A 281,253-nucleotide genomic window follows, 5' to 3' on the forward strand; every position below is an offset into this window, starting at 1 on the left:
AAAGTGATGCATAAGCCATGGCTTGCTGTCAGGAGAGTCATTTGCCCGTAGGAATGTCACACTGAAACTTGAAGTGGGCTGAGTAGGCTGTTTGAGTAACTTTGGAAGCAGACGTCGGTGTCTTGTTTTCATTTTTAAAAGATAATTAAATCAGAAATATAACACGTTAATTGAAATAAAGGGATATTATAGTCTAAATGTCAGCTAACCATTCCTGCAACACTCATTATTAGATAGGTTTCTGAAAGGAAAAATTGCAGCTCTTTGAATGATCTAATCAGACCTGAGTAAATTAGCGATCTTTTAAAGTAAGTAGCGGGCTGGAGAGATGGCTCAGTGGTTAAGAGCACTGACTGTTCTTCCAGAGGTCCTGAGTTAAATCCCAGCAACCACATGGTGGCTCACAACCATCTGTAATCGGATCTGATGCCTCTTCTGTTGTGTCTGAAGATAGCGACAGTGTACTCACACACATAAAATAAATAAATAATTTTTTAAAAAGTAAGTAGCACTACACTTTTTTTAAATGAAATTTTTGAAATGTATGCAGGGGGCTGGAGAGATGGCTTGTTGTCCAGCACTGCATGGCGGTTCACAACCATCTGCATCTAGAGGATCTGATGCCCACTTTCTTTGTGTCTCTGTGGACACTGCACAGACTTGGAGCACAGATATACATGCAGGCAACACACCCATACACATAAAATTGAGAAGGAAAAAATGGACCTCTTCATAGGGTTTTAATATCCATGTGTTGTAACCACAGTTGTGACATATAACCTCCACAGCTTCAAAAAGTTTGAGTGTCCCTTCCTGGTGACCCATGGCCCTCACCCTTCACCCAGTGCAGGCAGCCACTGACCTGATTCTGACTGTGGGATTATCTCTTCTTCATACAAATGGAGCTGCAGAATCACAGTTTGTAGGCTGCCGTCCTGTTAGTCAGTGGGCTCTTGCCACCGTTGTGGTTAAGCCTATTGGTTTAAACAGGTTTACGTAGGCATAAACCTACATGAACGTCCACGTGGGGACCTGAAGTAAACTAGCGGGGGATGGCGTGCTTTGCTTGTGGCTTCATTTTAAAGTTTCCCGGACTGCTTACCGTGCGTTCTAAGTGAGGACTGGGCTGCACACTTCCTGAAAGTGTCCTGCTTTTCTTGTCCTGAAGTGGCAGGACTTGCTGCCCCCACGTCCGACTTCTCCTCTTGCCCTTAGATTCTGGATTTTGGGCTGGCTCGGCACACTGATGACGAAATGACCGGCTACGTGGCTACCCGGTGGTACAGAGCCCCCGAGATTATGCTGAATTGGATGCACTACAACCAGACAGGTACTGCTCCAGTCGCCTGCCCAGGCCTGGCCTGGATGGCTTAGCCTTACTTCTTAGGTCTTCACGTCACGCTCTGTGACACTGCCTTAGGGGAGTGGACGCTTAATCCTAACACTACATCTCCTGTTAGAGTGCACAATTTTAACCAGTAACAAAGTTTTGCCCCTTTATGAGTTGCTTGTTTCTCTTAATTATATAAATTCTGAGTTGCACGGCCTGTGGGTCCCTTCTTGGGTGACAGGGTTTTTTTTGTTTGTTTGGTTGGTTGGCTGGTTTTTTTTTTTTTTTTTTTTTTTTTAAGCTTTGTTTTATGTACATGAGCGTTCTATCTGCATGTACACCAACAGGCCAAAAGAAGGCACCAGATCCCATTACAGATGGTTGTGAGCCACCATGTGGTTGCTGGGAATTGAACTCAGGACCTCTGGAAGAGCAGTCAGTGCTCTAACTGCTGAGCCATCTCTCCAGCTGTGGGTGACAGTTTTAATAAGTTTATTTCTATAAAAAAAAAACGGTTGTCAACCTTTAAGTGTCTTAAATGCTGATTTGAATCTTTCACGCCTGGTTAGAGTCCAGTTTGTCCATGACTATGAATAGAAACTGTGTCTCTGCTTGTCCCCTCCCTACTATTCCAGTGGATATTTGGTCCGTGGGCTGCATCATGGCTGAGCTGTTGACCGGAAGAACGTTGTTTCCTGGTACAGACCGTATCCTTTAACACGTTTTGGCCCTGTTTCTCATCTGTGTGCTGTCTTAGATGTGTGCTTCCCTTACTCGTTTGTGGGGAAGACTCAGTTCTTTGCAGTTCAGGCATTGCTTTTGAGGTCTGTCCTCTTGTTGAGTGGCTCACCTTGTCAAGAAAAGGCTTTGGGGGTTGAAAAAACACCTGTCATTTTTTTGCAGCAAGTCTCTCTATTAATGAGTTTAGTCTGTCCCTGCAAATCCTTGGCGAGTGTGCATAGCCACCTGTACCTCAGAGGTATCTGGTTCCCACATTTGCTTATGCACTAAACAGACTGCTGGCCCCTGTGCTGACAGACACGCCTGCTGAGTCCTGTCCTATTTGCTGCTTAACGACCAACAAAAGAAGCAAGTGGAGAGAGGCCCTGTCTTGTGCTTTTGTTCTCCACTCAGCATTGTCCCTGCTTAGAGCCAGCCCTGCTTTAGTCCCATACTTATTAGCACCCTCTGAGTTTTGGGCACCAAGCACCCTTTCCCTATCTGCTGGGCACTTATTCCCTGTCTTAGGAATATACAGAATGTGTTTGCGGGAACTCCCATCAGCTCTGCTTAAGGAGGATGTTTAGGTGAGAATGTTAAACGAATGTTTAAAATCAGTCTTCAGGAGGAGTTTGCAAAACTCTATGCAAACTGATAGACTTGGTCGGGCTCTCAAAAATCCCACACGTGCTTCATCTGCTAACTGGGGTGAGCTCGTGCCTAACACACCTTGGCCTGTAAGCTCATGTGCTAACACCTTGGGTTGCCCTTCTCCAGGGACCTCAATGCCAATGCCACTGTGTCTGCTGTGACAGTATTCTGCTAGACGGTGTCTTATGGCGTGGGGTCCTCTGCTCCTCTGCGTGCTGCTCAGTGCAGCTCACTCTGCTACTCCCCACTCCAAGGTGTCGGCACCTGACCATCTCTCTGCCCTTGAGATTTTGGCTTGCCTGCAGTCCAAGCTCAGAGGATTAGGCAGGGTTTGTGATGCACCTTGTGCTGTCCTCTGGGACCATGCTGAACCAAGCTGCTTTCCCCTCCTCTCTCCCTTCCCTCCCCTCCCCTCCCCTTCCTTCCTCACCCCTCCCCTTCCCCTTCCCCTTCCCCCTGGTGTCTCCAGCTGTCCTTTGGCTAGTCCCAGACATACATGTCTTCATAGACAGACAGACAGACAGACAGAACCATCCTTAGGTTCATCCTCTTGGTACATGGCTTTTGTAATCCATATATTCACAGTCAGAAGCCAAGGCCCTGGAATTTAGATTTTAGATTTTTTACTTTAGCACTATGTGACTTTGATCAAATTTTGCAGCTACCACGTTTCTCTCTTTCCTTAACTGTATACAGCTCTGGGGTTGTGAGTTTACTGAGGCCAGAGCCACCAGGAAGTGCTAGCTTCACCAGTGGCTGTGTCAGCAGCTTGTCATGGTCACAGACAGATCCCTGAGACAAAGATTTGTTTTTGACTCATGGGTCCATGGTGAGGTAGAGCATCATGGTAGCAGGAGCGTGTGGCAGAGGAGGCCACTCACTTCATAGTGGCCAGGAAGCAGGAGGGAGGGAGCAAGAGAGGAGGTTGAAGAGAGGAAAGCATCCAAGAACAAGGTAACCTCTAGGACACATTCCCAGGGACCTACTTCCTCGCCCAGACCACACCTCCTAATGTTCTCAGCAAGAGACCTGCAGCAGAGACATTCGAGGTCCATACTGTTAATACTCCATTCCTAGCCTCTGAAGGCCATACAAATAGCTTACAATATAAAACACATCCAGTCCATATCCAAGAGTCCAGATCCTCTTGAATCTCTGAGACTCAAGGCAAACTCTCAGCTACGAGCCCCCGTTAAATCAACAAACAGATGACATACTTCTGGTTCTCAGTGGCATAAACATTCTCCAAAGGTAAGGCAGGACCAGACCAAAGCAACATGAGATGGAGCACTAAGATTCCATAGTTCAGTGTCACCCGAGGCTCTGGGGCAAGTTTATACTTTGCATCTGGGCCTACAGATCGGGTTTCTCCGATTTCCAGCATATCTAGTGTCATTCCCGTCTTTTCTGTACAGATCTTCCTGTTTGGTGTTATTGGCGGTAGATGTTTTTTATTTTGTTTTATTTGAGACTGTCTTACTTTATAACCCACACTCACCTGGAACTACTGTGTGTTTCGGGACGACCTCCACCTCACTTTGCACCTCTTGCCTTGGCCTCCTGAATACCAAGTCACTGAGCCATCATTGCCTGTGTTTGTGCTGTGCTGGGCCTAGAACCCAGGGTCCTATGTGTGCTAGAAAAGCACTTTACCAGCTGAGTCCCATCTCCAGCCCAGTGAACTCTCAGCAATTCTGACAGATGGGTGCCTTGAGTAATAGTAGGAGCTAACCTATGTGAATTTATTTTTAGCTGGATGAGCCTGAAAGCGTTAGTGTAGTGGCCCTCTCCATTTTTCTTAAGGTCCTGAGGAGTCCCCAGGTTCTCTTCACTGCCCTGTGCTGTGGTTTCTGGAAGGGTTTTTAAAGCCTCTGGAGAACATGCTGACCCCAGTGCAGCCAGCATAGAAGGCCGGAGGCTGTAGCTTGTGTGGTTTGTACATGAACACTGATGAGACCGTTTGCAGGCCACTCTTTCCTGGAGTTCAGTTTTCTCTCTGGGTTTCTGTTTACCTCACTTTTAGTCATTGTGCCTTTGAACTAATGGTCTTAGCTTCTGTCTGAGAACTGCCCGACGGGGCTTTTTGAAGCATTGTAGATCTTTTAGGTGTGTGCCGTCCTATGTATGGCTCATAGTTGAAGAGCCCATGTAGTTAATGTAACTTAATGACTGATTTGACTTAAATTAATTGTCTCTACAATTTTAAAGTCTGTAGCCTATCGATATTAGTTACGTTCATGATGTTGGACAGTCTGTGCCACTGACTACTGTGCTGTGGCTTAGAAAACCCTTCCATCCAGCTTAATAAGAGTGTCGGTAGCAGTCGTGTGAAGCGTAAAGCCCTTCTCTAGAAGCCTGGTTGGCTGTGTGTATCAAGTGAATTCAGCTAATAGAGCTTAATATCAAAAGAGGGAGACTCAGGCTGTCTCCAGGCGGAGCCCTACCTTATTCGGGTTTTGAAATGTGTGGGTTTAGTTAGGTATCGGAGTCACTGACACCAGCACTTCAGCTTAAAGATCGTAAGCTGTGTAGCCTTTTCCTTGCTTGCATCCAGTATGAACAGTACATTTTCCTACCAGAGATCACAGCCTTGACTTGTTATTTTCCTGTGTAATCAAGTATAAATTTCCTTCATGTATAAAAGACCCTTCTCCCATTGTAGTGGATGTGGCCCTCTTAAGATGTGGCCTCTGGGGGCTGGGGATTTAGCTCAGTGGTAGAGCGCTTACCTAGGAAGCGCAAGGCCCTGGGTTCGGTCCCCAGCTCCGAAAAAAAGAACCAAAAAAAAAAAAAAAAAAAAAAAAGATGTGGCCTCTGGTGTGGGGAGATCGCTCAGCAGTTAAAGAGCGTAGCTGCTCTTCTGGCGCCTGCGCGATAGTCCACAGCCATCAGTTGCTCCAGTCTCAGGGACCCGCTGTCTTCTTTTGGTCTCTGTGGGCACCAGGCACTTACATGGTACAGATACTCATACTGGTAAAATGTGTATACATGTAAACATACACTTTTTTAAAGGTGTGAACAGAGGGTGGTGTGACTGCTGGGTTACACTCAGTGCTTCTGTTGCTGCTCTGACCCGTGCACTGTCCTTGTGTGTTAGAACAGTGTCAGCGCGACAACTGCCCTTCTTCAGGCTGTGGAACACTGCAAATGCACAGCACAGTGGTCCGCTGGACCCTGGGTCTGCTCTCCCCAGACGCTGAAGTAAAACGGGGGTGGTTGAGCAAACCCACTAGAATGCACATCGCAGCTACCCATTGCTCTCCATTGTCAGTGTCCATCGTTCCCTCGGTTTTAGTTGTTTCTCTTTTTCTTTCTTAAACTCAGGGGAGGCTTGTGTATGCTAGGCTGATACTGTGCCACTGAGCTGCATCTCCAGAAATCTTCCTCATTTTTGAAAAGAAGTTGCACTGCTGGCATTGGAAAGATGGCTCAGTGACAAAGAGCTCCAGACCATGTAGTCTTGGAGAAAGCCTGGGTTGGGTTTCCAGCACCCATGTTAGACATCTCACAGCTGCCAAACCTTCAGCTCCTTATGCCGCACCCACGCACGCACGCACCCACGCACGCACGCACGCACGCTTAAAAAGTATCACATGCCTTTAAGCCTAGCATTTGGGGGGTAAAGGCAGGCAGATCTGAGTTTGAAGCCAGCCTGGTGAGTCCCAAGCCAAGTGAAATCTTGGCTTTTTAAAAAAAAAAAAAAAAAAGTGTTTTGGGGTTGGGGATTTAGCTCAGTGGTAGAGCGCTTGCCTAGCAAGCGCAAAGCCCTGGGTTCGGTCCCCAGCTCCGAGAAAAAAAGAAAAAAGAAGGAAAAAAAAGGTGTTTTAAATGTTGAAGAAAAATATTTAATGATGAGATTTTTTTTTTTGCCTTTTGTTCTTGAAAATATGTACCTATACTTTCTGTTTTTTAGAAGACAGACTTTCCATATTTGTTCATAAACCTTGAGAACTATTTCCATGTGTGCCAGTGAAAATGACTTTGTCTACAATCCAGGAAAGAAGGGGGCAGGCCAACTTTCAGTGAAGCTTGTCCTGGCCTGGCACTAGAATGACTCCCCCCACCCCAAAACTTAATTCAGCCAGAATGAGAGTCCACACCTGTGGTCCCAGCACTTGGGAGGCAAAGGCAGGGGGAGTTTTACTACTGTGGTCGTGAACCTGAGTTACATTAATTATCTAATTATCCTTTTCCCCTGACTTGTTTGTTTATCTTGCCTTTGGTGTCTTTGGCCTTAGATAATTTATGAGTTAAAATTTGGTACTGTCATCCTAGTTGAAACACATTCTAAACTAATGATTAAACTTACTCTCCGTGTGGGAAAGAAGGGCTGTATATACCAGTTGTGAGCCTACTGTGGAGATAGATGGCAGGCTATGGTGAGTTTTGCCGGGCACTGTCACATAGCTGGGTGGCAGCTTTGCCCTAGCTCCTAAGGAGGACACTTTCTCATAGTGTTTACTGTCTTCCAGCTCCCAGGCTGTGTCCGGCAGCTCCATCCACAGCCCTCCGAGTGGGCACTGCTCACTGATCCTCCTTACGTGTGTGTGTGTGTGTGTGTGTGTGTGTGTGTGTGTGTGTGTGTGTGTGTGTGTAGGCTTTGCACAGAATGTTTTTCTGGGTTTTGAGGATGGTTTGGTTTATTTATTTTATTTATATGAATACACTGAGTACATTGTAGCTGTCCTCAGACGCACCAGAAGAGGCATCAGATCTCATTACAGATGGTCATGAGCCACCATGTGGGTGCTGGGAATTGAACTCAGGACCTCTGGAAGAACAGTCTGTGCTCTTAACCGCTGAGCCATCTCTCCAGCCCTTGAGGATGGTTTGGAACAGTGAGTCAAGTGTTTGGTCACTCAGTGTTTGCCAGGCTGGCTACACTGGGCAAGACTGGAGAGAGGCTGCCTGCCCTCAAACAGAGCAGTCAGACTGAACCAACAGGAGTGATAGGGGCAACTGGGATGGAAGTCTTCCTCTGGGGCAGGAGCAAGGTGGAGTGAGGCGAAAGAGTTATAAATAAGTTAGTGCCTAGAAAAGTCAAACGTGGATTGAAACTCCAGGTAATTACATTGCAATAAACATGTCTGGAAGCCCGGGACCTGGGAGGAGACGGGCGCGATTCAGGAGTTCCAGGGCACCTCAGCTACATAGTGAGTTTGAGGCCAATTCAAAAAGCATGTCCAGAAAGACTTCTTGTGAGACCCACCCTTGGAAGGGCAATGGGAAAAGGAAAGGCTCCATACAGGAAGAAAGAGACTAAGAAGAGCCTGGGATGTTTGCTTCAAGTTGAAGCCTTGAGCCTACCCGAGAATGGTAGTTTGAGGCAGGCAGACAGAAGTTGAGTGACAGGTGGCAGAAGGGGATGGATGTGAGGCTGAGGAGCTGGCTGTGATTTAATAGATGGCTCACATCTGCAGGCAGGGAGAGCGGATTGGATGAGCCCTGCCTGTTGATGGAGTCAGGAGCTCCGTGATCAGATAGGAAGGATTCGTGCGGTTCAGGCAGCTTGGAGGTGAAGCTCAGTCCGTTAGGAAACAACCCAGACTGCACCTTCCCCAAAGGGAATGTCAGACTTGCCTCTAAAAGTCAGTAAATCCAGCTGGTTAATAAGCCTTTTGAGTCATACGTGGTAAAATCACCTCTTGGGGGGTTGGAAGAGTCACTTTTTCTGTTGTTAGCATACATCCTCTTGAAGTAGCTAATAAAATCAGATATTCCTGGGGAGTAGAAATGTGAGTGGAGCTAGACTTGTGTAACGGAGTAACTTCTTCCTGTCTGCAAGGAAGATGCTTGGCTGTCACCGTCAGCATGTTGCCGGTGTGGTGGCCTGAGTGAGAACGTGCCCATCTCAGTCCACCCACTGCGCACCTGCAGAAACCGTCTCATGTTTAGCAGCTTTTTTTTTTTTTTTTTTTTTTTTTTTTAACTATCTCACTTCAGGAATATCTTATGCGAGTGCATTCGCTCGCTTCTCCGTAGGATGCAGTTACCGGGCACTAGCTCATCTTTTCTTAAGGGGCCAGATTAGCAGGCCTTGTGAGCCTAGGACTGAAAGCTGCTGTAACCAGTTTGTAAATTCACGAACACACAACAGCCCTGATGTATTCCAGGAAAACTCTATATATAAAACAGACAGCAGGCTGTACCTTGCTGTCACCTTTCTAGAATTTCTGTTTGAGCAGAAAGAAAGAAAAAAAAAAAAAAAACCTGTTTAGAGGCAGGATGCCATCTTACCTTGTAAGCAGTCCCCGTGACCGGGCAGCTGTGGCTTGCAGGAGCCGTTTGCATTACTGGCTATACTGGTTTTGCCTCTGTGTGCGGGCTAAATCAAGGCTGTCTTCATCTCTCTCCGTTCTTTAGATGTTGTGGGCCTTTTATGTACTAGATAATCTAAAAGGAGGAGTGGGGTTCAGCATGATGGCGTACCTCTGTCTTCCCAGCACCTGGGAAGATGAAGCACAACCATTCTGAGTTCAAAGCCAGCCTGGGCTGCACAGCCTGCAGAATTAACAGCAAGTTAATTACCAAGGAGGTGACTGGGGGTCAATACCAAGTGCGTGCTGGCCTTGTCTGCTATGAATTGTGCAAGGGGCAAGGCAAGCACAGACCGGTTCCAGAATGCAAGCTATGGCATCATCAAACAGTGCTCAGAGAGCATAACGATGTCCTTATGTGTGGTGTTGGGGAGGCTGGTGGGGCTCTAGGTTGACACATGAAAGGAGGGTGTGATCCTGCAGAGCCAGGCAGGTTCACATGGTCACAGAAGATACCAGAAGCCTCTTTAATTTTCTACTCTCTGACTGAAGGCAGAGAGAGAAAATGGACTCTGTGATCTTCCAGGAGACACGTGCTCATTGCTTCTGAGTAGAATGAAGATTCCAGGCCCTTTGCCTTTATGCCTAAAAGCCTTTATAGCATGTGAAGTCTGTTAGATTTTGGTTACTTTCATGGTTAGGCTTGAGGCCTGGTGTCCTCCATGGTAGGGTAGCACCCTCTGCTGGCTGTCTCTGCTTCCTAGAGGGGGAAGGGGAAGGTCTCTAGAGGGCACACTCAGTGAACAGGCTCTGGGATGAGAGCCGGCCTCCCAGCTGTCAGATTACAGCTCATTAGGTCAAGCCTTAGGGGAATCGTCACAAATAGACCGCACAGCTGTGTGCTCGACTCTGCCTGCCAGCCTTCTCTGCCTGCTGGCTCCTAGGGCCTTGGAAGGTGAGGGAGGTGGAGGCTGGGCCATGCGCTGAGTGGCATGGTCTCTTGTCTAAGACCCAACCACAGTGGCTTTACTTCTGCTGCATGATGTTGACAGATGTGCGTGTGTGGTGGTTTTAAACCTTTCCACAGGAGGAGCAAGTCGTGCTGAAAGTGGCCACCCCGCAGAAGGAAGCCGTCCTCCACCCAGATTCTTTCACCATGTCGGCCTTGTTCGGGGTTTTCGTTTTCATTATTGGGCGGTTTGTTTGTTTGTTTGTTTGTGTTTTATTTTTGCTCATTATTGCTTTGTTTTCACTTTTATTTCGTCCCGACATTTTCCTTTATAGTCCACCATTAGATATTGATCAGTTGAAGCTCATTTTAAGACTCGTTGGAACCCCAGGGGCTGAGCTTCTGAAGAAAATCTCCTCAGAGTCTGTGAGTTGATGCTTTGATTGTAATTACTACCCTATGGGGCCTCTGCCTCTTGCCTTCCGTCACTCTGCACTCTGACTTTGGAATGTTTGTGTGCCCGTGTGCTCTGTGTGTGACCTCTGAGGTATGCGTGTGTACATGCATGTGCCTGCTTGCATGCATGCGTGTGTTTTATTCTAAACTATTTTTATCTGGGTGTGGACTTCAGATCATGGGAGCTCCTGTGGGCAGTTGTAGGCTAATAAAACTGAGAGTTGAGATTCCAGTCAATTCCAAGAGATTAATGGGAAGTTTGTGTATCTGCTCCTGTGCCCTGACTTCTCCCTAAGGTTGCCCACATGCTGAGGAACCCTTCTCACATTATGAGCATCTGATATCTGACACTTACCGTGCGCTAGTCTGACCTTACCTCAGAAGGGTGATATGTGCCTTGTCTGAAAGTTACCTGCTCTTTACTTCCCCAGAGGGGCACCTCCTGCATGGGGTCTTTCCATGAGGCTCCTCTCCCTACCCTCAGACCACACAGAGTAGCTTCCTCCCCTCATGACAATCTGCAGATGGCTCAGAGCTCCTCCAGGAACCTTGGTCAATCCAGTGGAGAGCACGGGGGCCACTTGGGGCCTGTGCCTTCTCCACAGAGGCTGTAAGAAGGGAAGGGACACTGGTTGACTTTAGCCATTTTTTTTTTTTTAAAGCTGTTGGTCACTTTCTGGGGCCAACAACTTTGAGGAAGCTAGGAAAGCCCCTCCTTCCACTCATTCCCCCTTGAGAAATAAGTGGAGGAGCCAAGCCCCCACTGTGCATGCCTAGGTCCCCTCCCACCACTTCCCAGTAGAAGGGCCTTCTGCCCAGCTAGACAGGCACTGGGAGCTGCAGGCACAAAGCAACACATGAGTCGCCTCCCCTGACAGAATCAGAATCAGGACCCTGCATCGCTGCGTAGATGGACGAAGGACCCTGGAGCTAGAACTGCCTTTGTGTTTCTATTCTGAGGAGCGTAAAAGGGTGCACTGGGCCTGCTTTGTTTTGTTTCATTCACTCCTGTAAGATAAGGAAGCAAAAACGAAAAGCTGTGACTTGGCTGAGTCGTGTTTGAGTCACTGGGCAGAGCCAGTGGCTCCCACTTGTTCTGGTGATGTGAGCCTCATGCAGTTACACAGCATTCGGAGTCAGCCTCAGACACTGACCACACTGAAGAGCTGCCTTTGAGTGCAGAAGCTGGGAATGGAGAGCCACAGCTAGGAGAGTGTTTAGGGAGGACTGGCCGGTGAGAGCATACGGGGCAGGCTGGGGCTTGGGAAGGAGTTCAGCCAGCCAGTAAGGAGTACTAGTGACACTGAGGTGACCCGTACCTCCCCTGTCTGGGTTTTACTGTCAGTAGCTCTGCGTCCCCCTCCCACTCCTGTCTCTGCTTTGTAAACACCTGCTGCCTGTGGCAGGTTCTGAGGCACCTGTGTGAGAGGCCATATCTGCCCTGCACCAGCCCAGCATGTCTGTCTAAGAGCCAGTGCTGGACACATGAGCTAATAATGAGACGACCTCTGTCTTCACGTGCCGTGGGCAGCACTGGACAAAATCCTCTCCTCAGTAATACTCGGTTGAGTACAGTTGTGAGAGAGGAGCTTCCCTACATAATTGTCAGGGAAGGAAATGTAAATGTTGAAAAAGTCCGGGCAAGGGTCATGTGATGTTGATGACCCCGCCCACCTGTGCAGTCTCCAGAGCACCATGTGGTGGTGCAGTCCTGTACCCCAGCACTTAAAAGGCAGGGGCAGGAGGGTTGAGGTTCGAAACTGACCTAGGATACATAGCAACTTTGAGGCCAGCCTGGGCTTAATTTGTACGACACTGTTTTTAAAGAACAAAAAGTCAGCTGTTGTAGACGTAGCTCAGTTAAATCAACATGGCTGTGGGTCCCCAGAACTCATGGAGGCGGGGAGCACACAGTACCTACATACAGGTGAATACAGATCAGTAAAATCATCCAGAAAAAAATCTAAAGGAAAGACTCGTAAAGAATTGTAGTCAACAGAACACTGAATAATTATTCCTTCTGGAAAGAACAGAACAGGGAAGCCAGTGTGGACAAGGACAAGGGGTCTGAATAGCAGAGAATGCTGGATGGGGGAGAATGGGGCAGAGAGCTGACTGCTGTTCGTGGCCAGACCCAGGACGGAACTCCTCACTGGTTAGTGTTCTGACACCCGATTAACCAGGGTCAGAACAGGTCACAGAGCCAAGGAAGCAAAGGCATGACCCCTACCCCATTCCTTTCTTCAGAAATACATCTTCCCACTCTTCAGATGACAAATGGCTGGTCATCCTGTACATGCCACGGGCAAGGAGAGCCTTGACAGACTTCCTGAATCTTCCCTGAGTACTGCTGTTTGGCTAGTTCACCCTGGGACCCTGTTTGTCCTCTCTGTGCAGAGCACTGTTCAGAATGGAATTTGCAAATGGAAGTCCAAAGTCTAGAGTGAGCCAGCCCATCTCTGTGCTCAGGTAGAGGGAGGGCAAATGCATCAGCAGTAGTGAGACCTTGAAACAGGGTTCATGCTAATGTAGAAGGAAGGAAGGGAGCCTTCTATTCGGGAAGCCATGAAAGGGAAATTACTTGGCTTGTCTATTAAAGCTGAGAATCCAGCTGAAGGATGACTTGATACTTAGGTGAGGAGAAAGGAAGCTCACTAAATCATGTTACGGTTTAGAAGACTATCATCACTTTGAGAGAGGGAGCATGTCATAAACTGGCAGAGGATTTCCATTTCAGAAGCTGTGGCCTGCCTGTACCGGGTGAATTGGTGGCATGGCTGAGGCAAGTTTAGAGCAGACCTGTCATTTGAGAAAGGACACTGAGATGGCTCAGTAGCAGAGGGACCTGAGTTCATGCCTAGGACCCACACACAGTAGGTAGAGAATTGACTCCTACACCTCGGAGATCCACGGATCTCCATCCGTTAGTGGTACGCAAGCCCTGCCCCTCCCCACCACACAGATGTGAAAGGAAGGCTGCATGTGCCTCTGCTGGTCAGATGCACTCCCTGTTCATTGATGCTACTGTGACCCCTCGATACAGGCTTGAGGATAATTGTCACGAGCTCTGAAGCTGCCAACCAGACTGCAGCTTCTGTTTTGCCCTTGCCATCCATCACCCATGAAGTTCCCTTCTTCACCTACCTGTGTATTTGTGGCAAGCACTTTAAATGTACCACTGCCAATGCCACTGTAGGGTGTGTCTCCTGTGCCACCAACACTGAGCCTCCTCCTCAGGCAGATCTGTTGGATATGTTAGGTTCCCAGAGTTTCCTCCCCATTATCTCCATCCTCTATGTTTGCCACTGTGGCAAACAGGTTTTAGCCACTGGGGCTTGAAAACGGCTCTCTGGCTGGCATCCTGGATCAAGGAGCAATCTGTTTCCAGAGAACCTAAAGGATTTTAACATTAAAGTTGACGCTTAAGGAAAAGTTTGTTTCCATGCATGGCCACTACATCCTAATAGCTCCTGCCGTCCTCCATGCAGCCTTGGGCTCTGGCCTGGTGTGGTTGGGAGATAGAGTTGCTTTACTGGGGATGGCTTTTGACTTAAAAAACAACTGGAGTTGATTTTTACACTGTGTGTTTAACAATGCCCTTGACCAGGCATCTTAAGATATTAACCAGCTTCAGCAGATAATGCGTCTGACGGGGACACCCCCTGCTTATCTCATTAACAGGATGCCAAGCCATGAGGTGAGAACAAACAGCATGTTCAGGGAGGTCTAACTTGGAGGCCACTTTCTCATCGTAGTGTCTGTGTATAGCCAGCAGTGTCTAATGTCCCCAAGTGCTTGCATGTGCCCCAAGAACTGCTAAAGCAGTGACTGGCTGTGTGCTAGCTGGGTGTTGACATGTGGTATGAAATGTCCTAAGACAGAGGCAGCAGTGCAGCGTAGGAAGCAGTGTTCCTTCCCCGGTGTTGGGATTTCTTTCTGAATCCTGTGCCTGAGGTAGCATGTGCGTCACTGCAGGCAGGTGTGTGCAGTTAGGGCGCTGCAGCCGTGTCACAGGTGCACGGAGCAGAGTTCATTAGTGTGCTCTGCTCTCCATCCATTTACAGCCAAGAGAAGGCTGCACGCAAGCACACGCTAACTCCCCTTACGCTAATAGGTGTGCTGGGTTTCTTTTTTTTTTTTTTTTTTTTTTTTTTTTGGTTCTTTTTTTTTCGGAGCTGGGGACCGAACCCAGGGCCTTGCGCTTCCTAGGTAAGCGCTCTACCACTGAGCTAAATCCCCAGCCCTATGTGCTGGGTTTCTTAAAAAGTCAAGCAGTCCTTGGTAAGTGTGTGCACTTGGAGAATTGGGTTCTCCATGACCAGCTCATGTCTAACCTAATGTTCAGAGGTGACTGGGTACTTCATAAACGGGCCCTCAGTATTTTGGGGACAGGCCAGCAGACAGACAGACTTCTCATGAAGCATCGTTTGCACTTCAGCTCTTGTCTGTATCAGTGGCTTCTGGGTGAGATGGGTCTTCCTCCCATCCCTTCTTAAGTGGGAAGGATTGCAGCCATGTCTGTCTGCTTCCTACAACTTCAGACTAGAGTGAGTCTGCTTCAGTGCCAGCTCCGCTCAGGAATGACCTGATCAGGAATGTGGTCTTGGAAAAGACTTCTTGTCTCAGTTCTGGTTTTAAACCTCCGTCCCTCTGACCAGGAAGTTAGTAAAAGAGTAGTTTGTTAGCACGATTCCACGTGAGACAGACCTGTGGGGAGAAAGCAAGAAGGACGTCGGTGGCCACAAATAGGAGCTGAGTGGTAGAGCCTGAAATGGGCACCAGGCAGAGATCCACACTGGAACACGGCTGGCCTCAGCCTAGCCACTGCCGCTCACTCCCCGAGATCAGTAACACTGCTGAACAGTCATTCTGTGTTTTTACAGGCAAGAAACTACATTCAGTCTCTGGCCCAGATGCCGAAGATGAACTTCGCAAATGTATTTATTGGTGCCAATCCCCTGGGTGAGTTGTCCATGCTCTTACTTTGTGACATAAATTAGGGACTTGAAGCTTTGTTTTTGTGACTAAAAAGAGTACCTCTAAGTAACTTTTGGGTCTTATTAAATATGGCTGTTACTGTCTGTCACATTTAAAGAAAGATGGTTGGATGATACGCCTGTATGTTCGTGTGCTCACAGACTGCGATGGGAAAGACAAAGGCAATGAAGAATGGAGAACAGGGCATTATGGGGACTTAGGGGAGAGGAGAGGAGGCACGACCCTTGTAGCTACTGGTGGTAGGGGAGCCCAGCTGAGGAGAGAAAACAGGCACAGATGCATGCTTAATGCCCAACACTGGGTGCTGACGTCCTCCACTCTGACAGACTCGTCCCCCTTCCCTCTCCTCTGCCCTTCAGGGTGTAACCAGCTGCCTGTGCAGCGTTCATTTGCCATCTTGGACTCTGGGGCAGTGGCTCATTGCCTTCCTGCCCCCATCACCTCCAGGATCACCTGGCAAACAGAAGTGACAGTGGTCACTAAGGAATGTGTCTTGCTTTTCCTTAAAGGTGGGGCTAGCACATGCTTGGGATGGTTACAGGACAACTTGCTGGGCTCTAGTTCCTCGCTCTGGTATAGTGGGCAGCCGTAGACGCAGAAGGATCAGACCACCCTCTCCCTGCCATGGGAAGGGAGTGAGCAGGTGTGGCGGCTGCCGTCCCCTACCTCTCCCATTCCTGCAGATGTTGCTGTAAAGTCCCTGCACTTAAGTCTTCATGGGCCATGTCCCTTTCTGAGGGTTCCAGAAGCTGTGTGCCACAGTTACCTTGTCCTTTGAAGGACTAATGAGTGTTGCAGCGATTTCAAAAGCTGGAGAGGCAGGGCCTCTTTCCCTTGAACTGTGAGCTCCATCCATAGCCACGGTGCAAAGCAGAGGCTGTGGCAATAACTCATGTAGCAGGAGAGGTGCCCGCATTCTTAGAGGAGGGAGTCCAGCCTGAGCTACACCAGGCAGGCCTCGAGTGTGCACAGTACTGACAGGTTGGGTTAGGTTCGTAGCCTCCCTGTCAGGCTCGCTGGCTTTCTGTAATTTATTTGGGCTGTAGCATCCATTCCATGGTGATTCCCCCTGCACATCCCCACCTGCCTGATGTGCAGTGCACAGCAGTCGAGTCTCTGAGGTGACAGACATTCGCATCAGACACTGAAAAGAACTGGCTACAGAAGTGAGTCCAGGCTGCTGGAGACTGAAAGGACACTCTGGCCCATCTGGTGCTCTGCACAGCCTGCTCACATCCAAACGTGCCTGACAGCCCGTTGCCAAGTGCTGGTCAGAAGGAACACGCTGTTACCAATCGCTAGCCTAAACTGTCCCCGACGTGCTCGCTGGGCCGCACACCAGCGATATAAATATTAACAGCCCTGTTGTCAGTCACAGGCCTCGTCTCCAGACACAGCTGAGAACTGCACAGTGCCCTCTGATCTTAGAGTGTCTATTTATGTCTACCTCCATCCTTGAGAAGTCTGGCTCTCCTGACCTTGTTCCTCATCTAAGTGCTTGGTCCTGAGGACATGCAACTTTTTACCCTAGGGTGGTGGGCACCCGCTCATTCATGTTCAGTATAGAATCAGCAGATTTGAAGAACGTGAGAAGCATCTGTATCCAGACAGTCCAGCAGTGCTTCAGTGTTGAAGACTGGTCGTTGGCCTGTTAAATGCTGGGTGGCAGGTGTGTAATGCCATGCCCACAGACTGCACTGCTGAATTAGGTCCCAGTCGTGTGCACACTTTGCACACGTTGCTGGCTATGTCCCAGCCCTCTCCAGCACTCCAAGCTACAGAGCCAGCACATGTGTGCTCCCTGTCTCCTCGGCACCCTCCAAGCCTGTGTGTCTGTGTAACCGCCCCTTCAGGATGCTCTTCTCCTCAGCACCACCATTGAAGAAATTGTCTGGAGCTATAGAGATGGCTAAGCACTGGAGAGCACTGGCTGCTCTGCCAAGGAGCCCTGCATCAATATGGGGGCTCACAACTGTCTTGAATTCCACTTCAGAGGATCCCACACCCTCTGCCAATAGGCAGGCACTGCAGTGCAGACATATTACTTACACAGCATAAAGTTAACAGAACCTGTGGCTTGTAGAAAGCCTTTCTGTTTGTGGGTTACCTGCTCTCCATGGCATTCTCCTAAGCAGGATGCCCTCCTCCTCAGGTCCGCTCCGCAGCCTCTGCTGAGGTCATTGCTTTCGGGAGAGAGGAAAATCAGTAGGAGCTGCTGGAAAGGATGGTTAGAGGTAACTGGTAACCATCAGGAGACAAACATTTCCCCATATTACTCCCTAGGGGAGAAAGGGGAAAGATCTCACAATGCCAACCACCTTTAGCTCCAACAGCAGTGGAGCTCATGGCTATGGTGCCCACCGGTTCACAGCATCACCTGCGACATGGTTTTGCCCACTATGTCTGACTTAGATGCAATTTAGATGTAATTTCTGGTTTTTGGTAAATCTAAAGAGTAGAGAAGAAGGGAACGGTACAGCACAAGGAAGGCGGGAGCCTCTGATGACGGCGTTCACCATCCGGAGTGTCTGCAGACAAGAACCAAGGCAAAGGGAGAGGAAGGCTGGAGGGGTGGGGGGAAATGTGCCCGAGGCATTCAGTGCACACCGGGAAGGGAGTGCATGCAGGAGCACCTTACAGGATGCTTTGTGTGGACGGGAAAGGTGATTGGAACTGCACAATGGTGGCACTAATGTCGTGTCTTCCTCCTCTCTTGTGATAGCTGTCGACCTGCTGGAAAAGATGCTGGTTTTGGACTCGGATAAGAGGATCACAGCAGCCCAAGCTCTTGCGCATGCCTACTTTGCTCAGTACCACGACCCTGATGATGAGCCAGTGGCTGACCCTTATGACCAGTCCTTTGAAAGCAGGGACCTCCTTATAGACGAATGGAAGAGTGAGTCCAGGGCGGGCTGGCCTGGGCCTTGAGCTTGCTTCCATTTCATTCACGCTTTGTTTGTTTGTTTGTTTGTTTTTTTGAGCCAGGGTTTTTCTCTGTGTAGACCAGGCTAGCCTCAAACTCAGAGATCCACCTGTCCCTGCTTCCCGAGTGCTGGGATTAAAAGCATGTGCTTCCAACCCCAGCTTATGTGGTTGTTTTTTTTTTGTTGTTTGTTTGTTTGTTTGTTTGTTTGTTTGTTTTCCCGGAGCTGGGGACTGAACCCAGGGCCTTGCGCTTGCTAGGCAAGCGCTCTACCACTGAGCTAAATCCCCAACCCCATCTTCTGTGGGTTTTAATAGTGCTGGAGATGGGACCTAGGACTCCCACATACAGCACAAGTGCTCTACCACTGCACTACGTGCCCAGCTCAAGAACTTAACTTTTTAAAATCTTTTCTAAGTGATTCTCACTAAAGCTTTAGGAAAAATGAGCTTAATGACAGCCAAATATTTCAAATACACCTGTGATCTGAGCACTTGAGAATCAAATTAAAAGATTAAGGTTTAAAAAAAAGCAGCCTGGGGGTTGGGGATTTAGCTCAGTGGTAGAGTGCTTGGGCAAGCGCCAGGCCCTGGGTTCGGTCCCCAGCTCCGAAAAAAAAAAAAAAAGGAAAAAAAAAAGCAGCCTGTAAAGTTATTCGCAACCACATAGATAGTTTGAGGCTATCCTGGGCTACGTGAGAACCTGTCTGAATTAAACCCTTATGAATGGGTACTACCAGCTCTCTAGACTCACAGCCAGGGTCTTTGGTGCATATATTCCCTGGTGGGGTTTGTAGATAGAGTGCGCAGTCTTCACACTGACAGAGCTTTGAGGGTCTTGGGGGTTACATTTACAGCATCTTCTCAGGAGAGAGAGGGCCAGTGTATTTCTGCACAGAACTAGGACAAGAGTTTTATAGCTTGCTTTTGGCCTCATTAGGGACTGCCAGGAATGGAGCCACATGTCCACACCCAGTCACACTCCTTCATAAGTCACAAGGTCAGCTCTGCCTCACTGCTTGCAGAGTGCAGTGCTGTGCTGCTCCAGGGAGCACTTGGGAGGAGCACCTTGCATGATGGAGTGGGGCGGCAGTTTTCTCCATGTCCTTGAACTCTGCTGCACTGCTGCAGGCCATGAGCAAGTAGCAAGGCAGATTGATGGGGTTCAGCACACCATTTACAAGAGGGAGGAGCTAAGTGTCTGCCGGCAGAGACAGCACCTTGAGTCTTACACCTCTCCCTTCCTTCCCTGCCCTAGGCCTGACCTACGATGAAGTCATTAGCTTTGTGCCACCGCCCCTTGACCAAGAAGAAATGGAGTCCTGAGCACCTTGCTTCTGTTCTGTCCATCCCACTTCACTGTGAGGGGAAGGCCTGTTCATGGGAACTCTCCAAATACCATTCAAGTGCCTCTTGTTGAAAGATTCCTTCATGGTGGAAGGGGGTGCATGTATGTGCGTAGTGTTTGTGTGTGTCTGTCTGTCTGTCCGTTTGTCCATGTATCTTTGTGGAAGTCATTGTGATGGCAGTGACTTCATGAGTGGTAGATGCTCCTTGGCAGTCTGCCTGCTCTCTCAGAGTCCGGGCAGGCCGATGGGAACTGCCGTCTCCTTAGGGATGTGTGTGTGTATGTTAAGTGCAAAGTAAGAATATTAAAATATCCCTGTTCCTAGTTACCTTGCCACTTCGGCTTCTCCTGTGGCCCTGCCTTTACCATATCACAGTGACAGAGAGAGGCTGCTTCAGGTCTGAGGCTATCCCTCAGCCATGCATAAAGCCCAAGAGAACCAACTGGCTCCTGGGCTCTAGCCTGTGATCGGCTTGCTCATGTCCTCAGAACCTGTCAGTCTGTTTGTGCCTTAAAAGGAGAGAAGGGCGCGTTGTGGTAGTTACAGAATCTCAGTTGCTGGCGTTCTGAGCCAGGCAAGGCACAGGGCTGTTGGATGGCCAGTGGGGAGCTGGACAAAACAAGGCAGCCTTCAAGGAGGCCATGGGTGCATGTGTGCATGAGTGTATGTGCAGCCGCCCTCCCTCACCTCCAGGAGCAAGCTGTTTTCTATGCTTACCTAAGTTCACCTCAGTGCAGAGGTCTCCAGTGCCAGGCACAGGCTCCTGCCATCAGTAGCTTCCTATGTCATCTTCACGTCATGCGGGTGTTTGCATGCTGTGCTCTGGAGCTTGTCCTGTCTTCTGGAAGCCCTGGGCCGGGCGTGTGAAGACTTCCCAGCAGTCCTATCCACGCACCTCAGCTGAGGCCACGGGCACACTGCTGCTTCCTCACTCCAGCTACGTTGTGTTGAACACAACTGATCCTCCAGGTGCTTGTGGTGCAGGAAACGGGACGAACAGAGCACCTGAACCCTTGCCATCTGACATCACCGACACAGGAGAACAGTCCTCTCCTCTCCTCTCCTCTCCTCTCCTAGGACAGTCCCCAGCTCTGGAATCATGTTCTTCTCACTCATGGTAGCCAGCTAAGAAAGCTGCAAACCGAACAAAGGGAGAACCGAGCTCCTGAAGCCAGGAGCTCCTTTTACTGTCCTTCTCAAAATAGGGTCATTAGACACAGCCAAGTCGTCAAAGGCCCCTTTCCTTGTACGGGGCCCCCCCGCCCCCGGCAGCTTGACACTGATTTCAGTGTCTATTTGGGGAGAAAGCAATTTTGTCTTGGAATTTTGTATGTTGTAGGAATCCTTAGAGAGTGTGGTTCCTTCTGATGGGGAGAAAGGGCAAATTATTTTAATATTTTGTATTTCACCTTTATAAACATGAATCCTCAGGGGTGAAGAACTGTTTGCATAATTTTCTGAATTTCAGGCACTTTGTGCTATATGAGGACCCATATATTTAAGCTTTTTGTGCAGTAAGAAAGTGTAAAGCCAATTCCAGTGTTGGACGAAACAGGTCTCGTATTTAGGTCAAGGTGTCTCCATTCTCTATCAGTGCAGGGACATGCAGTTCTGTGGGGCAGGGTAGGACCCTGCATCATCTGGAGCCCAGAAGGAGGCCGACTGGCCAGGCCTCACCGCCTCAGTATGCAGTCCAGCTCCACGTCATCCCCTCACAATGGTTAGTAGCAACGTCTGGGTTTGAACGCCAGGCGTGGTTATTTTATTGAGGATGCCTTTGCACATGTGGCCATGCTGTGTTAGGACTGTGCCCCAGGGCCCGGACTTGAAGCTAGAGCTGGCAGAAGAGCTCCTGGCATCCATGGTGCGATGCTGCCGCCACCCAGTTTCTCCATTGGAAGACAAGGGAATGAGAAGACTGCTGTGTATGTGTATTTGTGAACTTGGTTGTGATCTGGTATGCCATAGGATGTCAGACAATACCACTGGTTAAAGTAAAGCCTATTTTTCAGATTCACCTGGCCTCTCAAGTGTATTCTGTCCTCCTCTTGATTGTGGGAGTTCTGTTTGTTCTGTTGTCAGGCGCAGCCTAGCACGTGTCTGGCAGGTCCTTTCTACAGCTGCATGCGTGGGTGGACGGGCCTCTGGGCTCTGGGCTCTGGGCTGTGGGCTGTGGGCAAGGCAAGCTTTGCTGGGAGGGAGTCACCACGCAGCGGTGCCTGAGGTGCAGCCACACACCCTGCACTCGTAAAGTCTGAAGTGAATGTTTTCACATCTTCAAGTAATTGGTTTGATCAGAGAATGCCCACAGAGTTTGTCACATATCTTCTGTGGCTACTTTGACACAGTGACAGTTGATATCCGTGGGACGAAGACCCCAGGGCTACCCAGCTAGCTGCTTAAGTTAGCTCTTGTGTTTACCAGCCACTCTATAAAATGAACGTTAAAAGTTGCTTTCCGGGGGGTTGGGGATTTAGCTCAGTGGTAGAGCGCTTGCCTAGGAAGCGCAAGGCCCTGGGTTCGGTCCCCAGCTCCAAAAAAAAAAAAAAAAAAAAAACCAAAAAAAAAAAAAAAGTTGCTTTCCGGGTTGGGGATTTGGCTCAGTGGTAGAGCGCTTGCCTAGGAAGCGCAAGGTCCTGGGTTCGATCCCTAGCCCCGGAAAAAAATAAAACAAAATAAAAATAAAATAAAAACTTTTGGGGCTGGAGAGATGGCTCAGTGGTTAAGAGCACTGACTGCTCTTCCAGAGGTCCTGAGTTCAATTCCCAGCAACCACATGGTGGCTCATGACCATCTGTAATGGGATCTGATGCCCTCTTCTGGTGTGTCTGAAGACAGCTGCAGTATACTTATATATAATAAATGAATAAATCTTTAAAAAAAAAAAAACTTTTGGGGTTGGGGATTTAGCTCAGTGGTAGAGCCCTTGCCTAGCAAGCACAAGGCCCTAGGTTCAGTCCCCAGCTCCAAAAAAAAAAAATTTTAAAATTGGAAAGGGTGGATGGTGACTGAGGAATAACACCTCTGGCCTCCACATGCATGCACACGCACACACATAGATACAAAGAATGTAAAAATACCCCATACCCTCAGCCTACCTATACACAGTAAGGACCCATCCATACCTCCCTTATGTGGACTAAGTCTAACTTGCCACTTTGTAATAACTTTGTGTGAGGTCTTAGTTTTCTAGTATCAACTTTGCCAGGTCGATCATCCTGTGCACCACTCGAGACAGTTGCAATCAGATCTGCCATCGGATCTGCCTTATATTTGTTTGAAGCACTTGACACATGCTTATACAGTAGACTAGCAAATGGTCTGAGTATCTGCAGTCAGCGTTTCCATCCGGGTGACTCCCTTCAGTAAACTACGGGGACTTAGATAACAATGCAAAGAAGGGTGGTCCTTTCAAACCCAAGGGCGTTTTTAGAATGGACACACCTACTGACCTATCAACTACGAGTCCAGAAGTCCTTAGGAGTGCACAGATGGGGGTCAGGGATGGTTGAGTACCACCTTCTTTGTGAGAGAAGAAACGAGACAGCCTAAGAGGCCATCTGTAACAGGGCCCCACGCTGACACACGTGGGGTCATGTGAGGCACATGTGAAATAAGGCAGTGACATCCTGTATTTTATGCTCTCCTATCTCATAAATGGGGAAGGTTTAGAATTTACCCAGAATGCTTGGGACCAGGGTTGTTGTGGATTTCAGACTTACCACCGTTTGGATGTCCCTAGATTAGGAAACCTAAGATCTAAATAAACCATGCTGAGTGACAAGTCATGCGGGACACCCCAGGCTTCCAACTGGGGAGTGGCAGGCACACTCTGCTTGGCTGTGGCCAAGAGAATCCTAGAGGAACATACATTGCGTCAGCAGCGCCTCTGGCTTTTCTCTACAGCTAGAATTGCCTGGTTTTTAATCAACCCGGAAGATCTTTAAAATCCACCTGGCCTGGGAACCTATTCCTCATAGCCCTTTCTGGAACAGCCTTCATCTAGCTCCCTAACTGCAGGAGCCTTACCCTGGAGGGGAGGGCGAAGTGGCTTCTTCTCCACATCCAGTGTTCTGAGGGATCTGAAGCAAGAGTTTCCAACTTAACCACTGCTGACACCTCAGCCAAATAATTATTAGTCATAGAGCCCTCCTTGGCCGGCCACCAAGCAGTACCCACCCATGCCTCTGCCCACTAGATACCAGCAGCACCCATGCTTCCTTCCCTGATTTGTAACCGCCACAGAGGTCTCTAGATATTACCAGTTGGCCATGTCATCCCCACTGTAAAACTCATTCAGGGGGAGTCCCATGCCTCCGTTCTTGAGGATACGGTGTCAACATCTTTGGCCTGCTGTGACTTAGAGAGGTAGCTTAGTCCTAGAAAGAAAGGTCCCAGCTGGACCTAGGTGGTGCATGCCTTTAATCCCAGCACTTGGGAAATGGGAAGACAGGTCAGAGTTCAAGGCCAGCCTCAGTCTACAGAGTGAGTTCCAGGACAGCCAGAGCTATGTGGTGAGAGAGACCTTGTCTTGGATGGATGGATGGATGGATGGATGGATGGATGGATGGATGGATGGATGGATGGAGTGTGGACGGAGTGATGGATGGAGTGATGGATGGAGTGATGGATTATAAGTGAATGACCCGGGTTGGGGATTTAGCTCAGTGGTAGACCACTTGCCTAGCAAGCACAAGGCCCTGGGTTCGATCCCCAGCTCTGAAAAAAAGAAAAGGGGAAAAAAAAAAAGTGAATGACCCTTTTAAAAACACATATGTCTTGAAAGAAGTCAGGGGCTGGAGAGATAGCTCAGTGGTTAAGAGCACTGACAGCTCTTCCAGAGGTCCTGAGTTCAATTCCCAGCAACCACATGGTGGCTCATAACCATCTGTAATGAGATCTGATGTCCTCTTCTGGTGTGTCTGAAGACAGCTACAGTGTACTTAGATATAATAAATAAATAAATCTTAAAAAAAAAAAGAAAGAAAGAAAGAAAGAAAGAGAGAGAGAAAGAAAGAAAGAAGTCAGACTTTTCAAAAGGAGGTCCTCAAGTGTGCCTCATATCTGTAATCGGGTAATCCCAGTGCTCAGGAAGCAGAGGCAGGAGATTGACTGCAAATCGGAGACCCTGTGTCAAGCATCCTCCCTCCTCGGCCTGGAGAGATGGCTCAGAAGTTAAGAGTGATCACTCGGGGAAAAAAAAAAAGGGGTGTAAAGGAAAAAAAAAAAAAAAAAAGAGTGATCACTCGGGGTTGGGGATTTAGCTCAGTGGTAGAGCGCTTGCCTAGGAAGCGCAAGGCCCTGGGTTCAGTCCCCAGCTCCGGAAAAAAAAGAAAAAAAAAAAAAAAAAAAAAAAAAAGAGTGATCACTCACTGCCGATTCAGTTTCTAGCACCCACATGGTGCTCACCACTGGCTATGACTCCAGCTCCAGGGACCCAATGCCACCAGTCCCTGATGTCCAAGGGCATCGGTAGTCATGTGCATGTGTCCACACACAGGTTCACATATGTACGCATACTTATAAAAACCCTCAAAGGGCTGGAGAGATGGCTCAGTGGTTAAGAGCACTGACAGCTCTTCCAGAGGTCCTGAGTTCAAATCCCAGCAACCAAATGGTGACTCATGGTGATCCCATCAGTAATGGGATCTGATGCCCTCTTCTGGTGTGTCTGAAGACAGCTACAGTGTACTTAGATATAATAAATAAATCTTTTTTTCTTTTTCTTTTTTCTTTTTTTCAGAGCTGGGGACCGAACCCAGGGCCTTGCGCTTTCTAGGCAAGCGCTCTAACCACTGAGCTAAATCCCCAACCCCAATAAATAAATCTTTTTTAAAAATCCTTTAAAGGGGCCAACCCCAATAAATAAATCTTTTTTAAAAATCCTTTAAAGGGGTTGGGGATTTAGCTCAGTGGTTAGAACGCTTGCCTAGGAAGCGCAAGGCCCTGGGTTCGGTCCCCAGCTCCGAAAAAAAGAACCAAAAACAAAAAAAAAACAAAAAAAAAATCCTTTAAAAGTCAATTTTTCACTTCAGATCTCTCCCTCACTTCAATGTGGGAGAAGTCAATTGTGAGCAGTGACTACCACCCATAGAGCAGAGAGCCTCCCTGGTACCCATTGCTAGAGGCCATTTCCGGGCTAACTGCGCCTATGGCTATCTTCCGGCCTTATGCTGACAGGCAGTGGGGTTTTCTGAGGGTAGTCCAAGGCCTTTGTGTGCTGGGTGTTCCTGGACCTGCTGAGCTGGCTCTATCCATCCTCAGCTACGGTGTTGGTGACGCCCAGATCCATTTCCTCTGAGCCATTGCTCAGACATGATGGAGTCTCCGTGAAGGACTTGTCACCCGATGACTCTCTGATTGCGGCTGTGACAGCGATGTGTGCGGTGTCCCCACCTACAGGTGCAGGACAGAGCGACTGCTCTGCTCACAAGCCCTGTTCTCAGCAACCCCTGCTCTCCAAGCTCTTGTGCTCAACCCCTGGGTTTCTGTGACTTGTTGGAGATTACCGACACAGAGGAGTCCCCTATGGCTTTTCCTAACTACTTTTTAAACTGTATTTTTATCAGCCGGGTGTGGTGGCATACACCTTTAATCCTAGCACTTGGGAGACAGAAGACAGGAGGATCTCTGTGATTTTGAGGCCAGCCTGGTCTACAGAGCAAGTTCTAAGACAGCCAGAGCTGCACAGAGAAACCCTGTCTCAAAAAACAAAGCAAACGGGGGTTGGGGATTTAGCTCAGTGGTAGAGCACTTGCCTAGCAAGTGCAAGGCCCTGGGTTCGGTCCCCAGCTCCGGAAAACAAAACAAAACAAAACAAAACAAAAAAAAAGCAAAAACAAAAAACAAAGCAAACAAAAGATAAGATGTATCATACAGACAGGGCGTTCGTATAAATAAAATACATGAATAGATAAATCTCTCCAACCCAGGACATGCCTTTAATCCCAGCACTCAGGAGGCAGAGGCAGGCGGATCTCTGAGTTTGAGACAAGCCTGGTCTACAGAGTAAGTTCCAGGGCAGCCAGAGCTACACGGAGAAACCTTGTCTTGAAAATACTTATTTTTACTGTTTTTATTTGTTTACACACACAAAACCACATGGTAGCTCACAGCCACCCCTAACTCCAGCTCCAGGGGACCTTTAAACAGATAAGTGCAGGGAAAACATCAACGAACATTAACTAAATCATTTTTTAAAAAAGACCTTGTGGGGGCTAGAGAGATGGCTCAGTGGTTAGCCCCAACTGCTCTTCCAGAGGTCCTGAGTTTGATTCCCACGAACCCCATGGCTCACAACCATCTGTGAAAAGCTCTCTGGGAGAACTTTCCCTCGGGATGGAGACCCTCCAACTCCAAAGACCAGACCGAGACACCACAGGATGCAATCAGCAAGAGGATTTGGTTTATTGTCGGGATACACAGGCACAGGCACCTGCGGGCGCTTCAGTCACTCGGGGGACTGGCGCGCCCCACGGAACCAAGGATGGGCTTTTATAGGATTTTGGGGAGCAGAAGCAAGCATACAGAAGCAGATGCATGGTTACAGGGATATAATTGGTGGATTCTAATATGGCAAGGGTTTAGCCCGGGGGCAAGTTTCCTAGCTACCTTCCTGAAACATAACGGCTGACTCGGCCCCCCAAGGGTTCAGCCCGGGGGCAAGTTTCTTAGCTACCTTCTTGGAACATAACGACTGACTCGGCCCCCCACCAGGGTGTGGGACCTCTCCCGGGGCTTTTCTCATTGTCAGGTGCTCAACGGCAGTCCTCCTGTTGCCAGGCCTTCAACCAAACACATCTTGTTTGGCAGCCGCTGTGTACTCAGTGTTCTGACCTTTCCCTGAACCAGTCATCTTAAGTACAGCCTTGCAAAATGGCGTTACTGCTGCTAAGCTGGGGTCTTTCATTCCCCCATTTTTTTTGCTAACTTTGAGTGAAATCTTTCACTTGACTTGGTCAAGAAATTTCTGTCTGGTGGGGGCTTATTCCCCCCACTGACTCTAGGCCACAAAAGGGCTAGGAGGAGCCACGTAGGAGTTTTAACTTTAAGGGGTTTGGAGTGCGCTGAACTCTCCATGTCTGGGGTGTAGTGTTGTGATTAGTCAATTCCTCAGACCGGACTGCCTTGACGTGTGGTGCGTGGATCTAAGCCGAGACTCCGTCTATCTTTAGGGCGGTCGGGGTAGTCAGGAGGACGGTGTAGGGTCCTTTCCACCGTGGCTCGAGATTCTTGGTCTGGTGTCTGCGCACCCACACGGTGTCTCCAATCTGGAACGGGTGTGGCACCACCGGATGTTCAAGCTTGTCCTGGTAAGCAGCGGCCAAAGGTCTCCAGACGTCTCTCTGCACAATCTGTAGGGCCTGTAAGAGCTGTTGGCAGTCATCCCAAGTAGGCTGGTGGGTAAGTAAAACAGATTCTATTAGGTCGGTGAGTGCCACCGGATCTTTGGAGAAAGAAGGGTTGTGTTGTTTCCAATTGTAAATGTCAGCTGCTGAAAACGGCCAGTATTGGGTCTGGCCACCGGTTCCCTGTCTAAGTGGGAAAGCCTGGGAGGTTGAATCTGGCATCACCTCGCGCTTATTGTGCAATCTCCCTGCGACAGGGGAGAAACCCTTATCAGACTGTGGCCCGGGAACTGATCTGGCCGGCGGCTCTGCCTCCTCCGTTTCAGCCGGGCCTGTCAGAGAGAAGATCTATGAGAGGGGAGTTTGGGTCTGCCGGGAGGACAGGTTTCTTAGAAGGCTCTGATTTCACAAAGGTAGAGAGAGGAAGACGTGGCCGGCGGACCGGGCGGGGCCGAGGGGACAGGCTGGGGGTTGAGGGGAGGCCAATTCGGGTCCACGAAGGGTTCCGCCCGGGGGGGGGGGGTTTAAGGCGAGACTCTCTCAAGTGATAATATAAGAAACCTGATCAGGATGTCCGTGGACGACCCGATCTTTAACCTGTAAAATAATGATCTTATTAAATGTGTCATTCACTGGCCATCCCGCTCCGAAAGTGGGCCACTCGGATGTGCAGAGAGTCTGCCATTTTCCTTTTTTTTTTTTTTTAACCTCGACGGACTGGTTGTGTGCCCGGTCGTGGACGTCTTTCTAATGATCAAGAGTGAGACTTAGGGGCGTTGTTAGGGACTGTCCCATGTTAGTTCTAAGGAAGATTAGAACACAGAGAAAACAAACAACACCAACAGTCAAACAAACAACAGACAGGCGTGCTGCACGGCTTTGGTACCAAACTGAAAGCAAAAAGTCAGATGGAGGTGGCAAAGGTCCGGGGCCCTCTGAAAGCCAAAACTACAGACAGAGGTGCCGTTAGTCCGGATCTTTCTCCTCTCCCAGATTGGGCCCCGAAAAGTCGGGCCCCAACACCCTTGGAACGTCTTCCAGGGCTGCGGGGCGAGAAGTCCGAGCTCGTCAGCTCCTTCTTCGTCCCGCCCAAATTCCAAACAACCTGGCTGAGCGCTCACAGAACAGACCTGGCTGAGCGCTCACAGAACCTGGCTGAGCGCTCACAGAACAGACCTGGCTGAGCGCTCACAGAACAGACAGAATAAGGCAGAACGAGACAAAATCAGACAGACAGACAGACGCCGGCCGGCTTACCTCCCAGTGGGTGGTCGGTGGTCCCTGGGTGGAGGATCTCCTTTCCCGGCCAATGCACCAAATGAAAAGCTCTCAGGGAGAACTTTCCCTCGGGATGGAGACCCTCTAACTCCAAAGACCAGACCGAGACACCACAGGATGTAATCAGCAAGAGGATTTGGTTTATTGTCGGGATACACAGGCACAGGCACCTGCGGGCGCTTCAGTCACTCGGGGGACTGGCGCGCCCCACGGAACCAAGGATGGGCTTTTATAGGATTTTGGGGAGCAGAAGCAAGCATACAGAAGCAGATGCATGGTTACAGGGATATAATTGGTGGATTCTAATATGGCAAGGGTTTAGCCCGGGGGCAAGTTTCCTAGCTACCTTCCTGAAACATAAGGACTGACTCGGCCCCCCAAGGGTTCAGCCCGGGGGCAAGTTTCTTAGCTACCTTCTTGGAACATAACGGCTGACTCGGCCCCCCACCAGGGTGTGGGACCTCTCCCGGGGCTTTTCTCATTGTCAGGTGTTCAACGGCAGTCCTCCTGTTGCCAGGCCTTCAACCAAACACATCTTGTTTGGCAGCCGCTGTGTACTCAGTGTTCTAACCTTTCCCTGAACCAGTCATCTTAAATATAGCCTTGTAAAATGGCGTTACTGCTGCTAAGCTGGGGTCTTTCAGTGTGTGTGTGTGTGTGTGTGTGTGTGTGTGTGTGTGTCTTTGTGTGTGTGTGTGTATGCATATATCTCTGTGTGTGTGTATCTTTGTGTGTGTGTGTGCATATGTCTGTGTGTGTGTGTATATATATCTGTGTGTTTGTGTTTATTTGTGTGTCTGTGAGTGCCTGTGTGTGTCTATGTGTCTGTATGTGTGTCTGTGTGTCTCTGTTAGTACACATGCGTATATGTGCACATGGAAGTCAAAGGCAGACCTCAGTGTGTCTCCTTCAAACTCTCCTCATTTTTTGACAGAGTCTCCTATGAACGTGTCAGCTACTGGCTGACCCGCCAGCTCCGTGATCCTCTTGTGGGACCTTCTGAGTGCTAGGATTACAGGCACAGGCCTTTATGCCCAGCATTTTCTGTGGGTCCTGGAATCTTAACTCATGTTCTCATCTTGAACCCCTCTACTGATTGAAACACATCCCCCTCCCTAAACGACATTTTTAACTTACTTAAAGAACAGCTCTGGGGAAAAAAAAAAAGAATAGCTCTGGGTTGGAGAGATGGCTCAGTGGTTAAGAGCACCGACTGCTCTTCCAGAGGTCCTGAGTTCAAATCCCAGCAACCACATGGTGGCTCACAACCATCTGTAATGGGATCTGATGCCCTCTTCTGGTGTGTCTGAAGACAGCTACAGAACTCATATACATAAAATATACGGTACTCATATACATAAAATAAATAATCTTTAAAAAAACAAAACAAAACAACTCTGAGGGGAGGTGGTGATGCACGCCTTTAATCCCAGCACCTAGGAGGCAGAGGCAGGTGGATCTTTGAGTCCCAGCCTAGTCTGCAGAGCAAATTCCACGACAGCCAGGACTCTGCAGAGAGCCCCTGTTTCAAAAACAAAATGAAACAAACAAACAAAAGCCTGTAAGGACCGTCGAATGGCTCAGCAGGTAAAGGTGCTTGCCTCCAAGGCTAATGACCCGAGTTCGATCCCTGGGACCCACAGGGCGGAAGGAGAGAACCGGCTCTTGGATGCTGTCCTTATCCTCGCACGCATGTGCCATGACTTGTGTGCTTCCCGAACCACAGAATAAATAAGCAAATGCAATAAAAAGGGCAGACGGAATCGTAAATGTATTCATTATGCTACAGTACCAGTAAACGGGAGTCAGAATGACTGGGCGGCTGCCCCCGCCCTGGGAGCGATGGTCATTTCCACACAGAAGCAAAATGTAAATGAAGAAGGAAATGAAACCCAGAAACCACACACGGGGAAAGGCTAATGAGTTTGTGGCAGGGTAAAACAGCAGGATTCGGTGAGTCTGGTTGCCGCCAGGAGCCACACCTTCTGTCCTACCCCAGGATGACTGTCCTGGACTGTCCTGGAGTATGGGCAGACTGACAGCATCATCTGTATCAACAGGCTATCAACTCCTACAACTCCAACTCGGTGGTCACACGGATCCGAGAAAACAAATGACCTGCAGCCAGGAGGGCCATGATGGCACAGGCCTGAATTCTAGCATTTGGGAGGCTAACGAACGAGGACCAGGCGTTCGGGGCCAACCTGGGCAACATATAAAGAATCGTGATCTGAAATACATACAAGAGAATAAATCGGGGTAGACAAAATGGCTCAGAGGATAAGGGGGTTTGGCATCAAGCCTGACAACCTGCGTTTGATCCCTAGAAGAACCTGCACGGTGGACGGAGAGAACTGACTCCCAAAAGTTTGTCCTCTGACCCCACACCCCCTCCCCCCACACACAAATAAAAATGTAAAAATAAAAAGATCTAAATAGGGCTGGAGAGATGGCTCAGCGGTTAAGAGCACCCGACTGCTCTTCCAGAGGTCCTGAGTTCAATTCCCAGCAACCACATGGTGGCTCACAACCATCTGTAAGGAGACCCGATGCCCTCTTCTGGTGTGTCTGAAGACAGCTACAGTGTATTTATATATAATAAATGAATAAATAAAAAAAAAAACCTGTGTGCCCAAAGCACTGGCCACTTACCACATGTGTAAAAAAAAAAAAAAAAAGATCTAAATAATAACAAATTTTTTTTCTTCTTTGCCCCATATTATCTGTGCCCTAGAGACAATTAGCAGTGTCTGGAAACATTTTAAAATATCACCTCTGAGGTGATCCTAGCACAAAGGGAGAGAGGGTAGGAGCTGGGGACTCAGTTTAGCATCCTGCAGTGCAAAGACGGTCCCTTCTACCAAGGGGTCATCTGAGCCAATGTACAGCGGTGTCCAGGCTGAGGAGCTAATAATTCAACATGGCAGCTCTCATGATTGAGGGAAAAGGGTTAGAAGGGGTGGGCAAGATGGCTCAGTAAGTAAAGGTGCTTGCGGCCAAGCCTGAGGACCTGAGTTCTATCCCTGGGTCCTACAGGTTGACTTCAAAGTCCCCCCGTAGTGCAGCATGTCATTGTTTGAAGTTGCTCCCTCTGTAGGGCAGACGCTACTTGAGGACAAGCACTCTTGACACCAGTCCTCACGCCCTTCACAGGTGCCAGCCAACTCTGAGTAAACACTCTCGAAGCTTATCTATCTCTAACTAGTCAGGGAGGGCAGAGACAGACAAGCCACATCCACCCTGCAAAGACTTGCAATGTGTGCTTGCTTACAAACTCACAGGTCCTTCTTCCTTCTTCCTCCTTCTTCTTCCTCCTCCCTCCCCTCCTCTTCTTCTTCCTCCTCCTCCTCTTGTTCTTCCTCCTTCTCTTCCTCTTTTTCTTCCTCCTCCTCCTTCTCTTCTTCCTCTTCCTCTTTCTCTTCTTCTTCTTCTTCTTCTTCTTCTTCTTCTTCTTCTTCTTCTTCTTCTTCTTCTTCTTCTTCTTCTTCTTCTTCTTCTTCTTCTACCTCCTCCTCCTGCTCTTCTTTTTCATGGATCATTTCTAAGTTTGGGGTTAGAGCACCCTAAATCCTCCAGGATCCGAGGAAGGAGAAACTGTGTGTGCAGGCTCTAGGACCCAGTCCAAGGAGCTGTTGGAGCCAGACTGGGGGAAGCCAGCAGTGTCCTGGCCTTAGCAAAGCAAAGAAAGGACATTCCAGGTAGGAGCGAACACCCAGGCCCAAGGAATTTGGGAAAATCAGGGACTCCTTAATGAGAGTGAATGATGGTGGGGACTTGTCCTGCACACTTGAGAGATGCAGGGCGCGGGTATCCTACCCGAGGCAGGCTACTAATCACTGCAGGCTGCAGTCCTCACACTGAGCTAGGCTGCTCCTAGTGGGATGGGACCTCTTTCCAGGCGCCAAGAGGGAGGCAGGATGTGGCATCTGGTGCTGAGAGAAAGGGGCAGAAGGTGCTATTAAAGAGGAGGCTGCCCCCTGTCAATCTTTTCTCGTGTGCGTCTGTGTGTGTTTGTGTGTGTGTGTTCTGATGTCAAGTTCAAACTCGCTGGTACGCCTAGGCTCCTTGCCCAGCTTGCTCTAGAGACCCATGCCTGTCTCCACCTCCTGCGGCTGAGATCTAGCGGGTTGCCACATCCACTTGGCATTTTCCGTGAGTTCTGGAGACCTCAGGCCCAGCCCCCCGTGCTTGGGGTCGCTAACCACCGACCCACCTCCCTACACCTAGCTGCCTTATTTTTGAGATGCTCTTGCTGAATCGCCCAGCCTGCCTCAAACTCACGGTGTAGCTCAGGCTGGCTCTGAACATCCTGACTTCTCCTGTCTCTACCTTCCGCACGCTGAGAGGGTAGGCGTGTTCCCCTTGCCTGGCTGTGGGTGTTCTCTTCTGTCTTCTTTAAAACGTACATTTTATGTGTGTGGTAGGGGGAGTCAGTTCTTTGCTTTTGTTTTGTGGGCCCTGGAGAACGAGCTTAGGCCGTCAGGCCTGGCGGTGAGGACCTTTGTCTGCCCAGCCTTCTTGCCAGTCCTCAAAGGATCTCTTAAGACCAGCGATGGGGCTTGGTCTCATGGGGCCGACGAGGCAGGGAGTTTTTGCCACAGCCACTGACACACACTGTCTTGGTGCACCTCAGGCCCAGAGCTGTCTCCCAGTGCAGCATTGGCTGTCGCCCAGGAGAGAAGGGAGTCCAGTCATGGGATTTGAATAGTGATAGAAGAGAGATTGATGATTATAAAAGCAGATGGAATCTTCTGGAAAGTGAGCACAGAGCCAAATCAAGTCAGGAGAGGGACTTTTAGAAGGGAGCAAGGTGACCCTCCCAAGTGTCATCTGATGTGGCTGAGCAGCGGCAGACGGAAGGACACTGGACAAGCATGGCTGGGCCTGGACCTTGTCTGAATACGGACTATAGTGTGGTTATGAACTCTTCCAGAGGACCTGGGTTCAAATCTCAGCACCCACATTGGGTGGCTCACAATTAAGTATGTCTAACTCCAACTCTGGGGAATCCAGCACTCTCCTCTGTGGGGACACACACACACACACACACACACACACACATACACCCTCACACACACATACACACACACTCAACACATACACACACTCACACATTCACTCACACACACACTCACACACACATACACACACACTCACATACACATTCACTCACACACACACTCACACATACATACACACACATACCCCTCACACAACTCACTCACACACACTCAACACACACTCACACACATTCACTCAAACACACACACTCACACACATTCACTCACACACACACAAACATACCCCCTCACACACACACACTCACTCACACATACATACACATACCCCACACACACTCATGCACACACACACATACACACATACCCCCTCACACACACACACATATACCCTCACACACACATACACACACACTCAACACATACACACACTCACACACACATTCACTCACACACACACTCATACACACATACACACACTCACACACACATACACACACATACCCCCTCACACACACTCACTCACACACACTCACACACACTCACACACACATATACCCTCACACACACACGCTCACACACATTCACACACACACTCACACACATTCACTCACACACACTTACTCTCACACACACACTCACACACACGTACATACACATACCACACTCAACACATACACACACTCACACATTCACTCACACACACACTCACACACACATACACACACACTCACATACACATTCACTCACACACACACTCACACACACACACACACACATACCCCCTCACACACACTCACTCACACACACACACATACACACACATACCCCCTCACACACACTCACTCACACACACTCAACACACACACTCACACACATTCACTCTCACACACACACTCACACACATTCACTCACACACACACATACACACACATACCCCCTCACACACACTCACTCACACATACATACACATACCCCACACACACTCATGCACACACACACATACACACATACCCCCTCACACACACACATATACCCTCACACACACATACACACACACTCAACACATACACACACTCACACACACACATTCACTCACACACACACTCACACACACATACACACTCACACACACATACACACACATACCCCCTCACACACACTCACTCACACACATATACCCTCACACACACACTCACACACATTCACTCACACACACTCACTCTCACACACACACTCACACACACGTACATACACATACCACACACACACTTACTCACCCACACACACACTCACTCGCACACACACACCCCACACACACACTCGCTCACACACAAATAAATAAATTCAAACTTTTATAAAGATTTATTTTAGTCAGGCAGTGCTCGTGCACACCTTTCATTATACCACTCCATAGGCAGAGGCAGGGGGATCTCTGTGAGTCTGAGGCTGGCCTGGTCTACAGAGTGAAATCTAAGCATAAGCACCCAGGGCTACAGAGAGAGAGAGACTCTGTCTCAAAACAAGAAAGAGAGAAAGAAAGTGTGTGTATGTGTGGGTGAGTAAGTGTATGTGTGGTATGTGTATTGTCTCCCTCCCCCTCCCCCTCATATGTCTCCCTCCCCCCACTCACAGCATGTCTCCCTCCCCCTCCCCCCACATTCACATGTCTCCCTCCCCCCCACTCACAACATGTCTCCCTCCCCCTCCCCCCACTCACATGTCTCCCCCCCACATTCACAACATGTCTCCCCCCACCATGTCCTCTCTATTTGCTTTTGTCCCCTATTGAATCCAATCAGTGCTGAATGCTAGAGTGTTGACCTCTCCCGTTGGGTTCAACAGAGCACACAGTGGCTGTGCGCATGCGTGTAACTGTCGCGTCCTGCACAGAAGACAGGATCTCTCAGTGATCCTCCCCATCCTCCATCTCCCACAGTCTGCCTACCCTCTCTCTCCCCACTCTCCTCAGGCCTGGGGTTCGGGGTGTGTAGACATCGGTTTAGGGCTGAGCACTCAGCCATCACTTCTCATTCTATAGAATACTATACAATATGGACCATATATACTGAGTGACTAGAGGCTCACTGAGTATATACAACACGTTAATATAATGTCATATATGATCTATTATGTATAATATATAACAATATAATTATTTTATATATTTACCTATAAATATATACTATATAATATCATTATACTACATTAAAGTATATAATATATAGTATATACAGATGTATGCATATATATGTATGTGCACATGTATATATGCATATAATGGATATGTATACATATTATGCATGCACATATTCAAAAACTGATATAGCCAGAGAAGCTGTCTGTCACACACCAAAGTACATGAATTCAGTGCTTTAGTCAGGGTCACAGCTTCCAGTCTGGGCCTGCTAGGTCTCTGTGACCCTGACAGGTGACGCGGATATAAGGAACGCAGCAGCCAGACTCAGAGACCCCTGTCCTGGAGACGCAAGTGGTCCCTGAGGTGACTGACGGGGCGCTCGGGAGTATGGGCAGGGTCATGACCCCATCTCCTCAGCTAGCAGCTGGCACAGCCCCAGGCGGGAAGTTAAGCTGGCCTACACATCAGGTACAAAATGACAGCCACGCAGCGGTACCAAGAGCTGCTGTGAGGAAGCCCCAGCCCCACCTGCGGTCCCTCCACCACCAATGAGTGCTGCTGCATTCTTGGTGTTGGCATCAAAGACCTAAGCCTCCGGAAAAAAAATGTTCTAGTCTAGAGGAATAGTCAACCCATTAGCAAGAGACACAGAAGAGCTTGGGGACAGCGAGACTGGGCAAGGCTGGTGGACTGCGGCTCTGTCCAGTTCTGCAGGGAAGGGAGCAATTACTTCAAGCAAGGCCGGAAATTCCAAGGACCAGGCGTCAACCATCACAGCCTCCTCTGTCCCTGGCCAGGTGGGTGGTATTGTCCCAGTTAACAGTTGACAAAGCCCAGAGACATCCTCCTATCTTCTCAAGGTCACATAGCCACAAGTGGTGAGATTGAAACTCAGCTGTGTCCTGGTGTGTGTGCCCTGAGTGTGTGTGGGTTCAGTGGGGTCATGGGGGTCTGGAGCGGGCAGGGTGGTCAGCAGGGAGAATCCTGCTGTAGGATTGCCTTGGAAGATTTCTAAAATCCCATGTATGTTCGGACCTGTGTGGGTCTGCGCATATGTGCGCAGGTGCGGGAGGAGGCCAGAGGAGGCGCATGAACTCCTGGGCTGGAGTTAAAAGCAATCAGTTGTGAGCCACTAGACATAGATGCTGGCAATGAGACTTGAGTCCTGTGGAAGAATAGTTGACGCCCTTCCTGGCTTAGCCATCTCTCTAGCCATAAGCATACGCGTGCGTGCGTGCGTGCGCACACGGTGTGTTTTAAATTACATCGTTTTATTTATTTTGTGTGTCCGTGTGCATTCACAAGGGTGTGCATGCAGTAGTGCGTGGTCAGAGGTCAGAGGACAACCAGTGGCAATTAATTCTCACCTTCTGCCACAATGGGTCCCAGGGTATCCAATTCAGGTCACCAGGTTTGGTCCCAGGCACCTGTACCTGCTGAGCCATCCCACTGGCCCACATCTTGCTTTCCAATGTGCTTCGTGACTTTGCTTGGAGAAATGAAGAGAAACGTCTGTCCCACCCAGACAGGGCACAGAGCAACCGAAGTAAGGATTCACGTCCGGCTTGGCAGAGCAACGAGTTTATTGGGGTTACCTGCAGGAGTGTTGGCGACTCAGGCAGCTGTGACACCACAAGGTCATGTCTCAGCCTGGATGATGACTCAGGAACAAAGCCCATCTGGAGCTGGGGGAAGCAGTCAGTGAGGGTACAGGGTGGGAAGGACTCAACAACTGCCCCTCCCCCAGTAACCACAATCACCTTGTCACAGTTCTGTTGTGATTATTTCCTTGTGCAGACTTGGGGCCAAGGAACTCTGAAGGTCGCCATGGCGACCGCCTCCCGTGAAGTTCCGTGAAGTCCATGGCAGGTTGTGCCCGGAGGTAAAAGCAACAGAGCAGACTTGAAGCTTGGTATCACTGCTAGGAGAGAGGAGAGGACCCCAGATTCGGGTCAGGTCCTTGAAGTGACCAGTTTCACTTCAGCAATCAGAAAAAGGACAAATTAACCCTAGACACGAGCAGAGGGTGGGGACGGGGCTCAGACTATGGGCGACCAGCTTGGCACGCATGAAGTCCTGGTGTTTTATCCGCAGGCAGGCGTTTCAAGGACACCCTTGGTTATGTAATGAGTTTGAAACCAACATGGGCTATCAATAAACAAACAAATTCTAGGACAGATCACTCCTACTGACCCGCAGATGCTCCCCAGTGGCCAGCGTTCCAAACACACACTCCATTACTGCCTTCCGTCCAATCATCTGGGTCTTCAAATAACACCCTGCCCCCTCTCCCTGGCACCCAGAAAGCCAGAAACATCTGTGCCCACTCATGCACAGACCTTACTAAACCATCCAAGACCTTACTAAAGGGCTGGAGAGTTGGTTCTGCAGTTAAGAGCACTGGTTGCTTTTCAAAAGATCGGGTTCAATTCCCAGCACCCACAAGGCAGCTTACAACTTCAATTCCCAGATGATCTAACTCCCTCTTCTGGACTCTTTAGGTACTGCACACGAGGTGTACTAAAACACACCCACACGTAAAAATAAAAATGAATGAGTCCTTTTTTTTTTTTTTTAACAAAAGTATATACCGAGGGGGCTGGAGAGGTGGCTCAGTGGTTAAGAGCACTGACTGCTCTTCCAGAGGTCCTGAGTTCAATTCCCGGCAACCACATGGTGGCTCACAACCATCTGTAATGGGATTTGATGCCCTCTTCTGAGATGTCTCTGAAGACAGCTATAGTGTACTCATATACATAAAATAAATAAACAAGGGGTTGGGGATTTAGCTCAGTGGTAGACCGCTTGCCTAGGAAGCGCAAGGCCCTGGGTTCGGTCCCCAGCTCCGAAAAAAAGAACCAAAAAAAATAAATAAACAAACAAACAAATAAATAAATCTTTTAAAATTATATATTGAGCAGCCATGGGGAACAGGCAGGTTCCCTGGAAACAAGAGTGACAAAAACAGTGCCCAGACACTCACGGTCACTGGTGAAGGTGGACATTTCAGAAGGGACAAAGCTGGTAAGAATGACAACCAAGGTTAGACCTGCTTGAGGCTACCTCTTCCAGGGACTGGACTTGTGAAAGTTGGCAGAAGAGGAGTCCGGAGAGGGGACTATGGAGAGGCGCCTCACAGATGAGCAGTCCTTACTGCCTTTTTCCACCAGGGGGCGCCCCAGCCAAGCAGGCTGGGCAGGGCCTCGTTCTCTTCACCCAGCTCAGCTCCGGGTGACGGGTGACGTTACATCTGGCTCAACAGCCCAGTTGTTAAATTTATCAGCGATTTCATACAGCTCAGCTCATTACTGTAGCTTCCATCTGTTCCCCCACTAAAATGTTTTATGCCTGCACTCAGATCAGACCTACCACAAAACGGGCCCTCAGAAAACTAGTGGGATTTTTTTTTTTAAGTGCTTGTGTGGGCACATGTATGTGTGTATACACGCGTTGAGGCCAGAAGTCAATGCTGGGATGTCTTCCTCAATCCATCTCCACTGTTTCGTTTTGGTTTGGTTTGGTTTGGTTTTGGTTTTGGTTTTTTTGAGACAGGGTTTCTCGGTATCGCCCTGCCTGTCCTAGAACTCAATCTGAACCGGGCTGGCCTTGAACACAGAGATCTGAGTGTCTCTGCCTCCCACGCACTGGGATCAAAGGTGTGTGCCACCTCACCTGGCTTCACCTTATTTTTTAAATAATTTCATTCATATGTTTGCATATGTTCCTCTTGTCTGTATGTGTACCACACGAGTGCATATGTCCATGAGGGCTGGAAGAGGGGGTGAGAGATTGTAGAACTGAAGTGTGCTTGATAGGGGAGATAAAGACCGGACCTAGGTCCTCAGCAGAAAGAAAGTGCTCTTAACCAATCACCGAGCCACCTCTCCAGCCCCTTTAGGCAATTTCAAAAAATTACATTTTATTTGTGGTTCTGTCTCTCTGTCTGTCTGTGGCGGAAGGTGCACGTGACACCGCGTAGAGGCCAGAGGACAGCTTTTGAGAGCTGGTTCTCATCTCTCACTGTGTGGGTTCTCACGATCCAGCTCACGTTAGAGTCTTTACCGCTGAGACATTTTATATTTATACGAGGTCTCTCACTGAACCTGGAACTCCAGAGTTGGGCCAGACTGGCTGGCCAGCAAACCCCAGAGAAACTCCTCAGTGCTGGGTTACAGGGCTGGGCCTCCATAGTTGACTCTCCTATGTGAGTGACAGGTCCTCATGCTTGAGTGACAAGCGCATTCCCCACAGAGCCACCTCCACGGCGACTCAGGAAATAAGTGTTGGATGAGTCTGTGAGCAAGTCCTCGCACGGTGTTTGGTTCTTGCGTTGAACTGGCTGTGAGTTGGAACAGCCAAAGGGCTGGACAGAGCGGCGGCTGCTGGCTGTCCCCTGGAGGGAGCGTCTGATGGGTACTTACTGTGCACCAGGTACCAAGTTCAGTACTTCTCACATTGTCTCATTCACTGTTATTCTCTGGGGTGAGAACTGACTTCTGTCAACTTGCCCCCAGATAACCTAACCAGATCCAAACTTTCCCCTAAGTCCCTAATCTATTCCCAGGACCCACTGGTGTATGCCCTCTCTCCCCAAATGATGAATAAGTTCAACTCAGTATTTAAAGTCCTACCCGGTTGGCCTGGTGTGAGAACCTAGTCTGCCTATACTTGGAATGAGTTCTTTTTTATTTATTTATTTACTTACTTACTTACTTAATGTATGTGAGTACACTGTCGCTGTCTTCGGACACACTAGAAGAGAGCACCAGATCCCATGACAGATGGCTGGGATTTGAACTCAGGACCTCTGGAAGAGCAGTCAGCGCTCTAACCACTGAGCCATCTTTCCAGCCCGTGGTACGAGTTCTTTGTATTTGATCTTTTTTTTTTTTTTTTTTTTTGTTCTTTTCTTTTTTCGGAGCTGGGGACCGAACCCAGAGCCTTGCGCTTCCTAGGCAAGCGCTCTACCACTGAGCTAAATCCCCAGCCCCCGTGGTACGAGTTCTTAAGGCCAACATATACAGTGGGCCCACCACCACCACCACCTAAAAGGGATTCACTTACTATTCTCCTGTTCTGTAACAGAGCCAAAGAGATCCATTAGGTAGCAAGTTCCCAGCGAGTGAGCCAGGGGAGGGGGGCGTGGCTGATGCTCTTGATTGATGCTGGAAGTAGCACGCCCCCCAGGTGACAGAGTCGGACACTCACCTCACACCGTGACTAGCTGTCTACACAGAGAGCTCCAGGCTGGCAAGGGTTACCTAGTGAGACCTTGTCTTAAAACAAACAAAAACGTTTAAAAATAAAAACAGGTGTATGCCGCAGGACGGGACGGCACGCCGCAGAGACACCTGGACGTCCATGGGCGCCGCTTCTCTCTGGTCTGGGTAGCCAGGAAGTGGAGCCAACCCACGTGCCCGTCAACAGATGAATGGTAAAGGAATCGTGTTACATAGGCACAGTGGAATTTCATGCAGCCATGAAAGAGAGATGAAGTCATGAGATCTATGGGACAGCAGGTAGAACTGAAGGCCATTATACTAACTGACGAAGGCCAGACCCAGATAGAGAAGCACCGCCTGTCTCTCTAACTAAGGGTCCCAGATGCTAAGTGGTCTATGACGTGTATGTGTGTGTGGTGTCGGGGAAGGTGGGTCCTGAAACTTCTGCACAGGGGCCCGTGAGACTGGAAAGAGCGATCTTAGGGAATCAGAGAGAACAGAACGCACTGGCAGGAAGGTAGAAGGGTTGTGGGGGGCGGGGAGGAGAGAGCCACAAGGGGGAGGGAGAGGGCACAGGGACCAAGTTGAGGTGGGCAGGACTAGAGAAGAACCGACAAGCACATGCTACATGCTACGTATGAAACGCTGTAAAGAATCACTTTACCCCGAATGCTAATGTAAAAAGTCCAAACAAAATAAAATATGGGCTGATTCAAAGTGGGAAGAAGCGAAGGTGCCAGGCCACAAGGTACCCGCATACACATGGCATTCACACACACACACACACACACACACACACACACACACACACACACACACACACACTAAATAAATAATGAAAATAAATAAATCTCCCTGAGATGCCAGATGCACTGACTCACATCTATAATCTCGACATCAGCAGTAGAGACGGGAAAATTACCCAGAAACCCGCGGGCCGGCCAGCCTGGAAGACAAAAGTAACCGAGACCAGAGAGACCTCACCTCAACACGGTATAAGGAACGCCAACCCGGAATGCCATAAGTTGTCCTTTGCTCACACATTCACACCCAGTCACAGTGAATAAAAGCAATTTAAACCCGGGGCTGGTGAAATGGCCTAGCAGTTCAAGGGCCTACGGTTCTCTCAGAGGATCAGTTGGGTTCCCAACCCCCACACTAGACGGCTGGTGATCTGTCACTCCAGCTCCTGGGGGATTATAGGTCCTCTTCTGGCCTCGGAGGGTACTGATATTCATGCACACATACGCATAAACAGATATACGCACGCAGGCGCGCGCGCGCGCACACACACACACACACACACACACACACACACACACACACACACACGCAGAACTGTTCAGGAGGGAGTACGCTACAGAGATGGCCTAGCAGTTAGGAGCCTCAGCTGCTCTCACAGAGGACCTGACTTTGGTTCCTGTTGGAACCAAATGGTGGCTCATAAGCACCTCTAACTTTAGCTCCGGGGAACCCAGTGGTCTCTTCTGGCCTCCGTGGGCACCAGGCCTCAACACAGTGCATCTGAGCAAAACCACTTATACTCATAAAATAAAAGTAAGTAAATCTCTTAAAAATGTTTAAAATACGGGGCTGGAGAGATGGCTCAGTGGTTAGAGCACTGACTGCTCTTCCAGAGGTCCTGAGTTCAGATTCCAGCAGCCACATGGTGGCTCACAACCATCTGTAATGGGATCTGACGCCCTCTTCTGGTGTGTCTGATGACAGCGACAGTGTACTCACATATGTAAAATAAATAAATAAAACTTTAAAAAGAAAGTTTAAACTACGGGGGAGGGGAGATGGTTTAAGGGGTTTCCACAGGGGAAACTGGGAAGGGGGACAACATTTGAAATGTAAATAAATAAAATAACCAAGATAATTAATTAGTTAATTAAAATATTTTCAAATGCGGGGGTGGGCAGGGAAGGAGTCTTTGTCTGGACATATAGGAAAGGAGCTTCTACCTGTTCCTATGTGTCACCTCATTTTACAAGGATGTGCTAGGACTTTGCTCTAAAGTCACACAGAGGGCAGTGCCAGAGCTGGGAATTCAGTTCTCTTTCCAAAGTCGTGCTTACAGTGCATTCATGCCTCAGGGGGAGAGAGGGAAGGACTGAGGCCCTTGGAGCTAGGGAGAAACATCCAGCTACCCACGATGCCCTTGGTGACCCCTTCTTCCTCTGCTCCCTTCCCTCCCTCCTCCTCTACTCCCTCCTCCTCTTCCTTCCCTCCTCCTCTTCCCTCCCTCTTCTCTTCCTAGTCCGCCTTCCCTCCCTCCTCCTCTTAGCTCCTCCCCCCTCCTCTGTCCCCAGTGACTCCCCTCACTGGATTGAAGGCATTTCCCTCCAAGGCTGCCAGGCTGCTGAGTAAACCCAAGCCCAGCAAGGCTGAGGGTGAGGGTCACTGTCAGCTGAGTCTAAGGCCTGAGTCACTTCCTGACCCTTGCTCAAGAGGAGCCCAGAGTGGCCAGCTGTGCGAGGGGGTGGCCCTCCTGGGCTTCGAAGACTTCCCTCGGGTTCCTTTCCTTTCTGGGCTCAACTCTACTACACAGCAGATATTCTAGTCCCTTTTCTCCTCTATGGCTGGGAGAGCACATCTCTCAGGGCCAACTCTGAGTCGTCTGCCTATGACCAGCCATAGAATCTGGTATCCAGAAACATGGGTCCTTAATACAGAACTACCAACCCAAAGGGTCTCAAACTTCTGCTGTCAGCCCCTCCTTTGTCTTCCCATGGGGTCTTGGGTCCATCGGAAGATGGACCAGGAAACAGGCTGTACGGAGGAAGCCACGTCCTTAGCGTGATTCCGGTTTAGTTTGGAGACATCGTTGAATACGTTGCTCCAGGGCCCACCATGCCAGCTGCCTTACCCAGTTCTGCCCCTCTCCAGCCTCGTGATCTTTTGCTAATCACTTCAGCCCTCCATGCCTGTTTGTCACCTCTCCGGTGAGGGTGCTCGGCCTGACTCACCAGCCTTCTGCCCTGGAGTGGAGTATGTAAAGCACACTACTCGTCGGCACATGGTGAGCACGTACGTTTACTAGGTAATTTTCACGCCCAATGGGCTGACTCTGTCATCCCTATACATTCTTTGGCATGTTCTTAGGATGATTAACAGACGCCCCGCCCACAACATGTCAGTGGAGGTTGTTCTCCCCAGTGCTTGGCGGACCGTGTGGGAGAAGCAGCAGGGTAAAGTTTAGGGGTCCGCAGACAGCTCGATGAGTCTCCGGACTAGCACATTGCCTTCCTGTAAGCCTCTCTCCTCGGACAAATGAAGCAAGCTGGCTCCCTTCCCTTTCACAGAGAAGCCAGGGAGGGTGGGACACATCTCTAAGGGCAGGCATGAACTCTTCCTCCAGAGTCCTCGGGACTGAAATTGAGGACAAAGTCTCCCAGGGACCCCAAAGACAATGCCATTCATGGGGCCTTAGAAATCAAGCAAAAGTCTGCACTCAGAATTGGAAATTTACTCTGGAGGCAGAGGCAGGGGAATATCTAAAAGTTAGAGAGCAGCCCAGCCTACATAGAAAGTTCCAGACCAGCTAAGGTACATAGTGAGACGCACTGTCTTAAAAACAGTCACCACCAATGTCAAACAAACTCCCACGGACATTGAGATCTGTGTGAGCACTGAGGACTGTAGGATTAGCTGCCGTCGACTCTGGGTTTAAAGACAGCAAACCTCTCATGAAAACAATTTGATGCCTGGAGTTTATTTCGGGAAAATGGGGTAAGAGGAACAGACTGAGCTCTGGTCAATTGCTGAACCTTAGGACCTGAGAGTCATACTTAATCTGAACAGGAGCTCATTCAGAACCCCAGGGATTGTAGGGTTCTTGTGTTGTTTGGAGATTTCTGGAGGGTTTTTTTTGGGGGGGGGTGACAGGGTTTCTCTGTAGCCCTGGATGTCCTGGAACTCACTCTGTAGACCAGGCTGGCCTTGAAAATCCCCTTGCCTCTGCCCCGTGAGTCCTGAGACTACAGCTGTACACTGCCATGCCCCAGTTTTGTTTGTTTATTGTTTTTTTTTTAACTATGTACATGATGACATCGGTCATTTTCAAGAGCAGTGTGGGCTCTAAACTGCTGAACAACCCCTCCATCGTTCAGTAGGGTCTCATTACGTCACCTATGCTGGTCTTCAGCCCACCGTGCAGTCAAGGATGATAATTCTCTTTCCTTCCTTCCTTCCTTCCTTCCTTCCTTCCTTCCTTCCTTCCTTCCTTCCTTCCTCTCTCCCTCTCCATTCATTCTCTGTATCTCTTGCCTCTTCTCTCCCTCCTTCCTCAGGGTCTTACCCAGTCCGACATTAAACTATGTACTGAACTGGACTCGAAATCGTAGCAATTCTCCTGCCTCAGCCTCTACCTCCCGCGTTGAGTACAGACCCGAGAGCCACCATGCCTTGCCTGTGAAGGGTATATTTCTCAAACTAGCAACAAGTCCTGCTCACCCCCAACCCCTCCCAGCTCTTCTTACAGGGCTTAGAGGGGGGATCAGGGCAGCCTCACAGGCACCCCCTTCCCGCAGGGCATCCCCCCCACCCCCCACCCCCGCACCTGCAGCAGGTGGCTGGTACGGCCTGGGGCGTCGGCCGGGGATGGGCGGAGTCCGGAGCGCGGGCGGGCGGTGGGCGGGCCGGGGCGGGGCCGCACCTGGGCGAGGCGACAGGTGCGCCGCCCCACGGGGGGAGGAGCGGGCGCGGGGCGGGAGGGGACCGCGGCGGGACACCCGGGCCGGGAGCCCGCGGGCAGCCACCGCAACCTCCTCGCAGGGCCGCCACCACGGGGTCCGGGATGAGCCTCATTCGGAAAAGGGGCTTCTACAAGCAGGACATCAACAAGACTGCCTGGGAGCTGCCCAAGACCTACCTGGCGCCCGCGCACGTCGGCAGCGGGGCCTATGGCGCGGTGTGGTGAGACCCGGGGACCCCAGGAGGCAGAGGAGCCAAGGGTCACCTCCTCGGTAGCCTCCCCGGGTGAACCCGGTGGCAGTGGGGCCCCTGTGGGTTGAGTCGGTGGCGAATCTGGTTCTCCAAGGCTGTAACTTTTAAAAGGGATCTCGGAGTTCGTGGGACAGATCCCTGCGGTTGCAGATGAGGCCCCAAGAAGGGAACTTGCTAAATCGCAGAGTAGGGACTCCCGGCCTGCTCTGCATCCTGTCAGCAAGACCTGTTTCTGTCCCTGCTCCGCTGCCCCTTCCTCGGTGTCGCCCCCTACACACAGACTCTGCTGGTCTCAGGCCAGCCTGGGGAACCCAGAGTAGAGGTGGCTAGGACAGGGCCGGAGGGACAGGGAGAGTTTAGGCTCTTTGCGCAGCCCCTCCCCTTCACCTGCCTGTGACCCCGCAGCTCGGCCATCGACAAGCGGACAGGGGAGAAGGTGGCCATCAAGAAGCTGAGCCGGCCCTTCCAGTCGGAGATCTTTGCCAAGCGCGCTTACCGCGAACTCCTGCTGTTGAAGCACATGCACCATGAGAACGTAGGCTGCCTCAGGGGTGTGGATGTGTTGGGGATCAGAGGGCAGGCAGAGAGGCCCAGGAGGGGGCCTACCCAGGGTCTTGGGTGCAGGGCCAGGAGAATGAACCTCCCTTGCCCCACCCTGGTTTCTCAGCTAAGGACTAAGGAGAGTCCAATGAGAAGGTGCCAGGACTTGTCCAGCTTACTTTCCAGAGAAACGCACAACCGTTTCTTGATTGTGAGGAGGAAGTAGGCACAGGGGAGCTTCGTGATTGGTTCTGAGACAACTCCAGTCCTGCCCGAGCCTGGGCTCTTGAGCTAAAGCACTCTAAGTCTGACGCCAAACACTCACTGAGTATTTAATGCATGCTGGAAGCTGGCTAACTTCTCTAATCCTCTCCATAATACATGCCGTCCAGGGCTTGTGGGGAAGGGGGAGGACACTAAAGCACAGGAAGGTTCCCCGGATTATGCAGCAGCAGAGCTGACCTTCGAAGTGGAGGGAGGTAGAGCCTGGTGCCTGACCATTTGACCATCCTGTCTGATGGAAACCATGACCCGGCCCTGGACCAGGGAGAAGGGCTGGGGTCCATTTCAAATAAAGCCTTGTACATTGTGAACCCCCAAATCCTTTCAGACAACCTTTCCTCGGTGGCCCCCAGTTGTCAAGTGGAGGGTGGCTTGCCTATGACTCTGTGGCAGGCAAGGACAGACTGACAGATGTGGCTGGGGACCCGGGGTCTAAGGCTGGAGCTGAGGTCCACAGTCCCAAGAACCTGGAAGCTCAAAGGCTTTTCATCCCCTTCCCCCTCTTGACCCTCAAGATTTGTTAGTTAGAAGTGGGTCCATTCACCCCAAACCCCAAATTTGGGAACAAGCTTACCTTGTTCTCGGTCTGGCCCCCCCATACTGTTTGCCTGCCAGCTGGGGCCACCTTTTGTAGCAGAGGGTGACCTGGATGGGGGACCTGGGTAGCTGAATCCCTAAGGATAGGGAAGAATGGTGGGGACAGTCCAGCCTCACTGGTGACCCTTTCTCCAGGTCATTGGGCTTCTGGATGTCTACACACCTGCCACTTCCGTTCGAAACTTCCAAGATTTGTGAGTTGGGCTGCACTGGGGTTGGGGTATTGGTAGATCTTAATGGTGACTTGGAACTACTTTGGGGCAGAGTATTCCAGGTGGAAAGGGGTCCCCCCCCCAGCCTGCCTAGAGAGGTACGTCAGCTGGGGATGGAAGGGCTGTAGGGAAAGGCTGTAGGGTACCTGCCCAGAGCTGTCTACACAGCTCCTACACTTGTTACCAGACCCTGGCACCAGGAAGAACTGCTGGCCCTCACAGGGTGTGTACTGACTCCCCTCACAATTCCAGGCAGTCAGGTGTGACTTTGGACCTCATGATACCTAGAGAGTTTGGTTTTGTTTTTCCTAGAAGGAAGTGAGGGCTGGGTAGCTCTGTACCGTCTGGCTGATGTGGTTTGACTGTTACAGACAAGCAGAACATATAGTTGCGTCAGGTTTTGCTGGCGAGAGCCTGGATAAGGATGCTTGTTTGGGTGATACTGAGAATTCCAGGTGTGAGTGGCAGCAAAAATGGCTTCCAGTAAGTTAAGCTTCTTCTCATCCTACCACAATGCCACTGAGGCTGTGGGAGTGTTTCGGTGTCTTGTCTCTTTAAATTGGACCTCTCATGTAGCCCAGGCTGACCCCCAACTACCTATGTAGCCAAGGATTGCCCTTGAACTTCCCATCCTCCTGTCTCCAATTCCCAAGAGCTCGGATTCCAGGCCTTGGTGCCAGGAACCGAACTCAGGGTTTTGTGCATGCTAGACAAGAGCTCTACCAGCCTAGCCACATCCCCAGCCCACAGAGAATGGAAGTCCCAAGCAGGGTGTTGATACTGTCTGTCAGATTTAGAGGACATGGCCAACAGCTCTGAGAAAGGAGCAGGAAGTCCCTGGGGAGAAACAACAGTGTTGAGGACCCCGACTTTGATCTACATTACAGTGTGGGATCCCCAGGGCAGACCTGAGGCCAGCTCAAACCAAGCTGACAGGAACTATGCCATCTGTTTGGACGTGGTGGCTGAGGGAGGTTGATACAGGTGACTAGGAGTCCCAATCCCTGCCTGGCATTTGAGGAGGAAGAACGGACCTTGAGGAAAAGATAATGAGCTTGACCTCGGGTCCCTGACTCATCCAGAGCCCGTGAAATCACAGGAGAGGGGAACAGGGATGTAAACCAGGCTAGTATCCTCTTTGTGGGTGATAGCTGAACCCCAGGGACAGGACATGATAAGACGGGATACAAGGATATTGATCCAAAGTCTACATTTGCTAGAAGGCACAAAGGGTGAGCTGGTGGAAACCGGAAGGAGAGGAGGGCTGGCAGGTTACTGTGAGGGAGCTGACACTCAGCAGGATGACACAATGGAAGAGTCACTGTGCTTGAGGTGGTGACTGGGACCTTGATCCCAACAGTTTAGGACAAACACAGGTACTAGATTGTGAGAAACAGTGTATGAAGGCAGTGAGGTAAACTCTGTGTGTGTGTGTGTGTGTGTGTGTGTGTGTATGCAAGTCCTTGAATGAGCCCCTGAAATCAAAGACAGTTATGAGTTGCCTGATGTGGTTGCTGGGAATTGAACTTGGGTTCTCTAGGAAGACTAGCAGGTGCTCTTAAAAGCTGAGTGATTCTTCTAGCATCCAGCAGTAGCTTTCAGAAGCAAAGTCCATGGAAGGCAAGGTGGTATAAACATGCAATCCCAGCACTCAAGAGGCAGATTAAGCTCTGTGGGTTCGAGGCCACCCTTGTGTACATTGAGTTCCAGGCCAGGCAGGGCTATATATTGAGGCCCTGCCTCAAAATAAAAAAAAGAAATGTGTGCCTGCGTGCATTCAAGTGTGTGTGAGTGTGCGTGTGTGTGTGTGCGAGTGCCTGTGTGCATGCCTGTGTGTGTGTAATTGCATGTGCGTGTGCATGTATGTGTGTAACACACACCTTTTATTACCTATTACCTTTGTTTCTAGCTCTGCTGTTACCTTGAGTCACACTTCCGGGTTGCTGACCCTGGCCAGTTTCTCTTGAGTGCTTAACAGCTGGGGTCCCTTCTCCACCCTCTGAAGATTGTTTCCTGTTTCCTTCCTGGCAGGGCCTCTATACTGTAGTTAGAGGAGTCAGCTGGGGTGAGCGTGGCCCTCTGCAGGAGAAAGTTTTGGATAGAGGTAGAAATGCGGGCAGAGGCTGCAGGCTCACAGCTGGTCGGCTAGAGAGAAGGGCATAGCCAGGGAACCTTTGTATGAATGCAGGCTTGTGGTGATTCCCACCCTGAGCTCTGCCAACCAGGCTGCTGTGGCAGACGTGCCAGGAGCCCAGGCTGGGCACTGCCGATTCCTCATTATCTTGTTTTGTGTGCATTTGTTCATATGTATGGAGCTGCATGTGTGTGTACTATACAAGTATGTATGCGTTGTATGTGGGTGCTGAGGCCTGAACTCCTGTCCTCTTGTTCTTTTTTTTTTTTTTTCCGGAGCTGGGGACCGAACCCAGGGCTGTCCTCTTGTTCTATTCATACATGTGTGCATATGTGTCCATTTATCTGGGGGTCAGAGATCAACCTCCTATGCTGTTGTTCCACATGTTCTATCTACCTTGTTGGTTCTTGTGATTGTAGGTGTGTGTGTTTGTGTGTGTGAGTGTGTTTGTGTGTGTGTGTGTGTGTCCACCTGCGTGAGCGCTCTATCCCCTGCGCAGTGAGTTTTGCGCCCTGCATGCATGCAGTTCCCACAGGGGCCAGAAGAGGGCACCAGATCCTCTGGAACTGGAGTTACAGGTGAGCCTCAGGATTTGGATGCTTGGAACTGAACCTGAGTCCTCTGAAAGATCAAAGCCATCTCTCTCTCTCTCTCTCTCTCTCTCTCTCTCTCTCTCTCTCTCTCTCTCTCTCTCTCTCTCTCTCTCTCCTAAAGATCCATTTATTTATATGAGTACACTGTCACTTTCTTCAGAAGAGGGCACCAGATCTCATTAGCCACCATGTGGTTGCTGGGAATTGAACTCAGGACCTCTGGAAGAGCAGCTGCTGAGCCATCTCTCCAGCCCTCAAAGCCATCTCTTATCCCCTTCCCTGTTTTCTGAGGCAGGGTCGTTCACTGGCTTGCTAGTTAAGCTAGGTTTGCCGGCTAATCTCAGCACTAGGATTACAACTGAACTCCACGACACCCAGCTTTTATATGTGGGTGCTGAGACTTGAACTCCAGACCTCCTCATGCATCTGAGCACTGTGTCAGCTGCACCATCTCTCCAGCCCCCGGACTCACCATGTAGCCCAGGCTGGACCTTAACATGTGGCAATCCTGCCTTAACTCTCCAAGTGTCCAGATTACAGGCATGAACTATCACACCTGAGTCTTCTTACGCTTTCTTGCCCGGTGTTGTCTCCCAGGTTCCTGTTGTGCCCTACTTCTGTCCCCACCCTGCCACCTCTCTGAGGTCACACCTGGGCCCATGGGAGGCTGGGAACTGTGCTAAAAAAGCCTCCTGCCTTCCAGCTACCTGGTGATGCCTTTCATGCAGACCGACCTGCAGAAGATAATGGGGATGGAGTTCAGTGAGGAGAAGGTCCAGTATTTGGTGTACCAGATGCTCAAAGGTCTAAAGGTGGGTGGAGCCCGCATGGCAGCCAAAGGCTACCTCAGTGTCAAGAGCCAGCTCACTGTGATGGGGCAGGGGGTGTTCTGAGACGCTGGTGTGGATGCTGGTGCCTCCCATTCACCACTCTCTCTTCCTTTCAGTACATCCACTCAGCTGGTATCGTTCACAGGGTGAGTGCTTTCTCTGCCACGGTGGTCCCGGTCCAGGGGGAATGTGTGCTGGGGTGGGAACTGGGTACTCTGGTGGCCAGAGAATTGGGTGCAGCAGAGAGAGTGACAGTTCTCAGGAGACAGAGGCTGTGAGTGTTTCAGGGTTAATATGGTAGAATGTCTGGGTTGAGAGGTTGGGGAAACACCTAGGATCGTAGGGGTGTGTGTGTGTGTGTGTGTGTGTGTGTGTGTGTGTGTGCTGCCCCATGAGCCCCTGAGCCAATAGCTGGCGCTTCAGGCTCTGAGGATAGGGGTGGTGGAAAAGGATGTAGAGTCCGATGTCATTTTTACGCAGGAAGAAACTGAGGCCTGAAGGAGAAGTGAACTGACCCAACTGTTGTTGCAGTGTAGGGAAGGATGTGTGTGTGCATGCACACATGTGTATGCACTCGTGTGTGTGTGTGTGTGAGAGAGAGACAGACAGACAGACAGACAGACAGACAGACAGACAGATCTGAGGCCACCTGCTGGCTCTGCATCAGTTTGATGTCTCCTCTCTGCCCCCCTCCCCCAACCCTCCCAGGACCTGAAGCCAGGCAACCTGGCCGTGAATGAAGACTGTGAGCTGAAGGTGGGTCACAGCAGGTCCACCCAGGCTTGGGGAGGTGGATGGAATTTTGGGTGAGGTAGGTTCTGTCCCTCAGAACCCCGTTCCTCAGCCAGCTTGTTATCCCTGTGTCCCTTGAGCCATAGATCCTGGACTTTGGGCTGGCACGCCACACGGACGCGGAGATGACTGGCTATGTGGTGACCCGCTGGTACCGGGCTCCTGAGGTGATCCTCAGCTGGATGCATTACAACCAGACGGGTCAGTGCTCAGCTGCCCTGCAGGCCCTGGTGACCTACACTGGAGAGCATCAGATGGGCCAGACAACACCCCTCTTTCCTTACAGTGGATATCTGGTCTGTTGGCTGCATCATGGCCGAGATGCTAACCGGAAAGACACTCTTCAAGGGTAAGGACTGTATCCTTTGCTGGAAGTGGATGACGTCTATCTGGGGACCCCCTTCCCTCAGCAACGATATTTAAATGCGTCTCGCCGTGGAAGCCAGACAGGCCCCCTGAAGGATTATTTATTGCACGTAGTTTTATTTTTCAGACAGCAGTCCTGGCTGGCCTAGGACTTGCTATGTAGGTCAAGCTTGCTATGTAGGTCTCTTCCTCCCGAGTACTAGGACTAAAGGTGAAACCGTGGTCTCCTGTGTCCCAGCAAGCATCTCAGGCTCATTATGTAGCCAAAGATGACCTTGAACTGCTGCCTCTCTTCCTGGCACCTCCCAAGTGCCGGGGTCACAAACGTGTGTCACCATGCTGGGGATGGAACCCAGGGTTTCATGCTGAAGCCCAGCCCCTAGAATGGTTTTAAAGATTTATTTTTATGTATGTGTATGTCTGTGTGAGTGCAGGGTGTGTGTGTGCAGATACTGAGAGGCCAGAAGAGGGCGCCAGATCCCCTGGAGCTGGAGTCACAGGATTTTTGGTTTTTGTTTTTGTTTTTTTTTTTTTGTTTTTTGTTTTTTTTTTTTTTAAAGGCACGGTGCTGGGAACTGAACTTGGGTCCTCTGGAAAAGCACCAAGCACTCTACAGCCCCACTAGAATGGTTTAAAATGCAGATATCAAAAGATAAAAATGAGTCTTTCCTGCCCATATCTCTGCTAAGAAACCGAACATAAGCACGTGGGGGATCCCTCATGAGCCAGGCAGGAGAAGGGACGGGGGCATCCCACTCAGCTCAGAATGAAGAGAGGAAAGGGGAGGGGAATTTGGCAGGCTGGGTCTGGGTAGCCTGGGCAGCCTCCTCCTAACCTGGGCTGTCTGTCGGGAAGCCCTCAGGAGACCTGCTCCAGCCTTGCCAAGAGCCTGCTGTGGTTAGGTGGGTCTGGAGCCAGGAGTGTCTTCCAGGCTGCCCGGAAGGAGGCTGGAGGTGGGGCGGGCGGGCTCAGAACACCGCAGAGAGCAAGGCTGTGCCTTAACTGGCTGTCAAGACCTGGACCAGCTGACCCAGATCCTGAAAGTGACTGGGGTGCCAGGTGCCGAGTTCGTGCAGAAGCTGAAAGACAAGGCGGTGAGTGGCTCTGACTGGCACCTTCCCATGGGGTCCCTCTACAGGGCATCGCCTCTTTTCCTCCAACGGGGCCTTCAGCCATACTTTTCTCCCCTCAGGCAGGGCCTGAAGAAATCCTATGTTTTTCTGTCTTCCAGGCCAAATCCTACATTCAGTCCCTGCCCCAGAGCCCCAAGAAGGATTTCACACAGCTTTTCCCACGCGCCAGCCCGCAAGGTGAGACCTGGCTCCGATCCCCAGAGTGCCTGCAGCCCATCCCAACAGCCATCTGTCCCACGCCCACTGGGTAAGGCTCACCTTGTGGTCTGTCCCCGCAGCTGTAGACCTGCTGGACAAGATGCTGGAGCTGGACGTGGACAAGCGTCTGACCGCTGCTCAGGCACTCGCTCACCCCTTCTTTGAACCCTTCCGGGACCCTGAGGAGGAGACAGAGGCCCAGCAGCCATTTGATGATGCCTTAGAGCGGGAGAAACTCAGCGTGGACGAATGGAAACGTAAGAGATCCCCCCGTCCTCCCTCCACCTGCCCACCCTCCGGACCTGAGGTGACACACCTGTCCCCAATAGCTGTCCATCTCCTTTGGGCTTTTCTCCTTGAGCTGGTTTCCACCGTCTGAGGGTGGGCTCTCCTAGGCGCACCCTAAAGCGCACGCGCTTTCCACAGAACACATCTACAAAGAGATCGCCAACTTCAGTCCCATAGCCCGGAAGGACTCGAGGCGACGAAGTGGGATGAAGCTGCAGTGACTGCCCGATCTAACCTGCGGCTGAGCCTGAGACTGTGACAGGGCCAAACTCTCCCTCAGGACCAATATTATTTTGTCACTACTTCTATCTCAGGGTTTATAGGAATGTAGTGTCCTGAGCCGAGGGAAGAATCTTCCGATGGCCTAAGGTTCAGGCCTGAGGGAGAATTCCAGCCTGCTGTTTGGGGGGTGGGGGTGGGGTGTATTAAAACAAACATGTGGGTGATTGCCTGGCTGTGGGGTCCCTTCCTTCCTGGAGGGTTGGGACCAAGGATATGTCAGTCAGGCTGAGGGCCTTATAGGGAATGACTAGGGTCTGCTTCTGGGGTGGGGGGGGGAGGTGCAGCACAGACCAGGATGAGGGCTTAAAGAGATGACTGCCTTTTACCTTTTTGGAGGTCAGAATATATATATTCACATGTAGCCCAGGCTGTCCTCCATGTAGCCCAGGCTGACCTTGAGTCTTCCTCTTCTCCTTTTTTTTTTCTTTTTTTTCGGAGCTGGGGACCGAACCCAGGGCCTTGCGCTTCCTAGGCAAGCGCTCTACCACTGAGCTAAATTCCCAACCCCCCTCTTCTCCTTTTTTGAAACAGCATCTCATCTGGCTATGTTGCCCTGGAGCACTGCCTGGCCTGGAACTCAAGAGCTCTACCTGCCTCTGTTTCTGGGTGGTGGGATTAAAGGCGTGCACCACCAGCCAAATCCCCCTTTTCTGTTTATTTTGAGACAGCATCTCTCTAACTCAGGGTAACCAAATGCTTGAAAGTCAACCTATCCTTGGCAGTTCTCGGCTCGTGCCAGCCTGCCCACCACCACACACACACCTGCCAAGGATGACACTGCTTCCTGTGTACCTTCTCTCAGCTTTTTCTCCGGCTTGGGCTACCCCTGAAATCCCAGCACTTGGGAAGCAGAAGATCTCAAGTTGCAGGTCAGAGCAGCCCGGGTTGCACACTGAGAAAGACCCTGTTTCAAAATGGACCTAAACCATTTGGAGTTAGGGCCGGGCCAGCACTGTGCAGTCTTACTTAAGTCTGCAGAAACTTTCCAGATAAACTCACATCCTGAGGTTCCAGGGGGTTGTGAACCCTGTAGTCGGGGTGGCTGCCGACAATAGCTTGCTACAGATGGCGCAGAGGAGGTCACTCCTGAGCCCCTTCCTCTGTCCTCTGTCCTGTTGGGAGCCAAGTGTGTTAGGCCACCGAGCCCCAGGAGCTGCAGGCAGCCGGCTGTTGCTGGCAGGGTCTTTTGGGTACCTGATAAGCAATGGAGACTCAAGGAGAAGGGGCGGGAGAGTGAGCGCAGCAGCAGGCAGACATGGGTATTTCTTGGCTGAGATGGCAAAGCTCTGTTCCTCCCAAGCTGCTCAGCGCTAGAAGAAGGATCTCAGTGTCAGACAGCCAGTGACATCGTGATCCCTCCCTCTGCTTTGGTAGAATGAGTTCAAATACACAGGCCGGTCTGTGTTTCTGCCTTGGGTTTCTGCCGTCTGCCATCCCATGCAAGGAGGAACTGGTTAAAACACAGACTTCCTGCTCTGAACGCGTGAACTGCCCCCTCACCTTAACCCCAGAACGACTAAGTTGTATTAGTCCGAGTGTAGACGAACCAACCAAGGGAGGGACCTGATTCCAGGAGTACATAGTCTCTCGCGGGGCCAAAGTAGAACCCCACTGCTGTGTGTTCCCTCTTCCCTGGGCGGCCTCCCATAGAAACACATTGGTCCTGGGGTCCACTGTGAGGCTGACCTCCAATTAAAGGCAAGTCCTGCAGAAAAGAGCTCTGTTCTGTGCTGTTTATTCCTTCGCTCTTCCCGAGGCTCAGGTGGACCATTTTTAAGGCAGCGGAGGGGACGTCGGGTGTTCTATTAGAATCCGTGCCATTTAAAGTAAACTCGAAGGCGAAGAAGGGTGGGAGGCGAGTTACTCATAATGCACCGGTGTTCGGCCAGCACGTGTAGCTGAGCTCATGCAAGATAGAAGCAAGGGGCTTGCTTACTGTGTTCGCTGTCGGCGGAGAGGCTCTGACAAGTCCTGAAGAAAATAAGTATTTATTCTGAGACAAAATGGCTTCGGATGGCCTGGAACTCCTTGTGGAGACCAGGCTGAGCTGGAACTCACAGGGATCCTCCGGCCTCTGCCTCCCGAGGGCTGGGGTTAAAGGCGTGCACCCCACTCCCTGCAGAACTCTCTATTTAACCCGGACCCTTCCTAAACATACGTCATCACAGGAGCCCATTTTCGCGTGACAGCGCCACACAGCCTTCTGCATGGCATAGAGGAGCCACTGTCTCCCAGCAGACAATGTATGTGCCTTGGTCTCAACTCTCTGGTGTGAGCTCTGCTGGGAATAAACACCCGTGAGTGAGCGAGCGAGTGAGCAAGTGAGTGAGTGAATGGAGACATCATGGATTCCCTGTTCAGCCAGTCCTGTGGTGATGAGGACTCCGGAGAGCACAGGAGAGGTGCAGAGGGGGTATCCCCGAGTGCGGCACCCTGGAGAACAACAGTCTCCCCCGCCCCCCCAAAACCCCTCAGCTTCGCATATCTAGGCTATTTCTCCAGCAGACAGGGAGGAGATTACAGTCCAAAGGGCTTCATGGCCTTGAGTGTCATCTACTGGGTCCCGGTTGACTGGCCTGAGAGAATAAAGTAAAGGCTGGCAGGCCTGGTGACCCTGACCTTGGTGATCTGACCTTGGTGGGTGAGCTAAGTGTGCTCGGTGACTCAGGAAATGAACACAGAGACAAGAAAGCCTCCCTCGGAGCCAGGGACAGGCCCCCAACAACAGTTACATCCTTCCTCCCTATCCTCCTCTCTCAAGCCACTGAAAGGTGTCCTTGGACACTTATCACAGCTCCCCCGACTGGATGGACTGCAGGGCCCGAGTCATCCCAGGTCAGGCCTTCCCTGGCTTGGACTGAGTGGATGGATGCTGTCTCTGTCTGTCAGGCAACTATGAGGAGGCCCTGCGGTAGCTGCTGTAGGAGAAAAAAGCCAGAGTTGAACTAAGAGGGGAAATGACCCAGCTGTCACAAGAAGAGAGGGATCCCAGCAGCCTTGGATAAAAGGAGGAGGCTCTACTCCTCCTCTTGGCCTCTTGTGTCCTAGACACCCCCCAGGGCTCACTCCTTCCACACTTCCTCGGTGAGATTTTCACCTGAGGGAAGGGGGTTGTCTCCATCTGAATCTGGATCAAGGAAGAAGCTAGGGACCCCTAACCTCTGCAGTCACTGTGTAGAGGCCCTGGAGCAGGGTGGGGTCAGTGAACAAATGCTTTCAATCTAGGCGTCAGTGGGAGCTGCTCGCTGAATGTTCCGGACTTTTCTTTGTGTCTGTAAATCTCCTCCCTCCCTCTCATTACTGAGACACCCTAGGACACAACCACGTCTCTCCCCAGTAGGCCAAATGGTTACAAGGTTACAGCCAAGCGCTAATCCCTGGGGAGTAGGGGAGCCTCTGCCAGATACTTTGGAATTTAAAGTTTACTTAAGGTTTTTTTTGTTTTGTTTTGTTTTGCATTGCTTTTGTTTGTTCAGACATACCAGAAGAGGGCATCAGATCCCATTACAGGTGGTTGCTGAGATTTGAACTCAGGACCTCTAGACGACCAGTCAGTTCCCTTAACCATTGAGCCATCTCTCCAGCTTCTAAAGATTTATTTTTTAAAGCCAGGTAGCAGTGGTGGCCCATGCCTTTAATCCCAGAGCTCATGAAGCAGAGGCAGGCGAATCTCTGAGTTTGATGCCGGCCTGGTTTACAGAGTGAGTTCGAGCATAGCCAGGGCTACACAGAGAAACCTGTCATATAAAACCAACAACAATAACAACAACAAAAACAAAAACAAGTGCCACAAATTCCATCTTTTAATCATTACTTCGTGTTGGAAGCTTAGCATTTCTGTTCTGAAATAAAACACATAAATGGGCTGCCAAGATGGCTCGGTAGATAGGAGCTTGCTGCACGTTCAGAGGACCCAAGTTCAGCTCCCAGCGCCCACAGGAGGCAGCTCGCAATGGCCTGTAACTCCAGCTGGCCTGCATGGTCATCTAATGCAGACACATACGCAAAACTAAAAACAATTTTTTGCTTTTTTTTTTTTTCAAGACAGGGTCTCTCTCTGTGTAGCTCTGGGGGGGGGGGGGTCCTAGAATGAACTCTGAAACCAGGCTGGCCCCAAACCTACCTGCCAGTGCCTCTGGAGTTCTAAGATTAGAGGTGTGCACCGCCACCTCCTGGCTTCCGCTTGTTTGTTGTGTTGTTGTTTTTGGTTGTTGCTTCATCTTGGTTTGGGTAGAAATAGTTTTAAAACGAAAACTACTTGAGCTGGAGAAACTGGTCCATATTAGAAGCACTGGCTGACCCTTCAGAGGGGCCAGGGAAATGGCTCAGTACCTAAGAGCACTGGTTAACCTTTCGGAGGACCTAGATTTGGTTCTCGGCACCCACACGTAGCTCCAGTCTCAGAGAATCTGATGCCCTCTTCTTACCTCGGAGGGCATCAGGCACACACGTGGCATGCTTACATACACGCAGGCAAAACACCCTCATACATTAAATAATGAAGATTTTTTAAAAATTATGTGTAAACCTGAAGTATCATTTAAACATTCAACCCCCAGAAATTTATCTAGGAGAAGACTTTTTTCATGCCAGGCCTGGTGATGCCTCCCTTTAATACCAGCAGAGGCAGACAGACTTCTATGAGTTCAAAACTAGCCTGCTTTACATACTGAGACCTTGTCTCAAAAATAAAACCTAAAAAAAAAAAAAAAAAAAGGTTTTTCCATTCGTCTGCTATTGACTTTTCCTAAATATCTGGTAACCTTTGATTTTATCCGCTCATATTGTAAAACGTAGAGGGGGCTGGAGAGATAGGTCAGTGGTTGGGAGCACTGTCTACTCCAGAGGACTAGGGTTCAATTTCCAGCACCCACGTAGCAGCTCACGGCCGTCTGTAACTCTAGTTCCAGAGGATATGCATTTGCATGCAGGCAAAATACACATACATAAAATAAATTTTTTTAAATAGAAAAATACAGAAATAAATAGAAAAGGTCACACCTCGCTATGAGCCCTGTGCTCGGTAGGTCTGTAAGGGTCCATGATTCGTTGAAGAATGATACCCCGAACTCAGATAATATGTAAATGCAAAAAGTGTTTTATTCTGCAGAAGTCCAGCATGCTGGGGTCTCCCATTACGAGATAAATAGAGATTTAAAGCACATTAGGGAATTTCTGGGGTGGGTGATCTCTATGTTAATCTGTTGGGTTCATCTCTACGACATTCCATTATGTAGTGTCGAGGCTGGAAACTCGTTGGGGAGGTCCCGTAACTGCTGCTGACCCATTGTCCTTGCCTCAGGCCAGGTAGCGGGACAGCTTCTGAGGCCTGGATTTGCCTGGAATCGCCCAGTTCTTGGAAAAAGAGATTTAGGCCAGTCTCCTTAACTACAAATTCGATGTCTCTCATGGTGTGAGCCCAGCCTTCTCGGGTCTGTATGTCTGGGATAAGGTGAGGATGAAGGAATTTTCAAATCCCAGAGTCAGAAGGTCCTTATTTGGGTGCCCGATCCGCGCCGGGATCTTTGCTTCCTCCAGACTTGTGTTTGGTTCCTTCTAGACTGGAAGAGACTCATCCTAACCTTGCTCCTGAATTTCAGCTCAATACTACTTCCTCTTTTGGACTTCCTGCGGAGAGAGAATACCTTGTGTGTTGTATGGATGCACCACCTGTCAATTAAAAAGCCTATGGCCTAAGGCTTAGGCAGGAAATGGGAGGCGGGACATCGGAGAAGCAGAGAGAATTCTGGGATAGAACCAGGCTGGGGAAGATTCGCCCAGAAGCATGCGTGGAAGGAGAGAGACGCCTGGTACCCGAGCCCAGGTAATCAGCCACAGGGCAGAACGTAGGTTAAAATAAACGGGCTCGGGGTTGGGTATTTAGCTCAGTGGTAGAGCGCTTGCCTAGGAAGCTCAAGGCCCTGGGTTCGGTCCCCAGCTCCGAAAAAAAGAACCAAAAATAAATAAACGGGCTCTTTTAAGTTATATCTTCTAGCTCTATGGCCAAGGTATTTATAAATATATCTTGAGACTGAGTCTTATTTCTAGGAGCATGGGGCTGGGAGGAAGAACCGGACACAATTTCTACATTTATTATCTGAAGATGATCTGTCTGAGAACGTGTCTCCCCCACCCTTAATAGAGAAGGTCAATTCTTTACGATCAAAGGCGGATCCCAGCATGCTTTAAGAAATAAAAATTCAAGTAAAATGGAGCAACAGGTTTACATTAAAAGAATAAACAGGGTCTGGAGAGATCAGAGCACTGGCCGTTCTTCCCGAGGACTTGGGTACAGTTCCCAGCACCCACATCAGACAGCTTACAACTTCCTGTCAGTCGAGCTCCAGGGGATCTGACCGCTCGTTTGGGCCTCTGAGGGTAAGTGCCACAAATATGCAGGCACTCACGCATACACACAAGTGAGTTTGGTGCATGCCTTGAGTTCCAGAGTAGCCCAGGCTACTCCGAGTTGAGAGTTGGTGCTGATACAAATGCTAAACACTGACCCCCAACCTCTGGTTGTCCCAGGCAAGTAAATGTCTGTGTACAACAGCCTTTGTTATGTATACCTTGCTCCCCCGATTTAAAGGTATTGGGTAAATAAATGTGGCTACAGCCAGTTACTGGGGAGAATGGAGGTAGGAGTGGTTTCAGTTACTGGGCTGGGGGTTGCCAGTAGGAACCTTGAGGAGAGAGAGAGGAGGAAGGAGAGAGAAGGAGAACAAGGAGCCCACCAGGAGAACAGGTGGGTCGTGAGCATGTGGCGAGAAGTGGACCCTAAAGAGTGTTGGAAGGAAACAGCCAAGGCGAGAGTTAAACAGCAGGTACTTGGGGAGCGAGCGCATCTGGGAATTAAGTCTAGCATACAGAAAAATAAATTAAGGGTGAGTCAGTCACCCAGTAATTGTGCCAGAGCTGCTTAACACATCCACGGGACTCTGCCTCAATTATTGGGGAGCTGTGCGGGTCCTATTAATAACTGAGTTATTGTATCACAAAATTAGCAGTTACAACTCAGTGAGACTCAAAAAATTAAGAAGAAGCATATGGTTTTTTTCCCCTAATTTATAGCCAACCAAGGTAGACTTTGTGTCTGCCCACCAAATGAGGAGAAATGCGTCTGGTTTGGAGCTGAGATTTCCCACGTGGGTGTCCTTGTGGTTTAGAATCTTCCTGCTTGTTGGGGACCCGTTCCAGCTGTCTGCTCAACTGATTAATCACAACGCTGCTCACCCCAGGTCTCTCCGCTTAACAAGGGACCGACCGTAGTGTGTGTGTGTAGTGTGTGTGTGTAGTGTGTGTGTGTGTGTGTGTGTGTGTGTGTGTATGTGTGCATACACTTCCTGTCTCAGTCTCCCAATGCCAGGGCTACATACAATCACACCTGACTTTTTATATGGGTCCTAGGATTTGAACTCAGGTCCTCATACTTATACACCAAGTACTTCTACCTAGCAAACCATCTTCCCAACCCATGTACCACGCTTCTGATGTTCCAGAACTTTCTTAAAGTAGTGAAGAAGGAATTTTCAAGGAAGGAGCAAACACTGGACATGTTTCTCCTATGTGTCTGTGTCTGGGCCTCAGACAGTTGGCACACACTCCCTTCGCCAAGGGCCTGATGAATGAATTATCTTTGAATACCACCTCAATGGCCCAGATGCCTCTGGCACGGGGGACTGGGATAGAATGCCTAAATGTAAGGGGATTGGGCATTTCTGGGGTGGCAGAGACCATGGTTTACGAGAGTCAGTCTTGTTCACTTGACTGGACTTGGGATGACCTAGGAGACACATTCCTAGACATGTCTGTTATGGTGCCCCCCATCCTAACTTTTACTGAGGACAGAAGATCTATCCTAATTGCATGGATCAAATACCAGCCGAGAACCAGCATTGATCTCTCTCTGCCCCTAATTACAGTTTGGCCGCATAACTTCCCTACCGTGACGATTACCCCTACAAACCACCCACTCAGACCAGCCATTTCCCACTTCAAGTGGCCTTTGCCTGGCATCTTGTTTGCCACAGCCAGGAGAAAAAGCTAACTGTCACTAACGTACGTTAGGTGGAGAAATTGGCTCCCCAAGGGTCTCCTTGTTTAAGCGCCTTCTCAAACCTCCATATTGGGGCAGGCTGACCCCCTGGCTCTGAAAACAGAGAGGAAAAAAACAGCAAGCTATAAAAATATCCCTCTCCACCTCGCCCGCCTGAAGTAATTGTCTTCTCCAAGGCTCTGCTACCCTAGGCCCGGTCCTGGAAGCTTTTAACCTACAAACAATCTTATCTAGGCCCAGAGTGTTTTCAGCCTCTGAGACTTGTGGCTGAGTAAACTCACCCTTTATAGTTCTTTCTGAGCTCTGGCTGGCTGATTCAACTCAGCTCTTCTGACTCAAACGCCTCCAAGCTGACTGATTCAATCTGGCTTCTCTTTTAGCCTCTGACTTTTTTGCTCTGCTTGGCCTTGTACCAACTCTGGCAAGCTGTTCTAATCTTCTGTCTGCTTCTGTTTTCATGGTGTCTAGCTTGTGTATTCTCTCTCTCTCTCTCTCTCTCTGGGGAGAGGGAAGAGAGAGCAAGAAAGAGAACTGCAGGGAGGGAGAGAAAGAAAGGGAGGGAGGGAGAGAGCAAGGGAGACCAAAATGTCTGGATTATATAGAGATGATCCCTTGGGGAAGGGCAGCCCAGCCCCTGGGCTGGAAAGTTCAGGGTTGGGGGCAGGGTGTACCATTTAGGGACTGAGGGATGCTGGGAGACCAGGTCTGCTTTCATATGTAAAATAAGCACCTGGGTCTGAAACCAAACAATGGGTACTTCCTGTGCAAACTAATTGTCTATTGTTTGGGTTTAAAGGTATGTGCTACGGCTGAGCCAAACCGCAACCTGGAACAGGGTTTTTAGTAAATAACACAACCTCTGGCTTCACAATGTAATCAAATGCCCTGCAGCAGCAGGCAGCTAAAGAAAACTAGAAGCCCTGTGACCTTGACAAGGATTGTTAGGGGTTCGGTGGGTAGGAATACTGGCTGCTCCTCCAGAGGACCCAGATTTGGTTCCCTGCACCTGCGCGGAGATTTGCAACTGTAACCACTCCAGGTCCCAGAGAAACGGTCTCCACAGGCATTGAATGTTTGCATACAGAAATACACGGGCGGCAAAGCATTCATACACATAAGATGTGTTTATAATTCTTTTACATTTTATAGCATTTTATTTAGTGTGTATGTGTGTGTGTGTATGCAGCATGCGGGCATTGTTCCCCTGGAGCTGGGACTTGAACCTGCGTCCTCTGTAAGAGCACCAAGTGCTCTATCTACCCAACCATCTCTCCATCTTAGATGAAGTCTTTTCTAAGGGAAGTTTTTATAAAGGGATTCCCATTTCCCAAAGAGATCAACTGTAGCCTTTTCCACTGTGTAAAAATGCTGTGTGGGGTGGTGGGGGAAATTCATTCACAAAACTAACCCCAGCATGATCTCTGGGTGCGTCACTGCTAGACATCTGTGAGCCACACCATTGGCGGTCGCTTCATTTGCTCTCTCAGGTAGGCCATTCCGGTGATCCCTGCTGGATGTCATGAGCTCCTGCTTTGATGGTTTGTCTGTCTGTCCATCTGTTCTTCTAACTGCATGAGCCCCAAGGATGGATCCATCTGGATGATGCTCTTCATCTAGAAGTATCCAGAGCTGTCGTCACCCTATAGTCTGCAGCTTTCCAAAAGCTCACAGAATTTTTTTATATTTCCAGTTATACTTTCCTGCCGGGTGTTTTTAAGTCTGTGTAAATAATCACAGATTAAATTTTACTTGTTTAAATTTTACTCCATTTCACGTGAACGGCCATTTTGCCTGCAGGTGTGTCTATGCGATGTTTGTGTGTTCGGTGCCTGCAGAGGCAGAGAGAGGGCATTCCATCCCCGGACACTGGGGTTACCGGATGGTCATCAATTGCAGTGTGGGTCCAGGAGATCAATCTCAGGGCTTCTGGAAGACCAGTCCCTGTTGTTAACTGCTGTCATCACCCCGGTGTCCAAAAAGTTACATTCCAAGGAGAGCAGGCTGAGACTAGAGAGCTCCTAATGACCTTGAGCTGTAAATTATCTTCTAAACAAGGAGGCTGAATCCTGCCCCTAAGCACTGAGCCTAGGTGTTGAGGCGGTAACTGCAGGTTTAGCCACACCCTCTTCTAGCGTCCACCAGTACGCATGAAGGTGGGATGTATGAAGTCTAGGGCCAGGGACTGGGGTGATCAGCCTTTGCGTTAGGACATGATCAAAGGTTGGCTTTCTGTGGTCAGTGTCTCTGTCTCTCTCTCTGTTTTAAAGATTTGTTTATTTTACGTTTGTGAGTACACTGTTGCCGTCTTTAGACACACCAGAAGAGGGCATCAGATCCCATTACAGATGATTGTGAGCCACCGTGTGGTTGCTGGGATTTGAACTCAGGACCTCTGGAAGAGTAGTCGGTGCTCTTAGCCACTGAGCCATCTCTCTAGTCCTGGACTCTGAGGCAATCAACTGCAAATGAATGGAGATTAAAAACACAAACAGTGCTGTGGGGATGAGGGTCTCGGTCGGTCTTAGTTTGCTCCTCCATTGCCTACCGTAACCACCAGTGGAAGCAACTTGGGAGGAAAGTGTTGACTTCGTCTTATACTTTTATCATGAAGGGAAGTCGGGGCAGACCTCTAGGCTCCAACTAAAGCAGACGCCATGGAGAGATACTACTTACACACTTGTTTTCCGGGGCTTGCTTTCTTATACTCCCGAGGACCACCTGGCTGAGACTGACTGGGCTGGGTCTTCCCACATTGATTATTAATTAAGAAAATAGGGGCAGGGCCTGGAGAGAGGGCTGGCTGGGTGGTTAAGAGCAATGGCTGCTCTTCCAGAGGGTGTGGGTTCAGTTCCCAACACCCACGTGGCCGCTCACGACTGCCCGTAACTCCAGTTTTCTGGCCTCTGTAGGTACACAGATACCAGTAGGCAAAACATCCATACCCATGAAACAAAAATAAATAAAAGTCCAGACGTGCTCACAAGCCAATCTGATGAGGGCCGTTCCTCAGCTGAGTTCCCTCTACCTTATGCCAAGTTGACTGACTCCAACCAGAGAGTCAACCACAGTTTTCTTTTTTTTCGCCAGTGACTGGCTTTGGAATGATGACCACATCATCAATTCTAGACAGGAAGATTCTTCATGACAGGACTTCTAGAAGCTTCCAGGCCATGCCACCTCGGCCTTAAAACTCCTCACCGTCCCAGGAGCTGAGTGGAAGGAGGAACCTCTCTTCCTCCGTGTGGTGGCCGTTCCTGGTTTGTCCACTTGACCACATCTGGAATGAACTACAATCCGGAAATGGAGGGGCTTACCTGTGATCTTGTTCTTGAAGCTGGAAGACACAGGCTTCTGACCTGGATTTTGACATGGAGATCTTGAGGCATGGTGGCTATGAAAAGCTCAGGCCCAGGCAAGGTAGTATAGGCCTTTAATCCCAGGAGGCTGAGGCAAGCAGATCTCTGAGTTCAAGGCCAGTCTGGGACAAAACAAATCCCAGATCCAGGCATGGTGGTGCACACCTTTAATCTGGGCCACACACACCTTCTGCTGGAGGCCTACATAAGGGTTTTGGAAGAAGGAGACTCACTTTTTTTTTTTAAAGGTTTATTCATTTATTATTACATTTATAAGCTGTCTTCAGATATACCAGAAGAGGGCATCAGATCTCTTTACAGATGGTTGCGAGCCACCATGTGGTTGCTGGGATTTGAACTCAGGACCTCTGGCAGAGCAGTCGGTGCTCTTAACTGCTGAGCCATCTCTCCAGCCTGAGACTCACTCTTGTTCAACTGCTTGCACTTACTTGTCTGCACCTCTGTTGGAACCCACTTCTTCAGGATTCCAGCTTACACAGGAGACTGACTGAAACCACCCAGCCTCTGGGACTGAGCAACTACCAGATTCTTGGACGTCCCATCCACAGTGGCCCACTGTTGGGTTAGTCAGACTACAGGCTGTCGGTCATCACAATGAATTCCCTTGCCCTAAAGAGACATTCCGTGAGTTCTCTGACTCTAGAGAACCCTGACTAACACACGTTCCTGTAGACATTGCAATGTTCAGGACACTGAGTGACTGAGGTCATTGTCATCAGTGACTTTGATAGGGTCGTTTGGGACTGAGGGAGGCCACCCAGCACAGAGATGAACCACTTAGATTGACCTGGAGGTTCAATCTCCAGTCCAGAGGGTAAGAGTACTGGGTGCTCCTGCAAAGGACCCGGGTTCCATTCCCAGTACATATCTGGTAGCTTACTACAGCCTCCATTCCCAGGAAACCAGGGTCCCTCTTCTGGCCTCTATTGGGGACCTCTATATGTGACATATAAAAATAACTCTTAAATCAAAAAGCCGCTCTCATGACAATACTGACCTCCTGATTATAACGAACCTATAATTCTCTTCTATATTTCCAGTTCACAGTGTTATAGTTTAAAAGATTATTTTTTTCAAACGTTACTTTTTAAAATTTTATGGGTGAGGGTGTTTTGCTTGCGTGCCTGCCTTTACACTGTTTACACTCAGTACCCTTGTATTTCTCTGTGTAACAAGCCCTGGCTGTCCTGGACTTGCTTTGTAGCCCAGGCTGGCCTTGAACTCACAGAGATCCACCTGCCCCTGCCTCCCCAGTGCTGGGCTTAAAGGCATGCAACACAGGGTCCAGCATCCAAAGATATATTTTCATTATTTAAAATGATGTGTATGTGTGAGCCTTAGTGCGAGGGCAGGTGTCCTCCTGGAAACCAGATGTTGCCCGATATCTCTTATTGTGATATTTACTCACATTGTGATAGTGTGTTATTTATTAAAAAAAAAAAACTTTCTAGTTGTGTGTCTCAGCCCTCAGCACATACCTTGCGCTTCCTAGGCAAGCGCTCTACCACTGAGCTAAATCCCCAACCCCCTTTAATCTCAAACAATGGAGGTAAAGTGAGTTTGTAGAAGGAAGCACCGGTGGTGTTTGACAGTGATGTCTGAGTGGCAGACAAAGTGACAAATCAGAGGAAGATTTGACAGAATAGGATACGCCCAACTCAGGAGGGGGAAGGGAGGAAGAAGCAGTTTCACTGGGACACTTACATACAGAGACAGGGTGCAGAGAGAGGACCAGCTACACAGAGGAGAGGTGAAGACAGAGGAGCCGGAGAATGAGAAGGAGCCAGAAGATTAGGACAGGCTGCCACAGTTACTCTGAGACTAAGCAGAGCAAAAAGTCAGAGGCCAGGAGAGAGAAGCCAGATTGAAGCAGTCCTCTCGGAGAGGAGTTTGAGTCAGAACAGCTGAGTGGAATCAGCCAGGCAGAGCTCAGAAAGAACAGGGAAGGTTGAGTTGATTCAGCAGCCTCAGCCTGAAATCATTCTAGGCCTAGGTAAGACTGTGCTGAGGCGGGGCTGGGGATTTAGCTCAGTGGTAGAGCGCTTACCTAGGAAGTGCAAGGCCCTGGGGTTCGGTCCCCAGCACCGGAAAAAAAAAAAAAAAGAACCAAAAAAAAAAAAAAAAAAAAAAAAGACTGTGCTAAGGCTCGCAGCTTCCAGGATGAGACCGAGGTTAGTAGGCTAGACCCAGGTTAGTAGACGAGACCCAAGTTAGTAGGCTAGACCCAGGTTAGTAGATGGAAGGAACCTCTGAGACAATTATATCAGGCAGACAAAAGATACTTTTACAGTCAGGGGCCTTGAGTCCTTTTAGAGCTGGAGTTTCGGGCTCCAACTGATGTAGTTACGAGGAACCAAACTCGGTCCTCTGGAAGAGGAGCCATCTCTATAGCCTCAAGGTTTTTAACTTTTCATGTCATTCAGGAGTATTTGAGTGGGGTTTTTCTTTGGTGGCAAAAGCATCCTGTGTCCCAGGATGGGGGACAGTAGAGCTAAGTGGCACCTAGAAGCCTGCACGGGGCTCTTCCATTTGGTCTGTATAGCCCTGCAGGTCCAGCCATATACCTTGAATGGGTCGCACTGGGACCTCAATGTGGAGTCTGAGGGAGGCCTCACCAGTAGTTACAGACCACAGCAGAGATCCCTGCTGTTGATGGCAAGCCACGGCCTCGCTTGCTCATTACAACATGGGGTTACTTTTTTGTCAGGAGAACCTGTTCTAGCCTTGTGTGAAGGTCCTGTAGACACATTCCAGCCTTGGCAGCCATGTTGCCCTCTGTGATTTTTGTCTGAGCCACTCAGCAAGGAAGCCCGCTGTCAAACTGCAGCCATCCCTAGAAACACAACAGGTTGTAGGAATGAGTTACTCATACCCACTCCCTTGAGTCCAGCCCCTGGCCTCCAAGTAATACAGAGAGCCCTGGTGAGGAGAGCTGGGCTTCCAACAGGGACAACACCTCGTGAGGCTGGGGTGCTGGCATCCAGGGTGCATTCAGTGCTCTGAGTCACAAAGCACTGAGTGAATGATTGTAGCTGCTTCTGTAATTAGAATAGATAGGTATGGCAACAAAGGGGTGGAAATGGGACATCACTTGGCATGACTAAGCCCTAAGGACTTACTCACCAAATTGAGTGCATCTCATCTCTGACTTGGGCTCCCCTCCCAGGGATGCGGGGAGCACTGCCCCTGGAGCGGGGAGCACTGCCCCTGGAGCAGGGAGCACTAATTCTAGAAAAAGATGCAGCAGTGTTTTCCCCACAAGTCATTTTGAGATTTTTTTTTAAAAAAATATTTGTTTTGTGTGTGTGTAGTATGCACACCATGTGCGCACGGTAGCCAGACACGGGCACTCGATTCCACACCCTCCTGGGACTGGAGTTTCGGGTAGTTTTGAGGAACCCAACATGGCTCCTGCTCGCTGAGCCAAATCTCCAGCTCCAATTTTAAATCCTCTATCACTTGATTAGTGGAAAAAAGAGGGTTCCCAATGTTGGCCAGGATGACAGATACTGACTAAACTTGCCTATTAATTAGAAAGTTGCCGGTTTGTTGGATCTTAGCTGACTGGGCTCAGTCACTCTGGTCTTAGTCTGTGAGGTTCAGTGGAAAAAGCTCATGTAACACACCTGGTCCCCTGTGAGGCCAGAGTTTCCAAAGGCTAAATCATTTCATTAGAGGATCTACTGTGTTATCTTGTCCTGTAGGGCCCTTCGTGTCCTGGCGGTAAAATAAAGGCGGGGTGGGGTGGGGCGGGGACCTAAAGTCTGCAAGTCTGGTCCTTACTTGCAGTCACGTTGGAGAGTTCAAGGTTTGAATTTGTTTTAGAAGCTCAGTGCGGTGGCACACACCTTTCACCCCAGCACTCAGGAGGGAGAGGCAGGTGAGTTTCTGTAAGTTGGAGGCCAGCCTGGTCTATATAGTAAATTTGAGGCCACCTAGGGCTGAATTTTCTTCTTTCCCTCTTTTTATCCATCTCTCTCTATCTTTCATCCATCCGTCTCTCTGTCTCTCTCTGTCTCTGTCTCTCTATCTGGCTGACTGGAGGGCTTTCCTCTTTCATAGCCTCAATGCTATGTGGTCTGTGAATCTTTAATAAAGCCAGCTGGAAGTCTGAAACTCTGTGTGTTCTTGTAGGCACATCTCTCTCCGCTCCTGCGGGTGTCATGTCTGGAGCAGGCTCCCTTACTATCTGAAGAGCTGGTGGTCTTTCCAAGCTTTAGGATGGCATTTAGAAGTTCTTTCCGCACAGAGCCTTCCTCCCCAACCTGGATGGCCGCCCTCACTTGCCCCCAGAGCTGGCTAGCTTCTCTTGCTCGCATCCTGAGGCATGTTTAAGTTACTAACACAGAAACAAAAAATTTTCCTATTTATCCAGTCTTGTGAATCTTTTTGTTCACTTTAAAATGTGTGTGTATGGGCTGGGTAGATGGCTCAGCGGTTAAGGGCACTGACTGCTCTTCCAGAGGTCCTGAGTTCAATTCCCAGCAACCACGTGATGGCTCATAACCATCTGTAATGAGATCTGATGTACTCATACATAAAATAAATAAATCTTTAAAACAAAAAATACAAAAAAAGTGTGTATGTATATGCACGTGCGTGCGTGCGTGCGTGCGTGCGTGCGCGCGTGTCCCGACATTCAGGAAGCAGAAGCAGGTAGATCCCCATGAGTTGGAGGCCAGCCTGGTCTACATAGCAAGTTCCAGGCCAATCAAAGTTATATAGTGAGTCCGTATGTCCAAAACCAAAACAATAATAAAATAAAATACTTATTTACTTTGCTTGTGGGGGACATGTGGAAGTCAGCTTGTGCCAGTTGGTTTTCTCCTTTTAGGATGTGGGTCCTGGGTATTGAAATCGTGTTTTTATGTTTGGCAGCAAGAACTTGGAAGTTCATCCACTAAACCATACCACCAGTCCTGGTTGCTTTGTATTTATGCTATGAACCGTAATTATCCCCAAGGCTAGAAATATATCCTTTCCCATTTTGTGGCCTTTAGAGGCATAAAATAGAACCTGGCTATCTTTTTTTTTTTTTTTTTTTTGGTTCTTTTTTTTCGGAGCTGGGGACCGAACCCAGGGCCTTGCGCTTCCTAGGTAAGCGCTCTACCACTGAGCTAAATCCCCAGCCCCAGAACCTGGCTATCTTGTCCCAAGTTATTAGTGACCAGGTAGCTCCAGGGAACCTGATCAAAATTTCCCCATTGTAGCCCAGGTTAGCCTCTAACTGGTGCTCATCCTGTGCTAGAAAAGAGGTGAGCTGGTACAACAGAATTCTTCAGTAACCCCTTGCCACATTTTAATTTGCTATGTTTGGACAAGCATTCTAAAAAAGATTTACTTTTTTAAAAGGGCTTATTTAATTAATGTACATGAGTACATTATAACTGTCTTCAGCCGCACAAGAAGAGGGCATCAGATCCCATGACAGATGGTTGTGAGCTACCATGTGGTTGCTGGGATTTGAACTCAGGACCTCTGGAAGAGCAGTCAGTGCTCTTTTAGTCCCTATTTTTGTTATTTTTAATTGTGTATCTGTGCGTGCTTCTGTGCACACATATGCAGGTGCTGTCAGCGGCCAGAAGAGGGCAGCAGATCCCTTGGATCGAGCGTTACAGGTGGTCGTGAGTCACCTCATGTGGTGCTGGGAACTGAACTTGGGTCCTTTGTTATGCTGAGACATATCTCCACTCCCCTACCAGAATTTGAAAACCAACCTCCCATTTGAACTTAGGCTCAGCCTTCTCACTAGAGAGCCGTGAATTGGACATGGGCAGATCTTGTCAAATTTGCATGATTCTTTTCATTATAGCTGATTGCCTGTGTGTGAGCGTATTCACAGCAGCTATGTGGAGGGCAAAGGATACCTTTCAGAAGCCAGTTCTTCCCTTTCACCATGTCTGGCCCACGGATCTAACTCAGGTTTTCAGACTTAGGGTATGGCACCTTTACCCCTGAGTTATCTCCCCAGCCCTATCACATCTCTTTGGCCATCATCATTGTCTAGCGAGAGACAATGTCAGTGACGTGATGTGATTTCCGTGACTTTTCCTAAAGATAAGTTTGCCCTTAGACTTCATGGTGATGAGAATCAGTAGATTCCCTAGCTAACCAGTTAAACTCCTTCAGCTAGTTCAAGACTGAGTATGGTGGCAAGTACTTTTAATCCCAGCACTCGGGATCTCTTCTTCCTCCAAGGCCACACCCACCCCACTAAAGCCACACCCACCGAGGCCACACCCCCAAACAGTGCCACTCCCTGGGCTAAGAATATTCAAACCACCACACCAGCCATCTTAGACTCACTGTGGCTGCTCCTGCTCTCAGTCCTCTCTTGACCACCCTCCCTCTCTTCACAGGGATCAGACAGCTGCCTTAACTCTCCTCTCCTTCCCAGCTACAGGCTAATCAGCTCTTTACTAACCAGTCAGAGGTCAGAGGTGATGGAGAACACTTTTTACCCATCTCTGAGACAGGAGGTGCTGGGCAACGCCAAATCCTGAATGCAGCCAGATCTGTGGGCACAGTAATCAGCATCTGAATAGGCAGTACACAAAACCAGCCCCCAACAGATCTCTGGGACCTTGAGGCTGGCCTGTTCGACTTGTAACGATACACTATCTTGAAATAAAGTAACAGTGACAACCAGGAACACACACCCAAACCCAAAGCCAAAACTAGTTGGAGTTGGTTTAAGAATCTTTGCATCCGGGGTTGGGGATTTAGCTCAGTGGTAGAGCGCTTGGCAAGGCCCTGTGTTCGGTCCCCAACTCTGAAAAAAAAAAAAAAAAAAAAGAATCTTTGCATCCCTAAAGTGAGAAAGAATTGTTCTTTTCTCTAGTCCCTTAACATCTGCCGACACAGACTAGCTAGGACAATTTCCTAGAAATACTATTCCTTTGACCGAGTTGCTGTCACCAACCTCTCATCCTACGTTGGTCCTCACCAAATCAGTTTATACTAGCGCAGTTTTCTAGACTATATTTTTATTCGTGTGTGTGTGTGTGCGCGCGCGCGCGTGTGTGTGCGCGCTTGTGCGCTCACCTTCCTGTGTGTCGATGCACATGTTCTGGTGCCTGCAGAGGCCAGGAGAGAGCGTCAGATCCCAAGGAACTGGGGTTACACAGTTGTGAGCTGCAGGACAGGAGAGCAGGAAGGGCTCTACCAACTGAATCATCTCTCCATCCCCAGGATCCCGCTCTCAATCCAGCCAACCTCAGATCATTTCCCTTGCAACCCGAGAGTATGATTTTCACCTCTTGACACTCTTCCCTGCGTGTCCAGACTTCTTTCAGCCAAGTGTTTAAGGAAGGGGTATTTATTAGAAATAATCTAACAGGGAGTCGGGGCCCATTTTTCTTATTCAGTGCATTTTATTAATCCAGGGGTGCAACACTGAACCATTCAGAGGCCTCCCCATGGTAAGCTAAAGACAGTGGTACAGTAACTGGGATTATGAGCTGCTCCTGGGGTGCAGGGTGGGGCCCAGTGTGTGGGGGAAGGGGACTTGGTTCTCATGCCAGTTAGTTTTAAATAGTAAAACGCCCTCCTTTATAAACAAGTTAAGTTTCTCCTGAGTCTTAAACAAGTCTCCGTTGGGGTGGTGAGATGGCTCGGTGGGTAGAGGCTCTTGCTCCCAAGGCCTGAAGCCCTGAGTTAAAGCCTTGGAAACTCCCAGGGTAGGAGACAACTGAGACCTCTAGCTTGCCCTTTGACCTCTGCCTCACTGTTGAGTGAGCTCAGTAAATAAATACAATTAAAGAATAAATTCAAAATATAAAGTAAAAATCTACAGTTTTTAAAAACGGGGGGGGGGGCTTAGAATGTTTAGTAAGGGAGCTCACAGTCGTAGGGGAATAAAAGAATTTGTTTCCTCCAAGATTCTGACCCCAGCCCTACCGTGAGTGCTCATAGGTAAACAACCATGGGTTCCCATGGTTATAGGCTGAGGAGCAGAAAGGGCATGGGGAAGGCTAAACATTCGGTGCCCAAGAAAGACCAGACACAATTAATTGCTTTTCAGCTCTTTTAAGTATTTTTCCTTTTTCTTGTGGAAAAATATAATTGACCCGATCGTGTAAAAGGCAATGTGAAGCCCTATAGCTCCGGGATAGCTATTCTACTTTTGAGTGTTAGTCCGCCATTTCAGTGAAATTTGGGTCTGGCTAATTTTGAGGGGTGTGTGTGAGCGCGCTCGTGTGTCCCAAGTTCTTCACAATGAAGTTTTGTTTGTTTTATTGAGACAGCCTCTCACCATGTGGTCCTGGATGGCCTGGAATTTGCTATGCACACCAAGGTGGCCTGGATCTCACAGAGATCTGTCCCCTGTGTGCTAGGATTAAAGTCGTGGGCAGAGCTCACTAGAGTTTTAATGAAAAAGAAGAGAAATAATAAGACAAATATTTAGAGTCAAAGGCGGAGTTCTTGTTTTGTTGACTTAATTTAGCGCTGTTTAATGGACAGGCCAGGGAGGGATGACTTCAAACTCTTTAAAACAGCTGAAGATTAAGGAGAATTAAACGCAGTGCCTCTGGGATGTCTGAACCAAATTTGTTTTTAATGACATAATTGTCGAATGTTACATCTGAGATTACATCCCAGCGAACTGGCTACGTGTGAGGTTATGCTACAGAAAACTAATTTCCTGTGTCAAAAGGGAAAATAAGGGTGGCTTTAATGTTTTAAGGGTGAGGAAGAGGAGGGGGGAGAAACAAGAGGAGGGGGGGAGAAACGGGAGTTGAAATTGCTCTCATGAAAATGACCAGGAAAGGCTGGTGACTGCGTGAGGAGGCTGCCATGTGCTTTCGGTGGCTGTTAAAATCACTTTAGGGACAAGCTGGGACATCTTCTGAGGGTATTCATCTGCCCATTTTAGAGGGTAAGGGTCCCTCCCAATCATGCAAACCAGGTCATGCTAAATGAACTTTGAGAACATCGGGGTCAGGAGACAAGTGGGTGATGCCCAGGTGCAACTGTGCAGAATAAAAGGTAAGGGGGAAACAAAGTGCCCTATGTAAATATTTATGTTTCTTATTGTAAAAGAACAAGAAGCTCCTATGTTTCTCAATTAAAAAAAAAAAGTAAAAATAATTGCAATATTCTCTTCCTCTAGGGCCTTCCCTTCCACAATTAATCTTTCCACACCTTCCCTCCCGTGATTATTCCCCCAAGCTTCATAACAGTTGAGTAATTCACAGTATTTCTGCTTCAAAGCTTTCAAAGCACTTGGTGGGGGGGGGGCTTACTGGGCTCAAGCCACGCCCTTCCCTTCTTAAAAATTGGTTATTTTTTGCAGTACGTTATTACCATCTATCAAGAAAGCACTGTAAGGAAACCTAACTTCCTTGCTTCACTCAACTGGTAAATTCTTAACTATTTACTTAGGATGCCGATGTAAATAAAAAACACAAAAGTTTGGACCCTGAGGGTTTATTTTCTATCCTTTCGACTGTTGTTAACACTCAGGTCCTGGGTACCAGAGCCAATCGAGCAATCGAAAGTCTCACCAGCCGTTCGGGCAGAGGAAACGCTTTCAAAATATGTCATTCATCTTCATCCTTGATGGCATACATCCTTTATATGCATCATTAAGGACTGGTGCTTAAGATCTCAGTCTCGAGAGGTAAGCTTTCAGATTTTATAGGTACACGGTGCGCGTGGAGGGGCAAAGGAACCTTTCCTTCTATTTATTTATTTTTCCTTTTATTAGAACAAAAGCCAGCTTGAGTACACTTCAAAGTCTGGGAATTGCTGTTTGACAGGCCGGCAGTCTTTGAGAAAGCCGCTTAGTGCATTAAATTAACCGACTCCTGGCCAAATCGGATTCTAGGAGAAAAGTATTTATCCCATGCCTAGAGTGACAAACGGCATTATGAGGCAGGTTTAGACAGACTGTCAAACTTTTATGTTTACTTTAAAAAAAAACACGGATGGAAGTCTGGTCTGTGGCAGCCTTGTGTGCAAGGAGAGTCTCACCTGTACACACCACATGAGGGTCTTCCCCGGGCTGTCCGAGCTCCGGGAGGGAGGGGATGGATGGACCTGGCTAGACCTTTGTCCTGGGGGCCTGGGGAGGGACGAGTTTCTGGCAGCCGCGCGGCCACCTGCGCTCCGGGAAGTCACACACCGTGTGACCCTCGGGGGTCGCCCTGGGGCGAGCCTGGTGATGGGGGTTGGTAGGGGGGACAGGGCGGTTCCACCTCAGGGGTGAGTGTCCCCACACTCTGCGTCCGGGATGGGGGGAATAGCTCTGCGGATTCAGAGTGGGAACCCCGACTAGATCAGCTCTGGGGCAGGAGGCCCGGAGTGAAGCGGAGCCGCCTGCGCTCGGCCCCGCCGCGTCCGCACCGCCACCGTGAGGCCGAGCCGGGGACGGTGCCCCGTGGAGGTGGCGCCGCCGCTTCGCGCTCCGTCTCCCCGCCGCCGCGGCCGCCGCCGCGCGGGGCTCGGGCGGGGGCATCCGCTCCGGTCTCCCCGCGCTTTCGCGCTCCCGCTTCGCGTGCGGCGGCTCGAGCCGGGGAGGGAGCGAGGGAAGGGGTGGAGGTGGCGGGGGGAGGCCGAGGGGCGGATCCTGCCTGGGGGCTGATCCCTCCCTCCCCTCGGCCGGGCTCCGTGGCGGCAGCGGTGGCGGCGGCGGTGGCTCCATTCCCCCTCCTCCCCCGGGAGCGGCGGCCGGGCCCGGGGAGACGGAGCGAAGGGCGGGAGCGGGAGGAGGCCGCGCTCCCTCAGCGGGGCCGCGCAAGGAGCTGCTCGCTGGTCCGGCCTGCCGGCGCTCAGGGGGCCCCCCGAAGCGAGGGGCCCGGCCGGCGGCTGAGGTAAAATGGGGGCGGCGGCGGGGCCAGAGAGAGCGGGGGCGGCGGGGGCCGACTGGGAGCGAGCGCTGCGTGCGATGGGGCAGCCGGGGCGCACAGGGGTGTCCCGATGGGGCGCGGGGGTGACGCGCGAGCTCTCCCCTGGAGCGAGGGCGGCGACGAGGCCAGGGAAAGCGCGCGAGAGGGAGCTGCAAAGCGCGGACCCCCTCCCGCACCCGCCATCTTGTTTCTCCCCGGTCCTGGCAGCGGAGCGGCTAAGCCCCGCCCTCCCCGTGCTCTCCTATTGGCTAGACCCGAGCAGAGTTCCGCCCTCAAGGGGCCGCCCTTGGCGCACGGGTTCCCCCTTGACGGGCAGGCCGGGCGGCCAATAAGTGCTCGCATCTCTGCGTCCCTCCCCTCCTCACCCTCCCCCTCGTTCGCTGGCGCTCGCTTTCCCTGTGAGAAAGGGTCGGACTTCGCGTCTGTCTGTGGTGCGCCTACCCTCTGGGCTTTTCTGGGAGAGGTCTCTCTCTTTTCTCCTTCGAGGGGGGTCGTGAAGGTTCCACTGGAAGAGGTGTCCCTTTAAAGGGGCAGGGACGTTGTCTGGAGTCTCCCCTGGTCTCTTGGGTCTCTTGTGTGGCGTGCAGGGCGGGTTCCGTCCAATTGTTGAAACTCCTCATTCGGGGGCCAGGGTGAGGTGGGCGAGTTGGGGCTCACGGGCCGCTAAGAACGTCTCTGGAGGCGGGTGTTGGGGATACTCGGCAGTGTGTATGTGGGAAGAGTTGTGTACGTGAGGAAACTCCCGCCAAAAAAAAAAAAAAAATACCAACCCTGGTCTAGTTGTTGGCTCCAGGGAGGCGAAACTCTTCGTTTCCCACAGCCCGATCCGACGGGTTTGCTCCCCTTGACCGCGGGAGCCCCGAGTAGGGATGGAGACGATCAGAATGGGGCTCTTGTAGACTCTCCAAAATTGAGACTGAAGTGTGTGTTTCCTCTCCAGAGGCTGCTTGCCTTTGGAGGGTTGGGGAAATCGAGTCTGTTGGCCCGGACCACTTCTGAGACCTTGAGGTTTGTGCGCGATCTAGTGGCCCCCAGGGCTTCGGGAAGTATGGTAAAGGTTCTGTGTCCCTTTGCTCCAGAGGATCCTGTATGCCTGCCTCACAGTTGCTCCTCAGACAGGTTAGCTTAAGTCACACCTCGGGACTGAAAGAGCCCTTCACACTGTGGTTGCCAATGATAACTTAGGGATCATCCTTAAGGAGTAGATACTTTTGCCCTTGCTTTTTATTAATTTGACATTTGAATTTTTTTTTTTTATGCTCATGGGGTATGTTGCCTGATACATGGGAATCCAGAAAAGGGCTTCCAATACCCTGGAACTGGAGTTACAGACAGTTGTGATCCACGGTGTGGGTGCTGGGCACCAAACCTAGGTCCTCTTCAGTGCCAAGTTATTTTATTTATAAAAATGTATGCATATTGATGTTTTGCCTGCATGTATGTTAGGGTGTTGGCTCCCCCGAAATTGCAGACACTTGTTAGCAGTCATGTAAGGGCTAGGAATTGAACCTGGATCTTCTGGAAGAACAGCCAGTGCTCTCAACTGCCCTGAGCCCTCTTCTCTCCAGACCTATGAACATTTTACTTTTTTAAAGGGAGAGAGTTTCCCTATGTGCCACAGTAGTCTGAAAAACTAGATCTGGTTGGCCTCAAATTCCACAGAGAGAGGACCACCTCTGCCTCCCAAGTACTGCAATGGAATGTGTGCCAATGCGCCCAGCTCTGTTTCACCCATGCAGTTCAGAGGCAGAGAAACTCAACATTGTCCAGGTTACGTAGGACCAAGATTGGAACCTAGACACCTGCAGAATGTCTTTGAGAGATCACGGTGTCCCCCTGATGTTTGTAGCCTCCCAGCTTGGTAGATCTGGAGTCACATCAGCTTTGCTGGAGTCACCGTTTTCTGAGCTTCTGTTTTCTCATGACTGAAGTGAAGGTGTCTGCGCAGTCTCTCCTGAGGCCGTTGTGAGAAATACTAAGTTTGTTAAAGTAAGCTGAAGTGTCATGGCTTAAGTCTTCCTGGTGAGAATGGCCTTGGTGACTGCCTGCCACTGTTCCTTAGGGGCAGAGAATGCTGGGGGAAGCACAGCGGAGTAGATTAGATACAAGTATCGTGGGAGAGAGGTTTCTGAGGTAAATTGTGCATTGAGAATTCACCTCAGATACCGCCCCAATCAACTTGTCCTTGAGTCCAGTGAAGATCTCAGACAGGCTACTTAAAATGTAAAAGATCTAGTAGAGGCATTCCCAGAGCTTGCAGGGTTTGTGGTTGGAAATGCCCTAAGCAGTTGCCTTCTGCAGGAAGAACCTGTATATTATATTATATTATATTATATTATATTATATTATATTATATTATATGTAGTATGAAGCATTTCTTTTTTTTTTTAAGATTTATTTATTTATTTTATGTATGTGAGTACACTGTCACTGTCTTGAGACACACCAGAAGAGGGCATCGGACCCCATTACAGATGGTTGTGAGCCACCATGTGGTTGCTGGGAATTGAATTCAAGACCTGTAGAGGAGCAGTCAGTGCTCTAACCACTGAGCCATCTCTCTAGCCTGTATGAAGCGTTTCTGATTGTTTTTACTCTGGACAGGGCCAAGAGATGGGCCTTCTAGCTATGATATGTCGCTTTAGACCTGTGACCTTAGTTAGTTAGTTAGATACAGGTTCTCACTGTGTAGCCCCGCCTGGCCTGGAACTCACTGAAGTAAGCACACCTACCTGACTCCGCCTCCCAAGTGCTGGGATTAAAGATGCGCACCACGCACCACTAAAGCCAACACTACACTCACTGCTTCTGATCCTCTGATAGAACTCACCGTGTTTATAAAGCTTGAAAGTGGATAATATTAACCGTCACCATTGTTGTCTTTGCCTCCCCATTGTAAAAAAACAAAAGAAAAACAAAAACCCAGGAGGTTAGCTAGGCATAGTAGCCTGCGTCCTGAGTTCATTCTGACCTAGTATCTTGTCTTCTGAAGCCTTAGCATGATCTTTCCCATAATTACCTGGTTCATTCAATGATCACTGCAATATTAGACCTTACCTTGTGTCATATTATACAGATCTGGGTACATTTTTGTCCCCTTAGTGGGATAGGAGTCGTTGAGGACAGGATCATAATGCTCTCCCTCAAGGCTGGGGAAATGGCCCAGAGGGTACAGGGCTTACTGTGTAAGCCTGAAGAGCTGAGTTTGAGCTTCAGCACCCACTAAAAGTCAAATGCAAAGTGGGCCTCTAACTCGAGTATTGGGTGCAGTGGGCTGGCCTGAGGCTCACCAGGAGCCTAACTATTCTTGTTTTCGTCTCCTAAGCATTGACATCAAAGCCTGACCATGCATCCTTAGACATATTTATATCAGTTTTTAATCTCTTTCTCCCAGGGGAGAAAGAGAAAAAGGTAAAAGGAGGGAGACGCCATGGGTTAGGAGTCAAGAAAGCACAGCCCCGGGGTTGGGGATTTAGCTCAGTGGTAGAGCGCTTGCCTAGCAAGCACAAGGCCCTGGGTTCAGTCCCCAGCTCCGAAAAAAAGAAAAAAGAAAAAAAAAGAAAGAAAGAAAGAAAGAAAGAAAGAAAGCATAGCCCCAGGGGTGGCAATTAAAGTTAAGAGCAGCCCAGATAAAACATAGTAATAACTTGAGGTTGTTGATTAAAAAATAGATTTTAACAACATAGAGGGTAGATATCTGCTGAGCTCCAGTGCTAACTACGGCTTATTGTAAATAACGTGTGCATTTTACCCAAAAACCAAATGATCAAAGGCGGGGTAGAAACCCCAAACTGAACTTAAGTAAGCCCTACAACAGTTGGGACAGAGACACGTAGCTCTGGGTGTTCATTGACCAGCCAATCTAACTGAACCCCAAACTCCAGATTCAGCAAGAGATTTCATCCCAAACAAAATGAGGTGGCTCATGATTGAGGAAGACACCTGACGTAAGTTTCTGGCTTCCACGTGCAGACATACGCATACACACACAAACACAGAAGTATGTGGTTTCAGTCACCTAGCACTTGCGAGGGCTCGCTTTTCTAGGCATCTTTTCAGACACTTCCCAGGGAATAAGATAGATAACTCCTTCCTCTGTGTAGTTCACATTCAGCTAGAAGTAGAGTAACAAGCATGGTAAACTGGTAAATTACGTAGCTTAGAAGATGGTGTTACCAAAAACTAAAATAGGAAATAGGATGAACAGCCCATTGCTGGGTGAGGTAAGGGATTTGCTGTTGTTTTCCTCCCAAGATAGGGTTTCTCTGTGTAGCCCTGGGTGTTCTGGACTCCGTTTTGTAGACCAGGCTGGCCTGGAACTTAGAGATCTACTTGCCTCTTGAGAGCTAGGATTTAAAGGTGTACACCACCACTGCCCAACTGAGATTTGCAATTTTAAAGTGACCAGAGAAAACGTTTCACCGATGTGATGCTTGTAAAGAGATTTAAGAGTGAGAGGCCTTTAAATCAGCAGTTCTCAACCTGTGGGTCTTGACCCCTTTGGCAGGGGTCAAACCACTGTTTTCATAGGGATCGTCTAAGACCATTGGAAAACAGATATTTACATTACGACTCATAACAATAGCAAGATTACAGTTATGAAATAGTAATGAAAATAACTGTGTTTGGGGGAGGGGTCACCACAACATGCGGAACTGCATTCCAGGGCCGCAGTGTTAAGAAAGTTGAGAACCACTGCTTTAGAGGGGTATTGTTTAGACAGGAAACAGACCTTTTGGTGTCCATTTGAATGGATGGAGGGTGAATGAGTGCATGCAGCAAGGGACATCCAGCTCACACTCCCGTGGCCTTCTCTCCTTAGGCCTGTCTTCGTCCTTTCCAGTTGCCATGAGGAAGCCTCGCCGAAAGTCACGGCAGAATGCCGAGGGCCGGAGATCCCCATCCCCATACAGTCTTAAATGCTCACCCACACGGGAGACCTTGACCTACGCCCAAGCCCAGAGGATCGTGGAAGTCGATATGGACGGCCGCCTGCACCGTATCAGCATTTATGACCCGCTTAAGATCATCACCGAGGATGAGCTGACGGCTCAGGATATCACCGAATGCAACAGCAACAAGGAGAACAGCGAGCAGCCCCAGTTCCCCGCCAAGTCCAAGAAACCCTCATCCAAGGGCAAGAAGAAGGAGTCCTGTTCCAAGCATGCACCCGGCACGTCCTTCCACCTCCCGCAGCCCAGCTTTCGAGTGGTGGACACAGGGAGCCAGCCGGAAGCACCCCCATTGCCCGCTGCTTACTACCGCTACATCGAGAAGCCTCCGGAAGATCTGGACGCAGAGGTGGAGTATGACATGGACGAGGAGGACATGGCCTGGCTCGACATGGTCAATGAGAAGCGCCGAGCAGACGGGCACAGCTCCGTGTCGGCGGACACCTTCGAGCTGCTGGTGGACCGGCTTGAGAAGGAGTCGTACCTGGAGAGCCGCAGCAGTGGGGCTCAGCAGTCACTGATCGACGAGGACGCCTTCTGCTGCGTGTGCCTGGATGATGAGTGCCACAACAGCAACGTCATCCTCTTCTGCGACATCTGCAACTTAGCTGTGCACCAGGAGTGCTACGGCGTTCCCTACATCCCAGAGGGCCAGTGGCTCTGCCGCTGCTGCCTGCAGTCTCCCTCTCGGCCTGTGGATTGTGTCCTGTGCCCCAATAAAGGGGGGGCCTTCAAACAGACCAGTGATGGCCACTGGGCCCATGTAGTCTGCGCCATCTGGATCCCTGAAGTCTGCTTCGCCAATACGGTGTTCCTGGAGCCCATTGAGGGCATCGACAGCATCCCGCCTGCCCGCTGGAAGCTAACCTGCTACATCTGCAAGCAGAAGGGGCTGGGCGCGGCCATCCAGTGCCATAAAGTGAACTGCTACACCGCCTTCCACGTGACGTGCGCGCAGCGGGCCGGGCTGTTCATGAAGATTGAACCCATGAGAGAAACCAGTCTCAATGGCACCATCTTTACCGTGCGCAAGACCGCCTACTGCGAGGCCCACTCCCCAAGTGTTGCCACTGCCAGGAGGAAGGGTGACTCACCGAGGAGCCTCAGTGAAGTCGGGGATGAGGATGGGCTGAAAGAGGGTGGTGGGGAGGAGGAACAGGAAGAAGGAGAGGAGGAGGGCCAGGAAGGCCAAGGTGGGGTGGGCAGCCCCCTCAAGGGGGTGTCCAAGAAGAGTAAGATGACTTCAAAGCAGAAGATCAAGAAGGAGCTGGAGGAAGCTGGCCGAGAGACACCCTCCATCACTGTCCCCATGGTCACTGTCCCACAGATACCCTCTTACAGGTGAGCCTCATGAGACAGTCTCTTGCGGGACTCTTGGTTTGTTCTTCACAGTAGCCCAGGTCTTCGCCAACACCGTGGCTGGATGCCTGGTCTCCTCTGTGTTCCCTGATGGGCCTGTCACTAACTGACGGGTTCTGTCCGTGCCCTCGAAGCAATGTGCTTCCTTTGGTTCAGAGTGACATAAACCCTGGTGACAGTGTAAGTGACGTGGTAGCTTTCACAGTGACACTGAGTGACATTGTGGACAGGGTAAATCCTCACTGTTAACTGTCCCGGGGATCGCTATATGGTTATCATCTCTGGTCTTTGCAGAGATGATTAGTATGTGCAGGCTGTGTCCTTAAACTCATCTCTGTGACAACTCCAAGGGCTCTCACGCAGGCTCCCCAAAACTCAATTCCAAGTGAGGAGCCCTAAGTGTGTAACACCTGCCTTCTGAAAATCTCTCATCCGGGAAAGACTGGGAACTTGTTTATGAGGGATGTGTGTGGGTGGGGCAGTCCTCCTCTTGAGAAGCTTTACATTTTGGGGAAAATAGAGCTTTATAACCAAGCCTCCCGGCCCCGTCCTCAGAGAGAGCACTGCACCTGTGTTAAACTATCTGTTCAGTAGCTGGGGATGCTGGTGGGTTCCAGCAGAGCCCACCTCAAGGCTGATTCCTTTAAAACATATACAGTAGAAGCTGGGTGTGGTGGTATACACCTTTAACCCCAGCACTTGGGAGGCAGAGTCAGGTGAATTTCTGGAAGTTCAAGTCTAGCCTGCTGTAAGTCATGAGTTCTAGGCCAGTAAGGGCTGCACAGCAAGCCCATGTTCAGAAAAAAAAAAAGGAAAGGAGACAAGCTGTAGAGGAGGAGGGAATCTCGGAGACTATTCATCTAATGTAGTCCTTGCACCTTCTCCCACATTCCCAGATGAAGAAACCACAGCCACGGGAGGTAAAGTTGTTCTCTCCTTTGTTCGTTCAATGAGGTATTTATTGAGCACTTACTACATGCCACATCCTGTTCTAAGGGGTGGGATCAGGTGGGAAAGGTCAGGCGCTGGGCTGTAGGCGCTAGGCTGTCTTGAGTAGAAGGCTATGATAAAGGAGCATCTGGCAGGGTGCAGGAAATTGGCACTAGGAGAGGAACAGGCAGCCAGACCTGCCATGCTGGGAAGGTACCAGAACAAGATCAGGACAGGGAGGCTCTTATTTTGAGAACTTCAGCAACTCTGTGTCTTCCAGGCACAGAGATGGTCTTGGTTACCTCTTTCTTGAAGTAACTGGGTCAGTGCTCGGTCCCCATTTGTAGGGTGACCGTGCCCTGGGGCTAGCTTTTGGTTGTCATGGCTGTTTGAGGTGCCTTTCCCAGGAGCCAGATTTGCCGGCTAAGAAGAAACACACATGAATACTTGTGTGCCCTTTGGTAAGTTACCCAATTAATGGCTCTAAGCCCGGTTTTGTGAGCAAACTCACCAGATAGAGTTGGGAGAAATCTGAGTCAAATCCTTAGCACAGACCTGGCAGGTAGTAAGCGCTCAATAAATGGTGGCTACTGCTGCTGCTGCTATGTTATTTTATCCCCGCCCCACCCGCACAAACGCTGTTGACCCCACCATGGCCAGGAGGCAGAGGGAGGGGGCTGGCCTGCAAGTGGGCAGGTGTGCTTGGCATGGGTGCTGGTGGGGGAAGGTCTAGGTGAGCTTGGCTCTGGGGCAGGGACATCTGAGTGGAGACGGAGAAAGCGTTGAGTGGCAGTGCCCGCCCTTCCCACCCCATCTTTCTTAAGTTTCATCTCGATTAGCTACAGTTAGCTCTCCTCCGGTGGAGTGGGGCAAAGAGATAAAGCAGAGGAAGGTGGAGGGCACTGGGGCCTTGCTGACCTTGGGCGTGGACGTTGGGCGTGGGCAGTAGCAGGGAAGAGGTCATGGAGTCGGGGCCCACGTGGGGCCACTGTCTTCTTAGCTGTGTCAGGAGCGTTGATCTACCCAACCTGTGCTCCTCAGATGCCTGTCCCTACTTTGTGAGGAGGGGACAGTGCTGCTGTCCTTGGAGGTGTTCATTCGATCCTTTCTTGTCTGGTCCCATAGCTGTTACTACTTTAAATCCACATCACAAGACCTCACTTTGCTGGCTCCTCTTTTAGGGTTTCTATCCTCTCTGTTTACCTATGTTTAGATTTTTGTTGTTTTCTCCTTTTTCCAAACTTTGATTCAAAATTTAGGCATTTGTAGTGTGCTAAGAGTTTTTACATGGACAATCAGACGTCAGCTGGCTGTGGTGTTAGATGCCCATAATCCCAGTCACTTGGGAGGTTGAGCAGGAGAATCATAAGTACCAGGCCAGCATAGTGAGGCCCCATCTCTCACGAACATGCACGCACACACAAAGGCCCCCAGAGGTCAGGGTACAGAAAGCAGTAACCTGACACATTTTCTTGGTTGTGGGCTACCCCAGTCTGGTGAGATCTTCCCACAAGGATCTTGTGCTGTTATCAAGAGGAGGCTGGGGGGTCAGGAGCACACACCCGGACCACGGGCATCTTTTTTTTTTTTTTTTTTTTTTTTTGGTTCTTTTTTTCGGAGCTGGGGACCGAACCCAGGGCCTTGCGCTTCCTAGGCAAGCGCTCTACCACTGAGATAAATCCCCAACCCCAACCACAGGCAGAGGGCCGAGAGGGTTCCTTCAGATCACTTCTGCAAGGCAGGATGGAGAAGCAGGCGAAACACGCCTCATTCAGTCTGAGCTGCCTAACTCTGCTGTCTTTTCTCAGCCCTCCTCTGAGGCGAGGCGTTTGGTCGCTTCAGTCTGTTTGCCTCTGTCCGGTTCAGAAATGAACTGAGATCTGAATGGGATGTACAGCTGCGTGTAGCCCGAGCCTCCCACTGATCTGTCTCTCACTCCCCTGTGCCTCTACCCAAGGTTGAACAAGATCTGTAGTGGTCTCTCCTTTCAGAGGAAAAACCAGTTCATGCAGCGGCTTCACAACTACTGGCTATTGAAGCGGCAGGCTCGGAACGGTGTCCCTCTCATCAGGCGCCTGCACTCCCACTTACAGTCGCAGAGAAATGCTGAACAGGTGGGTACTATGACTGTTGGCAGCTCATGGAGGAAGCTGGGGGAAGGAGAAGATAGTGGAGGTAGGATGCTGCTGCTGCTCCTCCTTCTCCCCCTCCTCCTCCTCCTCCTCCTCCTCCTCCTCTAGCCTCTCAGGAAGCCTTTGGCAATAGCAGGTCACCCTCTGAGTGACTTGCCCAGCAACAGTTTATCAGCACCGCAGAGACCTTCAGACCTGGCAGGGCCCCTTCTGAAGGGAGATGTTTTGGATGGTCCATGAACTGCAGATAACGTCAGCAAATTCTAAACTGCACCTATGTACCATTCAGGAATGAAAACAGCAAACTTCAGTTCTTTACTTCCTTCCCGTGTCTTCCATCTGTCTGGCCTAGCTGTAGTCTGTCTGTTGTCTGGTGTGTGCGTGCGTGCGTGCGTTCGTGTGTGTGTGTGTGTGTGTGTGTGTGTGTGTGTGTGTGTGTGTGTGTTTTCTCTGTCATGCCTATAAGTTATGCCTGTATCTGATGAGTGGTCTTTCCTCTGTATTAATTGAACGGCACAGAACCAGTGGGGTGGGGACGGGATGAGAGGTCCTGGTCGTTTGTTTCAGATTTATTTTGTGTGTATGAGTATTGACCTGCATGAATGTCTGCATACCATGTAGGTGTCTGTTGCTCACAGAGACCAGAAGAAGGTGTTGGCTGACCTGGGGCTGAAGTTACAAATGGTGGTTGTTAACCACCATGTAAGTGTTGGGAGCAGAACCCTGCTCATGTGCAAGGGCAGCCAGTGCGCTTACATGCTCTGCCGTCTCCCAGCCCAGATGAGGGCTCCTTACAGGAGAACTTGACAGTTTTATAAGGAAGAAGACATTGGACCCTGACCTCAACAAACTGTACCCACATGTCGTTTTTAGAATTTATGGTGGATATCTAAGGTCACTTCTAACCTGTTGACTGCTTTCAGCAAATGATTATCACAGCGCGCACTCGCTCACACACACACACACATGACTGTGTCCAAAGGCGTGGGAGAGGACACAACAAGAAGAAAACTAGGCTTCGGTTGTAAAAGTTGATTGCATAGGAAATCCGGGTCCAACAGAGAAGTCTTATCCTCTTAAAAAGACAGGTTAAATGTAAGCAGGCGGGTACATAGTCGGACAGCAGACTGAGTATGTAATCTTACGTGATCTCACAGCATGTTATTAACTGGGCTGTGGCATTTACCAAGAGTTTGAGCTCTTTGAGGCCAAGAGATGTTTTTTGTTAAAGAATGCATTTTCACAAGGCTTGACTGGAGGATATACTCCAGGACAGAGTGCACAGCCAGCCCAGGGACATGTTTATACACACAAAGCCCTCCAGGTGTCATAGAAGAGGTGGGCTGAGTGAGAGCAAAGTGGCCCAATTGCGTGACATAAGAAAAGGCACCCTTGGGTGTTGGGGATTTAGCTCAGTGGTAGAGCGCTTGCCTACCAAGCGCAAGGCCCTGGGTTTGGTCCCCAGCTCTGAAAAAAAAAAAGAAAAGAAAAAAAAAAAAAAAGAAAAGGTACCCTTTGCCCTTCAGCATTTCATAGTAAATGTGCAGTTGACGGGCTAACCGGTAGTGTTACGGTAGCTAACACAAGCTTAGTGTTTTCTGCTCTTTCTTAGTCCCTTCCCGTTGCCCCCAGCATCAGTTACTCCTTCCTCACCTATTCCATCCCATCGGCCTTCGGATCCTCCCACGCCGCCGCTGCAGAGAAGCCAAAGTTCACGTGACGCATGCCTTGAGCGTCCTGTTTGCACGCTCTGTCTGACCCTCTGAGTCACAGGTCTCTCTGCTCTCTTGAACCCCTGCTTCCCTGAAGGCCCTCCAGCACTCGCCAGCTCCTCCCAGCAAGCCTTCCTCACACAGTGACATCGTGTGTCTGTGTGGGTTCTATGCACCTTTACAGACTTTTTTGACTTCTTGTGTGTGTGCGCGCATATGCACATGCATTTTGTGCGCATGATGATATGCCAATCCCAGGCGTCTTCCAGGCTCTGTTACTGAACTTTGAACTCAAGTGATTGGCTGACTGGCTGGCCAGCAAGCTGTAGGCTTGTCCATGTCTCCTCCTGTATTCATTCGCAGCTCTTAGGAGGCTGCTTACCCTCGAAGCCCTCCCCAACCAACCCTCCCCCATGCACACACCTCTCTGCTTTGTGCCCTCTCAGCAGTGAAAAAGGTTTAGCTGGGGTGGTGCTGCACACAGTTAATCTTAGCACTGGAGGCAGAGGCAGGCGATCTCTGTGACTTCCGGGCTACCCTGGTTTACAGAGTGAGTTCCAGGATAGCCGGGGCTGTTACACAGAGAAACTCGGTCTCAACAACAGCAACAAAAAACCAAAAAGGTTTATTTTAATTTGTGTGTGTATTGTGTATGCGTGGGGAGTGTATGTGCCTGAGAGCAGGTTCCTCAGAGGCTGCAGGGAGTCTCTCAGGTTCTCTCTTCCATTTATGGGCCAGGCTTTGGTTTCTTTAAGCCGGTCGCATTCCTTTGTTACAAATGCTGAGCTCCTGCCCTCCCTCAGCGACAGGTGACCTCTTCTGGGACAGCATTCACCGGTTTCTTTTTCTTTAGATCTGTTTTATTTGTGTTTTCACTTCTCAAGTGTGTGTCAGTGTGCGCGTGTTTACAGGAGAGGGGGTACTTGTAGAGACCAGAGGCTGATTTCCCCAGGAGCTGGAGTTAGGGGAGGTTGTAAACCAGTCTCTGCGAGAGTGTTGCCCACTCCTAACCACTGAGCCATCTCTCCAGCCCTGCATCCGCTGATTTTCACTGTTTGACCAAACTATTTTACACCACCATCTACTAGTAAGAGCTCCAGCGTTTTCCAGCCAAGGCAAAGATCTAGGATGAGATTCTTACAACCCCTTAGTCTTCCTGGGCTTCTTCAGAAATGCTTCCCAGCTGCAAGGGCCATATCCAGTCAGCAGCGTCCCTGGGCTGGGGAAGCAGTCTGATGGGTGGCCTTTAGTCTTCACGGTTTGTCCTTGCACAGCGCTGAAGAAGCACCCTAGCACCAGGAAGCCTGGGGCAAAGGCCCTGGTGGTGCTGGGGGAAGGGCCCTCCCACCTCAGGGCTGGTGGGAGGCAGGGGTCCCCATTGCTGAAGCTCCCCGAGGCTGAGACCACAGCCCCCTTGTTCTTGCCTTGCCCAGCGGGAGCATGATGAGAAGACGAGCGCGGTGAAGGAAGAGCTGAAATACTGGCAGAAGCTCCGGCATGACCTGGAGCGGGCGCGGCTGCTGATCGAGCTCATCCGCAAAAGGGAGAAGCTGAAGCGGGAGCAGGTGAGCAGAGCCCACCAGGCCCTCCCTGGGGCCCCTCCTTCTCTTGGTGGCATCGGAGGGTGCGGGGTGCCTCTGCGGTGCCAGCATGCTCTGTCCCTCTTGTGCCGAGCACTGTGGAGAGCTGCTGGACGCATCTGTGTTTCATGGTCAGCTCACTCGGGCTGGGGCCTGTGCTCTGTCACCTGCCTGAGCTCTTGACTGGAGTTTCCGGTTTAGAAGGTTTTGGGGGGAAACCGACCTGGATGCTTTGCTTAAAATTTCCAGTCTCAGTTCAAGGGTATTCAAGGTCCCCAGCACGGGGAGTGAGGTCGGTGGCACAGTGTGGTTAAGGAGCAGGATGTGTGTTATTGCTGGGACTAAAGCCTGGCTGTGTTACTTTCTGTTTCCATAACACTAAACCGACTGTTTGCTCTCCGTACACCTCTGTTTTCTCGTCTTTAGTACAGAGATAACAGCAGAGCTGCTGTCCTAGAGACAGATGAGCTCATGCTGGTCAGAGGTGAGAAGCCTGCCTGGCCACGGTCAGGGCCGAGAAGGGGTAGCTGCTGCTTTTATTCATGGTCAAGCCAGTCCTCTGCCCCGCTGGAGTGTCTGCGCAAGTGTTCCCCACATGGCACAGTGCAAATATTATTAATTGAACGGATGACAAGTCCAAACTGTTCTCTCTGGTCCAAGAATAGCAGCTGCTACTCAGAATGCTTTCGAGGCGTGGGTTAAATCCTTCCTCCTCCCGTATGCGGTTCAGTAAGCACACAGCCTCTCTGCCGGGTGAGCCGCTCAGGCTCCACTGCCTGTCCTGGGCAGCTCTCACTGCGTGGGAGGGAGGAGATCCCAAGACCTTCACAGGTCCTGTAGCTTAGATTGTCTTCCTCCCTCGGGTTCATAAAAATGAGAGGAGGAGGAGAAAGAAGAGGAGGAAGAGGAGGAGGAGGAAGAAGAGGAGGAAGAAGAAGAGGGAGAAGAGGAAGAGGAGGAGGAAGGGGAGGAAGAGGAGGAGGAGGAAGAAGAGGAAGAGGAGGAGGCCCTAGCTCTGGTTTATGTTGATGGGGACAAGAGCAGGAGCTTGTCTGCCGTACTCATGGCTGTGTGGTACTTCCTGCCAGGGTGCCCATGTAAGATAACATTGGACAGGGACCACTGGAGCGATGCTGAGCATGGACTCCCCGGTCACCCTGGGCCCACACATGCTCTCAGCGAGAGCTCTCTGTGCTCATGGGATACACATGCTCACATTCGGTTTCTTCGGTGCACTTGGACTAAGTAAGGCCTGAGCTCCAACACTTCTCGGTTTGTTTTCCAACCAGATAACTGTGGTAACGCAATCATGTCACCAAACTTCATGTACCAGATTCCAAAGTGGGGGCATCAGTCTCTGCCTCAGTTGCTCTGTCGTTAATTGAGATAATACAAGGAGAAGAGCAGTGTGGCTTAATGGTCAGGAGAACTGTGGAAGCTGACTGGAGTCCTCTGCTAACTGCCCTGTTAGCTCTGTGACCTGGGGCCAGTCTCTTGGTCTCTCTGACTCCACTTTCTCTGTGTGAAATATCTGTCCGTATCGACCTTGATACTCAGAGTTACGGAAGATGCTCAGAATGGCCCCACACATCCATCCCCAGACACACATCTACACAAGTTTTTAAAAGTTACTTGAGACCTAGCGTGGATTAGTGTTAGTCACTACAATGGATAATTGTTTTACTTCTGTAAGTTTTGGTCTGGTTCTTGATGCATAGAGAACATTTGTGAAGTAGCTGTTCTAGGCTAGTGGCTGCCACTAGAGTGGATTATCACAGGCAGGGCCATTTGCACAGAAAAACTGACTTGGCTCCCAGGTCTGGAGGCTGGGAGTAAGGGCGTGGCAGCAGGCCCATGAGAAGCTCCAGCCCGTGGTATGCTGTGGTGGGGAAGCAGATGAGAGAGCAAATGCAGGAGTTTGCCTTACAGCAGTCGCTCCTGTGAGAGTTCACTCACACCCGGGCTTCCTGATCCATCCTGAGGGTGAAGCCTACACGATGCCTGCACCTCTCCTCCCCTCCCACTGGGAGTGAAGACTGACATGTGAATTTGGGGAGACCTTCGGGTCCTAACACTGTTTGTGTCAGCCTTGGGTGGGGTGGGCAGCGTCATCCCTCTGCTGAGGCACTCCGACCACTACACTTTCCTCACAGGTCAAAGTGCAGCAGGCAGCCATGGAGCTGGAGCTGATGCCGTTCACCGTTCTGCTGAGGACGACTCTGGACCTGCTGCAGGAGAAGGACCCTGCACACATCTTCGCTGAACCCGTCAGCCTCAGTGAGGCAAGTCACCCTCTAGACAGGAAGTCTGCCTTGCCTTCCAGTAGAGCAAGGAGGGGTTGGGCTGCAGGCCATCCAGAATTGAGAGTGGGGTGCTGTCTGGCTGGCTAGGAGACTCGCTCAGGGTGAGGGGTCTGTAGGAGGTCTGGGTGGACCAGGCGCTGAGGCTCGTGGTGAGCCCCGACATGGCCACAGCAGAGAGTTGGGAGGCTACGAGTAGCAGTGAAGGGTGCGCCCGTGTGGCTCATAAATAGTTGTTGTAATTGTACAGGTTTTATATGTTTAGGTTCCAGATTACCTGGAATTCATATCCAAGCCAATGGATTTTTCTACTATGAGGCGGAAGCTGGAATCTCACCTGTACCACACCTTGGAGGAGTTTGAGGAGGACTTTAACCTTATAGTTACCAACTGCATGAAGTATAATGCTAAAGACACAATTTTCCACCGAGCAGCTGTCCGCCTGCGGGACCTGGGAGGGGCCATCCTGCGGCATGCCCGGCGGCAGGCAGAGAACATCGGCTATGATCCCGAGAGGGGCACCCACTTGCCCGAGTCACCCAAATTGGAAGACTTTTACCGATTCTCCTGGGAGGATGGTGAGGAGCCTGGGTGGGTGGGGAGAAGGAGCTGGAGGAGAGGCACAAGGACAGGGCCCAGGGCTTTGGAGGAGCAAGGCTGAGGCCGGGAGCAGACTAGGGTGGTCTGAGGGTTAAGTGGCAGACTCGGTGCTGTAGGGAAGGGGTAGCCATCTGTCTGGAAAGCCAAGGCCTCTCCAGAAGGCTTCTCTCGGGTCCCTGTAGTGTGGCTGTGGAACACGGGGCGGGAGGACCAGAGAGTGGAGTGCTCTGAGCCCCTCACTCTGCATGCCCTGCTCACTGCCTCATCACTCAGGCCAGGGATTGATAAGCTGCTCATGCCTGCAGCATGGCTGTAGGCGTAACTGGGACTTGCTTCCTGCAGATGTTTCCCACATTTTGTTCTGTCCCTTCTGGGCAGCAGTGTTGTAGGGCCAAGGCCCACACTGACCCTGCTGGAAGTCACCGGCCTAGCACTTCCAGGAGCATAGTTTGCATCCAAAATATGTCAGCCCTTTTTTCTCACCCTGCGCTGGGCCGGTCCTTCAGCCTGTTTTGTCCCCCATCTCCCTGGCAGTGGACAACATCCTTATCCCAGAGAACCGGGCCCATCTCAGCCCAGAGGCACAGCTGAAGGAACTGCTGGAGAAACTGGATCTGGTGAGCGCCATGCGATCCAGCGGGGCCCGCACCCGTCGTGTCCGCATGCTGCGCCGGGAGATCAATGCCCTTCGGCAAAAGTTAGCACAGCCACCGCCACCACAGCTCCTGTCACTGACCAAGACTGTGCCCAACGGGGAGCTGCCAGCAGGATCTCGGGGGGATGCAGCTGGGCTGGAGCAGACCCTGCAGGAGGAGCCAGAAGATGAAGGGGACCGAGGTGAGAGAGGCACAAGCAGGCAGGGAGTCAGGAAGAGTAAGAGGTTAAAACCTCTTGAGAGTATCCTCCCCTGAGCAGGTCTGGCCCTGCGGAGAGGCAAAGCCCTTGGAAGTGATGGGGTGGAGGGTCTCTCTTCATACAATATCTGGGATGCTATTACAAATATTTATCGATCAACACAGAACAAAATTTATTGTCAGAGCAGACATCAGCTCTTGCACTGGTTTGTGTTCCTGGGGACCCAGATGCTCCAGAATGGTGAGTTTAGTGGCAGGGCTATGGAGAGGTTCAAAGAGGTCAGGGTGCTGGATCCCAGCAGCTCTGCAGCAGGCAGTTACGTCTGAAGCCTCTTTGCACCCGATGCAGAGGCGTTGTGTGTTCCAGCCAAGTCAGCATGCTCTCTCTCTACCACTGCGCAGAAGCTCTGAGAGCAGCTTACACTGGGCTATGGGAGGACGGGCAGAGAAGTGAGGCCTTTCTTAGAGCCTAGGCTCGTGGTTTGGGTCTCAGCTGGCCAGGGCTGTAGGCCCAACCCAGCAGAGAAGTTGACTACCAAAGCCACACTGACTGAACGAAGTGGGTGGTTTTCTCAAGGAAAAGTGTCGTGGCGGGCTGGAGAGATGGCTCAGTGGTTAGAGCACTGACTGCTCTTCCAGAGGTCCTGAGTTCAATTCCCAGCAACCACATGGTGGCTCACAGCCATCTGTAATGAGATCTGATGCCCTCTTCTGGTGTGTCTGAAGACAGTGACAGTGTATTCATATACATTAAATAAATAAATCTTTAAAAAAAAAAAAAAAGTGTCGTGGCAGCCAACAGTTTAGAGTCTGTTGCCTACCTTAACGATTTCAGGAAGTGACTCAAAACCCAGGAGCTGTGTATGGGCCAGGCTGCTTCCCACTGGTGCCTGCCCCGCCTCAGCCCAAGGTTTGAGGAGACCTGTCTCTCACAGAGCCCAAACGTGAGGCTCAAATAGCAGAGATTGGCCTGTCGTATTGTAGGTCAGAGACAACGATAGAGAAGCCACGTGATGTCAGAAGGCTCTGTGACCATTAACTCTCATGTGGCAGTCAGCATGTCACTTGAATTCCACTGCTTGACCAGGGGAGGGCAGGGTTATGTGCAGTGAGCCAATCGCCCTAGCATCACCCAGAGGGTTTCTTGGTCAAGTCTCAGAGGTTCGTATGGGGACGTCTGGGCTGTGGCTTGTCAAATTTCAAATGGAGCAGACTTGTCTGAGAGCTGCTGAATTCCTGTGTCTGCAAATATACTTTCTGCCTGCAGGATGCCCTCTCAAACCAGAACTGAGGACAGGTGAGAAAAACCCCGTGTCGGTGAGAATTTAATCCTCCAGTCTGGCAAGCTGAAGCCACACTTACTGTTGACTGTGCCAGTGGCTTTCTCAGGCACAAGTGACGTTTGAAACACAAACCATTAGGCTCACTCTGTAAGCCATCTTCCCTTTGTGGTTTGCCTTCATTCGGTCTGGAGTGTAACCTAGGCTTAGAATTCTTACAAAACTTCCTAGTTCAGTGCCTAGTCCAGTGTGTCTCCACCCTGTTAGCAAATCTCTGTCTACAAAGATATTTACATTATGATCAAAGCAGCAGCAGAATTACAGTTATGAAGTAGCAACAAAAATAACTTTATGGTTCGGGTGACCACAAGAGGAACTGTACTAAAGGATCGCTGACCAGGTCAGCTCAGTCAGCCAACAGGGTCTTGAGGGAGGGAGTGAGGATTAAAGAAAAAAAGAGAGAGACTTATTAGACAGCATTATAGAATGACCCCAGCAAGTGCTGTGCTGGGTTTTTTTCCCCAGTCTGTTTCTGTACCACTGGAGGTACATGCAAAGAATAGTCAGTCTAGGTCAAAGACTAAGTAGTCAAGGAGTAAACACAGCATAACCCTGTATTCAGGGACTTAACGAGCCAAGAGCCAATCGAGATACCACGAACACGTTCCTCAGCTGTACTCATCTCCAGCCTTGTCCTAGCCCAGTGTCAAGTTCTTGCCCAAGCCTACTTCTGTCTCAGCCCGTTGTCCTTACCTCCCTCCTTTCTATTTCATAAACAAGACTGTATCTGTCTTAGGCTGTTCTCACAAGAATGCCTGCCTTCCTTACCCACCATTGAAAGTGCATTATCCAAAGCAGTGCACTTATCTTAGGTTGGTACCTTCATTGCCAGCCAGCCGGTTAAATTAGTGGCACTGTCTGGGGATCCGTTTCTAGTGTCAAGCCATGTATTTTGGCCGCCAACGTGTTGATGTTGTTAAAGGCAAGTTGTAAATACTCAAGAGTTGGGGAGGCTGAGAACTGCTGTCCTGGTCGATTCCGACACAGCAGGGATTAAGAGCCGTTGAGTGTGAACAGAGCTCACGCCTCCTTTCATCTTTGCTCAGCTCTGAGGCCTAAGAGGAGTCAAAGCATGGTCCTTGCTCATCAGAGATGGTGTCTGACTGGTAGGAGCAGACTGTTTCTAGAATGTTCAAGCAGGTTCTCTTTTTCTCTAACAGATGATTCACAGTTGCCTGCCCCACCAACTTTGGAGCCTACCGGGCCTGCGCCTTCCTTGTCAGAGCAGGAATCCCCTCCTGACCCCCCAACCCTGAAACCCATCAGCGACAGCAAGCCCTCAGGCCGCCTCCCAAAGCCCCGGAAGGTGGACGATGAAGAGCTGTTGGGAGATTCAGCACTGCAGCTGGGGAGTGAGCCCTTACAATGCTTGCTTAGTGACAATGGCGCTGACAGACTGCCTCTCACAAACCCTGACAGCCCTCCCGGCACCCCCCTCGGCAATGTGGGCCGCCGAACGTCAGTCCTCTTCAAGAAGGCCAAGAATGGAGTTAAGCTACAGAGGGGTCCAGATGGGACCCTGGAGAACGGCGAGGACGCTCCTGCTTCTCCAGCCAGCATGGAGGAGGAACACTGTTCCCGGAAGAGGCCACGGAGCCAGAGCTGTAGTGACAGTGAAGGGGAGAGATCCCCTCAGCAGGAGGAAGAGACAGGTGACCTTGCCTGCCACTCCATTCCCCATTTCCCATCTGCTTTGCTGCTTTGCCTTGACAGGGAACACCTTCCCCTGCCAGCCATCCCCAGGGGCCTTTGTGGGGAGACAAGCTGAGGGCAGTCGTTTTCAGATTGTGTCTTGGGCTGTCCCTGGCCTTAAGGGGAATGTTGTAAGACTATGTGGTCACAGGGTGTCTCTCTAGTTTCCCTTTAGCTCACTCTTTTTTTTTTTTTTCCCCCGGAGCTGGGGCCCTTTAGCTCACTCTTGACACTCGTTTTCTCAGACACTGTCTTAGGCACTGAAAGGAAAATTAGTGAACAAACCATAAAACTCTCTTGTAGGAGAAAAAGATTGCCGGCAAATGAGGGCTCTCATATTTGAAGCTCAGTAACAGTCATCAACAAAAACACTGATCACACCATCAGAGAAGAGGATACAGAGAGTGCTGGGTGGCATGAGACAGAGTGGCCAGGGAAGGGACATTTGGGTAAAGATCTGAAGTATGAGCTGTTTGCATATCCAGGGGAAGGATATTCTAAGGATAGAGGAGCAAATACCATGGAGGTGGCCACACACTTGCTGTCCTAGAGCAGAAAGGAGCTAGCCCTAGCCATGCGGCAGGCGGGAGAGGAGGTCACAGAGTGGATCCTAGGGCCAGGTCACTGGTGCCCAGAAGGCGCTGGTCTCAGGTGGGGAGAGGGTAATAAGGCAGACCCAGCCCCGGCTCACCAGAGCCCCAGTGCAGCAGAAAGCAGAACGCACGCAGAGAGCTCCTCCCAAGTCACCAAGAAGTCACCAGCCCAGTGTGGGCCCAGGTGCGCTGACAGTGCCAGAGCGGCTCAGGGAACTTGACCCACGGTGGGGAAGGCTTCACTTGAAGGTGGCACCTGAAGCTGAGGGCAGCGGGAAAGGGGGAGCTGGTGTGAGGGCCCCAGCATGCCAGGCAGGCAGGTTTGGTCGTGATGAGGTCCGAAGGCTCCTCTTGGCCATTGCTCTTACATATTCCTCATCTGGTAGCTGTGATTCTGTGGCCAGCGCTTGGCTTTTTCCTCTTTTTTTCCAGCACAACCTTTCCCTCCATCAGCCATGCTTCTCTGTGTTAGGCTAGCCATTTAGGATGTCAGAGCCAACCCTGATTCCCCATTGCTGTACTGGAGGGAAGTGCCCTGTCTGAGCCTCTTTCCTTCTTACAGACATAGAGCTGGGGATCCCTACGTTGCAGGGCTGGGGTTAGAGTAGATTACAGGGAACGCTTCCAGCGTCATCTTTCCCGTTGTGTGTGTCTCCCCAAACAGCTGAAGATGATCGAACTAAAGATGGAGGCCCCACCAACCTGGGCCCCTTTGCTTGGGGATGCTCCCACAGTGCTGCTTTCCTAGTCGCCGCTGCCTGGCACTCAGAACACTACTTAGCTGGAGCTCAGAAGGCAGGCCTTTGACTCACTGAGGTCCTTAGGTTAGAGGAAGCGCCAGGCCAGGAGAGGGACATCCCGCCACCGGCATCTGCTCTCATGAGTGTGGCTGGCCTTGCCGTTTCCTAGCCAAGGTGTCTGATCTACCATTAGCCCTGGTTCAGCAGTCAGAGCTGTGGGACTGTGGAGTTGGAAATTCAACAGACAAGCAAAGGAAGCCTCCAGGGCAAGGTGATCCCAGGACAATGACACTCACTCCATTGGAGGCTCCTTGCAGAAGGAATTGCACTGAACAGCTTCTCTGCTTCACTGAAGAAGGGGCCAGGGTTTCAGAGCCTCGCCTAGAGCCAGGGCTCCACGCTGCTCTGAGTCTGCGCTCATCAACTCAGTCTATGAGAGGTCTCTGGGTGTGGCTGACCCTAAGCCCTTTCCTGTCTTAGCGTCTTCTACCCTCTTCCCCGGAGAGGGAAGCTCTCTTGCTGGCTGCGACAGGGAGGGCTTGTGAGTGGTTATTAAAAGAGGTGAGACTATGGCTCTTCAAGAGGCAGAGGATCTCCCTGATAATTGAGGTTTGAAATTAGAGCAGAACCAGGGACTTGTGAGCCCACCCGAGTGGAGAAGCCATAGTTTCCCCGGGGCGTCAGGTGTGTGCTGACTTCATCTCTTATGTGGAGAGAGTGAGAAGGTACAGTCTGCTCCCTGGCTAACATTCTCTCTGTGAGGGTCCCTCTGCCACCTATGATGCACTCCCTACAGGGACAGCCATCTACCCACTCTAGTCCTCTGAGGCATGCGTCAGGGAAGGGAGGTTCTGCACTCAGGGCTCACTCTGTGTGTCCTTGGCAGGCGTGACTAACGGCTTTGGAAAACACACCGAAAGCGGGTCTGACTCGGAATGTAGTTTGGGTCTCAGTGGAGGACTGGCGTTTGAAGCTGGCAGGTAAGAGTGCTTATCCCCCAAGCCGGGCAGCCTTGAGGCCTCTTTTCCTTTGTTCTCATTCAGTGACAGGTTGGGCTTTCTTCTTATTTCTCACTACTGCCATTTCCTCGAGTCCTGGCCTATCTCTAACTGGGAGCCCTGAGGGAAAGGGATCGGCCCTTGATTCTCAGCTCTATTCTAATGGAAGAGTGGTCGTGTTGATGAGTTTGTGGAGCTCCATCTCCTGCTGCCCAGAGAAGTTGCCATTTGAGACGCACACTCAGTACATGCGCCTGTGCATAACCCAGCTTGCAGTGGACATAGTTCCATAGGATTGGTTTCTGGTTTGTTTGTTCTGGCTTCTGTTCTGTGAGGGTTGAACCCTGGGCCACACACCTGCTAGGCAAGGGCTCTACCAGTAAGTTACACCCAAAACTTATTTTTTTTTTTTTTTTTTTTGGTTTTCTTTTGTTTCTTGATATAAGATCTCGTTATGTAGACTTGGATGGACTGGAATTCAAAGCATTTTCACTGCCTTGGTCTCCCAGGTGCTGAGATTATGGGCATATACCATTAGGCCTGGATTTAGCCCTCGGTTTTGGAAATAGGATGTAAAACTAGCTCAAGGTAGGCCTCCCGCTCAGCCCTGGTCCCTGGCTCCCAGGTGCCGGGATCACAGGCAGCAGCTGCAGCCAGTGCCCGCCCACAGCTGTGGCTCTGCAGAGGCACTGGTAGGGATGAGGGAGGACCAAGTATGAACTTCTAAAGGCCCCTTTTCAAAGGCTTCTGTTCTTTAACCTAAAGGGAGGATTTCTGAACCAGAACCTTCATTTCTCCCAAGTTTAAGAGTATACTGAGCTCATTGCCCTGTTTTCTGTTCTTCCAGACTCTGGATAGAGAGTGTGTGTGTGTGTGCACACGTGTGTGTGTATGTGCGTGTGTGTGTGTGTGTGCTCGCGCGCGCGCATTCCTGCATGAAAGCCTCGGCGCCACTGTGGAAGGTGATTGCTGAGAGAATCCTTAGTTTAGGAACGCACCGAAAAGGCTGGCCTGTGTCTGAAGGCTTCTGTCTAAAGCAGGCCTCACTGGCATGTGTGCTTTGAGAGTCGCTTACCTGCTGAGCTTCCAGGTGCACGCCAGCCTGGGCTGGCTTCCTTCATCACTTCCTCCCCATGAAACCTCAGAACTGCCTGGGCTCTCCCTGTCTGTCAAAGCCTCCAGAGACACAAAGGCAGTGGATGCAGGTAGAGGGTTTATTAGGAATAGAAAGTTACAGGTTTGGGGTTGGGGATTTAGCTCAGTGGTAGAGCGCTTGCCTAGCAAGCGTAAGGCCCTGGGTTCGGCCCCCAACTAAAGCTAAGCACGTATGTAAGTGCCTGGAAGGTCAGTCTACTGGAGTAGGGGGACTGAGGCCAGCCATCTGTTACCTTCCAGCCCTTGGCTGAAGGCAGGCTTCCCACCTGTGAGTCACAGAAGCAAGGTTCACGTGACACTTGCCTTTGTGAAGAACTCCAGTCGACTGCTACTTCTTGTCTTCCCTAGGATTTCTGCTGGGTAGGAGCCATGGCCTTGAAAGGCCTTTACTCTTTCAGTCTGGTGTCAGAGTTTAAGCCTGAGAGACTGGGACCTAGCAGGTTCTGTCCTTAGAATCACAGGGTGGAAGGAGAAAACCGCTCCCTGCATAGGCTGCCCTCAGACCTCCACACACAGAGGTGCATGACAGTGGCTTCATGCACACACGTGTTCACACACACACACACACACACACACACACACACACACACACACGATAATAAAAAATGTAAAAGTAAGTAAAATGGAGGTCCCAGGTTCTGGCCACAGTGCTCTCCCTCCCTCCTGTACCCTCCCTCCTCTCCAGTTCTCCAGCAAGAGCAGAAAGGAAGCTCTTAGCTGTTAGACTGAAGCCATGTTGTCTCTCCTTGTCCTGGTTTGTTGTTGTTGTTGTTTTTTTCTTTTTTCTTTTTTTTGGAGCTGGGGACTGAACCCAGGGCCTTGCGCTTCCTAGGCAAGCGCTCTACCACTGAGCTAAATCCCCAGCCCCTGTTGTTGTTTTGAGGCAGGGTCTCTTCCTGGAACTCACTGTGTAGATGGGACTGGCTGGCCTTGAACTCACAGACATCCACCTGTCTCCTTGCACTGATCACTGACCTCTTGCCCATCTGCCCTGTGGTTGGTCTTTCCAGATGGCTCTTCTGAGTGCCTTTCCAGTGGTTGTTATGCTCCACGACAGTCTCCTACACCCCAGATTGTGGACTCGGTGTGACTGAGGCTTGGCCCCCTTGGCCTCTTGATCCCCCAGCTCCTCCTCCTGAGTGCTAGGGTGACAGTTGTGCCCCACCACTCCCAGCTGTGTCCTCTTGTGGTCCTCCCGCAGCTGCTGAGGTGCGGTGGGTGTCACTGTTGTGAAGCTCCCCGTCCGTTCCCAGAGCTTACCTTGTAGAGGAGGTAGACGGGGAATTTTTCTCTGAACCTTACATACGCTGGCTACCCTGGGTTGGCCTGGGTCTGTGGGGAAGTCTGCAGAGCAAGCCTGGGCGGCATCCATCTGCCTCCTCAGAACCACAAAGTACTTGTTCTGCTGCTGCAACCTAGTGTCCAAGGCCCCTCCCACCTGTGCCGCCACTCTGGAGTAGAAAACTAGTAGTCTGTGATACTTTACATCTGAAAACAAAACTATCCACAAGAACGCATGGTTGTGTGAATGTGGATTTTCCACAGCAGCACGTGACTACCGCTCAGGGTCACAGAAGGTCTCGGGTGGAGACAAGGTGCCTGGGCTTGTCTGTTAGTTGCCTCATCCTCTCCTCTGCTGTGTCCTAAAACATCTCCAGGTTCATGGAGAGAGGCGTCCTAGTGAAGTGACTGGCATCTTCCATCAACAGTCAGGCTCTGAGGTGTATGGGCAGGTTCTGTAGGCCGAGTGGACTGAGTCCTCCGTATGAATTGGGCTTTGCTGGAGTTGCTTCCCAACTAGGTACCAACTGCCTTTCCTGAGGGAATGGGAGTTCCCTGAGGGAATGGGAGGCGTGGTTTTGGCTAAGCCAAGTTTTAGCATAAATTCAGTTCTGACTCAGTAAAACTTGGTTCCACACTCTAGCCATTCCCACCCCTTTCTGCGGCTTGGCTTTTCTGTAAAAATTTGACTCATCTTTTAACCACTTTTTCTGTTTGAAAAATTAGAGATCAGCAATATTATTTTTGAGACCGTCTTACTGTGTAGCTCAGCTAGGACTCACTGCTCTAGCCTCAAAAATCACAGAGACCCACCTGCCTCTGCCTCCCTGGTCTACAATTACAAGTGCGTGCCCATGGCCAGTCACAGTAGTATTTTTTAAAGTTTGATGACTGTGGGGGTTCCCAGTCACATAATTGTTGCCCAGAAATTCGCAGCTGTGGTTGTGCATTAAAACTGCATGAGGAACTAATTTTTTAAAGATTTATTTATTTATTTATTTATTTATTTATTTATTATGAGTACACTGTAGCTGATTTCAGACACACCAGAAGAGGGCATCAGATCACATCACAGATGGTTGTGAGCCCCCATGTGGTTGCTAGGATTTGAACTCCAGACCTCTGGAAGAGCAGTTAGTGCTCTTAACCGCTGGGCCATCTCTCCAGCACATGAGGAACTATTAAAATGCCAGCACTTCAGTGGCCTCAGTTCAGCACTTCTCTTTGTCTAATATTAGCTTCCCTTCCCTTCCCTTTCCTCTTCCCTTCTTTTCTCGTTCCTTTTCCTCTTCCTCTTCCTCCTCCTCTTCCTCCTCCTCCTCCTCCTCCCCTCCCTCTTCCTCCTCCTCCTCCTCCTCTTCCTCTTCCTCTTCTTTCTCTCTCTCTCTCTTTCATGAGACAAGGACTCATTTATGCATTCCTGGCTGTCCTGGAACTTGCTCTGTAGATCAGGTCGGCCTCAAACTCACAGAGATCTGCTTGCCTCTGCTTCTGCCTCCCAACTGCTGGGATTAAAGACATGTGCCACCATGCCTAGCTCTTCCCTTTTGAAAGTATTTTATTGCATTTGCATGTGTGCTCATGCATGCACTGTGTTTGTGGAAGTCAGAGGACAATGTGGAGGAGTTGGCACTCTCCCACCATGCAGGTCTGGGGATCAGACTCACTCTTCCCATCAGGGCACCCACTGACCCGCCTCAGCCTCCAGACCTTACCTCTTCGCAGTAGCTTTGTTTAAAGAAAGAGGCTGCTTTCCTTTTTAGTTGGACGGAAAAAAATCATTCCTACCCAAGAAAACTTTCACTCACAAACCATTTGGAAGTGAGAAGTGGGTCTATTTTTCAATTTTAAAATGTCTTTGCTAATTCTGGAAAGAAGATGTGCTTCTTATAGAACATTTGGAAAAGAGGCAAATTTTCAGATCTCAGAAATAAAGTGGCTTCTCTAGAAATGTGAAGCATAGAATGTAGATTCGGACAGACAGAGGCGAGAGGGCCTCCTGGTGGCCAGACTGTCCTGAGAGCTGAGGGAGACCGGGTGACTGACCTTCCTTGTGTTGCTGTTGTTCTTGTGGGTCTCATGGTGTTGAGAGGCTCTCCTAGAACTCACAAGAGATCTTTGCAACACCACAACCAGCCCGTGGTCTTCGCTCTGGGTGAAGCAGTCCCTGCAGAGTGGGAGCAGTCCCTCCATGGTATGGAGTATTTTCTGGTGGGAACTCCCAGGGTTAATGTTGGCCCGTAGAGGAAGTGGAGACGCTGCCTCTGCCTTTGTGCTCTTGTAGCTCTGTTACAATTAAAAACTGCTCATTTCGCCCCTCTGCTCTGTGCAGTGGCCTGACGCCTCCCAAACGCAGCCGTGGGAAGCCAGCCCTGTCTCGAGTGCCCTTCCTGGAAGGTGTGAATGGAGACTCTGACCACAGTGGCTCAGGTGAGGAGGTTTTGGAGGCAGAGCTGGGAAAACAAGTGCTGAGGAGTGAGCGTCCCGTGCGGGGCTCACAAGCTGGCCGCCAGTCTGTGAGGGCCACAGCCACAGACACTGAGGAGAATTGGCCTTACTCTGGGGCCAGGAACACTTGGGTTTTGTTTTGGTTTTAAGTATCTTTAGTTTGTGTTGTGTTTTGAGTTTATGTTGCTGTGATTATGATCATGATAAAAGCAACCCAAGGGGAAGGGGTTCTCCTCACTTACAGCCTATACAGTCCATTATGAAGCAGAGGCCATGAAGGAGCACTGCTTGCTGCCTTGCTCCCCACGGCGCTCTCAGGTGCTCTCTTATATGGCCCAGGACCACCAGCCCAGGGGTCGTATCAGCCACAGTAGGCTGCGCCCTCCTTCATCAATTTAAAAAATGCCCACAAACTTGCCCATAGGCCAGTGTAATAGAAACATCTTCTCAATCGAGAGTCCCTCTTCCCAGAGGACCCACGTCTAGGTTGACAGAAACCAAATCAGAACAAAAACACTAGCTAGAAGTTTGAACAGTTATCACTTGCCCTTGGTGGTCGAACATCCAGACACACTAAGGAAAGCCGCACTCCCCTCTGGACTCTCGGCTGCTAGTTTTGTGGTGGTTTGTTTTCAGAACTACTTAATATATATTCAGGCTGAGACCAGTGTGTGTTTGAGAACAGTGTAGAGGGCCCCCATTCCTTTCTTCTAGTTCATGGTATACCCGGGAATCCTTCGCTTTCTCCGGACTGCCCAGCAGCCTGTCGTATGGGAGGACCCTTCACTGGCTTCACTAAAGCCCTCCACAGGTGGACATTAACGTGTCTTCATCAGCACTGCGTTAGGCGACCTCTGTAGGCACAGGTCATTCTATCCGTTGAGTGTAAGGCTGGAAGGCGCGTGTGTTTGTAATTCTGGTTGGTGTGGCTGAGCCTTTCTCTCTAGCGTCTTCGGTGGTAACGTGTCACTAATGACCCTGGCTCTGTCGACCCTGTCTGTTTCACCTGATAGGAATGAAGGCAAGGCAGGGCCCCAGGAAAGCCTGGGTGGCTCCCAGATGGAGCGGACAAGAGCAGCCGCTTCTTAACCCGCAGTTGTCTGCCACATGCATTCTGGACGGCCGCCCTCCTCCCTGGTCCCTGGTCCCTGGGCCAGCTGCTTCCTTCTGCCTTTCCCGGTGTCTGCTGGCAGACGCATGCCACTGGGTTCCATTTCTTTGTGTGTGTACTCAGACGTCACTCAGGTCTCCTGTCCAGATGAATCTGTGCGTCTAAGTGTGAAGTCAGGAAGTGGATCTGACACACTTTGTGCGTCTGGTGGTGACACTTTTTCCCTTACTCTTTAAACCCACATACTAAAATCATTGCCAAAGGATATTTAAAAGACTGCAGTCCCAAAGCCCACTGTTGAGCACAGCTGTCTCCTTCCTGGGTTGCTTCCGAGTCTCTTGGGCACATTTTGACAAGTGTAGATCCGACACACACACTCTCGTACTCAGTTTTTGCTCGTATATTCCCCCGTTGAGGTGGTTCTGTGCGCTGTATTCCTGGAACCTTCTTTCTGACAAGTACTGCTTTGTGGTTGAGTTGAGTGGACAGTGGGTTAACCCTAGCTTTTAACACAGGATGCACATTTTTGCCTGAAATCCTATTATTACCTTTCTTATAATAAATTTCCTAAGAAGTTTACTGGAGCAGATACTACAAACGTTTATTTTAGTGCTCCTGGGACATTGAATAGAATTGCATTCCAAAAGATCCGGACTGGTCTGTAGTCTCTGGCGTGGTCTCGGTGCTGGCTCATACCGGTTCATTATCAGTGTTCTTCACTCACTGGCGTCAAAACGTCATCCTGCTCTTCCATTGCAGTTGAGAACTGCGCATCACTGCTCTCATCTGAGCTCTCTTCCTTAGCTGGGTGAAGGTCACCTGTTCACAGTGTGTAGGTGTCAGGGAAGGAACACGGTTTCCGCGGTGCTCAGAGCATTAGTGAGGCTGGCGAGGTGCAGCCTGTCCCAGGCCGGATACCTAGGGTCAGGCCATACCTGCCGTCGGCTTGGCTTTGCTGGTTTGTGCTGGAGCCGGGTGCTTGGCTGAGCCATCGTGGCCTGGTCAGAGCAGAGCTCAAGCTCTACTGAGATGTTCCTCTCAGCATTTCCCTCATGAAGAAAGCCTCCGTGAGGACTCCCAGTGTGGAGTGGGATAGTGCTGTCGAGGCTTGCCCCTTCTCCTTCCCTCTAAGAGGCCCTGGAGGTGAAGCCATTATTCCCCCTCCTTCCCTCCCTCCCCAGGAAGCTGTCCGGAATTCAGGGTCAGAGGTTGGTAAACTGTAGCCTGTTGTCTGTTTTATGTGGCTCATGAACTAAAAATAAAAATGGTTCTATATTTCAGATTACGAAAGAGATGGTATTTTATAATGTGAAAGATGTATGAAATTAAAACTTCAGTGTCAGAATCTTGAGTCTTACTGCAGAAGAGATATGCTCATCTGTTTAGACTCTGGCTATTTCCATGCTGCAGCCACAGAGACCATGTGGCTCCTAAAGGATGAAATGTGTACTAGTCAGCCATCTATAGGGTTACTTTGCTGACCCCTGACCCAGTCTTAGAATCCCTGAGGAAAGGGTGGAGGGGGTTGCTGACTTGATCCTGGGTTGCCCCAGTCAGATGGAAGCCACAGGCAGGGCTTGGGGCATCATGCCAAGTCCCCTTTGGGCGCTGTCTCCTCCCCTCCCCCACCCCCCAGGCAGAAGCCTCCTGATGCCCTTTGAAGACCGCGGAGACCTGGAGCCCCTGGAGCTGGTGTGGGCCAAGTGCCGAGGCTACCCCTCCTACCCTGCCTTGGTGAGTCTGCCCCAGACGACACCCTCCTGTTCCCTCTCCCCCTGGCGGCTCTGGCCCCTGCCTTGCCTTGGGGGACTATCTGATTGAATGAGTGTGGTGGGAGTTAGGGCCTTTAGCTGCAGAGGGGAGGGGGATCTTTACCCTGGCTTCCCTGGGGCAAACCCGCCACCCACCCTCCCCACACACAAAAGGCTCCAGGTGTTCAGAGACCGCTGCTTAGGGCTTCTGTAGCATTGCTCATTTGTTCTGTGTAGGAGGGACATTGCTTAGTGTGGTTTAAATGCTAATAATGCTTATCGGTGTTATTAAACATGGGCCAGACTAAGTCCTTAAAATGCCAGGGACAGTATGGTTGGTCTTGTTTTGTCGGAAAGAGAGGGTCTGTTAGCTACTGTCAGTCTGCTAGCAAGCACTGGGGTTGGAATTTGATTTCGGGGCTCATGATATGATGGAAAGAAAGCCTTTGTTTTGAGGCACTGCATTAGGAGTCTTTCCCAGTCCTGCCCCTCTCCCCATGCATACGTATGCGTGTGCCAATGAGGCAGTGCGCCTTTAACCTTTCCCTTCCCAGAGTACTGCGAACATGTCCCTCTCACATGATGAACACTGTCATCGGGCCTTGTTAACGATGACATCATCATGTCCTTGTTAATGATGACATCATTACGCCCTTGTCAATGATGATATCATCTTTCAGTTGCTCTCACATATCACGCTTTGATCATTTTCCAGTCCCGTCCTCCCCTCACGTGTAGATGCACTCTTTCACTGTGGTCAGCAGTTGTCAGTGAACGTCTTAGTTGCCTTGGTGCACAATCGCAGTTATTTCTCAGGAGTGCCCACCAGGGTGACATCTGTATAGGATTCTGGCACGAAGTTGCCAAGTTGCCTGGAAGTTAGTTCTGGTTTACACTCCCACTGGTGGTGGCTAATAATTCTATCTACCTCCTTATTCGATCTTTGTCTTAGTTAGGGTTTCATTGCTGTGATGGGACACCATGGCCGTGGCAGCTCTTATGAAGTCAAACATGTAACTGAGGCAGGTTTACAGTTCAGAGGTGCAGCCCACTATCAAGGTGGGAACATGGCAGCGTGCAGGCAGGCACGGTGCTGGAGGAGCCAAGAGTTCTACATCTTCATCTGAAGGCAGCTGGGAGGAGTCTCTGATTCCACACTGTGTGGAGCTTGAGCACGAGAGACCTCACATCTGCCTTCACAGTGACACACTTTCCTCCAACAAGGCCATACCTTCTAATAGTGCCACTCCTTGTGGCCAAGCATTGAAGTACATGACTCTTGGAGGGGGTGGGGTGTGAATCTTTTCAAACCAGCACAGCCTCCTAAAGCTGTCCCAGGTGGGCAGGAACTAGCCACAGGCTCTGGAAGATACTGCAGCAGCTGGAAACCTTTGGACCTCGTGAGAGCCATCTGGGGGGATTTTAAAGATGTGCTGAGTCAGTTCCACCCTAGAACACCAAAGCAGCCTTCCAGGGGTCAAGTTCAGGCATCGGGGTTTTCTAAGGTGTTTCTTGGGGTCTGGAGCGCTGGAGGGAGCCACCCAGGACCTCTCATCTGCACAGCTCTGGGCTTTTTCCAGCCCTGCCTCTTTGTAACTCTTGAGCCTGACAGCAGCCTCCTAAGATAAAGAAGACAGGATCCTGTGTGTGACGATGAGGAAACCCTGGTGCAATGATACTGTACCACTTCCTGGAACCATATTTGTTCGTTTAGCCTTTGTCCCCTCCTGAGCTATGGCAGGTGTGGAAAATTCACACTTACCCAGTAGCTGGAGACACTGAACTGGGAGCTCTATAAAAAAAAAAGACCACTGACCCAGTTTAGTCATTAAGGAAGTAACAGTGCTGGCAGGTTTGGAGGACTGGTTTTGGGGTTTTTGTTTGTTTGTTTTTAATTATCATTTTCAAACCTTACAATGACTAGCCTTTAAAATGCAAACAAAATGGGGTTGGGGATTTAGCTCAGTGGTAGAGCGCTTGCTAGCTTGCTAGGCCCTGGGTTCGGTCCACAGCTCCGAAAAAAAGAAAAGAAAAAAAAAATGCAAACAAACAAAACACTGGGACCTGGTGGCACACACCATTTATCTCAGCCTAGGCAGGTGGATATCACTGAGTTCGAGGCCAGTGTGGTCTGTAAAGTCCCTGGACAGCTAGGGCTACACAGCGAGACCCTGTCTCATACCAAACAAAACAAAAGACTACAAAGAAGAAATTGAATCACCACCTGAACACAAGCTGTGCTTTTTTATTTTGGTGCATGGCCTGCATCCTCCTTCCTGTGCATGTCCATTGTGCATGTTGTGCCCGGGGTGTTGTGAGTTTCGTTTTGCTTCTGCAAAAGTAATGTGCATGTTACAGGAGATTTGGAAAAACGGAAGAGGGGAGTGTAGGGGATGGGGGAAGCGGTGTGACCATCCCTCTGTAGCATATGGACTAATGTTTGTACTGTTCCCTTTTGTGTGCACGTAGTGCAGTTGTGACAGTGTGTATGCACATTTGCTGCATGTTATGTGGAACCTTGCCACGAGCTTCCTATCACGCTCTGTAAACAGCATCGTGCTCACTGGGTGAATGGGCCGTGTGCAGCTGTCCTCAGACCACTCGCCCTCCAGGTCTTCCCAGTCTCTTCCTGAAGCCAGGCAGGTGCCCGCACGGACAGCGAGCAGCCCCACCCCACTCCCTTTCCCTTCGTAGCTGGGAGGCTTAGGACCTTTCTGTTGTCTCGTTTCAGCTTCCGTCCCTGGAAGAGTAACAGGCAACCTGCGAGACAGTTTGAACCACTACGTAGCTTGTGGGTGGGCTAGAAGTCATTCTTTCTTAGGGTCTTTAAGAAATTTGTTTGGGGGTTGGGGATTTAGCTCAGTGGTAGAGCGCTTGCCTAGGAAGCGCAAGGCCCTGGGTTCGGTCCCCAGCTCCGAAAAAAAAAAAAAAAAGAAAGAAATTTGTTTAGATTTATTGATTTAATGTGTATGTATATGAGTATCTGAGTATCTTGCTTACATGTCTGTATGTTTGTACACCACACGCATGTCTGGTGCCCCGGAGTAGGGGTCAGAGAGGGTCAGAGTCCCCTGGAACTCTAGTTGCAGAAGGGTGTGAGCCGCCCTCTGGGTACCAGGAGCTGAACTTGGGTCTCTGGGACAGCAGCTGTGCTTGCTTTCTGCTGAGCCACCCCTCAGTCCCTAGAGGAAACTCTAGCAGCGCCCCTTTGAGCACTTACCTTGGAAGGACGTGGAGATGGCTGGAGATGAGCAGTTTCTTATGAGCAGAGGTCCCTGGGGCCAGACTTGGATCAAGGTTGCGCTGTCTCTGGAGGACGACGCTCTTCCTCAGTCAGTTTCCACGTCTCTCTGGACTTCGTGCACAGAGGTCATGAGCCTGGAAGAGGGGCTGGAATGGAGGCTGCCTGCAGCGTAGGCCCAGAGCCAGGTCACAGTGAGGCTCCAGGGCAGCTGGTTTCAGTCCCAGCCACAATCTCCACAATTCCCATCCTCCTGTGCGGTGTTTCCCTGTTTGCTAACACCTGTCAGGCTTCCGGCCTCAGCAGGAGATTGAGGCGAGGCGTCCGAGCCTTGTGAACAGAAAGGGCTGCACAGAGCTGTCTTTCTGCCTCCTCTCCAATCTCACCACAGAGGTATCTGGCCCCTCTGACCTTGGGAAAGTGGCAGGTAGCCAAGCCTGTTACACAGAACTAAAGGTGGTGTCTGTGTTACCTGGCCGAGCTCTCTCTGTGGTCACAGCCTAGGTGCCTGGCTGAGCAAGGCCCTGCACACTGAAGTGTGAACTGCAGAGGTGGTGAGAGAACGCTCAGGGAAATGGCCTTGGTCCTTTTCTAGCAGACACTGTAAGGGAGAGTTTGCTTCTCTGGCTCCCACGTCCGAATCACCTGCTCAGTTCTCCTCAGTCTTAAGCATCAGGTCCTTTCGTCCGAAGGATTAGGTGCACAGGGCTGGGAAGGGCAGCCCAGTTGACTGGGAGATCAAAGTCGAGATTTCTTCTCTGGGCACTGGTGATCCATGCAGCCTCTCCATCACTGCTTGTGTGGAGAACTGAACCCTGGTGTGCTAGGCCATCTGACGCCTTGATGGTTGGGCCTGGAGCTCCCCCATCCTCCCCTGCTCAGGGCCTGTCTCCTCTTCTACCTCCAGATCATCGATCCCAAGATGCCCCGGGAGGGCCTCCTACACAACGGTGTCCCCATCCCTGTCCCTCCACTGGACGTGCTGAGGCTGGGGGAGCAGAAGCAGGCAGAGGCTGGAGAGAGGCTCTTTCTTGTCCTCTTCTTTGATAACAAGAGGACCTGGTGAGTGACAGCCATTGCAGGGCCCTGGCCAGGGCGGGTGCAGTGTCGGCCTTCGTGAGGAGAGGCTTCTGCTTGTGGCTGTTCCTAAGGACTCAGCTAACAGTGCTTAGAAGAAGGGTGGAGTGGGTCTCCATGGAGAGCTTTTTGGGAGGAGACTTTCATCCGAAAGCCATAAGGGCTACAGCCTAGAGCACAGGGAGAAGTCCAGCCGCAGCACACACACTGAGTTGAGGCCTCAGCTTTCCTCTGTAGAGCTCAGGAGAGGTCCTGGGAATTGTGGATCTCTGCACCCTTAAGCCACCAGTCACTGAATGTCACCTGATCCTAAGGATGGGCATGACCTTGGGTAGGCAGCTCTAATACTAGCTAGTTACAGGAGAGATTAAGCTGAAAGCCCAACAGGGCACTCCCAGCAGCTGAGGGGAAGGATGCCCAGTCCTGAGGGAGCCTGGACAGTATGGTGTCCTTTATGAGGGGCTTGGAGGCCTGTGGCTAGTAAAACATTGCGCCCCGTCTCTGTGTAGGAGGAGGCAGAGTTGCTGGTGATAGAAATGTCAGACACTGAGGCTCAGCCTCCACCAGCCCTCCACGCCTCCCTCCCTGAGCTCACGTGTCCTGGAGCCGGGTCCAGAGGAGCCCTGCAGGACCTACTGCAGCTGCATCTCAGCTCTGCTTGCATTTCAGGCAGTGGCTTCCAAGGGACAAAGTTCTGCCCCTGGGTGTAGAGGACACTGTAGACAAGCTCAAGATGCTCGAAGGCCGCAAGACCAGCATCCGGAAGTCAGTACAAGTGGCCTATGACCGCGCTATGATCCACCTGAGCCGCGTCCGTGGGTCCCACTCCTTCGTCACTTCTAGCTACCTGTAAGAGTGGAGCTGGGCCTGTGTCTGCCTTCTGTGCCTCTCTCTGGCCCCGAGGCACGAGAAGCCTCTTCTACCCCTGCCATGTTATGGCTGGCAGTTTCGTTCCAATGGCAGGCCCTGACTGGACTGGGTCTCCAAGGGCAAGGCCCAATATTGACCAATCACGTGGTTCCCCTGGAGGGCTGCTGTGTGCCAAAAACTCCCACCCGAGGCCCCTGGGGATGTTCCACTGAAGAACCACTCAGAAGTAGAAACAGCTGAGATTTAGCCAGCCAGGGAGATAGGCCTGGCGCACCAGGCAAGAGGGCCTAGGCTACTTTTCTGGGCCCAGCTGGCTCCCTCCATGCCTCTCCCACCTAACCATACCTCAGGGCAGGCAAGGTTCTGACACTGATCCCAGAGATGTGCCAGGGTCCCTCGGGAACCCTCAGAGCTCCCTCCCCCCACATCGCCTGTGCTCGCACCCCCTGTCTCCCTCACCTAGCCCAGGCTCTCCCTCCGGGCATTGCTCTCCTCTCTCCCTTGTGCCAAACTGACAGCAACATCACCAAATGGATCTTTTTCTTTGATGCCCATTTCCTTCCTGCCAGCTGCTACATTGGATGGATGTCTGCCAGGCGCTTGAGCCCCAGGTAGACGCTCTCCCACTTGTAAGGACCCTTCCCCACACCCACAGACGCCCACTTCTGCCACCGACAGGCCAAGCCCAGCTGCATGCACTCATCCTGTGGATGGAGCGGGCGTCCTGCCCTTCCCCTCGCTCTGAGGAGTGCCGAGGACGACCCTTGTCCACGCACAGGCTGGATGGAGATGGGGTGGCACACCATGCCGACGCCCCTCCTCCCCTCTCGTGGGCTTTTCTCTTCCTGCAGCAGCCTTAAGCCTTACTGCATCAGCACGTCACCGCAGGCGGCATGGCGCAAGGCGGCTGCCCTCCAGCACCCTCCCCCTGTTTTGCTGCTCCTCCCTCCCAGAGCAGGGAGCACAGCTTTTTTCTTTCATCCCCTGCCTTCAACCTCTTCTCCACCTTCACCTCCTCAACTTCTCCCCTCAACAAGGAAGGAAAAAAAAAAAAAACTGTGAATGAGGAAAGCTGACTGACCAAGCAGCTCGCGGGTCTTGGAGGCTCTGCTCTTGACCTTTCTTTCACCTCTTCAGCACCAAAGCCGCGGCCGGTTTGCAGACCGCCCATTGCCATTTGATTTCTACCTTGCTGTTCTTTTTAATTGTTTTACATTTTTTCATGGGGGAGTTTTGGGCAAAGACGAAGTTCCTGGGGAGGTCACTGCCATTTTTACATTCTCAAACTTTGTAAAAATTACAACCAACCACCAACTTCTTACACATTTGGGACACGAGCCAGAGTTTAAAAGGGAACCAACAAAGCTCACCGAGAGGGCCAGATTCTGTCCAGTGAACAGCGCAGCAACAGCGGACAGGACGTGGTGTACATAACTGTAAGATACCGCCATGAGTTACCGCCGCGAGTTACTCAGACGCTCTCCGTTACCGGAACCCGCCATTCATTGTGCAGCCATGCAGTGCAGTCTAGTCGAAGGAGCCGCCGCGCCCCTCTCTCTCCCCAGGTAGCTGGTCAGCCGTGGACTCTGACCAAACCTCATCCAAACCTATGTGAAGATCTCGGGGCTTCCTCCCTCTCTGTCCCCTTCCCCCACACTCTCTCCTCCATTTTTCAGCCTCTGAATCCTTCCCACTCTCCGAGTCCCACTTAAAAACTGCTCTTTAGGACAGGATGCGGCTCAGATCCTGCTGAGGCTTGGGGCCTCATGTCTCTGTCTGGTCTGCTGTGAAGCACACGATGCTCTATTTATTGTAGAAAGTGACTTTATTTGCCTTCTAGAATTGTTTATAACAGATGGTTATAAGAGAGGTAATAAACAGAAAAACCTATGCCTGTAAAGAAGACAAGAGTTAATTTTACCTACATAATATGACGTCTTATTTTCTCTCTGAGAAATAAATGTTCTATGGGCAGTGGCTTGTGGTGCTGTGTTTGGTGTCCTTGGCGGGGCTTCCTATCCTAACTCCACCCACTTCTCTGAAGGCAGCCATTAAGAATGGACTGCTCTGTCCTTTAGGTCTCAGACTGGGGACTGAGGAGGGTCCTACCAGGTTTCTGCACGTCAGCTGCATTCTCTCCGGCCAAGGTCCTGTAGGAGCTGCGCTGGAGAGGTGGGTCCACGGCATCCTGGCCCCTCCAGCACATTCACCAGACTGCAAACAAGGACGATCCAGCCTCCTTTGACCTTCCTTCTGTAGGTGGGCAGCTGGGACACAGAGGTTGGTGTCACCTGCCTAGAACTGGAAGGATCGTATCAAATGGCCTGGCCTCCAGACCAATAAGATTAAAAGGCATGATCAAGGCCAGGCAGCTAAGAAGTGTGCAGCAGAGCCCTAGGCAAGGGCGTGGCCTAGCCGACTTGGACACCACGGTCCTCAGGGCTACAGCAACTCTCCGTGTGGCTGAGAGCTTCCGACTGGCCAGCGGGCCACCTCCTCCCCTGCTGAGATTTCAGGTGCCTGTCCCAAGGCCTTTTTATTTTTTATTTTATTTTATTTTTTCTTCCGGAGCTGGGGACCGAACCCAGGGCCTTGTGCTTGCTAGGCAAGCGCTCTACCACTGAGCCAAATCCCCAACCCCCCTTTTTATTTTTATTAAACCATGCCTTTGTCTCCTGAGTGCTGAGATTAAAGGTATGTGCCATCCTGTCCAGATTTTTTTTTCCCCATTGAGGAAAACTGACTTCCCCTCCCCCAGTAGCAATCAAATGCCAGTAGACCCTCCCTCAGCTAGGGGTGGAACTTCGTGCTCCTCCCCTCCTCCATGCTGAGATTTTGCCGGGCTGGAGTTTGTGCAGCTTTCGTGGTCTCTGAGCTCATGTGCACACCTGCCTTGTTGCGTCTGCCAAATGTTGCCTCTTTGAAGTCCTCTGCTCTTCAAATCTTCCAGCCCCCTCTTCTGCCTAGATCCTGAGCCCTGAGGAGAGACGCTAACGTCAACATCCCATTCAAAGCTACCATTCTACCTATTCTCTGACCAACCGTTAGCCACTGCGCGTTTGCATGTTCATAGGCTACTACAAAAAGAAGCTTCTCTGATGAGAGTTGAGCAATGCGGTGATCTGGGAGACCAGCAACAAGTCACTAGGAGTCATTTTATTTCTACGTCCGTTTAGCAGACTAATAGTGGTTTTCTCCTAGGCCCACAGTCTTATCTCAGGGGTTTCTGGCCTCATCGAACTCTTAATTAAGTCTCAGAAGTGGATTGTCTCGTGGAGCCAGCTTTCAATCCAATTTCTAAAAGTGACTGGTTACTTTCCTAACATCTGGGCCACCATTACACCAGCGGGCATATCTTGCCCGCAGGTCCTCACGGCTCGCAGGGTTGTCAGCTGGGTGAGATTGGTGACTACTTTTCCTCTGAAGATGTGCACAGCGCCCCCCAGCTGTTCTATAGGGTTGAAGCTTCCAGATCAGAACCCATCCACCTTCTGAATCAAGTTTATGGCATCTCCAGCAATAGGCTTTTGCTGTCAAGTACTAGCGGGTAATGGACAACTTTGGCAACAATATCCTTCAGTGTTTTTTTTTCCTGGGGAGGGTATATGGGGCACCACCAGCTAATGACCTACAAAGAGGTGACCTAGAGGTGACCTATTTCTGGTGCTGGGGTTTCATTCTGTAGCACTTAGCCACACTATATCTCCCTTTCTGGAAAGATATCGTTCTCCCTCCCCCACAGGGGGTGAAGAGCACTTGAAGCTCTTGCAGAGGACCTGGGTTCAGTTCCCAGCCCAGAAACACACACACACACACACACACACACACACACACACACACTTTAAAAGTCGCTTCCTTTTTTTTTTTTTTTTTTTTTTTTTGGTTCTTTTTTTCGGAGCTGGGAACCGAACCCAGGGCCTTGGGCTTCCTAGGCAAGCGCTCTACCACTGAGCTAAATCCCCAACCCCTCTTTTTTTTTTTTTTTTAACTTTATTATTTTATGTATATGAGTACGTTGTTGCTCTCTTCAGACACACCAGAAGAGGGCATCGGATCTCATTACGGATGGCTGTGAGCCAACCATGTGGTTGCTGGGAATTGAACTCAGGACCTCTGGAAGAGCAGTCAGTGCTCTTAACCACTGAGCCATCTCTCCAGCCCTAAAGCTGCTTTCATACATGAAAGAAAACATGTATCGTGACTCTAGCGCCTGTGGCTCTGCTGCCCTCTTCTGGCCTCTAAGGGCACTGCACTCACATGCACATGCCCATCTCTATACACATATTTAAAAGCAATAAACACACCTTTTAAAACGAATGTAGAAGACAGTGGCCAAGTTCCAATCACCTAAGAATAAGTATTTCCTCCACTTTAGTATTATTACTAAAAGCTGTTGTTAATAACAACAATGACAACAACAATAATAATAAAACTACTAGTTTACTTTTTAACTGCTGAGGCATCTGTCCAGTCCCATTTTTACTTATTTCTGTGTAGGAATTAGAGGACACCCGGTAGGAATCTGTTTTCTCCTTCCGTTCTGTGAGTCCTGGGATCAAACTCATATCAGGCCTTGGTGTGACCTTACCCACTCGGCCATATTGATAGTTCACAGCAGGTATTATGGTTTAAAGCACTAGGTGACTTTTACAAGACCCTGTGAGGCTAGCCTCTGTGTCGCCTCAGCGTAGGCTTGGATATTTCAAAACAAACTTTTTAATAAGAGTTCTTAGATGCTTCAACCTCCCTTGTAGCCCGCCACCTTCCAGAGGTAGCAGAAAAGAAAGGTTATTAGGACACAAGGGAAGGGCACCTGTTTAGAAATGGTCCTTTGGAGCAAATCCAATCTTCATCGTCAGGATGTCAGCAGTTCAGATCACATGAACCAGCAACGCCACCTCGATCCAAAAAAGCCACGAGGCTCTGCTGCACGCTGTTTAGACAGAGTTCCTTGGGGCGATGTCAATCTCCGATTGTCAGGACAGCAACAGTCCAGTTCAGTGGTGTCACGGTAGCAAACATGAATCAGTTTCGATCCAGCAGAAACAGCCAGGCCTCCGCTGAATTGTCACGAGTCAGCACGAGTGACCAGCAGGTACATCAGAAGTCTGCCATGCCTCTCTCAACAAAGCAAAGGGGAGTAAAAACAAGTCACGGGAGACCCAGGAAGCGTTGCAAAGCTATCTATGCAAGCCCACCGTCACTGTCCATTGGGTCCTATTCATACTCCTTCCAAACATCACGTGTCCTCCCAAAACACCAAAACTCTACTCCACGTGAGTCTGTATCAACTGACATATCCAGAAACTTTCACTTCACTCCGCCAATCAGCCCGAGTCCTCAGAAGCAACAAGAAGCCACCAGGACATCACCAGAAGTCTTTTTTTTTTCTTTCTTTCTTTTTTTCAGAGCTGGGGACCGAACCCAGGGCCTTAGGCAAGCGCTCTACCACTGAGCTAAATCCCCAACCCCACCACCAGAAGTCTTTGGGTGCATTTTCTTTTTCTTTTTCTTTTTTTTTTTCCCGGAGCTGGGGACCGAACCCAGGGCCTTGCGGTTGCTAGGCAAGCGCTCTACCACTGAGCCAAATCCCCAACCCCGAATTTCCTTTTTCAATGAAGTCACGACAAACAATGAATGGCAGGGATTACCCATGCCATCCAGTGTCGTCCACCGTCTGTTGGGTCATATTTATATTCCTAACATCACGTGTCTGCTTTCACAGAGTATCCTCTTGCCTGTGTGCCCCAACCAAGCATCATTTGACATAACTGACTTTCCACCTCAGCCTCCTGACTCTTCCTGGCTTGTCTCTTGTGGATGGTTCTAAGCCAGACTGCCTACTGCTGTTGTGTTAAAATGTTAATGGTCTCTACAATACTAACATATCCACCTCCAGCAGCTAGGCTGTGGGGTACCTTTTCACGGATAGAGGCTGTATTCTTTACTCTCCTGTTGTATCCTGATAAAATACCCCGGCAGAAGTAACTTGAGGGAGAAAGGTTTTATTTTGGCTCAAAGTCCCGGAGGGACACGGTCCACCCTGGTCAGAAGACATGGCAACGGAGGCAGGAAGTATCACACCGCATCCACACTCAGGAGGCCGGCCGAGCCACGACCAGGAAGCGATGCCACTGTATAAAGCCTTCCTCCAGCGAGACTCCACCTCCTAAAGGTTCCGCTGTATCAACTGACTACATGACTGCTCTGTGGTATGGTTGATGGGAAGGTTTTTATGGCAGATACAAGAGAATAGCCTGAGGCATCTAGAAGTGTCTAGTGCAGAGAAAGAAGCAGGCAGAACGACACCAGCAGACTGGACCTGGCCGTGAGAAACAGCAGCAGAACAGAGAGAGAAACGGGGTGTGGGGGTGGGGACCAGTGTGCATAATTGAATGAGGTAATAGAACAGGTAACTGTAGGGAGGGAAGCCTATGAGCTAGAAGTTGAGACGGGCCAGGATACTAGTCTGGATGCTGGAAAGCGTAACAGGTAGAGGTCAGCGTGTGCTTCGGTGTGCCAGTGGGCATCACAGACAGCAGTTTGTCTGTCCCTTCTGCCTTCTAGAACTTGAGGAAATGGAGTTTCCTTTATTTTTTTTTTTTAAGATTTATTTATTTAACTTATATGAGTGCACTGTCACTGTCTTCAGCCACACCAGAAGAGGGCATCAGATCCCATGACAGATGGTCGTGAGCCACCATGTGGTTGCTGGGAATTGAACTCAGGACCTCTGGAAGAGCAGTCAGTGCTCTTAACCGCTGAGCCATCTCTCCAGCCCCCTGGAGTTTCCTTTAAACCTGACATGGCACTAGCATGTCACCTGAGCCAGTGGGGGACAATCCACATTCTGACCTCACCACAGGTCCATTCCACATGCAAGTATCCAGGGACACTGGAAGAGTCAGCAAGGGACCATTGACCAAGTGACCTCTTTGGCTAGTTTGGAAAGTTACTGTCTCTGCTTTGGGGCAGAACTGCCAGCATCAGGGATGAGAGGTCACCCTTAGACATATCACCTCTGAGGATAAGTCTGCAAGGCCGAGTGGTTGTTTGGAGAAGCAGACTTATCGCTAAGCTGAGAACAGGGTTGTTCCTGACACACGTTTACAAGCAGCACCTAAGACATAATTGCAGTTGACACTCCGTGAACTTTTACCAGCAGCTCCAGCCAGGAACGCCACACCCAGGCCAAAATACAGAACATTTCCAGGGCCTTCCCGGTCGGTCCCTCTCTGCTTCTCAGGGAGTGTGCACATTGGTGAATTTCTCCTGCACGGAATCACGTGTCACGTGCTCTCCCGTGTCGGGCTCCTCATTCAGCTGTTTTTTTGTTTTGTTTTGTTTTGTTTTTGGAGCTGGGGACCAAACCCAGGGCCTTGCACTTGCTAGGCAAGCGCTCTACCACTGAGCTAAATCCCCAACCCCTCAGCTGTTTTTGATTCCATCCTGGGGCTCATATAGCCTTTTATAAATTTCATTATATAAACACTGTATGTCTGTCCATTCTTCCAAGGGTGTGTGTGTGTGTGTGTGTGTGTGTGTGTGTGAGAGAGAGAGAGAGAGAGAGAGAGAGAGAGAGAGAGAATGTGTATGTAGAGAGTGTGCCTGTGTGGTGTGTGTGAGTGTGTGTGTGTGTGTGTGTGTGAGAGAGAGAGAGAGAGAGAGAGAGAGAGAGAGAATGTGTATGTGAGAGAGTGTGCCTGTGTGGTGTGTGGTGGTGTGGTGTGTGTGTGTGTGTGTGTGTGTGTGTAGTGTGTGTGTGTGTGTGTGAGAGAGAGAGAGAGAGAGAGAATGTGTATGTGAGAGTGTGCCTGTGTGGTGTGTGATATGTGTGAGTGAGTGAGTGTGTGTGTGTGTGTGTGTGTGTGTGTGTGTGTGTGTGTGTAGTATGTGAGAGTGCGTGTGTGGTATGTTTGCAGGCATGTGAGTCCATGACAGGATTGAAGAGGTCGGAGGCCGTGTGAAGTCAGCTCCTTCCTTTTACCTTTATGTGGGTTTCAGGGAAGCTTGAGTAGCAAGTACTTTACCCCCCAAATTGTCACCAGACCACACTTTATGCTTTTACACCCCAAGGCCAGTAACCCTGGTCCGAGAGGGTATCTTTTACTCTCTGTCTGTCCATCCATCTATTACAGTGCTGGGGTCAGACCTAGGAACTTGCAGGAGCCATGCAAGTGCCCTGCCCTGTCCCTTTCAGTTGAAAAGAGCGGGTTCTAATGAGGCAACATGGCAGGGCCATGGGATCCGAGGTTAAAAAGGGACTAGAAGAGCCCACTAGCTGTGGGCAGACCTTGGTCCATGTAGCACATCTCAGGCAACAGAGTGTGCAGAAGACTCTGAAGTGACTTCAAAGGAATCATTCAGCTCTAGGGTGGGTGTTATCAGAGATAAGGGCCGGGGAGGCAGACTCTGACTGACTGGAAGCTTTGTGTGGAAGCCAAGTCCTGGAGACAAGATTGATTGCACACCCTGCTGGGACTGAGGCGGAGGTCCAAGGAGCTCGGGACTGTCCTGGGTTGGCCACACTTGGGTCCCTGCCTATGCTCCTTGTGTTTGAGGAGCACAGTAAAGAAGCTACCTAAATGGCCACTCTGTGATTAAGGATTATTGGAGATAAGAGAGAATTGTCAGGAGCATCTGGGGGGAGTCTGCCATGGCCGGCGGTAAAGGAACAGAGAGAGGAGGAGGCTGGAAGTTGCCCAGCTGTGGGAGCAAAGTCAGCAGAAATGGTGGGAGAGTTCTGCCAGTTATAAGGAGTTCTGCAGTGTCGGGGTGAGGGTGGGGGTGGGGGTGGGGTAAGCAGTGGGGGTGGGGGGAGCTGGAACATTGTGGGGCTCAGCTGTTGCAGGCCTGTTTGAGTTAATAGAGAGCCAGACGCCTTCTCTGGAGGTTGGGGGTGTTGTAGGAGTTGATAAGAAAGTGGTGGCTTGGGGCTGGAGAGAGGACTCAGCTGTTAGGAACACTGACTGCTCTTCCAGAGGGCCTGAGTTCAATTCCCAGCAACCACATGGGGGCTCACAACCATCTGTAATGGGATCTGATGCCCTCTTCTGCTGTGTCTGAAGACAGCCACAATGTACTGATATAAATAAAATAAATCTTTTTTTTTTTAAAAAAGGTGGCTTTTCCTAGTAAACAGAACCCCTTTTTACAAGGGCTTTCTTTTTTTTTTTTTTTTTCCTTTTTTCTTTTTTTCAGAGCTGGGGACCGAACCCAGGGCCTTGCGCTTGCTAGGCAAGCGCTCTACCACTGAGCTAAATCCCCAATCCCCCCTTTTTTTTTTAAATTTATTTATTTTATGTATACAAGTACACTCTGTAGCTGTCTTCAGACCAGAAGAGGGCATCGGATTCCTTTACAGATGGTTGTGAGTCACCATGTGGTTGCTGGGAATCGAACTCAGGACCTCTGGGAAAGCAGTCAGTGCTCTTAACCGCTGAGCCATCTCTCCAGCCCCTACAAGGGCTTTATTTACGCATGCGCGTGCGTGCGTGCGTGCGTGCATGCGTGCGTGAACCTTTACAGGATTCTGAAGGACAGAGTCCAGCCTGAGGTAAGCCCAGACTCAAATTTGGACCAAGTCAGTGGATCTGCCCTTTTGGAGATGACTTAGCATCCCTATGGTGTTCTCAGAGACGGACTGTGGGTCCATGGCTGTGGCTCTGTCCTCTCCCAGGACTGAGGTCTGGTTCCACCCCTCAAACCCTCAACTGCTCCTCCTCCAACCCCACTCCCCTCCCCTCCCCGCCATCAAGTCTCCTCTGCCTTCTCCCTCCTTAGTGCTTAGGACGTTAAGTCTTTGATCATGTGACTCTGAACCCCAAAGTCCACACTGGGACCATGGATATGTAACCCCTCACCCGGATTACGTAGCGTCTGGAGATTGGAGCTCAGGTCCTCACATGTGCATCAACCATGTGATTAGCTCAGGCTGGACCCAAATTTGCTTCATAGCCCGAGGCTAGCTCTGAACTCCTGATTCCCCCCTGCCTCCACCTCCCACATCCTGGGATTATGGCAGGCACCACCAGGTCCAGCTCACTTTTATCGCACCCACAGGTAGCTCTTTCGTCAGTGTAGTGGGTGTCTGGCTGTGGTATAGAGTGCTAACTGCCCATTCTATGGAGACACGATTGCTTCCTCGCTATAGACTGAGGGCATGTGGTGCTTCCAATGATTTTCTTCTAGGAACAGCACTATGAAGGCCGGTAATTGTTTCCCCGAGGTATCTGTGGAGTCTGGGTAAGTCCCCAGGGCGCAGGCAGAGGCCTGGGGAGCAACTGTTTGCCCAAAGTGCTGGTAACCGTTCCCATACCTGCCAGGAGGTTCCCATGGGTCAATGTTTGTGTTTTCCAGACTCATCTAGATAAAACGTTGACTTGGCGAGGTACTTCCTCCCCACCCTGGGCAGAGAGGGATCTGCCCCAAGGTGGTTTGCACTCACCAGCTGTTCAGCGTTGGGTGCCGGGTTGGCACGAGAATGCCGGCGCAGACAGGGAGCTGTTCAAAGGCGTGCACAGGTCCCTCTGAGATGTTAAACTAGAGGCAGAAGCTGGTGTGTCCCCTGTAGACCCCCGTGCTGCCTGTTTCCTCCGATGTCCTGAGGCATGGCTCCTTCCTCTTTGAAAACATTAACTGGATGCTTTTCTAAGGTTTGGCGTGGACAAGATCAAATCTTTTTCCCTCCGTTTGTTTTTCTGAGAGTGGTTCTCACGGCCAGGAAGGTTACCTCGTCTTCCCCCTTTTGTACTGAGACTGAGCCCCAGAGAGGGTGAGCACCTTGGTCCCAGTCACATAACTAGGGAGTGTAGAACTGGAATCTTTCAGTCTGATTCTAGAGCCCTGGGCGCCGTCATCCCCCGGTTTATATTGCTTGTCTCTTCCCCTCCATAATCCGTTTTCTGTGACATCTGAAAAGGGGGATCGCAAACACTCCAGCCGGCATCCTGACTTCTCTATCAGGTCCCCCCCAGAACACTTCACACTCTATCCATCCAGGCCCAGCTTCTGAGTGCTTTTCTTTCAAGGGAGGACATGTGTCAATACCCTCTGTGCTCAGCACACAGTAGGACAGCACAAAGCCCTGGTGAGCTGAGCACATGCCTTTTCCTATGGCCTCACCTCCTGCAGGAGGCTCAGGATCTGGCTTGGTTGGCAGTGTTAGCACGACCCTGCTCTCCCTCCTCAGCACCCCAGAAAAGTCAATGCAGTGAGCGGCACAGTCCTCTAACACCAGCCAGGAGGTGGAGACCGGAGGATCAACGTCAACCTTTGCTACATAGCAAGTTTGAGGCCAGCCTGGTACAGACGAAACCATGTCTCAGGTAAAACAAAAACCCAGCGAAACCCTTCAGTATGGTGCACTCAAAACCTTGCCAGGGGAGAAGAGAGCTCACTCCCACTGCTAAGATGAGCAGCAGAGACTTGGGGTGCACTGGTTTGCCGTTTGACCTTTCTTGACCTCCTTAGACCATGGAAGACTCCCAGGACCTCTGACTTTGTGTCCCCTTCACAGCCCCTGTAGCCACACTGCCTCCCAGTGGCAGTCTGAAGGCAGTGAACAAGGGAGGATAAGCACACCAACTATGGGTGGATCATTTGCCTGCAAAGATCAGGACTATGCGGACATGGACCCTGGAGTTTGGAGTTGGCGAGTCTGAGCTCGAGTTCCTCAGAAGCAGAGCAGGCAGGTGCTTGCCCTGTCCGTGATCCGTGAGGACTGGAGACCAGCAAGGCAGAGCCACCTCGCTTGACTCCTGTGGCCTTTTGGGACTCATCGGCTGTCTTTGGCCCTGCTGACAAGACTGTCTAGTTGAATGCTTCAGAGACAGCAGAAGGCCCTCATTCATAAAAAGCCAGCGTCCCTTGTGTGTGTCTGCCGCCGCCTCCTCCTCCTCCTCCCCCCCTCTTCTTCCTCTTCCTCCTCCTCTTCCTCCTCCTCTTCTTCTTTTCCTCCTCCTCATCCTTCTTCTTCTTTCACTTCAAATGATTTATTTATTTATTTATTTTATATATGTGAGTACACTACGCTGTAGCTGTCTTCAGACAAAAGGGCATCTGTCCCCTTCCCTGGAGGCTGCCCAAGTCTGTAGGGACTTCATTCAGAGGTTCCTGCTTCTATGATAAAATGCTTGCTCTCCTAGGTGGGACAGCAGCCCATCGCACCCCCACCCCCTTCTGTAGCTTGCTCTTTTGCCTAAAATATGGTAAAGTTAGATTTGGCTCCCATCCCCACCATCCTGATGGCCTTTGTTCTCTGTACACGTGCGTGTGCCTCAGTTTCTCCAAAGACTCCCTTCCATCCACCTACTCAGGCTTTAGAGCGGTTTCATGGGGCGACCCGAGCACAGTTTGAGGTTGCCGAATGGTCAATGGTTGCCAGGGTTTCACTGTCTCACAGAACACCTCCGTGAGCCTCTACTCACCGAGCAGATTATTTGGGAATTGAGATCCGCTATGCCCAGGTACCTTCCCTGAGGGACTTAGAGGCAAGCAGGGGAAGCCAGCGCCACCCTGGGGGCCCCTGAGTGCGATGTGTGCCGGTGCCGGAAGACAAGAGGTTCGGGGTTTGTTTGTGGGTCATTTTACGACTTTTGTTTCTACGGCAAAGTCTACATAGGCAACCCAGACTGGTCATCTGGAACTCGCTGTCTTCCTTCCTCAGTCTCCCTTGTGCTGGGATCACGAGCGTTCACCACCACGCCCTGTCCAATTCACTTCTTCATGGGTCGTGTCCATATCCGGGTACCAAGTACAATAAATTAAGAATAACAACGTTTCCGCCCCGTAAGCCCTGTACTGTCCACCTTTGCTGTGGGCTTGATTGGAGACGCACCATTGGACCTGGCGGTGAGGGTGTTAACTGAGCGGGGAGGGCCCAACTGGATTGTGGGTGGCACAGCCCCATGGCCCAGGGTGGAAAGCAGAAGGGACCAGATCGCTAGATTTATCTCCTTGCTTCCTGACTGCGGTGTGACCAGCCACCCCTATCCTGCCCAGAGCCTTCCCCACCTCGATGGGCCATACCCTCAAAACACCCTCCCGAAGTCGTTTTCCTATGTTTTTCTTTGGGAGTCCATACGTAGTTCATTGTCTTCAAGACTACAGTGTGGATTCCTCTCCCAGAGAAGGGAGGCAGGGGACTGTCAATCAGGTGCAGGCTTGTCATTTTCGTACACTGCTGCTCAAGCTCCTGGTTGCCCCATGTGTAGATCAGAGAGAACACTACAAATGGCGGTGGCGCCACGCGCAGGATGCGCTCACAGAGAGCACCTTGGGGATGCCTTTGCTGAAAGAGTTCGCGCTGCTCAAAGGGCGACCAGCTGTAGGAGATCAGGTGCCGTATCCGCGTTGGGTTCCCAAACTTGCGGCCCACGGTGGTGGTGTCCCTCTACCTCCACCTCTCATGTTGCTGAGAGGCCAAACCTACTCCATCTTGAGACCCGCCTCCAGATGCTTACCCGGATGGACGCTCCCCCATTCGCCTCTATTTCCTATAAAGCCTTGGCCCAATGAGAGTTCCGGGCTGCTTCAACTGAACCATCCTGTGGTTCAGCGGAGGCTAAGCCCAAATTCGATTTTATAAGACCCTAATGCGATTGCATCGGAATCGGCTCCTTGGTAGTCTTTTGGGGTTCACAAACACTTCCTGTCAAAGCAGCTAGGGAAGTCACCAAAACACACACTTCCCCTGTACCATGACAATGTTCTATGAGGTGCTAATTGTTTTCTCCTTTGTTACAACTTAACTAGGCACAATAGTATTTTAAAACTCCTGAGTTTGGGCACGTGAGATGACTTTGTGGGCAAAGGCGCTTGCGGCCAAATCCAAGGTCCAGAGTTCAATTCCTAGGTCTCACGTGGTGGAAAGATAGGCTCTGATAACACCAAAAGGAGCTGGGGGAGGAAAGAGTTAATTTGGCAGCCATTACAATGTAGCAATGTACCAAGGAAGAAGCCTTGGCAGGAACTGGGAGGCAGGATTTAATGACTCCTCCTCCCCTCCTGCTCAGCTTCCTTTCTTACACAACCCAGGCCTGTGGATCTGCCCAGGGATCACAGGGTACATTGGGCTGCACCTTCCTACATCGATTGACAATGGAGAAAATGTCCACAGACATGCCCACATGCCGGCATAATGGGAGCAATCCTGTTTGGTTTTTTGTTTTGGGAGACAGGGCTCTCTGCGTAGCCCTGGCTGTCCTGAAACTCGCTCTGTAGACCAGAGCTGTTGGGTTTGGAGCTCAGAGATCCACCTGCCTCAGCCTCCTAGGTGCTGGGAGTAAAGGCGTGGGCCAGATTGGGGGGGGTCTTTTTCTTCTTTTTACATTTCAACGATTTATTTATTTTATGCGTGTGACTACACTACAGTGTCTCTGTCTTCAGACACACCAGAAGAGGGCATCGGATCCCATTACAGATGGTTGTGAGCCACCATGTGCTTGCTGGGATTTGAACTCAGGACCTCTGGAAGAGCAGTCAGTGCTCTTAACTGCTGAGCTGTCTCTATCCCTGGGGTCAGTTCTTAACTGAGGTTTCCTCTTAGCGTTTAAGTCAAGGTGAGAGCTGAAAGCAAGAGTCTACTTCAGAAAATTATTCTGTGATCTCCACATGTGCACACAGCTTGAACACAAACACACACACAAACCGTATTATCTTTGTGCTTACTTGTTTGTTTTGGGACAAGACCGGGTTATGTAGCATTGCCTGACCTCAAATTCCTAAAGGTCCACCTGTTTCTGCCTCCCAAGTGCTGTCTGGCATTAAAGGCGTTGCACACCATGCCCAGCTTAAAAAACATACAAGGATAATATTTTAAATTCATTCTTATTTTCTGAGTATGGCTGGTGTGCCTGCGTGTATACCGTGTGTATGTAGTGCCCCTAGTGGCCAGAAGAGGGCACCAGATCCTCAAAAACTAGATTTACAGATGGTTTAAGTCCCCCCCATGTTGGTGCTGGGATTTGAACCCAGGTCCCCTGCAATAGAAGCAAGTGTTTCTAACTGCCAAGCGTCTTTCTAGCACCCAAATCATACGATGGATGGATGGACAAACAGACAGATAAAATCTTCAACCAGTGTCCTCACCTGTGCCCCAGTTTCTCGGTCTGCCACAGGCACCCTGCCTCTCCCTAGCCCCAGGCAGAAAACCAAGCATTATCTATGAATCACCTTGCTCACCTAGCCAGTCCCACAATCTGACACTCTGTGGCAATAGCTTCGCTGACTCATCCTCCAGCTATCCCCTGGCCTGGCCACCCGGACTTCCTGCATCACTTCCCCTCCCTTCCAGGACTCCCCAGCTGGGGTGTTCTCCAAGCCCGCTGTGTTCCACTGGGAGATCCGAGGTCACGCATCTCCCTGACCTTACCATTCTCTTCTACAGACTCTGGATCCATCTGCTTCAGAAACCTTGGACTCCATTGTCCTCTGATACTGGCAGGCATGTTGTCCTATAACCTGTTGTTCTATAACCCCTGCTAAACTTTGGAATTACCGCCTGTTTTGCAAAGAGGGGAAAATCCAAATGTATTGTGCGGTCCTACTGCACGTAAATAGCAGTAAATCGCCAGGGGGTGAACCCGTTCTCTCTGACCCCAAGACTCCCTCCCATGCCTCTGAGCCCAGCATGCCTCCCCTCCCAAGGAAGCCCATAGCTGTCCCCTGCCCTGCCTGCTCTCCCTCCCCCTTTACTCCTCCTGGGGCAATCTAGCCTTGAACAATGTAGTAGTTAATTACAGGGCTCCTCGGATGGCTCTCTGGTGACTTCACATTCGCTTGTCAGACTCCCAGGAAGCCAGTTAGTATCTGGTCTCTGGGAGTTGAGGCTGGAGCTGACTGGGACTAGGAGAGAGGCGGCTTGGTGTCTCAGTTCTAATTCTGGTCCTGCTGTCATTGGGTGATTGGTGATGGTGATGGCTGTGATGGCTGTGATGGTGGAGGGGGAAAGGGAGGAGGAAGGGGAGGAGGGGAAGAAGGCAACTAAGAAAGCTTTTGCTGCCTTAGAGATCTGCAGTGACATTTTTAGGTGGTGAGGAAATTTCCTCCTCTCCAGGAGTCATGCCCTACAGCCCCTAGAGCTAACCCTGGTCCCCAAGCCCCTGTCACTTACCAAAACACCTCTCTGATCCTGATGTCCCTACAGGAGACCTCATGACCCCACCCTACCCCCATTCACAAGCTGTTTTGGACCATTTTGGAATGGTCCAGCTCTCTGCTCTCTTCCCTCCTGTACACATAAGGGACGCTCGCCAGCCGGAGCGATGGCTCAGGGCTTGATGCTCTCCCTGAGGACCTGGGTTCAGTTCCCAGTACCCACAGCTGCCTGTGATTCCTGCTGCAGGGCATCCAATGCCCCCTTCTGGCCTCTGGAGCTGGCACAGAGGCCACGGACAGGCAAGAGGGCATGGACCAGGCCAGGGATGAGGAGGTGGAGTGAGAGGTGGGAAGGAGGCTGGAGACTACTGGCTGGTTATTGACAGAAGCTGGGAAGAGGAACCCTCATTACCTCCATCAAATAGGCCTGCGCACAAGTCTGTCCGGTATTGTCTTGATTAATGATTGATGGGAGCGGGCCCCGCCCACTGTGGGCGGGGCCGTCCCTGGGCAGGTGGCCCAGGGTTATGTAAGAGCAGGCTGAGCTAGTGATGGGGAGTAAGCCGGCAAGCAGTAAGCAGCGTTCTCATGGCCTCTGCATCAGTTCCTGCCTCTCTGCCCTGACTTTCCCTCATGATGAACCTTAAACTGTGAGCTGAGATACCCCTTTCCTTCCCCAAGTTGCTTGTGGTCACCGTGTTATCAATGGAAAGCAAACCAGGCAGTCACCCAGAGCCAAACTCTTGTTAGTTTTTGCCCAGTTTTGTGCTAAGGTAAGAATAGAGAGGAGCGGGGTTGGGGATTTGGCTTAGTGGTAGAGCGCTTGCCTAGGAAGCGCAAGGTCCTGGGTTCGGTCCCCAGCCCCGGGGGGTGGGGGGGGAGAATAGAGAGGAGCTTGTGTAAGACCTTTCCAGAGTCTGAGGAGGGTGAGGAAGGAGCATGGGGGCGATATGAGTTGCTCCTCCCCATTGAAAGCCAAAGCCTTGCTTGGGGGCGGGGGGGGGGTGGGATGGGACACACACACACACGCACACACACACACACACACACACACACACACACACACGGACTGGGGGCGTGGCGACTAGGGGCGTGGCATGTAACTCAGTCCCCAGTCAGTGAGGGAGGTACAGGGAGAGGCAGAGATTTTGCAACTGGATGCTAAGGGCTGAAAGGCGCCGCCTCTGTGGACACGGCCCAGAGCAGGGAGCAGGGAATGCCTCGCTCCAGAGTGCGCCCAGGATGGGTGGAGAGCGCTGAAGAGCCTGCGCCCCGCTGTGAGTCTAGCTAGGTCATGAAGTCAGCATGGGGTCTGCAGGACCACGCCCCTGCCCATGACTCTGAGAACTGTCTACATTTCATCCAGGACCTGGGGTCCCTTATCAGGCCTTCAGGGGTGTCTCTCAGCAGAGCTCAACAGGCCCAGGCAGTGGCTGGATGAACCACCCGTGGGTGCCTGGCTGGGCCGGTACATTCCCGGCTCTTGACTGACAGGGAAGGAGAGACTGAGCCAAGGCAGACAGGTGTAGGTTTTTCCTCCGCTGGGAGGCCAGAGGCCCCAAAGATGGACGAACAGGTGTTCAAAGGAGACCCAGACACCCCTCATTCCATCTCCTTCTCCGGGAGCGGGTTCCTGTCCTACTACCAGGCTGGGGCCGTGGATGCTCTGCGAGATCTGGCCCCTAGGATGCTGGACACGGCTCATCGCTTTGCAGGGACGTCAGCTGGCGCCGTGATTGCAGCCTTGGTCATCTGCGGGATTGAGATGGGTAAGACCTTTACTCTGGTGTCTCTGAAGGGGGCTGCTGGAGGGACTCCTCAGAGCAGACCGTGTCCAACTTGGAAGTGCACTGGGGGGGTTAAAGCCAAGCTTGACAGCCAGGGTAGCTCCCCCTTCGCACGCACACGCACACGCACGCACGTATGCACGCACGCACATCCAAGCATGCGCTTTTCCTCTTCCTCCTGTGCTGGGCCAGACCACTATAGTCTGGTCATGAGGAGTGAGGCTGGGTGATGTTTTTTCTTGTTTGTTTTTTTTTTTTTGGTTCTTTTTTTTCGGAGCTGGGGACCGAACCCAGGGCCTTGCGCTTCCTAGGTAAGCGCTCTACCACTGAGCTAAATCCCCAGCCCCTTTTTTCTTGTTTTTTAAATGCAAGCACTGCCCCCTCTTCTTAGTGAGGAAGGGGCTCTCAACATGCAAACCCTGAGGACTGAGGAGAAGCTGGGAACAGACAGTGAGGCACAGTGTGGGAGCTTCAGCTTCAGTGGTGGGCCGGAGACCACAGGGCTGACCCAGGGCTCTGAGCAACAGCCTCCTTGTCCTAACAGTGTAGAGCACGGGCCCAGCCACCCCGACCCGCTCAAGGCCAGGCTGTAATGTAGAACCCCTGTGGAGCTGAAGTTCTAGAACATTCTAGAGAGAAAAGACAGATAACAAACTTCCAAATGGAGAGGTCTCTCGTGTCATGAGGGATGGGGTCTGCAAACAAACTGCAGCTGTCTGGGGCTGAAGCGGGAAGGGGGACCGTGTTCCAGAGATGTTCAGGGGCGGCCATGTTGAGGGGGAGGCCATCCAAGTGGCCTGTGGCATTCAATTCTGAACACACAGAAGCCAGTCCCTGTGCTCCAGCTTCTGTTATCAGGACAATCCCTATGACGGCCTGACCTGGGTTTGTCAAAGAAGGAACTTCACTGATAGGAGTGAACTGCTTTGTGATTGAGCATGGAGTGCTGGAAACCGCCAACAGTCTGGTTTGGGGGTTTTAAGGAGGCCTGACTGCTGGGTTGGAGGGGCCTGAGTAGAAACCGACTAGGGGATGAGTGTGCTTTGTGGAGGAGGATGGGGATTAGGTTTGGAATGTGCTAGAAGGTTGAGTTGAGACCAACTGAAGGGTCAGCTATTGGATCTCTGAGGAGGCGGCAGCCGATGGGGGTGGGGCTCTGCCCTGAAGGGCAACAGTAGGGCCCTCTCTAGTTGCCGCACACAGGCAAGGAACCGTCTCCTTTTTAATAGTTTATAAGAAACGATGGGACAAGAGAGTTAAAATTTCTGCCCACCCTGCAGCCCCTAGTCCACTCACCCTCCCCAAGCCTGGGCAAAGAGAGGGATAAAGATCTTTCCAGATCTTTCTTAGGCACGGGGCCCTCTGTGGTTACACACCCAAAGTGTTTTCACCCAGGGGAAAAGATACCAGGCCTTCGGAAAGGTAAGAGTCAGCCCCTAGATACAGGGTCCCTGCAAACCCTCTCGCCATCCCCTTATCTTTGCTTTATTTAGGGAGGGTCTCACGTAGCACAGGCTAGCCTTGAATTCTCTAGGTAGCTGAGGATGACCTTAACTTCTGATCCTCCTGCCTCCTCACTGCAGGGGTAGCAGGCATACACTTCCATACCAGTTTTCATGGTGCTAGGAATTGAACCTAAGGCTTTGCACAGGCTAGGCAAACACTCTACCCAGTGCCCCAGCCCCAGCCTGCGCCTCTGCTGCCTTATAGTAAGTTCTTTCAGAGGGTTTTTGTTGTTGTTGTTGTTGTTTTTGTTTTTTCCCAGAGCTGGGGACCGAACCCAGGGCCTTGCGCTTGCTAGGCAAGCGCTCTACCACTGAGCTAAATCCCCAACCCTTATAGTAAGTTCTTAAAAATATACTGTCCCGGACTTTAATCCCAGTGCTCGGGATGCAGAGGCAGGCAGATCTCTGAGTTCGAGGCCAGCCTGGTCTACAGAGTGAGTTTCAAGAGAGTCAGGGCTACACAGAGAGACCATGTCGAAAACCAAATATATATGAGTTTATAGCAAGACCTTTTAGGATCAATTCGGTTTGTTCAATGGGAGGAATAAGAAATCTGCTTAGCCAGCCTAAGGCCACCACGGACCCCAGGGAGTGGGATGAAGTCATGAAGAGGCCCTCTAGGAGGGATCAAGGCCTAGACCCGGCATGGCTCATGAATAGAGCAGGATGTAAGGAGGGGTGAGGTGTATGGACCAATCCAGTCCAGTCATTTTACTGGCCCGTGATTTCCTGATAACCGGATGTCTTTTGTATCAGATCCTGTTTGAAGTTTTAAGGGTATTAACTCACCCAGACTTTACAGCTCCTTCTAAGGGGGAAACTATTATTACCTCCCTTTATACAAAGAAGGAAACAGTCACAGGACACTTACGCAGCCTGAGGTCACACAAACTACGTGGGGAGTTCACCCTGAGCCTCATCTGTCCAGAGTGGATGCTGGAATGACTTAAACCATGTCACCACTTGGCAGAGTGGACTTCGGGGTTAACAGTGGGTCTCGGGGACAGAGTTTTTACAGACCTGATTCACTGAGGGGATGGACTGGAAAACATATTGGGCGGAGGCATGGTGGTACAGGCCTTTAATCCTGGTGCACCAGAGGTAGAGGCAGGCAGATCTCTGTGAGTTCAAGGCTAGCCTGGACTGCAGCGTGAGGTCCAGGACAGCCAGGGCTATATTGGTCTCAAAGCAAAACCAAAAATAAAGAAAAATTCATAAAAAATATTTTTTTTTAAAAAAAGAAAGTACTTAGGGGAGAACATTTACCAGACAGAGGATGGGTAACCAAGGTGTTGACCTGTTATCAGAAACTCAGTGGGAGTCTAGACCGAAGTCCCCATGTACCACTAACACCAAGCCCCGCTCAGTTCATTGCCGTGTTGATGGATACCCTGGGGTTGTAAGCAGTGTTACAGGGAGCAGGGCTGTCTGGTGTCTGCCATGCCCAGGATGGGTGCAAGCCCTTAGAGTCAAGAGTAGCCTGTGGTGGGCTCTCCTGTGCCATGCTCTAGGAGTCTCTGAAGTGACTACAGTTTAATCCCCAGACACACACAGGAGTCGGGTGAGTGTGTATGATGTGTGTGAGGTGTGTATGATGCATGCATGTGAGATTATGTGTGTGTGATATATGTGAGATATATGCATGTGAGGTGTACGTGATGTGTATGTGTGAGATTATGTGTGTGTGATATATGTATGTACATGCATCTGAGATATTTGTGTGTGATGTGTGTGTGTAAGATTATGTGTGTGATGTGAATGTGTAAAATTATGTGTATATGGTGTGTGTGATATATGTGTGTGTCATATGTGTGTGTGATATATGTATGTCCACGCATGTGAGATATGTGTGTAGGATGTGTGTGTGATGTGTATGTGAGATGTGTGTATGTGTAAGATTATGTGTGTGTGGTGTGTGTGTGTGAGATATATGTGTGTGTTATGTGTGTGTGATATATGTATGTATGTGCATGTGAGATATGTATGTGTGTGTGAGGTGTGTATGTCTGTGTGTATGTGATGTGAGATATTGTGTGCGCATGTGAGAGATGCATATATGTGTATGTGTGTATATGTGTCTTCTGAAACATGTGAAGGCCGGAGGAGAACCTCGGTGTTACACTCAAGAAACATCACACCTCCATTGAGTCAGTCTCTTGGCCTGGAACTGGCCATCGAGGCTAGACTGACTGGCTAGGGAGCCCCAGAAGACCTCCTACCTCTGCCTCTGTCTCTTCAGTGCCAGAATCTCAAGCGTAGGCGCAGACACACGAACACACATGTGTATACATGCATGTGCACACGCAGCACACAGCACGTACATGCCAGCATGCCCTGCGTTCTCAAGACATCTTTTTAAAAGAGGATGCATTTATTTTGATTTTTATGTGTAGGGGAGTTTTGCTTGCATCTATGTCTGTGTGCCGAGTGCTTTTCTTCCTTCCTCCCCCTCCTCCTTCTTCCCCCTCTCCCTCCCCCTCCTCCTCTCCCCCTCCCTCTTCCTTGAAACCTTCCTTCCATTATTCTCAGCCTCTTTGCCCTCTCCAACAGGAAAGGCCCAGCAGTGATTTTATCTAGAATTAAGCGTCCCGTGGTAAATATAACCCCTGACTCCGCTCACTGTGCCCTTTAATGAAGACGCTGTGTGTCACTGTATATCGATTTAAGGATCTCTGTCTTGTTTTTGTCTCACTCTATAGACAAGGCTTGCCTGGAACTCATGGTGAGTCTCCTGCCTCAGTCTCCGGGACCAGGTTTATCTCTAAGGCTCTTAAGGTTTTTACTCCTGTGAAGGAGCTTCTCTTTCCACTGCATTTCCTGATGGGTCAGTGCTGACTTAGAAGGGTCGGAGGGTTTTTCCCTGCTGGTCTTGTTCTCGGGGATTCAGCACACATCCGTTGTAGATGAAAAACTATGTTCATTTTCTCGTACTTTATACGGGACCAACTCGTGTATATAAGTGGAGATCTGTCGCTTTTTGAAATTATTTGTATTATGTTCACTGTGTGTGTGTGTGTGCTCGGGTGCACAAGTGCCACGTCAAACATGGGTCAGAGGACAGCCTTTAGGAGTTGCTTCTCTCCTGCCACCAGGTGGGTCCCAGGCCATGTCCTTGCAGGGCTTGGGCTTCTAACCCTGACTAGAAGCGTCAGGAGATGAGGACATGGCAGATGCACAGAAAAGCTGGGATGTTGTGGGCGGAGCTTCTGATGGAGACACTGTAGCATCCTGGGAGCTCAGCGTGTTTACTATAGACAGCAGTACACAGAGGTAGGGCATTACACACAGATAAACCAGCAGATACAATTTATACCCAGCTGGACAAGGGGGCAGGGTTATTATACACCACTGGGGCAGGTTCAGCTAATCTTGGTAGGAGCAGTCTCTCTCTGCAGGGGAGCAACCTGCAGGCTGCAAATATCTTGGGGAGAAAGCTATGGTGGGTCCTTTCGCCACACACTATCAACATCCACACAGAGACTAAAGGAAGGCTCTGCCATTCTCACGAGGCCAAGGAATAGATAGGGTCTTTGACATGGCAGTGGCCATATCAAGAGCACGGTGACTTGGTCCTTCATTTTCTTAGGGTTTCCTATGCTCCCAAGGTCCTGGGTATCATACTCCGTTCATTAGGCAGGAAGCCCCTTTACATGCCGATCCATTCTGCTGGTGTCCTGTCTTTTTTTTTTTTTTTCCTTTAAAAATTCTTTTAGCCCAGCCACACTTCTTCCAAAGCTGTTTCCCTTCGGAGCTTCTCTGACGAGAGACTTCTCTGCCTCATCCCTGGGGAACTGGTGACCCAGTCTCCTTCAGTCAGTGCAAAGCCCTTAGCACCCTGCCTGGTCCTCATCGGAGATGACATCACCATTTATTTGAGGAGAGGCAGTCTCCATGACAACCAGTGGGGTTCCAGCGTTTCTGATGTGGCCAGAAGTGGGACGCAGTTTCGCAGAGCTGAATTTCCTGTATTTTGGAAATAACTCTTTATAGGATATTTTAAGTTCCATTCATTCATTCCTTTATCGTGTCTATGTGTGTGGGTGTGTTTTGGGGGCACATGGCACATCTGTGGGGGGTCAGAGGACAACTTTCAGGAGTCTGTTCTTCCTTCCCATGTGTTGGTCCCAGGGATCAAACTCAGATCTTCAGGCTTAAAAGCAAGTGCTTCTTGCCAGTCCCAAAAATAATTTCTATCTCTTCTCAAAGGAAAAAGATTTGGTGGTCAGGCAGCCCCACCTCTTTCAGCTGCTACTACAGAAAGACGCCTCCCCCAAAAGACTTTATGGTAGCCCTTTCCCCCTCTGCCTATCCTTGCCGTCCCTATCTTTCTCATGCTTTCTTTTCTTGAGATGGGGAGTCTCAGGTAGGCCAGGCTGACCCTTCATGTAGCCAAGGTTGACCTCAAACTCATGTTCCTCCTGTCTGCACCTCCCAAGGACAGGGACCACAGGTATGTCTCCCCATGTCTGACTCTCCATGGTGTCCTTCTAAGAGAGGAAGTGTCTCCTGGGTTCTAGAAAGGCACAGAGTGAGGCCAGCGCCTCCAGTCAGAACTTCCTAAGGGAGCCAGCAGTGTGAGTGGGAGTTAGGCAGGGAAAGACAGGCTGGGCAGGACCAGAGGCCTCCAGCAAGGATGTGGGAGGACAGGATGACAAGGTGGACAAACCAGTGTGTCTGGATGATGGACAACACAGGTCACCTGATGTCACGGTTTCAGAGAGGGGAACTTCAGTTCATGAAGGTTTCTCAAGTGGGAAAGATGAGGAAAGGGAGCAATGGATTCTGGGAAAAAGCCCAAGTAGAACTGCCGGCCATGCTGCTGGTGGCCATGCCAGTGTCCCCTGCATTACTGAAATACATTATGTGGACTGAGTTGACCTGTGACTGACATCATGGATCAAAACCCACAGTAAGAAAGATTTGGGCTGGAGGGAGGATGACTCGGTGGGTAAAGGTGAGCCTGAGGTCTACCTCCAGGATGATAGGATAGACCATTCTCACAGGCTCTGCCTTGTGACCTCCTTCCCTCCCCCAACATAGCAGAAAGACATTGGCGTTCTGACCCAGTTCCACCAAAGAGGAAGAACGAGAAAGGAAAGTCTGTCAGGGTGCAACTCACCTGTGACTCCGAGATTGGAGTTAGGAACCTATTGGAGATAGGGAGTTTGAGGCTAGCCTTTGCTACACAGTTCATTTGAAACCTGCTTGGGCTACTGGAGACTGTCTCAAAACAAAATCAAAAGATTGCTTAACTGTGGCAATATAGGCTATATCCACCCGCACACTTCTGTTGTGGTAAATATTATTTGGGGGTCTCTACCCTGCCTAGGTCATTTAGTCCCCAAATAAAGGACACAGAACTTTTTTTTTTCTTTTTCTTTTTTTTTTTCGGAGCTGGGACTGAACCCAGGGCCTTGCGCTTGCTAGGCAAGCGCTCTACCGCTGAGCTAAATCCCCAACCCCAGGACACAGAACTTTTATATCTGTAATAAGCCTTAAGGCAGGAGAGCTGGGCAGATATCAACCCTCTGTGCCAGTTTGTTTCCCTCTCTGTCTGCAGTCCCGAGGTATCACCTGCCATGTTCCACCTGGGCTGCTCCTACTCCAGCTGGTCCGCACAGCCATGTGTTCAGGATCCACCTTTCCCATGGTGACTTCTTCCTTCCCCCTCCTCTGCTTCATCCGCTCTCCTCAGAGCCCAAGCCCCGCCCACCTCTCTTCCGCCCAGCTGTAGGCGTCTTTATTCAACCAACAGTTTTAAATTAAGGAGTAAGGTTTGCCCCACAAAAGCTGGCCTATGTGAGCATTCACTCCTCTTGAGGTAACTAAACCTGCGGATACAATATTCAGCCTTACAATACATAGCCACGGACCAAACCTCAACACTCTTCCTCTCTCTGAGCCACACAGTACAGAAGGCTGCCCAGGGCCAAGGCGCTGGCTCTTTTAGCCCAAGTCCCAGCTTATCTCACTCAGAGAAGCTGTCTGTCTGCCCCAAAGTCCAGAAGCAGAAAAACTCATTTCTCTTCTTAAAATAACAAAAGAAACCACCAACAAGACCTTTGGCCTTATTGATACATAGTTTACTTATCATGCAGATCACCCTACTTGAAGTTTATTTAAAGTTTACCCAGGGTTTGTTCAGTTGTACAACAAGCGCTACAGTTTCAGAACGCCTTACCCACAAAGGAACCTTACTCCTTAGTTGTGGCCTCCGTTCCCCAGAAGTCACCGATCAGTCTCTCCAGATGAACACATTTAACATGATACAATGTTTCACATTTAATACACAGGCGATGCATACACCAGTTTGCACCTGGCTTCTTTCCCAGCGCCGTCTTATCAAGGCTCACCAGGATATAGCATGAATAGTTGGTGTTCTGTTCCATGGCGGAACAGTATTCTACTGGGTGGACTTACCACATTTATTCATTTATTCTCTCGATGATGAATGGGTGGTTTTTACTGTGGGCTATCGTGAATAGTGCTTTTGTGAGCATTCCTGTTCCTTTAAAAAATGGGTAGGGGAGGGGGTAGCCATCTCTCCAGCTCTAGATGGCTCAGTGGTTAAGAGCACTGACTGCTCTTCCACAGGTCCCGAGTTCAATTCCCAGCAACCACATGGGGGCTCACAACTCATCTGTAATGGGATCTGATGCCCTCTTCTAGTGTGTCTGAAGACAGCGATAGTGTACTCATATACATAAAATAAATACATCTTTTTTTTTCCTTTTCTTTTTTTCGGAGCTGGGGACCGAACCAGGGCCTTGCACTTCCTAGGCAAGCGCTCTACCACTGAGCTAAATCCCCAACCCCAAATAAATCTTTTTTTAAAATGCTTTTTTTTAACGTGGAAAAATTACAGGACAGTGTCCTCATGTCCTCATTTAGCCGCAGCAGCATTGACCCAGGGTGTGTCAACTCAGCTCCCCAATTGCTTTGTTACTGTAGAAGGCTTTCTTTTTTTAAATTTTTAATGTATTTTTTAAAAGATTTATTTATTTATTAATTATAAGTACATCATCAAAAGAGGGCATCAGGTCTCATTACATGATGGTTGTGAGCCACCATGTGGTTGCTGGGAATTGAACTCAGGACCTCTGGAAGAGCAGTTGGTGCTCTTAACCACTGAGCCATCTCTCCAGCTCTAGAAGCCTTTAAAAAAAATTAGGGCTGGAGATGTGGCTCAGTTGGTAGGCTGCCTGTCTGAAGGTGAGTTTGATGCCTGACACTAGGTAAAGCGGGCACTCGGTTCTTGCCGCCCCTTAGTCTGCTCTCCAAAAGGTAGCGGCAGAACTGAGGATCTCCCAGGGAGGAATTCAGATGAGCGGCCCAGCTTTGCCCACCGAGAACAGGAGCTAAGAAATTGTGGGCAGTCAGAGTGGCTCACTCCGGGAGCTCCTTCCTTTCCAGTGGCCTTTCTGGGTGGGGTTCAGCAAGGAGGGAAAAGACTTCAGATGAGGGTCCATCTGCATCCCCCTCCACTCTGGTTCTGGATGTCATCTGGCCAGAGTGCTACCTTTCTGGATCAGTTGACCTGCGGTAGAATGGGAGAGACATGAGTCTCCCCGTTGGCACAGAGCCCTCTTGGAGTCAGCGGTGCCCAATCTCCAGAGCCTTCCAAAGCCCAGGAGACTGTTAGGAGAGCTGTGTTGACTGGGGGCAACAGAAGAGGGCTCGTGCCTCTACAACTCGTTTTCTAGTTCCCCTAAGGTCTGCATGTGGCATTCTCTCTAGACCCCAAGCCCCCCAGTCCCAAGAGTCAACAAACCATCAAGGTACACATAGGTGTTGCCCTGTGTCGTGTCCATGTCTGAATTCCGTCTAGTCAGAAGGGGAAACAGACATACCCCTTCCCTCTGAGGTAGGACCCTGGGGGGGGGGGGTGACACATACCTTGTTAGCTCTCATCTATAGATCAGAACTTAGTCACATTGCCTCACCTGGTAGCAAAAGATGCTGGGAAACACAGGCTTGCTCTCGGGCAGGAAGCCTGGTTTTGCTCCGACAAGGTGTCCAACTGGAAAGGTTCACGGCTGAAGGGGCACCGAGAGGCAACTCACAGGTGTCCTGTCACACACACAACCCAACAACATGTGAGAGGTATCCACAGCGCTGGCTTCATCCTGAGGTGACTCACTCACACAGAAGGATGTGATTTCTACGAGGAACACAATCTCCAAAGACAACACAGAGAGAAGTGCGTGTGTGTGTGTGTGTGTGTGTGTGTGTGTGTGTGTGTGTGTGTAGGTTGATGGCCCTGAGGTATTTATTGAGTGAGTCTCTAGAGAACTTTCTAGACATATATATTCCCTCTGTTAGTTCAACATGACCTGTAAGACTTCTCCACTCTTTTGCAGATGAATGCCGGGAGAACGTGCCTGGATTCTTGGGGAGAGGTGCACAGGGGTGCGGAGACACCCAGAATGAGTGTCCAAAGCAAGAAAGGGGTCTGTGACAGACGTCTAGAAAACCGGGCTATGAGCTCATTCCCACAGCCCCTAACCTAAGACTATCAGAGTCCCATTTGGTTGTTTTGGGGACCGGATCTCACTATGTAGCCTAGGCTGGCCTAAAAATCACTAGGTAACCCAGGCTGCCCTCTAACTCATGGCCATCATGCTGCATCGGTTTCTTGAGTCGGGGGCAATGGGTGTGAACCACCAGATGGTAATACTTCAGAATAAGTTGTTTTTTTTAATTCTAAGGGTTTTAAAAAATTAAGTGTGTGTGTGTACACGTGTGTGCTGCTAATAACATTTCTGCTAACGTAGGATGTATGACTTAGAGCATGTGTTCACTTACTTAAGTACTTACCTACCCACTTATCCACTCATCCACCCACCTACCCACAAACTTACCCACTCATCCACCCCCCACCCCCCACCCACCACCCACAACCTTACACACCCACAACCTTACACACCCACTTATCCACTCATCCACAACCTTACCCATCCACCCACAACCTTACCCACCCATCCACCTACCACCCCACTTATCCATCTGCCCAGCCGCCCACTTAATCGTCCACACATCTACCCACCTTCAACTTTATCCTGGGCTGGAACTTGTATCTGCACAAGCAGACAAATGGCGCCTGGTCTGGTGTTTGTGTGTGAGGGGCTCCCCATCAGTGCATACGTGTGCAGGTGCACATGCATTTGTGTGCGCCTGGGGTCAGGAGTCAACCACCGATGTCTTTCTTCAAGAGCCACGGCCTGTTTTGTTTGTGTGTTTGTTTTGTATCTCACAGAGAGCTGGGGCCCGCTCTGGTTAGTAGACCACAAGCATCAGGATGGCTCCCCCTCCCCCGCACTGGGGTTGCGAGAGCTCACGGGTACATTCAGCTTTTGCATGGGTTCTGGGGGTCTAAACTCGGATCTCATGTCTTCCTGGCAAGCATTTTTACCCCTTGAGCAATCCTCCCTGCGTCCGGCCTAGTATTCTTGACCTAGACTCTCAGAACTATGCATTTCCAGGAATTTTGAGGGGTTTCCTGCTTAAGGTGAGGCCAGGCAGTCTCACGGGGTTCAACCCCCATCCGGCTTCAATCCTTCACAGCTTTGCGTTCAGTCGTTTTATACAATCAATTTTCACTTTAGATTTGCCTGGCACAAAGCCTTCTCTGACTGAAAACTGGCCGCACAGAGTGTCCCCACGGGTTTCCGTGAGCGACAGGGTAGCTTTAAGGCAGTCTCTGCAGTGCGCGGTGCGTAAACCGGGATCTCTGCCCTTAGAGCCTGACTGTCGCTGTGACGATAAACAAGACTCAAGGTGGGAAAGCCTGTTTGGGTGAACTACTTTCATTAAGATAAGATAATAGCGGTTATTATTAGAATGTGGTTAGGTAGTCAAGCTAGACAGACCCAGGGGAAAACACGCCTGGGAATTCAGCCTGCAATTGGGAAGCCAGACGGGAGCCTAAGGCGTGCAGGTTCCTCGGTCAGGGATTCTGAGCCTTGCCGGGGCTTCCCTGGGAAATCTGCTCACTCCTGCCTCCCAGAAGCCGCCTCACCTCAGCTTCCCCTGAGCAGTCATCTCAATATAGGGGAGAGCGGGCTGGCCAACTGTGATTGGCTAAGCTGGAGGCTGTTGCTAGGTTACCAGTCCACAGAGACTAGGTGAGTGTGTATGTGCGCTCAGCCCCATCCTCCTTCCCTGATTCGTCCCACACAGCAGGCCTAATTCTTGCACATCCAAGAACCGGATCCAGTCATTTACGGGGGATCGGAGTGGGGGTGGGGGTTGGGGGTGTCGGCCTGCAGTGCCCCTTCTCCACTGTGTGGGGGAAGGGAAGACAGGCATCTCAAATTTAACTCTTTGAGTCATCTTGAATAACTATTTGTCTCTTTGGGCCTCAGTGTCCCTTTTTGATTTCTGGAGATCACTAATTTATCCATCATCTGTGGATGCGTTCAGTTAATTAAGCGTCTGCCAGGATTCCAGACACTGTGTCGAACACTAAGGGTTAGTAAGGCCTCTTTGCTCTTGGGGGGAAAGGGGTAAATTATTTCCAATTTAATCAAATAACATACACCGGCGTCAAATTATCTCTTTTCTTCCCCTTCGGTGATCGCTCCAGCCCCCGATTTTTTTTTTTTCAAATGCAGCCACTAGCCATCTCCCATAGAAGAGGCATGTTACCAGATTGACCCTGTCATTCCCGAGACCACGGGTACACCCTCTCCGCCATGTTTCTGCTATGTCCATGTATTTTGTATCTTATTTTAAACTTATGTATTTTCATGTGTGTGGGTGTTTTGCCTGCACGTCCGTCTGCGCGCCACATACGGGATGTGCTCATGAGGGCCAGAAGAGGGCGCCAGATCCCCCAGAACTGGCGTTGCAGATGGTTGCGAGCCACCCTGTGGGTGCTGGATATCAAATCAGGGTGGAGGTCAGCGAACAACTTCTGTGGATTAGTTCTCTCCACCCTGTGGTTCCCAGGGATAGAACCCAGGCTCCCGCGCAAGCGCCTTTACCTGCTGAGCCTCCACGTTGGACTCGGTTTCTTTATTTTATAGACGGTGGGTGGAGCCAGTGCTGCCCCAGACGGCTGGTGTGACCCTGGGATTGGAAGCAAATCTGCCTGGCTTTGCAGTACAGATCTGAGGTCACAGAGGATGAAACACCCCGAGTAGCTGAAAGTTAGAGCTGTGGCTTCACCCTGCCCTTCACAGACACCTCATCTCGGCCCTCATTTCCCGCTGAACTTCCTTGTGCTGGAGGCTTTTGAAGCCTGCCTGAGTCGGCCACACCAGTCAATACAATTGATTCTTGCTGGTTACAGACTTCCCCTCCAGCAATCTCATCACTCGGGAGACACAGGGAGGAGGCTCGGGGGTTGAAGGTCATTATTTGGCAATATAGTAAGTATTTGGCCAGCCTGGGATATATACAGGGGGCCGTATACCATAATTGAACGTGTTTCCTGTCTGTGTGTGACCTCATGGACAGGCTTTCACTGCAGAGTCAAGCAGCAACTTCTGTTCTCTCAGTGTTGGCAGGACAAGCACGACCCGCCGTGGTCCTAGAGACAGGCTGGGTGGAAGGATGTCAGCCCTGAAGAATTCCCAGTCTATCTGGAAGGTTCCTTTGCGGATACAGCATCATAATGGGCTATTGAGGAGAGAGGAGGCTTCATAGACAAGCATGGGCACACACGCACACACACACACACACATAAACACACACGCACACACATACACACACACACACACACACGAACTGCCGCCTGTACAGGAAGCAGCTGGTAGAGACTGGGTCGGGGCAACTCACCTGGGGTTCCCTGACCAGGATACAGTGAGCCCAAGATACTACTTTCATTTATTATATCTAAGTACACTGTCGCTGTCTTCAGACACAGCAGAAGAGGGCATCAGATCTCATTACAGATGGTCGTGAGCCACCATGTGGTTGCTGGGAATTGAACTCAGGACCTCTGGAAGAGCAGTCAGTGCTCTAACCACTGATCCATCTCTCCAGCCCAAGATACTACTTTCAAACCCCACGTTGCTGCGGTTGGAACCATGACTGAAGGAACCTGGCAGCCTGGAAATTGTCACTACTTGTCAGGACAAAACTACTTGATAAAAATAATGTAGAAAGAAAGCCTTATTTTAGCTCAGTTTGAGGGTGCCATCCATTGTGACAGGGACGTCACACTGGCAGGAGCTTGAGACGGCTGGTAAGGACTCAGAGAGAGAGATCAAGGCTGGTAGCCACCTCCCTTTCTCCCCTGTAGGCAGTCCAGGACTCCAGCCCAGGCAATGGTGCTGTCCACTTTCAGACTGAGTATTCTGAGTATTCTCTTCCTTAACTCTGTCTAGAATTTCCCTGACAGACATGCCCAGAGGTTTGTCTCCCAGGTGACTCTAGGTTGTGTTCAGTTGACAATAGTCACAGAGGCCTTTGAATGGGAGAAAGTGCTAGAAAATCAGACATGTAGAGAAGTGAAGGTTCCAAACCCAGCATATTCTCTCTCTCTCTCTCTCTCTCTCTCTCTCTCTCTCTCTCTCTCTCTGAGGCACGGTCTTCCATGCCTGAGGAACTCTCTGTGTAGACCTATAAAGTAACTTTTACTCACCTGAAGTCGTCTTATTACATCCATCTGCTAACCTAGGCCGAGTCCTGGAAGCTTCCAGCCTCTATACAATCTAATGTAGGCCTAGAATGTTTTCAGCCTCTGATACTCGCTGACGAATGGGTTCACCCTTTCTACCTCTTTCTGAACTCTGGCTGGCTGATTCAACTCAGCTGTTCCGGCTCCAGCTCTTCTTCAAGCTGACTGATTCAGTCTGGCTTCTCTCGGGTTCTCACTGAATTGCTCTGCTTGGCCTCATACTAACTCTGGCAGTCTGTTCTAATCTTCTGGCCCCCTTCTCATTCTCTGGCTTGTTCTCTTTCTGCAACCATCTGTGTAAGATTCCTCTCCTTTTCTCTCTCTGTGATCTCTTAAATTGTCTCTCTTTTTTTTTTTTAAGATTTATTCATTTATTATATATAAGTACACTGTAGCTGTCCTCAGACACACCAGAAGAGGGCATCGGATCTCTTTACAGATGGTTGTGAGCCACCATGTGGTTGCTGGGAATTGAACTCAGAACCTCTGGAAGAGTAGTCGGGTGCTCTTAACCGCTGAGCCATCTCTCCAGCCCTCTCTTTCTGATCCCGTGAGAGTTGGGCAGGTCCTATTCTGTCAACTCTTTCTCTGATTCGGCACTTTGTCTGCCACTCAATTAGACATCACTTTCAAACATGGCTGCTTCCTTCTGTAAACTCACTTTACCTTCATTGTCTGGGGTTAAAAGTGGGTACTAAGGTTATGTCTGTATTGTACCCAGAGGGATTAAAGGTGCGTGCTAGGGGTTGGGGATTTAGCTCAGTGGTAGAGCGCTTGCCTAGCAAGCGCAAGGCCCTGGGTTCGGTCCCCAGCTCCGAAAAAAAGAAAAGAAAAAAAAAAAAAGGTGCGTGCTAAGGGCTTACACCACAACTAGAAACAGTTTTTTTTTCCAGTAAACAATGGAATCCCAGGGTTCACAGTATGATCAAATATCCTGCAAAATTGACCGGATTCAATTTGAATTCGAACCAACCCTCCTACCTTTATCTCCTGAGCTCTGGGATGACCAATACGAACCATTACACCTGCTAATGGTTGTCTCCACTAAAGGACATTTCTTTGACTTGGTTACTTATCCATCTCTCCTCCCCATCACCAAAACACTGGGAGGAGAGTTAGGGAGGAGGGAGAGACAGTGAGGAACCCTGAGGACAGACACATAGGACCTGGGGACAGACACACAAACCCCGAGGATGGACACACAAGGACCCCAAGGACAGACACACAGACCACAAGGATAGACACACAGAGACCCCGAAAACAGACACACAAAGAAACCAGGAGGGAAGCAAAAAGACGCAGAGAGACAGACGACCTTTCGGTTTGTGCCTGCTTTAAGCATCAGGGAAGAATTTTAAGCCAACACCCCCGGGCTGAGAGAAACCAATCGGCCTCCCTCTGGCTGTGTGTGTCTGGGTGGTACACAGCTGATTTCCAGACCGAACCATTTTCAGATGCACGGGCCCTGCAAATATCAGTACTATTTCTACTCTCTCCCCTCCCTGCCAACTGGGAATAGATCCTGTTCTAAAGCTCAAGTTAAAACAAGCACTTGAGGCTTTACTCACGCCGACCTTTGACCTCGAATGCCCACTTCTAGTGGTTTGCCCCACAGAAAAAAGTCCGGGACACGGGCAGAGAATTTAGCATAGATGTTTCTTCTGGTGTATATATATTTTTAGTTCATCTATCTGTGTGTTATGTTTGAGTGTTTGCCTGCAGTGTATGTAGGCCTGTGTACCAAGTGCATGTGGCACCCACAGAGGCCAGAAGAGGGCGTTGGGTGCCCTGGAACTGGAGTTACGATTGTTTAATGTTGGGAATTGAAGCTGGATCCTGTGTAAGAGCAGCCAGTGCTCTTAACCACTGAGCCATCTCTCCGGCCCCTTGGAGTGTGTGCATGCTTGTATGTGCCTGTGTGTGCTTGCATGCATGTATGTATGTGTATGTCTGTGCATGCATGTGCATGTGGTGGTTTGAATGAAAATGTCCCCCAAAGGCTCCAGAGATTGAATACGTGTCCCAGGTGGTTGAGCTCTGTGTAGGTTCAGGAGGCAGAGCCTTGCTGGAAGAGTCACTCATACATCATACTCGTTGGTGTGTGTACATGCCCCGGTGGAGGTCAGAGGGCAGCCTGTAGGACTCAGTTCTCCCCTAGCTCTCGGGTCAGGAGGTTGGAACTCAAGCCCTCAGGCTTGGCAGCGAGTGACTTAACCCACTGAGCCACCTCACAGGCCTTCGAAGGCTGCCCATCTTTGTCTCCTCCCCTTCCTCCTCCTTGTTTCAAGACAGGGTTTCTCTGTGTAGCCCTAGCTGCATTGGAACTTGCTTTGTAGACCAGGTTGGCTGAGTAGGAGGGCTGCAGAGATGGCTCAGCAGTTAAGAGCACCGGTTGCTCTTCCAGAGGTCCCGAGTTCAATTCCCAGCAACCACATGGTGGCTCAGAACCATCTGTAATGGAATCCGACGCCCTCTTCTGGTCTGCAGGTGTACATGCAGATAGAGCCTTTTAAAAAGGGCAGGCCAGACGTTAATTTCTGGATAGAGGAATTTTGACTTTTTTTTTGTTTGTTTCTTTGCATTTAAGGCAGGCTCTATGTAGCCCAGGCTATCCTCAAACTCCTGATTCCTCCTGCATGTACCTCCCAAGTCCTGGGGCCACAGTAGACTTGTGCCTCCATGCCTGTTTGTATTGGATTTGTTTGGGGTTTCTCACATGAGTAGGTGTGCTTCCTGTGACGGAAACACATTTCCTGAATCATCCCCAGGCGCCGCCAGTGACTTTCCAGACCTGGTAGAACAGGCTGAAGCAGGCTGAGGGCGGGTCAATGACCTCGGGTAGCCTGCTAAGAACTTAAAAAAAAAAAAAAAAGTCTGGAGAGACTGCTCAGCAGTTATGAGTACTGGCTGCTCCTCCAGTTGACCTAGATGGACTCCCAGAGTCCACTAGGGCTCACAACCACCCGTAACTCCAGTTCCAGGGCGTCCATCACCGCTCTGACCTGGGAATCAGCAAAGGCATGGCGGCGCGAGTAGCTTGTGCCGTGGCATGTGTACATGGACAATGTTTTTAAACAGCTCCTCTGAGGGCACACATCTGTCATCCCAGCACTAGGAAACTGGCTGAAGGGAGATCAGGAGTCCAAGGTCGTCCTTGGCTACATAGTGAGTCTGAGGCCAGACTACGTTACAGGAAAACTATTCCCACCCTTGTAAATCTGTCTTCCCCGAGACCGAGACCGAGACCGGAGACCTTGGTGGCCTCTTGCCAGGTTGTTTTATAAAGATTTATTTATTTACATGAGTACATTGTCGCTGTCTTCAGACACACCAGAAGGGGGCATCAGATCCCATTACAGATAGTGGTAAGCCACCGTGTGGTTGCTGGGATTTGAACTCGGGACCTCTGGAAGAGCAGCCAGTGCTCTAACCACTGAGCCATCTCTCCAGCCTGCCAGGTTGTTTTCTAACCTGACAGCTGGTTGCCACCCTCCCTAGAGGGAAGACACGACTGTTCATGCCTACACACGGGAAGGCTGACATTGCCAAGTTTCCTACTCCCAAGAAGGGGTACAATCAATCCACGTTCACAGCAAAGTCTGGGGTCCCTACCGTGTCCTGCAACTATGATCTGGGCGGGGGTGAGGGAATGGCTTGGAGTCAGAAAGCGAAACACCAGCAAACCAACACTGCCTGACTGTGTGACCTCAGGCAAGGCGCTTTTCGCTGCCTCAGTTTCTCTATCTGCACAACGGCACTCCAGCGTTCGCAGTCTCTGGGGTTAGACCAGTGACATATAATCTGTGAACTATAAAATGCAATAGGATAAGCTGTCCTTTGGTCTCTACATTGATGAGTTTGGGCAAATCGGTTACCTTCTCTGTGTGTCTGATGGAGATCCATTGCCAGGCACTAGAATGCAAGCTGGTAAGGCTCAGCCCTTCCCACCCACCCACAGATCTGGTTGATAAGCTTTCTGACAGAGATACTTATGCAACCTCCTCTCCGCTGCCTCCCACGACAGGGAGCTCAGGGCTATACAAGTCCCTGATGCATATGCATGACTTTAAACAGACGTTTCCAAATGAGATGTTGTTTAAGGACTGGCTCCGCAGTTCAGTGATCAAGTGCGCAATTTATGCAAACGTGTGCAAAAGCCCAGAGTTCAATCCCCGGCACCAAGAGAAAACAGTATTTGTGGGACTGGAGAGGTGACTTAGTGGTTAAGGGCATTTGCTGCTCTTACAGAGGATTTAAGTTCAGTTCCTACTGGCCATGTAATACAGCTCCCAGCTGCCTTTAACTCCAGCTCCCGGGGATCCTACAACCCAGTTTAACTTCTGTGGTCACACATATACATGAATAAAAATGTTAAAATCTGGGGCTGGAGGGTGGTTCAGTGGTTAGAGCACTGACTGCTCTCCCAGAGGTCCTGAGTTCAAATCCCTGAGTTCAAATGGTGGCTCACAACCATCTGTAATGGGGTCTGATGCCCTCTTCTGGTGAAGACAGCAACAGTGTACTCACATACATAAAATAAATAATAAATATTTTTTTAAAAATGTAAAAATCTGGTTATGAGAGCACAGTTACTGCTAAATTAGCAGATTCCTTCCCAGCACGTGTGCAGTCCTGGGTTCTCCCCTTGGCATAGCATAAACCAAGCATGGTGTCACTCCTGAGGAGACTGTAGAATTGGGAGTTCAAGATCATCCTTGGCTACACAATGTGGGTGAAGTCTGCCAAAGGTATGTGGCCTCTAAGCAGGTGCCCTTGTCACTTGGTAAAAGGCTTCCAATCTCATCTGCATTTGTGTGGGAATCTCATATGGGTCTCTCATGAGCACAGCCTGGTAGAAGACCTCAGGTAGGGGTTGGGGATTTAGCTCAGTGGTAGAGCTACTGAGCGCAAGGCCCTGGGTTCGGTCCCCAGCTCCGAAAAAAAGAACAAAAAAAAAAAAAAAAAAAAAAAAAAAGACCTCAGGTGTGGGGAAGCTGGAGGAGCCGTTTTGCAGGGAGAAAATATCTTTTCAGTCACTGAAAATTTCTATTGGGTGGCGGTACATGGTCAAGAAGCAGGACACCCGAGTTCCATGCGGATGCCGGCGTCTCCAAGCTATAGGGCATCTGAGACTTCCTCATTTGTGGTCTTGCTCTGTTCTGTTCCTGAGGCCCCAGGCTTCTGGGTTGGAGACCTCCTCGCTGAGAACTGTTGGGTGAAATGGCTGACGTCAGTGAGCCCAGGGCCCCTCCCGCGTGGTCCCGCACTGTCGCTGAGGGTGCGTCTCCCCTCTGCTCCCTCCACAGAGGAGTACCTCAGAGTGCTGAATATGGGTCTGGCCGAGGTGAAGAAGTTCTTCCTAGGACCTCTGTCTCCGTCCTGCAAGATGGTACAAATGATGCGACAGTTTTTGTACGACGTGCTCCCCGAGGACTCCTACAAGGCCGCCACCGGGAAGCTCCACGTGAGCCTCACCCGGGTCACGGACGGAGAGAACGTCGTGGTTTCGGAGTACCGGTCCAAGGAGGAGCTCATTGAGGTAAGACACTGGTTGGGGCGCCACCTCCTGGGGAAACAGGGGCAGCACGGTCCGACCTCCTGTCTTCGTCGCTCCTGTCTGGGGAGGAGGTCCCCAGCCTCCTGTCTTCGTCACTTTTCTGATTTGCCTGGTCCTTCCCTTCCCTTCCCTTCCTGCCTGTGTCTCTGCCAGGAACAGTTCTACAAGAAGAGACTCGATTAGTCTACTAAGTGGTCCAGTAGATTACCAAGGACCCAACAAGGGATCAGGGTGGGAAGCAAGTTCCAGACAGTTCCCCAGGCCAGTGCCCTTACTTTAAATGTAAGGAATGGAGAATTGGTAGGGGTCAGGGGTCATTAGCACCCACCCTAGTACCTGTAGCATCTCAGCCCTGTGTCTCCCCAGGGCCTGTAGCATCTTGCTCTGTCTCTCCCCAGGCTCTGTATTGTAGCTGCTTTGTTCCTGTCTACTGTGGCTTCATACCCCCAACATATCGGGGCGAGGTGAGTGGCTTAGGTGAGCTGCGACCCTGGGGCACCTTAAGGCAGGGAACATCGACCACTCAGAGTTCCTACCTTTTTAAGGGGCACCTCCTCCGGTTGGTCCAAGTCCCTCTCTAGACCCACCAACCCCGTACTGAACCCAGCAAGTCACCAAGGCTCGCCAGGTGCTCCCAGAAGTCAGTGTGCAGAATACAGACCCCAGAACCCAGGGCCCTGAGACCCTGACTGAGGAGACCTTCGGGGCTATCAGGGCCAGGCTTTCGTGTGCTCATGAGTAAACTCAGATAATTGGGACTTTGCTTTAACAGATCCGGGCTGGCCAAGATTCTGCATCTCTGGCTTAAGGTACCCATGACCAGTCTCCTGTGACCGGTCTGGATAGGGGGGGAGGAGGGATGTAACCAAGTGGTCCAGATATTTTATGGCAGCCCTAGGATACAGAATCTGTGTACTGGCTAGCTCTTATTCAGTTCATAAGTAAGGAAACCAACAGAAGTCCCAGCCCCCACTCCAAAGAAAAGGGGGTGGAGGTTGGTGTACCGTGGGTGAGGTTGCAGAAGCGGGGATGGTTTCTTAAGTCATTCAGTAGAGGTACCCCATAGGTGATATCAACAAGGTTCGTGAGGGAGAACAGTCCAGGGCCAGAGCCTTAGACTTGGAGTCCCGACGCCATTATAGATGCAAGTGACCATGCCCACGCCACCTACCATCTATCTCGGGGGACCTCAGCCTCGAGGCTTGTCGGTCGCAAAGGGGGGGGGCTCTGCTCTCCCATGGCCCCAGCTCCTCCGAGCCTTTTCTGACTGAGCGTCTCTCGTCCCTGAAGAGATACATCGACGGCGGCTTCACAAGCATGCAGCCCTGCGCCTTCTGGACAGACTCCATCACCATCTCCACCTTCAGCAGCCAGCAGGACATCTGTCCGAGGGACTGCCCCGCCATCTTCCATGACTTCCGAATGTTTAACTTCTCCTTCCAGTTCTCCTTGGAGAATATCACGCGCATGACGCATGCGCTGTTCCCCCCGGACCTGGTGGTGAGAGACAGGGCCCGCAGGGTGGGATCCAGAACAGATGGGGACCCTCCTTTTGTGCCTCTCCCCTCAAAATGTCCAGGGTTTTGCTGTGCTTAAAGGACCGCTAAAAAAAAAACCCCAGCAGGCTACAGATGTCATTCAATTGGTAGAGTGCTTGCCTAGCGTGCATGAAGCCCGGGGTTCTATTCCCCAGCACCGCACAAACTGAGGACAGTGGAATATTGTAGTCCCAGTACTGGGGAGGTGGAGGCAGGAGGATCAGGAGTTCAAGGTCACCCTTAGCTGGATGGGGAAGTTTGAGGTTAGCTCGGGTTACATGCTATCCGGTCTCCAAACAAAATCCCACAGGTTGAGAACATGAGGCTGTGGTGGTTACAGCTACACAAAGAGTAGGGCTGGAGTTTGAATCAAAACACCAAGCTCTGTCCTTCTTAAGACCCAGACGTGCGGTCTCTGGTTCCCCCAGAGACATCCCACCAACTCCCACAGTAGAGGTTGGTGATGCTCTGGGAACAGACGACCGACACACTGATACGCCCACCCCTACCATGTTAGCAGTTGCTTCCCGCTCTCCTGGGCAGACAGTGAGGGGGTGGGGTATAGCCCGGGGCTTGCTGACATGGTCCTGGGTAGGAGGGACTAGAGGAGTGTCTACTTATAGAGCGGCTATGGTGGGACACTGGCCCTCTTGGTGGCTGCAGCCTCGTTTGTTTTCCTGTGTCACCATCTAGATCCTGCAGGAATATTACTACCGGGGATACGATGATGCCGTCTCATACCTGCGGAGGCTGAGTGAGTAACTGGAGCCTGGGGAAGGGAGGGCAAGGTGTGTGGAAGGGGTGGGAATAGAAGTCTGGGTAGAGGACAGGGTCCCAAAGCTGTAGCCAAGAAAGCTGGACAGAAGAACAGCCCAAGACAGACCACTGTGGCTGTGAGTTGAAAAAATATATGTATATATCATATATTTAGTATCATATATTTTAGTCTTTTGAGACAGGGTTTCTCTGTGCAGCCATGGCCATCCTAGAACTCACCTTGTAGAGCAAGCTGGCCTGGAACTCAAGAGATCCACCTGCCTCCGCCTCCCAAGTGCTGGGACTAAAGGCGTGTGCCACCGCTGACCAGCTGAGAATATTTCTAAAAGTGTATTTATAAAATTAAAAACAGAGAGGTTGGCGCTGGAGTTCAGTAGGTAGAGCGCTTGCCTGGCGTGCATAAAGCCCTGGGTCACTCTTCAACGCCCCATCAGACAAGGACTGTGAACGAGTGAATGCCGCCACTCAGAATAAGGCTAAAGGATTGGATATTCAAGGTTACCCTCAGATATGATAGCTGCTTCTAAGCCAGTCTGTGCTGCTCCAGACCCGGTCTCAAGTAGATGTGACTACATTTGAGTGATTTACTGATCAACATCCTATATTGGTCTGGGAAGGGGACCCGGACCAGTTTCCTCTCGCCTTCATCAGACGAATAAATCAATACAGAGGCTAATTCGATCAAACTCCGTGAAGGTGACAAGCATCTTTATGGAGAGAGACCAGAGACCTGCCCATATTTAGGGTTAACTACTTAGAATGTGGTTCCAGGGGCTGGAGAGGTGGCTCAGTGGTTAGGAACACTGACTGCTCTCCCAGAGGTCCTGAGTTCAATTCCCAGCAACCACATGGTGGTTCACAACTATCTGTAATGGGATCTGATGCCCTCTTCTAGTGTGTCTGAAGACAGTGACAGTGTACTTATATATAATAAATAAATCTTTAGAATGTGGTTCCAGACAAAGGGAATCCTAGGGGCCAAGGGCGCTTACCGAATGCTGGCCTGGCCTTTCTCCACGTGGTCACACAATCTTCAGAGTAGATGTGTAATATCTTATCACAGTCGTACAAAGTACTTGGCTTCTGGACTCTGAGTTCCAAGCATTCCTTATTCTGATATGGCTATACAGCTCTGTAAGTTTAAAAAGTATACTTGGGGAAAGAAATATTTTGGGGTGAAATGAGGGTTGAACGATATTTTCTTACTAGAATATATATATATATATATATATATATATATATATATATATATATATATATATTCTTTTAAAAATTTACTTCCTGACTTTCTCCTGGGTCCTTATTCCTTAATCCAGGCATTCAGGGACTTAGGAACAGAATGAGGGAGAGAGGGGACAGACAGACAGACAGACAGACAGACAGACAGACAGACAGACAGAGAACCACTTGGGTCCTGGAGACGAGTGGGGTTCTCAGCCCCACCCCTGAGCTGGGTGTGCTTGGAAAAATCACTCTTGCTCTCAGAGTCTTAGTTCCTTTGTAAAGAAGGGTTTGTACCCGAGCTCCTGACACCTTTGGGGTGTCCAGTAATGAGTCTCCTGGGGTCTCGGCTTCTGTATCTATAAGGTAGCGACTGTCTCAGAGAGTTTTTTTTTTGGTTCTTTTTTTTCCGGAGCTGGGGACCGAACCCAGGGCCTTGCGCTTCCTAGGTAAGCGCTCTACCACTGAGCTAAATCCCCAGCCCTGTCTCAGAGAGTTTTACTGTGAGCTCCTGGAGGATGGGGCGGGGGAGGTGGTTGGCCACTACTCTTTGGCCACCAGCTGGGAAGCCCACAATCTTCCTGGGTGATGGTGTTTGTGAGGAACTGGAGGTTGGGAAGATCCTACAATTTGATACTTACATTTTTTTTTTTTTTGATACTTACATTTTGGAGGAGACTCCGTCCCCGTCCCGCCCCCGTCCCCCCCCTCCCCCCGGCCAGGCCACAACCTTCTGCATCTGGGTCACAGCTTAACTACACTCTCTGGTTCCTGTCCCCGCTGCAAGGGTAGCCTAGGTTCTGCCCAGGCTCCTTGTGATGCGCGGGCCTTCCGCCAGATGGCGCCAGCGCACACGCACGAGTCCTTCCCTCTTGCCCATCCCTCCCTCCAGGCTTCTTGGATTTTTCTACTGGCAGAAGATGTGATCAGTAGCTCCTGGGAAAACCCTGCTGGTACCCAGAGCCACACTATGGGTTCCCACCTGCCGCTAGGAAGCAGTCAGAATGCTCTCTGCTTGATTGAGGGGAGAGGGGGGAGGGACTCATCACACACAGAATAAAGCTGCCCTGGACCCCTCAATCTCATCGTCACCCCCTCTCTCCTCCCTCCCTTGCAAAAGCTCTCATCCACCCAGTTACTCCTGCAGTTGGAAGCCGCTAGCCCCGCCTGCCTCCCTGGTGTGGGAAGGGAGAGGCGGAGCTGAAGGATGCCAGTCTGCACCCAGCTGTGCCCAGCAAGCTTCGCCCTCACTCCTTCCGACTAGGTCCTCCCACACATGCACATTCTATCATCCCCGTCTTTCTGGAGAGGCCGGGACTGGGACTTGAGTAGAGTACTTACCTAGCGTGTGTGAAAACCCACGTTTAATTTCCAGTACTTGTAAACCTGGCAGGGTGGTGCGTGCGGTAATCCCAGCACTGGGGATGTGCGGGAGGGGGGGGTAGAATAGACGTTCAAGGTCATCCTTGGCTATATAGTAAATTTGAGGCTAACCTGGGCTACATGAAATCTTGTCTCAAAAAAAAAGTTTTCTGGAGCTCCTTTATGATCCCCCACCTTCGCCAAAAACACCCCACCCCCACCCCACAATCTGTTCTCTGTTCTTACGATCTTCTAGCCTTAGCCAAGTGCTGGGACAAGGCTGTGCTCATCAGATATATTTATGTAGATTTTGCACACACACCCATACTAGATTATGAGCATATCAAACCTGATGTGGTTTCTCCTAGATGCCGCGTACCTCGACTCTCCCAGCAAGAGAGTGATTTTTCCGAGGGTAGAAGTATACTGCCAGATAGAGGTCGCCCTTGGCCATGAGCCCCCACCTACGAGTCTGCAGAGCCTCCCAGCACAGAGAGACAGCCCTGAGGACTGCTCACAAACCCATGTACAGGGGGCTCTCAAAGAGGACAGAAAGGACAGCCATTCCCCAGCAACCCCATCAGCGCAGACATCTGAATCTGGGTGCAAGGGGTTTGAGGAGTCACCTGTGTCCCCAACGGTCTCTTCATCCAAGCAACCAGCTGTGTCACCGTTGGTCCAAGCCCAGCCGGGCGCAGTAGTGAGGCCCGCTGACCCCAGTGACAGTTGCCCAGTGAATGTTCAAACTCCAAACCTGGAGCAAGGAGTGAAGGATGACTGTCAGCCAGACTTGGCCACTGATGACCAAAGCACAAACAGCCTGCTCCCTGCATCACTCCCAGCTGCAGACTCACAGGAATCAAAGGCTGGATCCTCTGTGTCTGTTGCGTCACTCGAGTCTGCTGGACTGCTGCTCAAATCTTCCCAGGGAGCCACAGTAGCCGGGGCAACAGCTGGACTTCCGCCCCTAAGTCCTTCAACGCCACCCGCCCAGCCACCTGTGGAAGACCTAGGCCCAGAACAACCCTCAGGTAATGCCCTCCCTGCTCTGGTCCACAGGCAAGCTATCAACCATGTGGAGCTGAGAAACATCAATTCCAAGGGTGACATTGGCCATCTATTTTAGCAGCTTCCACAGGGGATACTGGCCCTTGCCTTGTGTCTTTGTCCCCATGTATCTTGAACCTCCTTCTGGCAACAAAAAACACCACGAAGAGGTTGGAGAGATGGGCTAAGGACAATTGCTGTTCTCTTAGAGGACCTGAGTTTAGTTCAGAGTGGCCAGGAGACTGGGTGGCTCAAAACCATGTCGGTCCCCTCTTCTGGGTCCTATGGGCACCTGCACACACACGTGCACACACCTGCCATCTACACAACTAGAAATAAAATAAATCTGGGGGGGGTTGTTTTTTTTTAAAGATTTATTTATTTATTATATATAAGTACATACTGTAGCTGTCTTCAGATACACCAGAAGAGGGCATCGGATCTCTTTACAGATGGTTGTGAGCCACCATGTGGTTGCTGGGAATTGAACTCAGAACCTCTGGAAGAGCAATCGGGTGCTCTTAACCGCTGAGCCATCTCTCCAGCCCATAAATCTGGGTTTTTAGGATTTATTTTTTTCCTTTTGGTTTTCCAAGACAGGGTTTCTCTGTGTAGCCTTGACTGTCCTGGAACCCACCTGGCTGGCCTCAAAATCCGAGATCCTCCTGTCTCTGCCTTCTGAGTGCTAGGATTAAAGTTGAGTGCCACTGCCACTCAGCTAAAAAAAAAAAAATCTCAAAAATAAAATGAATTTAATATTGATATTAAATGCTTATAATAAAGCCATTTATATTTAGAACTCATACAGTTCATACAAATGTTTAACCAATAAAGATAAAGTCATGAGGACAGAGTTTTATCCCCAGTACTCACATAAAGGCTGGGTACAGCATCCTGTGTCTGTAATTCTGGCGCCGAGGGCGTGAAGACAGGCAGATCCCTGCAGCTCCGATGGCTGATGAGCCTAGCGGGATCAGTGAAAAATTAAAGTATATATAATTAAATGTGTAATTCCAGCACTCGTAAGGCAGAGGCAGGCAGATCTCTTTAGTTTGAGGCCAGCCTGGTCTATATCGCAAGTTACAGGACAATCATGGCACACAGAGAAACCCTGTCTTGAAAAAAAGCAAAAACCAATCAATCGAGGACGACACCCAGTGTCCATCTCTGACACCATTTGAACACTCACTCCAAACACACACACAGTGGTCCTAATAATAATCTTCATTCCAAGATGAAGGTTTACTTGTGCTGGTGGCTGTTCAGGCCCCGCCCTTTGACGTCACCTTGGGGGCGGGGAAGAGCGGGGTCTGCCCACCTCCCTCTGCTGCAGCCGTAGGTCTCCACCGGATCCACTGATGTGGTTGATAATTTGGCTCGTAAATATGAGAAGGAGAGCATTCTTGGCCGATTTGATTGCTTACTTGTTTGTTTGCTTATTATTTTAAAATAACCTTATTAATCCTTTGAAATATTCATACCTGCCTACATCCGTATGTGTGTTTTTGAATTTTGATTTGTTGGGTACGGTGGGATGCCTCGCACAGCACATGCGTGGAAGCCAGAGGACAACTAGCAGGAGTTGACTCTCTCCTCTTCTAACCACATGGGTCCTGCATAGTGTAGCTCTGGTTCTCAGGCTCCGAGGGAAGTGCTTTTATCCACTGAGCCACCATGACGACTCACTTTTGCTGTTGTTTTTAAGACATTTACAGAGACTAGAGACACAGCATTTAAAGAGCACTGGCTGCTCTCCCAGCATCCCCATGACCTCTTGCGTCTGAATTCACCATACACATTTGGGCAAAACACACATACACATAAGACTTTGAAAAATCGTAATGTTTAAAAATAAAACATTATGTTTCCTGAATGCCCTGGCCCCTGCCTTTAATCTTAGCACTTTCGAGGCTAAAGGAAGCAGACCTCTGAGTTCATGACCAGCCTAGTGTTTACAGGCTGGACCAGGATCCAGGGCAGCCAGGGCTACATAGAAAGATTTGGGGGGGGGGGAAGATTTTCTTTGATGAACATTCAGGGTTCGTGCGTGTTTCTGTGCCTCGCTCACACCCATACCTGGTACCAAAGAGGTCAGAAGAGGGCGCTGGAAACCCTGGAGCAGTTGTGAGCTTTGGGGAGTCAGAGGCAGGTGGATCTCTGAGTTTGAGGCCAGCCTGGACTACAGAGAGTTCCAGGATAGCCAAAGCTACACAGAGAAACCCTGGCTCAAAGAATTGGGAAAAAGAAAAAAGGAAAAATTTTTTAAAAAAATTAAAAAAAAAATTGTTTCCTTAATGGTAGCATTTCAGGCTGGAGAGATGGATAAGTGGTTAAGAACACCAACTGCTCTTCCAAAGGTCCTGAATTCAATTCCCAGCCACCACATGGTAGCTCACGACCATCTGTAATGGGGTCTGGTGTGTCTGAAGACAGCTACAGTGTTCTCATATAAAATCAATCAATCAATCAATCTTTAAACAGTAGCATATCGCTATTGGGTCCCTGGATAGTCTGGCTCTCGTTATGTAAACCAGACCAGCCTCAAACTCTGAAATCCCCTTGCCTCTGACTCCTGGAACTAAAGGAGTGCTGGACCACAGTATCTGCCATCCTTGTTGTTCTCAGACACACTCACCGTTGTTTGCAAAATGACCCAGTACCCAGTACCTGCCCTTATACCTCCCGTGTTTCTTCCAGCTACAGGGTCTCCCGCCTCATCACAGCTGACAGGCTCGGCAGCACCGGATACGGGGAAGGGAGCCCCCGACAAGCCTCTACTGGTGTAAGTTTCTCCTTCCTCAGGACTGATTCCTTTGCGGGGCGGGCTAAATGAAGTTTCTGCACTTTCGGCTGCCTGGGTATTACTTAGCTCTTCGAGTCTGTGGGGTTCACTCTTCCTGCCCTCTTCTCTATCTTGTAGTGAGGAGCTATGTGGAATATATCTGTTCATGAGATTACACCTTCCCTCTTCCCCATTCCAGAACACACGGGGTACACCCTGTTCCAGAACACACGGGGTACACCCTGTTCTAGAACAGTGGGAGCGTGTGCATTCCAGGTCCCGGGTCTTATTTTGGGTGAAGCCACCATTGGAACGGTGTAACAGGTGCACCATCCTAGCGTTAGGTAGCTCCTCGTGGTAGAAAAGGCCTCTCAAAGGTCTCCATTGGAGCTGGCGCAGTGGTGCGTGGCTTTAGCCCCAGCACTGTAACCTTGAAGTGAATGAAAAGGAGAGAGTAGGCTGAGCAGAGGCGAGCATGGTTCAATGCTCTCTGCTCCTGACTGTGAGAGTGACGAGATGGGGTGCTGCAAGGTCCTGCCGCCTTCACTTCGTGTCAGTGACGGATCATCGCCTGGATTTGTGAGCCAAATAAACCGTTTCTGCCTTAAGTGACTTTGTCAGGGCTTTTGACCACCACAACAGAAACCAAACCAAGAGAGCATGCCTACGGACTTCCGGATGGGGCCTGCAGATCTGTAGTTCTTAAAGATCCCTGGGAACTACATTTCCCAGGCCTCCCTTGCTGATTGGAAAACAGTTGGATTGGCCAGTGAAAGATCGGGGGCGGGGTCATTCCTCTCTCTCTCTCTCTCTCTCCCTCCCTCCCCCCCACCTCTCTCTCTCTCTCCTCTCTCCCTCTCTCTCCTCCCTCTCCCTCTCCCTCTCTCTCTCCTCCCTCTCCCTCCCCCTCCCCCTCTCCCTCTCTCTCTCTCTCTCTCACACACACACACACAAACACACACACACACACCCCACACACACACTTTCAACTCTGTCTTTTAGAAAAGCGGATTTGGGGGCTGGGGATTTAGCTCAGTGGTAAAGCGCTTACCTAGGAAGCACAAGGCCCTGGGTTCGGTCCCCAGCTCCGGAAAAAAAAAAGAAAAGCGGAGTTGAAACATTCTGTTCTTAATTTTATCGTTGAATGAACGATACAATTACAAAGCCCGGGCTGGCAATGAGTGGGCAACCTGCCTCTGCTTTCCGAGTCTTGAGATTATAGGTGTGTGCCACCATGTTCTTGGGCATTCTTCCATAGAACAGAAGTGTGTTAACTTCACAACAAGCTTACTAAGATGTTTCCCCCATTATGTAATTTTATCTCTACAGTTCTCCAACTCCAGAGGATCTGACACCCTCTTTTGGTCTCTGTGATTATGTCCTTACACGTAAACACACTTACGCATACCAGATAAATAGTTACCGGTAACCAGACGTGTTACTGGGGAACGTCAACCTTAGCCAGGGCCACTGGGTCTGCTGAGCTGAGGCAGGACTCTGACGGTATCAGACACTGTTCAGGCTCTCATACCAAGACATCTCCTGTGTCTCTTTGCCCAGGGCCAGTCCTGCTGCAGATTCAAACACAGCAAAAAAGATGTTCAGGAGGAAACAGAAGGCAAATGCCACCAGAGAGTGCTTCCAGAAAAACCCTCAGTCCAAGAAGCCAGCTAGCAAACTGCAGTAAGTGTGAGTCTCTGCTCTGCCAGGAGAGCTCGGCGCTTAGAACATCTAGGCTCTCCATTTTCTGACCTTCAAAAACGGGGTGACCCGGGGGCTGGGGATTTAGCTCAGTGGTAGAGCGCTTACCTAGGAAGCGCAAGGCCCTGGGTTCGGTCCCCAGCTCTGAAAAAAAGAACCAAAAAAAAAAAAAAAAAAACGGGGTGACCCGGTTCATAATCCTGGGAGGGTGCAGCCCTCCTGTGAAAGGGAAAGCCTTCGGAAAACAGCATGTGTCAGGTGCATGGGTCCTGGAGGTTTGCTAGCTACTTCTCAACTGTGTATTGTGTTGTTTTGATCAGAGTAGCCCTGGCTATCCCATAACTCACCATGTAGACCAGGCTAGCCTCAAACTCACTCACTGTGCAGCTAGAGCTAACCTTGTACTTTTGATCCCCTCCTGCTCCCGGCTCCCCAGTCCTGGGATTATAAATATGTGACATCACTCTTTGGCCAGCAAACCCCTTACCCGTACAAACAGGGAGTTGCTTTTGAGGATTCTTTAGTCCATTTGGCAGAAATTTCCCTAAACATTTTTGGCATTTATTTACTGACTGATTGTGTAATGTGCGTGAGTGTGTGCCGGAGAGGTCAAAGGACAGGTTTTTCTGGAGGCAGATTTCCTGACCTTCTGTCTCATGGGTCCCAGGAACTAACCTCAGACGGGCAGGGTTGGAGGCACGTGCCTCTACCCACTGAACATCCCTCTTGGGTTCCCAAACTTGTATTTTATTCAGCTGTCAATTAGTCTTCTTGGGGAGATGCTGGGACCCTGTTGCCTGCTCACAACTGCCTGTAGAGAGAGTCTCATGTAACAGAGGAGTCTAAGGATCTGTCTGTGTTTGAGGGTCAAGGGTCAAAGCTCCCTCTGTGATCCCTGTGTCCAAAGCAGCCATAATGTTACCCAAGAGCCAGTGAAGCCTGCCAATCCTTGGGTCCAGTTGGAAACCCCAGAATAAGGAACTGCAGCTACAAGGGAAGTAAATAAATACAACTTTAAAATTAAAACAAGACCCATCCATGAGGGGGTGCAAGTCTAATGCCAAGATTACTTCTACGGTGGGCTCTGCAGGATCTTGCAACTTTCCAGAGAGGGCAAGGGGCTACCCTGGGGTCACACAGCAGGTGAAAGTGAGGCTTGAGACTCTTCTTATTTCCCCTCATGAATGTGTCCTTGGCGTCTCAAATCCAGGTCTGCACCTTGTCCACTTGACTTTTCTGTACTTCCCGAGACAGTCTGGGTCACCTACAAACCTCATCCCAACCGGATTCAAGAATACAGCTACACTGAGGTATGGAACTCCTCTGGATGTCACCTAAGAGTGACCCTGCCTCTCCTGTCTCAGGGGGATGCAGCAACTCTGAGCATATAGCTTCCTTTCTGCCCTTCCTTCCCTTCCAAGGACAGCCTTGGTCAGCTCCAGCCCATTGCCTGGACAGCTGGGAGTGTGGTGGTGCACACCTTTAGTGCCAGCATTTGGGGAAGCAGAAGCAGGTGGATCGCTGGGAGTTCAAAGCTAGCCAACATAGCCAACATTATATTAGGAGTCCTTGTGTCAAAAACTCCAAAATGGGAACAGAGAAACACACACACACACACACACACACACCACACACACACACACACACACACACACACACATACACACACGGCAAGAGAGAGAGAGAAGCCAAAGCAAGAAAGCAAGCTAGACTGTTTGAGGAGGTGGTGGTGCACACCTTTAACTCCAGCACTCTAGAGGCAGAGCTCTGCAGGAGGATCTCTGTGAGTTCGAAGTCAGCCTGGTCTACATATCAAGTTCCAGGACAGCCAGGGCTACATAATAAGATCCTATCTTAAAACAAAACAAGGGGCTGGGGATTTAGCTCAGTGGTAGAGCGCTTGCCTAGCAAGCACAAGGCCCTGGGTTCGGTCCCCAGCTCCGAAAAAAAGAAAAAAGAAAAACAAAACAAAACAAAACAAAAGGAGAGCCAAACAGAAGTTACATTGATTTTGTTAAGACCAATGCTTCTCAATCCCTCTGGGATACCATAGCAGATATCTGGAGTATCAGATTGTTACATTACAATTCATAACAGAAGCAAAATTACAGTTACAAAGTAGCAACAAAAATAATTGTATGGTTGGGGGTCAGGCAACAGGAGGAACTACATTAAAGGGTCACAGCATTAGGAAGGTTGAGAAGCACAGGTTAAGATACCGACAGCTGGGGGTACACACCTTTACCCTACCTCTCAGGGACAGAAGCGGGCATATCTTTGAATTTAAGGCCAGACTGACCTACAGAATAAGTTCCAGGACGGCCCTGGCTACTTAGAGAAACCCTGCCTTAAAATAATCAAAACCAAGTCAAACCAAATAGCCCAAAACACACTGTACTGATAACTTCCAGATAGTACTCATAGTACTCATATGTCCATACCTGGCATAGAACAGTAACCACGCAACTGAACTGAGCAGTGGAGAGACCACACCACCCTTCTGGAAAAAACAAGAACCAACTAATCTTTTATAATATTTCAAACATTTAAAAAAAATCATGCCGGTTGTGGTGGTGCACGCCAGTAGGATTTGCTGAAGGAGGCAGAGGCAGGAGGATCACGAGTTTGAGGCCAGCCTGGGCTACACATTTTGGGGTTGGGGATTTAGCTCAGTGGTAAAGCACTTGCCTAGCAAGTGCAAGGCCCTGGCAAGGCCCTGGGTTCGGTCCCCAGCTCCGAAAAAAAGAAAAGAAAAGAAAGAAAAAAAAAGTCGGGGTGAACTAAGACAGGATGTCTTAGGGAAGGGTCACTCAAACTGACGACTCTTTGTCCTTTCCTAGGGCGTGAGTGGACAGAATTCCTAGGCTGGAGCAGGAGACCCCAGTGACATGAAGCCTGGGTCCAGCCTCCACCTGAGGTCTTTTGGGACCAGGGGAGCCCTCAGCTACCAAATGCTACAGAAAGTCTACTCCCCCAAGGTTGGGTTTCCTGGTCTGAAGAGTCTCCTGCTTCCAGTCTTGCTGCCCTTCCACCGTTCTGCTCTGGATGGACAGACAGACATCAACGCATACCACTCACCATCCTTCCAGGAGGAGGGACACAATTCTGCTTTTGTCCAATCTGGGGCAAGCATACATCCTGACTGTACTTCCTGCCTATGTTCCTCCCACCTACATGTGACCGGGCACATCCTGTACAGTTGGGGCAAGCAAGCTGTTTACAGAAGTGAAAACAGGTGGCTTGTTGTCTTACATGAAAGATATCCCCCAGCATTCCTGGAAGTTATCTGACCTTGGGCAAGTGGGGCTTACAGGTTAAAAACATCTTTGTTTTGTAGGTCTCTTAAGCACAGCAATTAAAACTTAAAACGTAACTTTAGCCCTTGCACTCTAAGTCCTCCAGCAGAATCGTTGCAGACCCCAGGAGAGCTCTGAAAGAAACAAAACGAAAAGGATGTGACTGCTCCTAGGTATGGTGGAGGAGAAGGTTTATTGCAGACCTATGGGAGAAAACAGCCAGAGGCATCTGGAAGAGTCCAGAGTGAACGTGATACTGAGGTGGGCCATGTGAGGAGAAAGAGAAAGGGGAGAACCAGGAGACCCAAATGTAAAAGGGTAAAATAAACACATAGCCAAAATGACTGGATTGTATATGAAAAGGCAGCTGGGGGCAGGGCAGCCCAGTGGCTATGCTAGAGAGTTCAGGGTAGAGTCCCTGGGACAATCCTATAATAGCAGCTAGGGACTGAGGGATGCTGAGAGAGCCTGGCAGGTCCATTTTGATATGTTAATAGGCATTTCTGCTGAGTCCAAAGGATGAAACCAGTCCAAGGGACCACAGGCTCAGCAGACGTGGGCACGAACAGACCAGATTCTAGGCAGGTTGCACACTTGTTCATACCTCATGCTTACCCTTCCGAGAGTCTGTCTCTGCAACCACGGACCTTGGAGGGTTCGTTCCGCCACAGTCTACTGTGAAGAAAGTGTACCCTGCAGAGTGCCACAAGCCAGAGTCACCCTGGCTAGGATTTGGACAATGGGTCTCTCTCTAAGGCTCAAAATTTCCAGCCTGCCCAGCAGAAGGCGTCCCCCACTGCTCCCCAGAAAGGAAACCAGCCCAGCCAGACCCAGCCTGCCCACGGGCCCTGCCAGTATTTGCTTAACTCAAATGCAAAACCTAGAGCCAAGGGTGAAGCTCAAATGTAAGCTGGACTTGGCCACTGGGGAATCTACAGAAATGTTAGCAGAGAAAGGGGGCCCTGTGCCAAGGAGGCCTTGGGGGAGGCTATACTCCCTACCCCACTCCCACCCCAAGTCATTTCAGGAAAGAGTGGGCTTTGAAAGATTAGCAAAGAATCAAAGATCCCAGAGAGGAAATGTGGTAGCTGGACTCTAAAGGATAAGAGTTCAAGGTCATCCTACATAGTAAGTTAGAGACTAGCTTAGGCTACATAAGACTGTCTCAAAAACGGGGCAGAGGGCGCTCCCCCCCCCACTGGAGAGATGCCCAGTGGTTAGAGCACTGACTGCTTGTCCAGAGGTCCTGAGTTCAATTCCCAGGAACCACATGGTGGCTCACAACCATCTGTAATGAGATCTGGTGCCCTCTTATGGCCTGTAGGCATATGTGCAGGCAGAACACTGTATACATAATAAATAAAGCTTAAAAAAAAAAGGGGGGGGGCTGGGGATTTAGCTCAGCGGTAGAGCGCTTACCTAGGAAGCACAAGGCCCTGGGTTCGGTCCCCAGCTCCGAAAAAAAGAACCAAAAAAAAAAAAAAAAAAAAAAAAAAAAAAAGACTGTCTCAGGGGCTGTCTTTAAATCCAAGATCTGCGGTTCTCACACAAACATGTGCAGGCCAATCACCAATACACATTAAAAAAAAAAAAAAAACCTCCCAGCCATCCACAAAATTAGATCAAATAACATGGTCGATCCAGTGGTGTAGACCAGTGAGGGCAGGACCTGGAGGATGGCATGTGGCAGCATGTCCCTGAGGCAGGACTTTCACCCAAGTATGAGGACCTTTGCCTTCAGGAGAGTCTCTCAACCCTGGCGTACCAATTCCCTGGCCCAGGGGTACGTGGTACCTGTTAAAATTGTCTTCCCTCAGAGTGCGTATGTCAAGCCTAGAAGCCTCCTGAGTGAAAAAACAAAAAACATGGCTGCTTCTAGGTATGGTGGGGGAGAGATGTATTTATTATAGAGGTGTGGGAGAGCCCAGAGCCTGTGCCACGTAGCAGGAGGGGGAGTGAAAGGGGGAGGGGAAAGGAGAGGGGGAGGAAGAGAAGGTAACCAAGTACCACAGCCAGGAGGCCAAAGGTACAAAATGGATGGGTGGCAAAATGTCTGCATTATATAGGTGAAGGGCAACCCAGTCCCTGGACTGGAGAGATCAGGGTAGAGGGCGGGGTCTGCCAGCCACACCCTGTAACAGGTAGGGACCGAGGGATGCTGGGAGAACCTGACCAGGTAGGTCCCTTTTGATCTTAACTAGGCACCTCAGCCATTTATGCCTGCTTCGACCCTGAACACCTCCAATGTCCAAGGAGCCAGAACCCCCTTATTGGTCCTCTAGGATTCTGTTAATTTCCCCGGTTTTGAGGTAACGCGGGTGTTTGTAGCAGTTCCAGGATTGGCAGATGAAGACCCAGGACACCTTGTGACTGAAGCATCAGGTGAACACGGAACAATTGCTCTCCTGGCAGCTGTTCCTAACATCACAGTCATTTACCTGAGGTTCTGATGTACTGGTGTCCTGTGACTTCGTCTGCTAACCGTTAACTTCTATTGGTCCCTTCAGTCTCTCCCTTTCTACTTGTTTGTCTTCAAACATGAGGCCTTGGTAGGCTGGTTTAGCCAGCCTGGAGCACACCCTGTAGACCAGGCTGGCATTGAACTCACAGAGATCCACCTGCCTCTGCCTCCCCAGAGCCAAAGGCCTGCACCGCCATACCCGGGGCTCTTCCTTTAACTGATTTCTGTTTGTGGACTGGGATGTCTTACATAGCCTGAGAAGGCTAGGCTGATTCCACAACAGACTTCAAATTGGCAGTTAAGGACACTAGGCCTAAAACTGGGTGAGTCGGGCTGGAGAGATGGCTCAGCGGTTAAGAGCACTGACTGCTCTTCCAGAGGTCATGAGTTCAATTCCCAGCAACCACATGGTGGCTCACAACCATCTGTAATGAGATCTGGTGCCCTCTTCTGGCCTGCAGTCACATATGCAGGCAGAATGCTGTACATAAATTAAATTAAAAAAAAACAAAAAAACAAAAAAACTGGATGAGTCGGGGCAAGTCAATTACTAATAGGAAAAACAAACAAACAAACAAACAAACAAACAAACAAAAAACCACCCAGGCTCCAACCTTCACGCCCAGGTAATGGAATATCCCAACCACCTGACCTGAGGTGAGGACAATATAGGTCAGCAGCAGTTTCCAGATTTCCTCAGCTACCTCCCCAGCAAGTTTCCAGCCCCCACACCTTGGTAATTGAATGTCCAACAGATTAACACAAAGGTCCCTAATTAACAGGAGTTCCCTAATGTGCTTTAAATCAGGCCTGCAATGTCTCTAGCTTGATAAGGGGAGACCCCAATATGCTGCACTTCTGCAGAATAAAACATTCTTTGCGTTTACATAGTATTTGAATCCGGGGTATCATTCTTCAGCAAATCATGGACCCTAATAGCCCAGGCTGTACTCATACTGGATACTGTTAGGTCCCAAAGAAACCCCGGGACAAATGGCTGACTGACGTGCCTATTTAACCGAGTCACCCTGGCTGGCATGCCCCGCTCCTTACCCTCAAATCTCTCCAACCCCAGAGCTTTACCCCCCCCCCCCCCTTGCCTGAGATTCTCCGATTCCCGTATAACCAGCCATTTTGGCTACGTGGCCTCTTGGTCTTTGGCTTCTCTTTCCATCCACCCCCTCCTTCCTCTCTTGATCCCCACCCCCATCTCGCTGCCTCATTCAGACGCTCAGCAGAGAATGGGCTCCTCCCTCCATCCGCATCTGGGCTAAGTGACACCAGCTTCACTGAGTAATCAAAAAGAAAGATGGCTGACCCAGCCTCTCCGTGCCTGGAGAGTGCGGTTAGGAGAGCAATGTCTCATTCCTGACATTACCAGCCTGGGAGCAGATGGGAAGCCCAGAGCTCATGACCACCCAACCTAGGACACCTTTAGTTACTGTGTCAGCACAGTGTTACACCTAGGATGGGCCAGAGAGAACCCAGGACATGGACAGGGAGGCTGGCTCCAATCTCAAGCAGGCTCTGACTGTCCTGGATAGGGCGTGGTGGTGGCCATTTTGCCTCTAACTGGATGATACAAAGGGGCAGCCATTTTGTCTCTGCTGGGTGGAGCAAGGGGGTGGTCATCTAACTTCCCTGAAAAGACCCAGTTTACACTTTGAGTCAATGTCTTTATTGGTTCAAACAACACAGTACAAAAGAAAAAACAGAGTTGGATGCCAGCATGAGGAACTCATAACAAATATTCCATACCCTGAATAGTTATTGTTACAGATAAGAAACAATGTCTAAGGTTTGCAGAGAGCGCTCAGTGGTAAAACAAGCCCTGTTCCACCTCAGGCAACTCACAACCGGCTGCAACTCCAGCCCCACGAGATACAGCGCCCTCTTCTGACTTCGGCAGGTACTGCACCACATATACAAACATAATTTAAAATAAAAACAAAATCTTTATATAAATAAGAGAATCTATGTACATTTGGGCGTGGTGGCTAACCCGAACTATGTAAAAGCCCAATTAGCTTAATAATAAAAATAAACCACATACAAAAGGTTCCTGACCCTTGTTTGAAGACTTTTAGTTCCTGGGGCTGGAGAAGATGGCTCTGTGGTTAAGAGCACAGGCTGCTCTTCCAGAGGTCCTGGGTTCAATTCCCAGCACCCACATGACAGCAACTGCCTGTAATTCCAGTTCCAGGAGTCTGACACACACACACACACAGACACACATGCAGGCAAAACACCAACACACATAAAATTCTTAAAAAGTCATTTAAAACTTTAGCTCTTGCATGTACGCCCCAGAATAGTGCATAAAATAAATCTATAAGGAGATCGCCAAGTGCCAATTAAAGACTCCCTTGGTGCAATTTTTAATAAAGGAACTAATGGTTTTAGTTGAATTTCCTGAAAGGATGTGTTCGGCCTGAGATTGGCCCCACCTGAGAGCCAGGCCTCCCTCCCCTCACTCAGCCACCCAGCCGCTCGTGCCATGAGCCTGCCGTGGCCACCAAAAGTCTCCAAGGCTGACAACGTTCCGTCTGTCATCCAGGTTTTACATTCCTGCCCATTGCCCAGGGGTCAGTGGCTCCAGCACCAGTGTGTGGGGATGGACATGTGGTATATGGGAGTCACTGCCTAACCGGGTGTCAGGCGGAGGCTTTTCCACTCACACCTCACAGTTGTGAAGACAGACACATCCACAAGAGGACCCATTTCAAGGCACGTCACAGCCATCAGTGAGGACAGAATTTTAGTCAGGGTTTCTACAACACTGTGACCAAAAAAGAAGTTGAGAAGAAAGGGTTTGTTTTTTTGTTTTTGTTTTTTTGGTTTTTTTTGTTTTTTTTTTTTTTTTTTTTGGTTCTTTTTTTCGGAGCTGGGGACCAAACCCAGGGCCTTGCACTTCCTAAGCAAGCGCTCTACCACTGAGCTAAATCCCCAACCAAGAAAGGGTTTTTTGTCCTGCTTACACTTCTTACATCGCTGTTCATCACCAAAAGAAGTCAGGACAGGAACTCACACAGGGCAGGAACCTGGAGTCAGGAGCTGATGCAGACGCCATGGAGGGGTGCTGCTTACTGGCTTGCTTTCCCTGGCTTGCTCAGCCTGCTTTCTTATAAAACCCAGGACCACCAGCCCAGGGATGGCACCACCCACAACGGGCTGGGCCCTCCCGTGTTGATCACTAATTGAGAAAATGCCTTACAGCTGGGTCTCATGGAGACCTTTCCACAACGGAGGCTCCTTTCTCTGTGATAATTCCAGCTCGTGTCACGTTGGCACAAAACCAGCCAGGACAGAAAGGATGGAGATGGCATGTCTTAGGGCAAGAGGCTGTCAGTCCACATCTTTGCGGCCGTCTGGGGCAGTCCGGCTTGAAGCCCTCTTCGACTTTCTGAAAAGCTGTGACCATGATAAAGTAGCCCAGGTGTGGTGGCCCACAACTGTAGCCTCAGTACTTGAGAGCCTGGGATGGGATTGAGAGATGCTGGTCTTGTCTGGGCCACAGGGGGAGATAATTGTAAACACGCACTAGATAACCGGAATCTTCATAAAGGTTAACAGGATTCTGGGAGATCAGGAGTCACCCCTCTGAGCTATAGGTTAGCCCAGGCTCCTGCTGGGGTCTACAGAGTTCCCAGGGGTCTCTCATGGATCCCTGAGCATTACCTGACCAACTGGGTGAGTGACTTGGCAGAGACCCAGCTGTTTGAGTAAAAATGCATTTTGCAGTTAGAAAATGAATTTTTAAAAAAAAAACAAAACTATTTTTCAAAACAAAGACTCAAGTACGGTGGGGTGGGGTGGCAGAGGTTTGTGATGTCGTCAGCACTGGAGAGGAACTGGGGATGACCTCTGACCTACACTCCTTCCCTCCCCACAAAGACACACAGAGACAGACAGACAGACAGACATGCACACACACTAAGACTCATGGATCCAGCAGGTGTCATTTCATGGGGGGGTGATGAGGGAGTGGGGGTAGGGGGTTGGGATGTAGAGACTGCAGAGGGGAGAGCTTCTCCTCAGGTTCACTCCACGGAGCCTGACCTCCTAACCCCATTCCAGTGTTGACCCCAGCACAGCCTCTGGGTCCAGCATCCAGGAAGAAAGTGGTGTCCTCAGACAGTGCTGAGCTCACACAGGACTGTCCATTGTCTGTTTTTGCCTGCAGGGACGTTGGTCTGGGAAGCACAAAAGAGGGCCACCCTGCAGGGTTTTCAAGCTCTGCCCACCACAGCTGCTGACCCTCAGCTATTCCGAAAGAACTTGTGTATGGGATGTGGCCTTCAGTCTGGACTCTGGCCATCCAGACTCATGATGTCCTGGAAGCGGAAAAGCCACAGGTCAAGTCAGCAGTTCCTTGTCTGCCAAGAGCAAGCTCCCAATGGGGCTGACCCATTAGCCTTTGCAACCCTCCCTCCCTCTCTCCCTCCCACACGCACAGTTGTTCCCAGACCTTCCACCTCAACCTCATCGTTCAAATTGCCTCTGCCTCTTCCCGCAGGCCTCCTGGGACCAACCCATAACACCTGCCTCTGCTGCCTGTCCTTTGAAGTTGACTAGGCTTAGCTCTGTCTTTGTGTTTAGAATTGTCCCAGAAGACTGCAGCAAGGGGGCTGGCTTTTGAACTGAAGCCTAAAAGTCAGATGAGGGACCGGCCAGAAAGATGGCTCAGCCAGTAAAGGCCTTTGCCACTGAGACTGGCCAGTTGATTTCCGTCCGTCCCCAGAAACTACAGGATAGAAGGAGAGAACCAACTCCTATGAGTCGTCCTCTGACCTCCACACGGGCGCTGTGACACTCACACACGTGTGCACGCATGTGCACACACGCAAGAAACACATGAAGTTTTTCAGTTCTCTTCCTCCCCCCCCCCCCCCCCCCCGAGCTGGGGACCAAACCCAGTGCCTTGTGCTTGCTAGGCAGGCGCTCTACCACTGAGCTAAATTCCCCAACCCCACACATGAAGTTTTAAAAGAACTTTTTAAAGTCTGGTTGAGCGTATTGGGAAAGTGAGAAGACCTGTTGTCCCTTGGGTCATGTGGACCTGTTCTTACCCTCCTGCTCTCACCTGCTGGGCCTTCCTGGACAGGAAGTGGGCGTAACTGTGTCCCCTGTATTGGCCTCTGGACTGCATTAGAGTGCAGATGGCGCAGCTGTGGTTGGTGGCAAACTTGTTCAGTGCTCCGAAGGCACAAGGTGGTGGCGGCCTGTTGCCGAGGCTCCTGTCTTCCTCTGCGAGGAGGGCCTTCTGTCTGTCTAAGGTGGCCACCAGCTTCCTGAGGGAGGCATCTGAGAACTCATTAAAAAAACGCCTGAAGCTGGGGTACTTCCGGATCTGGAACAGAAGTGGAGTCCTCAGTGCTGCAGGCAGGGTCCCCCCTACCCCAGGCTGCTCCCTAATACCCTGGGTGAGCACCCCTTCCGTTAAACCCCTCCACCACCCCACCCTCACTTCTACAAGATATGGTTTGCAGCTTCAGGGCAAAACGAAACAAAAAACAAAACAAACAAAAACAAAAGCGCATATAAGAACGCATTGCCCTGGGGTTGGGGATTTAGCTCAGTGGTAGAGTGCTTGCCTAGCAAGCGCAAGGCCCTGGGTTTGGTCCCCAGCTCTGGGGGGAAAAAAAATGCATTGCCCTGAGTGAGCATCCTTTTAGAAAAGTGGAGGTGACCAGATCCCCTCTCCAAAACAGTTGGAAGACTCAAGGGTCCACAAAAATCATTTAAAGGATTCTTAGCCCCCCCACTAAGAACCTTCTGGCTAATTTACTTCTCTTTGTATCTGAGGTCTTTTGGTGGGGGGGGGGGGGCAAAGACAAAGACCTGGGTCTCGTGCGATTTATTTGAGATCCTGGGCACACTGATAGGGAATAAGGACCTGGGCAAGGATGGTATGATGGCCCAGGCAGTGACATGATATGCATGCCTCCTGGGGAGGGCTGAGGACTTCAGCCAAGATAGAGGCTGCTCTCAGGGGAGCGGCAATGTCAGTTTTTCCCTACTGAACATGGACATGAAACAGAGGCTCTGCTGGGTAGTGTCATGCAGGTGCCCTGGGATCTGGGCTGAGACTGTGGGAAGCAGAAGCACCTTCCTCCAGGCCCTCAAGGGACCTGCCTATCTCTAAGGGAGACTGCTGGACCAGGGCAGGAGCCTGTGTGTGGGGCAGGATAGCTAGGAGCTGGCAGTATGACCTCAGAAGGTGACCTTTGGACAGGATCAGAGGGGTCAGAGGACACAAGGTTTGGAGGTGCTGTGGCTTTGGGTTGGGGCAGGTCCTGAATGGCAGGGAAGCCATTAGAACATTCTGTGTGCTCTAGAGCTCTGCCTTATTCCCTTAAGACGGTCTCTCGTTGACACTGGAGGTTGGCTAACCACCATTGAGCCCCAGTGTTCTACCTGCCTCCTTCCTGTTCAGCTCTGGGCCGGCAGGTGCATGATGCCATGCCTGGATTTTTTACAGGCATGCTTGGGATTTGAACTCACGGCATGCACAGCAAGCACTCTCCCTGCTAAGCCACCTCCCCAGCTTGGCTGCAATTCTGTTATTTTAATCCAACATTCCCTGCCTCGTGTTAGTGCTCTCTGCACAGGCACCGTTTAGTCAAATGTGGAGAATCCCTACTTTGCAAAAGAGGAAACTGAGGTTCAGAGAGGTCAAGGGACATGACCAAGGTCACTCAGAAGTAGGGATAGAACCCAGGTCTCTGGGGAGGGAGCTGGAGCGCCCCCATGCCCCTGTCTCTGCATGGAGAATTTGAGGGGTACTCACCTGCCTCCCTAGTTCCCTGTCCACCTCCTGGAGACTGGCCACCAGCTTTTGGATGATAAGCTCCTCTGAGGGAAGAAAGGAAAGATGAGAGGCTATCCCCAGTGACACCCTGGCACCCATGACGGACAGACGCAGTGCACAGCCGGCCAAAGGAAAACGGCACACTCTCTCTATGCGCCTGTGGCAGAATTCAACTCCGCCTGACACATGGGTGACTGAGGGGTTCCTAACATCAGGAATGAAAGCTTGTGCTTCATGGGGCAGGCCAGAACATGTGGAGGGGGATGTCCCTTGGCTGCGGTGCTGCCACGACTGGAGGGCCGCTCATTTTGTTATAGCTCAGTGTTGATTTGAGCTGGGTTCACTAAAATGTGCAGGAAACTCCCAGAGAATTGAATTGGAGCTTGAATTGGAGCAAGGTAGAACCATTTACACCAGTGAAATTGATAAAGGACTCTAAAAGCCTATCGGTGGGCTGGAGAGGTGGCTCAACGGTTAAGAGCACCGACTACTCTTCCAGAGGTCCTGAGTTCAATTCCCAGCAACCACATGGTGGCTCACAACCATCTGTAATGAGATCTGATGCCCTCTTCTGGTGTGTCTGAAGGCAGCTACAATGTACTCATATATAATAAATAAATAAATCTTTAAAAAAAAAAACAAACCTATCGGTATCCTTGCCCAGTAGCCTCCGTTTAAAGAGCAAAACCAATAGGGGCTGGAGAGATGGCTCAGTGGTTAGGAGCGCTGACTGTTCTTCAGAGGTCCTCAGTTCAATTCCCAGCAACCACATGGTGGCTCACAACCATCTGTAATGGGATCTTGGCGCCCTCTGCTGGCAGGAAGGTGTACATGCAGAGTACACACATATATGTAAATGTAATAATTTTTTTTTCTTTTTTTCGGAGCTGGGGGCCAAACCCAGGGCCTTGTGCTTGCTAGGCAAGCGCTCTACCACTGAGCTAAATCCCCAGCCCCATTTTTTTTAAAGAGCACACCAATAGTCTTTGTCCCCATGGCAGGGTCTCCTGGTGGGTTTTCAGCTCCAGCTTCTCCACTCCTCAGAGCATTCCCTACTTAGTCTAGGGCATGTGGAAGAGAGCCTAGCAGACACTACCCCAGAAAGCACAAGATATACTGACTAGATTCCCAGGCTCCCTCTGGTGGAGGCCCCTCATCTGGTATGTGGCTTCTAGCCTGGAACGGCACTTCTGGGGAGCCAGCTGGTCCCCCTCCTGCAGCCTCCGCCTTCTGGAACTCCAGGCTTTCTGAAAGGGATTGCAGAAGAAAAGAAAAAAAAAAAAAGGATGAGTTTGGCATCTGTCCCCTCCTCGGGGGGAGGGGTGGTGCCAGCCCTGCCCTACTTCTGAGGAGATCTGTGTCCCCGCTCTCTGCCCTCTGCTTCCCCACGGACTGCAGTTTACGAAGCACTCGGATGTTCCCATGGCCCTCTTAGCCAGCAAAATCACCTCCTCTTTAAACAGGTGAGCCTTAGCCCAGTCAATCCAGACTAAGAATCATAAGACAGACCTGATGTGTTAACTGAGATAGTACTGTGCACGAGGCGTATACAGCAGGCACTGCATAAGTGCAGGGGAAAACACTGCATATACAGCAGGCACTGCATAAGTGCAGGGGAAACCACTGCAAAACAACAATCCCCATGCTTTAGTGCAAGTCACCTTGAAATCCTCGAGTGTCCCTGTCATTGTTCCTGTAGTGACATCTGACAACCCCGGTTCTAGGGACACCTTTGGTTTTTCAAGACCGGGTTTCTCTGTGAAACCCTGGCTGTCCTAGAACCCTGCTCTGTAGACCAGGCTGCCCTCAGACTCACAGAGATCCTCCTGCCTCTGCCTCCCAAGTGCTGGGATTAAAGGCGTGCGCCGAGGTGCCTTTGTTTTTAAGAAAGGGGACTCAGGTTTTTTTTGCCAGAAACTTGACCCCCTTTGCTTCCCACAGCAGAAAGCAGAAGTCAAGGCTTGCAGTTACCATGGCAACACCAAGCCTGCTCACCTGGACTGCTGGGGATGGAAGCTCTGTGGCCACCGACACACATGGGCAGGAAGCCGTGCCTCTTGGGTGGCCGCGCCTCCAGGTTGCCGGAGCCTGGAGTCCCTGAAGCCTCCGTTCTCTTAGACTCCTTGGAGCCGTGTTTCCTAAGAGAAAAGGCTCTCCGGAGGTTAGACTTCTTCGCCTGTGACTTCACCTTGCCGGCTGGGGCGGGGTGCTCTCCGGCCTCCTCTGCCTCCTTCACTTGAACTTGCTATGGACAAGACAGAGATGGAGTCAGGGTCCCTGGCCTCAAGGTCAAAGGTGAACTATGGCCCTGAAGGAGCAGGAGTGGTGATGACCTTTGGTGCTGGGGAAGGTTGTCTCGGGGAGAGGCCAGTTTGGAGGGGTGGGGTCCCCTGAAGACTAGAAGGTCAGGAAGGCACCCTTACCTGCTGCTCTTCCTCTGCGCTCTGGAGTAGGGCCAGGATCTTCCGCCTGAATTCTCCTAGGAAACAGACAGGGTTCCTTACAAAGGCCTTTGAGGTTAGAGCCAGGTCCACACCCCCTAACTTTCCTGTTGTTTTTTCTTTTCTTTTTAATCTACATTCTGGAGCGCAAGCTTGGGTCCTGGTGCTTATGAGGCAAGAACTTGAACGGGCGTGGACTCTCTCCAGCCTCCCCCAAAGTGCTTTAAAGCGTCTCCAGATGCTAGACAGTATTTTACATTCAAACCTGGTTCTGTCAACAATAAACTGATAACTGTAACAGGACCTCCCTTCTGGGTTCTCAGCCCCCTCCTGTCACCTCGCCAGTTCTCAACCTGGCCACCTAACAGCATAACAGTAGCAACACATGGTTTACGGGCTGTCATTCGCTTAGAACCTCCAGCGGCCCTCGAGGGCCACCCTTGCAAAATGGGGAAACTGAGGCTGGCAGGTGAAGTGTGCTCTGGGCCAGAGCTGTTTCCACAGGGAGATTAAGTCAATACGGGTTCTTCGCTGGAGGTGGGGGAGGGGTGACGGAAGGCGGTGTCTCTGAGGGGCAAGGGACTAACTGGATTCCGAGGCTCTGTCCAGCAGTGGCTTCTCCTCGGGTCCCTGAAATACAGCAGGTGGCGGGTGGAGCTCAGAGGGATGGGAGCCTCCACCACGTACAGACCGAACTTCATGGACCGTGGGCGCCTCTGAGTCTGGGAAGCATAAAGGCACAGTAAATGTGTGTGTCAGCCACACCCAGCAGCTGGCCCTGAGCCCGGGCAGGTGCCAGTGTACTCCACCCACAGGCTTTTCAATGCTACCGTGAGCTTCTGGGCTGTTCCAAGTATGGAGCTCTCTTTGGGGATTAAGCTCTCTGCAGCCCCCAGCAGTGCCTTTCCTTGGCTTTTCTGCTTTCCCCCCCACACCTCCCTTTCCCTGGGGTTCCCTGACCTAGCCGCTGTTTTTGGTTTGTCCATTAGGGGGCAGTAGGTGCTGGCCCCATGCCACGAATAAAGAACCATGGCCTAAATGGCTTGAAAATCCCTCCTCTTAGGACCCCAAATCCATGCTCTCCATGCCAGACATTCTCCTGACAATAGTGTCCTACAAGGCCAGCCCCCATCCACCCTAATGCCCAGGAAGAACCAATGTAACCAGACCTCCCGCTCTGGCTCCCGCTCTGATGAACCACGTGACTATGACATCACTTTGCTCCTGCCCTCAGGTTCCTGTCTCTGGGACAAACTATGATACAGACAGACAATAGGACACTGAGAGGAATCAGAGGCACAGAGACAGGGATGGGGTAGTGTACAACTGGGAGAGCCTGGGGTACTCAGCCGATAGACAGACGGTTAAGGCCCTGGGTTCCAGCCCTAGTACCACCCAAACTGGTGCACAAGCCTATAATTCTTGCATTTAGGGAGTAGAGGCAGGCAGACAAGACGTTCAGGGTCATTTTTGGCTATGCAAGACAGTTTGAGACCAGCCTGGGCTACATGAGACCCTGTCTCAAGCAACAATAAAATCCGCCTGTGTGCGTGCAGAGATGGCTCAGTGGTTATGAGCACCAGCGGCTTTTCCAGAGGACCAGGTTTAATCCCCTCATGGTGACTTATAATCATCTGTAACTCCAGCTCCAGGGGATCTGATCGGATGCCCACCTCCGGCCTCCACAAACACCGGGCATGCACGCGGTGGTGCCCAGACATACACAAAGGCCAAACATATTAAATGAGGAGAAAAAATGTATCTGGAAACCCAGAACCGGTTGTCTCCAGTTCTGTTACAGAAACATCCCCGGGCCAGCTGCAGAGACGCGGGTGGCTGAGGACCCTACACACAGTCACAGTCACAACAAGGGCTAAGGTGGGCCGCCTGTTCCTGAGTGAGGCCATGTGGAGGTGACAAGATTTTGTCTCTTCTCCTTCTTCAACCCTCCCCACGCGGCTCAAGGCCTAGCATCAGAAAGATTCCAGAGCTGGAGGCGGCTGCATTGCTACGGCAACTGCTAGAGCTTGCTTACCGTAGCTCCTGGAGGTGGAAGTTCGGGGACCACTAACACACAGGGGTAGGAAGCTGGGCCTCTTGGGCCGGGTTTCTGGGCCAAGGATAGTGGCTAAGCCCACTCTCTTGGGTTCCTCGGAGGTAGTCTTCTTGAGGGACAAGGCTCTCTTCAGGCTAGACTTCTTCTCCAGGGATTTCTTCCTGGGGGGTGGCGTTGGTTTTTGTGGAGGAATGACTTCCGGCTGAGGGACTTGCTGTGGGGAGCAGAAAGAAATTGAGTCAGACCCCTGGCCTTGAGGAGAAGAGAAAGGCAGCCCCTAGGCAAGGCCCACCCAGAGCGGGAGGTGGCTTCTGGAATTAGGGGGTGGGGCTAACTGGGAAGGGGAGGCGGGGCACGAACCCGGAGCTGCAGCAGCTCTGCAGGCGCTCTCTGATGCCTGCGCCTCACCTCTTCTTCCAGAAGGTCTCCAGCTTTCTTGAGCAATTCCACGATCTGCCAGATGACGTCATCCTCTGCAAGAGAGCACGGGTACCACCACACTCCTAAGTACGCTGACAGTGTTCAGATCTGGACTCCCAAGGAGAACGAGGACAGCCTGCATCCCTCAGGATTGAGGATCCCCAATACCCGAAGACCCCCCATTGCCCCAATACCCAAAGACCCTCCCATCCCGCACCGTCCAGACTGAGAACCGTCCAAGTCACAGGGAAGTGTTTCTTTTTTTTCTTCTTTTTTTTTTTTTTTCGGAGCTGGGGACCGAACCCAAGGCCTTGCGCTTGCTAGGCAAGCGCTCTACCACTGAGCTAAATCCCCAGCCCCCCACCTTCCCTGTCCTTAGATCTGGGAACTTTGAGTTGGTAGTGGCTGTCTCTTCCCCCGCTCCCCCCCACCCCCGAGTCATTATAGCTTCCCCTGTGAACTATGGGTCACCATCTCTGTCCCGCCTCTCTCAAAGACTGTCAGGACATCGAACAAGGAACGGGAGTTAGAAACATTTCCCAAGGCTGAGTCCAAGTCTCCCAGCTGCACACAATAATCAGGGGGATCCATAGAGATGGCAGGTCCCCAGCCTAAGGCCCAGAGAGGACATTGGCTGGCACTCCACAGGTCACACTGGACCTGCCATGTAGCTGCCTCCACTACACCTCTCCGTAAGAACATTTCCTTGGGTGACTTGCTCTGACTTACACGAGGGCGGTGTGCCCTCTCCATTAGCTGTACCCCAAAGGTCTGTTTGCACAAAGTGTTAAATAAACAAGCATCACTGTCCCCGACTTGCTGTGGGGGTGTCTACCCCTCACTCCTGGCTCTCGCCAGCCGCCCTGGCTTCCTGTTTCCTGATGCCACCTACACTTTCCTCTCAGGTGAGACAACGGTAAATGCCCTACAAACTGGCCACAGAAATGCCCTTTCAACTCTTGCGTGCCCTGGCTTTAAAAATGCAGCCCCTGTTTTTAGAGAATTAGGTGAAGGGGGTATTGTGGGGGTCTTCGGATTGTGGCTGAAGCTGGACACACCACTGAGAGGCCAGTGTTTGAGTCTGTACTGACAAAGCCTCGTTTTCTTCCCTATAATTCTGCCAGGAGATTGAAGCCGCCGGCTGACGGCTATCCGCTGAGGCTGCAGGACAGCTCTTCCCATGTTTTCTCACAGAGCTGTTTTATTTAGTTAAGCTCAAGACTCCTTACCTGCTAAGGCAGGGTCCCTGTCTAGCCACACCTTTAGTCTCTGTTCAATAGATAGGTGGTGGGGATAACAGATAGACTGGATAGATAGATAGATAGATAGATAGATAGATAGATAGATAGATAGATAGATAGATAGATAGATGCATACATGCATACTACATACATAAGATAGACTGGATAGATGATAGACGGATGGATGGACAGATGGATATATAGATATATGGATAGATAGATAGATTAGATAGATGATAAGTTAAATAGATGATTAGACAGACAGACAGATAGGTGGATGCATGAGTATGGTCTTATGTAGCTCCAAGTGGCCTCCAATTCACTAGCAGATGACCTTGAACCAATCCTCCTGCCTCCACCTCCCCAGCGCTGGGACTCCGTGTGTACTCCACCACATCCCGTTTATGCTGGGGAGCTAATGCCAGCTTCCTGTACGCCAGGCAAGCACTGTACGAACTGAGGTGCCCCCCAAACCCCGTCTCCTGTATATTTCAAAGTACATTTTAGGACATCGAAAGCAAAGTCCCGTTGCCATGGTCACAGAGGCAGGCGCGCTGCCGAGGCCTCTCTAGAATAACCAGAAGCAGCAAAATAGGCGAGATCTCTCTGTGCCCTGAGCAACCCCTCCAGTCTGGTGCAGACTCTCATTCATAAAGAAAGAAGGAAGCTCTGTATTTGGACTCACGGTCAGGCTTCCTGGGGTCCTCTTCTGGTGGAGGACCTGCGGCTTGACCAGAGCTACCTGGGGTTTCAGCATGGCCTCCTTCGGCGGGCAAGGCCTGAGGGAGGTCAGACTCTGGTCCCCCTGGAAATCAAATGAAAGCAAGTTGAAACCGGATTTAGTGACCTTCCTCGGACCTTGTTAACCAGCATGAACATGCCTCCACAGAGTGACAGGCCAGAGAGCAGCCACCTCTAAACCTCACCCCAAATCAGAAACTGGCTAGGATTTCCGGGGGTTGGGGGGAGTGAGATGTCTCAGGCCAGGCACCCCCCACCAGCTCTCCCTGAGCCTCCTTTCCCACCAAAGTCACAGTGTGTCTGCACCAGTGCTCCAGTACACGGCTGAGAGCCCTGGGAGAGGAGACTTTGCTCCACATCCCGGCTATGGGGATGCTTGGCTCTGTCCTTTCACCATGGAAGAACCAGAGGCTCCAGGGGCAGCCCCGGCAGAAACTAGCACAACGGATTTGTTCTGTTTATTTGTTTAGTTTGTTTTTCGAGACATGGTTTTCCCTACGTAGCCCTGGCTCTCCTGGAACTTGCTCTGTGAACCAGACTGACCTCGAACTCAGAGATCTGCCTGCCTCTGTCCCCCGAGTGCTGGGATTTAAGATGTATACCACCATGGCCAGCGACAGATTTATTCTTGACAGAGCAGGGTCTAAACAGGACACTAGTAGGCACCCGTAGGTCTGTGGAGTGGGAGATCAGCTACTTCTGCCCCTCCCCAAATCTCATTGCATTTAACACCAGAGACTGCATCTTTCTCTTTCACTCTCTCACTCTCTCTGTCTTACTCTCTGTCTCTCTCCGTGTCTCACTCTCTGTCTCTGTCTCTCTGTCTCTTTCTCTCTCTGTCTCACTCTCTGTGTCTCTCTGTGCATCTCTCTTTGTCTCTCTGTCTCTCTGCCTCTCTGTCTGTCTCACACACACACATGTGGTCGAGGGGGACGTATATTAAGTCACCATCCCTAGGCCAAACAGCACATTGAATGGCAGTGCCTCTGCTGGGTTGAACTCAAGAGCTCAGCTGTTTAACCTCATAGAAAGGCCCCTCACTGTCCACTTCCCCTCTGAGGAGATTTAGTAAACAAACTTAGAACACCCTGGTCCTTGGGGTGGGACCATAGGGTTACCCTAGTCTGCTCACCCCTGCAGATCAGCCCCAAGTCTGTCTCCTCAGTGGCGAGTGAGGCAGCTACACTGGGTGGTATGTCCTCTTGGCCTTTTGCTTCTGCGGTCTGGGGCTCAGGAGGCTCTTCAGCAATGGGCTTCCTGTGACTGTATTTCTTGCGGACGGCCCTCTTCTCCTGGGATTTCTTTTTAAGGGCTGGCTCCTCAGCTGCCTCTGGTAGGTTCCCTTTCCCCTTTGACATCTTGCTGGCTTTTTCTCTGGGCTCCTCTAGCCTCATGAGTAAGAGATCAAACACCGCCCTCAACCAGCTGTGCTGGGCCTCCCTCGGAGGCCTCTCTTTCTTGGTGTCTTCTGGGGGCCCCTGCTCACTGGGGAGAAATTTGTTCCCCTCTCCCAGAGGGCGGGCTGTGGCAGCGGCGGCAGGGCCCTGGGCCTCTGCAAAGTGAGATGGGCTCTCAGAACCTCGGGCTCGATCGCTGGCTGTCCTCCTGCAGGTGGTGCTGGAGAGGTGCCTGGAGTTCGAGGACTCAGGGTCCTTCCTGAGAACCTGCCGGTCCAAGGATCGGGCTCTCTTATTTCCTGAAGGCTTCCTTGGGCCCCTCGGGGTCTCCGTTGGGCTACAACCAAAACAAACAGCTCCCTCAGGAAATTTCCCTGGAAGACTAACCCATGCCCACCCGCATCCACGCGCATCCTGTCACCATGATGCCCTCCTTTCCTGGTCATGCTTCCCAAAGCTTCTGTCCTGTTTAAAGTCCCCTGTGCAACCCCACAGGGAAGGAGGCCACTACCCCCATTGCCCAGAGAAGGGAACAGACTCAGATTCTCCTCCAGCTGGTCAGTGGCCTCCCCAGAGTGGCTCAGAGGAGCACAGCCCTGCCGATGTCACCTCACTCTCCCCAGATGATTTGAAGTTTATGACTCTAAAATAATGAATTTGTCAGGAGACCTCTGTCTCAGCAGAAACAGGAGCCTCACCGTCCTCCTCGCCACACTGGTGTGGCTGGGCTGAGAATTAAAGGCCGGTACTGCAGCTTGCAGGGAAAAACCAACCACAAAGCGCCTGTGTCCAAAGGCTCAGGAAGAGCCAAGCTACAGCCTGTTATATTCCTGCTACAGCCATGAGGGGAGCCAGGGATTTCTGGGTGCTGTTGCCTGCCTAGCTCTACCCGTCCCTCTGTCCCTCTGTCTGTCTGTCTCACCCTCTCTTCTTTCGATTCATTGTTGGTTTAGAGACAAGATCACTACTGTAGCCCAGGCTGGCCTTGAACTCTTGGCCATGCCTGTCTCCTGAGGTACACCACTGCACCTGCCCTGGCCTGTTTTGAACTCCGGCCGGCAGGCTGTATTTTGAGCTGTGTACTTTTCTGTGTGTAAGACTTGTGCTTTCAGCACAGTGGCTGGAACCCAGGTCGTGGAATGTGGTAGGCAAGTGTTCTAGCTCTGGGCCACACCCCTGCATGGTCTCCATATGACCTTACCCCCTTTCTATCATTCGTTTTTTATTCTGGTTTTTAAGTCAGGGTCTCTGTGTAGCCCTGGCTGCCCTGGAACTCAATTGTAGACCAGGCTGGCCTCGAACGCATAGAGATCCTCCCAAGTGCTAGAACTAAAGGTAGACGTTACCATGCCCAGTGAATGGAAAAGAAACAGTAATCATGAGTATAGACGGGTCAGTCTGTGCTTAGGTGCATGTAATTGCATGTGTCCGGGAGAGGGTGTGAAAGACCCTGGAGGGAACGGAGTTACAGGCTGTGAGTTGTTCTGCATGGATTCTTGGAATAAGTAAGTAAGTAAATAAATAAATATTTTTTAAAATGCCATGAGATGCCAAGATGGCTCAGCAGTTTAAAGAGGACCCACGCGGAGTTGGGGATTTAGCTCAGTGGTAGAGCGCTTGCCTAGGAAGCACAAGGTCCTGGGTTCGGTCCCCAGCTCCGAAAAAAAGAACCAAAAAATAAATAAATAAATAAATAAATAAATAAATAAATAAATAAATAGGACCCACACTCCGTTCCCAGCACCCACCTCAGATAACTGTCTGTAACTCCAGCTCCAAGGGGATCTGATGCTGTCTTCTGCCTCCACAGGTACCCATGCAGGGCACACACACATAGGGCACACACACACACACACACACACACACACACACACACAGCAGGTACATACCTATACACAGGGCAGATTGAATACACAAACACACATGGCTAACACACACACACATATAAGTGGCAGATATATACACAGGAAGATACACACACACAACACACATATACACACAGAAGATTCACAGATACACATACACACACACAGTTACTCACACACATACTTGCACACACACACTACACACACTCACAGTTACACACACACACACACAGCAGGTACATACCTATACACAGGGCAAATTGAATACACAAACATACATGGCTAACACACACACTCATGCCACATACATGGCAGATACAAACACACACACTCAGTCACTCACACTCATACTTGCACACACACACACACACACACACACACACGCCTCTGTCTGGGGTGGGAGAACTAGACCCTATGGCAGCACTGTCTGATGTCTCATGGAAAATCCTGAAGGAAGTGAGGATGCTGTTGGGCCAGGTGAGGAGGCAAGCTCAGGGTGGGAGAGGAAGAATTAAAACTCGAGGAGAATGTGTGGCCTTCTCCATGCCCACTTCTCTTGGCTTTTGCCATCCACCGGCCTCTGAATCCCTCTTGGAGCTAAGGACACAATCACAAGCCAGATGCAATGTGCACCCAAAAGAGAAAGTTCTGGCGTTGAAACTGATCGAGCTGGGACTTCAGGGGCAGCAGCCGCCCCTCCCTTTAGTAGCTTGCAGGCTTAAGAGAAGGCAAACTTACACCAATTAGCTCAAAGGAAGTTTGACAGAAGTATTGTTCAAACAGTGATCAGGGTTTCTGTTAGCCAGGATGGTTGTCCAACCAAATCATGGAAGCAGTCAAATGTGTAGGACACCATAGTCGCCTCCCCTCCCCGCCACGCCCAGCCCCTCTTTCTTCCCTGAGGTGGCCTGGCACCAGGGATCCATCCCCATAGCAAGTAGGAGCATCCCCACATAGCTGTAAGAAAGGAACAGCCATCTTTTAAAGGGGGAACGTTCCCATGGAAACATTTCTCCGCAGCTGTGGAGAAGAGTTCAGCATCTTTCTCCTCTCTGTGACTTTACCACACTCTCACAGTCCCATGATGCCTTTCCAAGATTCCCAGTGAAGGACCACCCCAGGGTCCCCAAGACCTCCTGACCCCAAGCCCGGAAATCTCTTCTTACTCTTTAGCCTCCTGCCCAAGGTCTCCACGGCCTGGAAACTCTCTCCAGGTGGCCTCAACAGACCGAACTCTACCATCCCCAACCACTCTGCTCTGCTCTGCCTTTGGAATGTTCTAGAAATACTGTTCCAGCTCCAGGTCAGGGACTGAGAGGGCAAGCCTATTACCCTAGACAGACGTTCTCTGTGCATACCTGTCTTGTCTGAGAAGATGCTGGCCCATCTCCACAAATCACACCGCCGGTGATCTTTCTGGGTATCCTTAGCATGAAATTTTGCCCATTTGGGAGACATCACAGAGAACTTCCTGGCCCAGACCGGGAGAGCCCAGACACATTGCACAGATACCCAACCACTCATGTAAACAAGTTTGTTGCCATAGCTGAGAGTAAACTTCAGAACAAAGTCCATCCACGCTCGCCAGAAATGCCCAAGGTCTGATGCACAGATCACAGGGGCTAAGAGGAAAATGGCTCCTGTGACTCATTTCACAGCCATGAGGGACCAGAGAAGTCACACTGAGCTGGCACGGGTTCCCCGGCACGAGGCTGTGTTTGGCATACTTTCTAAACTGAACTCTGACCTTGTTACTTTTGCCTTGCCTGTTACTCTCACACTACAAAGTGCTCCACCCCTGTAGGCATCACAAACACACACACACACACACACACACACACACTCACATATACACACACACATAAACACACACACATACACACATACAGTCACATACACACACATACACACACATAAATGCACATACACACACATACACACACCCATACACATACACATACACACATACACACACATATACACACATATGCAACACATACACATACACATATACACACACACATACACACATACACACACATAGACACACACACACACACACACACACACACACACACAGACATCCACCTCACAGATGCTATGGGAGGCCCTGAGGCCCTGCAGGGGCACATCATGGGTACTGTCAGCCTGTACTAACTCAGAATATACGGGTCCTGTTCCAAGTGTAGAAGCTGAAGTTGCACCGTCAATCTTGCTCCTGGCCCCATGTCTAAGATCCTGGCCAGAGAGCTCCTGCTGTCTCCACCCCTGGCCAGGCAGGCCCTGGTTGTTTATGGGACAAACAATTATGCACAAATACATTATAAACCCTTTCGCCTCTGATTGCGTTGACTCTGACAGTGCCCGGTGAATCAGACTAGAGTCTGGCAGGGGGTACAGAGGTCCTGAGCTTCTGGTCAAAGTCCCAGAGCTGGGAGCTGACAGCTGGGCCCAAACATTCTTTTCCCCATTCAATTCCAAGTTCTGTTTTCCCACTCTTACACTAAGCAATGTCTTACACACACACACACACACACACACACACACACACTGACTGTGTAGTCACACATCTATATGTGCGGAAACATGCACACCAGGTAAAAGACTATGAATCCAGAGTGGGCCTCACAGACCCGTGGCTATACATGGCTATACGCCACGATGTCCCTCCTGGGTGCATACCACCCAGAGCTCAGAACCTTCTGGGCGAGAGCCAGGAGAAGTCAAGTGCAAAGCCACTATTTTGGAGTCCCACAGAGAAAGGTACAGCTGCTTTCACGGTTCTTGCCTTCCCACAGGCTGAGTAGTGAGGAGCTCTTTGGGGACCCCTGAGCCTCCAGTAGCATGCCTGTTCTCGGCCACAACTGGCCCCACTTGTGAAGCGGTGACAGATCGAGGTCTCCGTCTTTTTTGGGGGGGGTCCTTCTTGGGTTCCTACAGTCACTGGCACTGAAAAGTGATGATCCCACTGGTGCAGTGCAGAACTCCTTCACACCGGTTACCCATGGGTGCTCCGTGTGTGTGTGTATGTGTGTGTGTGTGTGCATGTGTTGTGTGTGTAGTATGTGTTGTATAGTATGTGTATATGTGTGTGTGTTTGGTGCATGTGTGTGTTGTTTGTGGAGTGTGTATTGTGTGTGCAAGTGTGTGTGTGTGGTATGGTGTGTGTGTGTGTGTGTGTGTGTGTGTGTGTGTGTGGTATGCAGGGGTGTCATGGGGGGTGTACCACGACACGAATGTGAAGATTCAGATAAATCATTGAACCCAAGGTTTGAACTCAGGCTTGGACGTCAGTAGCAAGTGCCTTTTCTTCGCTACTGGCCCCTGCTCCATATTTTTGAAAAGTAGAAAACAGATCCTTGGAAGATCAGCAAGCTAGAAGTAGAGTCAGTTCTGGATTCGGGTCTATTACTCTTATGTCCAGCCTCCTTTTGGGACCCTGAAATACCCACCCATTGCCCAGGGTTCCAACCTACCTCAGACTACAGGAGTCGCTGCTGTCCCGGGACACCCCTAAGCGGGGGTTCCTGGAGGTGGGCATCACTCCTAGTTAAAAAGAGTCCTGGGGCTGGGGATTTAGCTCAGTGGTAGAGCGCTTACCTAGGAAGCGCAAGGCCCTGGGTTCGGTCCCCAGCTCCGAAAAAAAGAACCAAAAAAAAAAAATAAAAATAAAAATAAAAAGAGTCCTTTGTGGGTCAGATCCAGCACTAATAGGGAGAAAGGCTGCTGTCGAGGCTGGTAATATTTAGAGGGCTCGGGACTTCTGGGTTTTATATATTATTGTCGTCCAGGCGCTGAGCTCACAGGTAGCCAATCAGAGGGGAGGGAGGGCTGGCCCAGCAGCTCCACCTGTTGCTTCCCGCTCACGCCTGGGCAGAGATAGGAAACTCGTGCTCTCTCTCTCTCTACCCAGGAGACAGTGGAGGGAAAACACGCACAGTTTCAGTTGACAACTTCCTTATTACACCTGAATCCCAGAACGAAACCAGCGCTCAGAAACCAGCTCCGTGTCTGGCCCGCGTATGAAATTGAAAGCCAAGCTTCTCTGGAGCCTTCATGGCTACGTCAAAGACCAATGCTGTCTAAAAAAATGACTTCCAATTCCCAATAGCCAACTTCTCAGGGATTTGCTGGGTTTGTTTTGGGGTTTGGGTTTTTTTTTTTTTTGTTTTTTTGTTTTTTTGGTTTGTTTGTTCGCTTTTGTTTTTGTTATGAGACAAAGGCCTACGTGACCATTCCCTGTCATTTTGTCCTGGAAAAAAAAAAAAAAAACTCGGAGGAGGCTGGAGATGGCTCAGTAGTTAAGAGAACTGGCTGTTCTTGCAGAGGACCTGGGTTCAGTTCTTAGCACCCATGTGATGATTTAATTCCAGTTCAAAGGGATCTAATGACCTCTTCTGATGTCCATGGATGCTGTGCAGATAGATAAACACATATATTCATGTAAGCAAAATGCTCATACACACAAATAAATCTTTTTTAAGATTTATTTATTTATTTATTTATTTATTTATTTATTTATTCTGACTACACTGTAGCTGTCTTCGGACACACCAGGAGAGGGCATCAGATCCCACTACAGATGGTTGTGAGCCACCATGTGGTTGCTGGGACTTGAACTCAGGACGTCTGGAAGAGCATCAGTGCTCCTAACTGCTGAACCATCTCTCCAGTCCTAAATAAATCTTTAAAAAGTGCTTTATAGGGGTTGGGGATTTAGCTCAGTGGTAGAGCGCTTGCCTAGCAAGAGCAAGGCCCTGGGTTTGGTCCCCAGCTAAGAAAAAAGAGAAAAAAAAGTGCTTTACACACACACATACACACACACACACACACACACACACACACACACACACATTCTGGCCAAATTTCATCACCATTAATCCCAATATGCTGGGAGGAGAGGCAGGCAGATCTCTATGAGTTCATAGCTACATAGCCAGTTTCAGTCAACAAAAGTGAGATCTGGTTTCTCCCCCTGACAAAAAGGTACTGATAAACTTTCTGTCCTGTGTATTTTATCACATCAAAAAGAAGACAATGGGGGGTTGGGGATTTAGTTCAGTGGTAGAGCGCTTGCCTAAGCGCAAAGCCCTGGGTTCGGTCCCCAGCTCCGGGGGAAAAAAAAAAAAAGACAATGGAGGGGCAGGTGTGGGGTCACTGTGCAGGTGTGGGGTCACTGTGCAGGTGTGGGTCACTGTGCAGGTATCTGTCTGAAACTGAACAATCCTGCCCCAGACATGTCTGCACTGTGTGCCAGTGCTCACAGAAAGGGGGCTGCCGTGCTTTGTCACCTGCACCTCCCCTATCAGAGTCTCTCAATGCCCCTCTAAGACCAAGTCTTAGTCTGCAGCCCTAGAGACAGAGCCAGGGGTCTGAGGAACAGGGCCAGCCACCAGGTGTGTGTAGAGCCCAATGCAAAACTATTACAAAGGACCCTTGGTCAAAAGGTAGTAAGGCAGTGGGCTGTGGTGGTGCACACCTGTAATCCCAGCATGCCAGAGGTCAGGAGGGTCAGGGGTTCAAGGCCAGCCTCTGGAACATGCTAAGCTCAAGGCTGGCCTGAGTTACACAAGACCCTGTCTCAAAAATGAAAAACATTTTCAAGAAAGGCCTAGAGCAGAGCTGAGCCTAAACCAAGCTGAGCCCCTTCCCAGGGCAGGTCACACATACCTGTCCCCGCCAGCCTGCCAGAGTCTCTAATAGGGACAGTTCCCAACCAATGCTGTAGAGAGAGGGCAGAAGTGTGTGTGTGTGTGTGTGGGGGGGAGACTGGGACTATTTTGTGAGATGTTTATTTAATATAACATATAGGAGACCGTGTAGGGGCGTGGCTCAGGGCAGAGCACACGCTAGCACATGTGAGAACCCGGATTCCAGCCCCAGTAAATGAAAAACATATGTAACGAGCAGGAAAGTTGCACAGGGGGCTGGAGAGATGGCTCGGAGATTTCCGGCACTGGCTGCTCTTCCTGAGGATCCAGGTTCAATTCCCAACACTCACACAGAGGCTCACAACCCTCTGTAACTGAGGTTCAAGGGGAATCAGACACCCCCTTCTGACCTTCGTCAGCACCAGACATACATGTGGTGCACAGACACACGTGTGCACAGACGTACATGCAGGCAAACATTTACACGAATAAAGTTAAATATTGAAACAAATCTAGAATTGCACACATAATAAATGGTGTGTTTATAAAGGGATAAAGAGAGGGGGGATCTGTTCTGTGGAGGTGCGGTGAGGTATGGGGAAGGGAGTGCCTCGGCGGGTCCATGCTGAAACATCCCTTCCCCCAGGGACAAGTCACAGTATGGTATAGTGTAGAATAGAGTTTATTTAGGACACGGACACGGGGAGGAGAGTCAAGAGTGTAGTAGGGGCAGAGAAAGGCAGGGAGAGTGATAGAAAGAGAGAGGGAGAGAAAGAGAGAGAGAGAGAGAGAGAGAGAGAGAGAGAGAGAGAGAGAGAGAGACTGGCCATGAGAGAGAGAGAGTGGGAAGGGAGGGCAAGAACAAGAGCAAAGGGAGCAAGAGAGTCAGGCACACCTGGCTATTGCCAGGTAACTGTAGGGGCGGAGCCTAGACCAAATGCTAACAATAAGAATGGCTCAGTGGTTAAGAGCACTGACTGCTCTTCCAGAGGTCCTGAGTTCAATTCCCATCAACCACATGGTGGCTCACAACCATCTGTTACGGGGTCTGATGCCCTCTTCTGCTGTGTCTGGAGACAGTGACAGTGTACTTATATATAATAAATAAATAAATCTTTAAAAAAATATAGCTTGCGGGGCTGGGGATTTAGCTCAGTGGTAGAGCGCTTACCTAGGAAGCGCAAGGCCCTGGGTTCGGTCCCCAGCTCCAAAAAAAAAAAAAAAAAAAATATATATATATATATATATAGCTTGCTAACATATGTACAAAATAGAACAGGCCAGGTCAACTTGCATACTCCTATAATTCCATTACTGAAGAGGTTAACATAGCATCAGGAGCTCGAGGTAGCCTGGTCTATAGTAGTGGGACTTGTCTCAAAACCCAACAACAGGATCTGATGTGGTAGCATGAGATTAACCTTTAATCTCAGTTCAGACAGTTGTCTGTGAGTTTGAGGCTATCAGAGCTACAAGGTAAGCTCCTGTCTCAAGCAAACAACAGCAATGAACCCCATACTGGACAATGAAGAATAAAGCAGGTCGTGTATAAACTCACGGACGTGACCTATCCAAGACACGGTTAGGCCGAAGGTTTTTATTGTAGATATGAGTAAGGGGACAGCCAGAGAAGCATCTGGAAGAGTCTCTAGCAGAGAGAGAAAAGGGAGAGGGGAAGAGGGGAAGAGAAAGACAAAGAGAAGGCTGAGAGTAGGGAACTAGAGAGGGCAGAGAGAGACAGAAAGAGAGAGACAGAGACAGAGAGACAGAGACAGAGAGACAGAGACAGAGAGAAAGAGGGAGAGAGAGAGAGAGAGAGAGAGAGAGGGAGAGAGAGAGAGCGCAGCAGAAATGGGTAGCTGGGGGTGGATAAGTTTAGGGTGAGCGGGAAAATGTCAGCATGGACTCCGAAATATGATACTGGGATAGCCTGGGGTCCTTTATGCTAATAGGCCCCACAGATAGCCACTTGTCCCTTCTGGTGATAAGGGAAGTGACTCCTTTGGTAGAGGGGAATGGGCTTCACAAGTCCCCGAGGAATGCTGACTTTTGTCTATCAGCGGGTACCTGACAGGAAGGCAGTATCCAGGGAAGAAGAGAAGGAAGTGAGGGAGGGAGGAGGGAGAGAGGAAGTGGCATATCCAGAACCCTTAGAACCCTCCTCTGATTCCCCAGTGCTTATAGTAGCTTAGGTGGACCTGGCTCTGTCCCAGCTCTGTATAAATGGTGCCCTTGTATAAATGGTGTAAAAGCTTTGCATAAATGGTGCCTGGGTGGTTTCTCTTTGCTCTGCTCTTTTCATCCAAGAGAGCCCCTGTCTCTTGCTTTCAAGCCCACTATACCGATGTGGACCCAGATGAGGACCAGCTGCAGGGGCTCACATAGCACAGCCTGATGCTGTTGGGAGCAGCAACTGTATTAACTCAGACAGCCCGGCATCCTTGAGTCTTAATGATGGCCACCGATCTGGCATTCTGCAGGTCCATTCCTGGCTACCGGTGCCACCAGAGAGGCCCAAGCAGCACTTACAGGAATCAGTACACTTTCTTTTTTTTTTTTTTTTTGGTTCTTTTTTTTCGGAGCTGGGGACCGAACCCAGGGTCTTGCGCTTCCTAGGTAAGCGCTCTACCACTGAGCTAAATCCCCAGCCCCCAGTACACTTTCTAATAACCAAGACTTCCACACCTTGAAAGATCCAGTCAGGAAAAGGAATGGCGACAGCATATCCTCAAGTAGAGAGAATTCTTTTCCTCCTTGTGACCATGCATCCTCTTGCTGGAATGACCGTGTGACCCTGGGCACAGGACGCCCCATAAAACATGGTTTTAATGTGAAATGAAGAGGTTTGTCTCAGCAGCAGCTTTGAGGTACAAAGCTAAGGAAAATTTCCCGAGTGACTGTGTGAATGGGGAACACTGCTGCCCCATAAGTCGGTCCCCATCCCGGGAAGGAATTTACATACAGAAATAAGACTGGCAATGGAATTTGCATACAGAAATAAGGCTGGGCCCCTTCGTAACCTCTGAGCAAAGAGCTAACTGGCAACACACCTTTTCCTAGGGTCCTCAGGCTCAAGGTCCAGCTCTAACTGGGTTTCCTAATTCCACCAGCTTCAATTTCTAACCGTTCCCCCTCTCCTCAGCAAGGAGGGAACTGTGGATCTGTGGACCTGTGCTTCAAATCTTTCCACTCATGGCTATTTTGTTTTGGATTTGGTTTTTGTTGTTTTTTTTTTTTAAGATTTATTTATTTATTTATTTATTTATTTATTTATTTATTTATTATATGAGTACACTGTTGCTGTCCTCAGACACACCAGAAGAGGGCATCAGATCCCATTACAGATGGTTGCGAGCCACCATGTGGTTGCTGGGACTTGAACTCAGGACCTCTGGCAGAGCAGTCTCTCTATTTAGCTCTGGGTGGCCTAGAGTAGGCTGGCTTCGAACTCACAGAGAGCGTCCTGCCACTATCTCCAACTGCTGGGGTTAAAGGAGTATGACCCCATGTGTGACCGTGTTGGTCATGGAACCCAGGGCTCGATGAAAGTTAAGCATCAACTGAGCCGGAGCCGCTGGCACATCCACCCTGCTTCCTTCAAGCCCCCTCTTCCCCCAGGGTCCAGAGATCCCAGGACTTCACTTTTCCAAATCCTTTGCAGCTGGAGTTTCAGGGAGATATGGCTCTGACAGGGGTGGCCCTGGCGCTGTTTTCGAGGGAAGAGTTAAGCGGGGGTGGGAGTGAGATAGGGGGTGGGAGTGTGTGGGGGGGTGGGAGTACATTTTCCTGCAGGAACGGGCACCGTTAAAGAGAAGTCCTTTATTCTCAGTCCCGTGCCTCCAGGACACGGGTCCCGGCGCCCCACTGTTTACAGCACAGCTACGGTGAGCCACCCTGCCTCATTCTGGAATCCTGTCTGGAACCTGTCTAATTCATCCCGTGACTTGGTCAGCCCTTACTCCTTCCCGTGGGATTAGCCGGAAACCCTTCCACTTCCAGCAACCAAGCTGGTTGGTTCCAGTCCACTGAGGGCGCTTATCTCCCCGGCGTGAGATAAGTGAAATGGAAGCTCCTGGGAGCACATGGCCGCTGTGACTCAGCTTCTCACGGACTTCCCAATAATATTTTAACTGGCTGCCCGTTCTCCATGTTCACAGACTAAATAAACCTGGTGTGCTACGCTAGCCTTGCCTCAGCTGACAGAGCAGAAAGGAAGGCTTGGCAGGCGCAAAGCCCTGGGTTCGGTCCCCAGCTCCAAAAAAAAGTCTCTCTGGGGGCTGGAGAGGTGGCTCAGCAGTTAAGAGCACTGACTGCTGTTCCAGAGGTCCTGAGTTCAAATCCCAACAACCATATGGTGGCTCACAACCATCTGTGATGGGATTGAGAGACTCTATTAACAAGTATGTTTAAAAGGCAGTGAGTACGGGTGTGGAGAAGTGGCCAGTAGTGTCCTTAGGGCCATGACGGCAGGAGCTGGCATAACCCCTAAATGGTCCAGGACAGAAGAGACTGGAAAGATTGCGTGGCTGGAACTGTGGGCAGGAGAAACTGAGTTTTAATGAAAGGAGTGTGGCCAATCGGTGGGAGCCATTGAGGAGAAACCAGGGATGATAGAAACTTTGGCCAGGGTAGTGGCTGTCAGGATCTACCAGAAGCCAGAGGGGAGTTGGGTCACCCATAAAAGACTTCCAAGCTGGATGAAGAGGGTAGTTAGTGTCCGTAAGTCCACTCAGAAGGAAGATCCTTGGCATGTCACATGCCAACTTCTGGCCACAAGGACGGGCAGAGATGATGGAGTCCCCTCAAGCCACCAGGTCCTCAGAGGGTCTTTTCCCCCACCTGCTGGCTAACGGCAGCCCGGAAGAATGAACTTCAGGAGGTTTAGAGTCACCGTGTGGTGGGCGAGACAGGGCTGCCTAGCTTCAGCTGACGTGGCCTTGAGGTGACGGAATGGAAGTGGGGTTCTGATGTGGACATGTCTCCCTGTCTGCAGAGTGGGCTGGATGAATGAGTATGTCAGAGTTACCTCCCTGCTCAAAATAAAGGCACAGTAGCCCAGGCTAGCCTGGAACCTGCCTCATAACGGGGGACTTCCTGGAACTTGGTGATCCTTCCGCCTCCATGTTTCGGAATGCTGGGATGGCAGATTTATACTGGACCCTGTTAAGAGTGGTACTACCGGGGTTGGGGATTTAGCTCAGTGGTAGAGCGCTTGCCTAACGAGTGCAAGGCCCTGGGTTCGGTCCCCAGCTCCGAAAAAAAGAAAAAAGAGAAAAAAAAAAAAAAGAGTGGTACTGAAAAGCTCTCAGGGAGAACTTTCCCTCGGGATGGAGACCCTCCAACTCCAAAGACCAGACCGAGACACCACAGGATGCAATCAGCAAGAGGATTTGGTTTATTGTCGGGATACACAGGCACAGGCACCTGCGGGCGCTTCAGTCACTCGGGGGACTGGCGCGCCCCACGGAACCAAGGATGGGCTTTTATAGGATTTTGGGGAGCAGAAGCAAGCATACAGAAGCAGATGCATGGTTACAGGGATATAATTGGTGGATTCTAATATGGCAAGGGTTTAGCCCGGGGGCAAGTTTCCTAGCTACCTTCCTGAAACATAAGGACTGACTCGGCCCCCCAAGGGTTCAGCCTGGGGGCAAGTTTCTTAGCTACCTTCTTGGAACATAACGGCTGACTCGGCCCCCCACCAGGGTGTGGGACCTCTCCCGGGGCTTTTCTCATTGTCAGGTGCCCAACGGCAGTCCTCCTGTTGCCAGGCCTTCAACCAAACACATCTTGTTTGGCAGCCGCTGTGTACTCAGTGTTCTAACCTTTCCCTGAACCAGTCATCTTAAGTACAGCCTTGCAAAATGGCGTTACTGCTGCTAAGCTGGGGTCTTTCATTCCCCCATTTTTTTTTTTTGCTAACTTTGAGTGAAATCTTTCACTCGACTTGGTCAAGAAATTTCTGTCTGGTGGGGGCTTATTCCCCACTGACTCTAGGCCACAAAAGGGCTAGGAGGAGCCACGTAGGAGTTTTAACTTTAAGGGGTTTGGAGTGCGCTGAACTCTCCATGTCTGGGGTGTAGTGTTGTGATTAGTCAATTCCTCAGACCGGACTGCCTTGACGTGTGGTGTGTGGATCTAAGCCGAGACTCCGTCTACCTTTAGGGCGGTCGGGGTAGTCAGGAGGACGGTGTAGGGTCCTTTTCACCGTGGCTCGAGATTCTTGGTCTGGTGTCTGTGTACCCACACGGTGTCTCCAATCTGGAACAGGTGTGGCACCACCGGATGTTCAAGCTTGTCCTGGTAAGCAGCGGCCAAAGGTCTCCAGACGTCTCTGTACAATCTGTAGGGCCTATAAATGGGCCCTCAGAGAAGGGCTGTCAGCAAAATCAGCAATGTTTGAATCAAAGAAATGGACAAATGGGGGTGGTGTTCCATATATTATTTCAAAAGGAGTTAGACCATGGGGGCCCGGGGTATTCCGGGCCCGATATAGAACTAGGGGAAGGAGGGCCACCCAATCCTTTGAGCCAGTTGCAAGCGTAAGTTTGGATAAAGTCTCCTTAATTGTTCTATTCATGCGTTCTACCTGACCTGAACTCTGGGGTCTATAGGCACAATGTAATTTCCAATCAATCCCCAGCAATTTGGCCACCAACTGACTTACTTGGGAGACGAAAGCGGGCCCGTTGTCCGACCCCAACGCTTGAGGCATGTCATACCTGGGAAAGATTTCCTCGAGGAGCTTCTTGGTGACCATTTTTGTAGTCTCGTGCTTTGTGGGGAAGGCTTCGACCCATCTTGAGAAGGTGTCTACAAACACTAGGAGATACTTGTATCCATATATACCTGGTTTAATTTCAGTAAAATCAATTTCCCAATGGATGTCGGGACGGTGTCCCCTAGGACGAACTCCTTGTCCAATCCTGGTCCTTCCCGGGTTAACCTGAGCGCACGCTTTGTAACTCTCAGTCACCTTTTGTATCGCTTTGTCCCAATTTAAAAAAAAACACAGATTTATCTCTTCTCGATCTAGTAAGGTTTTTATCTTCTTATGTAAAAAGGAGATCAATTTAAAAGTCCTTTGTAGACCCACTGTTTTAGTTGAGGGTGGTAGATGGCCCCCATTTTTTTTAGGAGCTCTATGTCCTCATGGGCGTAAACCCAACTGGTTTGTCCCACTGGTGGGGGCGTGGGTTGGTCTGGGCTATTTAAGGGCAAGATTTGTTTGCTCATGGCCGCTTCTCGCGCCGTGGCATCGGCCAGCCGGTTTCTTCGTGCCTCTGGGTTGTGCCCTTTCTGGTGTCCTGGACAATGTATAATACTCAGTCTTTTGGGCAAGAATAGGGCTTCTAAGAGGGCCAGAATTTTAGCCATATCTTTACCCTCAGATGTGAGCAGCCCCCGCCTCCGGTAGATCTCCCCGTGGATGTGTGTCGTGGCAAAGGCATAACGGCTGTCTGTATATATATTTAGCCTCTTACCTTTTGTCATCTTGAGCGCCTGAGTCAAGGCGATGAGTTCAGCCCGTTGTGCGGAGGTACCAGCAGGCAGGGCTTTCGCCCAAATCACTTTGTCCTCCGTAGTGACCGCAGCTCCAGCCTTTCGCTCTCCCTCTGTCAAGAAGCTGTTGTCATCCGTGTACCATGTGTGGTCAGCATTCTGAAGAGGCTGGTCCGATAGGTCCGGCCTGGTTCCATGTACTTAGGCAGTCATGCTGTTCTGCCTCCTCAGGTAGAGGAAGCAAGGTGGCAGGATTGAGGGCGACTACGGGCCCAAACTGAACCCGTTCTGCATCCAGTAACAAGGCTTGGTGTGAGAATTAGAGAGCCAGCGGTCTGGGGGCTGCTTTACCAAGGCCTCCACTGCATGGGGTGCTAGGATGGTGAGTGGCTGTCCCAAAGTCAATTTTCCAGCATCCTTGATCAGGACAGCAATAGCAGCCACCATCCTTAGGCACGGTGGCCAGCCGGAGGCCACAGGGTCCAATTTCTTAGACAGGTAGGCCACAGGGCGTTTCCAGGGTCCCAACCTTTGTGTTAGGACCCCTTTAGTATACCCCTGTTTCTCATCGATGAACAGTTACTGAGCAAATTGTAAGGGTTTGGAACAGTCGGATGAATATCTTCTATCCTCTTGTTGACCTTTCTCAAGTCTTGTACTGGCCTATAATCTCCAGTGCCGGGTTTCTTAACAGGCAGAAGAGGCGTTTTCCAAGGCGACCGGCAGGGGATTAGGATGCCTTGATCTAGAAGCCTCGTAATGTGAGGCCTTATACCTTGATAAGCTTCATGTGACAGGGGGTATTGTTTTATGGAGACTGGAGTTGTAGTGGCCTTTAACTGTGTAATTAAGGGGGGCTGTTGGAGCGCCAACCCCATCCCACCAGTCTCTGCCCAACCCCAGTGGAAAATTCGTGACCCAAGTGTCTATTTCTAGGGATTGTGGCTTGTCCTGTCCCAGTTCATATAGTCTATATTCATAGAAATTGAAGGGGAGTTCCGTGGGGGCCAGTTATTTGGGCCCCTCCTTTCTCAAAATGAATTTGTGCTTTTAGTTTGGTGAGAAGATCATGGCCCAGCAGAGGGTACGGGCAGTCCGGAACATGTAAGAAGGAATGGGTCACCTTACCGGTAGCCAGCTGAACCCGGCGGTCCGTAGTCCATCGGTATTGTTTCTCACCAGTAGCTCTTTGTACCCAGGCCGTCCGGTCGCTGAGTTGTCCTGAAGCTTGGGTGAGGACTGAATGCTGGGCTCCTGTGTCTACCAGGAAAGTAACCGGCTGCCCCCCAACTTTAAGCGTTACCCTGGGCTCAGGGGGGGGGCTCCTGGCCCTGACCTCCCTAATCTTTATCTAGAGCCAAGAGGGAGGTTCGTGGTCGAGGCTTTCGGGGTCCACCAGGCTTCTTGGGGCACTCTCTGGCCCAGTGCCCTTTCTCTTTGTAATAGGCACATTGATCTTTATCCAGCTTCAGCCCCTTTCGAGCTCCCCCCTATCTCCCTTCCTTTTTTTGGCCCTGTACTACGGCGGCCAAGATTCGACTCAATTTTTTGTTTGTTTGTTTTTTTTTATCTTTTTTTTTATTAAAAATCCTTTTAGCTTCTTTAAGTAAATCCTGTAATGTATAGCCCTGCAAATTTTCTAACCTCTGTAACTTAGTCCTGATATCTGGAGCAGCCTGCCAGATGAAGGACATAGAGACACTCGTCATTTGTCCTGGGTCATCTGGGTCATAGGGAGTGTACATACGGTAGGCCTCCTTAAATCTCTCTAGAAAGGCGGAGGGAGTTTCTCCTGCTTCCTGTAATACCTGTTTTACCTGAGCCAAATTAGTAGGGCGTCGTATAGCCCCTCGGAGACCCGCTAGAAGCAACTGGCGATAAAGGCGTAGGTGTCCCTTACCTTCAGCTGTATTAAAATCTCAGTTTGGTCCTCAGGCAGCTGGGTGGGACGCCCATCATCTCCCAGAACATGTTTTCTGGCCTCTAGGAACACTCCTTGTTTTTTTTTTTTTTTTTTCTGAGGTTAAGAGGGCCTGTAAGAGCTGTTGGCAGTCATCCCAAGTAGGCTGGTAAGTAAAACAGATTCTATTAGGTCGGTGAGTGCCACCGGATCTTTGGAGAAAGAAGGGTTGTGTTGTTTCTAATTGTAAATGTCAGCTGTTGAAAACGGCCAGTATTGGGTCTGGCCACCAGTTCCCTGTCTAAGTGGGAAAGCCTGGGAGGTTGAATCTGGCATCACCTCGCGCTTATTGCGCAATCTCCCTGCGACAGGGGAGAAACCCTTATCAGACTGATCTGGCAACTGATCTGGCCGGCGGCTCTGCCTCCTCCGTTTCAGCCGGGCCTGTCAGAGAGAAGATCTATGAGAGGGGAGTTTGGGTCTGTCGGGAGGACAGGTTTCTTAAGACGTGGCCGGCAGACCGGGCGGGGCCGAGGGGACAGGCTGGGGGTTGAGGGGAGGCCAATTCGGGTCCACGAAGGGTTCCGCCCGGGGGGGGTGTTAAGGCAAGACTCTCTCAAGTGATAATATAAGAAACCTGGTCAGGATGTCCGTGGACGACCCGATCTTTAACCTGTAAAATAATGATCTTATTAAATGTGCCATTCACTGGCCATCCCGCTCCGAAAGTGGGCCACTCGGATGTGTAGAGAGTCTGTCATTTTCTTTTTTTTTTTTTAACCTCGACGGACTGGTTGTGTGCCCGGTCGTGGACGTCTTTCTAATGATCAAGAGTGAGACTTAGGGGCGTTGTTAGGGACTGTCCCATGTTAGTTCTAAGGAAGATTAGAACACAGAGAAAACAAACAACACCAACAGTCAAACAAACAACAGACAGGCGTGCTGCACGGCTTTGGTACCAAACTGAAAGCAAAAAGTCAGATGGAGGTGGCAAAGGTCCGGGGCCCTCTGAAAGCCAAAAATACAGACAGAGGTGCCGTTAGTCCGGATCTTTCTCCTCTCCCAGATTGGGCCTCGAAAAGTCGGGCCCCAACACCCTTGGAACGTCTTCCAGGGCTGCGGGGCGAGAAGTCCGAGCTCGTCAGCTCCTTCTTCGTCCCGCCCAAATTCCAAACAACCTGGCTGAGCGCTCACAGAACAGACCTGGCTGAGCGCTCACAGAACAGACCTGGCTGAGCGCTCACAGAACAGACCTGGCTGAGCGCTCACAGAACAGACCTGGCTGAGCGCTCACAGAACAGACCCGGTTGAGTGCTCACAGAACAGACAGAATAAGGCAGAACGAGACAAAATCAGACAGACAGACAGACGCCGGCCGGCTTACCTCCCAGTGGGTGGTCGGTGGTCCCTGGGTGGAGGATCTCCTTTCCCGGCCAACGCACCAAATGAAAAGCTCTCAGGGAGAACTTTCCCTCGGGATGGAGACCCTCCAACTCCAAAGACCAGACCGAGACACCACAGGATGCAATCAGCAAGAGGATTTGGTTTATTGTCGGGATACACAGGCACAGGCACCTGCGGGCGCTTCAGTCACTCGGGGGACTGGCGCGCCCCACGGAACCAAGGATGGGCTTTTATAGGATTTTGGGGAGCAGAAGCAAGCATACAGAAGCAGATGCATGGTTACAGGGATATAATTGGTGGATTCTAATATGGCAAGGGTTTAGCCCGGGGGCAAGTTTCCTAGCTACCTTCCTGAAACATAAGGACTGACTCGGCCCCCCAAGGGTTCAGCCTGGGGGCAAGTTTCTTAGCTACCTTCTTGGAACATAACGGCTGACTCGGCCCCCCACCAGGGTGTGGGACCTCTCCCGGGGCTTTTCTCATTGTCAGGTGCCCAACGGCAGTCCTCCTGTTGCCAGGCCTTCAACCAAACACATCTTGTTTGGCAGCCGCTGTGTACTCAGTGTTCTAACCTTTCCCTGAACCAGTCATCTTAAGTACAGCCTTGCAAAATGGCGTTACTGCTGCTAAGCTGGGGTCTTTCAGTACTACCAACCAAGCCCCGTTTCTCCGTTTCTTTTTTTTTTTAAATATTTTATTCATTTATTGTATATGAGTACACTGCAGATGTCTTCAGATACACCAGAATCTGATACAGATGGTTGTGAGCCACCATGCGGTTGCTGGGAATTGAACTCAGGACCTCTGGAAGAGCAGTCAGTGCTCTTAACCACTGAGCCACCTCTCCAGCCCTTTTTTTCTTTTTTTTTAAAGATTTATTTATTTATTATATATATATATAAGTACGCTGTAGCTGTCTTCAGACACACCAGAAGAGGGCATCAGATCTCTTTACAGATGGTTGTGAGCCACCATGCGGTTGCTGGGAATTGAACTCAGGACCTCTGGAAGAGCAGTCGGGTGCTCTTAACCACTGAGCCATCTCTCCAGCCCCCGTTTCTCCGTTTCAACGGGGACCTCCTGCCCTGGGTTCAGGTCAGCCCTGTTGTCAAAGTCCTTTCTCTCACTGCGTGACTGATAAGATCCGGGTGAGTCACCATCTGCCCTGAAAATATAACTTTAACGTAAATCGCTTTCTTGTTCAAAGACGTTGGGGGTAGGCAGGTCCGTTCTGAAGTTTGCAAAGGTCCTGGGTGACTGCAGGACGCTGGACCCCTCAAACTGCATTGGTGGCTCTGATCTTCCCCTATCTGGGGACCCCTGATGCCGGGGCTGGGGGGTGTTGATAGTCAGGTATCTCAGAGGCTTTCTGGTGATTCACACGCCACATGCTGACCACAACAATCCTCCACCCCAGAGCTCTGACTGGCACTCCAAGCTACCTAGCCTGAGAACCTGAACTTGGCCTTACTGGGAAATGGTGTCTTGCTCAGAAATGCTGGGATCTCAAGGGTCACAACCAAAGCCAGGGGACTTTCCAGGTGCTCTATCCCCCGGCTCTGCGTTTCCTGAATTGGAACTTCAGTCGGGTTAACAAGCTGAGAAACTGCCTTTGTCAAGTTATTCTTGTGCCGAGCGTGCAGGAGACAGACAAGGCCCCAGTGAGTTACATACCCTGCCCGAGAGTTTTTTGTTTTGTTTTGTCTGAAACTCTCTCTGTACCTCTGTATGTAGCCCAGGCTGGCTTCAAATACGCAACCCACCTGCCTCCGTCTCTCAAGTGCTGATTTTTTTTTAATTTTTTTTTAAAGATTTATTTATTTCATGTATATGAGTACACTATTGCTGTCTTCAGACACACCAGAAGAGGGCATCAGATCCCATTACAGATGGTCGTGAGCCACCATGTGGTTGCTGGGAATTGAACTCAGGACCTCTGGAAGAGCAGACAGTGATCTAACCACTGAGCAATCCAAGTGGCCGTTTTTATAGGTCCAGATCTGCAGGACAGTTCAAGATAGTTCTTGGCCTATTATATGATTTCCCACTGGGAAGGGGAAGGGAAACTTGGCGAGGGACAATGGTCTCTCTCTTTTTTTTTCTTTTCTTTCTTCTTCTTCTTTTTCTTTTTTCTTTTTTTTTTTTGGAGCTGGGGACCGAACCCAGGGCCTTGCGCTTGCTAGGCAAGCGCTCTACCACTGAGCTAAATCCCCAACCCCAACAATGGTCTGTTACTCCCAGCCTTTCTGACCACAGTGCACACTCGGTAGGACCATGTTTGACTGGTTGCTGTGGAAACGAACAACAGCACCTGTCACTTGTGGGGGAACCACAGGCCAGGTAGGAGGGGACTGCAGGAAGAGTTGGTGTTGGTGGCATTTACAGAGCTTCACACCTCTTAGGGCACGTGGTATACACGTGACCCGCTCTGACACTTAGCCTCATGGCATTTCCTTCCTAGAGCTCACTACTGCTCCCAGTACAATCTGAACTTGATTTTTCGTTCCTTCTTGGTGGCCTCTCTGGTCCCCACTTTCTTTCTAGTTCTCGTTGCTGTGGTTTTGAAATAGGGGCTCCATATGTTGTACAGGCTGGTCTCAAACTCTTGCCTCCTCGGCCTCCCCAGCGCTGGAGTCCCTCTATGCCCTCACCGTCTAGAACAATGCCTAGTGCATGGCGGGTGCACAAGAAATATTCATTAAGTAGACGAACATGTCATACCTTGAAGTTTCTCTTCAACCTCATATGACCAGCCGAGTTGGGGACAGAGGGCACAGAAGTTTCTGACATGCGGCTATCGCTCGCCTCACCCACTAAGCTTCTGGTCACGGAGCCAACCCTCCAGGGTCTAGAAGCCCCCCTGCAGAGCTTGCGTGAATGGAAGAGTTCTGCTAGGCCCACAGAAGCAGAAGAGCAGGCTGCCATACCAACACAAAGGGCGGTGCGCCTCCTGGTGGACATGCTTTAAACTACAGGCCTCTCCTTGAGACTCTTGGAGCCTAAGGGTCCCCAATCCCATTTCCTGGCATCCTACAGAGGCCAGGGAGGGGTGTTGCTTACTGGCTTGCTCACCCCGCCTTTCTATATAACCCAGGACCACCTGCCCAGGGGTAGTATCTCTTACGTCAATCGTCAATCAAAAAACTATTCCCACCTCCCCTCCATGCGTTCCTATAAGTTGATCTGGTAGAAACAGAGGCTAGCATCAGGAGTCAGATGGGGTGGGGTGGGAACACGGTACGTTCGGGTCTGGGTCTCAGGCTGCCGACTGCACTTTGATGAGTTGTTGGCGCAACCCAGAATAAGGGGACTTTCACATTGCTAGCTAGTCCCGATGCGCTCCACCATGGAGTTTCTGAGAGAACATTTCAACAGAACGCCAGAATAAACACCAAGGTGAGGGACTGGAGACAGAACCAAAGAAAGGCTGGGCTGTGGTTTGGTTCCCTGGCACTGCTGGAAAGCTGTGGAACCCTTAAGGGGCGGAGCCTAGAGGGGGGGGTCACATGGGTCATTGGCAGTGCGAAGTCAGGGGAGACTGATGCACTCAGTACCTTCCTTTTCTTCCTCCTTTTCCACACCTCAGTACTAGGCGACCGGTTTTGGTCACACTGCCCAACCACTGACCTGAAGTCAAAAACAGTGAGCAGGCTCAGCCTCTTTTTCCTGTTACCTCAGGCTACCCACATGGTTGTGAAGGCTAACTAACCTGGCTGTTACCACTAGGATCCTTGACACGGATGGGCCACCAGCATCAACATGGCCTCCTACGAACAAAACAAAACCCAAGGCAAGGACAGCAGGGCAAAGAGAGAGAGGAGCTAGAGAGAAGGTTCATGGGTAAACACTTGCCACACAAAGGTGAGGACTAAACATCAGATCTGTATTGTTGTGGTGGTTTGAATATGCTAGACTCAGGGAGTGGCACTGTTCGGAGATGGGGCCTTGTTAAAGTAGGTGTGGCCTTGTTGGAGGAAGTGTGTCACTGTGGGCGTGGCCTTTAAGACCCTAGTCCTAGCTGCCTGGAAGCCAGTCTTCTCCTAGTGGTCTTCAGTGGTGGTAAAAATTAAAGAGGAACATTTTCTATCAGTTCCCAAGAGCTGGATCCGCTCGCTTCAGCTGCTACTCTGCCACGGCGCAGTCTGCAAGCCGCCCACTCCTGGTTGTCTCCCTTTTAGCCGCCCTCTCCATGCAGTCCCCTAGGAGGTCTGCGGGCTCTGCGAGTTCTCACTCTGCTCAGGCAAACAGAACCGGATCCAAACGCTCCAACCGCCTCTCAGCCATTTCTTTCACACCCTGTCCTCTTTAGCCCGGTAAAATCAAAGTTCCAGAAACTTGTAATTTAGCAATCAGATTTGCACGTTAAAGTCTCAATCCACAATTCATCCACACAATAGGTTCACTGCCAATTGATAAAGATAAAAACCGCCCATCCAGACAAGATAAAATCGATCTAGTTCACCTAAATCCTAACTATCCTCCTATGTAGACTCCATCTTGATCCCCCCCCTTCCTCCTCTCTCCCGCCTTACAAACCTTTGTCCCGCCCCACTCTCTACTGTCCAATCATCTATCGCCTCGGCATCAAACCTACAGTCTTCAGGTGAAGAAGTAGAACTCTCAGCTCCTGCACCATGCCTGCCTGGGTGCTGCCATATTTCTGCCTTGATGATAATGGGCTGAACCTCTGACCCTGTAATCTAGCCCCAACAGGAGAGAAAGGATAGCGGGAAGAGAAATTAGATCGTTGAATCTAATTTCTTTCCTCTTGTTTCTTCTTTGAGCATAACTACTAACAAACCACAAACAACCCTCCCTACTTTGCCCAACAATGACCAACAGCCACCAACCCCACCTCTCGGGAACCCTAGCATTTATTTACCCTCTGAAAAGTTCTCAGAATTCCAAATGTCACACAATCACAGGGAAACTATCTGCAGCTGGCAAAATCACGCCTCTGCTATGGCATGAGGCAGATCATAGTCAGCTGCTTCGGACAGTCAGAGACAGCCCATGACGTCCCCACACCCGCGAATAAAATAAAAGCATGTTGTTAGGATATTTCTGTTTTTTTTAAAAGAAATCAAAATTCCAGAATTCTCACTACAGAGCTGGCTAGCAAGACTCACTGGATCAGCAAGGTCTGGGTTAAATGGGAACACACATATGCAAACACAGATACAGTGTGCATATAACCACACAGGCATATACACATGCACATCACATAAACACTCGGAAATAAATAGGCTGGTTGCCGTAGTGCTTGCCTTTAAGCTCAAAGCAGGAGGATTGCTGCAAGTTTGAGGCCAGTCTGGTATACACATTGAATGCTAGGCCAGCCAAGCCTACATGTGGAGTTGTCTATAAATAAGTAAATAACAGGCGGGAGAGGAGGCTCCTCAGCTGAGCGTCTCCTGCTCTTGCAGAGCACGGAAGTGGCTTCCCAGCACCAGCACTGTTAACACAAGAGCCTGTGACTCCAGCTTCAGAATCCAGAGCGCCCTCTCCTGGCTCCTGCAGATACTGCACCCATGTGTATACACACACACACACACACACACACACACACACACACACACACACACACACACACACACACGGACCAGACTCTAAAAATTTCCACGGGCTGGAGAGATAGCTCAGTATTTAAGAGCACTGACTATTCTTCCAGAGGTCGTGAGTTCAAATCCCAGCAATGGGGATCTGACGCCCTCTTCTGGTGTGCATGGGGACAGCTACAGTGTACTCACATATAATAAAAAAATCTTTGTCTTAGTTAGGGTCTTATTGCTGTGAACAGACTCCACAACCAAAGTAAGTTTTATAAAAGACAACATTTAACTGGGGCTGGTCTACAGGTTCAGAGGTTCAGTCCATTATCATCAGGGCAGGAGCATGGCGGCATCCAGGCAGGCATGGTGCAGGAGGAGCTGAGAGTTCTACATTTTCACCCAAAGGAAGCCAGGAACAGACTGAGCATCCTCAAGCAGCTAGGAGGAGGGTCTCCAAGCCCACCCCACAGTGAGTGACACACTTCCTCAAACAAGGCCACAGCTTCTAACAGTGCCACTCCCTGGGACGAGCCTATGAAAACCATCACAATCTTTTTTTTTTTTTTCTTTTCTTTTTTTTGGAGCTGGGGACCGAACCCAGGGCCTTGCGCTTGCTAGGCAAGCGCTCTACCGCTGAGCTAAATCCCCAACCCGAAAACCAGCACAATCTTAAAAGAAAAAAAAGAAAGAAATTTCCAGAGCCCAGAAAGTTCTTGTGTCACACACACACATACACAAATAAATGAAATGAAAAAGAAAGAAATGAGAGTTAAATCATGAAAAGGTAACACGGTTCAGAGGAACAAGCCCCGTTGGCTGTCAGGTCTATGAATTATCACCCGTGTCTTGGTCACCCCCATCTGTTAAATAAGGACAATGATAATATGTATCGAGGCCACACAGGGCTGTCACGAGCCTCGGTGACACCACTAATTTAGAGAGCAGTATCCGGCATCGAGGTACTTTCCAAGATAAACAGACTAGACAATGCTTGTAAATGCCTGGCGTAGACCCAGTCCACTGAGGGCACAGCCAGTGGTGGCGGCGTGCGCCGAGGCAGGTGTCCGCTTCCCAGAACCTCCCCGACTTGTTGAGGCAGGAACCACACATGGGTTCCCCATGGTTACAGTCCCTGTGGTTCACCCCACATTAGCACCGTGACAGTTCTCTCTCTCTCTCTCTCTCTCTCTCTCTCTGAAAAACTCTTCTCTGCTGTATCCTGGAGGATACTTTCATTTGCCATTTCTATTGTTTTAAAGATTTATTTATTTTTTGTATATGAGTACACTGTAGCTGTCTTCAGACACACCAGATCCCATTACAAATGGTTGTGAGCCACCATGTGGTTGCTGGGATTTGAACTCAGGACCTCTGGAAGAGTAGTCAGTGCTCTAACCATGGAGCCATCTCTCCAGCCCTGTCCTTTCTGTTGTTAAAGCTTGATTTTTTCATCATTTTAATTTTCATATGTGTGTAAGCGCATGTGTGCGCTACGGCTGGGGCATGCCCTGCAGCTGGAGTTACAGGCACTCGTGAGCTGCCTGGCATGAGCTCTAGGGACTCGGGTTCTCTAGAGTTCCACCATGGAGCCAGCTCTCCAGCCCCCCTTTTCTTTTTGAGACGGGATCTCATGTAGCCCAGGTTAGCCTTGAGCGTGCTGCCTGCCAAGGGTGTATGTGTCTGAAACAGATGAACCTTTGCGTCTCTCCATGTAATCCTGCTTTCCTTGATTGTACACGCCACAGAGTCTGGATTTTGTGAGTCCTCTCTCTCCCCGCCTGGGATTGAACTCAGGTCTCCAGGCTTGGTGGCAAGCACCTATCCCCCTAGAGCCATCTTCACCCATCTTCCAATTTTTTTATTTTTTATTTTTCATTTTGATGGGGCCTAGAAGGGGTTGGGGATTTAGCTCAGTGGTAGAGCGCTTACCTAGCAAGCGCAAATCCCTGGGTTCGGTCCCCAGCCCCGGAAAAAAAAAAAAGAGGAAAAAAAAAAAAAAAAGATAGGGCCTAGAAGTCACCACGTAGCCCTGGGCTGGCCTTGAGCTCACCAAAATTCACCTCCGAAGTTATAGATTCAGGGTGTGAGCCACCATGCCCACTCCTTACTCCAATCTTTTTTTTTTTTTTTTTTTTGGTTCTTTTTTTCAGAGCTGGGGACCGAACCCAGGGCCTTGCGCTTCCTAGGTAAGCGCTCTACCACTGAGCTAAATCCCCAGCCCCCCCCCTTACTCCAATCTTAACAGGTGATATTAATTCTCAGACCACACATTGCACACCCTATATATGTGGGTTTCAGAAAGGCAACAGTGAAGCCACAGAGGCAACAGAGAAGCTGACAGACAGCAGGTTGCAGGGCTGTGGAGAAATGAGGGCACCAGCTGCTCTTGCAGAGGACCTGACTTCAATCCCCAGACCACAGTTAGCTTCCACTCTAGTTCCAGGGGGGCCAAGACTTTCCTCTAATCCCCACTGACACTGGCGCATACATGCCACACGCTCACACAGACACAAACACAGAAACAAGCAAATCCTAAGGAAACTAAGATAGCTCTGCCCGCCCCACCCCCCAAAGAAAGTGTCAGGGGAGGGAGGATGGGAGAAATGCTCCCCTGGAGGCACTGAGACGCTCCCCTGGAGGCGCTGAGGTGCTCCCCTGGAGGTGCTGAGGTGACACAGGGCAGAGCACAGTCAAGCTAGAGAAGGGAGGTGTAGCAAGGTGAGGAGACAGAACAAGCTTCATACAAACTAGAGTAACACCAGGACCAGACCATATCAGCAAGTGGGGAGCAAGTTTAGCTCAGGCCAGGCACTAGGGACCTCTCTGCCTGTTGCGGTTCCTTGGTGTATGTGTTAGCTGCTGCCCTCCTCTACGAGGTTCAGAGGGAGGAGTTACACCCCCATCTTGGGACCTTGTTTCTCTATCATGTCTGGGACACGCCCGTATCCTACAGTCCCAATTTGCTTTGATAAACAGGGCGGGGACCTTTTCTATTTTTAAGTTATCAGTTTGTTCCTGGTGTGTGGTACCAGGCAGATGGCAGTTGTGTGTACTTGTCTGCCAAAGTGCAGCGTCACTCTGTCTCCGTGTTTACACTCCGAGTGGCGTCAAGTGTTGCTTGTGAAATGGAGTCACCCCGAGCAAGGCAAAACCCTGCGGGTGACCTGTACCCCAGAATGATCCTGAAATTACCTTCTGCCCACTGTAAGTGGCGCTGGGAGGGAAGCAGGGCTTCCGGGCTTTAAGCCCTCTTCCACCCGAGCTACATCCCCAAGACCCCTCCTCTTTGTTTGCCTCGAGATTCCGCTGGCTGGGGATTTCCAGCTGGCTGGCCTCGGACTCTTTGTTGTCTGGGCAGAGGCCAGAGCTAGGGAAATCAGCGCTGTTTCGCATAACTGGAGAGCTCAGGAGTGTCCCCAAGGAGCCCCTACTTCCTGGCATCCTGAGCAATGCTGGATGTGGGGCCACTTCCCTGTTCTCTTTGTGATCCTCCACCACTGCGTTGTCCTCTGCTCTGACGAACCCTTGTTACCACTAGTCACCACAGTCCTTGGCTTCTCGTATTTCACTCTGATCTGAAACCTTGATGGCTTGGTCCCCAAGGGCTTCGCTGACCATCCTTTTCTGGTCAGTAATATTTTGCTTTCCAGACATCCCAAAAGACCGTGTGTGGGAAGTGGGATGTCCGTGGTGTTAGCGTTCTGTCTAAGCTCCGCCCCCACAGTTACCTGGCAACAGCCAGGTATGCCTGACACTATAAAAGGGGCTGTTGCCCCCTCCTCACCCTCTTGCTCTTGCTCTCTTGCTCCTTTGTTCTCTCCCCCTTCCCCTCCCCCTTCTCTCCACGCGCTCATGGCCTCTACGCTGCTCCTCTATTTCTTTACTTTTCTCTTTCTCTGCCCTACTATCCTCTTAACTCCCTTCCCCATACCCTGTATAAACTCTATTTTTTAAGATTTATTTATTGGGGTTGGGGATTTAGCTCAGCGGTAGAGCACTTGCCTAGCAAGCGCAAGGCCCTGGGTTCGGTCCCCAGGTCCAAAAAAAAAAAAAAGATTTATTTATTATGTATAAGTACACTATAGCTGTCTTCAGACACACCAGAAGAGGATATCAGATCTCAGTACAGATGGTTGTGAGCCACCATGTGGTTGCTGGGAATTGAACTCAGGACCTCTGGAAGAGCCATCGCTCCAGCCCCACTCTATTCTATACTTTATGGTCGAGTGGATGGTCCCTTAGAGGGAAGGGATGTCTCATCATGGGCCCGCTGGGGCACCCCCTTTCCTCAGACCGCCACAGAACATATCCCCCCTCTCTTTATCTTTTTATTTTTTTAAATTTTTTTATTTATTTTATGTATATGAATACACTGCCACTGTCTTCACACCAGAAGAGGTCATCGGATCCCATTACAGATGGTTGTGAGCCACCATGTGGTTGCCGGGAATTGAACTCAGGACCTCTGGAAGAGCAGTCAGTGCTCTTAACCGCTGAGCCATCTTTCCAGCCCTCTCTATCTTTTTATAGAAACAACACAAGGTGCTTCTCTGAGGATGGTACTCCAGGCAAAGAGGCTCGGGAGTACCCACACACTCCAAGAGCACGTAGTCCATAAATATTAGCTATTACTAGCATTGCTCAGACACACTGGTTTTCAATAGTCGCTTCGAACCTTTGTCAGCCTGGAGGGACAGACTTAGCACCATATCTCACTATTATATTTCTGTCCCTATGGAGTCAAAGATGACTCTCAAGTACAAGAATTCTTTTTTTTTTTTTTTTAAAGATTTATTTATTTATTATATATAAGTACACACTGTAGCTGTCTTCAGATACACCAGAAGAGGGCATCAGATCTCTTTGCAGATGGTTGTGAGCCACCATGTGGTTGCTGGGAATTGAACTCATAACCTCTGGAAGAGCAGTCGGGTGCTCTTAACCGCTGAGCCATCTCTCCAGCCCCAAGTACAAGAATTCTTAAATTGGGCACTGGAGGGATGGCTCGGTTTAAGAGCATACGCGCTCTCCCAGGGGACCCAGATCGGCTTCCCAGCCCCCACTTGGAGCAGCTGTAACTCCAGCTCCCAGGATCAGGGTGCTCTCCACTGGCCTTGGCATGCTCCTGCACACACATGTACAAAGGCACACAAAGGAGGCTGGAGGAATAAGGTGGGCAAAAGGGTACAAATGTCAGAAGTGCACAGGGTTGATATCACCCTGGCTGTCCGCAAGACGTCCAGCCTCGGTCTGGCGCTGGCCGTTTGCTTATTTAGACGTGGAAGGGACAGTGAATCAGTCAGTGTGAGTGACCCAGTTTCTAAAACAGTTACTTGTTTACGAAGGGTCACAGCGTTGTGGTCTGAGTATTCTCAGATGTTTCGATAAACATGAGTCATGGAACCCGAGGCCATAGGTCCAGTTTCAACCCGAGCCCCGCCTACAGACCACTCTCTTGCTTCTGGATTCTGAGGGCTCCAAAGCCCCGGCAGAGTGAGGCTCTGTTTCAACTGGAGTGGCTCCCTCCGCCAAAAAGCACAAGGTGACAAGGACAAACACACACACACACACACACACACACACACACACACACACACCCTTGAGTACAACCCTGCATGGGTGGCCCTTGAGTAGATACAGCCCCGAGGAGCACTGTCACTGCTGTTGAGGTGGTGGGACCCAGGAGTAGGGAGCCGGCAAATGGGATAGCTTCTCAGGCAACAGCCAGCTCTATTCAGACCGTCACAGACAGTTCTCATTGAGTTTAAGCTGTACACAGGGAATAGCTACAAGCCGCACTTGGCAAAAAAAAAAAAAAAAAAAATCAACCCAAAATTCCTCTGTTTTTCTATTAGAGGCATATAAAGGATAATTAACAATTAATTAGACAAACAATTAAATAGCAGCAGGAAGCAATTACTAGCAATCTGAAGCAGGCTCACTCCTAGACGCCACACCTGGGGCGCAAAAACAGGGTCCAAGAACAATTCCAAGTGTTTTGAGGAAACCGGTCCCAAGATTCCTCTTGCTTTCTCTGTGTGTTTTTGCAAGCAGTCGGCATTCTCCTCCCACGAGTCATTCTTGGACCATGTTCCCATAGAGCATCGCTTAAGGGCGTGCCCTCAGTTGTCCACACAGTTTGACCGTTTTTTGCCCTGTCCCTGACAGCCTGACAACACTTTCTGGACTCCCCTCTGTGTGCCATTTTCCTTCCCCAGTCCTCCCCAGAGCTCCCAAAGTCCTCTAGGACATGCATCTCAGGCCGCTCAAGAGAAGAGATCTCTAGAGAGACCCAGGGGACCTGGCTACCATCTCACAGGGGCTCATGGCTAACACTTCTTCTAGGCTGGCCTAACAGTTACCTAGCAACAGCCAGGTTCTACCTGGTTTGCTATAAAAGGACTGTTTGGCCTCTCTTGCTCTCTCTGACCACCGCTCCCCCCCCCCGCCCCCCCCCCCGCCTCTGGCCCCTCTCCTTCCCTCTCGGTCCTCTCCCCCTCCACCTCTCTGCCTCTCCACCTGCTCCCACTCCTCTCCTCCCTCCCTCTCCCCCTACCTTACCCCCTCCCCCTCCCTCTCTCCCCTCTTCTTTCTCTGCCTCTACTACCTCTCGACCCCTCTTCTTATGCCCCCAAATAAGCTTCGTTTTATACTAGACCGTCACCTATGGTTGGTACCTCGGGGGCCAGGTAGGTAGGGGGTGGGGAGAGCTGGGGAGAGGAGGTGGGGTGAGAGGCGCTCAGCACAGCCCCCCCCCCCGCAAAGGTGCCCCCCCCCGCCGCATCGTACCTCATTTTATAAAACCGCACTCACTGCTTCTGCTGAACTTGAAGTTCACGCTACTTGTTCACTCCCTCAATAAAATATTTAATGAGCCCCTGCGTTTGGGAAGTTTGGTCCCTGTCAGGTGGCTCACAGCTCTAGGAGACTCATTGGGCCTCCACAGGCACCAGACCCATACAGGCATACCGCACTCAGATGTGCATAGTTAAAAATAAAAATAGGGGCCTAGAGAGGTAGCTCAGTAATCAAGGGCACAGTCTGCTCTTCCAGAGGACCCAAGTTCAATTCCCAGCACCCCCAGGGCAGCTCACAACTGTAACTCCAAGATCTGACATCGTCACACGGACGTATATGCAGGTAAAACATTAGTGCGCATAAAATTAAAATAAGTTATTTAAATAAAAATCTTTACAAATTTTTTTCATCCTTTAAAAATTTTACTTGAGCTTACCTAGGAAGCGCAAGGCCCTGGGTTCGGTCCCCAGCTCCGAAAAAAAGAACCAAAAAAAAAAAAAAAATACTTGATGTATATAAGCACACTGTTGCTGTTTTTCAGACACACCAGAAGAGGGCATCAGATCCCATTACAGATGGTTGTGAGCCACCGTGTGGTTGGCTGGGAATTGAACTCCAGACCTCTTAACTACTGAGCCATCTCTCCAGCCCTTTTTTCTGTCTTTGTTTTTGGTTAATAATGGAGATGTTCCTTTTTTTTTTTCCCCTAGGAGCTGGGGACCGAACCCAGGGCCTTGCACTTGCTAGGCAAGTGCTCTACCACTGAGCTAAATCCCCAACCCCTAATGGAGATGTTTCTTTTGTTGCTGTTGCTCGTTTTCTGTTGATTTGAGACACGACAGAGCTGGAACTGGCTCTGTACACCAGATTCACCTGTCTTGCCTTCCAAGTGCTGGGATTAAAGGCGAGCATCACCGTGCCCAGCCTGTTGTTTTAACCAAAGTACAGAGAAGGCAAGAATTTCCACGGTCTTTGCTGAGGGCATCTGAAAGGGTGATCAAGAAGAAGATAGTTACCAGTTGCTACAATCTTACACAGTCCTGAGGCAGGCGCCCTAGCAAGCACACAGCTGGTCCCCTGACAAGCCTGGGAACTTCAAAACACCAGGAGGCTTGTGTGTTTGTGGTGTATTTGTGTATACCGAGGCCCTGATCAGTCATTCTAAACCCACAACCCCCACCCCTGACCCGCTTGTCCCTCTGTGCCCTCTCTCCAGAATGGAAGGAATCTTGAGTTTGGATTTTTCCTTTCTTTTGAATACAGGGGAGTCACCAGACATGACATCTTCTCCCAGTGTGGACCTTGTAGGATTTAGCCAACAGAACAGAGCAAGTCATTGGGGATGGGGGTGGGGGGCTGGCTGTCTAGTCCCTTTCCCTGGGGCCATTGGAAACTCTTCAAATATATGGGAGGCCCAGCTCCGGAAAAAAAAAAAAAAAAAAAAAAAAGAACAAATATATGGGAGGATGCCCAGAGGTTATAGGTAATTAATACTGTTTTTTAAGAGGAATATTGTGGATTTGGGAAGAACAAACATGTGTATGTATGTATCTGTATAGTTGAGGGGAAAGGGTGAAAAATAAGTTTCATTATAATTCTATTGTTTTGATTTTGAAACTACACAAATTCAAAGGATTTCAAAATATATTTTAACTTTTATTCTGTGTGCCTATGTGTATGTGTACAGCATGGGGCACATGGAGTCAGAGGACAACTTTCTGAAGTCAGGTCTCTCCTTCTCATGTGGGTCCCGGGGATCGAACTTAGGCCATCAGACTTGTTGGAAAGCCCATTTACTGACTAAGCCATCGAGTCAACCCAAAAGATTAATAAGATGGGGAACATTTCCCTGTGGAAGGACAGTGGATGAGTGTACGTCTACAACATAAGCAGAAATATGTGAATCCCTCCTCTGCAAAAGAGACACAGAGGTCTTGTGCTCAATAAGATATTTATTTCGCTTCTTAAAATACACTAAATACTAAAAACTCAGGATGTGTACACACAGGACTTGTAATTACTAACGAATGTTCTTAGGACCAGAAATTCTTTTAAGAGGGGTGGGAGAGGCTATGAGACAGAGAAAGCCCGGGAAACCAACACAACATCCTGCTGGGCCTTGGGCGAGCCTGGGAGGAGGGGGGTAACTGTCCCAGCCTCTGACTCCCTAGAAGGCGAGCTTGCTGAGCAAAGTGTGGGATCTGGGGCCCAAGCAGACCAGGTTCTTAATGAAGATCTAGATATGGGGATAGAGGGTCAGAGGGCATGACCCAGGGAGAGGCCCCAGAGATTTGGGGAAAGGTTCATAGCAGTTACTCTTGACATCCTGTGTGCCTAGGCCTCCCAGGCTCCCTGACTTCTCGGGTGGTGCCCACCATCTGTAGACTACAGACATCCAATCAGCAACTTCAGCAAACCAGCCCAGACATGGATGGTGGGAGGCAGAGGGGTCGGAGAGGTCGGAGAGGTCTGAGAGGGTTTGGGGCCCTCGCCAGCGCCAGCGCCAGCGCCAGCGCGCAGCGTTGACTCCTGCCCCCTGGGAAGCAGCTGGAGGGTGGGGCTTGTCTGTCTGTCCTTTACAGCAAATGGTTGTTCCAGAAAAATCGCAGCAGCACCTGGCCTCTCATGAACATGAGCGCCACGAGTGGAACCAGCACGTTCCCAACTTCCTGTGGAAAATGCTGTGTAGGAAGACAGTGGTTTTGTGTGTTAAGTTGCTTATTTGGGATTGGCAACCTGAGGTCATGTGGTGGTGGGAGAGAACCAACTCTTGTAAGTTAGCCTCGGACGTCTACGTTCGGATCTTTCTCTCTCTCTCCCCGCTCCTCCTGAGCCACCCCCTCCCCAATCTCTAACGTAAACGAAAAGCGTTACAAATGTAACACAATACAGAATAGTAAGTCAACCCAGCCCACAGGTAAGTGTGTGACTGATATATATACACGTTCCTGTCATCTGGCTTCAGCTGGTGTCCCAGAATACTTCCTGGTGATCAAGCAAGCAAGCGACTAGTAAGACATAGATAAGCAAGGAAGAAGGGCAAATTCCAGCAAAGACTGGAGGGAAGAAGAGACCAGCACTGTCTGTCAAGAGGGGTGGGAGAGAAAGCTTGAGACCAACACGGATCCGCCAGCCTCCTCACAGCTTTGTCTCAATCAAGAAAAGTCCTGGCCAGGGATGGTGGCCCACTCCTGTCACCCCAAGGGAAGATTGGAATGGGGGTGGGGGATCATTCAGGAAATCCTGAGCTAGAGAGACTCCATCCCCAAAAGAAAAATGGAGAGTTAGCTGAGCATGGTGGTAGCCCGTGCCTTTAGTTCCAGCAATGGGAGGCAGAGGCAGGAGGACCTCTGAGTTTGAGGCCAGCCAGGTCTACAGAGTGAGTTCCAGGACAAACAGCGAACCATCCTGGGAGCTGCCACTTCAGAGAAGCCAACTACTGGCTTTGCCCCAGGGTCGTAGCTTGCAAGTATAATGTTTGGTGACTAAACACCATTCATTCATGAGCTCCGAGCACCCAGGCTACCTGGCAGCCATTGTTCTCTCTCTTCTTCCCTCCCCACGGCAGGTCCCTGCTGGTTCTCACCTCTTGAATCATCCTGTGATTGACACTGTCCCCAATGTGTCTGAGCTGCATGGTCAGTGTCTGGATCTCTTCTGGCTGATGGTTCTGTCCAGTGTTCTCTTTAGTCTGACGAAGCGGATTGTGACCTGCAGGGACAGAAGTGTTCAAGAGACAGAGCATTGACTTTGCAAAGCCACCTCCAGTAACTCAGAACCGTCTTCCCACGCTGCATGCACACACGGGTGTGCGGGATGAGATTGTGTTTATTTCTGCTTCTCCTCCTATGAAACAGGGATCTGGGTCGAGCCATGTCGCAAGTGTTCAACAATCAGCAAGTCGCTCTCATGCTGGACCCCCCGACCCCCCGTGACTGAATCTTGTGGGTCGTTCTGTATCTGGTTTTAAGTATCTTACTCAAGGAAACCTGGAAACTTATTTGCTTCCGGGATCCACGGCTGCTTTTAAGCAACGAAGAGTGGTCAAACACTCATGGGTGCTTTGGAGACCTTATAAAGAATAAACATGGGGCTGGGGATTTAGCTCAGTGGTAGAGCGCTTGCCTAGGAAGCACAAGGCCCTGGGTTCGGTCCCCAGCTCCAAAAAAAAGAACCAAAAAAAAAAAAAAAAAAAAAGAATAAACATCAATAGAAGAACTCCCGTATGCTTCAGGAATGGGGTAGCAAGGGGTGTAAATGACGGCCGTAGGGGGCCAAGAGATGGCTCAGCAGTTAAGAGCACTGGCGGCTCTTCCACAAGAACCAGGTTCAATTCCCAGCACCCAGACAGCAGTTCACAGCCGTCTGTAACTCCAGTTCCAGGGATCAGAGGCCCTCGACCTCCTCTTTCTGGCCTCCGCACCAGACACACATAGTAGGGCACAGACAGATATGCAGACAAAACACTTATTTGTGGGCTAGAGAGATGGCTCAGCGGTTAAGAGCACTGATTGCTCTTCCAGAGGTCCTGAGTTCAATTCCCAGGAACCACATGGTGGCTCACAACCATCTGTAATGGGATCTGATGCCCTCTTCTGGTGTGTCTGAAGACAGCTACAGTGTACTTATGTATAATAAATAAGTCTTTTTTTTTTTTTTTTCGGAGCTGGGGACCGAACCCAGGGCCTTGCGCTTGCTAGGCAAGCGCTCTACCACTGAGCTAAATCCCCAACCCCTAATAAATAAGTCTTAAAAAAAAAAAAGCCCACTTATTCGTATAAATTTTGTTCTAAAAAGTAGCTGTTGGGGGACCTGGGCCTCCTGGGCCAGGGATTCTCTGAGAAGTACTTGGATTTTTACACTGCTCAGTGGGGGTCTCAATACCTCCTCACCTTGACCTTACCTTTGCTGCAGCCTGAGGCTCCAGCCTAACTGCTCAGAAGCACAAGCTCCAACCAGCGGTCGGTAGCGGTCACGTGCTCCCCTTCCACAAATGGGAAGGAAGTACCAAGGCGGAGCTCCGGAGTAGCAGGCAGCTCCTCCTCCTCCCTCCCCCATCCTCCCTCCATCCCTCCCTCCCTTCTGATGGCTCCTCTTTCTTAATTTTTCAGTCTTCCTCTTTCCCCTTATGTTTTACTTTCTTGTTTCCTTTTATTTTAAGATGTATTTTATTTTCAGTTGCATATGCAAGTTACAGGTGGTTGTGAACCACCCGGCTGGATGCTGGAAACCAGCACTAGTCTTTTAAATTGGTTTTGCTTTGTTGTTTTTCGAGACGTGATTTCTCTGTGTAGCCCCTAGGCTGTCCTGGAACTTGCGCTGTGGACCAGGCTGGCCCGAGAACTCACAGAGAGCCCTCTGCCTCTGCCTCCCACGAGTGCTGGGATTAAAGGTGTACTCCACCACCGTTCACTCCCATGTCCAGTCTTAACCACTGAGCCCTCTCTGTAACCTCTAGAATTGACAATCTACCCATCGAGCCATCTCTCTAGCCTCCCTGAAGATAACATTTTATAAAAAAACGGACGTAGCTTGGTGAGGAGGTAACCTTTAACTCAAGCACCCAGGAGGTACAGGGAAGAAAATCTACGAATTCAAATCAACCGGTCTACACGGGGATTCCTGGCCTGCTAGGGCTATACAAAGAGGCCTTGTCCAAAAAATTAATTAATTTAATTAATTAATTAAAAAATAAAGATGGGGGCTGGAGAGGTGACTCAGTGGTTAAGAGCACTGCTGCTCTTCCAGAGGACCTGAGTTCAAATCCCAGCAACCAACCACATGGTGGCTTACGACCATCTGTAATGGGATCTGATGCTCTCTTCTGTGTCTGAAGACAGCTACAGTGTACTCAGATAAATAAAATAATCATTTAAAAAAAAATAAAGATGAACTGATCTATTTTAGTGGATTTGAAGTTTCTTACTTAGTTTTTCTTACCAGTGGCTGGGGGGCTAATAAAAGGATTTTTACAAAGAGATGAATGAGTTTACCTCTGTCTTCTAGCAGCTAATTTTTATTTTAAATAACTTGTTTTCTTTATGCACATGTGAGGTGGGGATGCCCTTAGAGGCCACAAGAAAGAGGGTCCCAGTTTCCCTGGAGTTACAGACCGCTGTGAGCCACCATGTGGGTGCTGGGGATCAAAGCCTGGTCCTCTCGGCAAGCACAGCCAGCGCCCTTAACCACTGAGCCATCTTTCCAGCACGTTAAATTTTTTTTTTTTTTTTTTTTGGTTCTTTTTTTCGGAGCTGGGGACTGAACCTAGGGCCTTGCCCTTCCTAGGCAAGCGCTCTACCACTGAGCTAAATCTCCAACCCCTAATTCTTAAACAATGCATTTAACATCCAAGTTTACGTTCCCAATACGGATAAAAAGCACATACTAAGTGAATATTTACCTGAGCTTGATGCTAACTTTAGCTTACCTGGGTTCCTTGGCATAGCTCAAACGGGCTGCCGGGCTGTCCGATGACTAATTGGGTCATGTACTTCTCTGAAGAAGGTTGTTTGCCTAGGGCGATCTGTAACAATTTGTTACTTTGAAAGTTGGATTCAGTACTTCTTTAGGTTTATAAACAATGCTATTGGGTGGAATTTGTTGTTGTTTTCCCTGTTGGAAAATACGTCCTTACAGCATTCCCAGTAAATGTTTGGTGTGTCAAATGAATAGCCATACTTTAATATCAGTGACTTTTCCCACGAACACCTGGGTCCTTTTCATGCGTGAGAAGTAGGAGACAGAACTCTTTTTTTTAAAATTAATTTTGTTAATTTATTAATACACTCTCCTCAGACACACCAGAAGAGGGCATTGGATCCCATTACAGATGGTTGTGAGCCACCATGTGGTTGCTGGGAATTGAACTCAGGACCTCTGGGAGAGCAGTCAGTGCTCTTAACCGCTGAGCCATCTTGCCAGCCGGAGACGGAACTCTTTTTTTTTTTTCTTTTTTTCGGAGCTGGGGACCGAACCCAGGGCCTTGCGCTTCCTAGGTAAGTGCTCTACCACTGAGCTAAATCCCCAGCCCCTGGAGACGGAACTCTTAAATGTGTTTTTCTTTTCTTTCAATTTTATTTTATATACAGATATTTTGCCTGCTTGCACATGCACGCACACCAGAAGCAGTCAGTGCCCTCAGAGGGGAAAAGAGAGACTCAAATCCCCTAGGATTGTGAGCTGACTCATGGGTGCCAGGATCCGAACCTGGGTCCTCTGGGAGAGAAGTCAGTGTTCTTACACCCGGAGTCATGTCTCCAGCTGCCTTAGGGTGTTGCTAATTTACTTAAAAATCTTTTCTAGGATCCGAGCTCCTTAGCTCTGCTCACATATGCCCAACCCCATATCCCTGTGGAGCCACATTGCTTAACAAGAATATATACACAGGGAATGGCTCTGTGGGTAAAACTGCTTACAGTGCCTGCTGGCATGAGTTCAGAGTCTCGGAACCCACGTAAACACTGGACTGTCCTCTGACCTCCATACGCAGATCCTTGCTCTGCAGACAGGGCTGGCTTCCAAGTCACAGAGCTGCCTCTGCTTGGCTCCTTTTTTGTTTTTTTTTCCCGGAGCTGGGAACCCAGGGCCTTATGCTTGCTAGGCAAGCGCTCTACCACTGGGCTAAATCCCCAACCCCTGCTTGGCTCCTTCTTATTTATTTATTTATTTATTTATTTATTTATTTATTATATATGAATACAGGTAGCAGTCTTCAGTCACACCAGAAGAGGGCATCAGATCCCATTACAGATGGTTGTGAGCCACCATGTGGTTGCTGGGATTTGAACTCAGGACCTCTGGAAGAGCAGTCAGTGCTCTTAACTGCTGAGTCATCTCTCCAGCCTAGCTCCTTATTTCTTTTCTTTTTTTTTTCTTTTTTCTTTTTTTCAGAGCTGGGGACCGAACCCAGGGCCTTGCGCTTGCTAGGCAAGCGCTCTACCACTGAGCTAAATCCCCAACCCCTTTCTTTTTTTTTTTTTTTAAGATTTATTCATTTATTATATATAAGTACACTGTAGCTGTCTTCAGACACACCAGAAGAGGGCATCAGATCTCTTTACAGATGGTTGTGAGCCACCATGTGGTTGCTGGGAATTGAACTCAGGACCTCTGGAAGAGCAGTCAGTGCTCTTAACCGCTGAGCCATCTCTCCAGCCCTAGCTCCTTACTTCTTAACACGGATTTATTTTGATTTGTGACTTCAGAGGACACAGAAGACCCGGTGGAGTCCATGGCAGAAGCAGCCTGTGGTGGGGTTTTTCCAGTCTCTCTGAAGCAAGAAGCAGCTGGTGATGAGCTGGAATGTATCAGGCTTCCCCTCCCCCACCTTTTGATCAGACCTTGGTCTCCCATCCTGTGGGATGGTGCCATCCAAATTCGAGGTAGGTCTGCCTTCTCAACTTTGTGAGAATATCCTCACAGATATACCCAGGCTACAGGGCGTTTAAGTCCAGTCAGTTAGACAGCAAAATTTAACCAGAAGGATTTTATCGTGAGTTCTGAGCCAACCTGGGAGGCATCATGACAGCAGCCATAACCCCAGCCACCAAAACTCCAAAAGGAAGCAGGCCAACGGTGATTTCTAGGGTGGAGATAGAAGCAGAAGGAGTGGGTTCCCACCTCGGGGTGAGGGGCTCATGGACATCTCTGCCTCTCTCCAGAAGATGCCACCACAGCTGCCCACTTCTGGAAAGTTGCATCCCCAGAAGGTTTAGTCTCCACAAGTTCTGTATCTTAAGTTCAGTCCAAAGAGTCCATGGCTCCATGAAGCATGATCATAGCTCACAATCTGTGTGTGGCCAACACCTGTGAAGTGGGACTTCCGGTGCCCCGAAGCGTCCGTGGTACTGTTGGGACACCACAGGGTGGGCAGAGGGATAAGGGCTCAGTCACGGCCAAGGCCCAAAGCGAGTGAGAGCCGCGGGAGGAGCTCACGGGGTCCCCATTAGCATCTGCAGACCTTGGAACGACAGTTTCTGTTCCTCTCTGGGGACTCAGAGAACGCACTGGCCCTGTATGGCTTTCTGCAGAATTCAGTGCGAGTGAGCATATTATTGGGTAATCAGGGTTTTTTTTTTTTGTGAATTAAGTCTCCAGCTTCAAGGATGTTTAGCTGCCAAGGGACACAGCTGCTAACACTCAGCGGCAACCTCGTTGGGTTCACATCTAGCTTCTTTTTTGCGACTGCCTAAATTCCCATGACAGCCTGCGGTAAAGACATTTTGTTCAATTCCCGGCACCCATAGGGTGGCTCACGATATTGTAACTTCTGTTCCAGGGGAATCTAATGCCCTCTTCTGGCCTCTACAGGCACTGCATAGACATACATGCAGGCAAACCACCCGTACACATAATAAATAAGGTAAAAAGAAAAACAAATTTTAAATAAATAAATCTTTTAAAGAGTGTATAAAACTACAACTGACTGGGCTACATTAAAAATTTTTCGGGGCTGGGGATTTAGCTCAGTGGTAGAGCGCTTACCTAGGAAGCGCAAGGCCCTGGGTTCGATCCCCAGCTCCGAAAAAAAGAACCAAAAAAAAAAAAATTTTTTTTTCACAATAAGGTAATAAGACCCTTCCCAGTATCCAATATTGGGTTTGAGAATAAGAACTGTATATTCACAAACAGAAGCCATTGTCGCTGACTCACCCATCACCCGGAACTAGAGTGGGTCTGAACAAGCAACCAGGGTAGGAGAGACAAAGACTTATCTTCCTACAGCCAGCCTCCATTGACATTTCCTGGCTTCCCCCTTCTATTCCCTGCAGGACTCTGGCATCTGTGGGGTTCTAAACAGTTCTAGGGCTGGAGAGATAGCTCAGTGGTTAAGAGCACTGACTGCTCTTCCAGAGGTCCTGAGTTCAAATCCCAGCAACCACATGGTGGCTCACAACCATCTGTAATGGGATCCGACGCCCTCTTGTGTGTCTGAAGACAGCTACAGTGTACTTATATATAATAAATAAATAAGTCTTTAAAAAACAGTTCTAGTTTATAGCTTGCTCTCTGGGCTATCATTCGTTATTTTTTAATCCATCCATATAGTTGTTTGCTTAATTTTATGTGTATGTATTTGGCCTATGTAGATGCAGGAGGAGCCCATGAAGGGCCAAAGTGTCATCAGCTCCCCTGGGGTTGGGGTTACAGATGGTTCCAAGCTGCCATGTGGGTGCTGGTAATTGAACCTGGGTCCTCTGTAAGAGCAGCCAGTTCATAATTGCTCAACCATCTCTCCAGCCCCATTTTTTTTGTTCTGTCTGTCTGTCTGTCTCTGTCTCCCCCTCCCTTGGTCCCTCCCTCCAGGGTCTCACTGTGTAGCTACAACTCTCCTGGAACTTGCCATATAGACCAATCTAACCTTGAACTCGGAGATCCCAAGCCTGAGTGCAGGGGTTAAAGCCTCACATTACCACAGCTGGTTTCATTTATCTTTTGATTCCACTCTGTAGCCTAGGCTGGTCCTGAACCTGTGTTAATTCCTGCCTCAGCCTATTGCATGCTGGGATTACACACGTGAGACCGATCTTTTTTTTTTTTTTTTTTTTTTTTTTTGGATCTTTTTTTCGGAGCTGGGGACCGAACCCAGGGCCTTGCGCTTCCTAAGCAAGCGCTCTACCACTGAGCTAAATCCCCAACCCACGTGAGACCGATCTTATACCTTGTCATTTCCATTTTGCCTGCCAAAACTCCTAAATGCCCACCCACTTTCCTTAAAGGACAGAATATCCAAATAAAATCACACCATTGGAAGACAGGGCCATCAGGATGCCTGAGAGCGTTTAAGTGCTTGCTGAGCAATGCTGGTGATATTTGGTTCTTGCAATCCATGGCGGAAGGAGAGAATCAACTTCTGCAAGTTGTCACCTGACGCCCATATCCAGGCCATGGCACACTGTGTCCCTGCCACACCCACACAGATGATAATGAGTAGAGTATTACATTTAAAAAAATTTGTATGCACTATGTAGTATCTTTTCAATGAGTGTTTTTCTTTTATATTTTTAGAATATAGGTAAGTGTGATGGTTTGCATATGCTTGGCCCAGGGAATGGCACTATTAGAAAGTGTGGCCTTGTTGGAGGAAGTGTGTCACTGTGGGGGTGGGTTTGGAGAGTGTACTGGCTGGTTTTGTGGGTCAACTTGACACAAGCTGGAGTTATCACAGAAAAGGAGCCTCCGTTGAGGAAATGCCTTCATGAGACCCAGCTGTAAGGCATTTTCTAATTAGTGATTAAGGGGGTGAGGACTTAGCCCATTGTGGGTGGTGCCATCCCTGGGCTGGTGGTCCTGGGTTCTATATGAGAGCAAGCTGAGCAAGCCAGGGGAAGCAAGCCAGTAAGTATCATCCCTCCATGTCCTCTGCATCAGCTCCTGCTTCCTGACCTGCTTGAGTTCCAGTCCTGACTTCCTTTGGTGATGAACAGCAATGTGGAAGTGTAAGCTGAATAAACCCTTTCCTCCCCAACTTGCTTCCTGGTCATGATGTTTGTGCAGGAATAGAAACCCTGACTAAGACAGAGACCTTCCTCCTAGCTGCCTGAGGATGCTCAGTCTGTTCCTGGCTTCCTTCGGGTGAAGATGTGGAACTCTCAGCTCCTCCTGCACCATGCCTGCCTGGATGCTGCCATGCTCCCGCCTTGATGATAATGGACTGAATCTCTGAACCTGTAAGCCGGCGCCAATTAAATGTTGTCCTTATAAGAGTTGCCTTGGTCATGGTGTCTGTTCACAGCCGTAAAACCCTAAGACAGTAAGACATTACTTCTTTTATTTTATTTCAGTTTTGATATGAGTACACTGTCGCTGTCTCCATGCACACCAGAAGAGGGCATCAGATCCCATTACAGATGGCTGTGAGCCACCATGTGCTTGCTGGGAATTGAGCTCAGGACCTCAGGAAGAGCAGTCAGTGCTCTTAACCACTGAGCCATCTCTCCAGCCCCATTTTTAATTTTTAAAATTACATTTATTTATCTTGTTGATGTGTGCTCATTGTATGGAGATCTAGGACCATCATGTGGGTCCCAAGGATTGAACCCTAGGCACCTGACTTCATAGCAAGTGTCTTCACCACCTGAGGCATCTCACTGGCCTTAGCTTCTCTTTTCTTTTTCTTTTCTTTCTCCTTTTCAAGACAGACTAGCCTTGAACTCTTGAAATCTTCCTGCCCCTGCCTCCCAAGTGCTTGTATTAAAAGGGCGTGCTGGGGGTTGGGGATTTAGCTCAGTGGTAGAGTGCTTGCCTAGCAAGCAGAAGGCCCTGGGTTCGGTCCCCAGCTCCGAAAAAAAGAAAAAAGAAAAAAAAAAAGTGCGTGCTGCCACCAACTGGCAACTTGGTTTTTTCCTTAATGCATTTATTTCTCTCTTTAAGTAACCTCTTTAAGTAGCAAGGGATCTTCCCATCGCTAGAGCTGGGGCGCAACTTATGCTGATTGAGGCACCTGGCTCTTTACAGATCCAAACCCAGGTCCCCGTGACTGCACAGTGATCAATTTACCGGCTGAGGATGGTGATGAATGTGTGTAATTTTAGTAATCAGGGGGTTGAGGCAGGAGGATTGCTACAAGTTACATCCAGCATAAGCTACAGAGTGCCAGGCCAGCCTGAACTACAGAGTGAGACTCTCTAAATAAATAAATAAATAAATAAATAAATAAATAAATAAATAAATAAAAAGAAAAGTTATGTCTTTATTAGGAATGTGGAGGAGTTCCCTAGGGAGCCAGGAGAGGGAACTGGGGTCAGGTGACCTGGCCAAGCATCCTATAAACACTACCCAGTACTTTAATAGCCTGGGACGCTACTTGTTTATATCTTGTTTTCCTTATGTGTAAATCTGCATGATAAAACCTCCCTCCCTTGGTTGGTTAGAAGTTTTAAGGGTTGTAAAACATCACGAAGAATTTTCAGTTCTATTGTCTTTACTGGCAGCAGGCACAATATTTTAGGAAATGTACTAAACTCATTAGCCGAATAAACCTATGTTATTTACAGACAATGAAAGCCAGGCCTGCCAATCTGGCTTTCATTGGAAAGCGTTACAGTCTCAGATAATAAACCTACTTCAGATATTTGGGGGTTACAGTTAAACTAGAGTGACAAAAATCAGCATTAATACACATTTCTCATTTGCTGCTTATAGTTGATAATCCGTCCAAAATCAGAGTCGTGTCCGATACCATAATACACAAAGTTCAATTGAAGAGCAACCCTTTTAATCTTAGCTATTAAAGATGTGTTGTCTCTTATTTCTTCTGAATGATGGGTAACAGGTGTTAAATATTGGATCAGGATGGGTGTGGGGAGCTTGGAAATAAAAGGGAAGAAGTTGATTGTCCTTTACTGAGGACAAGAAAGGCAGTGGTCCTACCGTGGGTGTGGAGACTGCACCAGGAGCACAGGAACAGAAGAGGAAACCTCCGGGAAGAAACGTTATCAGTGGGTGTGTTCTCTGTAGTTCCAAGGCCCAGAGATGCCAGCTTACGACCTCGTTACTATGTTGTCTTTCTCGTGAGGTAGGTGGTGGTGGTTTAGTTTGGTGTCATGTGTGTTTTGGTGTGGTGTGATATGATGTGGTGGTAATGGTGGTGGTATTTTGTTTTGTTTTGAGAAATGGGTTTCTCTGTGTAGCCCTGGCTGTCCTGGAATTAACTTTGTAGACCAGGCTGGCCTCCAACTCACAGGGTTCCACCTGCCTCTGAGTGCTGGAATTGAAAGGTTTGTCTGCCTCTACCACCTGGCTTTTGTTGTTTTTGTTAAGTGTTTTTTGTCAGAATGCTGGGGTGGGAGTTTTTCAGCTAAGCTTTCAGGGTCATTGTTTTAGGTCATTGATCTATCAATACTCTGTTTTCTGTTTGAGACTCTGTCTCAAATTGAAGCCCAGGCTAGCCTCGAATGTGTTACATAGTTGTGCTGGTTGGTTTTTGTCAACTTGATACAAACTGGAGTCATCTCGGAAGAAGGGACCTCCACTGAGGGATTGCTTTCCTCAGATTGGCTGGTACTTTTTTTTTCTTTTTTTTTTTGAGCTGGGGACCGAACCCAGGGGTGCTCTACCACTGAGCTAAATCCCCAACCCCAGATTGGCTGGTACTTATGACTGCCGGACATCTTTTTTTAGTGATTGATAGGGAGGGTCTCTGCTCACTGTGGGCAGTGCCACCCCTAGGCAGGTGCCTGTGGGCTCTATCAGAAAACTAAGCAAGCCCGGGGGGAACAAGCTAGTAAGTATCCCTTTAGTCTAGTCTTTGACTTCAGTTTCTTTACCGTTCCCTGGCTTCCCTCAGGGATTGGTGAAGTGAACACACACACCACAGATGAAACATGGGTCAAATAAGGACGACCTTGACTTCCTGAGCCTCCTGCCTCTACTTCCCAAGTGCTAGGATTAATGCCATGCACACAGGGATTTCCTGTATTTTTCTGTGTGGTTTTATTAGTTTATTTGGTGCTCAAGGACGGCTTTAAAGTAGTTGAAGCACTTGGGAGATGGAGATCAGAAGGATGAGGAGTCCTAAGTCATACTTGGCTGTGGCGTCCCATCTCAACAAACCAAACCAAACATGGGGCTGGAGATGCAGCTCAACTGGGAGAATGATGGCCCAGGATGCACCCGAGCGCTGCAAAACCCAGCTATGGTAGTGGAGGAAGTCGGATCAGAGGTGCAAGGCCAACCTGGGATAAAGGGGACTGTCTCAAAAAACAAAACAAGGACACGCCATGTATTAGAGCGGAAAGCCAAGGAGGAGGAGAGGGAAAAAGGAAATGTTAAAACAAGCAAAACCGGGTTGGGGATTTAGCTCAGCGGTAGAGCGCTTGCCTAGCAAGCCCAAGGCCCTGGGTTCGGTCCCCAGCTCCGAAAAAAAGAACCAAAAAAAAAAACAAAAAACAAAAAAAACAAAAAAACAAGCAAAACCTCAGAACAACACACCCAAAATTAGAAATTTGTGCAATCGTTGTGTAATCAACTGGTCTGATAACTTTCTGGAGCACCAAAGCCACCAGTGAGAGATGAAACCCGGATCCTCCTCCCCTGTGCGTTTCACAGGACGCCGGCCTGCGACGAACCCAACCAGCTTTCTAATAGTTTGCTTCCAGGTGACTTGTAGAGCTTTGCTGTAGCAGACTGTTCCGTGAAACTCAAAGGCTGAGCAATTTTTGTTTTCCCTTTCTCGTTTATCTTTTCTTTTGATGTTCTTTTTGATGCAGTCTTTCTGCAGTCCATATCCATCCGCCACACAAAGGCGAGGCTCATCTTCCTGTATCAGGCGTCCCGGGGGCTCCCCAGACTCTCTCCCCATCAAGTCTGCAGCTCACTTTCCCATCCTAGCCCTTTAGGGATGGAACGCAAGCGACCAGGTCGCGCATTACAGGGCCGCCCCGGCCGTGTGGCGCGGTCCCGCCAACCCAGTAGGCGAGGCCCGGGCTTCCGGCCTAGTACGCGGCGGGGGCGGGGCGTGCACGCAACCTTCCCGGCGTGCCCCGCGCGGGGTGGGGGCGGGGGCTCTTGTTTTGAAGGGCCGCGTGACTCAGCCACCTATCCGGGGCCGGGGCCGGGGAGCGGGGTGGCCGGAGCTTGGCGGGTACCCGCGGTGGCTCTGGGGCTCGGCAACTGACAGCGCGGCGGCCAGCGGCCGGTGAGTGCCGAGCGACTGGGCGGCCTGGCGGGCGGTGGCGCGGGCTGATGATGGCGGCGGGCGCGACGCGGCGGCCTGAGAGGCCCTGCGCAGGGTCCTCCCGGGCCAGAGGAGAAAGGAGAAGCTCGGCGAGCGGGCCAACCGACCTCGCGGGGCCACCGGTAACCAAGCCTGGGGAAGGTTGGTCGCGCTTGACCCCGAAGCTCTGGAACCTTCTGTCGAGTCTGTCGCCCCTCTGTCTCGTCCCAGGCTGAGTGCAGGACCGGGAGTGGTTTTTTCCTTGCAGATAAGAACTTTATTATAGCAGGCTGTGTCGTCATGCTTGCGCCGTCAGGATACCTCCCCTTTGTGGGAATTTGTCATTCTTTCTGAACATCCCTGGACTGGGCCGATTTACCATTTTGAAGTAGACAGAATCTTTTAAGTGGGAATTAAGCAAATGAACTAACAGACAAGGAACCAACTTAAGAATATATATGTCTGAGCCCTTTACACGGTGTCCGTCCGCCGATAGGCCATTATTTACCTAGGGGTTTGAGATTTCTTTTTAAATGATCTCCCAAAGTGTTGGAATGGTATTAGTTCTGACGATTCTTGAATTAGAACGCTAAGCCCGCTCAGAAAGAACAAAGAAACAAAAAATCTGGAGTAGCACTTCTCAAACGTGTTTTGCAGGACTCCAGCAGGGCTCCCAGAAATTAGTTCTAGAAATGTGGGGTGGGCCCCTGAGTCTGAAATGTTGGCAGGCACCGACCCGACTTGGGCTGCCTTGCTAAGCCAGGAACCAGACCTTAGGAAACCACGATTAGCTTGGCCTGAGAATTTTAAGAACTGTCTGATCTTTTCTTTCTGTTGCCTCATTCCTGACCTGTACCTAAGCAGGGAGGAGTCAAGAAAGCCCTGACTCCGAAGGCTGTGTGAGAAAGGTTAGTGCTTTCTGGAGCCCTGACATGAGAGCAGGAAATGGCTTTCATCTGCATCCTGTTATTGCCTTGGTGGGAGACAGATGGCTTGGATCAGGCCAACCCGCCTGGCTTCTCTCAGAAACCTGTTGGTATAGGATCATGGGAGCCTGAGCATATACCATTAGGTCATAGCTCTCCCCAGCTCTCCAGCCAGGGTGTGCGGGTAATTCCCGAAGCCTGGAGGTCTCTGATTCTCTGGGATGTGCAACATCAGTAGTGTTTACCGGCTTTTAGTTGTTCTGGGTATGAATTCACTAACTACAGTGATACCTATCTTACAGAGTGACTGAAAATAAGTCCTTTTGGAGACATATCCCAAATATGGCCCAGGATTCCCTTGCCGTCAGGCAGAAATGAGGGTTGGATCATCCCCACATTTGCGGAAAGTGTTTTCTACATCTCGATGTCTCTTGAAGTACACTCCACAGGTGATCTTAAAGTTAGCCATGAGGTTCAGACGTTTTTCTTGGCTTTGGTGTCTTTGGATGTCTGGCTACTTACGGGTTTTGTTGGTGTAGATGACTTACAAAATGGTGTGCCCAGCTTCCTGATTTTTTTCTTTTCCTTCGTGCTTCCCACGTGTCATAAGTGGGATCTCCCCAAGCTTCCGTGGCTGACTGGAGTGAGACTCCAAAGGGAACTGTTTGGGTGTTAAACGATTTACTATGGGAAAGCCAGTCATTGAAATTGGAAGCTTAAGGGATAAGGGAGCACATTGTAGGTTTTCCTAGAAGAGCTCTCTCAGGTTTCAGGTAAAGACTCCAAGGTAGGCTAGGGATGCAGCTCAGCGGTACAGCACCTGCTCCTCACTGCACCGGTGTGAGGCACTGGTTTTGTCCTTGGCATGCTCTATTTTACCCCTCTTCCCCGCTTCCAGAGAAGAGTCCGAGATGGTAAGAGGAGGATTCCTGGTCTAACCTTTCCAACTCGATTATCCTTTAAACGCTTCAGAAAGGAAGTGGTGCTGAGTGGAGAGATAAAAAGGTGAAGAAGATGGAGAGACTGATATGCCAGTGTCTCACGGGAAGTTGAAGATGTGTATTCTAACTGTGAGCCTGGTGCTGACAGTGCTGAGATGAATCCCGGAAGCTTGGATAGGTCAGGAAGGACAAGTGAGAGCAGGCAGAGGCAGGCTTACACAGTCCGAGAGCTTAGAAGCAAACTGGCTGTAAGAGATTTGCTTTCGAAAGATTTCGTAAAGGCTGGGTCGTGGAAGTTAGCCTGTGTGTGCAGTCAGTGTCCAGACTCTGACGCTGCCTTGAGCAGCTGGAGCCTCTGTGGTCAAGACCGACCGGGTTTATTGGCTGGTGGTTTTGTGTCGCAGTTGTGATGTGCCGAGCCTTTACCACGTGTGTGCTCTTCCCTCGGCGTGAGGTCAGGTCCCTTGGAACAGGAGTTGCAGACTGCTGTGAGCTGCCATGCGGGTGCTGGGAACAGAACCCAGGTCCTCTGCAAGAGCAGCCAGTGCTCTCAGCTAACAGCCCGTTGTCACAAGTTGTGTAACCATTACCACTGTTTTTTTTTTAGTTGTGTAACCATTACCACTGTTTTTTCTTGATTAGTTTTAGAGAGCTTTTCGATTTTCTTCATCTGTTTCTAAGTGCTAACTTCTTTCGGTATTGATTTTTTTTTTAAACGAAGTTGTTTATTACATTCATTTTGTGTGTGTGGGACACGTGTATGCTCATGTCACAGTCTGCATGTGGAGGTCAGAGGGCATCTTGCAGGTGATTTCCTCCCTGTGGTTCTGATAGCAAACTCAAGTTGTCAGCGTGGGCAAGTGCCTTTACCTGTGGAGCCCCCTGAGTTTTTCCTAGTTGAACTTTTGTTGTCTGTGGTGCTTGGGGATGGGACCTGGGCTTTGTGCCTATTCATGTTAAGTAAGCTCTCTACCACTGACATCCCCCACCCCTCCCAGTCTGTTTTTTTTTTCTCTCTTTGAGACAGAACCTCACTGTGTTCAAGGCTTACTTAGAACTTGTCCCTTCTGCTCCAAAGTGCTGGGGTTGTGGTGTGGGACAGCCCTGGAACGTTTTCTTTCTCTTTAATCTCTAGCCTTACTTCTTTTCCTAGCTATTCTTTGGCATTGAGAAGGATATTGCTGTCCGTCTTGGTTCTTTTCGAATGGGTGGGATAAAGCTATAGGTCATTCTGTGCACTGGGGTTTATCCTGACGGAAGCTTGTCTGTGTTGTAGTTTGTCACTGAGTTGAAAATATTTCCTACATTCTGTTGTGATTTCCCTTTTAAAAACTAAACAAAACAAACCCAGGTTAATTTTGCCTAGTTTCCAATACTTGTAGCCAGTTTCTGTCACACTGGCCGGGAGAGATAGCTATAGTCTCGGTTCTCTTAAAGGGATGAGGCAATATTGCCTGGTCAGCTCTAACCAGGTACGTGAGATCACTTGAAAACTCTGCTCTGGGGGTTGGGGATTTGGCTCAGTGGTAGAGCGCTTGCCTAGGAAGTGCAAGGCCCTGTGTTCGGTCCCCAGCTCCAAAAAAAAAGAAAAAGAAAAAGAAAGAAAACTCTGCTCTGTAGCCTCGGGTGAGATGTGTGGATCGAGTTGTGGAGATCTGCTGTATCTTCTCTATTGTTTACTCATGGCCATGTGCATGAACAACTTTATCAGAGCACAGCCGTGTGTCCTCGTTTCTGAGCTGCTGATGGTGACTTTATACTGTGGTAGCATGGACTAAGAACCTAGCTGTTAACTGTCTCGCTCCTTACAGAGAGCTTAGCATTCCTGTTGAATTCTTTCTTCAGGCTCCCCACTAGAAACACAGGCTACAGGAAAGGATCCTATATACTGTTTAACAGGATCCTCCCCCATAGCGCCGTGAGGCTCATGTGTCTGTTGGCGTCCGCACTTTCTAGTTCTCTGCTTGGTTTATAAAGTGTCTGTGTTCTGACACAGCGGTAAGAATCCGGCTTTGGTTCTCCTCATCAGTCTTGAGGACTACTCTGTGTGTGTGTGTGTGTGTGTGTGTGTGTGTGTGTGTGTGTGTGTGTCCCTGTCTGTGTGTGTCCATGTGTGTGCACCTCAGAGGGATTGCAGGTTGCTAGTGGGGAAAGGTGGCTTTATAACCACTGTGGGGCTGGGGATTTAGCTCAGCGGTAGAGCGCTTGCCTAGCAAGTGCAAGGCCCTGGGTTCAGTCCCCAGCTCCGAAAAAAAAAAAAAAAAAAACATGCACCATAACCACTGTGATTTTTATGGTGGCATTTAGGGGCAGGTGTAAGAATTAGAAGGTAGAAAGAGAAGGTAAGGAGAACTTACACAGCAAAAGTCAATGTTCACTTATTTTATTAACTTATTTAAATTAAGTGTACTTGCTGGTGTCTGTGTGGGTATGTGCACATAAGTGCAGGAACCTATAGGTGCCAGAAGAGGGCATCAGAGAGTTACAGATGAGCCAGCCACTCAGTGTGGGTGCTGCAAAGCAAACTCGGGTTCCTCTGTAAGACTGGTGTGCACTCCTAACTGTGCTTCTCTCCAGCTCCTTTTTGTTACTATCTTTATATAGTCTTTGAAAAATTCACCGTGCACACAATGTATTTGATCGTATTCACTCCCACTCTTTCCTGCAACTCCCCCATCTCATCCCTCACATTCTGAGCCTACACAGAGATGCCCGTGGTGCATGGTGCGTATGGGACCCATCTCCCCACTCCATGCTGTAATTTTTAGCTGGTTTAGGCTGGTGCGGTGAGCCACAGCTATTCATGTATACAACAGTCACGTCTGGCTGATATGCGCATTTCACAGAGATGCTCACCTCCCAGTCTTGCCTCTCTCCATCCTCCTTCTGAGATGTCCCCTAAGCCTCAGGGCAGAGTTGCTATAGATGTCCTGAGCATCTGTGTTAGCCACCACTCACTTTAGTACGCTGTGGTTGTGATGTTTTGATGTTTAATCATTGCAGACATGCATACGCCATTTAAACAGACTTTCAGCTAACTTCCCACTTCTTGACTTGTGGCATGAATAACACCAAATTATGTTCTACTGCTTAATATGTAGAATTCATGTAAGTAGCCTGGCACAGTGGCATATGTTTTTTGTTTTTTCTTTTTTTCGGAGCTGGGGACGGAACCCAGGGCCTTGCGCTTGCTAGGCAAGTGCTCTACCACTGAGCTAAATCCCCAACCCTGTGGCATATGTTTTTAAGGTCTATACTCGGGAGGCAGATCTCTGAGTTTGAGAACATCCAGGACTATGAAGAGAGTCATCTCAAAACAAAACTAAAAACGTTCCCTGTCACGAGTTGCACTGATTCGTAGTAGTTGGTAGAAATCCGCCTAGATCCACCAGTGTCCAGATGGCTTTACCAACCACTGTAAACCATGGAAGTCCTTGGGAGCCTGTTTTCTGACTTCTAAATCAACACATTCCTTGTCTTCCAGGCTTCCTTTCTGACTAAGAATGAATGTTCACCAGGGCAGTGATGGCGACTGGTTATTGCAGCCAGAGCTCAGCTTCCTAGGAGATGAGACCTTAGCTGCCACTCAAGAGAAAGAAAGCAGCAGCTTGGTGTCCTCTGGTCTTCCTAGTCTCACTTATCCCCTAGCTGCCAGGAATGAAGGTACAGCAACTCGGGGGCTTTCTCATATCCAGGCATTTTGTACCCTGTAGCATATATTGAGTTAATTGGCTTAGCATACCTGTCACAGTGTATCCTGATGACCACCCTAGAAAAATCTCCCTTCAACATCTCTTGTCCGCTAGGTGTTAGGGTGTAAGACAGGTTTGGAACCAGGAGACAGATTGACCTTGCCCTGGTCATGAGACCCCCCGCCCCCCCCTGGGAAGTTCTACTTGTGAATGGGGAGTGAACAGAATGTTCATAGTCGCCCTTCCTCAGGGCTGCTGGATCCAGGTGCTAGTGGAGAGACAGCTCTGATAGTTGTGGGCAGGCCCTTAAGTGGAACCTTAACCCTGCTAGCTGGCCTGTGTGCACTCTAGACCAGGCTCTTGAACACAGCAGCCCTCCTGCCTCTGCCTCCTGGGCACTGTGATGACAGCCGCGCGGCAGCCAGCCTCACTCCCAGGTGGCCTTAACTAACCATTGTTGTTTGTTTTTAAACTGGAGCTCAGCTTTTTGGTTTGGTTTTTCTTTTTTCTTTTTTCTTTTTTTGTTTTGGAGACAGGGTTTCTCTGTGTAACCCTGGGTTGTCCTGGAACTCACTCTGTAGACCAGACTGGTCTTAAACTGAGAAATCCACCTGCCTCTGCCTCCTAAGTGCTGGGATCAAAGGCATATATCACCACACTGGGTTCAATTATTAATTCTTAACTGGCTGAACATTTTATAATATTTTTAAGCCTATAAATTTAAAAAGGCAACCACCGTTTACTGAGTATAGACACAAACATTTGTATATGTATTAATTTTTTTTTACGTGTATGAATGCTTTGCCTGTATTTATTTCTGGTGCCCTTGGAGGCCAAAAAAAAGGGTGTCAGGTCCTCTGGAACTAAAGTTACAGAAGGTTGAGAGCCACCACCTGGGAATTGAATCCAGGTCCTCTGGAAGAGCAGTCAGTGCCTCTAACTGCTGAGCCATCTCTCTAGACCATAATATTACAAAATAGTCCAGTTTGACTACAGTTTATTTTTTGTTAAGATTTAGAGTTTTGTGTGTGTGTGTGTGTGTGAGGGGGCTGGGTTTTTTTTTTTTTTTTTTTTTTTTTTTTTGGTTTGTTTGTTTGTTTGAGAAAAGGTCTCAGGGAGCCCAGGCTGACCTCACACCTGATGTTAGACTTCTGAATCTCCTGCCTCCACTTCTCCAGTACTCACATAGTACTGGGGATCGAACACATGTCCTTATGCATGCTAAGTAAATTTATCAACTGAGCAACGGCTCCTTGTTAATAAAGTTTTATTTGCGTTGTAGCATTCACATTCTCACAGGCGACCAGAGGGCAACTTCACTTTCCAAGGGCTCTGGGACTCAAATGGAGGTTGTCAGGCTTGCACGGCAAGTGCCTTATCACTGGGCCATCTAGTTGGCTTCCTGTACACCTGTGCTTCGTACAAATTTTAGATAAATTTATTCTAAAACAAGTCTTTAGTCTACAGGTAATGTTTTGTTTGTTAGAGATGGAAGGCAAATTGCACACTGAAGGTGAACTGTTCTGGGGCCCAGCAGAGAAGCCCTTTTGATATTCACACGCTGGTCCTTGGTACCGTGTAAACCACATGTGGTGTCACATGCTGTAATCCCACCACTAGGAGGGCGGGATAAGGACCAGAGAGAAGCTCTGAGCTAGCCTCAGCCTCAGCCTTAGTTTAAGGCAGCCCAGGCTATCCAAGGCCCTGTCTCAAAAGTGACTAAAGAGAATGGCTTTTTGATAGGACAGAAAGATGAGATCTCAAGAGTAAATCTAGCTACATGCATTTGCTTTGGACAGCAGGGCGTGGCAGTCCAGAAGCTGATGTGGTGTTTGGGAATTTTCTAACACAGTGAGAATGGTTTCTTCTGAACATTTCTAGGAAGAGTAATGAATTAGGTAAAGACTTTCTTTCTGGCAAATTAAACAAAAACAAAAAAAGCAGCTTTGAAGAATAAAAATGTAAGAGTTTTGGCACACAGTAGTACTAGGTCCCTAAAATAGCAGACAGCAGTGCTGGGGCTGTAGCTGAGCCTACAGTAGACAGAACACAGACCCTGAGAGACAGAGCTCTGGCTCCCGTCCCCAGGACTGTGTGCCCAGGGTGCTGGGTCACTCTAACTAGCTCAGGTCAGACGCTGTCTTGGCTCCACAGTGAATTAGGGCCAGCTTAGACTATGTGAGACCTTGCCTCAAAAATCATAAATATGGGGCTAGAAAGATTGCTCAGCAAAGACACTTCCTGCTCTTCCAGAGGGCTTGTTTGCTTCCCAGTTCTGGGGTCTGACCCCCTCTTCCGGCCTAGTTGGGCACTTGCGGACATTCAGGCACCCACAGACACTTAAAGAAAACTGTCAGGTGAATAAACGCACACAGCAGGGTAGGTATCGTTCACAGATGGAGAGGACTGGCGACTGGGCTGGCGGGAGGCTGCTAGGCGACCACACAGCCCTGCTCTTCCCGTCCATCTTTCCCTCTATGCTCTGTTTACTTTAAAATTAAAGCTGCTTTAAAGTGGGTGTTTCTGCCTTCAGCTCCCCCAACCCTGTACCACACACTCAGGACGAAGCTGCCAGGATCTGTCCTGAGACTCTAGTTTTGTGAGCGGAATTGTTTGTTTGGGTTTGGTTTTTCAAGACAAGGTTTCTCTGTGGAGCCCTGGCTGTCCTAGAACTCACTCTGTAGACCAGGCTGGCCTCAAACACAGTGACCTGCCTGGCCTTCAAGTGTCTGGTTTGATTTAGTTGCCCTAGGCTAGTGGTTTTAGCTGTGAACATCTGTGGCTTCAGGTTTTGTTCATTGGCTGCTGTTGTAGAGCAGACGGTTCTCTTCAGACTTTGGCCCTTTGGTTACTTGGTTTCTTGTCTGATCTTTCAGACTTTGCACTTGACTCAGCCCCTCAGCCAGCCGCAAGCCTTCAGCATCCTCACATAATGCCACTTCCTGAAGACAACAAGGGCTCCTGCTTCCAGAGTGGGAGCAGGCGGAGCCGAGAGCCCTTCCTTGTTCCAGAGAGGTCTGGAAGTGGTGGCTTAGGCTTTGGAGGTAGCTCTCAGGCCCCAGAGAAAGTGACACTTCTTGTGGACGGCACCCGTTTTGTGGTAAATCCTCAAATTTTCACTGCTCATCCGGATACCATGTTGGGAAGGTAATGACAGTTTCTTCGTGAGTGTGCTCTGTTCTCTGACCTTGCAGCCCATGCGAACCTTCACTTCAGTGCACTGCTCACTGTCCTCCCTTTGTGCTCTGTGGCAGCGGTGGGGAAGGAGCCGCAGGAGCTGTTGAACCTCAGCTGCCCTCTGTAAACACACGGTCTTGCTCTGGGCTGCAAAGGTCAGAGATGCTAAGTTGAGACCTAAGTCGTATTCTGTTTTCCTTCTGTGAAAAACAGTATTAGAAGAAATCCGCACGGCACAAGAGCAATGATGCTGTTCTAGAAAAAACTTTTGTTTCCCACCCATTTTCTTGCGGGGGTGGGGCAGGGTGGGGTGGAGAAGGCAGGGTATGGTTAGTAGTCCTGGAGATTGAACCTGGGAACCCAGGCTGTCGTGCATGGGAAACAAGCATTTTACTGAGCTAAAGCCCTGGTCTCTTGCTGGTTTACTCTTTCTTGACACGTGTTGGCGTCTTGCCTGCAGGTATGTCTGTGTGGTACTTATGTGCAGTGCCTGCAGAGGCCAGGAGAAGGGATCAGATGTCTGGGGCTGGAGTTACAGATGGTTGTGAGCTGCTGTGTGGGTGCTGGGAATGTAACGCAGATCCTGAGTGGACAGTGGTACAGACCTCCTCATAGAGATGTGTCAGGGTGCAGAGGAGCCTCAGAGCTGTCCAAAAGCCATGGCTACACTAGCCTGTTGGAGTGGGTGATTCCTGTGGACTGATTCCTAAAGGGAGAGACTGGGAGCGAATGCACTGAGAGTCCCCACCCCCTACCTCCCCACCCCCACCCACACACACAGATTCCCTTTACAAATTAATGGTGAAGGCAGAGCTCAGGGTGCTGCGAGTGATGTGTTGGGCAGGACAAGGGGAAAGGCACAGGCAGCCAGGAGAGTTGATTTCCACTGACAAGTTCTTGGGACAGAGGGGAAGGTTCCACAGCTTCCTCTGCAGTTGCCTATGTATCGTGTCTGCTCTGCAGACCAATGCTTCCTTCTCTTCCTTTCATCTGAAGGAGTTTGCTGAGGTGTGCATTCCTCTGAGGAACATCAGGTCCCAGGGCTGTGCGTTTAAATTACACTGCAAGAGAGTAGGGCCATGTTGTATGGGAGAGGAGGAGAAAAGCTGCCTCTGCAGGACCCTGCTGGAGGAGGTGATGTTGCTGCTGGTGTCTTTCAGGATGTTTGGGCCAGGAAGAGAATACAACTTCACACGGCCCAATGAAAAGGGAGAGTACGAGATCGCAGAAGGGATCAGCGCCACTGTGTTCCGCACAGTTCTGGTATGTGGTTGCGATGCCTTCTCTGTCCTCCACCACGGCGTGCATGCTGGCGTGTTGCAGCCTTAAGTACTGCCCAGCTGTGGGACTGGCTCTGATGCGTCTCTGCTGCCCAGTCGTTGCCTTCCCTGCTTTATTTTTCCCGCATCTAACTTGTAAGCCCTTACTTGAGCTCAGTGGGTTGTCAAGCTCTGTTTAACTTGGGTAGGCAAGAGCCGCTTTGTCATCTAATTCGCCAGCCACCTCAGAATCCTGCCACCTCAGTGGAGTGTGCAGTCGGAGTGCACGGGGTCTGTTACAGGAGTCGTTTCCATGTGTTTCTTTACTTACACTGCTCCTTCTCATCTGTTCCCAGGATTATTACAAAACTGGCATCATCAACTGTCCAGATGGCATCTCCATCCCAGATCTCAGGGACACCTGCGACTATCTCTGCATTAACTTTGACTTCAACACTATCCGGTGTCAGGATCTGAGTGAGTATGGAGCAGCTGCCTGCCACATTGGGCCAGTGCACTTCCCTGCCCCGTCAGGAGTGAAGGGTGTGCCGTGTAGGTTGAGAACTGCCACGGGTGGATGTCCCGCTGAGTGACTCGTTGCTGCTCCTGCGTCAGGGCTTGTGGGGGGTGGCTCACAGCATCGTTCCAGCACTCAGAGGACAGGAGGATCATCAGGAGTTAGTGCCCACGACACAGGCCACAGAGCAACGCTGTCTCCAAGAGGCTGAGGGGTAGCTCACTTGATAGATGGGAGGGAGACCCAGGGTCGCATTGTCAGCGGACAGTGAACAAGGCATGTGCGCCTGTAATCTCAGTGCTCGGGAAGTGGAGGCTGGAAATAAAGGGCGTGAAGTCTAACGTGGCCAACCAGGCTCTGGTTACTGCTTTGCTCTTGGGAAGGACTATGGTGTCAACTCTGACAGGCAGGCAGGGGTACTGAGTGTCTGTCGGTGACGAAAGGATTGCGGTAACGCTAGTTATCACCATGGTGCAGAAACTCTGACTTAGTGTGCCACTTCCTGTGTGTCTTCTCTGATGGCTGTGGGCTAAATATCTACCTAGCAGCATCTGTATGGACAGGAAGCAGTTCATTCCCCTGCTCTCCCCAGGTGCTCTACTGCACGAGCTGTCCAACGATGGTGCCCACAAGCAGTTTGACCACTACCTCGAGGAACTGATTCTGCCCATCATGGTGGGCTGTGCCAAGAAAGGCGAGCGAGAGTGTCACATCGTTGTGCTGACAGACGAGGACTCCGTGGACTGGGATGAAGACCACCCCCCACCCATGGGGGAAGAGTATTCCCAAAGTAGGACCCCCCACAGAAAATAGTACCTAGAGCCAGTGCAAGTAGCACTGACAGTGACGGGCACAAGCACCTGGAGGGGACAACCAGCAGTGCAGGCCTAACCTCTGCTGGGACCTCCCCTCCCCTAGTGGGTGCCATGGTCAGAGACTGATGTTGGCAGTTAAATTCTCTTCCACTTCACTTAAATGTTGTTGACTTGGTAATAATTCAAGACTTGAAAAGTGGACTGGGAAGTTGACTCATAAGAAAAGCACTTGGTGCGCAGTGGTGAGGGCCTGAGTGGAATCTGAAGACCCGACAGAAAGCTGGGTGAGCGAGGTAGCACATGTCTGATCCAGAGGTCCTTAGTGTCATGGGAGGCACACAGGATCCCTGGAACCCCATGGGCCGGCCAGCCCCGGAGGGCACAGCAGCAAACAAAGCAAGGCTGGCACAGAGGCACACACCCACCAATGTGCTAGGACATTGGAGGTGTGCGCGCGCGTGTGTGTGGTGCGTGTGTGTATGCGTGTGCGTGTAGGTATTTATGTATGTGAATATTAGATGGGTGATGACTTTTAAACAGTATTTTGCACATCACTATAGGATATTCCTAGACATAGAATGCCAAAAATTGTGGTGCTCTCCTAATTTTGATAGATGCTACATGCCAGGAGCCCCAGCATTAGGGATGCTGGAGATGGGGAGGAGTATTACAGGCCAGACGTCCTCATGGGTTACACAGCTCCGTACTGATTGTCACCTCCCTCCTCCCTCTGTGACTAACCCTGGATATTGTTTTGTTTCAGTTCTTTACAGCTCCAAGCTCTACAGATTCTTCAAATACATCGAGAATCGAGATGTTGCTAAAACTGTGCTGAAAGAGCGAGGCCTGAAGAACATTCGAATTGGAATTGAAGGTATGGAAGCCCCAGCCATGCTGGGCAGTGGTGGGGCCCACCTTTAATCCCAGCGCTCTGGAAGCAGAGCAGGTGATCTCTGAGTTTGAGCCTAGCCTGATCTACAGAGTGAGTTCCAGGACAGCCAGGGCTACATAGAGGAACCCTGTCTTGAAAAAACAAAAATAAAATAAAAAGTCCCGGCCAGTGTTCGGGTTATACAACTAAAGGATAGGGCAAGTTTCTGGCCTCAGCTTATTCCTCTGAACTTGGCTTGCAGAAGCCTTGGGAACAGGCGCACCTAGACCCCACTACTGGAGGGCCCGCCTGCTTTTTTGCTGTTGGTCCTGAGGTCTGCATTTGCCTTTTCTTCAGTTGAAGCAGTGAGGTGTGGCCCAAGTGTCCCTCACGGGACTCTGGGCCAGCCTGGTCTGCATAGCAGTCTGCAGGCAGGCTGAAACTAGAGTGACAGTCTTTCTTGTCTTTTTTTCTTTAGATTTATTTTATGTTATTATGTGAGTACACTGTTGCTGTCTTCAGACACACCAGAAGAGGGCACCAGATTCCATTACAGATGGTTGTGAGCCACCGTGTGGTTGCTGGGATTTGAACTCAGGACCTCTGGAAGAGCAGTCAGTGCTCTTAACCACTGAGCCATCTCTCCAATCTGTCTTTTCCTAAGAGAAAATTGAGTCTGTTTTCCCTCAGAGGACGTATGGGTAGTTGCCTTGCTGGGGGCAGGCATTGATGCAGCCTGGGCTCCTGTGCCCTGCTAGTCTCACTGTGGCCCCACTGTCCACAGATGTCATCCTCCATGTGTCTGCCTCAGGGATTGCAGTTAGTTTGCCTTTCCTTTCCACTTTGCCTTCTTTGTGAGGCCTGGGGATGGAGCAGGCCTGCCTGGGCACCTGCCGCGCTGTTGTGCTGGGAACTAATCCTGGCGCACAGCACTGGCTGCCCACTCCCTGCCTAGCCTGCTGCTTGGACTAGACCCTCCGTCTTGGTCTCTGGGAGTCCCTTGTGGGTACTTGGCAGTTTGTGTTTTTCTCGTAAACATTCTACATTTCCTTCCTTTCCCTTAACCCTGGCTCCTACACGACATTAGAAAGGCTGCAGAGCACCTGTGCCCTGTGAAGTTTTGTCCTGTGGTGGTGTCCAACAATGAAAGGCTCTCCAAGTTAGTAAATTCTCTCCCCTCTCCATTAACAGGGCGAGAGCCCCTGTTACTCCCACAGGCCTTCTAGGGACAGAGGGACCTTGGGAGGGCACCAGTCACCTGCCACAGAGCTTCTCTTGCTGTCCTTGGATTGGAGGTGGATGGTAGGGTGGGTACAGTTGCCAGAGTGAGTACAGTGCGCTCTCCCATTGCAGGTTACCCGACCTGTAAAGAAAAGATCAAGAGGAGGCCTGGTGGGCGGTCTGAAGTTATCTACAATTATGTGCAGCGCCCTTTTATCCAGATGTCCTGGGAAAAGGAGGAAGGAAAGAGTCGCCATGTGGATTTCCAGTGTGTCCGCAGCAAATCCCTCACTAATCTGGTGGCCGCTGGAGAGGACGTCTTGGAAGACCAGGAGATAATGATGCATCACCCGCCTCAGGTGGACGAGCTCGACCGGCTAAACGCGCCGCTTGCTCAGATGGCTCCGAATGACTTTCAAGATTAGGAACAGACGGCATCTGCCCATTGCTGGAGCTCTCTCTGTGGGTACCCCCAGCCAGGCCTCCCTGCCCTCTGGTTTCTCACCCTTAGGAGATGCTTCCTCCTGTCTCCTTCCCCCCGAGTCATGACTGTGCCCTTTTCTGGGCCCGCCTCTGACTGGGTGAAGAAGCTCTCTGGAAATCAGGCAGTCGGCTTTACCAGCCCTGGCAAAGAAACCGTTTGGGTCTGGTGCTCCGTTGAATCTCTGCACAACTGAGGGAGAGGACGTGGGCGGGGCCTCACATCTGCACAGCAGCCTACTCTCCATCTGTGGGTGGCTTCGCATCAGATAGAGCTCTCAATAGCAAAGGACCAAACGTCAGAGGAGACAGCCGGGGTGGTGTGCCCACCTGTGTGGGCTGTGTACCAGGGTGGGTGAAAGGCGGTGCCTGGGCACTGCACCCAGATGCCATCTGGATAGAATGTGTGAAAGGAATTCCCAAGAGCATCAGCTCAGTGCTGCTTTTCACTAACACAGGAGCAAACTGACCCACAAGACAGGGTCTACGGCTGGAAGAGCAGTGACCCAGGGCTGTGCCTGTGCAGCCTGATGCTTCATTTGGAAGTGAAACTTGCAAATGAGGTGACAGAATGGCTCCAGATTGGGCCAGCCGGACCCTCTTCTGGCAGGAAGCCAAGTACCTGTCCCCAGAGACAGCGCGTGACTGTGGGTGTGGTAGGAGACTGATACCTTGAGGATTTGCTTGCCATCCTTTGAGCTCCAGGGGGGAGGGCATCTGGTGAGCTGGGCAGGTGCTGCCCCAGGGCTCTCACACCAGTATGCTCACTTTTTAAAAAAAACAGAACAAAAAACCACAGGCCATTAGCAACCGGAACACAGTAAGAAGGTGATACTCTGTGGTCATCCCCCAAATCAGGTCAGGCCTTGTTTAGTTTATCTGTCCATGCTTCCCTGTGTGGAAGATGGCCGTCCAGGTCATTCCCCAGTCCTTCCTCTGACATTTCCATGGTCGTTTGCAGAGTCAAGCCAGACAGCAGTGTCTGCGGTTATCTTTCTTCCTGGTAGAAGGTGACCTTTGAACCTGTCCTCCACCCTGGGCATTTCCCAGCATAGGTGGTCATAAGCTGTCTCCTTCAAGCTCCCTAGAGATCACCTTTGGCTTCCAGAAGGCCCTGTATAGCGCACTGCTTGACGGCAATAGAATCAGGTTTGGAAGCGCTCTCCAGTGTTGAAGAACACGTGTGCTTCAGTGTCCTGTGCTTGTGGCATCACGGTGGGAGATGGTGTGAGATCTTCCTTGCTCAGAAAAGAACTGAAGGGTAACTAAGCGGCTCCAGTTTGTGCAGTGACATTGGCGTCTTGGCGAGGCGGCATCCAGAATGAGCTCAGGTTATGCGCATCCAGAGGTCACCTGTGAAGCTGCTTGGCTCGGGTCGAGGCCAGGTCTGGTGACTTTGTTGGTGCTACACGGTTGCAGCTGTCCAGCCCAGGGTCAGTGGTGCCTCCTGTTTCTCAATGGCCACTGTGTGTGTGCTGTGTGTAATGTCAGATGTGAGCACAATCCTTTGTGTGTCCTTTGTAGTTGGTTCACTGGCTTTGGCTTTTTTTTTTTTTTTTTTTTTGGTTCTTTTTTTCGGAGCTGGGGACCGAACCCAGGGCCTTGCGCTTCCTAGGCAAGCGCTCTACCACTGAGCTAAATCCCCAGCCCCAGGCTTTGGCCTTTTATGACCTAGGTCTTAACCCCGAAACACTCCGGTCATGGGGTTTGACTAGGAGGCAGTCTAAAGACCGCTCCAGTGACACTGGATGGGGGGGACTGAAGGAAAGGCTTGGGACATGGGCTCTTGTGTAGAGGGAAGCTTTGTGTGCTCTCAGCCCCACCCTTACCTTTCAGTGTCGTTTGGTGTCTTGCCTACTGTTCTCAGTGTTGGGACATTTTTTCTTTTTTCCTTTTTTTGGGGGGGAGGGGAGGGAAGGGTGGGTCAAAACAAGGTTTCTCTGTGTAGCCCTGACTGTCCTGAACTTACTCTGTAGACCAGGCTGGCCAGACCTCAAACTCGAGATCCACCTGCCTCTGTCTCCAGAGTGCTAGGATTAAAGGTGTGAGCCACCATTGCCTGGCCCCAAATTGGGACATTGTTTAATGGTGGGACCTTGCAGGACCAAGGGCTGGGTTACAGTTGTCTTTGGAGTTGATTACTAACTGTGACAGAGAGGATTTTTCTCATAAAAAGATTTTGGGCTCAGTGTCTTTTGTAAGTGCCTAGATATGTAAGCTGGCTGTGCACAGAAAGTCTTATGAGAACGGTGACATTAAACCTCAGAGTCTGAGAATCTTACAAGATAAAAGATAAGGCTGAGCCTGAGGTCGGACCTGCTTGCTGTTGCAGTCTGTGGAGCTGATAGGGAACGCCTGCACCAGGAGTTGGTGAACGGGGCACAGTGTTAGAATGTAACGGATGGGGGTGATGGCAAAATTTGAGGAAGATAGGAGGGAAGTGGGTAACCCAGTCATTTAACCAGCGCCTCAGGAGATGCTGTGTAATGTCTGATGTGTACAGGCCCGAGTGCTCTTCAGGAAATCCAGGAAGGGGCATCTTCTCGGAGTCAGAGAATGTGCCTTAGGGAAATAAATGTTCCGAGCACAGGCTTCAACTCAAGTGGAGAGTTTTAGTGTTGGCCATCAGCGACTTCTGAGGTCAGTGCAACGAGCTCAGGAGGATACTGCTGCCCTTTTAGGAGGCAGAGCCACTCCAGTGTCTGCTGATGGACTTCTAATCTGGAGAATTATATTCTCCCCTAAGGGCAATGTGTGGATTTTGCCTCTTACATTTTATTTACTTTGGAAGTTGCACTTGTTCACCTACCAGTGTTTACGGAATCCTGTGTATGGGATGCTTTTTCTATAATAAAGTATTTTTATTTGTGTATCTTGTCATTTAATAGAAAAGAAAATCACAAAGCAAACCTCCAGTGAATTTAAAGGGTACTGCCTGCTGGCCAGGGAAGTGGGTTTCTCCCTTAGGACACAGACTGAGCTAAGGCTTGCCCGTGCTGCTCCTCCCTGCTGTCCTAGGCTGACCTCCAGTTCAGTTACCATTGGAGAGCTCACACTTCAATCCAGTGGAACATCGAGAGCTTAGCCCTCTGTGGTCTCGTCTTGTTTCAGATGAGTGACAATGACAGGGTCTACAGGACTTCTGGCTCCTATCGCTGTCCTGGCCCTAGTGTAGTCAAGTTTACACTAAGTCCTTGGCTCATTTAGTAACAAGGTTGTTAAAGCCTCTGCCATCAGCCCACCCCATAGGCATCCAGGGGTTCAGACAGTGTGGTGGGTGTTACAGATATTGCCTGCCCTCAGCTGATGCTCATGAGAACGGGTACCTCCAAAAGCTTTTAGTGTAGGGCATATACTGAAATGGTCTAGATCACTTGGTACCAGCCAGAACTGGACTGTTTACTGAGAAAAGGTCCCAGGTTTTAGAAGTCCTATGAACCAGATCAAAAAGGACTTGGTGCAGTGAGGACTGGCCAGCTCTGATCTATGGCAAAGTAAAAGCCACTCCTCCGAAGGGTGATGGTGTGAGTTAGATCCCCAGGGTCTGGACTGCATTACTGAGAACCTAGTGGGTCCTACACAAGACAATGAAGCGAACGTAGAGTTTGGCAGCAAGCCAAGTTCAAACAGGAAGAACCACCTTTAGTGACCAGTGGCAGAGGTCACCTATTGCATCACACAGATGTGTCTAAAACTAGTAATGTGGGCTGCAGAAATGACTCAGCAGGGAGGAGCAGCAGCTGTTCCCCCAGGAGCTGGGTGTGGTTTGCAGCACCTACAGAGCAGGTCGTGAACCGCAATTCCAACTTCAGGAGATCGAGGTCCTAGACTCCTTGACCACTGCAAAAACTTAGTACAGACGTCATGCAAACAGAACACCGACATATAAGAATCACTTTTTTTTTTTTTTTTGTTCTTTTTTTCGGAGCTGGGGACCGAACCCAGGGCCTTGCGCTTCCTAGGCAAGCGCTAAGAATCACTTTTTTAAAGTTCTGACAAGTAACAGCACTTGCTATGCAAGCTTGATGACCTCCATTTAGTCCCGTGGACCCTTACATGTATACATACATTGTGTGTAGGTCTGGGGAGTGCCCCATTGTAAGCATGGGGGGTCTTGGATGGCATCTCTGTCCAGCAAGTGTTTTGCCCTCGCTGAGGTAGAGTATAGGGAGGGGGGCTGCATACCAGTTCCTGCACAAAGTGGGTACAGCACAGCTCCAAGACAACAGCATTTTGCATGGAGACGATGGTGCAGTGTTTCTGGACTGAGGGAGTGGGGATGGCCACCAGTGTTCTGCTTTGTATTTCAAGCTGCAATCAACTTTACAACACATAAAACCACCACAGTTCCATTATTATTTTCACAGTTTATTCAAAAGTTGAATAGTTAAAATGTGAACATTTCCCCCCAAAACGAACCATCCCCCACCACGCGGACTACCACTATTCAACTACTTCTCCCATGCTCACCACACACTCTGCAAACACAGGGATCAGGACCTCAACTGCTCATGAACACAGAGAGCACAGAGCCACGCACAGGCACCTCTATCTCCTTCGCATTAGCAGGTTCTGAATGGAGGATTAAGGAGCGAACATCAATCACCCTTAACCCAGAGTTAAGACTTCCCTAACATTCCTTTTTCTTCATCTAAGACATGAAAACTCAAAGCAGTTTTGCTTACAATTTTAAGTCTTATATTCTGTTCTCTGAATGGCTGAGCTGGGACCAAACTGACCTTCACAATCTCAGGACTAGCAGAGAGCCGATCCCAGTTGTAGCTTGGCCAATGACACTGCAAGTTACCACACAGGTGCAAATAATGCTTTAACAGTTACCGACACTTAAAACCAAACTCTAGTAATGCATTAATATGGAACCTCCACATTTTTCTGACACAGCAAAAGTCTCCTAAAGGTGGCAGCAGCCGTGACAGAGAAGGCACTTTGTGCTAAATTCAGTGTTTCTCAGGAGAGAACACCACAGCAGAGGCCAGTTCGGCCCAAGCTGCAGGCCACCCTTGTGGGTGGAGGGACAAGAATGCCCCGGGAAGGCATCTGCAAAGGAAAATTTTGTAATCATGATTCCAAGGCAAAATGGCTAAAGTTGGGCTAGAGAAATGCTAAGACAAACACGTTTGCACCATGGATTGAGGAATGAGCTCAAGGACTCAGCGGGCTGGACCTGCCTTGACTCCAAGGAGGCTGTGGGATCCCGCACGGCAGCGCCTGAGCTCCAGCGGGTTCTCCCTGCTCCTCAGGTCAGGCTGCTCTGGCAGCATCCGCGGGTATTGCTTGCTGGGAGGCCCATGTGCCTCAAGGTCACGTCAGACAGCCGTGGAGACAGAGTGAGGGTTGTCCACAGGGTCCAAACTCCTTGGCAGTGCCCAGTGGTGTTGTGGGCTTTGTAAGATCAAGGATCGCACTGGTACCTCTCCCATCAACAGAAGCGCAGCGTAGTCTTTCGGAGGGAAGACAGGTCAGTGGGTCAGGGTCTCTGCCCTGGTACCATAGGTAAAGTGCACCACGAATGAAGGCTGTGCAAGCCATTTGCACCGGCCGAGGCGGGGGAGATGGAGCTCGCTCCTCTGCCACACTGGGCTGTTCACGAGGACTTTCATTATTGCCTTATTTCTTTAACTACAGAATTTTCAGCTATAAAGAGAAAAATACTTGGTGGGCTTGGCAGGTGGCACACAGCACAGGCATTGGCTGTACTCGGTGTGTGTGAGCTCGGCACGGTGGACGGCTGGTCTTCCCTCCATTCTGATGAACTTGGGAAAATCAAGTTCTCCGTACACCACCTACCAAACTGGCTCGTGGGGCTTCAGAAGAAGCAAGCGGCTGCTATGGCTGACGGAGAAACGCTTATCTGTCCTCTCAGCTGCTTCTCGGTGCATTACGGAGGAATGGCCACTCACAATCACATCTCAGAGACTTGACTAGGACGCAGTAATGGTTCTACCAAATTCTTGGAAGTTCTTTCAAGAGCGCACGAGGAAAACCAACGTTGCTCAGAGAACTCTGCCCTCCAGGGCTCCTGCACAGCTCTACTTGGCCGCCTTCATGTAGGAAGGTATGGCGCCCCTGGCTGTCAGGCCCTCGAAGCGCTTGTATGTGTAATTGATGAAGACCCAGTCTTTACTCTTGTAGTCCGTCTCAGGGTGGTTACTTGTGGTCACTGGCAAAGAAACAGACGTGAGACTGAGTCACTGCCCTACCTCAATGACAGCCAGGCCCTGAAGAACAGCACAGCTCCCGTTTACACAGGATTATTCTTCACTGTGCCAGTTTTCTACTTTGCTCGCTTATGATCTCTACGTTCTATTTTCTTGCTCCTGTCATGTCAGCTCACATAGCCTGTAATCTGAGTAACAGAAGAGCAGTTTATGGTTTTCTCAGCCAGCTCAAACAGCTCACCAGACCCACACGGCCATCCGTTCAGCAGTCCCCCCATGTAGGGACTGATACATACTTACACAGGCCCAGAAGTTCCCCTCCACATTCTGATAGGGAAATATCAGCCTACGATCGCAGGCTGCTGCAACGCTTGAGACGGCAGCGGCAGCCAGGGGGTTACCTGTGGGCTTCAGGATATCAGACTCCGGGAACTCATCGAAGTTTGAGGTATCATCGATGCTCTTGATTTCAATAGATATGGCAGCTGGTCTCTCCCTGTCAAGGACAGACATGCCCAAGTGACCATAGATGGAATGCTCACAGGATACTGACCGAGTCTCTCAGAAGACTCCTCCCTGTCTGACGTGGGAGGACGATTCACTGTTGGCGATATTTTGTTTCTCTAATGCTAAATAAGCCAAACGACTGCATCCAAGCAAAGTCACCACTGGAGCTGGTCACTCCGACGGCCGGCATGAGGGTGGGCCTTTAACCCCGGCACTTGGGAAGAACCAGGGTGCTGCAGCCCTGCATCGAAGCACCCATCCCAGAAGGAAACAGCTTCAAGCAGCCCAGTTTTGTCTCTACCCGGATTCCAGCAGAAAGGTAAAAATTACCAGGATGCTGGCCACAGTAGGGACCACAGAAAGCAGACTGTGAGTCCCAGGGTAGCTTAGACTAGACACTACCTCAGAGAGACAAAGATCTAAGTCAGAACACAATTACAGTAGAAAACGGCAGAACACTTTCTGCCCAGGCCATGCCTCCTCCCTGCCCTCTGAACTCCACCCCTCCCACCTCAGTAACGGGAGCTGACGAAGGCCCTCAGGCACAGAGGTCGGGAAGAGCAAAGGCCTGTTCCCCCTGGACGCCCTTCACCGTGCCAGGCTTTCACTCTGCTGTCATGAACTGCTGGGCCAGCTGCGTCCTGTGGCCTGGCAGGCAGGCAGGTCCGACTCATCTGATCCTCATTTTCACCACAGCGAAAGACTCTAAGAGTCAAAAGGGCTCTCTCCCTTTACTTAGCTTGCTGATGGTCTCTTATGGGAATTGTAACCCACAGATGGTGGTACATTCTTGTATCCAAGCACTTGGGAGGAAGAGGCAGGAGAACCAGGGGTTCAAGATCACCGTCTGCTATGTACCTCACAGGAGGCCAGCCTGGGCTACATGAGACCCAGTCTGCGGCCAGCAAATGGCTCAGTGGGTACAGGTCCTTGCCACAAAGCCTGGCACCTGATTTGATCCCCAGAACCCCGTGACAGTTAGAAGGAAAGGACGACGTGCACCAAGGTGTGCTCCGGCCCTCGCTCGCCCACGGCACGCACACACTCAACACGGGACCGCAGTGTGGGTACCTGATATGCTCCCAGTCAACACCTTCAAAGAAGGGGTTACTTTTTATTTCCTCGACTCCAGGGGCTCCGATTCTATGTTCCCATTCACAGCAGAACCTGGAAAAAACAGGCTTTTCAGCACACTCCAGTTCCTTTAGAAAAAGGAACAGCTAAGCTCCCGCATGCTCTTCCCACGACCCCCAAACCCAGAGAGGGAAGCAAGAGCCTGAGGGTTCACCCCACGCAGGGCCGCGCACGGAGGACTCTGCTACCTCAGAATCAGGCCCTTGGCTTTCTCGGAGACAGGAACTTCCGGGGGAAAGGTCAAAGTTTCCTTCCAGTTCATCACCTTCTTGTACGTCTCTTGAGGGGTCTCGGAGCAGAATGGTGGGTAGCCTGTAAGGGAAGTGTGGGTCTGACGGAGGAGTTCTCGGTATGGTCCATCTCTAACAGCAGCCTGACCTCCAAATGTCCACTCCTTCCCCGTGCAGGGGGAGTTCCACTCAGCCCAGAAAACAGCTAAACCCGTTTTTCACTTTTTTCAAAAGTGGAGAGCTGTACCTCTGATACACTAGAGAGACAACTGGAAAGTCAGCTGACAGCGGAGACTGGGGAGAGCAGGGACGGAAGCGGTGTTGTGGTGTGGGAGTCAACACGACAGAAGAGACAAAGGGACAACATGGTTAAAAGGGTCCCTACTGTAGAGACTTCCTCTTAGGGATAACGTGCCCAGCAAGCTGAGTGAGCTAAAAGCAAGCATCTCAAAGAGACCATTGGGGTTGGGATTTAGCTCAGTGGTAGAGCGCTTGCCTAGCAAGCACAAGGCCCTGGGTTCGGTCCCCAGCTCCGGAAAAAAAAAAAAAAAAAAAAAAAAAAAGAGACCATCACAGCTCTTCCGGGAAGTCCAGGCAAGAGGATAAACACTTGCTTCACTTGCTTTCCTATGTGTCACCAGCCTGTCCGTCACATGAGAACACCCATGTCCAGTGTCTCCCGGATCATCTGACAAGTGACTCCAAACCCATCATCACAGACCCTTTACTAGTGCTCAGTGACACAGAGCTGTGCCGCAGATGTGTCCCTAACAGAGACACCATCCAAATACAAGGGGGATGAAAGTCTCCATGCTCTCAGCGCCTCAAGAGAGGAAGCAAGCCGCAGCTCATAAGCTAAGAGACACACACACTGCAGTGGTTAAGTTCTTTGTACACAAAAGGTGCTTAATAAGTGAGAATGGTTAGGAGCCAGGTGGAGAGAATGAGGGAACAGACGAGTTTAGTCTTAATGAATGACTAGCACAGGCGACACAAGTTGTCAGGGAGCCTGTGAGTGCACTGGGAACCATTTGAGGGAGCTGTCCATGAAGGAACTTCACCCCAATGGAAGTGAGCCAAGCACCCAGCTTGCCTCCATGTACTTTAGTGCAGCAGCAGGGTAACGGGTGCACGGGAAGTGGAGCTTACCGATGAGCATCTCATACATGATCACCCCGAGGGACCACCAATCGCAGAGCTTGTTGTACCCTGTCTGCATGAACACCTCCGGAGCAATGTAGTCAGGGGTGCCCACTGTAGAGAAGGCCTGAAATAGGTGCACACATTAGGGAGGCCGGGCCAGGAGTGAGCGCCTAAATTCAGCTCCATCGGGGCGCCCCAAACTATATAGCAGGACAGCCCAAGCCCAATACAAACTTCTCTGTGACAGCACTTTCCAGAATGAACATTAAAGCCTTGTTAATGAGGCACAAGACCCCTTCTCACACACTGTACATGACTAAGCCCCTACTAGGAACCAGGCTCTCACCTGAATGAGCCTCCCCCATTCTGCTCAGATGTCTGAAGGGACATTGAGCCAATGCTGCAGGTGACAGGTGACGTCCACCCGTCATTCAAGCCCTGGAAACTAAGAAGGGAGCAGCCCAGTCTGGAGACGACAGGCCCTGCTTCAAACTGTCTCCTTACTGCTGAGACAAGTTAATAAACACCCTCAAAGTCTAAGTCAGCACGTTACCAGGCAATGTGCCCACGGCACTCCGATCTGCCATGCTGTTACTGTGTATGCGACGAGCAAAGTGCTGTCCTTTCTACACAATACACCTGTGCCACCCTTACAAGGTACAGCTCATGTTTAGTCTTCATATATGAACAAACCAACACATCATCTACTAAGAATGAATGTTTGGGGGCTGGAGAGATGGCTCAGTGGTTAAGAGCATTGACTGCCCTCCCAGAGGTCCTGAGTTCAATTCCCAGCAACCACATGGTGGCTCACAACTATCTGTAATGGGATCTGATGCCCTCTTCTGGTGTGTCAGAAGACAGCTACAGTGTGCTCATATGCATAAAATATATAAATGAATCTAAGAAAAATAATAAATGTTGCTCTGGCCAGAGAGACAGCTCAGTGGGTAAGAATACTGGCTGCGCTTGCAGAGGACCTGGATTTAATTTCCAGAACCCACACAGAGGCTCACAAACATCTGCAACTCCTTCCTGGAGACCCTATGCTCACACACATGCATAGGAGTTTTGGTCCAGCAAGATGGCTCAACTGGTAAAAGCACTTGCCACCAAGACTGATGACCAGGTTTGAGCTCCTCGAACCCTAAGTTAGAAGGAGTCCTACACGTTGCCTTCTGACAACACACACAGATGCATGCGCACACACAAAAGAAGTAAGACTCAAGTTTTCTTAGACATAACAATTCAGGGCTGACTGTACCCTACTGAATAGCTTCCACATACTGTCACGGTAAAGGGAATGAACTACTTATTTACTTTCAAGCCTATGGGGTATAATTTTGGATGTGTGCAGAGTCAAACATGTACAAAAAATTTTAATTCCCCTCTCCGGTTCTGACTACCAAGTACTTTTCTACCGCACAGTAAGAGAAGGCAAGAAGGCAGATGAACAGGAGTCCTGACTTGCCAGGGAGGATCAGTATTTTAAGGCTGAGAGCCGGAGCCTGAAGGTGAGCATGGCGGCAGATCCACAATCCTAGTTCACCGGTAGACCAGAGCACTGGGGAGGGCGTTTGCAAAGCCAGCCTCAGCTCGATCATGAGTCTCAGGCCAGCCTGTGCTATAGGAGACGTTATATCACGGCATGCCAGGCAAGCAACTATTACTGAGCTACAGCCCTACGCCATTAGCATTCTTTTTAAAACCCCCTCAGACCGGTTTGCAGTATTTCTGAAGCCTCCGTATTACTTACGAGCTGGCGTCTGTTTCTTTTCCAGGTCTCTGCTTTCCTTTTAGAATTCATATTCTGAAAAGCTGAAAGTAGAGATCAAGTCCTAATCACAACGCATAAAGGAATGTTTATTCTGTGGGGCCCTGGTACCAGTCATACCATACACCCATTAAACACTCTGGGTAAGGCGAGGCATGGCAGTGGGAGGCAGGGGAAGGCAGATCTCTGTGAGTTTCAGGCCAGCCTGGGATACACAGAGAGCCTATCTCAATGCAACGACATAAAACACACGCACAGCCAATCAGCTCACTCACATACGCTTTAAGCCCAGCAGCTTAGAGTCACAGTGGACTGTGAACAGCTTATGTGGCTCCTACAGGGAGAGAGGACAGCCAGGCCTTAGCAACACTGCAGGGGAAGAAGCACAAATGTTTGCCAACTGTACGTTTATTTACGGGCTTTGCTGTTTGTTTTGGTTTTGGTAATGGTACTGGTGAAGGTGGGCAGGGCCTTCTGCATGCTAGGCCAGCAGTGTACTACCAAGCTACACCGCGTCCTTTCTGTTCTCCCTCATCCCCCTCCTACGTCTCTAGGTTCACTTTTCACACTTATTTGGACCTGGTTTGTGGCATTCCAGAAATCTAGACCAACCAACCTGAATCTGTGTGGATGGGCTCCATCCAAGCATACAGACCTACAACACACAATTTCTAAAAGTCATCAAAGATCCAAGAGCAGTAAGCAGACTCCCAGGATTGGGGTGCACTGTGGGTTTTCTAGGATGAACTGAGCTTCCTGTGCTCATGTCTGTGCAGGTGGGGCCAGAGCTCCTGCAGCATTTCTTAGACGCCATCCACCTTTCTTTTTCTCTCTTCTTTCACTGGCTTGGGACTTGCCTGTTTAGGCTGGGCTGGCTGGGCACTAACCCCAGGGATCCCCTGTGCTCACCTCCTCAGTGCTGAGATCACAGCCATGCACCTCCCTACATGCCAGGCTTTTATATGCATCCTAGAATCAAACTCCGGTCTTCATGCTTTCCTGTGTTCTGTCACTGCTCAAGCAGAAAGACAACACTGGAGTAAACCTCGTCTGGAGCCGTCCTAAGACCTGTCGTCTTAGCCAGCCCAGCACCTTGCGAGCACAGTTCTGTCCTCTACCTGCGCTGGCAGAAGTAGAAGCACTCATCTCGCCTGGGCAGACAGCACGGGACACAGGGAAGTATGGGTCTCTTCTGTAACTGCTGGGGGCTCTCAGGTTTCCTGTGTGGTTGGTCCCCAGGTTAAGAACAGGGCAGCCAGGGCTGGGGATTTAGCTCAGTGGTAGAGCGCTTGCCTAGGAAGCACAAGGCCCTGGGTTCTGTCCCCAGCTCCGAAAAAAGAACCAAAAAAAAAAAAAAAGAGCAGGGCAGGCAGCGTGGCGCACTGTTGGACTTACTGAAATCACTGGGCAGGCTGTGGTTCAGGTTCCTATAAAACTCAGTCCTGTGGGCTTTTTTCAAGCCTGTGCAAAGGCCAAAGTCGGAAAGTTTCACATGGCCCTGTGAGGAAAGGAGAAATGAGGTGATGTGTGGACAGACACTCTTGGACAGGCAGACACTGTATCCTCCAGCTTCTGTGAACCTCCTGCCAACAGACTGCTACCACCTAGGTTACTACCAGGAAGAACACATGGCCACAAACGTAAAACGGGGTTCCAGCTCAGTGTGTGGCCCGTCTCTTTAATCCCAGCACTTAGGAGGCAGAGGCGAGGAGATCTGAATTCGAGGCCATCCTGGTCTACAGAGAGTTTCCATGACAGCCAGGGCTCCACAGAGGCAGCAACACTGAAGCCAGACATGGTAGCCCCTACCTTTAATCCCAGCACTGGAGACAGAGGCAGGTTGATTTAGGCCAGCCAGCCTGGTCTACATAGTGAGACCTGTCTCAAAACAAAACCAAAAACAAACCAACCAACCCCAAAACAAAAACAAAAAAACCCTTCAACCAAAACTCTAATAAACCTTTTTTTTACTAGCATATATTATGCATTAATTATGCAAAAAAAATAAAAATAAAAACAGGCCTCAGACCGACATGTTCATATGTGTACAAGATGGAACCATATGCAGCGTCACGTTCGGCCGTCTCCCCTCTTCCTTCACTGGCTTGGGACTTGCCTGTTTAGGCTGGCTGGCTGGGCACCAGCCCCAGAGACCCCCATGCCCACTCCTCAGTGCTGAGATCACAGGCGTGCACCCGGCACCTTGCAGAGCAGAACTGCTGACAGGAGGTACCGTCTGACGAGCTCCTGCCCTCATGACATAGCAGTGAGGTTTCCACGTAAAGACGAGAGCCTTGGGCCTTTCAAAGACGCCCAGAAAGTCACCAAAACCAACAGCGGTGCGCGCCTCTGATCCCAGCATTCAGACGGCAGAGGCTGGCAGATTTTTCTTTTGGAAGGTGGTGTTCAGAGCAAGTTCTAGAATACCCAGGCTACACAGAGAAACCCTGTCTCTAAGAGGGGAGGGAGGGGGGAGGGGAGGGAGGGGCGGGAGGGAAAGGAGGAAGGCAGGCAGGCGGGCAGCACTATGGCACTGGAACAGGACACTTTCATTACAAACAAGAACTTGTGGTTACAAGTGAAACACTTTACAACTGTGGAGCTGAAGGACATGAAGCAACCGCACCCATGCAGCTGCTTGTGATCGGATGCTGATGGATCCCCACAGCAGGCTGCAAGAGGGCTCTGCACGAAGCTTCTGGGAACCTGACTGGTAAATAAAGAAGCCAAAAGCTGGTGTGTGTGTGTGTGTGTGTGTATGTGTATGTGTGTGTGTGTGTGTGTGTGTGTGTGTGTGTGTGTGTGTGTCAGTCAGGGGGAGGCACGGGGAGGAGGAAAGGGAGCTGTGTGCAGGAGAGAAGCAGAGCCGTCATTAAGTAAGGGGACCAGGAGAGTGAGGCTCAGGGCTGCCCAATGGGTCGAGAGCAGCCCAGCTGGAACTGGAAAGCAGTAACTCGGAGTCATCGGTGGGAGGTAGAGTCTAACAGCATGGAGGGCACAGCTACTGTGCAGCAGAAGGCAAATTAAAATATAAAGGCTGTGGGTATGGCTTTCACTCAGTGAAAACCAGAGGTGGGTAGGGATCCCACAGTGGGAATTATTTACGATATCACTACTACACCCATCCTTTCACTAGCGAACAGTGAACGCACATGCCCAGTTAACACAGTGTGGCCAGCAGCACGGCCTCTTCCCTGGGCTCAGGAATGGCACTGCTTGTATCACTGAGGGGAGGCAATGAAGGCTGCAGAGAGGCTGGGGCTCCTCGAGGAGCAGGGTGCACACGGCACCCTGCCTTGTGGTGGACTTTGCTGCCGCCTTCTCCCGGGTGCTTCGGTAGAGGATGGCCGCTGGCTGCTGCCCCAGCCATGCAGCTTCAGATACACAGGGAAGATGGCCACCCCTGCAGTATTACAGGACTGACCTGGTTGCATTTGTGTTGTGTGCACACAAGTCTCCTGTAACTCAAGTTGGATTTGGAATTCCTAGCCCTCTACCTCTGCCTCCCAAGTGGTAGGAGCACGGGCACCTGTCGCCATACTATGCCTGGCTTAACTTTCTCCAGACAGAGTCTCACTGTGTAACCTTGTCTGCCATAGATCTCCCTGTGTAGATGCCTGACTCTGCCTCCTCAATGCTGAAACTCAAATCGTGCCTGTTCTTTTAAGAGCATTTGATTAAATTACAGAATCACAGTTCGGAGTCAGGGGGAGTCAGAGCAGGCGTTACAGCCAGGGGTTCCCATGATGCGTGCCCACGTACCTTGCTGTCCAAGAGAAGGTTGTCTGGCTTGATATCTCTGTGGATGAACCCCAGCTGGTGAATGGAGTCTATGGCTAACACTGTCTCTGCTATGTAGAACTGAGTCTCCTCTTCTGTCAGAGTATCTTTCTTCATCAATAAAGTCATCATGTCCCCTGGAAGCAGAAAGATACAGAGCCACCACCACACACACAATACACGCCCACACACATGCATGCACACACGCATGCGCACACACACACACGCGCACACACACACACACGGAATATGATTAAGAACCAGTTATCAGATACATCTTCATTATCTGCAATTTAAGCCCACTATGCCCAGCTGTGCTGTCCCCCAGAGTGATCTACAGCGTTACCATGGGAGGAAACAGCAACAAGTCTCTAACGTGGGAAGGGTAAAAGCGCACACTCTCGCACCTGAGGTAGGTGATGACACCAGGCTTTCATTTTGCTCTTCCTCTTTAGAGAAGTGAGGACTTCTCCACAGTTATAAAGCATATTTGCTTAGGACAGTATTGGGGATCGGGGGAAATCTGCGTGACTTTTACGTTTGCTCAAGTCTCTGTGAAGTTGCCTATGTCTAGAGGCAAATGGCAATTCCACACAGGCTGAACTGCTGTCTTAGAATGAAATGCCGAATAAAATGTAAATATTTAGGGAGATTTAAACAATGCTCCCCACTAACATGAGGAGGTCACAAGTGCTCAGCCCGCTTCTCCACTGGAATTTAGCTGCCTGACAGGTGAGGACCCTGCCAGCTCCCAAGACCTCCAGGGCCTTCTCCTGACACCTTCTTCCCGAAGTTTAAGGGGACACCACTGTCCTCAGAGAACTTTTCATCTACTGACAAACTCCTTGGTTTCCTGCAAGGTGAACATTTAAAGCTCAATACCAGGGTCATAAAGCAAGAGAGGAAGATTTATATTCTAAAATTCAGCAGTCGAACAAAAGCAAAGAAAATATGTAAAGTAGCTAAAAAGCTAAGACAAACAGATGGTTCAGTTTCCACCTCATGTGAAGGAAGCTACTTATTTAGAGCAGAAAGCGAGGAAGAGAGGCCGCTAGCGCCCCCTGCTGCCCTCTGACAGCCGCTCACTCATTTTTTTTTTTGGGGGGGGGGGGGATTCTTGGCAAAAATGTTTCCCTTGGACAAAAGTTAAAAGTATTAACTAAAGAAAAGCATAAGACTTGAAGGCTGCGAGTGCTCAGCACTCCTGGGAGACCTTGAGGCCGGGGGCAGCGGGGAGGCCAACCCTAAGGTCACTGCAGCCTTCCCGGCCAAGGAGGGCAGCCATCAGCCTCCCTTGTGTGTCTGCCCAGGGGATGGGACAGCTCAGGGCCCTTGGTCTTAGGGCTCTGCAGGCCAGCATCGGCAAACACAAAGGGCATGGTCCCAGGGACATGAGGAGCTCAGGAAGAGCTGCAGTAATGGCTGGCGAGACACATGGAAGGAGCTGGTAGCCAAGCTGCTCCCTACTCTCTACCTAAGCGCTACAGAGAAACCAGCCGACTCCACGCTGCAGTCTTCACGGGTGACCCTGGGTCTAACTTAAGGGGCGTCACAAGACAATATAGTATGCTCTGATTAATTACATTTGCTTTGTTAAAAACCAAGACAGGAGCTACCTCCTGTCTGCTCGGAGTTCAGTGATTCCTCAGGAAAGACACTGTCCCCAAAACTGACGGGAGCCCTGCTCGGGCTCACCTGTCTAGGCTGGACAGCTCCCAGAGGAGAGGTGGACTCTAGATATTAATGTGGGTGAAGAGGGAGTCACTCTGACAACCCACAGAGAAAGAAACCAAAAACGCTGAAGCAAAAATGCTACGGCTTCAGCAGAGAGGCGGGCAGGCAGCACAAGGCTGGCCACTGCCCTCCTTCATGGGCCTAGAACAGACACGGAAAGCGATTCTGGGAGCACAGTTAGAGTAGAAAGGAGGGTTCGTTGTTGATGTGAGAGAGAGACCACAGAACAAAGGGAAATGGACCTTTGGTGTGAAGTAATTACCTCCAGGCAGGAACTCCATGATTAGGTAGAGGTTTAGCTTATCCTGAAAACTATAGAACATTCTCACAACCCACAAACTGTCTGCCTCCACTAGAATGTCACGCTCCGCACGGATGTGGCCAACCTGGAGGTACATGCATTCGATTAATGACAAGACTTGCTCTGCGGTAAGCCGCACATCTACACATTTAAACACTGTTCCGAGGGTTTACTTGATAAGCAAAGGTTCTGCTAGCACACACTGACCAGCCTGACAGACATTCAACCTGAAGGATTCAGTGACAGAAACCTGGTAACAAAGGCTTTTAAAGCTGCTGAAACGAATGGTTTCAACCCAACACAACTGTGGCAGCACTACGAAGTTAACCTCTGATTAGTTAAAATTACCATCTTTTTATATAAACATATTATTATTTTTAAGTTTCCTCATTTTCAAGGCAGAGACCCGTGTACTCCACGCTGGCTTTGAACTCTTCCTTCAGACCCTCTGCTTCCACCTCCAGATGAGAGACTGCAGGCACGGACCACCCAGGCTAATGCGGTGGAGCACTGCCCCGCAGTTAGGCAGGCACTCCAGCAGTGTCCCCAGCCCTCTCTCTGTCCAGTCATCAGGTGGGTAAGCAGGCCCCAAGTGAGACCCTAGCAATCCCACCGCAGGCAGCGCTAGTTAGTGAACTGGTCTCTGTCTGAGGTTTCTGTTTTGCTGGTTTCATTTTGCAATGTCTGAGGTGGAACCCAGGACCTTGTTCCCTACGTTAGGAGTCTGCACAAGTGCTCATGTTATGTAACTCAATCAAAATAGAGCCCTGAACAACACGTCTAGGCCACCACACTGCCACAGCACTCTAGCTGCAGCTCACTGCTGTGCACTACACTACAGTATGAAAACAAAAGGTTTTACTCGGTTAAAGATTCAAAATCATGGGACTGGGGATTTAGCTCAGTGGTAGAGCGCTTACCTAGGAAGCGCAAGGCCCTGGGTTCAGTCCCCAGCTCCGAAAAAAAGAACCAAAAAAAAAAAAAAAAAAAAAAAAAAGATTCAAAATCATGGCGTTTCTCCCTTTCTGCATTTGCTGCAACACCTAGAGGGCTGCTATAGGCAGCCTGAGAGAACTGGTGGAGTCGCTTTGTTAAAACAGACCGCTTTATGGGAGGGTGCGGCTCAGCTGGAAAAGAGCTTACATGGCACGCATGAAGCCCTGGGTTGGATCACCAGCACCGTGTAAACTGGGAGGGCGAGGGGGCAGTGCGTGCCTGCAGGTCTAGCACTGGAGAGGTGCAGGTAGGAGGATCAGGAGAGCAGGGTTATCCTCCTCTGCAGAGCACGTCTGCAGCCTGCCATAGCTCTATGACACCGTCTCAAAAATGGTGACCATTTCATCAAACCAACATTATTTAAAATATGGAATACTAACTAAAACATCATTGCAGATGTACAAATTACACTCTTGTTCCTTTCAAGTGTCACAAGATCCAAAGATGGAGTGAATCAAATCTAAGCTCATTAAGACTCAGTCCTGGGGCTGGAGAGGTGGCTCAGCGGCTAAGAACACCGACTGCTCTTCCAGAGGTCCTGAGTTCAAATCCCAGCACCCACATGGTGGCTCACAACCATCTGTAATGGGATTGGATGCCCTCTTCTGGTGTGTTGAAGACAACTACAGTGTACTCAGGCATAAAATAAATGAATAAATCTTAAAAAAAAAAAAAAAAAAAAAAAAACCTCAGTCCTGGAGAGATGGCTCAGAGGTTAAGAGCAGTAGTTATTCTTCCAGGGAACCTGAGTTCAATTCCCAGCAACCACATGGTGGCTCACAACCATCTGTGAATGTGATTTGATGCCCTCTTCTGGCCTGCAGGTGTACATGAAAATAGAGCATTCATGTATATTAAATACACTTTAAATAAAAAAGAGAGACCCCAGTCCAGGCCTGTAGCAAGCTCCAAAGTCAAAGACCTCTGAGGACATGAGCTGGCCGTCTGGTTCTCCTACACTGCCTGCTCTATTGGGACGTCTTCAGCAGGGCCACAGACGCTGCCATTCTTCCCCTGGGGACACAAACTACTGTCTCCTGACCTATGTCTAACCTGCCTATTCTCCCAAGCTCTGTGGGGCTTGAAGGTATGATCCGCTTATACATCTGAGTTGGTCTCCATTCACAGGGAACTCTGATGGTGTCAGGGTTGGCTGATACTTGTGATGGCCCAGGAGGGACCAGTGCTGTGAAACCACAGGGCCGGTCAAACGCCTGCCTCCACCTGCTCCACAGAAGAGAAGCCTGTGGGACTGACTGCCTCCTCCTGCTCGTCTGCGGCTGCGTCCACGAGTGTGTCACTGAGGCCAGAGGACTGTGGCCTCTGCTCTCCTGGGGCCCTACCGACTACAGGGATCCAAGGAGAAGAGAAGACACTAGTGTGACCACTTGTCACTCAACTTGGAGGGCAGAATGGAGACTATACATTTCCTGTTTATCAAGAGGAAAGCTAACCACTGTGAGTCTCTACCTCTCCTTCGATCCTGAGGCCGACATGGCAGCCCGAAGCCTTAAGGTATAGAAGCAGAATCAGCCAAATACAGAGCCAGAGGTGCGGCTCACAGCAGAGGGTCTCTTCCCTGTTGGTAACATCTATGGCACCGAGAAAGCTGCCACAGTCAGTCCTGTCGCTCTGCAGTGGTGCGTCATCGCCCTCACCAGAGAATGTCCGGCACTAGCTCATGCTCACGCCTTATCTTTTCCTTCTCTTTAAAATTTTTTATTAATTACTTTATTTCTTTACATCCTAAATGTGACCCCCTCCCAGTCCTCCTATTCCCCTTCCCGTCCTCCTCACCAGTGCTGGAACTAAAGGGTGTGCTGGGGGCTGGAGAGATGGCTCAGAGGTTAAGAGCACCGACTGCTCTTCCAGAGGTCATGAGTTCAATTCCCAGCAACCACATGATGGCTCACAGCCAACTATAAGGGGATCTGATGCCCTCTTCTGGTGTGTCTGAAGACAGCAATGGTGTACTCACATACATAAAATAAATAAATAAATAAATCTTTGAAGAAAAAAAAAAGGTGTGCCACCACACTCTTTTCTAACTATTTTGTTTTGTATACATGTGTGTACATGTATGTACATGCGTGTACATGTAAGTGGAGGTCAGAAGACAGCTCCCAGGACTAAGTCATTCTTTCCTTCCACTCTGCATGAGAAAACCTCATGTCAAGCACCTTCACAGTCTGAGCCCTCAGCAGCCCCACTTCCTAACTCTCGTGACAGATAACGAATTTACAGGAGTTGTACGTGTTGTCTAAAATTATAGAAAGTACATATAGTAAACTCACTCATAACCCGCGAATACCCTACTAACAACACGGACATTATCTTCCTCCATGAGGTAACTGCTCTCCATCAGTGCCTGAGCATCTACCCACACCATACCCTGCCCTCTAGGCAGCACACAGGCCGTAGTGCACTCTGAGTCAGTTGGTGTTTGCATAAGCTACAACAGCTGTGGACTTGCTAAAACCTGCTTTCAACTGCAATTAAGAATCAAAGGCTTGGGCTGGAGACAGCTCAGCCGTTAAAGGGCACTGGCTGCTCTTCCAGAGGCCCTGAGTTCAATTCCCAGCAACCATGTGGCTGGCTTACAACCATCTGTAATGAGATGTGGTGCCCACTTCTGGAGTGCAGGCATACATGCAGACAGAACATTGTATACATAATAAATAAACAAATCTTTAAAAAAAATAATAGTCCAAGGCTTAGCTGGGCATGGTGGTACATGCCTTTAATCCCAAGACTCGGGAGACAGAGGCAGATAGATCTAAGTTCGAGGCCAGCCTAGTCTACAAAGCAAGTCCAAGACAGTCAGGGTTGGTTACACTAAGAAACCATCTCAAAAAAACAAAAGAAGAAAAGAAAAAAAGAATTCAAGGCGTCCCATTAAAATAGAAGAAAAAAAGACTTAATACTTGTCATGTTGGTTTGCGTCCATGCATAGTCTGGGTACCATGTGCACGCACTGCCCACAGAGGCCAGCAGAGGGTGCCCCATTCCCTGAACTGGAGTCCTAGACCATTCTGAGCTACCCTACCATAGGGTGCTAGCTACCCTACCATACGGTGCTAGGGATTCCATCCAGGTCCTATGGGACAGCAGTCGGTTGGTTAGTTCATTAACCATTCAGCTGTCTCTCCAGCCCCCAAACCACACAATTTTGAAGAAGCACTTGACTGTAGACAGGAAAGACATCATGAAGAAGTCCTCTGAGGTGGCAGAGAGCACTAAATGTGGGGACAGTCTCTGACGAGGACCTCTGCCTGGCCCAGTCTCTGGCCTTGTACTGGGATACACTGCAGCCTCATCACCCGCTACCTCTTCTGGGCAACCAGGCGAACTAAACCAGACCCACAGGAGGTCTGCACTCTTACTTCTAAAATAAACACTATCCCTGGAATCTGCATTAAGTATGCATGTCAGATCTGGTGTCACTGTTAACCAGTGAGGCCCAGGGCCTGGCACGACAGACAGGAGCACTCTCCTGAGAGGCTCCACTGCAGGCCAAGAAAGTTCCTAGGGATGGGGAGACTTCCCATCGCTCTGCTGTTTACGCTTCCCTTGGATACCAGTGAGCTACACACAGGCCCCACCTATGGTTAGGTATAAAGAGTATCATGTATTCAGACACATCAGTTCTACCTCCCCATCCTAGAGTACAGGAACTGCCATACCAGGCAGGCCCTCTGGCAAGTGTAGCTGTGGTCGTCAAGGAGACCCAGTGCTTCCCTCAACAGCCCTAACGGTAAAGCAGCACTTGCGTGTTAAGCATACGAGTGCGTCTCTTGAGGAGAAGACATAGCATCATATGTACAATATGCACAAGGGAACTAACTAGAGAAACTGCAGTAAAATAAACACAGCTAGGCCAACAGAGTGACCAGGTGACAAGCCCCCAAAGCTGATTGATGGCAGCTCCCACACAGCTACCTGCTCCTTCTCCAGCATGTCTGCTTTGCGCAGGATTTTCATCGCATACACGTGCCCTGTGTCTTTCTTCTGGACAAGCCGCACCTGGAAGGTTAGCGAAGACATCACAAGTCAGGGTCACTGCCCAGCTGAGGACCTGTCTTTCCAGCACGGGGTCATACCCAAGGCTTCACAAGCACTGCTCGAGCTAGAGATGCATTAGGATGTGAATGTGAGCAGTAAGTAGCAACAACAGACACTTTACAGTTACAGACACGTGCTGTGCAGCCGGGACGACTGTGAGACGACCCCCAACCATCTCCGTATCTCAGCAGCTCCAGCTCCAAGCTCAACACATTTAAAAGCCTTTAGTTTCACACTGAAGGCCCAGTCAACCCATGACAGTCAACTCTGAAAGCCTAAGTAATAATCACAACATTTAAAATGAAAATAATGTACCAGACCCTCTTGTAATTCCAGCATTTAAGGGGCTGAAGCAGGACTGTCACCGTCTTGAAGTTAGTCTGGCTATGTTGTGAGACCAAACAAAACAAAACAAAACAAAACAACAGTCCAAAATAAAACCTTATTCTTGGAGAAAAATATAGTAAAATAGAAAAAAAAAAAAAACAGCACTTTTAAATTTTTTTAATTAATTTTTTATTTTAACTTTTTTTTTTTTCGGAGCTGAGGACCGAACCCAGGGCCTTGTCCTTGCTAGGCAAGCGCTCTATCACTGAGCCAAATCCCCAACCCCTTAATTAACTTTTATGTATATGGGTGTTTTGTCTACAAGTGTGTCAGCACACCCCCTGTAAGCAGTGCTTGAGAAAGCCAAAAGGGAGTGGATTCCCCTAGGACTGGAGTTAAAAGTCAAGTTTAAAAGCCAAGTCTCGGGGCTGGGGATTTAGCTCAGTGGTAGAGCGCTTACCTAGGAAGCGCAAGGCCCTGGGTTCGGTCCCCAGCTCCGAAAAAAAGAACCAAAAAAAAAGCCAAGTCTCTGGCTGTTAAATTCTTTCTAAAATGTTTTATTAGGAAAAAAGTTTTCTTTCTCTATTTTTTTTTATTTCCCCCTTCTTTTTTCTTTCCTTTTTTTTTTTTAAAGATTTATTTATTTTATTTATATGAGTATACTGTAGCTGTCTTCAGTCACACCAGAAGAGGGCATTGGATCCCATTACAGATGGTTGTGAGCCCCCATGTGGTTGCTGGGAATTGAACTCAGGGTCTCTGGAGGAGCAGTCAGTGCTCTTAACCACTGAGCCATCTCTCCAGCCCCATGTCTTTTTTTTGAGATGGGTCTATATAGTCCTGAAACTCACTATGTAGACAATGTCCCAAACTCACAGAGATCACCCTGCCTCTGACCCCTCAGTGCTGGGATTAAAGGGCTGGGCCACTAAGCCCTGCTTGTTTTCCAATTTTTAAAAACAGGTCAACTGTTTTTAATCATGTATAGATAGATGCATGTGTCTGTAAGTGGGCACTGTCTTCTGAAAATGCAGCAAGGCTTTTAACCAGTAAGCCATCTCTCTAGCCCCATTTCCCAGTGCTTTAAAGAGGAAAGTATACTGTGAAAAGAAAACTAATGGTTTATTAACAGAAGAAAACCTCCTGGCACTCCCTGAACATCCCCCCCTCCCTCCAAGATCCACAAGTTTTGTGGTTTTGGTTTTCCCTTGCTGCAATACCAAGTGAAAGAGCAACTCCTTCTCGCAGGTCCTAAACTCCACTCACTGTCCTTCGATAGAGGATAGACTAAACTGATAGGAGCAGATACTGCACTTGATCTCAGGCAAAAGCCTGAGAAGTGGGTTCCCCACGTCTCTGCACTTTGTTTTCTAGTCAAGTGCCATGTTTATGTGTCTCGGGACAACAGGGAGCATTTTCCTAATCTCAAGGGCTGCCTGGAGTTCTCGATGGAAGTCACTTTACTTTTGAGGGACTCTGCGATAGCAGGCGATTCTCCCTGAGTACTGCGGTTTATAACACGCTTCTCCTAGACGGAGAGTGTAACTACTGTGTCATAAGCTGTCTCTCTCTCTCTCCATGTTTTCCATCAATGAGAGCGACCTTGCTTGAGCTCACCAGCTTCTCCAAGCCTGCTCTTGTAGTAGAGCAGGACTCATGGATAAGGAGACCCGGGCCACAGGCCTAGGATGCAGCAGAAGGTGGAGCACCTGCCTACATTTGATCCCCACAGCCACAGGCAGACAGCAGCAGGGCCAAGCAAGAAGCCTTTAATGCTCTACACTAACGCAAGGTCTGTCTTTTTTACTTGTTTGTTTTTTAAAGACAGGCTCTCCCTAGCTAACCTGGGCTGACTTTTTACTTCTGGTCCTCCTGCCTCAACCTCTAGAGTGCTAGCGTTACATACAGGCACAGGACTAACCAGTCTCTTGGGAGCTGTAAGCATCTGGTAAGAACAGAGTGGAGACAAGATCGGTCTCCTCCTTGAGTGCTGTGGTACTGGGGAAAGCATCAGCTTCAAAGCAGAGGACTCTGCCCAGCCTCTGGCCTCTGTGCATCTCAATGTCTCCATCTATAGAATGGGTTACTGTCATGATTCCGGAATCTATGGACGTAGTATACAGACTGGGTATCCTAATGTCAGGATCTAGCACAGAGGTACATGTCTGGAACCCCAACACTGGCTGCTAAGGCAGCAGGATCAGACAGCTGATGCCAACTTGGGCTGCACAGTGTGACTCTGTCCAAAAGAACAAAGTGCTAACATCCTCTCTGACAAGACAGAAGTGATCTGGGACAAAGAACTGGGGAGAAAATTAGAAAGAAAAATGAATGTGTCTGTCTAGTGAACTCTATACATTTCAAGACAGGATCTCACTAGCTAGCCTGGTGTTACACACCATTGAGAACCCATGACAGGTTAAAAGCTTTGATATTCTGGGATTTTTTTACCTCACCAAATGCTCCTCGGCCTATGACTTTTAAAGACTCAAAATCTTCCAGTCCAAGCCTTGTTCTCTTTAATCGAAGAAACTCCGTTTCCTTCCGAGCATGTGCAGATCTTCTGAGTCGTTTCTAACGTTTAAACAAAGAAAGGAAGGAGAGCTGACATTCTCAAACCGTCCTCCCTGTCTGTGCACGCTGGTCTACGCACCATCTTCTCATGTGACAGCGCCACACAAGCATCCTTTAGCGGCTCCTTCTCCCCTCCCAGGCCATCAGTGTACCCAGCAGCACACTGGGGAGTGTGGGGGCTCCTGAGAACTCTGCCTAAACTACTTCGACAATCCACTGTTCTAGGATCTCTAATGGTGAGAGACAAATCAACACTTTCCTTGGGCCCTTTCCTAGGTAAGGGCGTTTTTCTAAATCCTCCATGACCAGTGCATACAAGTATCCATTTGTCACCCAGCCTCGATGCCGTTTCCTGGCACATGCTGGGGACTTGCTATCACTGCCCTGGGCTGTGTCACCCACGTTTCTGAAGGCGTCACCAGTGCTGTTTGGTTCCTGCATCCTCCTTCACTGGTTGTCTTCGCCTCACACCTGTAAGCGGTGTGCATAAAGGCTGGCACAAGGCAGCCCCTGTTCTGATACCCACTTCACATGTGTACCTTACTCCTGCGGAGCCTTCCAGTTACTTCATTCACTCTTTTTTTTTTTTTTTTCTTTTTTTTTCGGAGCTGGGGACCGAACCCAGGGCCTTGCACTTCCTAGGCAAGCGCTCTGCCACTGAGCTAAATCCCCAGCCCCCCTTCATTCACTCTTTACAGATGAGATCTCACCCTCTGGTGCAGGTTGGCCTCAGTCCTGCAGCAATCCTCCTGCCTCAGCTTCCAAGTGGTGAGACTACAGGATGGCGCACCACAACTTAGTAAAAACGCTCACCTTATTCTTTTAAGTTTTAATTTAGTTTTGCTAATTCTATCTCTTCTTTGTTAGAATTCTAAAGCTAATTAATTACCATAGCTGTGATGAGAGGGATCTCCCTGTCCTGAGTATTTAATTAACTTCTTCCTCTGGATGAGTAACTGAATCCCCAAGCAGGCTAACCCTCAAATCCCTGTCACTGGGCCAAACGCTTCCCTGGCGCCAAAGCTAATGATGAAGACGACATAACCTTCCCACCCTCCCGCTGGGCGGGCCGGGCCCCACACAATTCACCTCCTCGTCTTTCAGGCCTTCTTCTTCCATCACCTTCTCTAATTTCTTCTGCCTACGGTAAGCAAACAGACAGGTGAGGTGGCATGTGCACTCTGACAGGCCTGCAGGACCAAGACACAAACAGGAGGCACAGGACAAACAACAGCGTTTAGTGTGTATAAATGAAGTAAGGGTGAGCAGGACGACTATGGGTTCAGGCGCTTGCCACCAAGCCTGACAACTTGATTTGGATCCCAAGTAGCAGCAAGAGGGGGAAGGACTGGTTCCTGAAAGCTGTCCTGACCTCCGCTTGTGCCATGGCCCCCACTGCAGGACAGTGATCCTAACATATGTAATTTTTTTTTTTTTCCGGAGCTGAGGACCGAACCCAGGGCCTTTGCTCTACCACTGAGCTAAATCCCCAACCCCAACATATGTAATTTTTAGGCTGCTTAAAAACCCTATTTCTAAAACAAGTAAAACCTTCATTCTTTATTAGGTCTACTTTTTTTTTTCAAGATCTATTCACTTATTATATATAAGTACACTGTCGCTGTCTTCAGACACCAGAAGAGGGCATCAGATCCCATTACAGATGGTTGTGAGCCACCATGTGGTTGCTGGGAATTAAACTCAGGACCTCTGGAAGAGCAGTCAGTGCTCTTAACCACTGAGCCATCTCTCCAGCCCAGGATTTTATTTTTTTGTTTTGTTTTTTTTTTTAGATTTATTTATTTTATGTATGAGTACACTATAATTGTCTTTAGACAGACCAGAAGAGGACATCAGATCCCATTACAGATGGTTGTGAGCCACCATGTGGTTGCTGGGATTTGAACTCAGGACCTCTGGAAGAGCAGTCAGTGCTCTTAACCACTGAGCCATCTCTCCAGTCCTCAGGATTTTGTTTTAACTACAGCCTCATGACGATTTAATAAAACTGAAATGACCAAGTAACTTCCTTATAGCCAACTGTACAGAACCTCCGTGTATTCAGCAGCATGTATGAAGCGCCCAGGCGGGAATGTCTCGTCACCTCCATCAGTGATCCACACAAGCAGGTGAGAGACATCAAGGACAGAACGAAGTCGGAGACTGGTGTAGAGCAGAGTGGAAGACCAGCCTCAGTCCCCAGCACCTAAGACACTTCCCAGCTGTCTGCAACTCCAGTACCAAGGAATGTGATGTCCTTTGCGGGCACCCATACATACATGCATATGAAGCATGCATACAAAAATTCTAATATTTGCTGATGAGACAGATAAAAACAAGGAAAAGAGTATGAAGAATATCCTGTAATTGTATCTCCATGACCAACACTAAGAAATACCTTCAGCCCTGAACCTTAGCTTAGATAAAACTGACCCTGGACCACAGGTCACCACTGACAGCTCACTGAGCCTCAGATCACACAGAACACCACCGTATCATTGAGAAAACCTGAGGCAAGAGCTGTTCATCTCCCTCCTGCTCTTTGTGCTCTCTCGCTCTTACCCTCTTTCCCTTTTGTCCCCTTCTCTCCCCGAGCTCATGGCCTCTACTCTACTCCTCTGCTCCTCTTCTCTTCTCTTCTCTTAACCCCTGAGCTCTCTCTCCAGCCCTTAGTGTTCTAGTAAAGTACAGCAGTACAAAATTTACATCTGGCTGGTAGGACTTGAATGTTTAATTAAATGTCTGTACTAGGACAGAGTATGAATGTAAAGGTGTATTACAAAACTCGCTCTTTCAGGCTGCATCATGTATTAGATATACCCTCAGAGTACAGATGGCCCATTACCAACTATTATCAGGAAAACTATTACCAAGGCTATTCTCCTCTAATGTCTAAAAGCTTAAAAATTCATTTCTAGGGGCTGGAGAGATGGCTCACCAGTTAAGAAAACTGACTGGTCTTCCAGAGGTCCTGAGTTCAAATCCCAGCAACCACATGGTGGCTCACAACCATTTGCAGTGGGATCTAGTGCCCTCTTCTGGTGTGTCTGAGGATAGCTACAGTGTACTTATATGTAATAAATAAATCTTAGTCATTTGGAAGGCACATTATATATGCTGTTCCCAGAGACTTTGCCACACATCATGAGGTTCTACCCTAATGAATGGTTTACTCCATTAAGAATCAAAATCTGAATAAATTCTTGGGAGACAGTAGGTTATGGGAACATGCTGCTGGGGCTGATCCTGCCTAAGCCATCTCCATGAGAGCTGCTCCCCACAGCTGACCAAAGGGGCTGAGGCCTCTGCAAGTTCAAGCACATGAATGAATCTTTATTTAGGACATGCTGTTGGCACATAAAACTAAGAGCAGCAGCGAATGACTGGACACGATTGTAATTTATTTTATTTTGGGTTTGTTTTTTGTTGTTTTGAGACAGGTTTACCTGTGTAGCCCTGATTGTCCTGGAACTCACTTTATAGATCAGGCTGGCCTCAAACTCAGAGATCTCCCTGCCTCTGCTCCCAAGTACTGGGATTAACAGTCTGCACCATCACTGCCTGGCTAACATTCTAAATATTAATGCATAAAATACTAGATGTAGGGGTTGGGGATTTAGCTCAGTGGTAGAGTGCTTGCCTAGCAAGCGCAAGACCCTGGGTTCGGTCCTCAGCTCCGGAAAAAAAAAAAAATACTAGATGTAGAAATGCAACCATTATATGGGAACTACACACTGGACACTGCCAAAAAGGGTGGGGGACACTTTAAATATCTCTTTTTAGATTCATTTTTAGTCTGAGAGTAGTGGTATGTAGAGGGCCGCAATAACATTCGCAACCACTAGTTGGCGCTGTCTTCCACTGCGCCCCACGTGGTAGGTCAGGATAGACTCCGCCATTGCAAGATGGCGCCAACCTTTGCCGCGCCAGCCGGCCCCCCCTTTCAGGTAGTTAACTGTGCGCATGTGCAAGAGTGCCTTCGTGCCAGGTCTTTGCCCACTCCGGGGCGTGCCTTATGAGATCATGGGTAACAACCAATCAGGTGTGGGTGCGCTGCACAAGGGTTTTATAAGCGCCCCATATTGGCGCGGCGTGGCTTTTCCTCTTCTAAGATTAATAAAGTGGTCACAGTAAGGATTTCTAATGTCCGCGTGCTCCTTGCCGGCGAAAAGTCGCGCGCGGGACAGTGGTACATGCCTTTAGTCCTAGCATTTGGGAGATTGAGGCAGAGACAGGAGGATCTCTGTGAGTTCCAGGCCAGTCAGGGTTTATCTGTCAAGTTCCAAGACAGCCAGGACTATGGAAAGGGAGAGAGAGAAGGAAGAGGAAGGGGGGAAGAGGAGGAAGAAGAGAAAGAAGGAGGGAAAGAGGAAGAGGAGGGGGGGAGAGAGAGAGAGAGAGAGAGATTATCTTTAAAAAAAAAAGGTTTGTTTTTATGTGATGGTTATGGGTATCTTGCCTGCATGAATGCCAGTCACCATGTGCATGCAGTGCCCATGACAGTCAGAAGAGCCACCATGCGAGTGCTGAGAACTGCACAAAAGCCCTCTGTAAGAGCAACAAGTGCTTTTAACCCCTCAGCCATCTCACTGGCCCCTAGGGAGTGTAAACTAAATGATTGTTATGTATATATTAATTAATGATGGAAATTAATTCAGCAGCAGTTGTTCCTTAACCAGCCTTTCCCCAAATAACAACACAGAGGCCTTCGGTATTTCAGAGCTCAGGCCTTAGCTGGGCCGACTCTCTAACAGTTCATCTGAGCTACCCTGACCACCCAGCCCCATCCAGCCATGTGCCTGCTACATCTTCCAGGCCCACGGTCACAGCTATCTCCTCTCACGTTAATTAATGCTGGAAATTAATTAATGCGGCAGTAAGGAAGAAACTTCAGCACTGTTACCTCAATCATCCCAAACTGATCAACAGATTCAATATATTCCAATCACAATCTCTGGTTTTTTTGTATATGCTAATAGGCTGACTAAAGTTGTTTTTAAAAAATGAAGAACTTCTAGCAACCGCAAGGCCCTGGGTTCGGTCCCCAGCTCCGAAAAAAAAAAAAAAAAAAAGAAAAAAAAAAGATTTAAAAAAAAAAATGAAGAACTTACAAGGTCTAAAAAAATAGTCTTACAGGGAAATTACTATATACCCACAAAAAAAAATTATACTTCAAGTCTTACCTAATAAGATGCACAGTTAGAGGAGACAAGATAGCTCAGTGGATAGAGGCATTTGCTGTACAGGGTGGATAACAGTTTGAGCCCAGAGCCCATGTACAGAGTCCTGAAAGCAATCCTTTGACTGCCACACATGTGCCACAGTATGTGCACATCCCCACCCACACATTGATTTGTTCTGGATCATAGAACTAAATCTGTGAGGCCAAGCCTACAAAACTCCCAGGACAGAGAATGTCTCCATGACACAGACGACCAAGACCAAATAAGGAAACAATGCTGGCTCATCAGGATGGTTCAGTGGGGAGAGGCACCGGCCACCAAGCCTGAGTCCAATCCCCAGAACCTTCATGCGTCGTAGAAGATTTGAACTGACCCAGGACATCTGACTTCCATACACATGCTGTGACATGCATGCGCACTCTCAAAAATAACTGCGATATGAAAATCGTTGAGAAAACAATGGGGCTGGAGAGATGGCCTGAAAGTTAGAAGTACCTCTGCCACGGCACAGGGCCAGTTCAATTCCCAGCGCCGTATCAGGAAGCTCACAACCACCTGTACTTCCCGTCTTCCTTGGGTTCCTGAAAACACATGCTATTCACTCAGGAACAAAACCATGAAAGATAAAATCTTAATAAAAAACAGCCAGATTGACTTCATCAAAAACTTAGTCTGTCCATCTAAAGACATAGTGGGAAAGAGTTCACGGAACATAGGACAAAAACCGGGTGTCCGGAGCTCACAAAGACCCAAAACGCAATAACAAAAAGTCACTGCTGGGGGGTTGGGGATTTAGCTCAGCGGTAGAGCACTTGCCTAGCAAGCGCAAGGCCCTGGGTTCGGTCCCCAGCTCCGAAAAAAAAGAAAAGAAAAAAAAAAAAAAAAAGTCACTGCTGGGGGGAGACACACACCACACCTTTAATTCCAGCGCTCTGGAGGCACAGGCAGGCCTCTGTGAGTTCAAGGACAGCCTGGTCTGCAGCCTGGAGTGCATTTCAGGACAGCCAGAGCTACACAGTGGGTGAGACCTGGCAGGCTTGTTTAGTCTTATAAAACAAAAGGGAAGGGCTGGAGAGATGGCTCAGCGGTTAAGAGCACCGACTGCTCTTCCAGAGGTCCTGAGTTCAAATCCCAGCAACCACATGGTGGCTCACAGCCATCTGTAATGAGATCTGATGCCCTCTTCTGGTGTGTCTGAAGGCAGCTACAGTGTACTCATATACAATAAAATAAAATCTTAAAAAAAAAAAAAAAAAAAAAAAAAAAGAAAAAGAACAAGTTTTTAAAAAAAACAAAAAAACAAAAAAAAACAAAAGGGAAGAGTTATCACTGTTACCACTAAGTAAGTCATTCCAGTGGCATGGACTCCCATGTTCTGGCTAACTCTGGAAATCCTTCATGCCCACTTCCCTCTGAGGGAGCTGACACAGAGAAGTCCTTGAGGGACGAGCCCGCCTCACAGCTGCTACTCCTAAGACAGGCAGGGCCCAGGCCCAGGACCTGCAGCGTGACATCACGCTGCTTTAGTAATGAACACAGCAGTATAGCCCAACCATTTCCTCTTCTAGTGCAATGGAGGGTTAGGTTAGGACCAGCAGATGTAGTCTTAATACAATTTAGAAATCTGTCTGCAGAAATCTCACTGCAGTTGACAGGCTGCGTAGGACATGGCAGCTGCAGCCCCGGTCTCCGTTCATGTACCAGATAGGATGCTACATATAACCACAGCACGTTTTTCATTTTTGTTTGTTTTCTTTTTTGCCCTCTATCTGACCGGTAGGCCCACACTCTACCACTGAGCAACATCCCCAGCCCCAAAATACAATGTTTCCACCAGGATTCTTTACCTCATTTCTCGTTCTTCATGTTGAGCGATAAGGTTGCTATAAAAATTCTCCAGTGTCACTTTGGTCATTGTCACCCTCTCCTTCGTATGATTACTCATGGATGAGCAAGGTGTAGATCCTGTCATTGCCATGGCAACTAGAAGGCAAAAGAGCATTGGTGTGAATCTTCCAGTTGGAATCCAACAATTGATCACTGCCCTGCCCCCTGGGTTAATACAAATTGTTACGGTCTTCCTAGAGGACAAACAGAACACGAAACAAGGGTCAGGCAGGCAAGCCAGGTGTGCCGGCCAATTTTAACTGTCAACCTGACACAATATGGAGTCACCTGGAATGGGAATCTCAAAGAGAGACTGTCTAGACAGGGTTGGCTTGTGAAACTGTCTGTGGGGATTTTCTTGAGTGTGCCACTATGAGTGATTCCTGACAGAGCTGGAGAGATGGCTTGGTAGTGAAGAGAACATGTTCTCGCAGAGGACCAGAGTTCAGCTCCCAGCACTCATGTCAGACAACTCAGAACCTCCTGGGAGCCCAGCTCAGGGGATGACACCCTCCTCGGGACCAGCCCTGCTGCACATACACGTGTCCACACCACACACACCTTCTTTTCTCTTTTTAAAGGTTGAAAAAGGAAGGTGAGCACTAGCAGACAGCATTAGTTAACTGCTCTCTGGTCTTGCCTCAAGTCCTAGCTTCTGTAACTTCCACAATGAGGGACGGCAACCTGCAACTATGAGCCAAGCAAACCCTTTCTCCCTCGAGTTGTTTTCGTCAGGGTGTTTATCACAGTAACAGGAAACAAACCTCTATGTTGTCACCAGATGTGGTGTCATAAGCTGTAATCCCAATGGTCGGGAGACACTGGCATGTGACACCCTGTCTTAGTCAGCTTTCCACAGCTGAGATGAAGACCATGGTCAGGAGCCACTTGCGGAGTAAAGGGTTTATTTGAAAAATCCCAGCAAAATATATTCCATTATTTACAGTAAGGTAAGTCAGGTATGCACAGGCCTGCCTTCCTGAAAGGTGAGTGTTGGAAGCTCAGGAGTTCAGTCATCATGGCTTACATACAGACTTAGAGGCGGGCCTGGGCTACTGAAAAGGCAGAAAGAGTGTTATCAGTAGTTAGCTTCAAGAGATGAGAATACGGAGCTGGGGATTTAGCTCAGTGGTAGAGCGCTTACCTAGGAAGCGCGAGGCCCTGGGTTCGGTCCCCAGCTCCGGAAAAAAAAAAAAAAAAAAAGAGATGAGAATACATTTTTATTCTAGATTTTATTTTTTTGTGATATATCAATAACAGATTTTCCATTTCTACAATTAAAAGATTCTCTACGACTAACATGCTGACCCACCTTAAAGTATTTGGTAAATGTTTACTGCTTGATTTTATAAGTTTTAATTAAAAAAAAAACATTATTACAAAAAAGAAAACTGAATCACAATTCTAGTGCTCAAATATCCAACTTCCTCATTTTGCACTTAAAAAACAAAACAAGAGATGGCTCAGTGGTTAAGAGCACTGACTGCTCTTCCAGAGGTCCTGAGTTCAATTCCCAGCAACCACATGGTGGCTCACAACCATCTGTAATGGGATCTGATGCCTTCTTCTGGTGTCTAAGACAGCTACAGGATACTTATATATAACAAATAAATAAATCTTTAAAAAACAAAACAAGGGGTTGGGGATTTAGCTCAGTGGTAGAGCGCTTGCCTAGGAAGCGCAAGGCCCTGGGTTCGGTCCCCAGCTCCGAAAAAAAGAACCAAAAGAAAACAAAAAACAAAAAAAAACAAAAACAAAACAAAACAAAATTCCACAGGTCTAAAGGTTTATAAAATGTTTCCCCCCTTAAATTTAAAATCTCATTTTCTACCAAATTAACCTATATTTATTATACTGGGCTTACTGTTATACAAACTAAACTACACCAGCATGGTAACCACATTCAACGGTTTATCTTAGCTTGCTTTCTTTTGTGTATAATTAATTTACTTCCTTCCTCCACCTCCCTCTCTCCCCTGGATTTTTTCGACAGGCTATGACTACTTAGCCTGCACTGGCCTACAACTCCCCATCCTTCACCATCCAAATGCTGAGAGGACAGCTGTGCACGCCTAAAGGATTCTGTCCTTTATGCCGACAGAAAGCAGAGCAAAATTCAGGAGGGGCAGAAAGCCATTTTCAAAGCAGGCTCAGTTTATAAAAACACTCAAAGGTCATCCCTGACACTCGAGTGTTCTAAATGGTTTTGTAAAGAAGGTAAAGATACTCGTTACTAAGAGAGGAAAGGGGGACTTAAAAGCCCATAGCTGTGGGGTTGGGGATTTGGCTCAGTGGTAGAGCGCTTGCCTAGCAAGCGCAAGGCCCTGGGTTCGGTCCCCAGCTCCAAAAAAAAGAATAGAAAAAAAAAAAAAAAAAAAGCCCATAGCTGCTTATGTTTGTTTGCTTGGATTTTTTCAATTGTTTTTTGGGGGGTTTTTGTTGTTGTTGTATGGTTGGTTGGTTTGGTGTTTTTGTTTGGTTTTGTTTGAGACAGTTTTGCTGTAAAGTCCTGGCTGGCCTGGAACACACTAAGAATGCCTGGTTGGCCTCAAAATGATTTACCTGCCTAACTTCCTGGGATTGGGATCATGGGTGGTAGTTTTTGTTTTTGTTTTTGTTTTTAAAAGATATTCAGACAAAAACTATATAAACAATAATACATTCAGAACAGAGATTCAAAATAGAGGATCTATTTTAGTGCCAGACATTTTGATCTATGACAGCAAACTTATTCACAAATCTAAAACACTGAATTGATTAAAACGAATTCCATAAAATATCACATGGTTTTTAGTCAGGGAAATTCCTACCAATACCAAAATATACTGCATTTACAACCATAGAGGAGTTAAAAAAAATTCTACAAACAAAACCCTCTGGTTTCTGAAGCTTGGGTGTGGTTTCTTACTTGTCAGCCTGTAACCCTCCACCCACAATGAAAACCACATGCACTCTAAGTGTGTTTCAAGAGCATACTTAAACCAGATATAAACAAAAAATCCAGGGTAGTAACATGGCATCAGGTAAAAGTGCTTGCCACCAAACCTGGACATGACTTCAATGCTTGAGACCCACAAGTTGTTGAAGAAAACCAACTCCCACAAAGTTGCCCTTTGACCTGCACAAACTTTCATGAGAAGCCACCAAGGACCTCTAGCCATCACCCCATCATGCACCACAAAATAATTAAAACTTTAAAACAAGGCAAGTGAGAGTTGTCTGAAATGTCTGGACAGCCTACATATGTAGTTACTGTATGTGTACACGTGTGTATGTACACATGGGAGTGGGAACTGTTTCACTTTGGTAAACCAGGCAGGGACTGAACTCATGGCAATTCTTCTGCCTCAGTTTCTCAAGAGTTGGGATTCCAACCATGAGCCACCACACTGGGCTCTATAGACAGTAACATTTTAACAACTAATTCTTTAAGGGTTGAGAATACAGCTCCGTGTTAGAGAAAGAAGACAGCCATGCAGGCAGATAATGCCTTCCATACAGCGAGTGATTAGCTGGTGCAGGTTGAGCAAGCGAATGATTCTTAGCTGTCAACACAGCTATAGGAAGAAAGACGACAGGTATACATAAAGAACTGGGCAACGCAGCTCTGGTTTGGGCTGGTGAAGCAGTTCATTTGTGTGGTGCTTCTCCAGAATGCACAAGGCCCTGGCTTCTATTCCACGACAACAACAGAGAGTCTGGGAGCTACATCTTATTCAAGCCACCAGCATTACATCCTACACTTACAAAGCTCCACAAGACCAGGGGGTGGAGTTCCAGGGCAGCCAGGGCAGCCAGGGCTGCAGAGCGAGAACGATCCTGAAAAAACTGAAAAGGTAAGGCGGTCAATGTCATATTAGGTGCGTTCGAGGGCATCCAATATCGTCGGCCAGCAAAATCGTTTTATTCTACAGCCAGCGTCTACCACAATGCCAAGCACTGCACTCTCCTTCCCCTGAGCTCACCATGTAGACAAAGTGGCTTCCAGCTCTGAGCCGCCTGCCTCTGCCTCTGCAGTGGTGGAGTGGACCACCACGCCCAGCCCTTTTGACCCTTGTTCAAGCCCTTCTCTCTACCTCCACTCATAAAAGGTTTAGCTTAATTCTAATAACCTTTAATCAAAAGATCCAATTAATATTGCTCAGTAACAGTTTACGGGTTTACTGGGTCAACCAAGTGCTTCTTATGAGGCAAGTCTTTCCCTCCCACTTTCCATAACTCAAGCTTCCTGCCCTGACCTATAAGCCACTGGCACCTATTCACTTTAGGCTCCTCAAAGTTAGAGGCCGATGGACAAGAAAGCCTTAGTTTAGTCTGTTTAAGAAAGCATACACTCAGGGTTGGGGATTTAGCTCAGTGGTAGAGCGCTTGCCTAGCAAGCACAAGGCCCTGGGTTCGGTCCCCAGCTCTGGAAAAAAAAAAAAAAAAAAAAAAGAAAGCATACACTCTTTATAAAACTCTGCACTGAGGACTGTGAGCTCAGAACGAGCTCAAATGAGAACCAGCAGTTTTATTCACTACAGTTTACACCTGGCCTTACAATGGCAACTCCATCTCTACAAAAACCACTTCACCAGCATTGTATTTCCTTGTCATCGAGAGAACTGCCCGTTCCCTTTTATTGGACAATTCAAGCTGAGACCAAGACTATTCCTGAAGAGTCACAAGAGGAAGGCAGGGGCTCGTGGATCTCCTAGTTCGAGGCCAGCCTGGTCTACACAGCAAGTTCCAGACAGCCAACACTACACAAAGAAACCCTGTCACAAAAATACATTTAAAAAAAAAAAAGAGGGGCTGGAGAGATGGCTCAGAGGTTGAGAGCATTGACTGCTCTTCCAGAGGTCCTGAGTTCAAATCCCAGCAACCACATGGTGGCTCACAACCATCTGTAATGGGATCCGATGTCCTCTTCTGCTGTGTCTGAAGACAACAACAGTGTACTCATATATAATAAATAAATCTTTAAAAAAAAAAAGAGTCACAAGTGGGCCGGGCTGTGGCGGCAGGTTCTTTTAACCCCAGACAGAGACAGGAGGATCTCTGTGAGTTCTAGGCCAGCAAATTCCAGGCCGGCCATAGGTGTACATCCAGACCTTATCTCAAGACAAAACGCTCCCTTTGAGAACACGCGTGGCGGAGAAGTGGGTGTGTATGATGGATGGTGCGCTGCGCAGAGTCGTCCTGTTAGGAGGAGGAAGCTGCTATCTGATGTTTGGGGTGGGGTGGGGCAGGGAGCTGTTCTTGCAGCGACCGAGGTTTTTCTGTTTATGGAAACCGCCTGTACTGGCTACTTCACAGCCAAGGTGAGCTGAAGGAAGGGGAAGCAGCGAGGCTACTTCACGCCGCTGACCTTCCTATTCATCTTGAAAAAGGACAAGATTCTCCTGTGTCTCTGGGTCCTTTGCAGGGTGCCGCTGGCAGCCGTTATGCGCTTTCTGGTACACTTAAGGTGACGGGAAGCCCGGTAGCCCCTAACCGCAGAGTAGGGGGACAGCCTCCATGGTCCTACACCTATCCCGGGGTTTGGGGGGGGGGGAGCTCTGCAGACACCGTCGGGTTCTCGAATCCCAAGGTGCAGAGCAGCGCTGACCGAGGTCCCAGAGGGGACGGGCCGGTGGCAGCAGGCACACAAAGCTGGCGACAAGGGAAGGAGGGAGCGGCTGCCCGTCCTGGCTGCAGACAGAGGAGTGGAAGAGAGGGACGAACAAGGGGGCTCTGGGGACTACAGAGAGAACGCTGACAGGAGCCCCGGAGTGCACAGATGCGGACGGACGAGACAGCGTGCCCGAGGCGGCGACGGCCGCGAGACACTCACCAGACCCAGGGGGGAGGGAAGCACGGGGCCGGCGGCGACAGAGACGGCACAGACGCGACGAGCGGGCGGCTCGAGAGCGACCGCGCCGCGCCGGGGACGCCGAGGGAGCGCGGCTGCCGAGCCGTGACGGGAGAGGACAACAGGAAGAACCCCAACTGCCGGAAAAGACGGCAGCGCGGAGGGGCCAAGGCTCCCCGGTTACCCCCTCAGACTGTGGAGAGAGGGGCCGTTGCGGCCGACACTGCGCATGCGCCACCCGCCGGCGGCGCTTGCCGGGCAGTGGGACTGCGCGTGCGCGGCGGCGCCCCGCCCACATCTTCTCCCCTCACCCGGCTGCGCCTAGCCCAGGAGGCCGGTCGAGCGCGGTGTGGGGCGGGCCCCGAGGTGCTTTGTGCGGGGCCGGACTAGTTGTTGGCCTTTGTTATGTTACTTTTTCTTTTGAAATAATTATAGGCTCACAGAAGTCACAAAACGAAAACAGAGAAGTTCCGTAAAAGCCAACACCCACCCAGCTTCCCTCCGCGTCTTACATAAGACACCCGGTCTCAACACCCGGAAATTGACTTTGGCTCTCAATCAACTAAACCAATGCAATCAGCTGCCTTGACGGGGACTTAACATTTGGCGTGCACTCGCGGGACGAAGTCTTTAGTTCTATGAAATTTAATCAGAGCCTCCCCCCCCCCCCCATCCTCCTTGACTTGAGATCATTGTGGCCATAAGTCTGTTGGAACCCGTGGCCCTTCCTATTTTTCATTATTGCAAAGGATTAACGTGCTTTTGTTTGGGGTCAGGTGATCTCTCACACCTTAGACCTCTCCATTGTGCAGGGAACTTAAAGCCTCTCTTTGACTCCCAGAGAACTGAGCCCAGTGCCCTTGATTGGAAAGTTTTAACCTCTTGAAAAGCGATGAATGACTCCCTACAAGGAAGTCCTCCCGGAACAAGGGAAGAGAGCTCCTTCTGTTAGTCATGCCTTGAGCGGTCTGTGCTAAGTGCTCTGATTCTTCCTTTTTGAAATGGAAAGACCCGTACCGTAGGATTCGGTTTTCTTCAAGCCTGAGAACCCAGAATTTATTTCCTTCAGGATCTGAAAGAGACTTGACTGTGTCACCTTCAAAGCCAGGTTTTCTTTAGTCCAAAAATCAGAAACAAAAATGCGGCTGGGGGCTGGAGAGATGGCTCAGCGGTTAAGAGCACCCGGCTGCTCTTCCAGAGGTCCTGAGTTCAATTCCCAGCAACCACATGGTGGCTCACAACCATCTGTAAAGAGATATGATGCCCTCCTCTGGTGTGTCTGAAGACAGCTACAGTGTACTTATATATAATAAATGAATAAAAAAAAATGCGGCTGAAGAAGTGGCTGGGCAGCTCTTCCAGAGGACCCAAGTCCGAGTCCCAGTCTTGCTGGAACTGGAGTTAAGGATGGTTGTGAGCCACTGCTGCAGTTCTAATTGTTTTCACTATGTGTGTTGTCTGGGTAGAAGTCTGTGTGTACACAAACATTCAGTGCCAGCAGAGGCCAAGACCCTCTTAAACAGGAGTTACAGAGTTATTAGTTGCCTTGTAGAGGACTAGGGAGTAGACCAGGATCCTCTGTACAGCTGAGCAATCTCTCTAACCCCCCACTTTGATTTTTTTTTAAATTGCGTTGTAATTATTGAATTAATTATCCTATTTTTTATTTATATGAGTACACAATTGCTGTCAGACACAGCAGAAGAGGGCATCGGATCCCATTACAGATGGTTGCGAGCCACCATGTGGTTGCTGGGATTTGAACTCAGGACCTCGGGAAGAGCAGTCAGTGCTCTTAACCGCTGAGTCATCTCTCCAGCCCCGAATTAATTATCTTGCTAATGCTTTTTTTTCTTTTGCCTCTTAATTGTTTTTTATTTTGAGACAATCTTAGGTAGCTCAGGCTGACACAACATGTAGTGCTGAAGATAAACCTTGAACTCTCGAAACCCTCCTGCCTTAGCCTCCGAAGTCCTGAGATTACTGGTGTGGGTACCATGGTGTCTATCATTTGCAAAGTGAATTCCCAAGCAGGGAGTGGTGGCCTGTGCTGTCCTTCCCACCACTCTTCACACCCCAGCATAGGCACTCACTCCCCAGACCCATGGGACTTCGTTGTCTTGGCTAACCTTTTTCTTCTCCATCTTCCCCCTAGTTCCTAACTTCATAGCCTTCTTCCTCTTCATCCTTAAATGCTGTCCTAAGTCATTCTTTGTCCTACAGCAATCACCTGCTTCCTCATCAGGCTGACCTGGGATTGCTTAGCCGACTGAAGCTCACAAGGACAGGTACCATAGCCCCTGGCACTGGTGCCCTACCTACAGTGCCAACTCTCATCAGCTGATTCTAATACTCGTTCCATAACAGATCTGGAATGGAGCCTGGTGTGCGATGACCTGGTACCTCTCAGACTCTGGCGTGCATACAAATAGTTCTCTATCACTGTTTCAAAGGAGCTGGAGAGGGGTTGGAAAGATGGCTCAGCGGTTAAGAGCACTGCCTGCTCTTCCAGAGGTCCTGAGTTCAATTCCCAGCAACCAGCAACCACGTGGTGGCTCACAACCATCCGTATTGAGATCCGATGCCCTCTTCTGGCCTGCAGGCGTACATGCAGGCAGAAAGCTGTATGATGTATACATACTAAAGAAAGAAAGAAAGAGAAAGGAAGAAAGAAAGGGACTGGA

General features: G+C 49.9%; 8 protein-coding genes and 5 long non-coding RNA genes across 42 annotated transcripts in view; 5 read left to right on the plus strand and 8 right to left on the minus strand.

Moving 5' to 3' along the window:
• Mapk14 (mitogen activated protein kinase 14) overlaps window positions 1-21,649 on the plus strand; it is a 61,007-nt gene extending 39,358 nt beyond the window's left edge. The window contains exons 7-12 of one of the 3 annotated variants that reach the window (XM_006256142.5): window positions 1,216-1,330; window positions 1,966-2,037; window positions 10,254-10,333; window positions 15,247-15,325; window positions 18,084-18,257; window positions 19,542-21,649. In XM_006256142.5, the coding sequence (XP_006256204.1) occupies window positions 1,216-1,330; window positions 1,966-2,037; window positions 10,254-10,333; window positions 15,247-15,325; window positions 18,084-18,257; window positions 19,542-19,609 (588 nt within the window). In that variant the 3' untranslated portion in view covers window positions 19,610-21,649. Of the gene's footprint in view, window positions 1-1,215; window positions 1,331-1,965; window positions 2,038-10,253; window positions 10,334-13,980; window positions 14,061-15,246; window positions 15,326-18,083; window positions 18,258-19,541 lie in introns of those variants that run through there. The other 2 variants (NM_031020.3, XM_063279559.1) reach the window with 2 other exon arrangements.
• Window positions 21,650-27,015: 5,366 nt separating this feature from the next.
• LOC134483779 (uncharacterized) lies at window positions 27,016-29,909 on the minus strand. Its single transcript, XR_010060765.1, has 2 exons — window positions 29,132-29,909; window positions 27,016-29,085 (listed from the first exon to the last, which is right to left on the minus strand). It is a non-coding gene; the product is annotated as an uncharacterized LOC134483779 (long non-coding RNA).
• Window positions 29,910-46,333: 16,424 nt separating this feature from the next.
• On the plus strand, window positions 46,334-56,552 carry Mapk13 (mitogen activated protein kinase 13). Of its 4 annotated transcripts, none has more exons than XM_039098625.2 (12): window positions 46,347-46,608; window positions 46,994-47,123; window positions 48,143-48,201; window positions 51,650-51,758; window positions 51,893-51,922; window positions 52,485-52,532; window positions 52,655-52,769; window positions 52,855-52,926; window positions 53,949-54,028; window positions 54,166-54,244; window positions 54,346-54,522; window positions 54,692-56,552. In XM_039098625.2, the coding sequence occupies exons 2-12, from the start codon at window positions 47,109-47,111 to the stop codon at window positions 54,772-54,774; spliced, it is 867 nt and encodes a 288-aa protein (XP_038954553.1). In that variant the 5' UTR covers window positions 46,347-46,608; window positions 46,994-47,108; the 3' UTR covers window positions 54,775-56,552. The 4 variants fall into 4 exon arrangements, with proteins under 4 accessions (XP_063135153.1, XP_063135154.1, XP_038954553.1 ...); NM_019231.3 differs by having other exon boundaries at window positions 46,374-46,558; window positions 54,692-55,469; XM_063279083.1 differs by having other exon boundaries at window positions 46,334-46,558; window positions 54,346-56,552.
• Window positions 56,553-75,732: 19,180 nt separating this feature from the next.
• Window positions 75,733-113,811, plus strand: Brpf3 (bromodomain and PHD finger containing, 3). Of its 11 annotated transcripts, none has more exons than XM_006256132.5 (13): window positions 75,733-75,890; window positions 81,941-83,411; window positions 86,317-86,473; window positions 89,637-89,768; window positions 91,937-92,065; window positions 92,349-92,661; window positions 93,218-93,520; window positions 96,038-96,529; window positions 98,789-98,882; window positions 103,669-103,766; window positions 106,532-106,629; window positions 110,795-110,949; window positions 111,634-113,811. In XM_006256132.5, exons 2-13 carry the CDS (start codon window positions 81,967-81,969, stop codon window positions 111,815-111,817), a joined length of 3,600 nt encoding a protein of 1,199 aa, XP_006256194.1. In that variant the 5' UTR covers window positions 75,733-75,890; window positions 81,941-81,966; the 3' UTR covers window positions 111,818-113,811. The 11 variants fall into 11 exon arrangements, 9 of the variants coding, with proteins under 9 accessions (XP_006256194.1, XP_006256191.1, XP_038954631.1 ...); XM_006256129.4 differs by lacking the exon at window positions 75,733-75,890 and adding an exon at window positions 77,189-77,549; XM_039098703.2 differs by lacking the exons at window positions 75,733-75,890; window positions 111,634-113,811 and adding exons at window positions 77,189-77,549; window positions 111,474-111,589.
• LOC134483867 (uncharacterized) lies at window positions 108,859-110,800 on the minus strand. Its single transcript, XR_010061022.1, has 2 exons — window positions 109,867-110,800; window positions 108,859-108,978 (listed from the first exon to the last, which is right to left on the minus strand). It is a non-coding gene; the product is annotated as an uncharacterized LOC134483867 (long non-coding RNA).
• A 15,232-nt stretch (window positions 113,812-129,043) lies between the features above and the next one.
• Pnpla1 (patatin-like phospholipase domain containing 1) lies at window positions 129,044-163,205 on the plus strand. Its single transcript, NM_001191841.2, has 10 exons — window positions 129,044-129,701; window positions 149,156-149,388; window positions 149,805-149,870; window positions 150,697-150,906; window positions 151,638-151,698; window positions 154,673-155,335; window positions 158,049-158,133; window positions 159,694-159,816; window positions 161,045-161,144; window positions 162,675-163,205. The coding sequence occupies exons 1-10, from the start codon at window positions 129,497-129,499 to the stop codon at window positions 162,696-162,698; spliced, it is 1,770 nt and encodes a 589-aa protein (NP_001178770.1). The 5' UTR covers window positions 129,044-129,496; the 3' UTR covers window positions 162,699-163,205.
• LOC120098863 (uncharacterized) lies at window positions 137,318-142,805 on the minus strand. The gene is made up of 3 exons (XR_005497526.2): window positions 140,271-142,805; window positions 139,168-139,294; window positions 137,318-138,761 (listed from the first exon to the last, which is right to left on the minus strand). It is a non-coding gene; the product is annotated as an uncharacterized LOC120098863 (long non-coding RNA).
• Window positions 145,800-150,714, minus strand: LOC120098864 (uncharacterized). Its single transcript, XR_005497527.2, has 4 exons — window positions 150,578-150,714; window positions 149,325-149,905; window positions 149,164-149,228; window positions 145,800-149,057 (listed from the first exon to the last, which is right to left on the minus strand). It is a non-coding gene; the product is annotated as an uncharacterized LOC120098864 (long non-coding RNA).
• Window positions 163,206-167,253: 4,048 nt separating the features above from the next.
• On the minus strand, window positions 167,254-186,104 carry Bnip5 (BCL2 interacting protein 5). The gene is made up of 12 exons (XM_039099253.2): window positions 186,040-186,104; window positions 180,434-181,035; window positions 179,246-179,365; window positions 177,308-177,372; window positions 176,879-177,113; window positions 175,431-175,565; window positions 174,826-174,881; window positions 174,398-174,647; window positions 173,524-173,649; window positions 172,382-172,446; window positions 170,675-170,941; window positions 167,254-169,925 (listed from the first exon to the last, which is right to left on the minus strand). Exons 1-12 carry the CDS (start codon window positions 186,102-186,104, stop codon window positions 169,890-169,892), a joined length of 2,022 nt encoding a protein of 673 aa, XP_038955181.1. The 3' UTR covers window positions 167,254-169,889.
• Window positions 186,105-193,586: 7,482 nt separating this feature from the next.
• LOC134483864 (uncharacterized) lies at window positions 193,587-207,150 on the minus strand. Of its 2 annotated transcripts, none has more exons than XR_010061019.1 (2): window positions 198,946-207,150; window positions 193,587-198,845 (listed from the first exon to the last, which is right to left on the minus strand). It is a non-coding gene; the product is annotated as an uncharacterized LOC134483864 (long non-coding RNA). The 2 variants fall into 2 exon arrangements; XR_010061018.1 differs by having other exon boundaries at window positions 193,587-198,870.
• A 6,155-nt stretch (window positions 207,151-213,305) lies between these two features.
• On the minus strand, window positions 213,306-216,331 carry Pxt1 (peroxisomal testis enriched protein 1). Its single transcript, NM_001420257.1, has 3 exons — window positions 216,275-216,331; window positions 214,958-215,082; window positions 213,306-214,052 (listed from the first exon to the last, which is right to left on the minus strand). Exons 2-3 carry the CDS (start codon window positions 215,006-215,008, stop codon window positions 213,948-213,950), a joined length of 156 nt encoding a protein of 51 aa, NP_001407186.1. The 5' UTR covers window positions 215,009-215,082; window positions 216,275-216,331; the 3' UTR covers window positions 213,306-213,947.
• A 10,503-nt stretch (window positions 216,332-226,834) lies between these two features.
• Window positions 226,835-243,795, plus strand: Kctd20 (potassium channel tetramerization domain containing 20). Of its 8 annotated transcripts, none has more exons than NM_001399470.1 (8): window positions 226,881-227,008; window positions 232,378-232,556; window positions 235,462-235,732; window positions 236,923-237,025; window positions 237,378-237,498; window positions 238,131-238,328; window positions 239,117-239,227; window positions 240,578-243,795. In NM_001399470.1, exons 2-8 carry the CDS (start codon window positions 232,397-232,399, stop codon window positions 240,868-240,870), a joined length of 1,257 nt encoding a protein of 418 aa, NP_001386399.1. In that variant the 5' UTR covers window positions 226,881-227,008; window positions 232,378-232,396; the 3' UTR covers window positions 240,871-243,795. The 8 variants fall into 8 exon arrangements, with proteins under 8 accessions (XP_017457355.1, XP_006256214.1, NP_001386399.1 ...); NM_001399471.1 differs by lacking the exon at window positions 226,881-227,008 and adding an exon at window positions 227,050-227,188; XM_039099247.2 differs by lacking the exon at window positions 226,881-227,008 and adding an exon at window positions 227,147-227,169.
• A 1,482-nt stretch (window positions 243,796-245,277) lies between these two features.
• Window positions 245,278-280,012, minus strand: Stk38 (serine/threonine kinase 38). Of its 7 annotated transcripts, XM_006256139.5 has the most exons (15): window positions 278,552-280,012; window positions 276,484-276,564; window positions 272,697-272,832; window positions 266,756-266,807; window positions 265,544-265,666; window positions 262,643-262,726; window positions 257,669-257,792; window positions 255,655-255,809; window positions 253,288-253,390; window positions 251,875-251,936; window positions 250,125-250,242; window positions 248,934-249,057; window positions 248,683-248,778; window positions 247,506-247,600; window positions 245,278-247,106 (listed from the first exon to the last, which is right to left on the minus strand). In XM_006256139.5, the coding sequence occupies exons 1-15, from the start codon at window positions 278,865-278,867 to the stop codon at window positions 246,976-246,978; spliced, it is 1,800 nt and encodes a 599-aa protein (XP_006256201.3). In that variant the 5' UTR covers window positions 278,868-280,012; the 3' UTR covers window positions 245,278-246,975. The 7 variants fall into 7 exon arrangements, with proteins under 7 accessions (XP_006256201.3, XP_063135295.1, NP_001385920.1 ...); XM_063279225.1 differs by having other exon boundaries at window positions 245,278-247,600; NM_001398991.1 differs by lacking the exon at window positions 276,484-276,564 and having other exon boundaries at window positions 278,552-278,794.
• Between the last annotated feature and the right edge of the window lie 1,241 nt (window positions 280,013-281,253).

The sequence above is a fragment of the Rattus norvegicus genome, chromosome 20, assembly GCF_036323735.1.
Source record: "Rattus norvegicus strain BN/NHsdMcwi chromosome 20, GRCr8, whole genome shotgun sequence".
Lineage (NCBI taxonomy): Eukaryota > Metazoa > Chordata > Mammalia > Rodentia > Muridae > Rattus > Rattus norvegicus.

Coding starts and splice junctions, on each gene's coding strand:
- Bnip5 (XM_039099253.2), bottom strand. CDS start 186,104: ATGCCCACCTCCAGGAACCCCCGCTTAGGGGTGTCCCGGGACAGCAGC. Junction 181,036..186,039: donor AGCGACTCCTGTAGTCTGAG/GTAGGTTGGAAC, acceptor TTTTGGTTGTAG/CCCAACGGAGACCCCGAGGG. Junction 174,648..174,825: donor GCGCAGAGGAAGAGCAGCAG/GTAAGGGTGCCT, acceptor TCTTGTCCATAG/CAAGTTCAAGTGAAGGAGGC.
- Brpf3 (XM_006256129.4), top strand. CDS start 77,189: ATGGGGCGCGGGGGTGACGCGCGAGCTCTCCCCTGGAGCGAGGGCGGC. Junction 77,550..81,940: donor GGACTTCGCGTCTGTCTGTG/GTGCGCCTACCC, acceptor TTCTCTCCTTAG/GCCTGTCTTCGTCCTTTCCA. Junction 93,521..96,037: donor AGAAGATGAAGGGGACCGAG/GTGAGAGAGGCA, acceptor TTTCTCTAACAG/ATGATTCACAGTTGCCTGCC.
- Mapk13 (XM_063279083.1), top strand. CDS start 46,440: ATGAGCCTCATTCGGAAAAGGGGCTTCTACAAGCAGGACATCAACAAG. Junction 51,923..52,484: donor CAGCTGGTATCGTTCACAGG/GTGAGTGCTTTC, acceptor CAACCCTCCCAG/GACCTGAAGCCAGGCAACCT. Junction 52,927..53,948: donor ACTCTTCAAGGGTAAGGACT/GTATCCTTTGCT, acceptor CTGGCTGTCAAG/ACCTGGACCAGCTGACCCAG.
- Stk38 (XM_063279223.1), bottom strand. CDS start 278,867: ATGTGGGCGGGGCGCCGCCGCGCACGCGCAGTCCCACTGCCCGGCAAG. Junction 276,565..278,551: donor TTCCCTCCCCCCTGGGTCTG/GTGAGTGTCTCG, acceptor TTACCTTTTCAG/TTTTTTCAGGATCGTTCTCG. Junction 255,810..257,668: donor CATGGAGTTCCTGCCTGGAG/GTAATTACTTCA, acceptor TTCTGCTTCCAG/GGGACATGATGACTTTATTG.
- Pnpla1 (NM_001191841.2), top strand. CDS start 129,497: ATGGACGAACAGGTGTTCAAAGGAGACCCAGACACCCCTCATTCCATC. Junction 129,702..149,155: donor CATCTGCGGGATTGAGATGG/GTAAGACCTTTA, acceptor CTCCCTCCACAG/AGGAGTACCTCAGAGTGCTG. Junction 151,699..154,672: donor CTCATACCTGCGGAGGCTGA/GTGAGTAACTGG, acceptor GGTTTCTCCTAG/ATGCCGCGTACCTCGACTCT.
- Pxt1 (NM_001420257.1), bottom strand. CDS start 215,008: ATGCAGCTCAGACACATTGGGGACAGTGTCAATCACAGGATGATTCAA. Junction 214,053..214,957: donor ATCACAGGATGATTCAAGAG/GTGAGAACCAGC, acceptor CTTCCTACACAG/CATTTTCCACAGGAAGTTGG.
- Kctd20 (NM_001399470.1), top strand. CDS start 232,397: ATGAATGTTCACCAGGGCAGTGATGGCGACTGGTTATTGCAGCCAGAG. Junction 237,026..237,377: donor CTGTGTTCCGCACAGTTCTG/GTATGTGGTTGC, acceptor ATCTGTTCCCAG/GATTATTACAAAACTGGCAT. Junction 237,499..238,130: donor TATCCGGTGTCAGGATCTGA/GTGAGTATGGAG, acceptor TGCTCTCCCCAG/GTGCTCTACTGCACGAGCTG.